The 210705-nt window shown below is 47.5% G+C and overlaps 1 protein-coding gene across 1 annotated transcript; it reads right to left on the bottom strand.

Annotated features, from left to right (window-relative positions):
- Positions 1 to 56196: 56196 nt before the first annotated feature.
- Actbeta (inhibin subunit beta) lies at positions 56197 to 194278 on the bottom strand. Its single transcript, XM_077657866.1, has 3 exons — positions 193900 to 194278; positions 62555 to 62925; positions 56197 to 62001 (listed from the first exon to the last, which is right to left on the bottom strand). Exons 1-3 carry the CDS (start codon positions 194261 to 194263, stop codon positions 61573 to 61575), a joined length of 1164 nt encoding a protein of 387 aa, XP_077513992.1. The 5' UTR covers positions 194264 to 194278; the 3' UTR covers positions 56197 to 61572.
- Positions 194279 to 210705: the final 16427 nt, after the last annotated feature.

Genomic DNA, 210705 nt, shown 5'->3' with positions numbered 1-210705 from the left:
GAATTCCAGCATGCCAGTGGCAAAAGAACTGCGATGTGTGGGCGACAGGCGTCTGTATGTGCTTTCTTTCACATTGCACTGACCTTTTCTTTTTTAAATGTTGGCCCTAGCCACGTCACACTGTGTGGAGTCTCAGATATTTAATTTTTGGGTAGTTTAACTGAAGACTTCCAACATTGCGGGAAAGCTGACTTACAGAAAGATGTTCACAGGCTGCATTTTCAGCTCCTGCTACGCAAAGAAAGGGAAGAGCGCGAAGAGCAATGCGCCCTTCATTGCATTCTTCAAAAAGGAGAGATGCCCTTTAATTTGCGTGAACCACGGACGGTCGCTACCTTCCGAGATCGCGCCAGAAAGCAGTAGTCAAAATCATCATTTATTGATCCCTTAAGGACCCTTTACAGGGTATTACATAAGGGGGGGCGACGTACGTAGGACAATACAAGAACAAAGTCAAAGAGGTTGAAAAAAAAAAAAATCCAGTAAAACATATTGTAATAAGAACACACCACACTAATAATACAGCACGCACAGCACAGTAATAAGCACGCGTCACGAACAACCTGCGGTACCGTCTAGGCACAGACCAGAGACCGCGTTCCGTCCAGAGCACGCACGAGCAACCGAGCGTTAGGCGCTCGAGCTTCGCAGTGTTCGGCACTTCTCGTCGTCTTCTTCATTGAGCGCCAGCCTCTGAAGATTCTAAAGCCCTTGGCCAGTCTTACAATTCCCCCCGGGCGAAAGGGCGCCATCCTGGCGGCCTAGGGCGATGTGACGATGGCGGGGTCGTAGTAAGGTTTGAGGCGGGTCGTGTGGACAATTTCGCGGCCTCGGCGGCGATGATCAGGGGTGGCGTAAGGGGTTCGATGAGGTAATTGACGGGGGATGTCTGCTGAAGAATATGGTAGGGTCCCTGGTACTTGCTAACAAGTTTGGAGGAAAGGCCGGGACCTCAGGAGGGTACCCAGAGCCAGACCAAAGAGTCGGGAAGGTAAGCAGGAGGAAGTGCAGGGGGATCACGGGTGCTTTTCTGCTGCTGCTGGGCGTGAGAAGTGAAGGACCGGGCAAGCTGTCGGCATTCTTCGGCATAAGTTGCGGCTTGAGAAAGAGTTGTAAATTCGGAAGCATCAGGGCGGTAAGGTAGAATGGTGTCCATTGTGCAAGAAGGCTCACGACCGTACAGGAGAAAGTACGGACAGAATCCGGTGGTGGCTTGAGCAGCGGAGTTATAAGCGTATGTGACAAAAGGGAGAACGCGGTCCCAGTTACAATGGCTGGAAGCAACATACATGGCCAGCATGTCGCCGAGGGTGCGATTAAAACGCTCAACCATGCAATTTGTCTGGGAATAGTAGGCGGAGCTGGTGCGGTGAACAACGTTGCATTCCTGAAGGAGAGTTTCTACAACTTCTGAGAGGAAGGCCGGACCTCTATCACTGAGCAGCTCTTTGGGTGCACCATGGCGAAGAATGATGCGATAGAGAATGAAGGATGCAATGTCGTGGGCTGTAGCGGATGGTAAAGGCGATGTTTCAGCGTAACGTGTAAGGTGGTCGATGGCAACGATGATCCAGCGGTTCCCGGTTGATGTGCTGGGAAGAGGGCCGTAGAGGTTGATGCCAACACGCTTGAAGGGCTGTACTGGGCAAGGCAGAGGCTGCATAGGAGCGGCGGGTCGGCGAGGTGGATGTTTTCGTCGCTGGCATGCGGTGCAGGACTGAACGAACTGGCGGACGTAACGGGCCATCCCACGCCAGTAGTACCGCTGTCGTAGACGGGTGAAAGTCTTCAAGAATCCGGCATGGGCCGGTACATTGGACAATACAAGAACAAAGTCAGAGAGGTTGAAAAAAAAAAATCTAGTAAAACATATATATAAACATACAATGAGGGCAATTAGGACAACGAATACAATCAGTAACATCAAATAAGAACACAATTAAAACAGTTACAAAAAAATCAATCGAGTAGAGAAGGGGATTTACAAACGAGTGGCTCAAGCACATCAAACTATGGGCGAGAAATGAAATAGACAAATTTAATGTTCAAAGAAAGACTGTAACCGGTCTTTGAATTTGACAGGGTCGCTTTCCATGACAGTAGAATCTGGCATTTCATTCCATTCCTGTATTGCGGTAGAAATGACTTATTAAAAGCAGATGTTGATCCATGCAGGTGCTGTATACTTAAGCTATTGAATAAGCGTCGAGATGAACTTGCTGGTGGATGAAGAAAAGATTGGCGCAGATGTGTGAAATGATAGAATATCTTGTGAAAGAGGCATAGTCGTGATATCTTGCGGCGAAAGACCAATGAGGGGAGATCCAGTGATAATTTTACACTGCAGATACTGATTTTTTAGTCGTATTTTTAAGATATAAAACGAGTGGCGCGGTTCTGCACAGATTCTAAAGAGTTTATAAGTCTGATGTGGACACCAGATTGCGCATGCGTATTCGAGTTTGGATCGTACGAAGGTTTCATATGCCAGTTTACGGACGGCCGGGGGCGACAACGATAATGTTCTTCGAATAAAGCCCAGTGTTTTGGAGCACTCCGCGACCAGTTTAATTATATGCTCGGACCAATTTAGATTGCTTGAGATTAGGATACCGAGGTAACGATACGTATAGTACTTGTGAAATATTAACTAAGTTTAAAGAGTACACGTGGGTGATGTTAGAGCGTTTGTGCGAAACTTGCATAAACTTGCATTTTGAGATATTAAGCTGCATCAGCCACTTATTGCACCAGTCATCTATTAAAATTAAGTCATCCTGAAGCGTGGTCTGGTCGGTTTGAGATGAAATTCGGCGGTAGAGGACACAGTCATCTGCGAAGGGATGTATTGATGATGAAATTCCACAAGGAAGGTCATTAATATAGATGAAAAAAAGAAGCGGGCCAAGGACAGCCCTGTGGAACGCCAGAAGGAACCTTGGTCTAGGCTGAAGGATGCCCTCCTATGACGAACTGAAAGCGGTCGTTGAGGAAGCATTTGATCCATGATAAGATTAATGGGTCTAAGCTGAGAGAAGAAAGTTTACAGATGAGTCAAAAGTGAGGAACACGATCAAAAGCCTTAGAAAAGTCTAAGAATATAACATCAGTTTGAAAAAATGAATCAAGGTTTAAATGAAGATCAGTCGTGAATTCAAAAAGCTGCGACTCACAAGAAAGACCAGAGCGGAAACCGTGCTGATTAGCGAAGAATAATGCGTTGTTATCAAGGTGTACGGCAACTTGAGAATAAATGATGTGTTCCATTAGTTTGTAGGCGATGCATGTTAAAGATATCGGGTGATAATTTGATGGATCAGACCGGTTGCCACTTTTAAACACAGGAACTACTTTGCTAAATTTCCAATCTGTTGGAAGAGCGCTTTGAGTGAGGAACTGGGCAAATATCTGCAATATACAGCTGTTTGGGACTTTGGTGGCTTTAAGTATTTTGGCAGAAATGCTATCAGGACCGGGGCTACTTGATAATTTTAGCTTGTCGATAAGCTTTTCTATACCTTCCGTAGTGACTATAATGGGCAGCATCCGTGAAAAACTGGTGCCAGGAAATTTGGGAATATTATCTTTCGATCGGCTCATGGGTAAAAACTGAAAAAAAGTACGAGTTCATTACATCGAACAATATTGCCTTCCTATCACCAGCACCTGTCTGTAACTGATATCACCAATAAATAATTGAACTGGAGGCTATTCATGATACAGGAGTTTCAAAGAGACTGCAATGGAGGACGACTCGCTCAACCCTCGCGCGTTCTTATGTGTAAACATCCGGGTGTAAAAACGCAGCCTGTTTACGAGTTTTTGTCCAGAAGACTAACCCTTTAACCGCTAAATTTCCCCAAAATGTACGAAGATGGCCAAATAATTTAGGCGACTTTCGTCCAATATGATTGTCGTCAGACTTAAAACACGTGCTAAAGGCACAAAACACACTTCATGGACAGCTACCAGCCTCGAGTGCTGAAAATTGAGACCAACGCAATTGCCGACTCCGTAACTCATCGTAGGTGGTGGGCGCAACGCAACATCGGGCCGGACGAAGGTGACTCATTATTGGTAATACTTGTACATCCCATGACGAGTACAGCTCGGTTAACTGGTTTATCTTTAAGTCAGTTTTCCCGCAATTCTTCGAGTGGTAAATAAGCTCTCCACCGGCTGCATACATTGTGTAGCATATATGTTGCGCAGGAATCGTCTTCACAACAAGGATACTTACCTCGGATGTTGTATTGAACATGTGTAGATATCTGTATGCTCTGTTTTCAAGTTGTACGTGGATTTAATAAAATGTTTAACTATGTGAAAGCAATCGTATTCACTTGTTTGATACAAGCGACGAACGGCGTGCGACACGTTACTCCTGTCCCCTCAGGTGCGCCATATGCGTCATTATGCCACTCGCGGAGGCTCAGTGCGGTTAGCGCGCTTTGCTACTGAGTTGGTGCATGGGCCCGAGCGGCCGCGTTTCGATAAGGGCGAAACGCAAAAGGCGCCCGCGTGTTGCGCGATGTTGGTGCGCTTGAGAGATACCCAGGCGGCCGAAATTATTCCGGAGCCCTCCACTAAGGCTGAAACGCCACCTCTCTCCTGCTCCTGCGCCGTCGTTCACCCCCTCCTCTTTCGACAATGGCTCCCCTAATGATGGCCAGAACAGAGCATAAAAAGACAGGACAAAGAAGGAACCCACAGCGCAGCGACACAGCACCCCCAGACACCCTCCGGAGCACGGTTCTCCGGAGTAAGCGCTAGCGCTCCAGCTTTTGAGCTGTCATCTTATTGTCGCAATTTGTTCGCGTTATATTAAGGCTGGAAGACACCAGCTCAAAAGCTGGAGCGCCAGCGCACAAAAAAATTAGCTGTAGTTTAAACTTTGGTTAACCCTGGTGACGAGCAAAAGCTAATTCCTTTGCATGGCTACGTTCACAAACGCCACACACACTGCCGAACGGATTGTCTGTAAAGCGTCGATGAAATGCCCCGATGCCCGATGGGGCAGTTCCCACTTGCCACGGTGGACAGATTCGGATGACGTCAGTAGGTCACTTGAACTGCCATGACACCACGTGACTGCACTGACGCTGCCTTCTTGAAAACCTAGTGTAGTGATGATGATGGTTAACTTTTATTGACTATGTACAAGGAGGTGTTTGGGCCCAAGCCCTATGGCCCAGGTCCTCACAAATCTAGGTGAAGCTCCTATTCCGGAGCCCCAATGGCATCTAGAGCCACTCGCGCCCTGGCGACCAAGGTCCGTTGGGACTGTAGGTTACGGCAGCTGAGCAGCGCCGCCTCCCAGGCCTCCCTAGAAGGGTGGAAGATGAAGGATTGGGAAGGGTGGGGATTTGGAAAGGCAGGCCCAGACCACGTGGAAAACGTCCGAGAACGTCGCTCCGCACAGCTTGCAGCCACCATCAAATTCTGAATTGAAGTGTTTCAATCCTGCCGGGCACAGCATTGTATTTGTAAAAATTTTGAGAGGCAGCCGTCCGTCTGCTCTCCGGAGACCCTTACAGGGTTCCGGAAAGCGACGATGACTGTCCTTATAATATGTAGTGATGTCTTTGTAATTAGAGATTGAGTAAGCTCGGAGTAAGCTTGCAAAGCAAGTGTGAGTGCCCGGGCAGAGAGCGCGCAAGCTGCCTGATCGGCTAACTCATTGTCCTGGAGTCCCTGGTAGCCGGGAGCCCAGATGAGGTGACAATTTGGAGGGTCGCTGGACCTACAGCAATTTTGTAGGATGCGCCAGGCGAGAGTAGGTATCCAACCCAGCTCATAGTTCCGACAGGCCCCCTTCAAGTCGGTAATGATGTGTTTCACTTGTGGGAGGGAAGTCCGAGCGCAATCGCCATTTCCTTCGCGTGTGTTGTGCAGCGTATTGAAGCTTTCGCTTCAAAAGGCACCCGTGTGCTGTGCGATGTCGTTGCACGTTGATTTACCCAGGCGGTAGAAATTATTCCGGAGCCCTTCACAACGACTGAAATCCCTTAACAAAGCAGCGCCACCTCCTCTCTCTCCTCCTGCTGCTCCGTCGCTCACCCTCTCCTCTTTCGACAATGGCTCCCCCTAATGATGTTCTGAACAGCGCGTAACAAGACGGGAAAAAGAAGGAACACGCGACGACACGAACCAACAGCGCAGCGGCACAGCACCCCCCATGCAGTGCTGAATTAGCAGACGCCCTCCGGAGTAAGCGCTCGAGCTTTTGAGCTGGCATCTTATTGTCCCAATATGTTCGCGTTATATTATGGCTGGAAGATGCCAGCTCAAAAGTTGGAGTGCTAGCACAAAAAGGCGCCCGTGTGCTGTGCGATGTCAGTGTATGTTAAAGATCCCCAGGTGGTCGAAATAATTCATATTTGAACAGCGCAATAAAACAACGTGACACAACGAAGAAAGGACACCACAAGCGCTGACTCACAACTAGATTTTTAATTCACGTCCAAGAATCTTAAATACTAAGAACGCCAAACGCAAACAAGAGGGAAAGACCAAAAGAAAAACGACACAAAGCTGCTAATCATGCCCACAAAGGTGACAATCAGCACGAGCGCGAGACTACACATCTTGGCCGGATAAAAACATCATCTCTTTATCAGTTAGTGTGACAGAAGGATCACTAATGCAGCTATCAGGTTCCAAGCGGATGTGAAAAGCCTCCAAAATTTCCAGCGTTAGGCTGTCATTATGTTTTCCTAGGATGACGGTGTTAGACAACAGAGGGGTGCAAGTACCTTCTCTCCAGTGGCGGGCAAGGTTACAAGAAGACCCATTATCTCGGGACCTGTGGTGCTCACTAAAACGAGCGTTGATGCAACGTCCTGTCTGGCCAATATAACTCAACCCGCAAGTGCACGGAATCCTGTAGACAACCCCCACATTACAGGGCACAAAAGGGCTCTTATGGTTGGTCTGACAACCCCCAGTCTTTTTCTTCGCGGTTGTTGCCTTAGCCTTCTCTTCCACCTGCCTGCAAACACCTCTAAGTTTTTTAGGCGCTGAAAAGACCACATCAACATCGTATCTCGCCGCAACATTCTTCAAACCATGTCCCACACCATGCGTGTAAGGCACCACCACAAACTTCTTTTTTTCCCTTTTTGGCTTATCCCCGCTCTTGATCCATCTAAGAAGCTTATCGCATTCCCTGGAAATCACATGAGAAGGGTAACCGCTAGATTTTAATCGGCCAACTTGACGCAAAATACTTTTATTGATTCTTTCAAGACATGACTTGTTCATGGCAGATTTCAGGCTAGAAAAAACAATGCCATTTTTTACCAGTTTTGTGTGGCTTGATTGGTAATTTAGAAAAGACTTGGTAGAGCGAGGGAAATATTCCCAACACACATGACGCTCTTCCAACAACAGTCTTAAGTGCAGAAATTGAAGTACATCTTGTTTAGGAAGTTCAGTCGTGAAAGTTTGTCCCATCGCGCATTCTCTGAAAACCTTCAGTACATCTACCACGCTACGCGTCAAGTAACCCTTCTTAACAAAAACAATATAATCATCGACATACCGAAAAATCCTCAGAACCAACCCGTCCCATCTCCTGTCTATGGATCTGTCTACCCTGGCAAGGAAGATATTGGCTAACACAGGTGCTACTTTAGATCCTATGCACACTCCATCATTCTGCGCAAACGATTTCCCTTTCCATTCAATGACAGTTGAACGGAGGTAAAAAGACAGAATCTCTAAGAAGCTCTCAAGGGACACACCACATCTAGCAATAAATTACCACCGCATGAAAAAGCTCGTTGACTTTGCTGCATCTAGTGGTCTCAGGATAATGGTCGCCGACAAGGAAGGGTGCTTCGTCGTTCTCCCTGCTGACACCTTTGAAGAAAAAGCGCATCAAGCCTTAACGAAGAACTTCGAGTCCGTAACTTTCAGAGCTAACAAAGTCAAGGCAAGTGCCCTTCGTCTTTTGGAAGAGAACAACTTGCAACGCCTCGCGGCTTCTTTTAAGAGCGCAAAAGGATCGCACCTTCAGGTTTTCTTTTCTGCAAAGACGCATAAGGACAATGCTCCCTTCAGATCTATCGTGTCTGAGCACGGCACTTGGCAGTTCTTCGTGTCTAGCTATCTTCAAAAGCATTTGTCGTGTTTGATAATTGAGGATCCTTTTCACATCTCTAATTCCGGTGCTATGGTTGACTTCCTAAAATCCAATAACCCGGGATGTGTGATGCTTTCAGCATTGATGTGCAAGACCTATATTATTCTCTACCTCATGATGACCTCATGAAAAGTGTAAAAATGTGCATAGCTGATTACAACAATGAAACTGATTTTATTGCTAGATGTGGTGTGTCCCTTGAGAGCTTCTTAGAGATTCTGTCTTTTTACCTCCGTTCAACTGTCATTGAATGGAAAGGGAAATCGTTTGCGCAGAATGATGGAGTGTGCATAGGATCTAAAGTAGCACCTGTGTTAGCCAATATCTTCCTTGCCAGGGTAGACAGATCCATAGACAGAAAATGTGACTGGTTGGTTCTGAGGATTTTTCGGTATGTCGATGATTATATTGTTTTTGTTAAGAAGGGTTACTTGACGCGTAGCGTGGTAGATGTACTGAAGGTTTTCAGAGAATGCGCGATGGGACAAACTTTCACGACTGAACTTCCTAAACAAGATGTACTTCAATTTCTGCACTTAAGACTGTTGTTGGAAGAGCGTCATGTGTGTTGGGAATATTTCCCTCGCTCTACAAAGTCTTTTCTAATTTACCAATCAAGCCACACAAAACTGGTAAAAAATGGCATTGTTTTTTCTAGCCTGAAATCTGCCATGAACAAGTCATGTCTTGAAAGAATCAATGAAAGTGTTTTGCGTCAAGTTGGCCGATTAAAATCTAGCGGTTACCCTTCTCATGTGATTTCCAGGGAATGCGATAAGCTTCTTAGATGGATCAAGAGCGGGGATAAGCCAAAAGGGGAAAAAAAGAAGTTTGTGGTGGTGCCTTACACGCATGGTGTGGGACATGGTTTGAAGAATGTTGCGGCGAGATACGATGTTGATGCGGTCTTTTCAGCGCCTAAAAAACTTAGAGGTGTTTGCAGGCAGGTGGAAGAGAAGGCTAAGGCAACAACCGCGAAGAAAGACTGGGGGTTGTCAGACCAACCATAAGAGCCCTTTTGTGCCCTGTAATGTGGGGGTTGTCTACAGGATTCCGTGCACTTGCGGGTTGAGTTATATTGGCCAGACAGGACGTTGCATCAACGCTCGTCTTAGTGAGCACCACAGGTCCCGAGATAATGGGTCTTCTTGTAACCTTGCCCGCCACTGGAGGGAAGGTATTTGCACCCCTCTGTTGTCTAACACCGTCATCCTAGGAAAACATAATGACAGCCTAACGCGGGAAATTTTGGAGGCTTTTCACATCCGCTTAGGACCTGATAGCTGCATTAGTGATCCTTCTGTCACACTAACTGATAAAGAGATGATGTTTTTATCCGGCCAAGATGTGTAGTCTCGCGCTCGTGCTGATTGTCACCTTTGTGGGCATGATTAGCAGCTTTGTGTCGTTTTTCTTTTGGTCTTTCCCTCTTGTTTGTGTTTGGCGTTCTTAGTATTTAAGATGCTTGGACGTGAATTAAAAATCTAGTTGCGAGTCAGCGCTTGTGGTGTCCTTTCTTCGTTGTGTCCCGTTGTTTTATTGCGCTGTTCAAATATGAATCAATACTAACTCGCCCAGTTCGCAGCTTTAATGGTCGAAATAATTCAGGAGCCCTCGACTACGGCACCTCTTTCTTCTTTCACTCCCTCTTTTATCCCTTCCCTTAATGCATGGATCGGGTGTCCACTGAGTTGTGATACAGTTATAAAGTGAGGTATTTCATTTGGCTGCCGAAACATATGAAAAGAGATGTCGTGGCGCTTCGGTGGTTCTGTTATTAGCTGTCAGTCTGTCATATGCCATACCGTGCGAAACCTCGGCGCAGGTTCATGTATATACCGACTTCGCCTCCGTGCTCAGTCGCTCATCGGTCAGCGGCCAAAGTGCCGTCAATTTGAACATGACAGCGTTAATGGTCCCATTCAGCAAAAATAATGGCTGCGGCTGAACTCGGCTGAGCCAGGTTATACGGAGCAGAAGGCAACCGAACCAGTGGCCGATGTCGACGCGGAGACGTTGGCAGCATCCGCTCTTCCGCTTGAGATATTCTTTTTGCCTGTGCCGCAGCTTCTTCAGACATACCTCGCGCCCTTCATCGGTTTCATCAGCTCGACGAGCCCGCTCAGTCTGGCGCTGCTGCAGCCGGAGATTGACTCCGACGAGCCGGAGTCAATCTGGCGCTGGTGCAGAGCTAAGGACACACAAAATGCTCTGGTAGAGTGCGATAAACGCGTGCCTATCTTCCTGCTAAAGGCGCAGTGGGGGCAAAAATTATGGCCTTTCGTTTTATTCGTGATAATCATTCGTTCTCAAGAGTTCCCGCTTTTCCGCTCTTTTCGATCTAACGAGTTTCCCGCTTTAACGTAATGATTCTCATCATCGCCCGACTATTTTTGGCGCGTCATGTCAGGCACCAAGAGTAATCACCTGCACCCTGAGCGAGCACCTGCACGTAAGAACGATCTGCCGTCTCTATATCTACGCGTTGTACCATATGACTCGTGAGTGGTGGGACAGGTCGAAAAGTTGTACGCTACCCATTAGCATTCGTTTTCTATTTGAAGGTCTTTGCTTTGTGCTTTCACTCCTGAAGGACACCTGCAAGCAAGCAAGAGGTGAGCGTAACTCTAATGCGTACAAATGTATTTTCCACCGCATTTGTACATGTTGGGGGTATCCGCCGCGGTGGCTGAGTGCTGGCGCTCGGCTGCTGACCCGAAAGACGCGGGTTCGATACCGGCCGCGGCGGTCGAATTTCGACGAAGGCGAAATTCTAGAGGCCCGTGTACTGTGCGATATCAGTGCACGTTAAAAGTACGCCAGGTGGTCGAAATGTCCGGAGCCCTTGTCTACGGCGTCCCTCATAGCATGAGTCGCTTTGGGACGTTAAACTCTCATAAACTAAACTGAACTTGTTGGCGTACATGTTTAAGGCTCGAGAGTACAAGATACTACACCACTCGGACTCGAGAGCTTAACGTAGTAACCATTTTATTTATTTGTTTTGCCGCAAGAAGCATCTGCGAGAATTTACTGCTTGATCAAAGAACTAATTTACCATGCGTACACCCACATTAGCACAAACGTGCTTCCACTTTTCATTTATTCAGTTGACGGTGTAAGCAGTCTTGCGAAGCGCACGATCTTTGGGCATTGCAGTCTGCGTACAAGCGTGTCGGTATCACATGCTTTGCTCATCCTGCTACAAGTATTGGAGAGAGAGAAAAAAAAAACGTTTAAAGCGTAGAATGGTTGGGTGGGCCCTCATTCCAGGAGCCCATTGGCTTTTGCCGCCGCCTTTCCCGGTTCACCAGCCAAAGCTGGTCTTCTGAACGTGAGCTGGACAGCGCCGCCTCCCAGTCCTCAGTTGTTGGGTTACTGATTCTTGCTATAGCCGAGTTTTTCTGGCATGACCTAGCTTACCATACGGTATAAGTAAGCCACTTCATCGCAGAAGGCGCAATGCGGATCATGCGAGTTCGGAAACATATAGCTGAATTTTACGGGATTTGTATAAGTATTCGATTGAAATTTTCCTCGAATGACCTCTTGCTACCTGTTTAGCTTTTTGTGCGGTTCGGCGTATACTTCCTCGTTATTATAAAATGTTGTAGTAAATCCCTGTAGCTCAATAGTGGTTCAGAATTATTATATTCCTGCGAAGGTGGGGAACCCGGATATCCAATGGCCTTCAGTAATTTAATCTACAGTATTGTGAATGCCCATGTTTTGCTATCTTTCTGTACTTGCGTTGACCGGGATACCAAGTGCTCTTTTATATAATTTGCGTCTTATGACGTACAGCTTGTTCTCAATTTCCTTCCATTTCAGATATGGTGCTGTGCAAGCGATCCTGCTCACAATGAAAGCCTGTATTAGCTTTATAGTTTCTTTTTCTTTAAGTCCATGCTTGTGGTTTGATACCCTACTAATCTTTCTTGCCACTTGCTCAGTTGTTGCCCGCATTCGCCTAATCACTTCCGCGTTGCTGCCCTTGGCGTGTATTAACAGATCTAAGATTTTCGAAACTGGCACCTCTTAAGTATTCGAGTAAGAAAAAATGAACAGGTTTTTCTTTCTTTTCTTAAAATTAAATCAGTAAATTACAGTGGCAACTTTTGCATGCATGGGCTGTACCCCCAGAACCTGCACTTGACAATAGATGACGCACCGCATCCTGCTTACATCATAGATCGGCAATCTGTCCATAAAAATTTAAGGTCCCAGTCTTGCTATCTGGGGATAGCAAGACTGAGCAAGACTCCTTTATCCCTTCCCTTATGGCGTGGTTCAGGTGTCCATCAAAATGTGAGACAGATACTGTGTCATTTCATTTACTCAAAAACCAATTTCATTTCACTTCAAAATTTACAGCAGTAGACAGCGTGTTCACTTCTTTTGCACCTTCATTTAGGCGCTCTGCCGACCTTAGAGAACCTACAGGTTTGAGCTTCGATAACATAGTTGGAAACAATATAATACAACATGTCAGTTCTTATTCCTTTTCGCCTGTTTTTGAGACTTGTTTCAGAAATTTTGAGGAAAATAATGGTATTTTTTTATTTTTGAAAAAGACTAATATTGTTGCGGTACAGGCGCGGAGCGAAGAGGACGTTGTTCTCTCGCTGGGCAGTCGACGACAATGACGCTGCAGCTAGTGCTCTAGTGAGGGCTTGGCAACGGCAGCGCGACCACTATCGTGTCATTGCCTACGCCAGCCGCCTGCTATCTCCCTCTGAACGTAACTATTCCATCACTGAGCGGAAGTGCCTTGCACTTGTTTGGGCATTAACAAAATTCCGCCCTTATTTGTTTGGGCGGCCCTTCTGCGTAGTTACGGTCCACCATGCCTTGTGTTGGCTCTCCTCTCTTAAAGACCACACAGGACGACTGGGTCGCGGTGCCTTGCGCTTGCAGGAATACACATTTACTGTTGTCTACAAGTCCGGCCAGTTGCACAAAGACGCTGACTGTTTGCCCCGCCATCCTGTCGATCCTCCTGATTCCCACAACCATGATACCGCGACGATTGTGTTTTGTCTATATCGGATTTTCTACACATCGGCGACGAGCAGCGCCATGATCCATCTCTGCGCCCTATAATCGACCGCCTCCGAAGCGGCACTTCTAATCCTGATCTGAGCCTGTTCGTGCTGCATCACGATATTCTGTACCGTCGCAATATGCGCCCTGGTGGCGCCGACCTCTTGCTCGTCGTCCCGACGCATCTCCGCCCCACTGTCCTTGCCCAGCTTTATGACGCACCTACTGCAGGGCACCTCGGCGTGTCCCGCACGTACGACAGCGTGCGCCGGCGGTTCTTCTGGCCTGGCCTTTACCGCTCTGTCCGTCGTTACGTTGCTGCCTGCGATCAATGTCAGCGCCGGAAAACGCCCCCGCTCCCGCCTAGTAGCCCGCTTCAGCCCATCGACATTCCGATTGAGCCATTTTTCCGTGTTGGTCTCGATCTGCTCGGGCCTTTTCCCACATCAACTCCCGGGAACAAGTGGATTGCCGTTGCGACCGATTACACAACCCGGTACGCTATCACGCGCGCTATCCCGACCAGCTGTGCCTCCGATGTCGCCGACTTTCTCCTCCGTGATGTCGTCTTGCTTCATGGCGCTCCACGTCATCTGCTTACAGACCGAGGCCCCTGCTTTGTTTCTAAAGTGGTCCACGAACTTCTCCGCTCCTGCTCCACCAGTCACAAGTTCACCACGGTCTACCATCCCCAAACAAACGGCCTTACTGAGCGCCTTAACCGCACCCTGAAGGACTTGCTGCCCATGTATGTCTCCGACCATCATCGTGACTGGAAGTTGAGTTGAGTTGAGGTGTTGAATGCTACAGGTGGGGTTAGCCTTGCTTTCTCTGCCGGCAATTGCTCCACCGCAGCGTCCCTTCGATATTAACAATGCCGCATCTACCCCGCTAAGCGTACAGTCTCTTATAATAGCACACATTCTCTCCCGCAGTCACCATCTATGCACACAATCCATCCACACAGTTCACATCACAGTGCACTCCAGAAGTCACCATCTATGCACATATTCAGTCACAGTAGAACATAGGCCATTGTAGTGCCACACTCCATACACACATTCACTCACAGTATAAAGTAGTCCACTCCGGAAGACACCATCTACGCACACATTCAATCACAGTAGGCCATAGTCCGTTACTGCTGTCACCATTTAAAAACAAGATCCGTGTTCTGCAGAAATGTTAAAAGAAGGCGTGCAGTCTCTCTTCTGCATTTCTGGTGTCCACTCGGGTAGACAATGTCCTGCACTGTGCTGTGACGGGTTCCTGTCTTCTTGAAGGAAGCGAACATCACATGCCTTTCCGCGTTGTACTCTGGGCAGTACATAATATAATGTTTGATATCCCCGCACACACCACATAAAGAGCAGAGCGGAGACGATGCTATGCCGGTCTTATGCATCCATGCAGGAGTGCGAGCAGAGGCCGTGCGAATTCGATGTAGAAGGGTCGCCTGAGATCTTCTCAGGAATTTCTCTTCTTATGTAAAGCGCAGCACTTCCTGCAGGAAATGACTTCATGCTGCAGTTTTTATGGGCGACATATCCAGTCAAACATCTCCCGCTTGGCAGGCCAGCTTCTGACAGCTAACCTACTTAAAATCCCAGCGCAGTTCCACTGCAATATAAATGGCACTTTTCGGTGCATATGAGATCCACGAGGTTTAGCCCCATCCATTTTAGTTCGCAAGGAAGTTTGCTGCGAAGGTGGAAATTAGGGACTCAAAAGAAAGCACCAGCTGAAGGAAGTTCTTCAGGTTACCAGGCGCCATCGCTGGAACATGTGAACGCAGGACCCCAAACACACCATGAAGAAGGTCAGACATACCTTGATCTTTGAGCTCCTTATTTAGCGCAACGCACTCACTTACAACATCGACAAAAGATGCTGACGGGGACACACTCTTGGCCGCAGTAGCTGGTTTTTTTGTCACTTGTGCATATGAGGGTCCCCCTTGCTGTGGAGTCTGGCTGTGATCCGGCCGCTCGGGAACATGGACACTTTTTGCTGGAGGTCGAACAGTCGGCTCGCGCGCACTGGGCCTTGGCGTCTTGCTGGACTCAGGTCTCTTAGGGACATTGTTGGGCAACGCAACAACATCAGACTCCAATACTGGGAACTCGTCCAATCCTGGGACAGGCGTCTCAGTCGGTGGGGTTTTTGGACCAGCAATAAACGACATCCGACGGTGCAGAGCGCTCACACGGAAGGGGCAGCCTCCGAAACTCGCTGGATGATCGCCACCGCAATTGGCGCAAGAAAAATCTGCCTGCAGGTTTTAAAGTCGTGGTCGCCTCCGCACCGCTTACAGCGTCGATCCTTTGTGCAAACTTTGACCACGTGCCCAAACCGTTGGCATCTAAAACACCGTGGAGGAGCTTCAGTGAAATCTGAAACTGCGTGTTTTGTGAATCCCAGATCAATCTTTTCGGGGCGCTCTGAGTTGCGAGCGAATGTCAACACGATAGAGTTGGTAGGTTTCGCAGCCCATTCTTTTCCTGGAGACTCCACATGACGCACAAGTCGTTTCACGTGCAGCACACCTTGTGGTTTCAGATAATCAAGTAGGTCGCGTTCTGAATACCACTTTGGTACACCCTTAATAACACAGGTGTTCTTCATGTAGGAATGTGGCAACCGCACGTTAACTGTGATGCCAAAAATCTGAGAGCTCTGCACGAGCTTGTCAACCTGCTCTTCCGTCGAGACATCCAGCTGAAGAGCCCCGTGCATGGTGAACCGACTTCGAATCGGAGCTGATCCCAGCAGTGATTGAATGGCCGCGAAAAGTAAGATGGGATTCTTCTCTCTCAAATCAACCCCTTTTCTGTGGGCTCAACCACTACCGGGATCACTAACGTTCATTGCTTGCGATAACTTACCAACTTGAAGCCCTCGTTGTCCACGTCAGCCATATCGGCCACTGACTCGTCACCGTCCACGATCGTTGACTCATCCCCACTAAGCGATCAGGTCTCGCTGGACGGGTGGTCGAGTCCATGTTCTGGTCGCTCTACAGCCTGGGAAGCCATGGCCGCCTCTTCCAAGCCAGTCACCTTTGAATGGCGTGGTTCCTTTAGGCTTGCCGGCGCCGGAGCAGCCGTACTCTTCCCGTAGGGACAGTATCGCCTTGAAGATGCTGCCGTCCTCGAATATTCAAATAAACCTAGGTAAATTAGGAAAAATTAGCTAAATAAACAGAGCTGAGGCGACAGGCGATCGATCAACGTCTTCGTCTTCGTGACAGGAACGTCAGTTTACTCTTCGTGACGTTCGCCTACAATTCCTCACGCCTTGGTACCACAAGATACTCTACCTGTTCTTTGGCCGCGACCCGTTGCTACCCTTTGAGAGCTTACTGCCTTCTGACCCTTCCACTAGCAGTTATGCTTGTGACGCCATTGCCCGTGCTGACGCCGCCCGCCAAATCGCTAGGGATTGTCTCCACGCTTCTCAGACGGCTCAAAAACGTCGTTACGACCTTCATCTTCGTGGCGTCCACTACCCTCCCGGCTCCCTGGTACTACCTCTGGCTCCCTGCACGCCGTGTGGGACTGTGTGAGAAGCTCCTGCCTCGTTACGTCGGTCCTTACCGCGTCTTGAGGCAATTGAGCGATGTGACCTATGAGCTCACGCCGCTGCACCCTCCTCTCCTTCCGTGACCCCCTCCACACAGCTTGTGCACGTCGCCCGTCTTAAACCCCACCACTCGCACCTACCCCCCTAGGCCGCCCCAGGACTGTGCCTTCTCCCGCGGGGCGGAGGGGGGGGGGGGGTAGTGTTAAGGTACACAGTCGCGAAGCGAAGAGGACGTTGTTGTGTCGCTGGGCAGTCAACGACGACAAGGACGCTGCAGCAGCTAGTGCTATAGTGCTGGTTTCTGGCGTGTCTTGTGTGTACGGCCTATTGTTCCTGCTGCTGAACTAACCCCGTAATAATATATCGAAAATTACAGATTCGAGGCAATGTTTCTTTTGTCGGTACGATCTTTTAGCATCTAGATACTTATATATTCGGCAAAATTGGAAGGAGGTGCGCCTCATAATCGCGGAGAAAACAAAAATTTCTTGAAGATTGGCTTTTCTAGAAAGCGATAACTTCTTTATAAGGGCGGAAATAGGTCTCACATACTCTTTATCACCCTTACTTTTAGCACGAAAAATGTATGAGTTATGGCTTGTGTATATCTATTCGTCTCGAGTATTCGCGCACACACCCGCACACACACTCGCACGCATACACACGTATATGCGTGTGCACACACAGCAGACGCACACGCACGCGCACATACACACGCGCGCACACACAAACGCACACATGCGCACACATGCACGCACACATGACAACCACGTTTTTTTGGGAAAATGAGGACTATACTGCTTGCGCAGAAATGTGAACCCAGGTAGCAAAGCATGCCTGTTGGTGTAACAAAAATGGACGACGAGTCAGAAAGTGGTAATTGACTCGCAGAATCACGTCCCTTGTCTGCTTTCTCCGTTACGTCGTCCAGCTTAGTGAACTCAGTTACATCGTCATGGCAGAGCGAAGCATACTATTTGTTATAGACCGTTTTTCCTACTTCAACATATTTAAGCATCCGTTCCATGATTACATGAGCTACTTTTTGCGGCGCTAAATTATCTCGTGCAACGCTTATTCTATGTCCGGCAGCTCATTTTGTAGCCTAGTATTCATTATGACATTTCAGTCGCCAGGAAGCGCCATGGTTTATCAACATCCTTAGCCCTGGCTCCCGGGTCTGCTTGCAACTTCAATCTTCTTCCGCGGCCTGGCAGCCTGATATCACGTAATTTCTTTCTCTTTAGTTTTGTAAGTATTCGACGTGCTCAAACAACTAATTGTCAACATCGCTCGAAGGCTTTCCTTTTTATGTAATTATGCTGTTTCTCTTGCGAAGTTGGGCTTGAAATCTTGCAAACCATCACAGACACGTTGACTTCTTTTACTATTAATTTGCCATGCAGTTGTGTAGTCAAGGCGCAGTTGCGCAACTGCGCAGCTGTTTCCATGCGCCCAAAGAGCACTTGTAGAAAGAACCGAGCTTCGCATCAACGTGACCTTGAAAAAAAAAAACGGAAGCAACGCCGCATCCCAAGCTGGCAGACAGAAAACATGTTGAGGTCGTTTTTTTTTAATATTTTTTTTACGTTTTTATATGGGGCTTCCCCCGGAACTCGGCTTTACGGACTTAATGTGACAAAATGTGTCCAGAGCACATGCATGGGTGCGCTCAACTGCGCCTGGGTACATAGCTGTGAGCGAGAGTTTTGCTTGCGGCGTGGCTCCTCGTTTAATTAAAACACGGTCCTTCGACAGTGCGACGTTCACTAGGCGGATGTCAATATGGGGCCCGGTCACTCTAACGCATCCGCGGAGAACCCGACCGCATGAAGCTCCTTCGCTACTTCTAGCCTTGCCTTTTGAGCAGCCTGTTATTGTCAGGGAGATGATTCTCACTAAATATCACTTTTTTCCCCTTTCCGCTGTTGCTTTTCGCTAAGGGTATCTCGGCCTGACTCAGTTCGGATGGCAAGGCACGGAATAATCTGGTTTCAGAACAACCATCGGCTAAAGAAAAAAAATAAAAACATAAAAATAAAAAGAAGCCATTGAAGAGGTAGAAAAAAAAAGTGAATTAAACTACATAGTTCCGGTGTGTTTGACATGTCTTGGAATCTAATCCTCGAGCGGTCGGGAACTTCCCCTACGCTCCTTCTTCGGTAACGGTTGCAACCACATTTTCAACCTCATTACCAAAGCGTATTAGTCGTTGCGCAGTACTGTGTGTATCTATTTGGACGGGAACAATATTCTCACCGTCATTTATTTCTGCTGCTCCATGTCGTTCGATTGCCAGAGTACATAATTCCTGACTTGTGTACCGATGACTGATCAAGCTCCTTCGCGGCTTAGGAAAATAGGCTTGGGTAGCTTGCGTTTCCCAGCGAGCGCTCGGCTTCTTTGCCGCCAACTGTAACTAGGTGGTAGCTACGTCATGCTGCGGTTAATTTTCAGGCGAGTAGCTAGTTTACACCAGTGTTATTCGCAACTGACAGCGCAGAGAGATCTAACGCTTCCAGCCCTTTCATGTAAAATGAATTATTTTCCAGCTCTTTATGCACTGAAGCTTACTCTATGAATCTATAGCTTTATGCTGTGTTGATTGCGGTGAAATCTTCTGGGAGGAACGGAACTTTGAGGTGTCGCTAATTTTAGGTTATGCTGACGTCTGATGCTCGTCTTTCTTGTTGATATAGTTGGAATAAGAAAGCTAGCTTTTCCTCAATATGACTGTTGCTGCGGCGAAGCATGCTCCAGTGTTATGCACTCTCTCAAAGATATTTAATGAACGAAACCGAAAATCACTGATACCAAAAAAAGCTTAGTGGAATGTTTCTTACTTTATTGCGCTCGTAATTAGAGTGGCAAATTAGTTGCGCAGTCACTTTAGATAAAAGATAATTAGGTAAAGACAACTGCTCGCTCCTGGTGAGAACCAAACCCATGACCTCCGCATCTCGCGAGCAGTAATCTGCCGAATGAGCGACATCGGCGTTCGTCTCCAGTTATACTTTAGAATTTATTGGGGTTGCGTGCAGACTAAGCTTGACAGTGTTAACTAGCGCCATCCCGAAGTACAGCGGCGCATTGCACAACGTTGCATTGCAGCAGTCGCCAACGTAAGTGAAAGCTGAACCTCCTTATTGCACTATGGTCCACAAACTTTTTCAACAGGGCATCTGTGCACAGGCTTAGGTGACGAGCGGCAGCTCGAACTAGAATCTGCAACTTAAATGTTATTTCTTTGTACTGCCCGCAATAGCTTTATGTGCGCCATTGACATGCATGCGGTGGTGTAGGCCGGAAGAGGTTTATTACGCGATAGCATAGAAGCCTCATCAGAGCAAAAAACCGGCTGCGGTCGTCCGGCGTCGTCCAGAAAAATCCTGATTGGTTGACGGGCAGTGACGTCATCAGTGACGACACCAGAGCGGAGAAGTTCCGTTGTCTGGAGAAAGCTGACGATAACAGCCCGACAGTGACGTCACCAGACCGGAAGTGGCATCACCAGGAATACTCATTAATTGGAGGGAAGTGACATCACCAAATCGGCATTGACGTCACCAAATCAGGTTCGTCTAAGTACCGTTCTACATAACGGTTACAAATAATTGATTACTTATAATCAATGAGGTTTTCTTGCAATTTTGTAATTAAGTGATTACTTTTTAAACGGTAACGCTTCGAGTAATTTAGTTACGTTTCTTTTAATCGATTACTGGTAATCAGTTACCTTTTTTTCCAAAATTAAGTTTTAACCAAAGGTACGGCTATGAGAATCTCAACCTGGCGGCAAACACTGGGGCTAGTAGGCATGTTTCCTTCGTGACAGGACGACAACGGAACGGCTCCGAAGAAGCATCACGCGCGAGTATGTCCGTACCACAATCGGCTCACCGCCGTCTTCTACGGCACTTATCGTCCCGAGAAATACCACGTGACCGCTCTGTACGTACCCTCGTCCTGTCAGATGGCGCCTTAACTGCACCCAAACTTCTAGGCTTCCATACAAAGCACGGAGCAGCAACTAAACGCGGTGCTTCACAGAGGACTTGGAAGCTAGCATCGAAGCATTGCGCAACTGCATGCTGATGAACAAGCTTTTCATACGTTATAATACCGCCCCTTCCTCCAGCGCATGCATTGAGATAGTATGCAGCGCAGCTGCTGATCCCTTCACGATAAAATGTGGAATAATTAGCGATGAAAACGTCAAAAACAATTCCTGTTAATTTACAGCCTGTAACAAAATGTCAAGCAAGCCGCAGTAGTTCATTTTAGTCGAGCAAATCTGTGCTATGGCCTTGTGGCAATAAAGGTTGGAAGGGGAATAACGCAACAATAATCGATTTGTTTTCTGTAATTGTTCAGTTAGTTGTCTGGGGCTGTAGTTGACCACTGCAGTCAGTTACGTTTAAGATGCAGTAATTGTAATCGAAATCGGTTATTTCTGTAACGTGTACAAGACAGCTGTGAAGCCTCCAACTGCCAACAGTGACAGGTGCTATACGGGAAGAGCTCGTGAAGAGCGATCTGGATCTCACAGCCCCCACCAGTCCCTTCCGGCAAAGACATCAACAGCTTCGAGCATCGCATTGCCAACACACAATGAATCTAGGTGTCTGTGTGTTTTTTTTCGACCTCTCCCTACCTACGTCACCAGCGTACGTGGGATCAGGTAGGCAAAATTGAAGTGGACACACAAGCTCCCCCCTAAGGGTATGACGGGATAACGTAATGGGTTAATTTCCATATATGCAGACGTTCATTCTCTACTCTACATTCATGGATCGCTGGGAGTCTTCATACCCATCCTGGCACAGTGGTGCAGCATTTAAGCGATGCGCCACTGCCCTGCGATGGCAGGTGCTCCCAGCGCTGGGTCTTCTGCGGCACAGGTTCCTCTTTCCGAGCGACCAATCATTAATTTTAATTGCCGCCTGGCATAGTGGGAAGTTTGCTCACTATCCGGTGGCCAGGTTGTGATGACGTTGCAAGGTCAGGTGACCTAGGTGGCCCGTCTGCTTCCTAGGTTGCTCTCTGGGCTCCACCTGCCAGAGTCATGCTCGTGTTTTTGCGCTCACAACGCCGACGTCGGATTTTCTGCGTAACGGGACTTCAACGCGACGGAGTTGTAACATTCGTCTAGCCGCCGCAGTGGCTCAGTGGTTGTGACGCTTTGCTGCTGACCCAAAAGGCGCGGGTTCGATCCCGGCCGTGGCGCTCGCATTTCGATGGAGACGAAATTATAGAGGCTCGTGTACTGCGCGATGTCAGTACACGTTAAAGAACCCCAGGTGGTCGAAATTTCCGGAGCCCTTCACTACGGCGTCCTTCATAGCCTGTGTCGCTTTGGGACGTTAAACCCCAATAAACCAGATTCCCAGAAACCAAAACTTTCGTCTGGTGACAGTGTTTTGCAGCGCATACGGGCACAACTCTATTGGTGGGACGTAAAGTAAGCGGAAAGAGACGTTTTGTCCACAAGGCTACGCCCTTGAGGTCACCCTTTTTTTAGTTGTTTTTTAGGGAAGTAAACGGCGCAGTAAGCAGCACGAGCTTTTCCAGTGCCACTTCTTGGCAAACTTCGACAATGAAATGCCGTCGTGCGACGAGTGTCACGTGAGCCGCCTCGTTTGGATGGACGGACGGATGGATAGATGGATGAATACCCCTATGGATCGGGGCTGTGGCGGGTGCTACCTCGCCATGTAAATTACAGTGCCTATTTAATTTATTTTGTTCTTTTTCGTTTTTACTTTGAACCTATTCTGATTTTTACCCTTTGTAATTGTTTTCTACGTTTTGAGCTAGATAATTTTGATTTCAGTGACGGTTCGTGCAAGTTTACCATTCTCTTTTTACGCCACTGGTACTCTATTCTTTCTTCTGTTCGTTTCGATACTGCTGATGCGTTAATTTTGCTTTCACTAACCAAAAAAAAAAATCTGAGCTTTCGCAAGGCTGACCATGTCTTCTTTGCCGTCTTAATGTATAGCTTTCCAGCCTACCATAACAAGTTTAAGTTTTCTATTCTGCTCAAACATGCTAAAAAATCATTATCTCCCTATCATTTACATTATTATTTATTGCCGGTTCTTATTTACCCTGAAAAAAGAGGGCACTGACATTTGAATTATTATACTCCATTTCCTTCCGAATTTTGTGCGACCGAATTAAACTCCCTTTTAGTAGAAAAACCGCCGTAGTTGTTGACGTTCGCATGTCAAGAAAAGGCTGATTCGTGGAGAGTGTCGTGACGTCACACGTTGAGCTGTGGAATGAACGTGTTTAAGTTGAATTCTGATTATAAGGTCGTAGTATGACTCAAATGTCATTATGAGATGTAGGAATGCAAAGCAAATTAACTCCGCTGAAAAGAAAATTGTCATAATTAGTTGGGAATCAGACACATGATCCTTGCGCTGTGATTCAGACACGCTACCCTTAGGCCATTGAGGCACGTTCGTTCGGCTTTGTTAAAGTGAGGCCTTGTGCGTCCTGTGATGTATCACGTGGACTACTGATGTATGCTACTTTGAGTGTGTAGTTAGAAAGAAGTGCTAATTAAGAATAGTAGAATATATATATATATATATATATATATATATATATATATATATATATATATATATATATATATATATATATATATAGTGATTATTTATTTAAAATAACAAAAAGGAAGGTAAAAGATGTTTGCTCACCCCGTCATCTGCCATCACTAATCGGCGGCACCTGAGCTGGGGTAGCGGAAATATAGGATAGCAGGCAGTTTGAAGAAGTGAAACAAAAGGGGTGAGGGGATAGCAGGAAAGAGATAGATAGAAAATAGCCATTAACACTTTCGCGTCATACCCTTAAGGCGGAGCTTATTGTCCTCCTAACTTTAGTTCTTTCAAGTTTTGTATTAACTCAATGATTCCTCTGTTCACATTTTTTTTCAAGTCCAGCTTTCTCAAGCAAAAATTTTGAGAATTCGAGAATTGTAAGACACCGTTATAGAAATATTGACGGTAATGGTCCATTATTCTGATATGAAGCAAAATATTTCTTTTAAAGTGTCTCCATCGGTCGCACCGAACATTTCAGACTCTCATAGAAAGCCAATGGGGAACGCTTTTGACGATAGCAAAAGCGTCCATAAAAAAAAAATACAAGAGTGCCGTCGGATGATCTGCGGTCATATCGATTCTTATAGTGAAATCTTACATTATATGGAAAAATTGCGTTCATAAACGTTTTTCTGCTCAAAAATGCTTTTGTCCAGAATTGCTGGGCATGTTGTCTTCATTTAGCAGTTTCGCGGTAGCTTCCTATTCCCTGTCGTCGCCTGTGTAGCCTGTCTTCGCATTATTTTCTGTAAGTCTCCCCTCAAACGCTGTTTTTCTTTGCACTTCCCACGCTTTAAAGGACGACACACACATATCCCCCTGTACAGGTAACTTAGGAGGGTAGATGTGTAGGCCAGTTGGTGAGACATGAAGGAGCTAGACACCGCAGCGGACACGGGACAGAGAAAGAAGACGACACCCCCGACGACACTCCCGTGTCCGCTGCGGTGTCTAGCTCCTTCATGGCTCCCCCCTGTAGAGATTAATTTGTTGTCTTTCTATGAACGTCTAGAGCCAATCGGCCAACCGTTATTTGGCTAACCTCTAGAATCTCTAGTACATCTCACTTACAGTAGAATAACACGTTTGTAAATGTCAGCCCCGGAACCATTACACCTTCCGCAGTCCTCGTATTGCATCATAAGAGGGCAGCGCAAAAACGACGCATAAAAACAGAAGTAACACTGATTACAAGACGGGCTCGTAGTGCGGCTAGTCGTGCTAGCTTGCGCCTTTATTATTTCAGTACACTGCGTTGCCACGAACGAATTGCCCTCCAAACATCTGCCCTGCCTAAAATGATTCTTCAATTCTCCCAGTATTTCATTTTTTTTCTATCCATGCTTGGAGCTATCTTTTGTTAGCCAGTATCGCAAGCCTATATACAGGGTGTTTCAACTAGAACTTTCCACAATTTTAAAAATGAAATTTTTGAGTTAGAAGAGCGCTTTTTTTCGGCATGGCATTGTCAGCGGTGTAGTACATCATAATACAGCTAAGATGTGCTAACTACCAGGCTGGTTAACTAATTTTGAATAGTTAACTTTTTAAAAATTATCTTTACGGCGCCTAATTACTGAGAGGCGTGTAGTCCAGCGTAAGAAATATCAATATCACTTTTTAAAATTTTGAAAAGGCGGTTACCTTCGGCGCTGTGGCCCAACAAATTTTGGCTATTTCGACAAGTTACGTGCACTGTAGAGGCCGCTTTCCTGCAAGCTTCTCGAAAGCACATGTGTTTTGGCGCATTGAGGCTTCCTAATTTGGTCGACACTCACACGGTTTGTTATAACATGTCTCTCTCTATATAATAAATAATGAAGTGGTACGGACCTTCTTTGTGATTACACCAGTCACATGTTTAGCTATGGTGCCACTGTACGCCGTCAATGATATGAGAGAGACAGAAAAAAAAAAGCAGACCTGTCTGACGCGACGACACACTTTGCTCACTGGCGTGAGCCTCTAGACTTGCGTAACGAACGAGTTCAGTCAAGGACGCCTACGCTTTGTTGGCCTGCACGCCGTAGATTGCGACCTCGACATTTGTTTTCGCTTCTATACGCCATAGACCTGCTCCCCTATTTCGGTTTGTATGTGTCCTACATGTTGCATTTGGCAATACCGTCTTTCCGTTTTTAAGAGGTGACTGTAAGCTTCTCCACTTTCTAGAAAACACATTCCTGGTTTAGGAAAAGCTTTCAAAAGTCGATGACAAGACTATGTGCTTGATGGCATTTTCGCAAAAAGTATGAGAAAAAAAAAGACCCACTGAAACTGAAAAGTAAAAACAATAAAACCAGTCATTGCGAATCGCAGAAAGATAAAAGGTATTATGCTACTGCCTGAAATAACTTCACAGCCGATGTGTTTTGTACGAGCTTTATCTCCATAAGAAGTACATTTTATGGTGCTGTCGCTAAGAAAAAAACAAATTTAGATAAGAAAACTCATGCAGTCGATTTTCGTTAATTATAATTAGCTGTTATGCGCGAAATCAGCTTCAATTATCAAGAGATTGACTCAAAGGATGCGTTATGAATGCGGAAAAAAGTTCTTCACTTCAAGTATTTTCAGGTAAATGTCTGCGCTGGGGCCCGCGAATCAGCCCTCCACACGTATGGCGTCGCGGCACAGACATAAAAGGCAGACGGTAAAAATCTGCTCGGTTCTGTCTTTGTGTGCTGAAAAACTGCCCGCGAGTTGAAGTTCAATCCAGATTGGTCGTCGGGATTCCCAGAAACCTTAGTCCAGGAATCTCGCACGTAGGGGACCGAGAAACTTCGTTCATTTGCTCAGTGCGATAACTAGACGAAGTTTCTCGTCCAGTATGACTAGTGGTGAGTTTTGAGCTTGTGTAGTTTGTGCGGTTTGACCACTCCAAACAGACTATGCCCATCGGCGCGGACTTCGCAACAGATAGTTTTTGTTCTGCGGTCGCCTCTAGCACAGAACTGGCACTGTTTATAGAACCTGCCTGTCGCAATTCTACCTATTTTGAATCAATCGTTCTTCGGCGTGTTCAGTTCGCAGTAGCAAACTTTTTCTTCCGAAGAAAAGCATTGACGCCTGTTGGAACTTTATAACGCAGTCGGGCTAGAGCAGAATATAAGCTGGCTGATGTCGGATTAAGGGAAATCAACTGCAGAGCTAAAGAACATTCGCTATTTTTGTCACATACCCGGTTCTGGGGCGTTTATGCAAGAACCCGATATTGGAAAACTGGAGCCAACCGCGGCGGCTGCGTTTTTATGGAGGAAAAACGCTAAGGCGCCCGTGTGCTGTGCGTTGTCAGAGCACGTTAAAGATCCCCAGGTGGTCGAAATTATTCCGGAGCCCTCCACTATGGCACCTCTTTCTTCCTTTCTTCTTTCACCCCCTGCTTTATCCCTTCCCTTACGGTGCGGTTCAGGTGTCCGCCGATTTAAGAGACAGATATTGCGCCATTTCCTTTCCCCCCAAAAAACAATTACTATTATTGAAAGTGGAGCCGCTGTCTTCATAAGCAACGGTGCGTTACCAAAAGCCGCGGAGTTTAATTTATACAATCCTAGGGCAAAATCCGGAGCTATCATCTATACTGGCGCTGCCAGCACTGCAGTTCATTCAGAATAGGCCTGACATGAAGCGTGTGGACCCAAATATAGATTTGGCTTCGAACGTATTTTTGGCTTCTTATTATAGCTTTTTCTAGGCCAACTTCTCATAACCATACCTTGTGCGTTTACAAAAAAAAAATAATTTCATTTACACCATGAACACTATCGTTTTATTCTTGGAAAAGCTTTTTTTCTGAAAACAAAAACAAAAAACGAAGGAACAGCTTTTACGGATAGTGGCGTTGTCGAAAGACTGCTTAATGGCCGCATACTCTTCTTAACGGTTCACTGCTCTTTAGGTGCGCTATAAACACGAAGAGGCCTATATGGGAGTAAGAAGGGAGTAAGCTGTCTCTAAGCGCAAACAGGACTGTTCTTGCGTCTTGAAGCACGTGGAGGGTTTGGCGTCCACGAACGCTGTAATGCGAGAAGGCGAACAAATACCTTAGAAACTAATAACAAACCGCAAAGACGTTAGAAGCCAACCTATTTAGGGTTCACGTGTTTCCCGTGGTGTCTGACCTATACTGCAGAACTATATTGTGTCCTGGTGTTTATTTGTGTACTCTGGGGCACTGGTGGACACGCATCCGTCCTGCAGTCGCAGCCGTTTCGGTACAACAGCACGTCTTAAGTAGTAAACAGAATGGTCTGGCAAGGACAGAGCGTTCTGGGAACTGACCACGAGAGAGGGATGCCGAAGAGATCTCGAAAAACAGAACAAAAAATATCGTGCTATAGGATGGAATTTCGTCTCCGCTTTTTCCCAAAGAGAAGACCTTGCCATCCCATCTGCTGGCTCAGTATTGAGTGTATTTGGGTGCAGTCTACGGCGTATGCAATAGTCCCATCGCGGTGACGACCCGGGCCTCAATGTATACGCGCGCATATCACGTCACTATTTGCGCAAATATGCAGTTTGCTTGCTTTCCTGCTATATACGTTTCGTTTTGCAAAGAACATGGCACACGAACAGGGTGTTATAGCATCAGTGTGTGCCTTTTCAAATCAGTTTATATTCGAGCTGAAGTAAATGATGAAAACGAAACACTGACATGCAATCCCAGTGTTTGTCCGATATGTAGCCTTCGAGACTCTCGCACGTACTTTACGATTCTCCGCAACTTCCTTCTTGACAAAACTTTAACTTAGTTTGCATAATAGTTAACGAGACACCACATGTCAGTCTGAAGTGAACCGATTCTCGATATTCCGATGGTAGGGCAACAATTTAAAGAATATATTTTTACATGTCAGCGGCCCTCGTATGCAAGGAAGCACAGGTTCTGACTAATTATCGAGCCGGGACCCCGAATAGCAGCGTGATGTACCTATAAGGCGCCTAAAAACAGTAAAAAAAAACAGTAAAAAAGAACAACATAGGGGAATGTTTTTAGGCGCCTTTTACACGCCGCTTTATGCGCATGTTTAAGTTTTATCCTTTTATTTGCAACGTGTTGATCCTTACGTTTTCTCTGCCCATGTTGTCGCGCATCATATCAACCGTGATCACTCTTTGGTCACCTGTTGTTACATCCCGATTTTTGGACTGCATGATGAGCCATGTTACGCCACGTATGTTCTTTTGCTGAAGTTGTTTGCCTCTGTTAATCATATCGTGCACCCTCACACCCCGCAGCTATAAAAGAGCGTCTGGCATCTTTTTTCCTGTTATTAAAGTTGGAAGTTGCTTCTTTCGTCTTATCCAAGTTTCCTGTGTTCGTCCTGTTAGCGCACGCTATTCAATTGGAATAACTTCGACGACCTGGGGATCTTTAACGTGCGCTTAACGCGGGTTAATGAAATCCTAGTCGAAATCAAGAGGAAGAAATGGGCTCGGGCAGGGCATGTAATGCGAAGGAAAGATGAACGCTGGTTTTTGAGTGTAACGGATTCCGAGAGAAGGCAAGCGTAGCAGGAGGTGGCAGAAAGTCAAGTGGACGGATGAGATATTGTTTGCGGGGATATGGTTGCCACTTTTGGCAAAAAACAGGGTTAATTGCACAGACATGGGAGAGGCCTCCACCCTGCAGTGGGCGTAGTCAGGCTGATAGTGATAATTACATCGCACAGCACACGGGAGCGTGTTGCGGTTCGCCTCCATCTAAACGCGGCCGCTGAGGCCGGAAATGAAAATACTCTTGCTTACTACATAGAGTAGTCAACAACATGGTTGAAGTGGCCTGCACCAATTGTGCTACTGTGTATTATGCTGTTCTGCAAGGCAACCTCAAACTCAAATGTAGAAGTGATTCGTTGGAAGATGGTCAAAGCCAGCAAGCAGCACGTGCCAAGCTGGCCATGTAGATATCACGAACAAGCAGAGCAGAGCATTCCAGAAATAATCCTCCAATAATTACCAGCCTCTGCGTACACGAATATCTGTACGAAAACACAACCAAAACAAGTAAGTTACGCTGCCATGCGTGAAAGCGGGCCTTCTTGCAGCGTTGCTGTGCCAGAGGGTATGGTTTAACAAGCATATTACAAAATTTCGCACCAGGGCATTAATTTCATTCCTCATTTGTGCTTTCGTACGGGGTGATGCAGGGTGGTGTGTCGGTAGGTGCGGTTTAATGCCCCGAAGCGTCATTCGGGCTATGACCCAATGGACACTAGAAGTCCCTTAGACGTCCTGCCGACGTCCTGAACGTCTGAAGGACGTGTATGGGAGTTTTAAGACGCCCCAATAAAAAGCTCCGGGTCAATTCCTTTAACGCGTGCTGAAATCGCACAGCGCACGGGTTCGTTGATATTCCGCCTCCGTAGAACTGCAGCCTCCACGGACGGGGATATTCGATCACGTGACTTCGAGCTCAACAGCCGAACGGCAGGGCCTCTGAGCCTCCACGGCGGGTGGAGAGCACGTGTGCCCAGAAGATAATGAGAGTCGTTTTCAAAAACTGGGTCGAAATAAAAAAATGAAAATTGTGTTATGTTCCTCTAAGTATGAATATTGATAAAGTAAAGGTGCGGACATATAAGTGAACGGAGCACGCGATTTCGTTCTACGCGCAGTCATGCCTACCCGCCGCGGTGGCTCAGTGGTTAGGGTGCTCGGCTACTGATCCGTAGTTCCCGGGTTCGAACCCGACCGCGGCGGCTGCGTTTTTATGGAGGAAAAACGCTAAGGCGCCCGTGTGCTGTGCGATGTCAGTGCACGTTAAAGATAATTGTCTACTGCGCTACCGAGGCGGATAAAATTAAAGATCCCCAGGTGGTCGAAATTATTCCGGAGCCCTCCACTACGGCACCTCTCTCTTCGTTTCTTCTTTCACTCCCTCCTTTATCCCTTCCCTTACGGCGCGGTTCAGGTGTCCAACGATATATGAGACAGATACTGCGCCATTTCCTTTCCCCCAAAAAACAATTATTTTTATAATAATAATATTATTATTATTATTATTATTATTATTATTATTATTATTATTATTATTATTATTATTATTATTATTATTATTATTATTATTATTATTATTATTATTATTATTATTATTATTATTATTATTATTATTATTATTATTATTCAATCATGCCTTCCCTATTGTAAAAAAAGGAAGGTAGCTTGTCCATTAGAAAGCGCACTGGCGGCCCCTATCTGCACGCACACACACCACAGCTGGCAATTTAATTTAGGCATTTAGAGCAGTTAGGCTCCATTTACTATTGTCCGCATCTGTGAGTGGTATTTTCAGCACTTTAGTCATTCTTCGTGGGTTGCCTAGAAAACGTGAGAGGCGTATTAATGGGCAACTTTCGCTAAATGTATTTTCAAAAGTTGCAAAATGTATTCATGAACTTTACTCACGGAAAAGATCCGATGAGTGTTATTCTTCGAAAGGAATTCTCTCGTGGAGTAAAGGAAGCTCTGTCTCGAGTTTCTGTCTGTCTCAGGCGGTGTGTCTATTCTGTTTCGAATCTACAAAAAGAGAGAGAGAGAGAGAAAGAGAGAGATGAATGGAAAGGCAGGGAGGTAAACTAGGTGACTCCCAGTATGCTACCCTACACGTGGGAAGGGGAACGGAGGGAGAGATAGACGAATCTACAAAAGTGGCGCAGTTTCCCGGCAGTGATGCTAGTAAAGCGGTTCATTAAATTGGCGCAATGCCAATTTGATCGTTTTTTCTTTATTGTACGACAGTCTAATCGAAGTGCGTCATCACAGGTCACCGCGCAACTTCCTTCGCAATATGTGCATTTAGTCCTTGGGACTTGGACATTTGGGAACAGAATGCGACCAGCAAAAACCGGGATACGACACATAAGAAAGACTCTGCTTACATACAGAGAAAGACCACAACAAGCGCGAGAAGGAAGACTGTGTTCGGAAGACGCTGACATATTTGTGCTTACAGCCTAAACGAGTTTCGCTCAAAGCTCTATTGAAGCAAGCAGTCAAGTGCTCGTGTGGCCTTCCTCGAGCGTCGGCCATGTTTGAAATACAACACACCGGTTTGACCACGGGTGGGACAGCGGAGGTAAAGGGCGAAATTTAATGCGTCGAGACCCCCTCCGACAACACACATAACACCGCGTGGGGTCGCGTAGAGTTCATTCGGCAGACTATTCCCAAGATTGAGTTATTCCCAGCCAAGTCCTCTTCGTCCTCGTCTGTTTGTCTTACCTCGTTTTGTGTGCTTCACGTCTGCGCGTAATGCATGCGCATCACTTTATACGAGCAACCACGTCGCTTAAGTATGGCCGATGGATGCGCCAGATTTTTTTTTTCTTCTTTTCTCCCTCGTACATTTCTCCCCACAGATTCAATTTTGGCGAAGACAAAACGCCACTGCGCCCGGGCAGCAGAAGAGTAAATCTGGAGGACGCTTTGCTGGTTAAGAAGCGCCGCCAGCGTTCATAACTACTCCGACTCTACCCTCCACCGATTGTGAGACCCCTCCAGACAGTCGTCCTCTCTCCCTCGCCACCTTCCTTCCCCTGTCTTCCGACGCCCTTTCTCTAAGCTGCCCATTTCATACGAGGACTTCGTCGGAACTCGGGCCGCAGACGTCCGGGACTCCCTTCGTTCGCGCGGCGCACTCCCGGCCAGACGGCCAGCTCTACAGACGAGACCAGACGCCCGGCTGACCACGTCAGTCATCGGCCCTTCCCCACTCCTCTTACCGCTCTCGCTCCCTTGCGAAATGGCCAGAGAGACGACGCCGCCGCTGACACTGTTTTCGTGCCGATCGACAGTTAGCCGCAGCGCGGAGGTTGCCGCTAAGCTGACGCAACTGTACCATACCCGCTAGCTTTCATGCGCCGCCGACCAAGTGAGCTGGAAGTCGTCTATCAGGGACGCCGTCCCGCGAAACGAAGGAGGGAAGGGCTTAAGGCGAGACCTCAAACATGCCTATATGCGTTTGTACACCGCCACTGGTGTTCGGCCGGTTCACGGTAGCATTGCCCCGCCGCCGCCGCCTATTTGCGACACACCGTCTGACCTTGCGAGACACGGCGGGCCGCCGTCGCCGCTTCGGACACGGCTGTTGTCTTGAATCGCGGGCGGATCAGCCGCAGTGCAAGCGCTTGTCGGGGGGTAGGCGTGGTGTCTCGTGTTTGTGTCTTTCTTTAACCGAGTCGTTCACGCGCGTATGAGCGCTGCAGCGTCGCACGGGCACTAAACTCTCCGTCTATGAAATTGCTGGGTTGACCAACTCGTAGCGAGAATTCGCTGTGGCAGTTTTATAGCTCGCTGCAGTCGCTGTGTGGGCCAGGAAAAGTTGAGGACGCGCGCAGTGTACTGTTTCCGACCGAAACAGGACTTTCTTTTGAATTTATTTTTGGTTTGTCTCTCTAAACTCCAGACGGCAAATGAATACTCGAAAACTGTAAAAAAAAATGGCGTCACTGAAGCTGTGGATGCCCGCTTCAAGCCGTCAAAAAAAAAAAATAACACGATCGCCTCGTGTTTGGCTCTGTGTGCTCGTGACGGCGATGGTACGAGAACCGCACGTTAGCCCGCCAATTAGTGTGGCGTTTCGTACACAGATGCAATCGGTGGGCACAACTTTTTTCTTTCTTGACTCTTTTTGAATTGGTTAGTGTTCACTCTTTTCTGTAAATTTGTTTTGTCGACGCTGTTTTTATTACAGCGGATGCCATGCAGTGAATCATTGCTGTTTTCATTACAGTCAACCAATGAATTATAAGCGGCATCACAAGGCAACATCAAAGGGGTGTTACACGGTGATAGAAATACAAAGCTTAAGATTTCTTTCTGGGTCAAGCAATGTGTCTCCTTTTTCATCTCTGGGAAGCAACAGACTTTCTCCTCCTCACCCCTTCTAATGTTAGGACTGCAGATTACCTGAAATGTACAGCAAACCCCTTGGACCGTGCATTTTTGACAAAAGGTGTGCGTAATATTAACCCAATAACGTGTTCATTTTTTTTAAGCACTGCGCCTAGCTATTTCGATCTGTTGCTGAATGCTACTATTCTGTGGCTGCGGTGAATAAGGCGGTATTGATTCTGTTCCCGTTGAATATCTGCGCACTAATCATTCGTGCAACGACAAAAAAAAATTCGGTTGCTCTTCGCGCAGCAGTAGCTGATACTAATTCCCAGCAACTCCCGCGTGTCTGCCACGCGTTAGCTGCGCTATATAATAAAAACGAATCGTTTATCGCTAACCACACAGCTCACGTGTTCAGCCGGTGTCAACGCCAGTGGTCAACGGCGATTCGTAATCGTTTTGTTTTGACGTACGAGAAACGTAACTGAGCCAAAACACTGGCCCCAACGAGAGTCATCTGAGCGGCCCGGGCGCACTTGTTTTTGCTGAAACAATCAGCGCAGGACGGCTTCATTCATATACGAGGTGCCTGCAACGTCCGCTCCCCGCGTCGCCGCAGCAGACCGATACACATTAACCTCGTTCCGTCCAAGCCCAAAGTGTAGGCGCCTCGAGAGTGGCGCTACTTACTCAGGCGCGAGTAAGAGTGTTTGCGTCGCAGCAAATGTCTCGTAGTGGCGAAACCGTGACTGCTTCGTCAGATCCGTATTGCCGTGAACGCACTCTTCCGCAAGATGTGCTGAAGTAATAAGGAGGGAACCTATATTTTCCTGTCTCCCTAGAGCAAGGAATCACATCAATGCCTGCACTAAAGATATATTTTCTTATGCTGTAGCTCTGCGCTTCTCTCCGGGCAAATAGAATCGAAGAATACTACGAATGGCGCTGCCACCGACGGGGACGTTAAGTTGAAATACTTGAACTATGCACGACTAAACGAATATTGTGAATTCTGGGTTTTAGCGTCTCAGAGCGACACACATGGGCTATGCGGGGCACGGATAGTGGATGACTACGGATTAGCTTTGACCGCATGGGCTTCTTTAACGTGCATTAACATCGTACATAAAATGGACGTTTTTATTTTTTTCATCCATCGAAATACCACCGTAGGGGGCAGAGATCGAACCCACGACCTTGTGAGCAGCAGTCTAGCGCTAAAGCCACTGAGCCACCGTGGCTGGCGCGAGTAGGTTAAGACAAAGCTTAAAACGGGATGGTGCTGAAATCGAGCACCTTTTTGTACCTCCGTCAGCTGTTCGCCGCCGCCTGACGGCCGTTAACCTAGCGGGCTCCTCAAAGCTGTCGCCAATTTGGTGTTGGGCATATTAGTCATATCGGGATTGTGAAACATACAAAACCAATGCTTAAACACAGAGGTTTTGGATTGTGCAACGCTAATGTAACAAAAAATTTGGGAAGTAGCGTTGTTAACATGAAAAAAAAAAAGGACAGCTGAGCAGTTCATCTCAGCGGATTTTCTTGCCTGCTTCTAAAATTTCACACCGAAATTTTAGCCTTAGTTAACGAAGTACGTTCTGCCTCAAAGGTAATAGTGATTTGAGGAAGAAAAAAAGAACATAGTAATCCGTCATTCCGTTACGAATTCTGTTTCAGACGTTGTACTAGCCCCGTAAGTGCTCAGATAAGTTTGAATTTTCAAGTACGTTTGAAAGATCCATACGCACTGTCATCAACGAACAAATGTCTCACGGGTCACGTAAACTCAAAAAGATTCACATCGGTTGACATTGGTCGACGTACTTAAAATAGTAGCACGGCGAGCTGTCACATACGAATTGTGACCCTCGCACGACTCTTAAGATTAATTACGTCATTATGCGGTTAATGTTTTCAGTCGGTGACGTGGTTGCATGACAAGTATATGGCTCATGAAGGAAAAATAAACAATGGAAAAAATTAGAAGCTGCTGAGGTCGCTTGCGCATTTACTGCCGTCTGGAATAAACGGTCGGTAGTAGCGCCTATGAGCGTCATCCGTTGTCTTTTTGTCCCGTTCTTGTTGCACTAACTTTTTTTTTAACTGCACTTTCTTAAGCTTCACTCAACGAAAGTAGTACATCCGGACATGTGTAGGGCAAATGCTATGCTGCTGTCTGCTGTGCTCTGCGGTAAGTAAAGGCTCCCCCCCCCCCCCCCCCCCCCCCCACTCCTTTGGTGCGACTCCTGATCTAACGCCATGACAACGTTTGCTGTTCTACCCTTCTTCCGCCATGGCTTGCGGCCTGTCGCACGGCTTCCCGTGAGTGTGCCGTTCCACAGTCATTTGTGGAACCTATATGCTCCACATCCAGAATAGGATTGTTCTGCTCACTGACTTAAATGCACACATCGTCGCGCACAAACAATACAACGTTGACGTGAGCGAGCAAAAATTCCTCTTGGAATGAAATCCCTTTAACACCACCGCTAGTGATAGTCACCCGATAGCTTTTATTTATTCAGTGTCTTATCAGCACATTTTAGAGCGCAGCTATTAGGCGCCAGTTCCCGCGGTCCGCGTTGTAGTCGTTGTCGGCGTAGCACGCCATATGACAGGTGGCGTGTTACGGCGTGTGACAGGTGGCGTGTTGGCAGGCAGTAGCAGAGCGAAGCGCCACCTGCCACGGTTGTCCGCCGTGGCAGGTGGCTACCTGAATCGACAACCGGAAGGTGGCTACCACGGGAGGATCCCGAAGGGTGGCTAGCAGCGCAACACGCCACCTGACAGCGGTGACAGGTGGCGTGTGAAGTGCTGCCCTCTAATTCCGCATTACCGACTATCGTAGTCGTCTGTCCGTTTCTTGAACGAAATTTTGAGCGTGACGCGATTCTGATTTCGACGCTAACCGTTCATTTCTTTAATATTTGCGTTACATTTTTTTACTATATATTTCTCTGCAGGGAGCGCCGTTATTACGTCCTTATCTGCTGTCACGACCAGGTCCTTCCTCCCACGCTTACGGACCTCTTCCGCAACGAGCGGAATTATTTATGGCCGCTTTCGCTGATGTCCCTAATCCGTGGCAATCTGGGGTACATGCCCCTCCTCGCACATTTTCTCGCGCTTTCGCTTTTACAAACAGCGACCGTCTGTCGGTACACACCCCGATAACGTAGGTTGCGTACAGCAGAGGCAAGAGACCACTGCCTACGTGCAATCGGAGGAAACGGGAGAGGAAATGGTGACCTCTTATACGCCACGTCACAAGGGACAGCAAAAACCGCTTGTCCAACGAAAATAGCCGTTTACCACGAAAGGAAGACAGCGTACAAGGATTTCTTGGAAAATAGCGTTATTTGTGGGGAGATGTTGGTAAAGTGCTGGCGCTGTTCCTTTTTCTTGGCCGGCTGCGCCGCCGTCAGTCGGAGGGACAGGTGCCGAATAAATGAAATGGCTCATAGAAACGTGCGCTCTTCACCGGCCATCGTCCCTTGCGCCACTCAGAGCGCAAATCTGGGACGCTTTGCGCAATGAACTGGAGGCCATCCGTGCTCAACGAGCCGATGGTTCGGCTCTTTCACTGCCGTGATCTACTCCTGTCTCGCCTGCCTGCAGACGGCCCGCCTTGAATAAAGGCACTGGGTAATTTGAGTGACTCAGAAGTTTCCTGCGTCTTGTTTCGTCTGCTAAAACCATTTTCCTTCCGCTTGTTGTTTTTTTTTTGCTCTCCTTCGTCTTCAATCGAACGTTTAAAAATGTCGGTCGGTCAAACGTCTGCTGACCTATAGGAACGTCCTCTGAAGGAGAACTCGTGTCTGGATTCTCAGCATAATTACACGAGGAAGCATTAATTATCCCGTATGGCGACCGATGCTTGGGTTCTATTAAAGCTGTTTGATTTCCGAAATGAATGGCTCTATATTAGAACCTTAGATCAGTCTGACTTTTCCCCTCAACGTCTGGAGCCTCGGAGTGCCAGACAGGCCACGCGTACTGCGCAGCACTGTCTGCAATCTCCTCGGGGTCACTCGCCGCGGGATTTTCTCGAGTTTCGCGAATGATTCAGAACATGATTTTAAAAAAAGACAAACCTCTGCACGTGTCGTCTTGCCTTAGCGGCATGCGAAGGTCAGTGCGACCAACTGGACTTAAGTTGAATGAGATGTCTTCATGTGTGGTGACCACACCGGTGGCGACGACACGCATGTGGCGAAATATGGAAGGCAACTAATAGTAAAATGATCAAAACATGTAACATGTGCTCGTAAAACTAGAAAATCCATTAACACAAGCTTTAATTTACCGTTTACGAGAAACACGTATGACCAAGGACTAGTTCAGCATCATGTTGCGAAAAATATGGAACGCCTTGCCAATAGATAGACTGCCAATAACTAAGCGGTATGCTTAAAAAGGTTCGATCTTTCAGAGACCAGTTGAGTGTGCTGCACTACCTCTACGTTGGTATTGTTCTGTAATTAAATTATATTATTCCTGCATTTATTCATGGTTTCTGTCATTCTAATTGATCTTGTCATCAGTGCACTATTGTTCAGTTTTGTTTTGATTGCTGCTGCACCAACGCAAGTAACCTTATGGGTCTGCATATGGCTGTGGCTATTGGCCCATTAATTGTTTGCTCATATTTTTGGCACAGTTTTATGATGAAATTAAATGTAAAATCTCAATTGTGCCATCGGCGACAAAAGCTAGCATTCCTTAAAGAAATGATCAGACACTGTACATATAGCAGAACGACAGGGCATTATCACTGCAACTTTTTCTGACGCAACAGCACTGCCTTTATCTCCACAGCCAGTAAGACGAAGAAAAAAATGCTGCACACTAAAATTTCGAGCCGAGGGCAGCACCTGTTATTCGTGCCTTTTCTGTGCCTGTTTTGTGCCTTTTCTGTGCCTGTTCAATGCCTTTTCTGTGCCTGTTCAATGCCTTTTCTGTGCCTGCTCCGTGCCTGCTCCGTGCCCGTTCTGTGCCTGTTCTGCGCCTGCTATGCGTGATAAGCAGCCGCGTTAGTCAGAGCACATCATTAAATCTGACTCTCTGCCTCTTTCGTTGCTGCGCACAAAACCAGAAAACGATGCAATATGTCAAACACGGCGTCAGGCCTTATGGCGACATATGGAGTAGAAGTGCTGAGACCTGAAAGGCCATAGGAAATAGAAAAGCAACGGGACAAACGACATGCAATAAATAGATGTAAGATGTGCTAAGCTTAATGAATAAGAACAAAGCGAGAGTGTGGAGGAGAAAGTGAGTTGTATGACAGAGGTATCGATCACCTGAGGCCATCAATTTTACGGTTCAAATGCACATAGACGAAGTGTGACAACGGTCAAAGCCACTTTGCAATGGCCGTACAGCAAGTACCTGGTTATCTGTCTATGTTTGCAGCATATAAATTGCGTAATTTCCACTGGTGTTTTATATCTGTCCGTGATCGCGATCCAGAGAGAGACTCAGTAGGGAGTGACTAAGTAGGTGTGGAGTAAAGATGGGGGGGGGGGGGGGCACAGGTTCATGTTAGAAGGCTATGACGTCGCAGGAATTCAACACACACACACACGCACACGCACACACACACACACACGCGCGCATACATACATACATACATGCATACATGCATACATACATACACATACATACATACATACATACATACATACATACATACATACATACATACATACATACATACATACATACATACATACATACATACATACATACATACATACATACATACATACATACATACATACATACATACATACATACATACATACATACATACATACATACATACATACATACATACATACATACATACATACATACATACATACATACATACATACATACATACATACATACATACATACATACAAACGCGCGCGCCCACACACACACAATGTATGTTGCGGATAACTGGATAATCTGTGGAAGTGTTCGCCTCTCTTGAGCAACGGATTACATTTCTTGGCAGCTCACACATTTTTCGTGTGTGACCTCATCCAAAACTGCATCAGAAAAGAAGGAGAAGGTGAGGATGAACGTCCCCCTGGAGTGTTTCTTCCTCTCAGCATCTCTGGGGACGCGCAGAAGCAGCAACCGATGCTATATTCGACGCTGCTTCCATTTTTGTCATGCTGCGCAGGTTCCAGCGTAACGTGGATAAGTCACTGAGAGCACGACAGAAGTCTTCCTTACTTTCGTGTTCAGTCATAGGACATTTCTCTTGGACGTTCGGAGCTCGATTCACTACAACCACACCTACGACGCCGAACTAAGTGGCCAAGTGCATTTTGATGTCGTGATGGCTTCCGCCTATTCCCCAGCCGGATCATTTCGTAACCGCGCCAAAAGTTCTCGCGCACGTTGAAAGCCGCACCCTCCGCGTTTAGCGGCCCAAAGCAGGGCTTGGTAGCATTCAAGAAAGGTTCAGCTAGGCTCCTCAACTTTGAAAGGGCAGCGACTTTTCTTAAATCCGAGCTTTGGCGTAAGTACTCCCGTATTCCAGCAGTGAGCGCAGTATTCGCGTTAAAAGTTGTGGCAAATAAAAAATCTTACATATTCTTGACGGCTGTGCTACAAGCAGTACAGGCAGGGTACGAAATTAGGAAATAATTTCAAAACTGAGGGAAAAATACAACTGAACTTTACTGCGTTGCCTTCTTACTGCCTCTAACTTCTGTACACTCTATTCGCTTTCTCGTCCTAGCAGGTATTGCAGGTTATACGATCTACTACACCTTGCTTCAAGCCGTCCTACTAATCATGACTACCCCCATTGGCAGCTGAATTGCTGTAACCTTCTGACTACTGAGCATGAAATCATAGGTTGGGTTCTGACCGTGGCAGCGACATTTCGGCCAATGCGATAAGCAGAAACGCTTTTGTACTGAAGTTCCGGCTGGCGTTGAAGAACCTCATATGGTCTGAGTTTCATACATACACTATTTTTTATTTGCATCACGTAAATAATTGGTTTTTTGGGGGAAAGGAAATGGCGCAGTATCTGTCTCATATATCGTTGGACACCTGAACCGCGCCGTAAGGGAAGGGTAAAGGAGGGAGTGAAAAGAGAAAGGAAGAGAGAGGTGCCGTAGTGGAGGGCTCCGGGATAATTTCGACCACCTGGGGATCTTTAACGTGCACTGACATCGCACAGCACACGGGCGCCTTAGCGTTTTTCCTCCATAAAAACGCAGCCGCCGCGGTCGGGTTCGAACCCGGGAACTCCGGATCACGTAAAAAGAAAAAACAGAATTCTGGAGACCGGCAAAAAAAGCGCTCGTCCTGCTCGTAGTCTTCTATATCGTCCAATTTTGTCGATGTTGGCGCTGTCCGATTCAGCATTCAGAATTCGACAGAAAACACTGTTCGCGGGGCCAACTTGATGACGTCCGCAAAACTCCCTACACTGGTCAGTGTAGGGAGTTTAGTGTAGTGTAGGTAGTGTAGGGAGTGCACTGACATCGCACAGTACACGAGCCTCTAGAATTTCGCCTCCATAGAAATTCGACCGCCGGAGCCGTGATCGAACCCGCGTCTTTCGGGTCAGCAGCCGAGCGCCATAACCCCTGAGCCCCCACGGCGGCTGGTTAACATAAGTGACTGCAAAGAATTCAGATGGATTCATAAATAGTACGCGATGTAAAACTGGAAGAGAAAACGATGAAAGAGAAAGAAAAACCTGATTGTCATTTGTGTAAAATTTAAATCGATAAAGCAAGCACACCAAGAAAGTAACCGTAAAGTCACAAAACATGTCTCTGGTTCTTTGAAGGCGATTTTTTTAAGGCGCACTGTGTCGACTTTCAGTCGGCTCAGTATTCTTGGTAATTGTTTCTGCAGTGTTTGCACTGAGTATACCGTTATACTACGTGTTTCAGGGAAGGTGATCATTAATTTAAAAAAATAAAGTTTTTGAAGTGAAGGGAAGCCTTTTGCGGCATATTAATACCAATTTTGGCGGACGTCAAAAAACAGGCAAAGTATTTTAACTAGTAAAGCGAATATCAAAATTCGAATAGTTAACTTTGATAATGTTACCGATAGGCGCTTGATTGCAATGATTCATTTGTGGTCAGTCGCTAGTAATAGTCATATCAATTTTTATAAATTTCGAAAATGTGATTACCCTCGGCTCTGTGGCTCCACAAAATATGTGTTATTTCGACTAGTTACGTGATCTGGTGGGTAGGAGGGGGGGGGGGGGGGGAGGGGGTCTTTGCCTGCATGCTTTTCGAAAGCGCATGTATTCTGGTACGATGTGGCCAAGATTTGTCGAGCCACAGCGGCGAGGGTAATCGCGTTTTCGAAATTCTATAAACTGATAAGGCTGTTACTAACGACCGGATACAAATCTGTAATTGTAATCAGGTGCCTATCGATAAAAGTTAACTATTAGAATTTAGTGAATCATTTTACTAGCTAATATGATTCGCCTGTTTTTTGGCATACGCTAACACTGGCACTACTATGCCGCAAAAAAGCTTCTCTTTACTCCTATTATGCGCGGCGCAGCAACCCACATTTATTTACATATCCTGTATTTGTACATAGTGCATATTACCCCCCCCCCCCCCCCCCCCGCTATCCTTTCTTACTATCGCTCCTCCACTTTCTTTCTCTCTCTCTGTGCTTTCCCTGTCCTTTTATTCCCGCTAGTCGCAGCTCAGGTGTTCCAGGTTTCGATGGCAGATGCCGCGGCTAGCAACATCTTTTCCTTCCATTATTTTATTTTTAAATGGCCACTAACAAGATAATTCAAAAACCCTATTTTTAAAAATTATATCACCTTCACTGAAACATTTGGTATATGTTTTTCTTTTTCATTGTTGATCATGACGCCTGTTATGTGCCCTGACATTATTTTCCAGATCTGCTAGGTGGCGTAAAAACGCAGCTTCACATTTAAATTCTTTTTTGAAGGCTTTACACAGTATGTAATCATAGGCTCTTAGCACGCCATTAAATTGTATTTAGGGTATCCTTCAGGTTAGTGGTAACGGCTGTGCATTTTCAACAGCTTGAAGAAAATTTTCCTCCAATAGCAACGACAGGCTGGCGCCGCTTTCCAGATTTCTTTTTTTCTGGGGGGGGGGGAGGGGGGGGGGGGGGGGGGAGCCTGTCAACAGTCGTCACGAAGACGAGTATTTTGTTACTCGTGGCGGTAGCGGCTCGGTTGAGATCGATAATTGTCGTAATGCTGGGAACCGCCAGGGTCACGAGTTCTCAGGGAGCCGGAGACATGTGAGAATGTTTTGGTGTATTTTCATTTGTTTCTCTTTTTTACTTTATAAGAGAGAGGGTTTGAGAAACACCATAAAAGTATAAGGCGTGGCACGTAAGCCTAGTGGGCCAATCATTTTGAGGGCCCATTCCCGGAATGCCATTTTGTAAAAGCAATTTTGATGTTCTTTTCGTGCTGTGCATTTTAGGGAGAGGGGGTTTGAACCTTGCGGAAACTAAAAGGCGTGCCATGCCGTTTGTAAACCAATCATGTGTTAGTTTGTTGTGAATTGGTGATGCAAGGTGTGGGCCAAGCTTCTAGGTCTTTAAAACCGGGCCCCGGAGCCTGGAAAAATTGTTCTCAGCTAGATTTAGATCCATTGCATCTTCGGCGATGCCAAGGAGGGAAGATTTTCCCTTAGCCAGTTCCATGCAATCATGCTCGACGTTTATTCTGTTGTAAATACGTGAATTCCTGTATAAAGCCTTCAGTTTATACCTCCCCTCAAGTGTTGCCGAATCTCGTATGTTATACCGTCTCGGACGGTGGGGCACCCTTTGGTAGAGTCCGAGTACAATGCGTATACGAAACCGTGTCGATAACCTTAACTACAGCCTTGTGGAGCGCTTCTGGGAACCTGTAGTGAGTGCAAATGTAACCATTCCATACACCTGGCTGCTGTATTGCAGGTAAGACTGAATTAAAGATGTCGTCTTACAGTGAAAGCCATATCGCTCTTTTCTGACGCTGAGTGAGTGATGTTTCACGTTATGAAAACCTTTTTTTTAAGATCACGAAACATTCCTTTGTGGGAGTATGCACGGTTCTATAGAATTTATGATGTGTTCTTTCGCGCGAGCAGCGCAAGCTCCTTTAAGACATCCGCGCTGGAAGTCAACTGGTTATGCGGTCTTTCAATTTTATGAAACGGCTTAAAAAGCTTCCTGAAAGGCCCTTGCAAAAATGGTTTGTGTCGATGTTGGTCGTCAACTCTCCATGCGGCTTTTGTCATTTTTCTTTATAGCTGCAGTAACGCGTGCATTGTGAATTTGCAAAGTTAACTCCGAGCCCTTGACCCGGGCTGGCAATGTTGCCTTAGCCTGTTGAAACCCACCAAACCACGTGACTAATTAAGACCAACACGACGGCTGCACAGTGGGGTCTCCAGCAGGGCACTGAAATCTCTACTCACCTCGGCGCTTCGGTGTCGGCTGAAAGAATGCATCGCATACGTGCCTTTCGTTGGGTCCCTCATTCTGCATTTCGGACAGTACAGTACATTCGGCTAATACCGAACGCAACGCTGTGTTTTCATTACTCATCTAAAAGCTTGTGCTCTTACTCATAGATGAGCGGCAGTGCTTAGCTACCAGTATCCACGTGGGCCAGGGTATACGTTCTCGAGTGAATAAGGAAATAGTGCGCGACGCGTTTCTCGCCTTGTCTTTTTCGACCCAGCGAGGGAGCTACAGAATAGGTGAACTTTGTTCGTTTTATTGAATCTATTTCCGCTAGCACAACATCTGAGATGCGATACCTAAAGTTATGTAGGCATATATGTACGCTTATTGTATTCTATGACCTAAGCCAGGAGAAAGACGTGTTCTTGCCGCATACATTTCAAACCCACCTGGCGTTAACGAGTTCACTCAGTAGCGGTCGAGTAGTTGTAGTTTGCACCAAAACTGTGAACTAGTTTTAGTACTGTTCAACGTGTTAGCATTAAGGGTCCCATTCAACGGCAACCTCGGCCTCGGAGTGTCGAGAAAAGTAGGTGGCCCGCCTGCCATATGGGTCACGTGACCTTATGACATCATCACAGCCTGCCCTCCGGATTGTGAGCAAACTGTCCACCGTGGCAGGTGTCAGTTAAGTTAAGCGTTGATCGCGAAAGGTTGCCCGGGATGAGCAACCTGGGTCTCACGAGCCCCATTGGTGGCAGCACCTGCCATTGCAGGGCAGTGGCGCATCGCTTAACTGCTGCACCACTGCGCCAGGAGTGGTATTAGAACTCCCAGGGATCTATTACGGTACCTCCTTCTTCCTTTCTTCTTTCACTCCCTCCCTTATCCCTTCCCTTACGGCGCGGTTCAGGTGTCCAACGATATATGACACAGATACTGCGCCATTTTCCTTTCCCAGTTATTATTACCAATTATTATTATTAGAGAATGACCAATTCCGCATACACGGGCATATAGGTAGAACCTAGGTGACAGATAACGAGTTCTTTTGTGGGGGGAGCTCTAATCATATCGCATTGTACCCTTAAGGTTAGGTTAAACGTTATCTGATGGTGAAAAAAACTGATACGCCAAGAGGACTCAGGCGCTGAAGGGACCCATTAAAGCTGTCGCGTCATATCCTTAAGGCGGAGCTTAAGTGTTCTCTCAAGCTTTTTTTTTTCTGCGCCACCGTAATCCTCCAGTCACGCAACAAGTGTAGCATAGAAAAAGTGTATTGATTTATTCTCATTAGGCACAGCCCAAGCAAGTGATTGATCGGATAATTATCCAATAAATGTTCTACCTCTATCTCCCTTTTTTTTCTTGTCATCTCGTAAAACACTCACGCGCAAAATGTTGCCTCCGGTGAACCTTTGGCGGTGTGATTGCGAAGGTATCAGGAGACAAAAAAAGAAGCCATTTCTGTTTTCGGTGTATTTTTCACGATTTTATTTCGCCGTTCGCACAAAACAGCATATGGCACTGAAACATATTTAAATAACCTCCATCACACTGGTCTCAAAACAGCCGTCGACATCCTCTCTTAAAATTCATGTAAAGCGCCACTTCTCTCTCTCTCTCTCTCTCGTTCTTACACTCTCCATTCCCCTCCACGTCTGGAACTACTTCCGTTTTGATTTGTTTTACTTTGTTTTTTTGCGTGTGTCCCTTTGTACTTCCACGGTCATTCTGATACTCAGGTCAAGTGAAACAACGTACATCACAGCGCGATGAGCGTGACAAGATTTATATATATTTATCTTCCGGGGAAACAGTGGCAGTACTTATGCGGCCTTTTGCTCAAGAAGCCATACGCGAGAACGTTCCTCATATCTGCGACGGAAATTGTGACGTCATCACAGCGCAAAGTCGAGAGTGTCGCCGCCAGAGGGGGCGTTGATACGCTTTCCTGCGGCGCTTTCGTATTTGCTTCTTGTGCGCAAAACTTTTCCTCTTTTGTAGCATTTTCTAGTCTGATAAAAGTGCATGATGACCACGCCTCCACGACATATGCTCGACCAATCTTAAGTTTGAGCGTTCTTGACTTAAATGAGAAAACCGTCTGATTGTTGCATTTTGTATACGATGACGAAGTAGAAGCTCCGTGACGCAACATATCCCATAGTCCCACCAGGGGCTGATCCAAGCTCTTGCTTTAAGACAAAATGGGGGAGGGAGATGTACAATCGTGTACAAAAGTCTGCGGGATGAGGGTTCGGGGGAAAAAAAATTGTTGCGCGGTCAGGCATAGCAGGTCAATGAAATGCATGGGAGCATGGGGACTCATGCGTTCTCCATTTGCTATAGAAGAATGCCATCTTACTGTTTAGCTACGCCGAAATAATTTTTTTTCTGCGAATTCGCCTCCCGCAAACTTTTATCTATGACTGTACACCTAAAGGCATGTTTGTAACCCAATATGCGAGCAGCATTTTTAGTTACCCTCTTTACTAGCTGCTGTGTTAACAGAGCCACGTAGACGCAAGCGTACGAGACAAGCAGCATGCGACAAAAGCGCAGCCCATTCAAAAACCAAATTCTCGCTCTTTATTCGTCGGCTCTTGGTGACACGTATGCGGGCTCTCAGTATTTTTTTTTTCTTGAGGAGGGGGGGGGGGGGGGGCATCTTTGCTCGACCTACCCTCCATCCGTCTGCCTTCAACGCAATGCTGGATCCACCACTGAATCCCACCAGCGGTGAGCTTTTAATGAAACACCGGAACGAGCAGAGAGGTGTACAAGAACCACTTTAAACGGCTCGCAGTCACGAGCACTTGAATACCCGCTGAAGATTTTACACTGCAACCAAGCTTTACTCAGTGCAGAATCGTCCCGTATCAAAAATGCGGTAATGTATATGCGCGAATAGCTACGGAGTTGCTCTGTGCATGGGCAGTGTCGGTCAGTTCTGGAACCGTGCACAAATCGCACTTATTTTTCACAGCAGGAATTTTTTTTCAAGCTGCCAAGGGACATTTGAACAGGAACAGCGCAGTGATTTAGAGGCAAGTTACGCTTTTTTTTTCTTCATTATCGTATTGCCGCTTCGCAAGCGGGCACCTGACACTACCAAGGTCTTAACGGCTGGCAACTGTCTTAGTGCATAAACGCGGAGTGACATCACAGTGTTTTTGATCGTAGTAATTAAACGAATTATGGGGTCAGGTTAGCTGGTGTTAAAGTGCGTTGTCGTTTTTTGTTATCAGGCTCGACGCCACCTATTGTTGTGTTAGAAGCCGACACTGATTAGGCCGTTCAAATCCCTAGCTCCAATGCTCCCCCATGGCGGGGCCCACCAGCACAGACGCATCGTTAGGCAAGTAATAAAACTATGTAACACCAACCACAATCCCGACGAAAGAAACACGGTTAATTTTCCTCTACTCAAAGAAGTGGCAGTCTGGTTCCCATCTAGAACTCAATGTGGTCCAATATACGAGATTCATAGTGCCCAAGATTACAAAAATGAAGAGAGATTCCGAGAACTTATCAGGTACGCGGCGTAACAAACAGAGCAAGTATAACAACTGTGCAATGTGTCGCCAGAAAAATTAAATGTAACGTCAAGGGACCCCTGGTAGTTAATGTAGCCTGTGTGCGTAACGCGGGCTTCTAGCGACGTGCATTCTTAAATAATAATTAAAAAAAACAGGGTTCTTTAACCAACAGTCACATTGAAGCGTTGCGAACGCTTCAAAATAGGCTTCGAGAAGACATGTCTTAGTTACACGAGATTGCAGCTGTTTGTATGTGTGGGCCTAGCTATTAATTTAACGAATGAGTTCCTACAGTGCTAATTCTTTAAAAAATAAAGAAAACAGACCAAATATTCACGTAGAAAAATGCCATTTCTAAGTTTGCAGTCACGTTGCGCTAGAGCAGTCGGTAGAACACGTGGTAAGATGGCGAAGTAAAGAAAGAGGTAGGTTGATCGTAATGCACGTTCTCTCTCTCCCTATTTTTTTACTGCTCTATACTCCCTGCCTGCCTCTACAACTTTCCCTGTCTCGGTCACGAGACCAGAGCTGGCCAGGACAACTATGGTTTTGCTGGGTCTTGGGGCTTCGTCTCGCTTATATTTCATAAATCATTAATTTGTTTCATAGCTTGATTAGTGCGCGCTGTGCCGCTTTACTAAAAAAAACCCTTGTGCTTAATTAACATTTTTATCGAACACTTTCCTAGTAAACATATCGGCAGTGTCCAAGTTGTTTTCTTTAGTTAATAATACTGTTAGGACTTTTTTTTTTGGCAGTTATTTGTGGCAACCGCGCATCCCGGGGAGAAAGCGCTAGTATGGACGCACAATCGGAACAGTGCAGGCATAGTTTAACCTTTGCCTCGCGACCTCTGGCGCTTCGTCAACTTCTCGGATTGCACGACACACCTATTATCGTGAAAAGCGTACTGATGAAGTTGCATAATTAACTAGAGGAGCATGTGAGCTTCATTAAAAAAGCTTCCGAAACAGGCAAGTTTCGTCAGTCGGCATGCTGTGCTTGGCTAAGCTGTAGAACGTGTAAAAAGCTATGGCAGGCAACGCTTGGTATGATCTTTTCACTAGATTCCAGAAAAACCAATACGGTGCAAAAGTAGTGTAAAAGGCAGTTAAAGCTGGACCGTTTAAAAGCGGCAATTCAATGAACAAAAATCGAAACAGCAATGCCTCTAAAGGCTAATAATGATATTTATTTAGCCTCGCTGCTGGCATGTGCAAGGAAGACTGCATTTTCCGAATAATATCTGTATATTCTGCCTTTTAAATTTAGGTTCAAAATGTCCTGTTCCTTGACGACGTTCCTGAAATTGCTTGGAGCAAACAATACGTCATTAATGTAACTACTCATTTATGTAACTATTAGATAAATATGTTCTACATCCGTCTAACCACACGATGACGGCAAGTCACCGTGCTGACAGAGGTACGAAACTATAAGACTTCGCTCTTCAAAGTTTGCATTTTCACGACCATGAACATGAGAAGGACCGTGTGGAGCGCTTTCCAGGTTGTTAATGAGCTCCGGTTTAGAGCCAGGGAGAGAAGACTACCGCCACCCTCGGATCTCTCTTCTCACACTGCATTCTTTTCCCGTCTCTGAGAACGTCGTTGCCGAATTCCTTCTTTTATGTTTTGTTTATCTCCAGACCTACATGACGACACGCATGCGGACACACACATACGCACATGCACACGTACACACAAGCACGCACAACGCAACACTGACGATCGTTATTGATGTCCTTGAATCACAGCTATGCCACGCGCTAAACTTGGCTTATTGTCTTTGAGTTTCGTTCCCATCATATTGTTTTTTTTTCCTCTGTCCGTTTTTCCTCTTCTTTCCTCTCCTTCTTCTCTCTTCATTCGTCGTGCTCGTTTGTTGGTTCCGCTTCCCGTGACCTTCACCAAGGGCACACACCGTAGCGAGACGCGAAGCCAGAAGGACAGCCTTTCGTAATCACAGCTACAGCCGACACTGCTCGGGGACGAACCGCTTTCGTAGAGGCGTGGCCCCTCATCACAGCTCAGCCGTTCGACGAGCCGTCGACGACCGCGCCACCGCTGAAACACCGTCGCCGCACGCACACTTACACACATACACACGCGCAGGCGCGCACCGTCTTCGTCTTAATTGTTTAAACAAGTCCGGAGCACACCACAAGCGGAGTCCCACCACGCGCGCAGCTTCCACCAGCCAGCGAGTCCAACGCCGAACGAGAGAGAAGGGGGCGCTGCTCCAAGTCCGGGCGCACGTCGGAAGCAGCTGCTGCGCGGGGCTCCCTCTCCTCCTCTTTCGTTTGAAACAATTCTTCTAGGCTGCGTCACGTGACTCGCCACTCGCGTACACGCCTGCCCTCGCACACACGCACTCCACTAAGCACGCAAGCATACAAGAGCGTGAATGGACGAACAAGAAGGAAGCGGCGCAAGACCACGATACCCGACGGAGAGACAGCGAATACATTTTTGCCGACTTTAAACAGAATACATTGAAAGCCCGCTCGAGTCAGTGGCGTTTCCTTATGGGGGGAAGAATGGGGCAGGTGCGACGGGCGAGACTGGATAAGTCCCGCCCTTTCCCAACACACAGAGACACACGCACACAGAGGCGCGCGAGCTACGCGATAGCGGATTCAAAAAACACCGGTATGATGAGAGCACTTGACGCGAGTTTAGTAAAGCGGCTATGAAAAGGCGAACGTACGGAACATTCAACTCTCGGAGCTATGCGCGCTGAATAGATTTGCGCGGTACGTGCCGGTCTGGCAATCATTGTCCTGCACACGATGGAGCCTTGGAAGTGAGCGAAAAATGCAGCTCTAGGCTTCGAACTGGGATGGGGAATGGTAAAGGAAATATCGTCGCGCCGCGCGCAAAGCCGTTTCTGGTAGTTGAGCATAGTACTGCCCGCTCCGTGGGCACGTTAGAGTCGTTCCTTTTCAGAGTGTCTTTCGTAGCCGCAAGTCTAAAAACTTCTCTGAGTCGCCACCATGAGTCGTTGGACATCAAGAACATCTCTCTTCGCTAGCAGACCTGAAAGCTATGAATGCCTACAAAAAATTCTTACAAAAGTGAAGGTTGTGCTTTACGAAGTCCGCAGTCTAATGACTGAAAATGCCGTATTATGAGAAAGCGAGTAACGTGAACGTCGACAACGCAAGGAACCCTTTCAACACTTGCACAAACCTTAAAGAAATGCAACAGTAAGTAATCGTGAATAATCGTGCCGTTCTCAATTCCTTCCATTGCCAGCAGAGCACCAATCTGGGTATGAAACACACAGAGGTAAAGAGTTTCGACTTAACGAATAGACAGCTGTGACAGAGCATATCAACTGCTTTGGCATTGCAGTAATATGCTAAAAGGGGTCAAGAGAAATCTATCCTAATGACGGCAGCACCAAAAAGATCAAACAGAGAAGGACGGTCATTTTGTGCCCAGCAAGAAATTGCAGCATTCCGTCCGCCAGCCATTACCTGTTTACCGCAGGTCGAATCGAACTAAAGAGAGTAAAGTTAAACTATACTCTTATAAAACATTTTCACAACAGTTAGGGTGGGGGAGGGGGTGGGTACACCGTAAACATTTGGCGCAGATTTACAGAGTGAGCAGTGACAAGAACAGGCGCATCAAGACCATGTTTTGGCCGACTTGTGAGTGGGACAATATCAGTAGTAAGCTCACAGCTGCGCAGTCGTTACTCCGCCTGGAAGCTATATATGGCGCACACGGCCATTCAACTGAGCGTTGCCAGTAGAACGGCCACCAAGGAACTTAACGCGAACGTCAGGAGAACCTAAACATACAGAGTACTCTTTCTGGTCTGACCCCTTTTTTCCAATTTTTTTTTTGTTTGATTCACCATTCATTATCGTTCTCCCTGCAGGCTTGTAAGATAAAGAACAATACCGCAGCGGCACACAAAAGGGCTCTGAGACATCCAAACACGGCATCGGTGATACGACGCCAAGTCTCTGGGGGCAGCGCCGCTCGTTGTCAGCCTTGAGCGTGCTCTGTTTGCCGAAGACATGGCCGGGCCGTGCACGCAGATTCCCCTCCCGCAAACTTTCGCTTCCATGACAAGCGCGTGCTCGTGCACGCATACAATAACAAAGCATCGAAGGTTACTTGCCTGGATAAATCGGGACACTGAGAAAATAAGAAATTTTGGGATAGGGGGGAAGAGGGAGGGAAGAGGGGACGGAGGCGGGAGTCGTACATCTTATGAATTTCACATATCTATGTGTTCGTGTCGGTCAATATTTTCCGTTGCAGCTTTTTTACGCGGCTGCTCGCGAACATTGCATTCACCATATCGTTTTTTTTTCTCGTACTTATCTACAAATGCACGTGTGCACAGTCCCGAACCAAGACTGAGACGCCCCAAGTGGACAAGACTAGCAATGATAAGTGCCCGCAACGTGAGTGTTTTAAGCCGAGTCCTTCACTGGATTAAAAATGCGAGCGATGGGCGAAACGAGATAGAAGGGGAAGCGACCCGAAGTAAGCGATCTTGGCCAAGGATGAGCGGCGCCCGCGGGGAGGGAAACCGCGCTCGGGAAAGCCTCGTATTGACCGCTCGGGAAACACAGTGTGGCCCGGGGTTTCTCCGCTGCTGCTGCTGCTGCGTCCTTCCTCCGCGATCGAATTGTGACCCGAATGCGACGCGATGTCGGTGCTTGAGCGTTCTCTCTCCCCCCCCCCCCCCCCCCCCTCCCTTATCCCTTTTCTCCTCTTTTGCCCGATGTCTCCGTACCCATTAGCTGCCCAGTTGAGTTGTGCGCGAGCAGAAAGACAATGGCTGGCGAAAGAACTAGGCGAAAATGAGACGCCCTCTATTTGGGCGTCTATACAAAGCGTCCCGTATATAGAGACTCGTGTTTAAGCGTTCCGGGGTGTTGTTGAGGGCAATTAGTAATTCTTTACGGCTCTTTGCAGTGCAGCTTCCTGCTGCACCACTGTCTGTAATTATCGTGGAGTGCGAACAATTGGAATATTTTAATAAGGTGATGGAACAAAAGAAGCTATTTTCTTAAGCCTGCACTCACATAATGTGCCAAGACATGTGATCGCCAGTGTTGTGAGCGCTGTTTTGTTTTTTATCAGTCTTATTGGCCCTTGTCGCAATGCCCTGACATAATGGGCATTTTGTTAAGGTTAGCGTGGCCCGTGGAAGCGAGCTTGTTTCTTTCAGTTTAATTACTACCTTACCAGTAATCAACATAATTTCGTGTCTGAGCATGGCTAGCAGAAGAGCTATAAGACGATTTGTCTTACCTCACCATTTTTTGCTACTCTATTCGTCTACGTTGACGTTCTTAGCGTCCACGTACACGTAACTCGGCCGTTCATATTTCCTATTTCCAGGAATGCACGCAAGTGGGCACCTCTGCACTGTTATCCGTGTCATACAGCAGTTACCAGCTGTGAATGAGAAAAAGTTGGTCATGTGCCCTTGTAGCGTGCATGATTCTTTCTGTTCCTACGAACGCGTAGAATTTGCACTTTGCCGTTAAGTGCGCTACGCAGAGCTCTTTTGTGCACTGCAGTGAAGCTACATTTGCGGGAAGAAAAAAAAACATTGTGATGCGCTAAATTTGCGTCGACCATAAGATTTTAGCGCCTACTTAAGCCTGCTTTTACGGCCGCAGATAACCTATCGCAGCTGCAAAAGCTAAAAACGAGTTCGAGCTTCGAGCATAAAACTGCATTTTGGGAGTATAATAGGTAGGCTTTAATACACTTTGCAAAACCCACTTTCCAAACAGCCTCACTTCCTTCCTTACGGCGGTAAGTGAAAAGATCGTGCATGAAGAGTACATTTTCACAGCATTTATTTCCCATAACTTCTGTTTAGATTCTATGACTTCACGCTTGTTCATTGCATCAAAGCAAAGAAAGAAAGAGAAAAAAGAAAGAAGGAAGGAAAGAAAGAAAAAGAGAGAGAAAGAAAGAAAGAAAGAAAGAAAGAAAGAAAGAAAGAAAGAAAGGAAGAAGGAAAGAGAGAAAGAAAGAAATTAGAGAAACCAGATAGTTTCACTGAGTATACAACAAAACTACAACAACCATAGCCGCTTTGACTTTCGCACCTATAGCTCGCCTCAGTGTCCACGACTCTGTGTGTACGAGTTATATTTAAAGCATGAACGACTGACACGCATGCACACCTGCACGCTCACGCGATTCCTCTCTTTCGTCGCTTGATATCGCTCGCTCACTGACCGCCTGTTTCTCACTCATTCACTGGCAGTGAAACCTCCAGTCGAAGACCTATCGATCGAAATCTGACGAGTACAAAAACCTAGAAGAAGCCTATGCAAAGCCTAATACAGGAACCACCAACTCTGCTTGTCTCCCATAATCTCTGCGCGTGTGACTTTCGGGGTCAACCGCACAACCATAAGAAGGAAGAAAGACAGCGAAGTATGCCTAACAAGTGCTCACTTCCAACAGCATTGGAAGCGAAATGAGGGCTGACAGCTGCGACAGAATCGATGTATATTGTACCACACAGTGCGCCTCAGAGAACCCCTCTTGTGATGACCGTTACTAGAGCACCTTAACAGAGCAAGCAGATAAAAACAAAAAAAATATTCGTGCCACGTTTCTACTGTATTTTTCATTTGCGAATAGTGTGCAATAACGAGAGCTGGCCTCGTTTACGCACTGGTCACTCCAGTCTGAATCTCACTTGCCCGCAGTGTTGTGTGGCTCCTGCCCAAATCCACCAGCCCGTACGCTCATGCTGCTTAATTTTGGTCTGTGTGCGATTTGGTGTGAAGCGTCCCCCCCCCCCCCCCCCTCCTCTTTCCACTCATAAGACGCGCACAGCTTGGGTGCTTGGGCCGAACCGACGGGCAGACCAACTATTTCTGATCCAACATTTAATCAGAGGCGTTTAATTCGTGCTGAAAATGATGTGATCTCCTCCCCAAACTCACCAAAAATTTGCATACTATCACGTGCTGAAGTGAAACCCTTTAAACGTTAAGAACAAGATGAGACGCAGAAGAAAATCAAGAGCAGAATCCGCCGTCTCCCGTTGTTCTGCCCGTTCCGCTTCCCTACCGGGCACATTTTCCAAGGACCACGTTACGCTGTTACCGCTTATCTGCCCTTTCGCCTCGCCCATCAGTCTTTGCACCTTTCCCTACGCCTCGCCACCCTTCTCAACTCGGAGAAGCCCTCTTCCGTCCTCACTCGCGCGGGGCCAGTTTTGACAACCCTTCCATTGGCGTACGCTGAGGGAGCAGCGGCGGCGGCGTCGCAATCCGCACCGGGGATCGCGTCGCGGGCCGTTTGTCACGGCGCCGGCGCCGCGACGACGATTCGACGCGCGAGGGAGAGGAGGTTCGCGAGGGCAAGTGAGGAGGGGGAAAAATAAAAGGAGGAGGAGGCCGTTTTTACGCGACGCGCTGCTGCCGCTCGGAGAACGCTATGCACGCTCTCTTTCGGCGCGATGGCTGGATCACGCCGCACGCTTCTACTTTTATTTTATTCGTTCGTATACCCTTTTTTTTCTCGCAGCTACGCAGTCCGTTCTCCCACGTGCCTCTTGCTCTCCGTTTCGCCAGGCCGTCGGCCTAGTAGTATAGTTGCGCCTCTGCAGACGGCAGCCGCTTTTAGGCGTCTCTCCTGACCGACCCGTGCTCACCAATGGAATCGCGCCCAGAAGACGAAGATAAAGAAGAGGAGATGCCTGGTGAGATGGCCTTAGGAAATGAAGACGTGCCGACGAGATATGAGTACATCGTTGTCTGCGGCGGCTCTATGGGACCGCGACCGTCGTTGCTGGTGGTGTTGATGTTAGTCGCGGGCTGTAATGCACAGAGAAGAATGACGGCTTGTCAGTAACCAAAAGAAAGCGGGCCTAAACTTGTGCCACTTCGGATGGAGGGTTGCGTTTGTGTGAAGTCTGGTTTTGTATAGCTCCGCGGTGAAATCTCCTTCTCACCAGTCTGTCACGGGATGAAAGAACTACGACTATATATATTTGAGGGTTGCGTGAGATAGCTATCCATAGCTTTGAAGACTTGTCAAAGCTTCAACAGTGGACAACTATTTACAGCATGCTTTTTCTCTTTTTATATCACCGATCGACTGCGTACTGAAGGGAAATAAAGAAGCGGGGGCTGATTTCATTTTTGTAGAAACTCCTTTCCTTGGGCACTTCTCGTTTTACAAATATCTCATTATTGCAGCAACACATTTATTACTGCGTTTGCTTAGCGTCCCTGTTTCCTTGCCGAAGGCGGCGGACAAGGAAAGGGCGAGTGGTAGTAAAAGCAAAGCGCGTCTACAGACAAAATAAATAAATAAAAAGGGATAGAATGCGGGTGAGAGGGGTAAAAAGAAGAGGGAAGGTGGCATGAAGGCGGTGGCAGGGAGAGATAGAGGGGTGCTGAAAGCTGAGGCGGAAGATGCTCAGACAGGCCCGAAAGTGTTCGCTCGCTTTCGGACTTGCTCCGGAAACAATCCTTCTTCCTTTGTGCATCGAGGCCAGGGCGGCCAGTGCCCGAGGAACTAAGAGACTCGTCCATGGACACGGCCTGGGCGCGAGAATTTCGCCGCTGCACAAAGAAGGCGTCCACCCCTTCGATCGCATGCAGCGCCGGCCGGCGGCGATCGACGCGAGGGTGTCTTCGTTGCTCAAACGCGTCACTCGGGCTGTTCGCGCAGCTACTGCCAGACAGCGTCACGTGACAGTGCGCAAGTAGTGAGTATTGTGGGCCCATGACAGAGTTGCGAATAGAAAATAAAGCATTGGATGAAGTCTGATGGCGGAAAAGAAAATCAGTTTGTACTTTTTGAACGCCCTATAATTGAGCTTCAAAATATATCGCAAGATAGGAAAATATTGATTATTTGCTCAAACAGCGAGGCTATAATAATGCCCTGCTTTCTGCCTCAATGCTGTTTTCAGATACTGAGAAAGTTTTCGCAAATACTTCAAGTTCTTTTGAGCATTCTCATTCTTTTTTTTTCTGTCGTTCATTGCGTATAGAAATCTCCGTTCACCGTAGCACGTCCTGCTTGCTGTCTATCAGGGGTTCCTTCGAGACTAGGTGTTTCTACTAAAACCCTGCCTCTGCAGCTTTACGTGACACCAGGAATAATTTTTTATTCTAAAAGTGTGAATTGCTCTACATTAGCAAACATTCCTCCGCTGCCTGAATCTGCGCATTCCTATGCAAATTCAAATGCGTACGGCAGCCTTCATCGCTGATGCGGCTGTCAGCAGTAGCTAGATTAATTGAAAGTTCGGGGAGAGCCTTTCCTGCCTCCCAGTGATCACGTGACTGTCGTTTTTTTTTATTCTTCGCAATCTGAGTCGGTCCGTATATTAATCAAAATTACTTTCAGTTGGATGAGTTTATTTGGACGCGCAAAAAAAATCCATCACTGCACTCGCGGTAATGTTATCCGCTAAACGTACAAAGCTGCCACTGCGGAAAACCAGCGGTCTCGCAAGCTTGGGCTCTACAGAGAAACGAGTTGAATGCGGAGGACGGGCGGCCAAGTTTAGTATGGTTACAAAGTATTACAAAGTGCACTCGACGCGGCGCCTCGTTAGCACTCATTGTTCGCGTTTTAAATTAAAAAAAAACAAAGTAAAGGAAGGAACGCGAAACGGAACCGGCCGCATGCGCACTTGAAGACGAGAGCACAGTCATCCGCATTTCGCCGGCCACGCAAACTCGGCGTGTGATCGCCCGGCGCGTGCTCAGGCCAAGCGTGTCTACCCGGGACGTCCCTTTCTTGCCGTCGGCCGGAGTACATTATTCATTTTCCGTTCGCTTCGCGGCGCGCATAGAAAGCGGACTGCTGCGGGTGAAAAATGGCTTCTTGCCTCGGCTCCACTAGACGACAGGGGCAGAGACAACAAGTAAGCAAGAAGAAGGCATGAACAGAGCCAAAGAAAGAGAGAGAGAGAGAGAAGAAAAGAAAAATCCAACCAAGACACGAGAAACGGAGCGTGCGAGTGGGCGTTAACAGTTTTCCCTGCAGCTTGGGAGCTCGGTCGCTGTTCAAATTCCGCAGTTTTTAAGTGTACGCGTGTGCGGGCACCGTCGGCCTGCGACGTCGGTGCAATGCAAACAGAAATAAAGCTGTGTGGGGAAGCGGGCGGGCGGCGCGGAGTCTTTGGGCCGTGCGACGATCAAGACAGCGCGCGTGCTAAGCCGACGGCCCGGCACGCAATTCACTTTGCGTCCCATGCCTTCTTCAACTGGCACAGCGACGGGGGAAGATGGGGAGACGAGGGCAAGGGGAGAAAGAGGACAAGCCGAAGGAAAGAAGGCGCTGAGGAGGGAACGTTTCCTCTTCAGATAGGGATAGAAAGAGAGGGGTGACGAAAAAGAGTGACATCCGCAGAGATGTTATATGTCGGAGAGGGAAGGAGATAAGGAGCGTTAGTGGAATAGGGAGAGAAATAGGGAGCGAGATGAAGGCTTGGCTAGTCCTCATCCCTATTTTCCACGATTGGGTGACGGTTCTGCCCCCGGTTTCCCTAGCGCAGCTTTCCCTTCGTTCTTCCTGCGGGGCCGGGGAGCCTCGACTGCCCGTCAAAACAAGCTCCTTCTCCTTCCTCCACTGCGGCACGCTAGGGAGCACTTTGTTTGCGGCTCCAGACGAACGGGTCACTCGCCCCGTCCACTGCTTCGAGCCAACTCTGCGTAATCTGTCGGAGAAGGTTTTCAAAGCGGCAGCCTCGCGGGATGCCGTCTGCATATTCGCTCACTTCAGAAGGGGAAACTCTCAGGCAGACACTTTGCAACACCCTTTTAAAGCCCCGCACTGTTCGGACAGGTTCAGACGGAGTAGCGAGAAATTTGTCTGTTTTCCGATGTCAGGTGATGACCCTTGAGAAACCTTCGAATTCTGTAAAGTACCAAAGTGGTGGCTGGAAGAATGAATAAATTTTTCGACTTCCTTCGATAGCTGGGCCATATTCGCCGCGACGAACCACTCGCGCTCGCTGTATTCGCCGAACTGTTGCTCTTGTTAAACCTTTTTCTTTCCCATTTTACCACGGCACGTACGATCTCTCTTAGCGCTTCGGGCTTTTACAAAATGCACTGTGCATCGAACTGTGAGCGTAGGCTGCACTAGTGGGAAGTATGTGATGAAATATTTCAAGGTAGTGAGGATCACTAGAACACATCGCTGTTGGTGACGCGTGAAAGGTATGAAAGGTTATAGGTGTGGGTTGGTGGCCTCCGGAACTAAGAAATAACAAAATATAAATATGTAAGCGCCTGCTTGAACCTGGTAGAAATTTGTATGCAGCCTGCTTGAGCCGGCTGTAAACAATTCAAACAATTCTGATGGACCGGAGCTACGGACGCCGGATGCCAGAACGAAAAGAAAGTGAATGCAAAAGATAGCGTGCTGGAGGTGCTGACCTAGACCCGTACACACGAATTTTTGCCTCTAAAATGAGATTCTTGAACCTCCGTTAAATAACGACATTTCTCATTACCGTCAGCGCTACTGGCAAGTAAATGAATTGAGCGAGGAATGGGGCGGAAATAACGCACATTTCTAACGACATTTAGGGAAACATTCAATGCAGGAGATGGAAGATATCTTCCCTACCGCTGAAAGAAGAAGGTGGTCTGCGACTTAAGACATAGCTGTCGGTGACAGTTACTTTGATTAGCAGCTCTTCTAGGACATCAAAAAAGTCACGTGCGACCATGTTATATATAGTTCCTCTATTAACTGAGAATCTTGAAAGTTGCTCATTTCTTACGTCAAAGAAGCACGGAGGGCTGAAGAAGGCTGTACTTTACCATTAAACCATTCTTTAAAACTCCATAGCATGCTGTCAATAAAGCACATTCATTGCTTATGATTCCACGCTTTCCAAATCGCTAATTTTAGAAATAAAGCCGCGTTTTGCTGTTCAACCGATGAGTGTTTAAAATCCGACAATTTCCCCTTTCTTTGCAGTTCGAAATATTTCAGCGCTCAGGTTAGAAAAATTGCTGCAAAACAGCAAATACAGTAATTCCGCAGTCTTTTTTTTATTTCGTTCTATATTTTGCTGCTGCCCCCCAACTTCCAAAGTTGCACATTATGTGACGGATATTTGAGTACTCCGTCACATCTCAAGACGATCAATTAACAACTTAATATTTCGATTGTACTCGCGTATTCCTTAATGTGGAGGCCACTCTTCCAGACGCCTTCTCCTGTTATTCCACTGACTTATCTACGATATGGCACTTGTTTTCAACACACCACGGTCCAGGCACACGACAGAAACATAGAAAAACAAGCTGCGCATTGAAGCGAGCACCAAAACAGCCTTTCCGGCTCCTACTTTGAACCTTTAGTGGACAAACTTTACCGGTATAAATTAACTGGTCAACGACAACCTTTCGTCATATATCCCGTGTCTATAGAGTAACCCTGCTTGTTAGGATCCGCGTAGCACTATCAGCAAGATGCAAACATGGAGGCGACAAACAGTTTGCAGCAGAGCACTCTACAAGGGCGTAGCTCGGCTAGCGAAAGAAGTGCCTCTCACTTGTGATTTGCTAGGCGGCACTGGAACTTCACCATGAAAACATCCATAGTGCCGGTTCGGCCTGGATGCTTTATCAATTCGGTGATGTGATCCAGTAAGTGTTTCCTTAAACACAGACGACCACTCACCTATAGACCCCTAGCAACTGCTCCATATCAGTTTTCTGTAGATAAAAGAGTAGAGATAAAAAAGACAACGTGATTTGAAAACGTGTCGGCCAGTTACGCTAACGTCAGGCCTACTACCCCCATTGTGAAGCCAGAATCTAAGGGATAACAGCATCGCAACGCGGGCTCATTACCAGGAATTCTAGGCAAGCGCTTCTAGTTTCCTTCGCTGCCACCATGTGGCGCATGGATTTGAATACTCAAAAACAGCATGCTGACGTCATCAGTGATGTAAGAAAGGAAGAGAGTGACTGAGTGGCCGTAGAACAGAACGTGACAAGCCGCTAGGCTTAGCGGTGCTCACTGGCTCTGTCCCGAATTCCTAGTATAATGTTACATGGCCGTTCACTGCGACGTCACACCTGAAACTCATTTCACTGGCTGAGCTATTCCCTTGCAAATCTGCTCTGGCTCTGAAATGTCTTTTATATTGCTGGTGCGTAATATAAACATCTATGTACATACAAGACACAGCAAAGAACACAGAGGAGTCTGACAGAGCCTTATTCACAGCCGAGCTTAGCATAAATCCGCAGTATTGAGACCAAATCGCCACCGCCGTCTGGTTCAGCGCCCACCGAGGGGCGGCGCTGATTCCAGGGGAAGTCGGCAATGAATACACGCGGAGACACAATGCGACACCTTGTCTGGTGCGCTGGTCGTGATAATACAACGAGATTCGTTCGCAACTTTCACAGCAGACGGCGAACACGGGGAACCATATCGGAACTGCGTGCACGGGCAACAATGCATTCGCAGGCTCCTCAGAGGAATTCTGCAAAAAATTACGCCCACTTCTTTGTTTGGTTTGCTTTTTCTGCAGACGCCACTGTGGCCTTTGGAACACAATAGTAAGAGCAGAGGAAAACTGCGGACTGAATATTTTGAGTTCTTAATATCCAGGCACTAAATCAAAACACAAAAGTAAAACATCTTGAAATGAATGATATAAACTCTTTGATGAAGCGCTCGGTTTGGATCCGCTCGCGCATAATAGTTAAGCGTCTTTCTTAAGTGCTGTTAAGCAAGCAATCGGGAGAATCTATGAATCGGGTCACATTAGCAGACGTGACGTTAAAATTGAGTCCCAGCGACCGCAAACGCCGTTTAGGACGGTCCCCCGTGTTCCTAGGTCTTCAGTGCGAACGTTCGCAGGGAAAAGGAAAAAGAGAGACGTAGATAAAAACAACAACAAATGTTCGAGGCTAAACACATTTTGGGCAACCCGTGGATGAACGGGGTCACGCGCTGTGGCCCGAACACGACGGACCTTGTCGGCACAACCTTGGGGGTCGGAGCCCCGAACACACGACGGCCGCGCGCCATAGTCTGCGGCCTCACTCACCACTCACAGCGCAGCGCGACGCAAAGGTCTCTTCGCCGAGTCGCGCACAAGAGACGTCCTCCGTCCGGACACCAGCCCCGCGTGGAGAGAGAGAGAGAGGGGGAAAGAGCACCGCACGGGGGGGGAGGAGAGGCTTGGTCCGGCGGGTGAGGGCGGACTGACTAGAACAAGAACGCACCGAAGCGGGCGCGCCCCTCCGCACCCTCGAAGCGTGGGGTGGGGGGCAGACGGCCGCAGCGTATCACAGACGACACCGGGACACTAGAGAGCCGTCCAGGGTTGAAGTGGAAGAAATGTCCTACGCAGACGAGCGCTACGTGCATCCGCACTCGTCGACGATCATCTTGGGCAGGTCCGACTTGATGATGTTGTGGTCTCGGTCGAAGTAGATGAGCGACATGGGCGACAGCTTGGTGGGCGCGCAGCACGGCGAGATGGAGGCGTACGGGTTGCGCAGCCGGTACTCCTCGAGCACGTGCGCGTGGAAGTAGCGGAACATGTCGGGCGTCCGGGGCCGGCCCGCGCACTCGCCCATGCAGTAGTTGGCGAAGTAGCCCTTGGGCGCGATGATCCAGTCGTCCCAGCCGAGGTCCTCGAAGCTCACGTACAGCGACTGCTTGCAGCACTGCGTCACCCCCTCGCCGCACCTGATGGTGAAGCGCCGGCCGCGCCGCCGCGACACCAGAGCCTCGGTGGCGACGGCCAGGAAGGGGCGGCGACGCCGCCGCTCGAACTGCGCCACCTGCGACAGGGGATGCAGGGATGCGCGGTATAGACGCACCTGTGTAAGCACAGCTGCACCTACATGCGTGGTCGGGGCACCTATGCATGTGCGTGCCAGGACACTTATACAAGTGTATACAGGGACGCCCGTAGATACACGTGCATCTATAGGGACGCCTACGCGTGGCAGGAGCGCCTATGGATGTGCATGTGGGGGCACTTGCAAATGTATGTAGGGACACGTACGCAAATGTATGACATATATGCACTTGTTTGTAGGGACACCTACGCAAGTGTAAGGGCGCCTTTAGTTCCAGGGCGTTGCTTTCCCTCGTGGCATTTCCTTGTGTTCGGAAAAGATGTATGCTTAACTCCTACACTAAAAAGCGTCTTGCTATGAGACTCAAGAAGTGACCGCTGCGTAACGGTGGCAGTTAGCCCCTGCGCACTAGTTTTCAGTAACGCAACCAGTAAATTGATTAACACATAATATGAAGCAAAATTTAAAAGGCATCGCTAGCTGACTTCCCCTCACAGCACATGCACACGCACCGTCCCAGGAGGGCACGCACCTGTATGCCTGCGGGCCCGCAGCCCACGCAGTCGACGAGCAGCGTGAGCTTCTTGCGCGAGCCGTCCCCATGGTGGTGACCGGGCGAGGGGGCGAACCAGTGTTGCACGGCGGCGCGCACGTCCACGCGCCTCCAGCCGTGCGCCGAGGCGTCCACTTCGACGGCTGCCAGCAGGTCCATGCCGGCATCGAGCGGCGCGCTGCTGCTGTTCGACTCGGCCACCCGGAACACATACAGGGTGGCCGTGCGGTTTCCGCCGCCGCGGGAGCGTACGTACAGCCATAGGGAAGCGGACACCACACGCAGCCGGTGCGTCGGCCGCTCGGGGTTCTGGTGGAAGTCCAGCAGCATGTGGCCGTTCACCGTCAGCCCTGCGCGGAGGAAGCGGTATCATCGTCGAGAGACGTCTGCTGGAACGGAAACTCAGCTCCAAGTGCAAACGTCACGCAGACAGAAAGGAATCAATCTTATGTCTGAACCTTTTGTAAATGAAGGGTCACGTCACAGAGTCAACCATATTCTGGAGGGAGGAAGTACTTCAGCCGGTCAGCTCCAGACACGCAGCCAGGCCAGTGGGTCACGTTCTATCTCTTCCTTCACTGTCCTTTCTTCTTACCTTCTTTTCACTATCAATTTTAAATAACATTACAGCCGGGTTTTCCGTAAGAACAAAAATATATATCCTTCTTTCTAACCTTCTGAAACAACGTGCAACCTGACGCTCTTCGATGACTTTTTGCATTTCTGCAATATGCACCCTTGACCGCTGCGGCGTTGCAAGTAGAGTAAGTCGTGAAAATGATTCCTTCTGTTTGCAATAAGCGCTTGTCCGTTCCGAATTAAATCATAGTTCGATACGATTAGTATGTATGTATGTATGTATGCATGCATGTATGTATGTATGTATGTATGTATGTATGTATGTATGTATGTGTGTATGTATGTGTGTATGTATGTATGTATGTATGTATGCATGCATGCATGCATGCATGTATGTATGTATGCATGTATGTATGCATGTATGTATGTATGTATGTATGTATGTATGTATGTATGTATGTATGTATGTATGTATGTATGTATGTATGTATGTATGTATGTATGTGTGTATGTATGTGTGTATGTATGTGTGTATGTATGTGTGTATGTATGTATGTATGTATGTATGTATGTATGTATGTATGTATGTATGTATGTATGTATGTATGTATGCATGTATGTATGTATGTATGTATGTATGTATGCATGCATGCATGCATGTATGAATGCATGCATGCATGCATGCATGCATGCATGTATGCATGTATGCATGCATGTATGCATGCATGTATGCATGCATGTATGTATGTATGCATGTATGTATGTATGTATGTATGTATGTATGTATGTATGTATGTATGTATGTATGTATGTATGTATGTATGCATGCATGCATGCATGCATGTATGTATGTATGTATGTATGTATGTATGTATGTATGTATGTATGTATGTATGTATGTATGTATGTACGTATGTACCTTGTGTGTATGTATCTACATGTGTATATAGTATCTATGCCTTTCTAAATACACACTGGCATATAGAAAGAAGCAGCATAAACGGAGAAGACACGGTATAGTTGCTGTCCTGTGAATCTTGTCTGTTGACCTTTCCTACGGTCTTACCGTTCAATCTATCATTCCTGCCAACCCCCGACTAGGGCGAATTTTTCTTTTTAGTACCAAGTTTCTGTGGAACCTTCATATCTTTCCTTTGTAATCGTATGACTGTGCTTTGGTGGTTGCTAATGAGTAATTACCCTCTTACTATATATAATATATGTGGGGCACCGATTGTGAAGCACTAAAGGCAAGTTTGCTACCCATGGGCTGAATTTCACGAGCAGTGCACAAAACTACTACTGATTCCGCCCCACCGAGATTCCCACTTTTGTACGTGATGTGCTCTATCCAGACACCCGCACTATAGTGAAATCTAAACATTCAGTACTTTTCCAAGTGTCCGAGCGCCCCCGCGTTCACAGTCCGCAGAGTTTTCAGTGAGGTCCAACTCAACTGCTCAGCTTTTGATCTGGTACTGTCTTCAGTACGCGCTCGCATCAGCAAATAGGCGCCGTCTGCGTTTTGCCCTCCAGTCTATGGGTCTAGCCTGATTCTTCCAGCGACCGACGCAGCGTCTGCACGAGGCGACCATACTCTTGTCTACCAGTGCTGCGCCGTGATTCCTTCAAGACTTCCCCCATTTACTGCCGCCAGACACGTCTCGTTTCAAGCTCCTTCCGTTGACTCCGAGCGCCTGGACCGAACAAATGACATCTTTGCGAGCAAGTCGCGTCCGCGCTTTCAGGCGGCAGTGCGTCTCCCTCGTACCTGCTGACGCGCGCCTGCGCTCTCGACCCCGGCCCGCGCTCGGTAGCGCACCATGCAAAGATATTGCACTGTCTCGGGAATCTCCTTTCAAAGCCGCACCGTTTTGCAGCCTCGCATATGAGGATGCAAAGACGGGCAGAACATCTCGTTATGTGGCCTCAAAACACGCTGGGAGAACCGGGATCGAAAGAGAAACGGAGAAAATGAAAGGGGCAAAAAAGAGGGGGGGGGGGGGGGTGTAAAGGGCAGCGTTATAAATCAAAATGACAAAGAAAAAAAACGCCCGGACAGCCAGAGCCTTCAATCTCCTAATGGACTAAACATTTTCGCGAATAACACAAGAAGAAATTCGAGACATAAAGGAAGCTGGACCAAAAAAAAAGGTAGAAATAGCGGCGACTGAGATGCCGGCGGCGCGCGGTGTCCATTTGTCTGACTCGCGAGCCTCTTCCTTCTCTCCGCTCGCTCTCGCCCGCGTTCTTTCGGCTCGGCCGCCGCCGCCTCAACCTCCGCGACTCCTGGAGCGGCCGGCGGCGGACCGTGTTTGATTGTTATGTTTGTTTTCCTGCGTCCTCCGCCATTCCGCTGCTTATGTTCTGGCGCAATTCTCGCTCACCGTTCTCTTATTCCCTCGCTCCTTTCTCATCGACAATCCTACGGCTCCGTCCTACGGCTGCATCCCTAAGTTTGTCCCCATTTTTGCCTTTTTTTCCCTAGCTATGCCCTAGCTATTCCCGAGCCGCCAGCGCATGCACCGCGAACCCTGCGCTTAACTACTCGGCTCTCCCTTTTCCTCCCATTGATCCTGCCCCCCCCCCCTTGCTTGTTCCTCCTCCACTCCCAGATTTCTTCTTTTTATTTTTGAACTTTCTAGTCAGTATTGTGAGTCTTTCCTGAAATACAGTGACCAGAAGGGCCCTTATAGATCGTCTCGATGACTTCTATAAGTACGTGGGACGAGTTGGAGCACAATTAGAAGCCGGAAAAAGTTCCTGTCCCCAACGAAACGCGACCACAATGAGTCACAGGGAAGAATGGTTCAGGTGCCCGCCGTTCAGCGAGGTGACTAAGACGCCTGCAATCACTGCACTTTTGTTTGGTTTTTAGGAAATGGTTGCAATTACTCCTGCTAGCGTAACAGCGAATTGACAGGGATGAGTGTAAAAAAAAACTGTTAGGCGATCATCAGTAGATCATTTGAAAGTGTTAGCAGTCAAACGTTCGTTATATACGAGGATGACACACTAAAGTTGGCTACAACCTCGGTCCAGACACGAAAGCTCGTTATATCCGAAGTGGCATACTTAGGTTCGTTATATCCGAGATGACATACCAATGTCCGTTGTGTCCGAGGGAGCACTCCTACTATCTACTCCTTCTTCTTGTGAACGCGTCCTTTTGAGCTGTTTTTTTTTTATCCGCGACCATTCACCAAGTGACCCAACAAGCTACGTTTCTTCAATATCGGCCACCTGCCACGGGGGGCAGGTGGCAACCTGTCCACCGGTGTGGGCAATCTGCTTCCCACTAGCTACTGACAGACGGCGCTCGCCATTTTCGCTTGCACAGGTCCTTCAAATGCTTACGCATTAATATCGGTCATTAGCAACGTCCGAAGGTTCATTCCCCATAATCAGCAACGATCAAAGCAATAATTCCGACTATAGTTATCCCAAAAAAGCAAATAGGCACGAAAAAGTGGGTGTCCCTTAAAGGCTTTCTAAATGTTTAGCATTTCAGTGGCCTCTGAAAGGGGACGAATTTATGGGCATCTGAAGAACTCTTGGAGGGAGTGGTTGGGGGGAGGGGGCGGTGTTACCTGAACAACCAAGGAAATTAGGGCTCTAATTATGAGTTACTTAATTAAATAAGAGTCTAATTAAGAGGGCGCAGCGTGCAAGAAAGCGAGCCCTTATATGCCGCGACACCGGCCAGCGGCGCGCACAGTTGGTCAGCAGTGGCAGAAGAGCGACGCGCTTTAAACGAAACCGGAAAGTAGTGTGGTCCGATTTTCCTCCAGTACGAAATGCTTTTTCTGCACATCCCGACTAAGGTTGCGCTGGACAACGAGTGTGACTGAACAGATAAAGAAAAAGAAGCCAGAGACGCTTTCTAGTCCGTTACAATACGGGAACCGATGCGCGACTAGATAGAAAGAGATGGACAGAAAAAAGGAAAGGTGAAAAAACTGACCAGGCGTAATTGCGCTTGGCTACCCTACACATGGGGAGGGGATTAGGGACAGTAAATAAGAAAAAGGAGAGCAGTTTCAGTTCGTCTTGATAATGGAATGTGACCGTGGTCATAGGACCATCGTTTCCAATGAGGACGGAAAACAAAAAACAAGCACGCCTCCAATTTGTTCACTCGCCATAAGTCTGTGGATTTCAAATATTTATAAGAAAAAAAAAGATTCTTGGGCAGATATGAGAATACCATTACGGTTACACAGGCGGTCTCCAATGTTCATTGAGTCTATGTACATGGAACACAGCTATAAGCGCCAAGCATTTGAAATAATACTTTATTATCTGGACTTCACGCACTTCCATCGCTGAATTGAGTGCGTCGAACTCAGCTCATGTACACAGAATTCCGGCCATGCTTCCTACTTGTCGGTGCAGTTTCCTGTCGCGAAGAAACGAATCGTTTGAGCGGCTTCAAGAGGTGTGGCGTCAGACCACGTGACTAGTATGTGGCAACGCATACGTCGTTTTTTCTTAAGCGGATGATGGATGTCTCTGTGTTATGTGACGGCCTTTGATGAAGTCATTTTATGGGTAATCCACTCCCATCATCCAAGTTAACAGAAGGGGCAACTCCCGAAATGACCAAAAGGGTGCCGGAGTCCAGGAAAAAAGGGAACATCATACGGCTTAATTGAGGAAGGGGGAGATGGTCATTGGGCGGCAGAAAAATGAAGAATCTCAAATCTCAGGCAGGTCGCGTGTGCCAGGTGACGCTACACTCCACGTATGGAAAGATAATTATGCAGAGCATAGAGATTTGCACAGGTCGCAAAATCAAAGACATTGAGGAGCGATGCAGACGTCTTTCATCTAGCCAACCGCTCGCGTCAGAAGAAGAAACTGGTCTTCATTAAACAATGCATTCGGATCTGCAATGAGGAGGTAATAGGGAGGGAATCCAATGGGGAGTCAGAAGTGAGGAAAACCCGATCGGGCTACACTTTCATCATGTGACCAATGCGTGAGTCCAAATTAATGAGATTCTACTGTACGAACAAAACGCTGTGAAGTAAGAAGCAGTCACATATAACTGCGTAATCACTCTTGCAGCCCCCCCCCCCCTTCCCGCTGGTCATTGAGGCGTCCTTCATAGCTTGAGTCACTTTGGGACGTTAAACCCTCATAAACCAAACCAAACCGAAACATTGCTGCCTTTCAAAACAAGAAGCACTTAGCGGTTTCGAAACGTCCTTCTTTAATCTTACGGGGGGAGGTCAGTGACTGCCCAACAAGATGTTCTCTTAGGACTGCTCTTTTCTTTTATCGCATAACGCCTGACCAGACGAATTTCCGCCAAACTCTCGAATAAAAACAACGAAAATGTAGCGCATCGCACCGTCGAGAGAGTAGATGTTAGCATCAAATGCGTTGTAGGGCACGAAAAGGTGACCGCCCTTCCGATACGCCCACGTTGCCTCCGTGCCAGTCGATCAACGGCGATACCGCCACGAACGAGGGGCAAACTAACTGGCGTCGCGGCTATTCAGATGGGTGGCCGCGCGTCATAGCGCATTGCAGTGCTTGCACTGCCGCTCCAAAAATGACGCGCCTGGCGGGGCCCCGGCAGACGCGGTAATGGTTCGCGGGCAGCCATGCGTCAACGGCTGTGTACGAGCTCGCGGCGGTCCATTCCCTAAACCCCCTTCCTCCTTCATTCCCCTCCTTTCTTTCCCCGCCCCGGCTCCGCGCACAGCTCTATTACTAAACTTTGTCGGCGCAATCTGCGGGAAGCAAACGCAAAGTACTTGGGGAAGTTTCCCCCTTTTTTTTCGTCCTTTAGGGCCGAAAATAAAGACGACGTACGCGTGCATCTCCCAGTGGTGCAAAGCAGCAGATACGCGCAAAATGCGCTGGAAACTTCTTCTATGACGGATGCTGTATCCTGGAGACGAGACGGATTTTTCTTCTATAACTTGTTTGTTTGCACGTCTGCAACTACTCTTGCCCAGCCAAAGAGCACAATGCTCGAGTCTGGGCCTGATCTCTCTCACTCCAAAGCAGAAAAAGGGAGAGTTGGGGAGGGCATTTATCTCTGCCCAAAATCTGTGGCCCTCCGATGTTGAGGAGGAAAAACATGGCGGAGTTTAGCAGCGGCCACACAGCAGCAGCTACAAGAAAGAAAGGTGGTAGTGAGGCGGCACTAGAGTGCGGCACCAAGATGCCCGCCTCGGCTGTTGCTTCTGCGTCGAAGCACGCCGTCCCGTATTTCTGCCGCCTTCTTGTCTGCCGCCGCTCAACACCCTTTTCGCCCCCCAGTGGTCGTCCCAGTAAGCTCTGTGGCCTTCCTGTTAAGCGACGGCGCTAATGATGCGCCACGCGACAGACAGAAATGTTTTGTTGTTCGTCTAGGTGAGTATAGAGTTTGCAGGAACCCGCGAATAAGGCGAGTTTTCCTTACGCCGGCGTCTTCTAGTAGTGTCGGTGATTCTTCTATTCATAAAGGTGATCGCTTAAGATCGCGTTTTGTCTGGGTCATTTTGCTTCTCTACTTTTCTATTTATTTATTTATTTATTTATTTATTTATTTATTTATTTATTTAGTACCTCAAAGGGCCACTAGGGGCATTACATGAGGGATGGGCTAACATATCATTTAATTAGGTCAGTGATGAATGATTTGAATGATTACAGGTTAGGAAGGATAAAAGCTTCAGCGGGCAGGTTGTTCCACTCTCTAGTGGTCTGGGCGAAGACTGATTTCAGATGCGCAGATGTAAAGATGTGGATGCTAGAGGTGTATAAACAGCCTTCGGTTGACTGATGCGAAGGGAAAGGCGGTGTGCAGCGGTGATAACGGAATGACTCAAGGGGGGACGACAAAACCTGTGGAAAAGGCAGAGTTTGGTAAATTTGTTTTTAGTGCTGCTACGCTCGTATGATATGAATAATCGAAATACACGAATCTTATCGCGCGGCTCTGGACGGACTCAAGGGTTTTGGCTAGGTTATTTGTTGTTGCTACAGCATAAAGAGCCCTTTTTCAAGCCTATGCGTGGTCTAGCCATCACATTGCATGGCAGACGACTGCATGCACTAATATGGCATACGAGCAGGACTACGGAATGGGAAGTTTCTGCGAGCACTTAACTATCCTGAACATTGGCAGCATGTCTTTGGGAGCGAGAAAGCAGAAGACGCGATTAAGAATTATTTTCCAACGCGAGTGGTTCCGCACCATTTCGGCAGTAGATTAGATAACAGGATAAATAGTTCCGTTTTTTCCTAATATAGTAAATAGCACAAAAAATGCAGAGGTTAAGAAGAAAAAGGGATTTATCAGGGTAGAGCACAAGAAACGACTAAATCATTTTCGCTTGCCGTATATTTTTTGCGCGCTGGTTACCACGTGGAAGCTGTTCAGAAATCACCAAATAGCCCAATTCTCTCCTTTAATTGCTGTTCCATCGAGACACTTTTTCCTTTTTTTTACAGCAAAAAGCGACCCGCGTTCGTGTAGATCACCAGAAGTTCATCGTTTCATCCTCGAAGATGAAGCTTACGCTTTTGTAATGATTGATATAATAACCGAACGAAGCTGGGGATAACAAGGAGAGCGTTCAGATTGGCAGCCTGGGTGAAGACAGGCGAACCAAATCGTTCAAGACGCCTTACAGGATTAAGCGACAGTGAGGTACATGACACCAGTGCTTGGCGCCGTGGTACACGTGCGGCTTGACTCCGTGCGTCGGGTTCACAGCCGCCGAAACAGATAGCCCAGACGGAAGCCCATACATCCCTATTTGCGCTCGGCCGCTGTAAAATTAGATTTAAGGCAGACGTCGTCTTCATTGCGCGTCTGGTCTTCCCCTTCCTCATTCATGCTCCTTATTTTTTTATTATTTCTTCGGCTTATCGGGTGTCCACAGGTTTCAGGAGGACTCAGAGCGAAGGACCTTGAAGGAGCAGTTGACAGTGTCACGGATTCTCTATCGCCCGCCGTGCTATAGTTGACCCCCTCTCCCTTACTCTAACCCGGACGCCCTGTCTGGACAGTCTGTCTCGAGGGCAAGTACTGAGCTGTAACAGCAGGGAGGAACGCATCCCGACGCAGCGGCCACCGCCACTTGGTGCGGGGAAAAGATGCCGCCCAGATCGAAGGGCGAGCCATAAAAGAGGCGCACAACTGCTGGCTACAGCCTGGCTTGACCGTGCGCGTCCCCTGTTTGTGACAGCGCGCGACGGAGGCCAGCGTTTCCACCATCGTCGGATACTCCTCTCCGCGAGCTGCAAGAAATATGTGCGCGCGGGCGCGCCGGGAGTCTGTTCGGAGGCGCACGCTGCCGCGCTGCTACCCAAGAGCGTGCCGAAGACTGAAAGAGAACGGGAGAAGGAGGGAAGAAAGAAGAATCAGCAGAGAAAACGAAGGAATGATGAAAACCGAGGCGCGTCGTCGTCGTCTGTCTGGTCTCGCCGGGCAGACGAGACGCTAGCGCGGCGCAGGGCGGCATTAAGTAAATGCACCCTCCGCGCCTCAGCCTTCTTCGGGCAAGGCTGGCAGGGCGCTCTGACCGTTTTATAGGGCCGTCATTGGGAAAGATTTTTATTGTACGATGTCGTCCCCACCCCCTCCCCTTTTCAGCTCCCAGCGCAATAGCGGAGGAGGTAAGGAAAGGAAGGGGCAGTTTCGATATCTCTCTCTCTCCCATCACAGTTGACCAAGTTGTCCCGAAGTCCTTCAGACACGGAGAAGTACATGTCCCGTCGTGCGTTGACAGCTTATGTCTCTCCCCGGGTCCGCTGCATGCGATGGCGTCACGGCCCGCTGCAACGCGCTACGTGAGTTAGTGGAAATGAACGCGCCGGCAGGCACAACTTTGCTTGTGGTTGTTTCTATTTTAATCCTTTCTTCTTTTTAATTTTTGCTTGTCGCGGCGTGTTTTCGGGTTATTTTTATTTTATGGCCGCGACGTTACGTAATGCCATTCCCCGTAGCGATAACGAGCGCGGCCCACATCTTTCCTATTCTATCGTTGCTGCCTCCGCTCGTTTCCCGTAACCAAGAAAGGCGCCCTGTTGCAAAGTAATACGACAAGCTGGAGGCGTGCTCGATATTAAACGATCGTCACTCGTCTCAGCTTCCAACGGAGCGGCCATTTCTTCGCACTTCGCAACGCCCAAGGCCCGCCGATATTGCGCGACTTAAAGGCAAGGCTCATTATTGTTTACACGGGAATGCGTCACTGTGCCTTTCTTAAGTAATGAGTTTTCGTGAGGGTACAAGGGTAAATGACTCGACCTTCTTGGCAGTCTGAGCGCAGTAAGGAATATTTCTGCGAGAGAAGCTCGGACAAATGGTTTTAGTAAATTAGGGCGGTGAGTCGGGATGGTCTCGTCCAACACAGTTCATCGCGACTGGTAAAGAATGATGTGGTTGGGAGAAAGAAAGATAGAAATAGTAGTGTGGATAGAAGACGCCATAAGCGGACACGCAAGGCATTCTAATCACATGGTTGACTAGATAGTAATCGCGACATTTAAGGATGATAACCAGGCAGATCACCCGAGCACATTTATGCTCGCAAACATCCATGTGAGGGCGGCAGTATGAACACAAACTCCGAATTCATTATCTGAGATTGACCAACCTTCGCGTTAAAGGCGGCAAATCCATTGATTTCATTGAAAACTTTATTGAACCAAAGAGTTTGCGTTGTCACAGCCGTGGATGCGGTGTTGGGTCCAGGCTTCAGGCGATGGCCGCGGCTTCATGCCTACAGGCGACCTCCAGTGCCCAATCCACCACCAGCCTCTGAACTTCCGGTTCCGAGCAGTTTACCGCAGTCTCCCATTGTTCTTTGTTGCTAATATGCCATCCGCGATCAAGCCGATAGCAAAGGATGACAAATAATTCGAGATAGAATGGAATTGGAAAAAAAATAATTACATTACATCGGTTTGGTCGTCAGAAAAGCAGCGTTGAGGCGCGTCCATGAACTGGCAGGCACTGCAGGTTGGACACACTTGAAATTGGTGTCGCAGTACAGCTATATATGGGATCTTATTTAATGAGTTGTTTTATGTGTACATAATGGCTGCAGTGATGCTTTAAGGTCGGTTTTTGTTAGAAAAACTAGACAAAATAGTCACAGAATGCTGACGACAATTTGTGTTTTCGCAGTACTAATGTTTCGCCTTCCCAATAGTGACGCTTAAAGCACACTTGCCCTAGGTAAACTGAAACCATACTGAACGCAGTTAAATACTTCGGTGCGCAGAACTATCGTCGCAAAGGCCTATTTCTCGACCGCTCGAGTGTACTGCACTGTTCACTCTCATCGAATGATACCAGATGATTTTTGTCTCATTTTTTCTTTTAGAGAATTTTCCCCTTCTTCGTAGCCCACTGCTGCAACAACTTCTTGTCTTCTCCTATAAATGTTGAGTAAGAAAAGCCCTTGTATGCGAGTCTGATCAATTGTGCTGTTCTGTCCACTTTGGCTGGCTTGAGGCAGCTATGCAAACGACATAGAGGGCTAGAGAGAGCAGGCTATTTCATGTTAGTTTAATATTAAAGCTTTTAAAATCATTCTCGCTAGAAGTCACATCAGAGACGGTGCTCACCACTGCGTAGTATGGAGTAGTGGTAGTAAAAACATTTATTTCTGAAGAGAAGGAGTTAGGGCACAGGAGTTGGGGAGAGATAGATTTGGAGGTTCAGTGGCCGGTCTTCCCTATTCCAGGATCCCGTTGGCCTCGGCCGCCGCCTTGGCCCTCGCCTACAGCTCGTGGAAAACGCGCTTTTCTTACAGAAAGAAAGCTTGAAAATAGACTAAGGGGGAAGGATTGCGAGGAATAATGAGAAGAATTCTGCATGCTTACTTCAGTGCACATTGGGAGCTAAAGCACCTGCCTTCTCCAGCCGCGTAAAGGCGATTCGTTTGTCGATCAGTTCTCCAAGTAATAGCCTCTTCCAATGTGAGACCGGGTGTTCCGGTGCTTTTTTTGGTAGACTTTAGGCTTTGAATTTCTGTGTGTGCGCATGTGTGTGAAATTAATGACCAGTTGAACAGGCAGTGAAAGGAGCGGGATAGTTGCTTTTATTTCTGAGAAAGTATGACGAAAACAGGAAATTGATTTGGGACTTATAATCGTTTTGATACTGTAATCTAAGAAGATGGGTCTCAACAATAGAGCCAGGGCAAAACATTATTCCAAAGCCTCCTCCTTAAAACGGACAGCTGTCTCGTTCTCCTCAAGCTATTATGCGACGTATCTTTTCACCTTGAACGAATCGCTCGCTGCAGACGACGCGATGTTGAAATACAAAGAATATAAAAGACTCGCGCTGTTCACAATGGTGCTGAATTGTGGCTTCCTGCGACAGAATTCTGTGCGCGGAATTCAGTCAGCCAGCGCTTTACCCCTTGCAAGAACATGTCCGAGTTTGCGAAACTCCTTTTTTTGAACAAATGATTCTGTAACGGCGCATAATGCGTGGTTGAAATATGAGGACTCCCTACCGATGATGAATGTTAGCTTATCCCTTACGCCACACATGTAGCTCCGTTTCAATTTTTGCGTCATACACAAAAAAAGCGAGAGCCCTTGGAGGTCGGCAGTCATCCAGTTTTCATCAAATGTTCTTTTGGCTGCTGCGTCTTCACCATGCACAGAGCATTAATTTTTTTTTTAATTTGATGCTTCCGCTTGACGATTATGATACGAAAGTAAAATTTACTCCAGTATTACTTTGGAATTCGGTATTTCATAGAGCACCGTTTGTAATGCATCTGCTCATATGCTTTCTGTTTTTATGGGGAGGAGACACGAAAGCTTTAAGAACAAAATTGCTGTCGCTTGTACGTCGCAAGGATCTCTTAATGTTCATGCGGACAAGAGAGCGTACGATAAAAACAAAGGAACACTTTGTAGGAATACGAGTTTTAGTCCTTATAGACAATCGTATTGCGCATTCTTAAGCAAGCGTTTCAGCGCCCGTACACCATAAGCCGCATCCCTTTGCGTCATAAAAGAGAGCGAGAAAGAAAAAAGCCAACAAGCAGGAAGCCCATTGCAACTGCTTTTTTTCCAACCGTCGTTTAGCTCTCTCTCTGTAAAGGAGGAGGAGGAGGAGGAGGAGGAGGAGGAGGAGGAGGAGGAGGAGGAGGAGGAGGAGGAGGAGGAGGAGGAGGAGGAGGAGGAAACGCAGGGAGGTTAAACGGAAGAATAACCGGTCTGCTACCCTGCACGGGGTGAAAGGGATGAGGGGATAAAAAGATGGAGGAAAGGGGGTAGCTCTGTAAAGAAATGGAACGAGTAGCAGATCAAATTTCTTTCTTTGGTATAATTTCACCTCTATTAGCCGACCGTCTTGTTCTTATCGAACACTGTTGAGTTAAACTTTTGCAGTCATTGCGTCATTCAGATGATACGTAATCAGCTTTTTGGTCCACGTTTCACCTTGAGGCACCGGTACAAAGTTCGTTCATTGTTCTCAGAGGGGTGGTGGGTCTCGCTAATAATTAATCACTCATAAAATAGAGCAACTGTCCTGAAATGGGAAAAAAACAACAGTAAAAAAAGCCTTGCCACCGTGACTCGTTGGACTGCATTTTTTTCGATCAGACAAATTTTTGATCCTGCAGCATATGAAAGTTGATCTTTGAATCCTTGATCCTTGAAAGTTGATCCTTGAACAGTAAATCCTTGAATGGTAGCAATACCTCTCGTCGTCATGACCTGCCCTTGACGAAAAATAGTCGCGACTCAAAATGCACAAATAGGTGCCAGGTGCTGCCACTGGCGCGCACACGCGCCTTTAACCAGAGGTGACTGTCTCGCCAATCGCGGCCTTCGACTGAACTGCTTTCGACTATTGAAAGCGCGGGGAGAAAAAGAAAGAGAGCGAGTCAGCGATTGCTAACTACCCTGCTCATTGGAGTTTTGTAACTCGTATGATGTAAGAACCGAGAGCATTGGTGTTCTTCCTCCATAATATTGGTCGCTTCCTTTTCATCCATTTATCCTTTTCGCTCAGGGAACCACAGCTGATGGGGACCAGTTGCTGTCGAGCTTCCTGCCTTTCCTGGCTTGGTTACTTGTATCTCTGCAAGGGCCGAGTGTTAGCGAAAAAGACTGCGCTGCTCTTGTGAACGATTATGTTGAGAAACCAGAAGGAAAATCGTTTGGGGAAGGAATTGCCACCGAAAAGGCTTCACGTTAAAAGAGGTTTTGGGTGTCACTGACTAATGGCATGTCGCTGCCGCCTCCGCGGTGAACGGAGCAGTAAATAGTTCACGCAATTCTTCGCCGCCGCCTCTGCGGCTGTGCTTATAGACAGTCAAACGTATCAGATTAAACTACGCGAAAGACATCGTCTCTTGCCATCCTTCAGGACTTGTTCTGTGTCAGGGCAGCTGATGCAGTGCGCTCATCAGCTCTTCGTGTTTTCGGAGAGGATAGGACAGCGCTTTCATGGCTTTGTCTTGAAGAAAAAAGCAGAAGGAGCGTTCATCTCAATGCGAAGCGAATTTCAGTGCGAGCCGTATAGGGAGCCATGTTGTGTAAGCGGGTCTTGGGGGGTCATGCATGTGTGAGGGGTTCAGCAGGTGACGTGCCAATTTATGCATAACGTATTTTCTTAATGTGACTGAAGAGTCACGTGACTCTCTGGTCTCAGACAGGTTCATGCCATGGGACCATCGGACACGCCACCCATTGGTCCCATGACGGAGAGGTCATGTGACCGATCATAACAGATCATGCGACGCTGTTGTGTGATAATGTCATTTTATGTGGACACCGACCACAAGATATGGAAGGGATGGGGTGGTCTAGATATAACAGCTGATGCTAAAAGAAAAAAAAACTGTGGATAAGATTAATTTAACTTAGGAGCAGACTGCGATAGCATTAGGTTTCACATCTGTCGGAGCTTCTGCTACAACTTCTGTGTATGTTTGCGTCAATAGTGGATTTCGATCTATTTTTGAATTTGCCACTTCTGGGCAGGGGCCTGTGATTGGTTTCTTTGAGGTCATGTGACCTTGCGGCGTCATACTTTTCTTGACCAATCAGTGAATTTTGTGACATCGGACTGCCCCGGGTTGCTAATGCTATCTAATGCTATCTAAGTTGCTATCTAGAAACTATGTTGGCCACAACCCGGTAGGCAGGTTGTGAAGAAGTCACAAGGTCACGTGACCTCTCTCAAACAATTATTAATTTAATTACCACCTGCCACGGTGGCCACGCTGTGACGACGTTGCAAGGTCACGTGACCTATCTAGACCAATCAGAGAATTTTGTGAGATTGAAGGGTGAATTTTACTCCTGACGTAAACACTGATGCCATCGCATAAAACTGGCTGCGGTTCAGCTCTGGTTAAACCTGGAGTGACGCGATAGCTACAGATGGCCGAGTGGAACTTGCTTGGTTGAATTGCAAAGTAAGTCTTTCGCCGCTCCATTTCGCTGCGCGTTGCTTCCTCATCTTCACCTTCGTCCCTGGACGTGGATTCACTATCGGCGGTCAGGCGCGCTGCGCCGCCGGAGCCTGCTCCGCACCACGTGACCAACCATGTGACCAGCTACGGCGCCGCCACGCTGAAGGCTCGAAATGCTAGCGTAGTGTAGCTATCGCTACAAAAACAGAGAAAATCAGAGTGCTAAGTTGTGAAGAGGTCGATGTTCGAGCCGACTCCGGAGCGCTCACGCTTGTACAGGTCTGCCAATATGCAAGCGCTGCTCCGAAGAGAAAAGAGCTAACTGCAGCACCATGTCTGCGAAACGAACGGTGTTTCGAGCCCTTCGGAGTCGGCTTAGGTGAAGCATTCCAGAAAAAGTCTCCTCCGGAAGAGACAACGACTCCTCCGGAAGAGACAACGACAGCAATACCTATGTGCTCAGTGATATGCGGCCGGCTTCGTCGACAGCTTGTACGATTGTTAAGTGCAACAAGTTTGTCATTTCTAATCTTTCTACTTCAGCACATCATTGAGGATATTAAAAAAGACGGGTTGGACGGGGAACAATTTGGCTGTTTCCTACCGCGTTGTGTCATCTAATTTAACGTGACCTAAGCGGGAACGAAATAATCGTGTCGAGGAGCAACGCGCATTTAAAGTGAGTTTAGCAAGCATCACAGTCTTCCGATTTCAAGGCCGAAAACAAAACGAGGTGGGCGCGAACAACAGGAAATGGGAGGGAAGCTGAATAGCAGACTGAGCAGAGAGGAAGAAAACTACTGTCCGCAAAGAGGGACGGGCTGAAAAAGGGTAAATGTATGTGCCGCCTTTGCCAAAAGTGGCCAGGCAACTAGGTTTGTTTCTTAGTCGCGTAGCGGAACAATTGTGACGCCCGTCAAGCTTTGAATGTGTACAACGTAAGGAGAACACTATATCCCTCACGTTTCGAGCACTTTTGGTCTTTAGGGGTGCCGTAAGTGCTCCACTGCACGGCAGAGAAGCAAGCCCCGTTGCCTGGTTACTCCTGGCAGGTACAGTACCTCCTTTGTCAAAGGTCCCCAAGGGTTTGTTCTGGGGCTCTTAGAGCATCCGTAGAAGTTCTATAAGTTTAGGAAGGGCGAGGACGAGTGTTCTGCTCGAAGCATTCAGGAGATTTTGAAGGCTGGCGACGGATACAGCGCGGTTCAGAATGAAAACCCCTTGGGGACTATAGTGTTGGCAAAGGCGGTACACTGAGAGAGACACAGCTACAAACTTAAGTTCACGTAAACAAGCAACTAGAACATTTGAATCCTACAAAGCACGAACTGATGGGCGAGTTGGTTATGCATGACATACATGAAACAGAGCAAGCCCAAGGCCTAAGTAGAGAGCAGAAGAAAGGAGGAAACGGACAACAAAGCGCTCCTTTCCTTCTTTCCTCTTCTTTCTTCTGAGGCCTTGGGTTAGCGCTGTTTCACGTATATCATTTGAATCATAAGTAGGATAAGAAAAACTGTACCACATTGTGCGCATTATTCTGTTCTTTTCTGCTGTTAATATATTTGATTTATTCTTTTTGTTCTTATTTTGTACCTGTAGTGATCAACCTCCGATGTATTCACTTGATTTAGTTTATGGATGCCTCACGTAGCAAGTGTACTGAACTGTGTTGTCCCTCCTTTATAAAACATTGTAAAACCATGGAATAAGATTAATACAGTAAAACGTTTCTGATTTCCGATATAACTGAAAAATTCCAATTATTTCGCCGGAAGCGAAGTCTCGCTGATATATTTTTTTATTTGATACTGTAAGTCCGATCAGGGACTGCAACAGGAAGGGCTGTGAATGATAAAACCAGGTGTATTGCACACATTGGTAAGTAAAACAACTTAAACAGTAGCATATGGCAGAAATAGTTACAAAATCGGTTAGAGAATTCAAGTTGAGGTACAAACAATAAGCTGCAAGCATGGTGACAAGTGTACCAAAAAAAAAGGAAATCGGCTGCAGTTAGTGCTGTAATTTCAGTCTAGGAACAAACAAAACGGTAAAATAACAGGGCAGAAAAGGAAAGTGTGGAAAATGAGAATGACTACTGCGAAACAAATAGATCATGTATAACCAGGGCAGTAAACGCATCTAATGATGAGGTGTTAGTAATATACGTGTTTAGATTGTTCCATTCGCGTGTAGCTCGTTGAAAAAAAAAAGAGTATTTGAATATGTCAGTACGGAATGAAAACTCGTTTATTTTGTGTGTGAGGTTGTGGCGGATCGGTCTAGTCTTTGGGGTCTTCACGTATTTTGTAGCGGGAACTTTTCGTTGTCTGTGTATTAGCTGCTACATAATTTTAAGTCATGTAAATTTCGCTCTGTTCTCTAGGCTTAGGAGTTCTGCACGTCTTAGTAATTCTGTTGGTGAATCTGTAAGGGAGTGTTTATTATATACACATCTTAGTGCCTTTCTCTGCACCCCTTCAGGTTTCTTAATGAGCTTGTCAATAAAGGGACACCAAACGTTGTTGGCGTACTCTAGAATTGGTCTGACAATAGTTTTATATGCTAGTACTTTTGTTTGGGAGGGTGCTAGTTTAAAACGTCTGTTAACGAAGAACACTTGTTTTAGTGCAGTAGATGTGATGATGTTAACGTGCGAATCCCATCTGAAATCAGAAGTTAGTGTCCCGCCAAGGTAGTTATGCTCAAGGACAGATGCAAGATGAATATTATTAAGCGTTTACTGAAAAGCTGACGTGTGTTTTTTTCCTAGTTATAGATAAAAGAACAGATTTATTTAAATTGATGCCCAACTGCCAGCCCTTACACCACTGGGACACTGCTGTTAGTGCGTTATTTAAAACTCTATGGTCATCAAGAGAGTTAATTTCCTTGTAGAGGACGCAGTCATCTGCGAAAAGTTTAATATTCTGTGAAACACAAGCTGGTAGATCATTTATAAATATTAGGAATAGTACTGGTGCTACAACACTTCCTTGGGGTACTCCCGATGTAACTTTAGTTGTCGCTGATTTCTCGTTGGTACTTTCAACGAATTGAATGTCATTACTAAGGCAGTATTTAATCCGGTTTAGAATAGGGCGCGGTAGCCCCGCACGTGGAAGTCCCGCTCTGGCGGTGTCGGTTGGCAAAGACAACGTATGAAGACAATGCTTTGGCATCCACACTAGAGTGGAAGACATTAAAGAGCAAGATCGCCATCAGCGAAACACAGTATACAACGGCGTTACGTCTGTAAGGTGTCCCACTGAGCGTACCGTCGCATCAAAACGTGTTGCTGCTATTGATACCAAAGCACCATCATGCTGTGAATCCGGCATAGTCCCTAGGTAGCGCCACATCATCGATAAGTGTTATACTTGCGTGCGTGCATTCGGTGGGTTTCTTCCCAAATTAGATTCTGAATATTACTTGCTGTTCAGCATAGCTTAGTGTCAGGCTTTGATATCATGAAGCTTGTTGATTTCGCATGATGTGCACGTACGCCGACGAATAAAGAGAGTTGGACATTCGCGAAAACAGTGGTTGAGTGCTTTGAACCCCACGCTCCCTAGCATTTATGCAACTTAAAATTTCGTGCCAATGATTCATTATTTTATATTATTTCTCTGCTTAAGCGCCTACGATGCTAACCGCGCATTTTCTTAAGGAAAAAAAAAAACTTGCTGACTTTCAGCGCCACAATCAGCATTTTATCTGAGTTTAAAGTGCCGCTAACTTGAATTTTTATTTTCTATTTTTCTTGCGCAATTTTCAGCCCTTGCAGGAAAAAGTGAATCAACATCGCGCCGTCCTTTCTCCTCGTGCGGGTTTACGAAAAAATATTGCGCAAGAAAAGCTGAGCTTTCTTCTGTAACAGCAAAAGTTAACTTCTTTAAAACAAACTGCGCCCCTAATCAAATTAGAAAGAGAGGCAGACAGAAAGAAAGAGAAAATGACAAAGACCGTCCTAAGAGAAAGTAAAAAAATATCCAACCGAGGAGTGATCTTCAATTGCCGCGAATGAGTGAAACAAGGCTCTAGAAACTCGCGGCGCAACTTTGTACCAGTTCGGGCGCGAGGATATGTGTGGAGACGACGGCGGATTCGCAATTTGTGCTCACCAGAACAGTTCGTTTTTGCTGTGAAACTTTCCTCGGCCTATCCTTTTCTCTTCCGCCTCGTCACCCTTGCCACCGTTTCAGTTCATCGTTTGGCGTTCGGCACCACGCAACGGGCAGATCTTTCTTCTGCCAAAGACGAACGTCCGTCTGGGACACCCGCCCTCACCGGAACCGAGCGTCTTCTTCCTTATGGCGCGCATAGCCTTCCATCGTTCGCCGCAGGCAACACATTGAAATCCTTTCAAGGCAATGTAGCACTTCTGGTCTTCGCTACAAGCTCGCATTGTTGCTTCGAATTTGTTTAAATGTGGCGCTAGCCGTTCTCGCGAGAGTAAGAAGGAACGCAGCACGAAGGATTATTAAGTGTTTTTTTTTCTACGGCGGGAATCATCGCTTATCCTTTTTATCGCTTTATTTTCTCTTTTTAGATTTTTACCTGACCCGCCGCAGTGGCTCACTTAGTTACGGCGCTCGGCTGCTGACCCGAAGGACGCGGGTTCGATTCCGGCCGCGGCGGCGGAATTTCTATGAAGGCGAAATTCTAGAGGCCCGTGTACTGTGCTATGTCAGTGCACGTTAAAGAACCCCAGGTGGCCGAAATTTCCTGAGCCCTTCACTACGGCGTCCCTCATAGCCTGAGTCGCTTTGGGACGTTAAACCCCCATAAGCCATAAAACAAACCTTTTACATTTTTACCGCGTTCACGGTTGCCTAAATTTGTTTCTTTCGTTACGTGCTCGTCGTTGCGTGAAGTGTTCCGTTTCGCCGCCGTCGTCGGATATAAATACCGTATTAACGCTAATTTAAGCATCCCACAAATATATCTCACATTCTAGTGGATGTTATTTTATGCAAAAATATATCTTGGCTACTAAACGTATGCTTGCTTCGATTCTAAGCGTTCTCGCTTATTTTGAGAGTCCCCTAAATTAAAAGAAAGATGATTTGGTGTTCGGGAGGGGGGGGGGGGGATGCGTGTTCTTAACTTCACATTAATAAAACATATACGTTTTGTACGTTCATCGAAAAGGCTAGCGTCGTGTTTAACACACCTGCAAAAACCAGAAACGATTCTGCTCCGCACATTCTTTATGCTGCAGACTAGCCACTTGGTGAGAAATCACGTCGACATCGATGTGAAAGATGAGGTCAGGTCTTGCTATTTGCTTGTCAGCAAATTGCAGCTGTAGTTGCAGTTTCCAGGCAACTAAGCAACTCCACGAAAAATAAAACGCACGCATGGAAATATTACGTCGCGCTAAAACACGTTGGGCGGCAGACATGTAACCTGGCAGAAACAACTCTCCTTTGAAACGAGAACGCAATTTCCATCTCTCACGGAGGCGACTGCTAACAAGAAGGCGTAGAGAGCGGAGTGCGTGGAAGATAAAAGACGCCGAGCGAAAGTAGCTCCTGTCGTAGAGTTCAGCCTGCGATGTTATGGGAAATGATTAGGCATAGCGCCCTGCATATTGTAACGAACACTTGTCACAGTAGCACTGGGACAGCACAGAAGACTTGCGCTCCGACAAAATGGCTGAGTCGCACACAGCCACACACACACACCTTGTCCTCGTCGTCTGCTCGTCCATTAGCACGCGACATTATACTTCCTCCATCAAAGCTGCGGCCCGACGCCGGCAACTGACAGAAGGTCAAGGAGGTAAAGTAATGTGGACCGTGGAGAGCGCAGGGTGTAGATTGCAGTTAAGCTGGCAACACAGTGGGCTGCAGCTTGTCGTGGTAAGGATTCATGCGCACCACGCGAACAGTCTCAGTGGGTTGGCGCCGCCGTGGCAAGGATCTCGGGTCCCGCGGTACAGCTTCGTAGATAAAGTCACTAAAACGCCGATCTACCTCGTATGGACCGAAATAGCGGCGGAGTAGCTTTACTCGCCACGGCGCATGGTTGTCCGTACCCACACAGAATCGCGGGGCTCATACCGAACGTCTTGGCGTTAGAGGTTTTAGCGACCGGCGTCGAGGTGTTGCTGGAGTTGAATTCGACACCTTGCCAGCTGGCGGGCTTCTTTAGCCCGCTGGACGAACGTGTCGAAGTCAGCATAGGCGTTGTTGACATCTTCGCCGTGACCAGTGGGTAGCATAGCGTACCGCATAGTAGTTACACGAGACCCGTGAAACTAAGACGGGCCGCCTCCTGCTCGGCCGCATTGGAGGCAACGATTGCATACAGGAGAACTTCGTGCCACGTGCGATGTTCAACATCATCATACATACAGAGCACGTCTGCGAGCGTCCGGTTGAGGCATTCAGTCAGTCCGTTTGTTTGCGGATGATAAGCCGTGGTTTTCCTGTGCCCGGTGTGGGTAAGCTCGAACAGCGACCGCCTTAAGTCGGCTGTAAATGCAATGCCGCGGTCGGTGATGACGACCAATAGTGTACCGTGACGCATGACTATGGATAATACAAAAAAAAAACAACTAGCCACTTCGGCAGCAGTGGCGCGGGGAAGCGGCTGTGTCTCGGGGTGCTGTGTTAAGTAGTCTGTCGCTAGAACAATTCATTTGTTCCCCGATGAATACGGTGGAAGTGGGCCCACCAGGTCTATAAACCCTCATTAGAAGGCTGCTGTAGGCGGTGGTATGGGCTAGAGAAGCCCTGCTGGTTTCAATACATTTGCAGTCGGATGCCCACGAAGAATACGTTGTTCACATTTCTGCCGACACTTCTTTTGCACCACGCAATTAAGAAGGGCAAATCAGCTGATGTTTCATTCACGTTTTTCGGTGGCGTACAGAAAAAGAAATAAAACATTGGATACTCCTTATTGCCACCAGCTTACTAGGTGGAATCTGGTGGGGATGAATACAAGTCTTTCGCTCAAAGCTTTGCTGCGATCAGGACAAACACCACAGAGGGGAGCGAAATAGTCTGGGCTAGTTTATGATCCAACATCTGCAAGAGTTAATAGCGCACAAAAATACTCAGGACAAAGCGGAAGCCATAGTGCGTCACTTCCTGCCTGTGTCGCGTCTCTTTGTGGGCTACTAGTGCCTCAAGACCAAAAAGATATTATGTGTGTTTGGTGATAGTTCTATTCTCGGGGCCCTACCGTCAGCGTAAGAGCTGTTCCCCGCTGGTCATAAAGTGCTGCTGACATTCGTTGGAATGCGATTTCTTTTCCTTTATAATCTTGCTCTGCATGGCAGGGAATGCTCGCCTGCCACTGACAGTATACCTGTACGTTGCCCAACTCATGATCCCAGCAAGTAAATGCCTATCATGTGAACAGTGAACCCACTAATTTGCACTAAATGCTGTCTCAATGCGTCGGTCGCACGCCCACGTAAATAGCTTCAGCCAACGCCGGTCATGGCCACCAGAGGCACTGGTGACTTGGAGTAAATGAAAAAAAAAGAAGGGGGAGGGCGCTATTTTTCCCCTATGACGTATACGAACAACAGAAATAGCGGTGGCTGCGGTGATGTCAGCGTATCATTTACCGGAAGCTTGATCCCCGGTAAGCTTCGCCTCAAGCAGACGGTGGTTATGCCGGTCGAAGGAATTTCGTATTTCTTTCTTTTGCATCGTGAATCCTAGCGTATTCCTTAGGCGTCACAAAGATGTCGGTGTTTACTCGTTTACTATCCAATCTTCCCCGTATGTCATAAAGCTGGATATTTCGCGTGGGTAGATCGCAAATATGTTGCTGGTGATGTTGAACGCTTAATGCCGTGCCTTCGCTATACAAATGATACAGCGGTCGCGAGCGCGTGGACGCACAGAGCACCCCGCTAGTGGGCGTATTACAGGAAAAGAAAGAGCAGTCAATTTTTGCTTTCCATTCCTCCCAAATCTGCTCTCCAAGAAAAAAAAAGAAATCACAAGTGAAGATTGAAAAGCGGGGGTATCTTTCCCGGAGTTGTCATCAGTTCGAGCAAAAAAAATGAATAAATAAACAAATAAAAAGCAATACTAGTGAACACGCTGGCACCGGTTCTGTATGTTCGCTTCCACTCGCGTTAAAGGTCATGTCATTTCTTTCTCTCGTATAAACATTCACGCAAAGCATATTCGACTCAAGCCTCATCGAAACGCTAGCTTCTCGTATACTTATTTTACAACGTACAAAGAAAAAAAGAGAGAACAATCCTGCACTTAGAATGAAAGGATGGGGTCACCCCGTTTTGTGGTTAGAACAACCATGAAATATGAATCGAGCAAGAACTGGTCGTCTAAAAGGCGCTCCAGGAAACAAAACAAAAAAAAACAAAGAAAGCGGCGTCATATAAAACGAGGGGCGCGTGTGTGTAGGTCAACAGAGGGAAGAGCTACAAAGCCCGGGGAGGGGGAATCGCCTTTGTGGTGAAATATCGATGCGAAGTTAACTTCCGTATGCCGCGAAGCCACGTCAGATCATTTCACGAAAATGTATGTACTGCGAAACTCCTTTCTGTTTGCACGTACGTGGGCGCATAGGAGGAAAATGGACGCGACGCCGAGATGATCCGCATCAAGAACTGCTTGCCCGTCCGCGACGGCGGTGCCATCGAGTGGAAGACGTTGCGGTGGGCGTAAGCACTGACGTGGGCCGTGTATGTGCTGGACTGTATAATCCACAACACTTTGCGTGTCATTTTTATGCACGCGTACATGTAAAAATCACTTTTTCTTTTTTTTTTAGTGTCTGCTTTAAATGAACAGGCCTTTGCGTTGCAAATAAGGTGACGTTTTTGTGAAAGAGTGTAATAGCACTGTTTTGCAGGCAGATACATCTCCGCTACTTGAACTAGCCCCCGTCCTGTTTGTCTCCCTGTGTCCGTGTCTGTTTAGCGCTATGTGGCAACTGAGCACTACCAGGAATACGGGAAAAACGGCTCTAGTTTCCTCGGCTGCCACCATGTGGCGCATGGTTTTGAACATTCAAAAATAGCACGCTGACGTGATCTGTGACGTAAGAAAGAAAGGGGAGGAGAATGACAGAGTGGCTGCGGAACAGAACGCGATAGGCCGCTAGGCTTAGAGGCATTAGTTGGGCACTGTTCCGAATTCCTTATAATCTAAACCGTCCTTGACATTTTCTTCGGGCTCTCTAGCGAGCGCGTTTGCAAAGAACAGAAAACTATTTCGATCACATATAGTGCACATCTTTAGCTACTGACCTTCTACCCCCGGACGACAGCATTTGAAGACTGCTCTATGTATATCAAAACGAAAAAGTTGCTGCCAAATGCTGCCCTTCTTTTCTTGGCTTGCGGCGATAATGCTTGCAGTGCATTATGGGTGAAACGGCAGCTAAAATTGCGGCCCATTGACGAGAAGTACCAGTTTGCACTTTCGTTCGCACACGGAAGCCAATACGCACAAGCAAAGCTAGGCCAAAGAGATCGGGGGTAGACTGGATGTGGGCGGTGGTAGTGAAAAGGAACCTCGCCCGGTTAATGTGTGCATGTTCCGTCCGGTGAACACCCGACTGTGCTTAAAGTCCCGCCGCCTGGCCCTCGCAGCAGAGCCATGCACTCAACCTTTTCCTTATCTATCTGGAGGCAAACGGGCTAACTCACAAACTTTAAAATCGTTTTGTATCCACCCTTGATGTGCATTCACCGGGTACTGAATTTTTTGTCTGCCATCTGCAGGGCACTGCACTTTTTGACTACTTTTAAAATCTTCAAGCATTCCTCTCCGGTGTGTTTTCATCCAGTTCGATGACCGCATTTTTTATTGTTTTTATTTCCTTTATTTAACTATTTTCTGCATCCTTGATCGCTGTCCTTCTCTTACAAAATCTCTCCCCAAACCAGAGTGCCGTGCATGTCAGCGATTTTTAAACGCTGGCTGAAATCTCTGCTCTGCATTAACGAGCATTTTACACACGAGCTATCTGTCTGCCCCACGCCAAAAAAGGGGGAAGAAGAGCAAAATGAAACAAAAGAGCCTGACTCTTTGGTGTTGCACTCGAGAATGAAAACGATTATAGAATCAGTTATCGAAGATAATTGACCTGACGTAAAACACACTCAGTGTGGTAACTTTTGAACCCTATAGTGGGTGCGCTTTAGTTCCTTCCTTGAGGCATCTTGTTACCTTGATTACAAGAAAAACGCCGTTCTTTATGAAAGAGGAACCCTTTTGCGGCTGGAAAAAACAAACGGAAGGCAGGCAGGCTGAGGCGAGCTCATGCAGATTGAAACACACACTTAGGTCTGCAAATAATCGCCATTTTCTTTTCTGTTTCACTGGTCGATTTACTTTTGCCGTGAAGTATCTAAGTAGAGGCCTGTTGCCTCTTCTACATCTTGGAACAACTTTATCACCTGCTGACTGGCACATATCTAACAAACATTTCTATTTCTCAAGCAACGGTAAACCATCTAATCAGCCACAGCGCCCCGATAGAGGGTAGACTTTAAAGAACAGACCAGGCATTAAGAACATAAAGTCGAATGGCAAACCTGAAAAGGAAAAATGGCTGGAGGGTGCACAATAAAGAGCCGGGACAGGGCCTAGCCTTCTAGTGAAGAAGACAGCAGCGTCAAAAAAGTCGTGGTTCCTGGAAGGGCCGGTCAAATGAGACACACAATCAGTGGCAGCGTCTCATACGCGGACGGCGACATCCAGGCCAGCTGCGCTAACCCTTTTTCTCCGTCCTGTACACGTCTTCGCGGAGGAAGGGGAAGCGTAGTGGGACAGGAGGCGAGGCGCTGCTCAACCGCCACTACTGGGACGGCCGGCCGACTTCCGCTGGCCTCGCCGGGCCGGACGGTCCCGGCCCTCTATGGACGCCCAGGCAGACGTCAACGAAAACAACAACAGCGACGACAACAACGGGCATCGGGTTGGCTCAGTAGTCGTCCCGATTTCTGTTGTCGGTCTGGCAGGCATGCAAGCCGAGTGCCTCGCGTTCTCCCTTTGTGTGTACTGTGCGTCTCTGCGGCGCCGCTCTTTGCTGGGTGGGAAAAGCAAGAGAGGTGGAGCGTGCGAAAGGAGCCTCCGCGCGCGTGTGCGTGGGTGCTGCGGCTGTACACTCACGCACGCATTGCGAGAGAATACGCGGACCTACTCTGCACGAAACTATGTCAAAAAGCAGTTACCTTGATCACGTGTCTGTTTCAGTAACCGAAAGCGTGATGAAGACAAAGTAGTCGTCCCGATAGTGAGAACATTCGCTTGAATAATTAGCTTGCCTGATTTGGTTGCGTGGTGTAAACGGGGAGACAATAATAAAAACGCTGCATCTTGCGAAGTAAAAATTTCGACGGATATGCAGATGAGTGCAGTTCAGAATGCTGCGTCCGAAATTAGAGGACCAATGGCTCTTGTGATGGCGGTTCTAAGCAAACCTAGACGCAGCAAACAGTCGGCCGTAGAAAACGCAGTGCAAGCACTGCGCGGAGGGAGCATGGAAGGCCGCATAGTCCTCATAGAATGCTCGGATCGCTCCGAAAAACCGTACGTGAAACAGCGGAGCTGCCAGAGGGTTTAATACGCTAGATTCATTTAAAATTCTATGCGGGTCGCTGCCTGTTTCTAGCTAGAACGATTAAGAGGACTGCTGTCAAGTGACCTTCCGTGCACTTCGCCTCTGATACCGTAAAGCAGGAAGAGCTCCGCCGGAAATGATTTGTGTTATCAGAAATGCGCGAAAAGTCAAACCCACGCAGCGCACCCTTTTGTGTTTTTTGAATGGAGAATTGTACCACGATACCATATCATACCTTACCACACCATACTACGCCATACCATACCATATCGTATCATGTCATACCATAAAGTGCCTACCATATCATAGCATACCATATCACATCCTCATACCATACCACATCGTATCATGCTGTAACATACCATAAAGTGCCTTACCATATCATACCGTATCACATCATGCCATACCATATCATATCGTTTCATGGCATACCGTACCATAAAGTGCCTTACGATATCACATCATACCATACCATATCATATAGTATCATGCCATACCGTACTATAAAGTGCCTACCATATAATACCATGCCATATAATATATAATATTATACCATACCTCATCGTATCATGCTATACCACACCATAAAGTGCCTTACGATATCACATCATACCATACCATATCGTATCGTGTCATACCATATCGTATCGTGCCATACCATACCATAAAGTGCCTACCATATCATACCATACTACACCACATCGTATCATTCCATACCATATAATGCCGTATCACATCATACCTTACCACGCCGTACCACACCATACCGCATTATGGCATACGCCTTTAACATTTTACCTACCTACCTGCTTCAGGTAATACTGGTCACACCGCTGAGGCGGAGAAAGCGCAGACGAAACGAAGTCGCTCCCCCGAAAATGTGACGTGACTAGAATACTCGCCCGACTCTGTCCATTCTGTGAACGTAATGTCTATAGCCCAGAGCAGCGCGTTTTTTAGCATCAGCACTGAATGCCCACGGCAATGTGCTACATTAGGACGGCTCGAGCACCCATCAGTGGAACCACCGTGCTGCACCCAACTCCGCAGCGAGTCTACGGGAGTGCTTCTCATAGACGACGGCACGTGCGGCAGGCCATTGAGAAGACGCTTCGGGAGCGAGCATCGCCGACGACGGGTCGGTCGGCGTTCTGCGCGATGGAGCTTGGCGACGGCGGCGGTTGGCCGGGCTCTGTGGAAGCGACGGTGGCGGGTGGGGGGGGGGGGGGGGGGGGGGGGGGGGGGAGGCGTGTCCCAGCGAGCCACTGGAGCGGAAGGCGAGTCGGCCTTGTTCGCATTATCTCTGTGTTTGTGCTTTGTCTGGCGCTTCGCCCGACGTGAGCTTGGTCGCGGAACGACATCGGCGTGACAGCGGCACTGTATAACACTCCGAGCGTGGGACGTCGCTACGTATGTGCAGACCAGATTCACTGGGCACGCGTACAACTTCTCGAGAGAAGGAACGGAGCCAATTCTTTACTTCTCTCTTTCAGAGAGAGAAAGGAAAAAAAAAACGGGACATAACGAAGAGGACCAAATACGGTCTCATATTTTGGCGAGTCGAAGTAAAAAATCGTTCGCATAAAAAGAAACATTTCAACTAACTTTTTTCCCTTACACACTTCGTGCGTTCGCGTTATACGCGATGAAAGACAAAAACATTGGCACCTTAGGCGTATAAAGAAAGAGGAATATTGTTAACCAGCGAACAGTAAAATGTGTACATTATCATGCCTCAATCCAGGCAGGACGTTTGCTGTGTTTTATCCGTTTGTATACAAGTCGTATTCGCACTCATATATTCATGACTGGAGTGATCTTCAATATTTTTCGCATTGTCTATAATTGTCACTGGAGCCGGGTTGGTATCTCACATTAGCTTAATTAACATTGAGCACCCGTAAGCAAGCATGCACGCTCAAGTCCGTGCACAAATTAGACAATTTACATGACAAGGTTCCGTTAATACCCGGTTTATACTGCTGAATTTAAACAATAAAGTCGATCTTACAAAATAAATTCATTTTCCAAATTCAGATCCTTGGCCATCCTTAACTTTAGAAGTTTTTTTTTATATACGCCTTTATTTCTGCATAAAATAGGCCTAGCCTTGCGGCAGAAATGAGGGGCTTCATGGGGTGGAGGTGGGGGAGGGGTAGAAGTTTTTAAAGCCTGTTAAACTCGGTGAAGCAGGCATAGACACTTTGCATATGAACCTTCTTTTTATTTTTTTTTTGTCCTCAGCGCACCAAATGTTAGTTACACTTCGCGCGAACCGCAAGGCGAAAGTCACTCGTCAAAGTCAAACGTCGCGTGGCGTCGGGGAAGAAACCCGTGATACGCTTCCGCCTCCCTTTTTCCAAACGGGACCACGGGGAGACTCATCCCGCCAGGATCCGCCGTATCCCGTTCGCGGTCCCGGCGTTGCGCGCCTTTCTTCCCTCAGCCGTTGACCGACGTCTGTCGTTGCAGCCCCGCCGCGATCTCGCGGACGAGCACGCGGCGGAGCAAAGGTCGCGGCCGTCATTAATGCCGCCCTGCCCCAGATTCAGCGCAGAAGCGCCGTGCTGCGCGGCCAAGCGCTTAGTGGCGCCAACCTCTCTTCCCCAAATGGGAGAGTCGCACGGCGTTCCTTTGCTTCCTATTCCTTTTTTCTCTGCCTGCCCACTTTCTCTCTTTCCTAGACACGCGCCGCGAAGTGACAGACGCGTCTCCCATGTCTCGGCAGCCTTGGATGGGTTGCAGAGACAAATTCGTGCACCCTTGGCAGCGGAGTTGGTTCTTGTTGTACTTTTATTATTGTTATTCCCTTTGTTTCCCCCAACGTGTAGAATGGCTGTTTGCGGTGCGCCACGCATCGTAGCAAGAATGGACCAATCAGGGAGGATGAGACGGATTACACCGGAGCGTTTTGCTTTGACTTTGGCGGCTTTTTCTTGCGAGGTTCGGGGAGGCCTCACTCTATATGTCTATAGGCGTGTTTATACGACCTATTGTAGGCCACTAGATACACGCATTCGGAGATACTGCGACGAACCTCAGTAAAGGTATTCATCTCCGCTATCGCCGGTGCAGCTCTTTTGTAGTAGTTTCACAGCGCTGTTTGAAAAATTCAGTTCAATATTAAAGTGAGTTGCGAAATTCACTTCCTTTTACAGACTTTAAGGTCATTCTTTTGCGATGTCAGTGCACGTTAAAGATCCCCAGGTGGTCGAAATTATGCCGCAGCCCTCCATTACGGCACCTCTTTCTTCCTTTCTTCTTTCACTCCCTCCTTTATTCCTTCTCTTACGGCGCGGTTCAAGTGTCCAACGATATATGAGACAGATACTGCGCCATTTCCTTTCCCCCAAAACCAATTATTATTATTGTAAGCACATCATCGAGAAAAAAAATTGTGTCGACGGTCATAAAACTCGCCCATTGGCTGCAGGAAAGTTTGGTTTATGGAGGTTTAACGCCCCAAAGCTACTCAGGCTATGAGAGAGGCCATAGGGAAGGGCTCCGGAAATTTCGACCACCGGGGGTTCTTTAACGTGCACTGACATCGCACAGTACACGGGCCTCTAGAACTTCGCCTCCATCGTAATTCGACCGCAGCGGCCGGGATCGAACCCGCATCTTTCGGGCCGGCAGTCGAGCGCCATAGCCACACCACACTCAGCCACAGCGGCGACCTGCTGGAGGAAAGTGAAATCACTTCCGGCAAAGGCATCAACAGTTTCTAATGCTATCGCATTGCCAACACATAACGTAATTAGGTGTCCACGTGAATTTTTCTCCTTTCTTTTAGCGCTATAGCCGATACATGCTCCGAGTAAAGAAGGCTCCCTATCGTACAACGATTCATTATCTCTCACCCATCCTTAACAATAGCGAGCTGCCGTCAGGACCATCAATCATGAGATTAGTTTTTACTGCTTTGTCGTTCGGTTACTCAGCAGTTATGCATCCGCTATTAGCAGTCATAAATGTCCAGGCGGGGCTGTAGACCCGCAACCAGAGTCAAAATGATAAGCATTTTTTGGGCTCCATTTAGGTGTAGGAACCTACCCTTTTAAAGAACACGAGGCAATTTTTTTTGTTGATTTAACCTACGAAGCCCTTTTTTATGTTTGCGGCGTTATCAACAGCCGCGCTTTTTAGGAGACATGCATGCTGTATACTTCACTATGGGGTATCGCGTATTTGTTGGCTGCAAGGAGTCACTGAATGGGTGGCGAGACACCGGCCTCTTCAGCAGATCACGTGGCAAGCACCGGATATCCGTACCACTTGATGTCACGCCACAAACCAAAGTCTGGATGATAAACACAACTGCACTCATACACAACCCGCGGAAAGCGTCAGGGCCTACCATGTGTCAGGCGTGCGAGCAGGACACATCGAGTACAATACAAACGGTACATATACACACGTTGAATCACTGCTCTGCTTGAAAGAAGTCACATGTGTGCAACTGTAGCGATCGCACTTTGCTTCTCTCTGTGAACTGGCGCCGCACGTTTGAAGCGCATTAACGCTGTTTTCTCGAACGCGGCTTGTAACTCGAGGATGTGGACCCGATCCGTCTCCACGCCGCTCACCGGTGCGCACACACAGAGTGCTTCGATTGCAACGGCTCTTGCAAACGCGCAAGATTTATGTCAAGCCCAGTGACGTCAGCTCCGCGAGCGCTTTGCCTTCGCGCCTTTTGTATCGCTGGCGTGGGCGCAACGCTGTCGTTAAAAGTGAGTTTATGAGCGCCGTTTGCTCGCGCATTGTGTCGAATGCCTACAGAGTTAGTCACTCGCAGCGAGGATCGAAGACCTCGTAACTTGAGAAGCAGGTGCTACGGGAACCGAGAAAGCACAACACCAGCGCTGCAAATACTCGGCCGGAAGTTCTTCGCTTCAGGTCCGCATATTTTTACAAGAATAGCGCGCGGTGTTTCGAGCCGATTTGGTGTCCGTGAAGCGGCACGCTGCACATTTCGTGGGTTTTAGCAATGAAGGCAGAGGCCTAGTTTGTCGACTGCAGTGAGTTCCCACATTCGGCTGCGCGTGTCCAGTGCGCTCGGTGTTCCTCTGCTAAGGAACGTATCCGTTGATATCCTTACCAACAGACAGCTAAAATGAATTAAAACCCGTATGTTTGCCCTTCCTCCTCCGGGGCAGTCTCCGCTCCCCCATCACCTTCGTCTCCGTCCAACCTTGCTCACGTTATTGCAGATGACACAAACTCACCGGCTGATAACCTATAATCTATTTCTGTGGCATAGTCAGAAAACGTCGCCGGGGCAGTAGACCGTCATTTAGAGAGGTGAAATTAGGAGATCTGTCGGGATTCGTTAATGGTGGTTGGCGCAGGAAAGGGCTCAACTGCGATCAGCGGGACATATATGTCGTCGTCATGCATTGTGATGACGATTATAATGATTCTAGTCAACCTACGTTTCAATGGGCAGGTCAGAGATCTTTGTGATTGTCATTTGTGATGGTAGTGTCGCTTAGTTTTCGGTTACCGTATGCTGTATACGACGGTCACCTGTAGAGTAAAATCGACAACGGTATCCGTCGGCGTAGTGCATTGGTGTAGTACAAATATACAGTAGGCGGCTCGAACACTCAAACGCACATCACAAACTGGATAAAATCTCAATTGGGGGCATATTAATTTCGATGAATAAGATGTCAACTACAGCTAAACAAAGTGTTTCAATTAAAACTCCGTGCCCAATTTGTGATGGAAACTTGGGACAAGGACTCATCAGGGATTAATTTATTCTCACAATTATATGAAAAGCATCGACTCGGAATGCCAAGGTTTTCTAGTGAGAACTTATCGCAAGTATCACGCATTGTAAATATTTCGTTTTATCTTTTTAGTGTCCTGAAATATGTTGCCTGCAATCACACCACTTCACAAGCACTGAATGTAAGCTGCTGGTCCTGGCAAACTCATCTGAGGAGGAATACAAGAGCTAAAGCCTTGTGTTCGAAATTAAAGATAGCCGCTTCCTACTTAGGTGTTCTAAAAGTGGTGACCTATGTCTCGTTTCGCTTTCTCCAGCCGACCTCAGCGTTTCTCGCTCAAAAAAAAGGTGATCTAAAAACGCGCGAATTCGCAGCACATGGAGTAAAGCCGTCTGTCGCAAAATGAAAAAAATAATAAATAAATGAACAAAACAAAAGGACGAAGAAAACAAAGCCGGACTTAGAGCGGTGCGCGCTGAAAGCAGGAGAGGGCGCCGAGACAGCGGCCTCCCTTCCCGCTGCTCCATTACGAGGCCAGCCGTTTTAAAGTTCGTTTGTGCTCAAGTAAGGATGAAAAAGGAGAGATAAAAAGAAAGAGGCGAGGGAGAGACGAGCCAACGTCGACATTACGCGTGAGAACGAGGTGTCTCGACGCCGACCTTGGTCGCACAAAAGGAAGACCCCCGTCGCCCGAACGTATATCTTGCGTCATCGCGAGCCACCGGAGCGCGCCTTGGATGCAGAGCGTTTTTATTCGAGCGCGCACGCAGAGAAAGCGGCTGAGCGCTTTGTGCATATGTGTGTCTCGCATAAGAAGCGCGCTGAAACGTGTGTTATGCGCGTCGGAGCATGTTTGCGCAAAAGTGTAGTAGGTTGTTCAAACACTTGCGTTGCTCGGTGAAGAAGTGTAACTGGTATCGATGTTATCGCACTACAAGGATGCTCTGCTGCCTGTATACGAGCGACATTTTGAAACTCTGACGTGGAAGCGCTTCACTAACGAGGGACGCGTCGTATAGCGCGAGGATAACGCGTTTTCGTCGTCGATATGGTTCATTATTTTATACACCATAACTCTTTTAACGTTCGTTGTGTCACGATATTGGTTTCTGTCGGTGTTCTTCGGTTCTTCTTTGCTATCGCTTTTTGGAGTGATGGCTGTACACAATTTGAGATAGCTTTGCATTTTTTTAGGAACCCCCCCCCCCCTCTCCGCAAGTGTCCTCCTCTTAACGATTCCCTGAACGTTTCCCAAAGAACAAACCTAACGAGATAGACTGAGGCAGTAAACAAGGAAACAAAGGATAAAATGTAGTCAAAGGGAAAGCGACGGATACATTTCGCGACCGCTCGACAAGAAACATTTGTGTGTTGACAGGCATATTTCCTCTGTGCAATAATGGCAGGAGATTACGTCGGGCCATATAATAAACAGGGCTTTCCTTTCTGATGCGAAGAAAATTTCATCAGGGGTGGACCCCTAATATCAGCAAGTATCGACTTGCCCTAAGCACCTGCACATCAGAGAGAAGCCGCCAGTGGTATTCATGCACACTTGCGACCTTTCTCGCTGAAAACAGAAAGTAAGGCGTTGCTTTCACAGCCACAAAACGGATTCTTTTGATCCCACAGCGCTCCGTCAGAACGGAAGGCTGTGAGCCAACTTTCCGCGTTATTTCTCTGTATCGCCGCTACGATATATCCACGCGTAGGGAAAGTCGGCTTCACCGCAGTTCCATTGTCGCCGCGCTCTTCTGTTTCACCTCGGCACTCGACGCGGAACCGGCGCCGCACAAATGGAGCGGAAGCAGCCGTAAGAAATGCTAACCTCTCGCCCACGCGTCCCCGACGTACAGAGTGCGGTAATGCTTGCGAGCGCGAGGGCCTGTATAACGCGCTTCATTTCCCCCCTCTCTCATCTCGGCCACACGCCGATACTTCACCACGATGCAGCCGTTGCACACTCCGACCTCGTAGCGGTCAGTAAATCGTCCGTGATAACGTTTGGACGTTGTATGGCACCCGCTACTCCGTTCGGCGTTTCCTCAGACGCTGCAGACGGAGCGGATCTATGCGCCTGGAAGCTGCATGACAGGGCAACGATCGCGGGCAGCACATCTTCCCCAGCAGACAGACTCGCTCAAGAAAGGAGGTCAAGAAGAGACAAAAACAGAGCGTGTGTGCGTTGGAAAGCAGGCGGTGCGCATTGTTTCCAGCTCGTGCAACGCTATCCACTGCCCCTCCTCCGTTACAAGATCTTCAGCTTCAAGACGAACGTTCGCTTCACGTGAACCGCTATACGTTTAAACGACTGTGCTCTCTCAATTGGGCATGAAAGCTTTCCAGTGAGCGTTGCTGACCACGGCTGCGTGATTTGTATGTTTACGACAGATGTGTACGGCCTTCTCTTGACAAGCTGCGTGAGGTCGTTCTCATACGCTTGAGACCTTCTTTGAGCTTAGAATCATCGCATCTTGCATGAAAATGTTTGTAACCCTTTACTTGAAAAACCTGAAGTTTTTCAAGTAAGAGTCGATTTGTGCATCCACCAACCCATTGCTCATGGATCCGTGGATCCAAAAATAGCGTCGCAACCTAACCGACGTGTCAAATACGTAACCTGGCTCGGCTGCATAGCAGTCAGTTATTGGAGAAAAAGGGTTATTGTTTGACTTCGAGTAGATCTCTGGTGGCGAAGAAGTTGTATGGTACAGGAGCCACCTTTAACTCGTCATCCGGACCGAACGCAAAAAAGGGCTAAGAAATAAACTTGACTCGACTAGAAGACCGGTTAGTTTTTATTCTCCGCAAGTTCTCTCGTCTGACCGGTATACTAAAAGGCTTTTTTTTGCGAAAGCCTTCCCTAATCGGCAAATAAATAGTGCACTCTTCAACGTGGTTTGGAGAGACGCGCCAAAGTCCCTCGGTCTATCTGACTGCACTAAGAAAATCACGGAGGACATACGCACTTTTTCATGAAGTGCGCTATACGTCCAGACAGCAGTGAACGCCGCGCCATCAGGCGGGAACTTAAACACCCAGCACAGACAGGAAGCACTTTGGCTTAGCCTAACATGTATAAAACGCTTGCTCTCAGACTCACTCCAACGAACGTGTCTCTCAGACCAATGACAGCGCTAGACTATTGATTGCGAGCAAGAAACTAACGGACAGAATAGCAAAATCTCGGCAGTGACGCGTGATTAGAGCTTGCCAGTCTTTAACTGACCGACCCCGCCAGCACTGCCGCACTTCCTAGACAAGCACTCAATATTAATTCTATGGCAAAAGCAACTGCGACGCGCCGAAAAGGAACTGCATAGCACTGCCAGACACGCGCGGCTAACTTTAGTTTCTTCTAGGTCGCCCACATTGCAAGAAATTCGTTTTTATTTACCCAGACGCAATTCTCTTCAGCATCGAAGGCGTTAAGCGACAAAAAAAAAAAAGAAAGGAGAAGAAAGAACAAATGACGCCGCCGTATAACGATGGAAGAGAGGTGAAGAGCGTTCATCGAGAAAGGCGCGGAATTTATCGGCGGCTGGCTGAATTCGCCAAAGGGTGGCGGAAGAGGGGGAAGGGGTGAGGAAAGATCGAGACAAGACAACTTCGCCCAAGCAGCGGTGGCGGCGGCCGCACGCAATACATGGCGCGAAGCAATAATTACAGTACGCAAAGCGCCGAACCCGCTATCCACGGAGGCCAAGGTATAATAGCGACGCCCAGATGGGTGTGGATGGAGGAGGAGGAGGGGGGGGGGGGGGAACGACGGATGCCTCTAAATGTCTGCCTGCCTTTATAAGCCGCTCTTCAGCCGCAATACCCGCCAATACTTTTGCTACTGCTGCGGATGCTCTTGGTCGGGATGAGTTCATCTCTCTCTTACTCTTTTGTATCCCACTTCGAGATGTATATTTACGACGGCTAGCCCTGCCCTTCCTCTTCCCAGGTCCCCTCCCCACCCAGTCTTGTGTAAATGTCCCAAACGCGCGGGCCTGTCTGGTCTCTGGTTGTGTCTTTCGAAACCCGGAGCGAAACATAAATCTAGGAAGCCGACGCGGCGGCGGTCGACATAGCTCTACCGTACAGTGACTTCAGCTCAGATGGGGGGGGGGGGGGGGGGGGGACACTTGTCCGAAGCGCAGACCATGAAAAGACGGCGGTTCGGGCCACAGACAGTGTCAAATTTCCGTGACAAAATGCCCCGCCCCCTTCTATGCCCATGACCGCGTTTGGCTGGCTTTTTTGAAAGCAAAATAGGCGAGTAGAGGGGGGGGGGGGGGTGCAAAGAGAGAGAGCTCGGGTAAGAGTGTAAAAGAAGGTGGTCAGAAATCAGTCTGCGTATGCGCGCGCGCGCCTGTAAGCTGTAAGCTGCAGCCGTAGTGCAGTAGTAGTTCGTGAGAGCGTGCTTAGACACATTAATCACGGTTGCCCAAGAATAGAGACGCGTCTTCGGCGCTGAGCGTGTCAATTCCTGGCTGCGCTATGCGCACCAGGAGCTCGGGTTAATGCAAACCATTTCTCCTCGGACGTTTTCGGAACCATGCATAATCAGCGTCGGAAGCGTCTCGTACCGACTCGGTGATTCCTTCGAGCCCAGGGAACTTTTTTCTTTACTGTCGTTTCTGTTGTGCAGCTTGAAGGAAGCCTACACACTGAAAGGCAGCTTCTGGCGACCAAAGAAATAGAAAATGCGCGTCTCCGACCGCGATTTAACATGTTCAGAAGGTCAGCTAGCCAGGCGCTCGCGAGCATAGCGAAGCGTCTGCGCTTTTGCATGCTTTGGTTAAGTCTGGCTTTTTCATAAGCTAACGCCGTATAGTAGTGCCTTTCGGGAATCTGTTGTGTCTCACTTTCTTCTTAAAAAAAATCTGAAGAATGCGCCCAGACATATGCCATTTATTTCATACTTCCATCAAGGGTCTGTCCGGGGAAAGACGCCGACTCAGACATTTTTTCTCTGGTTTTCTTTGCTACATCGCCTCGCTGATTTAACAAGAACATGTTCTTATGAGCGCAGGGCAATTTATTGCTTACTGTTGCAGGATTACTGCGCGGCTGGTGTGCTTTAAGTTGCTCAATATACTCACGAAAAAAAAAAAGACAGAAGTATATGACCTCCAGCTGTTGTTGTTTAATGTTCGCTGGTGAAGATAAAACCGCAATCACCTCCTCTGTTCATTCTTCCTACTTCTGCTTGGTTTCTTATCTTCTGTTCATCTCTCTTTCTGCGCAGATGTTTTGGCAAATCTCTTGAAGTGCGCCGGACCTTTCATCCTAACTTAATGTCGCTGATTTGCTATTTGCTATAAAGTTATAGCACCGCGGACTTGTTATAGCGTGAAAGTGGCTACATCTACAGAACGATAGCCAAAAGACATTATCATAGCATGCTTCAAAACAAGAAAAACAGAATAAAAAATCGGGTGCATGGACAATGGGTGAACGCTCGAGCCTGATGCATATTACAAAAATAATATCTTCTACAATACTATTTGTGCGAGCCTTTGAGCGCAAGTGCTCACACTTGAACCCACCCTTTGTTTCCCTAGCACAATAATTTCAGCATTTTGAAAGAAAAAACGGCAATACCTGCACATTCCAGCTGGCTCGCATATTAAGGCGACAGCCTTTTTCTCATACTGTCGTCCGTCCGTTAACAGAGGGAGTCACACGCGTTAACTCGGGAACTAAAAAAAGATATGAGAAAACTAAGGATTGCTTCAGATGGAGGAGGAAAAAATGAACCTAGAAGCCACGTTTGATGACCGCAGAGTAATTAGTTTATTAATTATAGTAAAAAATGTCAAACTTTCGTCGAAATAGCGCGGACGTCAATATAACCATGGGAACGGTGTGACGTCACACCCACCAGAAGTCGTCAAGGCATAGTAAAAATTGTCACAGAATGGTGGGAAAAACGTCGGATTTGTGTCAAATTAGATAGAAAATAGCGTAATTAAGCGTAATTAATACTTAAAATCTCCGAAAGATGTATAATGTGGGTATCAATATAGCCACGGAAACGGTGCGACATCACACGCACCAGAAATCGTCATGGCATAGTGAAAATTGTCACAGAATGGTCGGAAAAACGTAGGATTTGTGTCAAATTAGGTGGGAAAATGTGTAATTAAGCGTAATTAATACTTATAATCCTCAAAATATGTATAATTTGGGTATCGATATAGCCACGAGAACGGTGTGACGTCACATCCACCGGAAGTCGTCACAGCATAGTGAAAATTTTCACAGAATGGTCGGCTTTCGCCTCTCAACGCTTTAGTTGCCACAGTGTCTCGTAATTTTTTACATGCTAATATAAGCGAGCATATATGAGCTTTCAAGCTCGTCATCAGAATATGAACTCATTCTAGCGCAGTTGCTACATATTCAAACATGGAACCTTGCTTTCTTCGATGCCGAAGGTTCTACTGCAGTCTCTCCTTTGGTCACGCTCTGCATTCTGTCGTACGGTTCCCCTACACTTGTGAACTATAAACTTAGAACGTCGCTCGCTGTTCAGCCTATAACGGGCTCCACGTCCACTCTTCAGCTGGCACTTAAAAAAATGGTTGGCGGTTTAGCATTGCTAAGCACGAAATATTGTGCGAAAGCGCAGTTTTTTGCATGTAGACCCCACCGCCAGGCACCTCAAAGCGCGGGTCTTCAGCTTTTTCATCGTCAGTGCCAATATACCCAATGTACGTCGGAGGCATATGTGCTCCAGTGCCGTATTTATGCAGCAATGTTGTGAACGCCAATACGTATTTGTCTCTGCCCCAATGTTGTCCACGCCAAAGCATGCAGTGCACATCTCTCTGTCACTGCCGCCACTAACCCCATAGCGCGAATATTACTTTGAAAATAGTATCATTTCATGAAGAAGACGATGTGCAATGCGCAGCGCGCGAGAGTGTGTTGCAGTTTGACACGAATTATGTTGGGCTGTGGCGATAGCATGCACTAGGCTATGGCCTAGTGGTCTCGTGCAAGTTGCCAGCGAAGCTTATCTGTGAGTGGCGGACATTTACTTGATTTATTTTTATTTATGTAATTTACTTGGCACAAACCCACAAACACCGTAAGTATACAGATGTCTCAAGATCTTGCTCGGGATTTACCCATCGGACCCGCCACGGTGGCTCAGTAGTTAGGGCGCTCGAGTACTGATCCGGAGTTCCCGGGTTCGAACCCGACCGCGGCGGCTGCGTTTTTATGGAGGAAAAACGCTAAGGCGCCCGTGTGCTGTGCGATGTCAGTGCACGTTAAAGATCCCCCAGGTGGTCGAAATTATTCCGGAGCCCTCCACTACGGACCTATTTGTTCCTCTCTTCTTTCACTCCCTCCTTTATCTCTTCCCTTACGGCGCGGTTCAGGTGTCCAACGATATATGAGACAGATACTGCGCCATTTCATTTCCACCAAAAACCAATTATTATTATTTACCCATCGGAATAGTGTATCACACAAACTGCGAGAACACCAGGAGAAGAACACAAGACAACGCTGTCCTCTGTTCTCCTTGTCCTGGTGTTCTCGTACTTTCGTTCGTGAACCGATGTCTGATACACGCCAACTAGCCCACATGGTTTCCTGGTCGGAATAGTTCGGTTTGGTTTATGGGGGTTTAGCGTCCCAAAGCGACTGCAGTTATGAGGGACAGCGTAGTGAAGGGCTCCGGAAATTTCGACCACCTGTGGTTCTTTAACGTGCGCTGACACCGCACAGCACGTGGGCTTTAGAATTTCGCCTCCGTCGAAATTCGACCGCCGCGGCCGGGATCGAACCCGCGTCTTTCGGGTCAGGAGCCGAGTGCCATAACCACTGAGACACCGCGGCGGCATTGTCGGAATAGTGCTTTCGAACTAAAAGACCTGCCATCAGTCGCACCCTTCCGCGAAGCAGTATCAGCGATCGGTCGCCTCTGGCAAGGCTTTAATTCTCGCTAAATAGAGTGGCTAATCTCAGTCAGCACGCTTTGCATGCAACACTCGGCGGCGCCCGGCCCACGCGACCTCCGCAAACGGAGCTCTCTAAACGTGCGACTAGCCACTCGCTAACTATACGCCGGTAACTGTCACGACATGGTGCTCCGCAGCGGGTGGAAACAGTCTACTGCTGCGAAGCTCACAAATCAACTGCCGCGCTGGGCACGTTTGACTACGTTATGATAAACACTTCGTTAGTTTACAGGCTGCCCGAAGGCTGCCCCCAGATTTCGCACAGAAATAATTTATTGAGATGATTTAAGGATAAGGGTACTGAGAGGTTCTTTTCCTAGGTGCGCCACTATTCAGTGGACCGGTAGCGTGTTTGTTGCTTGTTTCTCACCTTCATCAGTATGCGACGCCTGTCGCTGCCCTTGAAGGTTAACCTGCTTGCTGGTAGTCGGCGGGTAACCAGTAATAGAGAAGAAGATACTCTGCTGGAGCCACTGCTTAGTAAGGGTGCAATGGCGTTAATTTGCTCAGCACCAGAAAAAAAACTGCTTAAAGAAAAACGAAGCAACTAAATTTCTCTTGACTATCGCCAGCATTAAGATATCGTTGAATTAGTTGTGCTTGTTTAGATAAAATAGATAGGTGAGAGCTCGAAGAGAATGTAGTCGTAATGATAACAGCCTGCTGTTCAGATGCATCGTCCCCTCCTGCATGTGTATTTAACGAAGCCAACGCGATAAAAACAGAGTGTAAAACGCATGCAGATATACCTCTTAACGTGGGACATAGGATGACCTGATTTCATCATCATCATCATCATCATCATTAGCCTGAATATGCCTACTGCAAGGCAAAAGCCTTTCCCCTGTATTCTCAATTAACCCTGTCCTTTGCCAGCTGCACCCACCGTATGCCCGCAAACTTCTTAATCTCCTCCGTCCACCTAACTTTATGCCGCTGCCTATTAATTGAGAATATATCACGCGAAAACTATTCACTTTCGCACTAGGCGATAAAATAAAACGATGCATACATCGTTCATGCAACGTCTTTATTTCTAGCAATTATGCGGCGCCGAAAAAGTTGACAGTACATGGACGGTGGTGAGCGTTTGCGGCCAGCACTCAGTGGGGTGTTGGGCGCAGCCGCTCACCGCCGACTTGCGTATCGCGCTTTCGTTACGCTACTCGCATCTTGCTACGCACGTCACTCGTTTTGCCCTCCATTCCTAAAAAAAAAAAAAGCACGGCGCTGCTTGCCTGAGGTCGTTTTATGAGAAAGGGGCGTCACTGCGTTACGTTACACAAGTGCGTCAACTTGTGAGCGGCCGCTATGCAACCACAGTGCTCCACACCCTTGTCTGGAGCGCATGAATGGCGCACTGTAGGCTATGCTGACATCAATGGCCCGTGGCCTAAGGCTCCAAAGAACATGCTATTAGGCATGCACGTTCATATGAATCATAGCGTACTTTTTTTAACGTGGCTTTTGGGGAAAGGAAAATGGCGCATTATCTGTCTCATATATAGTTGGACACCTGAACCGTGCTGTAAGGGAAGGGATAAATGAGGGAGGGAAAGAAGAAAGGAAGAAAGAGGTGCCGTAGTGGAGGGCTCCGGAATAATTTCGACCACCTGGGGATCTTTAACGTGCACTGACATCGCACAGCACACGGACGCCTTAGCGTTTTTCCTCCATAAAAACGCAGCCGCCGCGGTCGGGTTCGAACCCGGGAACTCCGGATCAGTAGTCGAGCGCCCTAACCACTGAGACACCGCGGCGGGTGCGTACTTGTCATGCAAAAAAAAAAAAAACATTGCAGGGAGCTGCAGCTGTCATCAACGCACATTGCAGCGCACAGTCGGAGCGCTCCAGACGAGTGTGTGGATGGTGTGTGGAGTGTGTAGACGAGGCTACCACCGCTCCGTCAGAGCTTTGATGACGCGGATTGACCGCAGCCGCTGTGCAATGAAGGCCGCAGCCGCTATGTGCGAACAGACGTAGCGCCGCTACACGTGTCGCGTGTGCGTATACCGCCGGTCAGCCTGACGAGCGGCGGCGTCTCGGTTGCGCAACGCAGATCGAGCGGCGGCACTTTATCAGCGGTGCCCCCACCCCGCGACCGGTCGCGTCCGCACGTCGGGGCGTCTCCTCATTTTCGAGGGGGCTCTCCTAATTTACGCCGACAGCGGGCACGATGCATCCGTGCGCATGCTTCACTTCCTCTCCCGTGATTAGCCTTTTCTGTCCTTTTGGAGCAGCGTAGTCCTGTTTTATCTCATCTTCTTTCTTTTCTTTTGCTTTTTAGCGGACGATTTCAACCTTCTATGGAAGCGGGAACCCGCCGGCGGCTGCAGGGAAGTCGCAGACGAGTTTCGTCTGAACAGTGCGAATACGAACGTGTCTCGCAACAGGATGGATTTGTCTGCAGAGGCGGGGCGGAACCAATGCTGAGCAGCGCACGTTTGTTTAGCTACGTAGACTATGGCTAGTTGATTTTCAGAACCATAGATGCACCCTGTCTTTTGTTTTTGTATATATTTTACTTTGTACGTTATTTCTCTCTGCTCTAAAGCAGAGAGAAATGGGGTTGCTGATATGGGTACCACCACAGTTCCACGACAGTACACCATTTGAAGCAGAACAGACTAGCTCCCAACTGTGTCCTTCCGTAAGATAACGGTCGCTGCACTGGAATGCCTATAGAGATGGCCTGCACGTGCGTTTTCAGTGGGGTAAACCCCGCTCTCTCTGAAGAAGCGTAAGAGTAACGAAGAACCGCTTGACAAAGGATGTAAAGTTTAACAAGAAAAAAAAATGCGGCGACAGAAGTACAGCTCTAAATGCTGGAGATGCTCGAGAAATACTAGATCAATGTCCTTCTGTGTCCTTGCAGTGTCCTTGTGTGTCATGATGAGCCGTACCGAGTGTTCTATCCAAGGCGCTACAAAATGCAGCAGGGCTTATTTCTTGCATGTCGTCTCACTTCAACTCAAGTTAACTGTAACGGCCTGCACGCTTAACTATCTACAATGGTCACATCATCCGGGTTATGAAAGTATTTTTTAGAAGAGCGTCATGCTATCCAGTGACGCCTGTACAGCAGCCCGCATATGACCTCGTTGTGACAAAAGTAAATAGTTAAAACTCCACACAGCACCAAAGCTACCACGAGGAACGCCTTTTATTTTAAAGTAGCTTGGTTTGGCCTAGTGGTAACAGATTCTTTAAATCATAGCGCAAAAATGACACGCACGACACAGATGTGGACGGGACAGGCGCCACCATCGAACACCACTATCGACTGATAGCGGTGTACGGCTCCTATATATTCGACGTGGTGGCTTTCCCCAAAATAAAGTTGCATGTTAGCGCTATGCTTTCAAAAAGATGTTTATTTCCCTGCAGGAACTTATATAGGGGAAGGGCCTGCGACGTCATGTTGCGCCACTGATAATGATGACGATTAAACAGTGTTGTAGGCCTTGCCGAAAAAAAGTAACTGAATACGTTACTCGTTACGCTAAAAAAAAGGAACGCGTCACCGCCCTACGTTACCTACAAAAAAGGTAACGTGTTACCGTTACCGAAAAAAAGTACCACATGTTACTTTGCCGTTACTCCATGGCCATTAATTTTAGTTAGTCTTCGCCTTAAGAACATACGATAACAATTTTATAAAGCTCTCAATTCACCTAAAACTTCTAGCCCAAACAAGATTTTCCCGCGAAATCCTGATTTAACGAGAATACTTTGCATAAATGTGCAGGAGCTTAGCAATGTTATAGTGGCTTAAAGTTGCTTGTAGAGTTACAAGTGATGGCTCTGTGGCATTTGGTGAAGCCATTTTCTGAATGTTACATTAAACACAAATTGACAATTCACTATCAATTCTAACCTCACAAAGAAAGCATCGCTGAACTCTCAACAAATTTAAGGCAATTCTGAAAATGTGATGTTCCAAAATGCTCCGCATGCTTCCACTCTTTAGAGAATTGTTTGTGAGAGTGGTTTGGGAAAGGGAGGTAAGTTCGTGTTCGTGCACGTGTTTCGTGCTTTATGGGCATTCTGTATTTTTTTTTTTTTAGTTGGGTGCGTCGTCAAGGGCAGGCGTTTCCTGGCATGCATGCGAGCCGCAACAAGGGTCGTCGAGAGCACCTGTACATTTTGTTTATTTACAACATCACTTTAGGTGCTCTGCGCTTTTTTTTTTCTAAAAAAATGGGTGGAGTGGGTGACAATTAGAACAAAAAGTAACTAGTAAAGTGACACCTCACGTTACCGAAAAATGTTGACGAAAATATGTTACCCGGTACAGTTCCGAAATGGTAACGAGCACGTTACTGAGTTACCGATAAAGGTAACGTGTTACCGGTATCGCCGTTACTTGTAACGCGTTACCACCAAAACTGCTATTAAACGTACAGCTGGTGGTTCCCGTCTACAATTGTCCCCTACCCCATAGCAACTTAAAAAAAGGGAAAAAAAAGTTCGAATTGTATACAGTTACAGCTGCTCTGACAACGGCGACAATCACTGGCGGGAGAGGTGCTAGTTATTGCGTGTCAGTTATGATGTCTGCCCTGATTGTTAAGAAAAAAAGGAATCCACATTAACGAGCTGCCTTGGGAAGTATACCCAAGGCCAACCTTAGAACCACGTCTCTTCTTTACCCCGTGGCTCAGGAAATGAAGCTTTGCAAGTGATTCCACGAGAGCAGCTGGCGCAGCTCGTAGTTACGGTCTTCCTTTGAATGTCTAGCGTCGAAGAAAGAAGGAAAAAAAAAAGGGGGGGGGGGGGGTGAGCTGGGGCGCGTTTGGGCGTACACCCGTGGCTAGAGGCAAAACAGCACCTCCTGCTCTCAAAGGACCACTTCCCCCGCGACTTCTGAATGCGCAGCGGCCCCGACAAACTAGCTGGTCAGATGTATTGCCTCGGCGCATTTGTCGCTTTCAGGGAGCGGGATGATGGGTCGGGCCGTCGACCCGATGATGGTACCTTCGGCTCGCCCCGCACAGGGTCAATGGTCTGTCTGGGCCGTCGGCGCGGCCCTGTTCGGAGCCGTGCTCATGCGAGAAGCGACAGTGCCCTGCCCCCCGCCGTGAGCCATTGTCCAGTGCTATCGGGCGACCGCTTGACGTGGATGAAATGCTGTTTGGTCAAGAAAGATACAATCCGCAATAGCTTAATGGTTATGAGTTATACTCCTGAGCACGAGCTATTTGGGTAGCGGCGGCCGCATTTCGACGAAGCTGATATGAAAACGAAGCACATGTGCTGTGCCATGGATGTGCACCCTCCACTACGCCGGCTCTTTCTTTCGGGCCCTGCTTTCAGTGCCTCCTCCTTCTCTTCCTCTGGGCCTCCTGGGCGCGGTTAACATGTCAGCGCTGATCGAGGCACTTACTGCGCCTTTCCTTTCCTCAGAAACCTTTTATTCAATTCAATTCAATTCAATGTTTATTTTCCAGAAAGTGCCTGGGGGGTCTCCTTGGCTAAAAGCTGCTCATGCAGGTTGACTAAGGCCAAGAAGACCGTTACAAAGCAGTATCAGTAAAAACACATTATAATTAAAACAGACATTTACCTGTAATTTGCAACAGTAATTACAAGTTTTGTACAAAATTCGGAGCACTGAAATTGTACCAGGTAAATAACACAAGTCAGACATCAAACAAAGTACACAAAAAACACATTTCAAGAAACGTGGCAAAAACATTGTACAATTGGTTTGCATGAAAAAAAAAAGCACAAGAACAGAACAGAAAAAAAAAAACAAAAAAACATAGGGTGTAACAAAACACAGTATACCAAAACAAAGTATTATCAGGGGAGAGCAATTACAAAAAACAGGACCTCAAACCTCTTCTATTCTAACCTAAAGTGTGAGTATTTTTGTTTAGTATAAGTGGGAGGTTATGTCAAGAATTATGGTCAAGAAAGGCAGTTTTAAGTGGCAAGCATTTTGTTAACGTACGCCCGCCGTCATCAGTTCATAGAACGCAAATTTTGCCAAATAAATTTCCTAGTATCTAGGGTATCCGTTGCTTGAAATTTAATGCTATACGTCTGTACGCATTCAGTAGTTATCGCATACTCAGAATTAGCCTGCATTTATCTATTTCAGGCTGCATGCAAAGACAGCTATTAAAGTGAGCTCTCTCGCTAACACTGGGTTCTAAAAAAGCCTTCGACTGCGAGTGTTCTTTCAGAGTTAAAAATATTATAAGGCGATTCCTTTGTAATTCTGACTACCTGAGGTTGCGCATAAATGACATCCAACTGTGGTCAGCGACCACGGCCTGAAACCGAACTGACAAACTCGCACTATAAAGTATTACAACACAACCACAGAACCACAGCGGCTGGTGTTTAAAAAGTCTGGAAAACTTTCGCGTCTTCAAAGCAGTTTTCAGGTGTGTTGATAAAAAGTGCACACTCCGAGCCTCCCTGGAAAGCGTACGAAATGTTTCGCTGCGTCTACTGCGGCACGATTTTCTTGCTTGCTTTTACATGCTATAAATATCACTGGTTTTGCTCCTGCTTCGTATAATGCTCATTAGAGCCGAGAGCTAATTGCGCGCGTCCTCTGTAAATTATGACCGGTTATATAGTTAACGACACGTTAGGCGGCGTCTGTTCGCTGGAGCAAGGCTTACCACCAATTACTATCACATGACTATATCTTACTTTAACAGTAGTAACCAGAGACGAGGAAAGAGTAAGAAGAAAAGAACCTAGGCGGAACACAGTGCGTGCGTTTTTGGCAGACGCCGCTGGTCAGTCACCTTGTCTGCGTTCTTCTTTCCCAGCTGCGTGAAGGGAGCAGACATGGCGGCAGCCGGAGGCAGGCAGCTAGAAACTGGTCTTCGCGCCAGCCGTTCCGGAATTAACTAATAAATCACACCTCCCGGCTTCTTTTGTAGGGCGCCGGGAATCGGATGGAGCTAAGTGGACGCATCGACGGCCGTCATAGGTGTACGCAGCTGCGGCGGCACCAAAGCGAACGCCTTAAAATTATTCGCGTCATAATTGGTGAACACGGATATGCAGGACTAATGAAAAAAATTGCAGGATTGTACTTAAGTCTGCTTACGAGCGCAAATGCGAAAGGCTTTCCTTTACCTCTTTCTCTCTCTCCTTGTTTCACTTGTCTTTATTTTCTTATGTTAATTTCTAAACTCTCATTTTTACTGTTCTGGATTTTGTATACTTTTATTTTCTTTTCATGTTTATGTTTTGTTCTTTTATTTTTGATCCCATCCCTTCCTTACTTTTGTATTTTTGTTTTTATTTTCATTTTTTACTTTCCCATCGTTATCATAATCCCTCATTATCGCCGCCACACAAACTATCACTATCGTTGTCATCATCAATCATCATCGCTATCACTATTTCTAGCACAATCACTATAAGTATCCATATTATCACTGTCACTACCATCACATTCACTATCTATCTCTACCATTATCACTATCGGCAGCTACCATCCATTACATATATGTCGCTTATTCGAATTTTATATTTTATTTTAATTACCAAACAACTTATGATTGACAGTTCGTGCGGACCACTTTTGCCTACAGCTTTCGTCCACAACTTCCGTCCACGCCCCTCATGAGCCAAGAAACGCTTACGCCTTAAAACAGGAAAGTTGGGATTAGGCTGGCAGCAACCGAAGCCGGAGTCAAGGCTACTTTGTTAGAATGCTAAACAGAATTGGGTGAGGGAGCTATGAGTTTTCGGGCTCCGGCTCTAAAAGGTAACAGGCGGAGCGGTTTAGTACTCCACGTAGAGGCTGTAGAAGCTGTGCAAGGGCACTTTAAGGAGGGAGTCTGGAAATTCTAATTGTTCGTGGCTTCGTTTGTTCTTCCGGCAACGGGATCATGAACGAATGTCGGCATACCAGCACACACACGCGCGCCAGAAAATATAAACGAATCGGCGAAAGTAGGGCCCAAAATTTGAAGAATATAAAGTCCACGCGGACAGAACTGCAAGGGAGGGAACGCGAAAGAAAGACAGGCGAGAACATACCGAGTACAAGCGGCCATGTAATAACATCCCTAGGAAATGAGATAAATGCGTCAATTTACGTTCAAAACACTCACTCACCTCACTTACCTCACTCATATCACTTACCTCACTCACTCACTTCACTCACTCACATCACTCACCTCACTCAGTCACTCGTTAACTCACCTCACTTACCTCACTCATATCACTTACCTCACTCACTCACTTTACTCACTCACATCAATCACCTCACTCAGTCACTCGTTAACTCACCTCACTGAACTCGCTCATATCACTTACCTCATTCAATTCACTCACTTACCTCAATTACCTCGTTCAGTCACTCGATCGTTAACTCACCTCACTCGCCTCGCTCATCTCACTTACCTTACTCACTTCACTCAACTCGCTAATCTTACTTACTTCACTCAACTCACTTCAATCATTCAAATCACTCACTCACCTCATTTACCTCCCTCAATAACTCACCTCACTGACTCAGTTCACTAAGCTCAATCGTTCATTTCCCTCGCTCACTAACTTACTCACCTCGTTCATCTCATTTACCTCATTCACCCACCCACACACTCACTAACTACACTCAACTCACTTACCTCCCTCAATAACTCACCTCACTGACTCAGTTCACTAAGCTGTATAGCTCACCTCCCTCGCTTACTATCTTACTCACCTCGTTCATCTCACTTACCTCCCTCACCAACTCATCTCGCTCATCTCACTTACCTCACTCACTCACTCTCTCACTCACTTCCCTCAACTCACTTACCTCACTCAATAACTCACCTCTCTCCCTAACTGGTCCCACTCACCTCGCTCATCTAACCTACCTCACTCACTCAGCTCACCTCACTGACCCACTTCACTCAAGAAAAAAGTCAAAGAAGGCACACAGAAGATCGAAAGTCGGACGCAGACTAGCCATGTCGAACTATTTCGTGTACAGACCTCTTGCGGCAGATACTGATCAAGATGTTTGAATCGCGTAAACTGCGTAATGTTGGACAAGTGCGGCAAGACAACTGCGGGTGGTTCGTTCATCTGAGTGCCACTGGCGATTTCTGGCTAAGCTGCAGCGCGCTCCGAAGCCATCACCGTGCACAAAAAAGCAGACAGGAACCGATACAAGCAGTATCACCAAGCACTTAAGGCGAGCTCGCAACAGAATCACAGCCGAGAAACCGTATTATTATGAAGATTGCCCCACAGCATGTCCTGGATTTGGCTATTGATCTAAGCAGCATTGTAAGATTTGCACAAAACATAAACATATAAGTAATATTACAAAATAGTTCAATTCATTTGAGCGCCACTGTGTCAGCGCACAAAGCCACCTATCAATCCCTCTGTTCACTACTTTTTGTCTCATGCATGCTCCGCAATTAATACCCCAAAGAAACTAACCGTAAGCCACGAACACTAAGCCTGTTACCCTTCTTTTTTGTTCATGCCACTTCACTAACGCCTGTATCCTTACTTAAGCCCTTACTTACTTACTGTATCCTTACTTAGTTACTTAAGCACTTAAGCCTGTGTCGACAAAACTCAGCTGTTGAGATGCGTACGGCTGGACACGGATGGATATGTTCCAATTCCAGGAGGTGCGGAGCATATACTGCGTGCATATACTACCCACAGATGCGCAGTTTAGGCGCGCCCCTCATTCAGTCCAGCTCGATGTCGAAACACGGCTTAGCCGGCCCCCTTTATCGCATGACGAAGCCAAGAGGGCGGCTGGAAAGGGGCCCTCAGCTCCGCTCCCGTGGGCTTTCCTGCCGAGTACTAGAAATTCTAGTCCCGTTCTGTAGCAGCCACCGTCTGCGCGCTAGGCGGAGAGGAGGTCAAGGTCGCGCCGCTTCCTCCTCGTCTTCGCCCTCTCCCGTCCCCCTTTCCCCTTCGTCTCCTCGTTGCAGCGGCTCACCGGCACGTTGCTTCTGCGCTGTCGACGGGCGAGAGAGCCGTTGTTTCCAAATGCAGCTTGAACGCCCATCTCGGCAACTTTGTATCTAACCGTATCTGCCGCGGCACTCTCTGTTTCGCCATACCATCCTTTCCGCCCCGGCGACGAGGCAGCATTCGAAACACGTCTCCGTCCCTGCACTGGCATTTCCCGACACCACAGGTAGCAACGCAACGCCACTGGTCGCTGATTGGCGAACGCCGACAGCGTTGTCAGGAAAAAAGGAATGGCACTCGGGGTGGACCACGAGATCTTACCCGACCAGAGCGGGACTTGCGGAAAGTGCTACCAAAAAAAAAACGAGTTCTTATCAACGTAGGGCCATGTACGGAAGAGGAGACGAAACGTTGAAGCGAATGCAACAATGCACTATAGGCAAAACGGAGCTGACTGTCGAATAGAGTACGAATCTGTGCACGTAACGGAAAAAGTACACCAGTAAAAAGGAAACGTCAAGCACCGGCGGGATTTGCCGACGCGTGCCTTCGTTGTCTCTGACGTTTTCTCGTCGCCACTCGTAGGCAGCTTCCCCTTTAGCACATTGTATGTCAAAGCACTTCATGATGTAACATGCGCAGTTCTGGCCACACCAGCGCTGTACCACTATTGTTTTGTTTCAAACAAACATACAAACAAAAAACAACACAAACGAACAATTTGCGAGCGGTTTTTTTCAGTCCATTTTAGACGCGGGAAACTGCTCCTCACGTTGTTGCGACATCTACCGAAAATAGGAAGCGGCTCTGTTCCTCTTACACAGTGCAGGGACGTGTGTGGTGGGGGGGGGGGGGGGGGGGGGGGAAGCGTGCTATTGGAGTGACCGTGACGTCACTACCGCGAATGTGGCGTGACCGGAATCCCTATTGCCACTCTACCGGTGAGACTTCCCCTTCGTTACCCACCACGCTCCCTTTCCGCACCCTTTTTTTGTTTATATCATTTTTACCTTTCCCGAACGGTGCGCGCTTTCGTCGGTTGCCACTGGCAGTGCGCAGGAAGCGGCTGCGGGCGCGCGCGTGTTAACGAAGTCCATTCCGGCCCTCGACAAGTGGCAACGAAACTGAGTTCACGGCCAGTGCTCCCGCAGAAGCGGCGGACGTGAGCGGAGTTTGTCAGGAGGACCCTGTCCTCTGCGAGCAACCGCAGCGATGCTTGCTGCACTGCGCTGCAGAAAAGAACCGCCAGAGTTCGTTACCCTTCGCGTGGGTGCCCTGTGGCACGCACATAGATATCTAGCGCTCCTGTGGTGTCCGCCTGCATTGGACGCGAAAAACTTGCGATCATTGGCCTTCAAGAAGTGGCCCCAACAAAACGTCGCTAAAGCGGCACCTTTGCCGTTGTCATGCCAGCCACAATGGCAAAGAAAGCCCTTTATCTGGGGGATGTGTGGTCATGTATGTTTTCTTCCTTACCGCGGAACCACAATAGATGAAAAAGAACCAAAAAGCGGGAAATGGCTTGGAAACACCTTGTTGGTGCATTTGACAAGGACAGCCTTGATGAAAAAGAATAAGTGTAGTTTATAAGAAGAGGTGAACGACTGCTTCTTGAGGGCATCACCACTAAGCAACCAACGGGTTTCTTTTTTTTTCTTTTATAGCAAGGCTATATTTAAAATCAGCCTTGTCTTCCGAAATGGGCACAGTTCAACGGACGACGCGCTCTTTATCTTGAGCGAATGCAACATGACATTAGATGACTTAGGGTCAGAAGGACAGTGGAATATGGTACATACCAATAGATTTAGCGAACAACAGACTGACGAATCAATGGATTGCGAAATTGTGTGAAGCTGAAGTAGTACAGAAATCGCGCTTGCAGAAACCAACCTTTTAGAGAGCACGGATTACTTTAAATGATCAAAATCATGTTAGAGGCATGCAGACTCTGTAATTTGCGCAGAAAGCGGTTGTCTCATTGAGCCGTCGCAAGAGGGTCAGGCGTGCCAGATGGAAAAACAAACAAACAACAACCAGTTTTTCATGTTCCTACTGTTGAGAAGAACATACGCTTGCTTAGTCCTAAGAACAATTCATGGAAAATGTTTGCGCTGTACGAACATACGCCGGCGACCGTAGAAAACTCTACTGCAGGGCTTATTGCCCATCATCAACCGGCGCTGGAATTTCAGTCAGTCACTGAGGTCGCGGCTAGGGCGTTTTGCTTTTTAGCTCAAAGGTCGCGGCGCATTCAGCGCAAAGATGTCGCGATTGGCGGTATTTAGATAAGATTGTGCGGACATTTGCTTGTAGCAGGCACTTCCCCGTAAGTGCATTTTAAAGCACAATTTTTAGCGCGTCAAAAACTCTTCAGAATAAGAGATAAATGTAGCAGTTACATGACACCCAACACAACAGTCCCTGATGTGTGAAGAGCTTTTTGAATCGGGCCAGTGCCTTGATACCACTCTCAACTTCGGTAGTGAGATACGACAGCATGCAAAAACTTATTATGGGGGGTTAAATTTGAATCCAAAATAAAAAAAGAAAATTGCGCCACGCAATCGATCACCTGTGTTGGAGAAAATGAGGTGTTGCACAACTTCAGACACACAAGTTTTCAGCTCGAGAGAAAAAGAAAGGAACAAAGGAAATAGCCCGTCGTGATCACCACCGCCATACAGATTTAATGCCACAACAGCCAACAACACACCTCGAGGTCTACATACGCGGCACAGACCAGCGGCCACAAACAGCACTTTCCGACGCGCTGCGCAACGACCATCCGGAAGATGAACAGTCTCCTACCGTCCCCGCCTCATCACGCCCCTTAGCTCTAGCCGACGCGCCTCACGGCGTGCCTTATGTTAGCCGAGGGTATACATCGGGCCACTTTCCAGCAGCGCGCTTGCCGACGGCCAAACACGTCGAGCACCGGACAGCGCCGCCGACATAACGGTGAGCGGTCACCGAGTGATCGCCAGCCGTCGTCTCCGTCACGGCAACGGAGCTCGGACGCGCCACGTCAGCGCCCATAGCGAGCGCGCAAAAACGACGCCCAGCAGCCAGGCCTGACCGCAAGGCCTGCTTAAGGCGTAAAAGAAAACAGGGGAAAAAAGGGAAGGGCAAGACATCTGAATCCTTAAAACCCGCACTCCGGACAGATCGGTCGGGGCCAGACGTGGCCCGCAATGCCGCTTTCGCCTCGATCGTCGTCCGCCCCTCTCTCTCTCTCTCTCCCTGTATTCCCTCATTCTAACCCCTTGCATCCCCTTTTCCTTAGGGTTGCTTCTTTCCCCATTTTTGCGCCTATGTTCCTCTCGTCTTGTTCGCGTTCAGTCTGCTTTCTTGTCCTCTTTGAGCAGTTGAAGTGAGCGGCGGTAGTAGTAGCAGCAGCAGCAGCAGTGGCAGCACTGCGAGCGACTGTTCCCCGTTTCGATGCAACGGGAGATACCGAGGGAACGCGGGAAGGCAGCTCGGAAGCAGTGCGTCCAACGGCGCTCTCTCTGTGTTCGCCTCCCCTTCCCCCGCTCCGGCGGTTCCCGTTCACTCTCCCGGCTGCTACTACTTGGAAGGGGGCCAAACCCGACGCTGCCGGGACGACGGCGGGGACGGCGGCTAGTAGTTTTATTTACGAGACAGCGTCTGTGTCGCGCGAAAGCGCGCTTCTTCTTCCTTTTTCTTTGCGTTCTCCCAGTCTCGGTCCCTCTTCCCTAACCCCCTTCTCCCGTTTTTTTGTGGCTTTTGTTTTTCACTCTCTTTTCTTCCCCCCCCCCCCCCCCCGCTGGTCCTCCTCTCCCGACCTTTCCCGCCCCGCCGTCTCCCCGGGCCTTTTCCTCGAGGAACCGTGTTTTCCCATCGGACCCACTGGCGTCGTCCATCAACTCGCACCACTACAGTACACCAGCTCCCTCGCGCCCGCATTACAGGTGCAGTGCGCAGAAAAATGCGCAATTCAATAGAGACGTTCTCGTGCACTGCTTCAAGATATTTCTTTTTCAGTGGCCGACTTGAAGCGTCGCCAATGTGCTGACTCTGGACGTGGCATAAGACGCGCTCCTGCTTAGCGCGTGCGCTTTATGCGGGAGCGCATTTCCACCCCTCAAAGGAAGGGTACTGTCAATGCTGGTACCCCCTCAAGGGGTTTGCTTGCGAGGCCTTCAGCGTGCCTGATTATGCATACTCAGAGACCGTACCCTCTCAAACGATAAATGACTTCGAGTCCTCAATTCTTCCAAGCTTTAGAATACATGTTCTAGGGAGCCCTTTTTCACCACCTGTACACTTTGTTGGTGAAATAAATGCTCATTGATTGATTGATTGATTGATTGATTGATTGATTGATTGATTGATTGAAACAGCTTAGAAGTGAACCCCTAGGGCTGTATACTTTTGACCGGGGTGTACATCTTACCTGAAAACTCGAGATACGCGACGCACATATATTCGCGCATAGATTTACACTAGACAAGCAAGCGAGGCACTTTAATTGGCAACGATTTATTGGTAGAGCACGGCGGAGGCGCTGCGACTCCACTGCAAAAAAAAAAGCCAGCAGAGCGCCAATAAGAAACTACGTAGGACACCCTATGCCCTAGAAGATATGCTTTTAGCAGGGTAAAAAACATTTGAAACGTGCGTAATGCCGGCCTCAACGCCTGACTTATGTGTGAGCTCGCTTGATGCCTCTCGTATATATTGTATAAGCTGTATATATTGCACATTAACTGATTTCGCGGTGTCGTCGTTGTCGTCGATGCCTCCTGTATTCCCCCTTTCCCTCCATCATAACTGCTACTACAAACATCCCACACCCTGCCCACAGTTGCTAAACGCTGCGACTGGCATCTCCAGTTGCCACTGAAATTCGCATTTCCACAGAGGTAAAACTGGCAGTTTAATTTGTTTCCCGTCCTGTTTTCGTGGTTACCCTTAGAGCGCTGCACCTTCCCCGAAGACAGTGATTTCAACGGTACTGCTCTGAGCCCATGACAATTGTACTTAATTTTCGTTTGCACCTGAGTCGACTACAATTCTGTCAGCATTGCGTTAATCCACGCCAGTCAATCTTTTATTACGAATGAAACGATCCCCCAGTCATTCGATCCCTCTATTTACTTTTGTCTTGCCAATCTGAAGCAGTATTCGTACTTCGTACAGGACGACGTCATCGTCCTCTCATGCGTCCAGTATCGAGCCCAGGGTGATTTCTATGCATCGCTTGAACAGCGACTCAACCATTAGCAGGCATTCGGGGCAGCACCCAGCCAGTGTCGCTAAGCCTAACGGCCTATAACGCTTCAATGGGAGCTCACCCGGCCATCCTGTTTCTTACCTCACGAATGATGTCAACGCGTTATTAATGCGTCAGCATGAAAAGCCTTGTAGGAAAAAAAATGTATCATACGCTCATAAAATTCGACCATTGGCTCCAGGGAATTGGCGTAACCAGAGCCGAAATGACGTAACTTCCGGTAAAAGTATCAACAGCTTCTAATGCTGTCGCATTGACAACATACACTGTAATTAGGTGCGATTTTTTTTAAATTTTCGAAGCCATTTGCCTCATTGTCGCAGTTAAAGGAATTAGAAGTGCGTGCCCAGGATTCCTGGTAATGGTTATCAATATCTGCATCACAAAGTCGACGTAATAAGTCGACTTTGTGACTGCACTGTAATCACATCTTCTTGTTGCATTTTTCTCTTTTCTGATGCTCATGTCATTAACAACGAATATCATGTAAACAATTACTTTACGAGCGACTGAAATAATGTTACTGCTGCGAAACGAGCACGTAGAGGACTGTTGATGTTGTGCTTGAAGAATACAACCGTTTTACTGCCACTTTGCTGGCGTACGAGGACAACGTGTTTACGACCTTGGCACGAGTTAAGCACACGCGTCTTCATGCGGCGTGGTTGAACTCTGTGTTTGGCTTCCTCACATGTTGGTACTAATGGCTACGTGGATCGTTATTTTAAACACTATACCATAAAGAAACTGTCAGAGCTCTTCCACGAAAGTTCATGATAGGACGCTGAATCTCACGGTTGTTTTTTTTTTCTCTTTTCGCTCATATAATTTTAAAGTCTCATAAAAGGGCTGTGCATGTATTCCCGTATCCTGACTTCTTCAGGATTGCTTTTAAACTATCTCATATGAATAAATTTAGCATTACAAATGTTGTTTTCGTTATTCCAGTTCTGAAACACAACTTGAGAAGCGCATCATTCCCTTAAGATTGCGCTGAACCTTTTGAGCCACATCGACCTAGTTGTTCCTTAACGTTTTCGAGAATTCGGCGGAAAGCCACTAATATAGCGGCTGATTTGGTGCTCTCACCAGTTATTCAGAAAGAAAAGGGAAAAAAAGAGGAAAACCTGTATAGAAAGCAATCGCTTTCAAGCTAGTGACTGGTATTAAGTTTTATTTTCTTTCGTGCATGTATAGTTGGATTGGAAACGAAAAGAAAAACAATTTTGTCAGAGGTTTAATTTTAATTCTCTTCAAAGTAAGAATTATACTGCTCCCACAACATTAAGCTAGCTGGCGAACAAGTCTTGGTTGACCTTATTTTCATTCCAACGAAACTGATGCGAAACTTGTGATTTTATTTGCCATACGTATAAGCTAAATCAAGCAAGATGGCGGCCAATAATATTATCAAGAGAAAAGTTACATTCATCACTAAGAGTTAAAGGTCTTCTCAGATGAAACGACATGCGTGGGGCAAAAATGGAAGAGACCTCAGCTGCCGTCTTTCATAAACGGAATTACCATTCACCCCCTTCTCCCCTCTTCAAGGAAAAATAAAAAAGAAAGCACTGCAAACGCCTACATGCAAATTTATTAGGCGCCCGCCACTACATTCGCGGCAAAATCAAGACCATTGCAGGAAATTATACACTGCTCAAATTAGCACCCGGCACCTAGCCGTATACTTGTAATTATTGGAAGCATATTCAAGCTGAGCAATTTTACATGGGATTGTCACGGTAAAATACCTGATCTCTTTACTCAGAAACACAGAAACGTGCGTGTTGTCAATCCAACGTTGGGTCTTCCTCTGGGTCCTTAGGAGGTGGCTTTACTGCAATAAGACTTCTATAGAGGCAAAGCCATGTGGATAGTGAAGGAGATGGACACAGAACAAATTGCTGAGGTGAAAAAAAAAAAAGAAAACACTGGCTGAACTCGATTTCGAGGCAGGGCAATAAATCCTCAAAAAAATAAAATCTGGCACGTCCAGTAATGTTAGCGTTCTGCGTTACGTTAACTTACAAATATTCGATTTTCGTTCTTAGCTCAGGAGAGCGCTCGAGAAAGGTATTAAGACAACGCTCCCGCGGTTGGAGTGCGGTCGCACAAGGTGTTGACGGAACGGCTCGAATAATTAATCTGCGTTAGCTTGTAAGTCACAGTGGACTTCCACTTCGAAAATCGTAATGGCAAAACTAGCGAACAGCAACGATCCGCGCGTTCGCAGCTGTAAAGGTTGCATTGGGACGAGGGCACTCGCAACAGACGGTACATAATATACAGGGAGTATAAAAGATAAAGCGCCCACAACTAGACCCTTCCCCAGTATCCTGTCTCCCTCGCTTTTCCCAAGTGTTAATGAGATGCATATTTTCGCACTTTGGCAAATCGTTTTGCTCTTGTATAGTTAACCTTGTGAAATTTCCTTGAAGTGAAATGCAGAATTGAAAGCAATTTAAATTTGATTTCTGCTAACTTAGTGCGTGCTTGCACCTTTGCAACATATAGCAAGCGTACGCGTAATTATGAAAGCCTTGGCCTCTCGTGTCAAGAAAATAATAAAAAAGTAAAATATCCCTTGCATATCGCTCTTTGGCGAGGTAAATAGATGGAAACATATCGACTATTGTGCTCGGATTTGCCTAGACATCGATTTAAAACTCTTCTTGGGCAACTTTGTCTTCCTTTTTTTTTTGCGTACAGTCCGCGAGCGAACTGCGGATTCGCTCAAAAAACCAAGCACATAATACGCAAACAAAGAGGATCTTTCCAGCCCTAACAATGACGTCGGCCGCACATGCACGGCTCTAGATGCGCCACAAATTAACCGGGAAACTTAAGGCGGAAACCATCAATTTACCTTCGGAACTAGCCACGGCAGAAGCTCAATGTAGCCTCAGTGTCGAAACATTGTGCAACTCCTTTCCTTTGCGACATACCTCGGCCGAGCACTTCCGCGGTGCTATCGGGATACGTTGGTCGAGCCGACAGAGCTTGCAACACCTAACGCTTTGGCTCAGTGAAGCGCTTTGCGTTGCGCCATCGTGTGTATCAGCGTGGCACTGAAGCCAGCAAGGAGAGAAAGAACGAAAAAGAGAAGGTGCAGAGAGTAGATCCACTAAAAAAAGTAAAAATAAAAAAGTACACGCAAAAAAAAATGCTCCCGAGATCCTGGCCATTTATTTTGTTGTCGGTATTTTTTTGTGTGACTTAAAAAAAGCCCGTTGATTTTTCAGACTTTTTAGATTTTTTCAGAGTTTTCACACTTTTCGGGCTAAAAAATGTTCTGAAGAAATGCATGCAGCGTATTTTAAACTTGCCTTCGCTGCAGAAACGGCTGCCGGCTTGCACACGCAATAATGCAGTTTACATATAACACGGGCGGCCCGGATTAATTGCAGATCGGGAAGGTTCCGAAAGCATGAAAGACAAACGACGGTGGGCGTAGAGACCTCGCACTTTTTGCACTTCTAGGTTGAAATTTTACGACCAGAATAAAGAGTACCAGCACTTGTGAAACGAACTAGTCTTGCGAGAAGACAATGCGCGCGCGACGGCCGGTCATTCATGGACGACGTAGAGAGGTCCTCCAATGACAGCGGACTTCATTACGTGTTCGCCTTCAACGTCTAGTAGACTATCTATTTTCAGACACTTTCTATATGAAACCACATTTTCTAGCACAGTCTTTTTTAGCCGCGCAGCGACACATTTGAAGCAGTCAGAATTCCTGGCTATTCCGGTTCGCTTCGTGTCCGGCTGCGCACCGTAATAAAAAAAAAAATGGGCCGACTTCATTTTTAAACGTAACAAAATGCCGGCTGTTCTGAAAGAGAACACTAGAAAACGCCGGGCGGATATTTTGACGACAAACAACCCACACTGAATGTTACCAGACACAATGGCGGCATAGGTGACGACAGTAAGGAAATAGTGAACATGCACAGCACCGACAACGCCCAGTTTTCGGCGGAACTTTGCCGCTGAAACCATGATTACCACAAAGGAACGTATATTTGAATAGTTACTACGGCTTAACACTGAGAAGACACGCGGGCGCGATAATATTCCCAACACCTGACTCGAAAAATATGCGACGCGATGCTCAAAACTTCTATAAATCCTTTTTAAATAATATCCTCTACACCAGCGCAGTGCCTATTGATTACAAGGTACATCGAAGGTAGTGCCAATGAGCGAAACCATCAGCTGACTGAACGTAATTAACAAACTGCCGACTGGGCTAGTTAACGTGTTCTTTTACTAAAGTTCTTGAGCACTTCTTCCGCAACCAATAATCGGCCTTCCTGGAGAAAAATAAATTATTTCGCAATAAGCAGCGTGTATTTTGACGAGGCTTTTCTACCGTCACGCAACTCGTGTATTGTATTCAAGTGCTGTCCAAAATAATAGACGGGCCTGGTCAAGCTGATTTGATATTTTTTATCTTTGCGAACGCTTTCGATCGGATGCCATATTCTGAGCTGAAGTCTGTTCTAAACAGCAGTAAACTAAGCCAATGTCTCGATTCGTATACAACCGATCGCGCCCTGTTTGTAGCGGTTAACTACCACGAGTCACATGGCGAGCCTCTCCTGTCTCTGGAGTTCCACGGGGTTCCATTTAGGGGCATCCTATTTTTGGTGTCTAACGACGACGTCGAATTCAATCATTCCGCAGTAGAATGCCATTCATTTGCAGATGCTTACTGTTCGCAAACATCAATTGGCCCGCTGATTAAACGATTTAATACCTCCAGATTTACCGGTGTGGTCTACTAACTGGCAAAAATGTCATACACCTCTCAACATCCACTCACATGACTTCAACGAACTACGAAATAGGTTAAAAATAAAATCCAACCCGACGTGGAGAACCACATTAAAAGCACAATTTTGACAGCTGCCAAAAGCTGTGGTTTATGCCTAAAAAATTGCGTCACTGCTCGCCAGTATACACGCTATCAGCTTACAAAACATTAATGACACCCATTTCAAAGAACGCTGAGGTATGGAACCCGTGCTCGCAGCCTAACATAGAGGCTCTAGAAAGTGCCCAGAAAAATTAACTACGCTTCATTTATAATCACTACCGGAGGCTGTCTACTGTAAGCGAACTGTACTCGGTCGCATTTAGCAGCCAGTGCCCACTGGATTAAACGTAAAGGTCGTGGCAAAGTGTTTCGCGAGGTCTTATGTCTCTAAAATGTGTTATAACGAAGTTACTTTCCCCGCACAGCTTGTGGCTGGTACAAACTTCCTCTCGAGGTCATCAACCGGATGCATCTCGAACCCTTTTCAACTGCTATTGCATCATAGGAACGTTAAAAGAAGCGTAACTAGTGTAAAGCAACATGCTCTTAGTGCGTAGCCCGGTACATATGGCTTGGTTTCTTTTTCTACTTGAACGCTGCAGCGTGTTCTCCTTCTGTTCGAAGTCGTGCACCCGTCTTGAAATTCTTTGCTGCTATTTCGTCATTTTCCTCCTATTCAATGCTTTTTTTTGTTGATATTTTTGTCCTGAGAGTGGTTTTGTTCCTTCTCCCTTTTCTTAACGGTGAACGCATCTTACTGTTTCAGTTATGTTACCTCGGTCTCTACTTGTTTCCGGTCAATAAATGCATTAAATAAATACGTACACAACTACACCATGTACTAATGCATCAACCTCTCACTGGCAGTGCGACGAAGTCCTGCAGCGATCAAAGCAAGTCGTCCGTCACATGTGAGTGCTGGTCGCGCTGTCACGCAGTTGGCGGTCCTAAATATTCATGTGCTCTTTGTCTGCAAGAGTCACGCGCATCGTAACTATACGATGGCTCTATTTAGAAAAAGAAACGCGCATAACACGTTTGGTAATAGAAAAAAGAGAAAAAATAGAAGTAAAACGCATGCAGTCACGTAACACCGATCGCAGTTTCTACCATGAGCTCCGGGACTTGGTGACTTCGGCTTTATACGGTGTCATTGCGCTGCTCTCAACTGCGAACAGTCTAGTCCGCTGACATTAACTCATTTTTTTCTTTCAATTTATTTTTCTTCATTGAAAGGAGGGAATTGTTTGTCGATTCATGTATTTTCGCTCACGAGTCAAAATGCCACGCACTCCATCTCATCAAGCCACCCGGAAAACTAGCCCGCTTCTGAGGGACGCGCTGGGACTGCGTTACGACACTAAAGTGTCGCCGACTAGTGCTGCAGCGTGCGGAAACTCCGGTTAATAGGCGGTGGTAGTTAGACTTTATAGTCGCCCCGTCCGACATGCTACGACAGATACGGCGTGTGAATGATTCATACTTCCTGTAGCCGGGGAAGGGGACTCCACGAGCAAGGAGTACTAGAGAAAGTCGCGTTATTCGCGCGTTATGCGTGGGCCGGCACAACGTGTTCCCCTCATACTTTTTCGGCAGTGCCATGCGGCATCTCCGTTTGTGGGCGGACGTAAACGCCACTGCAATGTCGACTTCTCCATTCACAACCCGTGTGCAGTAAGAAAAAAAAAGAAGAAACGTGGCGGTAGAGACATGATTTCAACCGATGGGTACGACTCAGCGATGCGAGGAAAAAATAGGAGCTTACGAAAAGGAACCGTAAAAAAAAAAAAATCTCGCTCCGAGAGACAATGACGAGTGCGCTATGCGTGATGCAAGGATCATATAAAAGCGAAAAAAGTGGCGCGTCTTCATTTCGGCATCAGAATAACGGCGATGCACCCAACGAGTTCTTTGCCCTGTCCGCTGTGAGCATAGCTTGTCTCCATGTTATGCTATTTATAGACTGCGCCGTTGGACGAGCGGCTCTTTCTTTTTCTTTTTTGCTAGTTCCCGGCGTTGTTTACTCGACAAAGTGTTAACGAAATGATTTCTCGGCGTCAACTTTTAACACTAGTCCGAACTATCCACTCTGCTTTACGAGTGACTGTAACCCAAAACCGACCGACAGTAACACTGAGAAAAGGCCGCGATATCTAATTGCATGGTTACACTTGGCAACGCACGGTCGTATGGTCAAATTACAGAGAATACGTCGCGCGTCACAACTGCGCATGCGCCACTCGCTGCGAGTGAAAAGAGTCGTGTGTGGTATTTTGGGTTTAATTGTCTCAAAGCGACCGGTGGGGCCATAAGGGGGGCTGTACGGAAGAGCTGCAGATTAAGTTTCATCACTCGAGGTTATTTAACGTGCGCTGACGTAGCACAGCACACGGGCGTTATTGTATGTTGCCTCAATAGAAATGCGGCCGCCACTGCCAGGATTCGATCTCGCGACCTCGGTATCAGAAACTGAACGCCAAAGCCACTGAAACTCCGCGGCGGGTGCGAGTGAGAACAGTGTGGAAAATATTGCATACACATAATCGCTACGTTAGATGAATGGAAATATAAGGCGTTACACACACATCATGCTGTCGTCGCTCTTTTTAGTGTTCTTTTATTAAATTTTTGGGCTCTGTCCAGTTTTAACGCGATTGCGGCAAGGAGTTCGTGTCGTTAAGTTTGAGTGAAACATCCGAGAAAAATCCCCAGAGTAGCAACCTAGGAGGCAGGTGGGCCACCTGGGTCACGTGACCTTGTGACGTAATGACAACCTGGCCACCGGACTGTGAGCAAACTGCGCACCCTGGCAGGTGGCGGTTAAATTAATGATTGGTCGCGAGAGGTTGCTCTGGGAGAGCAACTTGGATCACACAAGTCCCGCCGTTGACAGGGAAGTGGAGCATCACTTAACCGCCGGACCACACTGCGTCAGGAGTGGTATCACGACTCCTAGGGAAGTATGAATGTTAAGTAGATAATTAAAAATTCTGCATATATGGGCATTAACACATCTACCCTTCTATCGCGTCATACTCTTAAGGTGGGGCTTAAGTGTCCCCTGCAATTTTTTGTTCTGTCTAGCAAGGCATAAAAAAATTACTAGCGCAGGCAGAAAGGTTACTTTTGCTTGTATCACTAATCTACAGTATTGAACGTCGTCACATCATTCACTCTAAGTACTGAACATTGAATATCACTCACAAAAAAAAAGAAATCCCACGGGCAGTGGTCTTTTATAGACCTAATGCACAGGGGACGCTTTTACTTAGGACTACACTTATTGCTAGTGCGTGCCATTCCTGCCAATTTGTTACAACCGCTTATTCCATCCATTTATTACCTTACAGTCGATATTCTCAACCCACCTTAGAATGAAAAGGAAGACATTGATTATAACGAATATCTTTCTGTTCACAGGTAGTCATATGTATAGTCGGATAGCCAAACGCACACATACACCTTTCTGTACTGAGCATCGGTTATTCCACGCAGAATTGTATATACCAGCAGCAGCTCATAAATTTCCGTATTGCTCTCCTTTATTGCCAAATTTCTCTTGTTTAGGTTCATCTCAAACTTGCAGGCTGATGTCATTAATTCTTTCCCCGTTAGGGACATCAGAGATGACAACTGGGAAGGGGCGCCAGTCTCCTGCTCCGCAATCAAAGGCAGTTCTGAGTAAAGACAGGAACTGAGAGAATGATTTCCAAAACCTCTCGTTATAGAATAATGCCCCTCTTTTCGTAACAGCACTGACACAGCACTTGACACTGTTCCGGACACTGCTCCCTGGGACAATGAACACCGGAAACTGCTGGTTTCTCTGCGCTTAGTTAAGAATACGCCCCTACTTTCGCAATTTCCACGCAAGTTAGAATAGTCGTCTGCTAATTTCGATCACAGGTCAAGCTGGCTGATGACGTGCTTTCGTCAGTTTTTTTGACACCATATCGCGACGCACGTGTATGGACCGGTCGGAGCAGGCATAAAAAAATACCTGGCTGTGTCCCATGCTCCTTCTTGCTCGCTCTGTTGGGGACTCGTACAGAAAACGAAACCTTTAGCAATGGCGACAACACGCCCACGGCATCGACAGGCTGGATTACCGTTTCTTGCAAAGGCTGGGTGCTGTGTATACGTGTGCTCGCGCACGTACAGGATGCGTCAAAAGTTCCCAGGTCACAAGGTCTTCTTATCAACTTAAGACCCTTGATACAAGTTCCAAGGCTCACAGAGCCGAGAATGATACTTCTCCTATCTCTTACAGAGATATTGAGGTTCGGGGCGCCGTAAACGACCCTGCACGTGTCTCAAAAGCATGCAATGTGGCCTGTCAACTTTTGAGTCACCATGTGCGTACCTTTCTGGTCTCACTAATTTGCTGGCCCTGGTCGGCTTCACGGTTCAAACGTCACACTGGTGGCATTCGAATCAGGAGACTGAAGGTTAATTTCTCACCCCGAACCAGGTGCGCATGAACGACTTTTTCATATAACCGATGACCGGTGACGACAGAAGACAAACGTAGCAGGAGGTGGTAGAGAATAAGATTAGCGGACGAGATTAGGAAGTATGCCGCAATAGGACAGCCGCAGCTCCTCAGGACAAGGTTAACTGGAGGTCAACGGGAGAAGCCCTCGACCTGTAGTAGACGTGTTTTGGACGACGACGACGATTATGATGATGATGACCTTGGCCTGTAATTACCATGATCACCATCGTCCTAACTACGTCCACCACAGGACAAAGCCTTCTTCTATTGACCTCGAGTTAACCTTGTTGGTAATTACGGAAAGCCACCCCGGTGGCTCAGTGGTTATGGTGCTCGGCTGCTGACCCGAAAGACGCGGGTTCGATTCCGGCCACGCAATGTGTACTGAGCGATGTCAGTACACACTAAAGAACTCCAGGTGGTCGAAATTATCCGGAGCCGACCACTACGGAGTCCCTCATAGCCTGAGTCGCTTTGGGACGTTAAACACAATAAACCACCAACCAATTACCGGTAACAGACAGCTTTGGGGTGATACTATAGGACTCCTTGCGTGAACTGAGACTGTGACAGACCTTGGTTAATAACTTGCTAACGGCGTTTATAAGCATATTTAACGTTTGGTACTTCACACCCCTAGATTAATGCCTCTTTCCTCGGCACTAATTCTTACTCTGCGGTAAAAACGCGAGAACTCGTTCGCGCAATACGATAGGCCCACGTGAATGAATCTGTAATAAAAAGAAAGAGCCCGCAACCAGCAGCGGAATCAATGTGCTTATTGCGAGTAACGCGCTTGCTTTGTCACAAAACAACACGGTTGTGCAGTGCTAGAAAGTTTGCAGCACGGGGGACCTGTCTCCCGGACGACGGCGGGAGTGCAATGCACTCTCGCTTACAACATATCAGATTCTTATACCATCTAGTTAACATTGCCACCCAGACAGGAATAAAAGAAACGCGTAATCAATGAACGGTGCTACAGCGCAAACACGCCTATCGCGCAGCACGCGTTTACGCGTGGTGTAGATCGATTCAGCCAGCAGAACTCTGGCATAACAACAACAAGACACCGAGGGCGTCGAACGACGCAAGGTAGCAGCATAATCAATTCGCCTTATTGTCAGGCTAGTTAAGAAGGAAGAAATATAACTACCACGTGAATACGTTTTGTGCGAGCATGTAACTTCGGTAGACAAAAGCGCGTCAGAGGCGCGAGCTCCTGCGATTCACGGGTGACAGCGTTCAACCATGCCTAACGTGATTTAATCTACAGCGCTCGCAGTCTAACGTCCAAGCGAAAAACCCCGTGGCGATAAACAACGGGTCTCAGAAGCGAACACGTATAAAGTCGTGACAATAGCTGCGCGTGGCGTTCGCTGACACCTGACATTGCAGGCGGGTGCACCGAACCCACACTGTTATGTATATGGGGTGCATTCATGCCACGAACTTTCTGTGTTCTCTGATAACTTTCCTTCCCTTTAGACCCCCCCCCCCCCCCCCCACTCCCCTATTCACCCTCTTCCAACATACTTTTTTATCCGATTGCCACGTGTCACGTGAATAAGGCCGACTAACAGCAGAACTTCGGAAAACTTTGGATCCTAAAGCGATGTCCATGTTTGCGATCGCAGAGCACAGGGCACCAGATATGTTTTGTTCGGGCACGCCGCGGACGAATACATAGTTCCCCGTCGCTAACACATTCAATGTTTCTCTAAACTTTCAGCGGAAGCTATGTTTGTCGACAGGAAGTCCGCTTCTCGGGTTAAAGGCGCCTCTAACCAACCAAAACTACCTGTTTACTATCACAACGAAGCACGCACCGCGCAGCCTGCTGCGATATCCCAGAGAAAAGTGAAAGACGTCAGCGTCAAACTGCATATCATTTTCAGGAGCTGTGTTTCGTTCGCGGCACCTTAGTCGCGCCTGTGGGCCTGTAGTTAGCGACGCAGTTGGGCACGACCGGAAGCGTGCTTTCTAACAAGGCGAAAAACACAGATCGGTAACAGTTAGCAACTTTTTCTAACCAGGAATAACGTAAACAGAATTATGCTTCGGATGTTTTCCTTCAGGAGCGCCAAGCATTTACATAAAGTCGAATAGCGTTACGTTGTAAGTTTGTATTTTGCTTCAGCTACGGGAAGAGGCGACAGGCGGCGGGAAAAGGGTGGAGGTATAGAGTGTCGTATCAAGTGATCTAAGCCTAACCAAAATTAGCTAAAGCGCAGTTATCAGTAAAACTGATTAGAAGAGACTAAGATTTTAACTTTTGCTGGCGTACTGCAACTGTTATGAAACTAATGAGCACTGCCGTAAAGCGTTTGACATTTTCCTTTAATTTTTTTTCTTTAAAATGCGCAGACGTCGACTTCAGAAGGAAAACTCTGTAGCAAACGTTCAGAATTCCGTGGGCATCTAAGCAAGCAGTCGTCTGAATTTTTGCTGAATGGACCACATAGGAAAGCTTCATCCAATTTTAGTTCTTAGTAAAGTTAGACTCTTTAGCTTTGGGGGGCTCTCTTTAACTTCTCCCCGCCATTAGAATCGAACTCCCGAAGTTGTTAATGACGTGAGTGCATTAGAGAGAGACTACCTGATCGCCAACCAGAAGTGAACTGAGGTGCCGTCGTCTAGGCTCGTAAGTCCGCAAACACGCAGGCAGAAAAAAAAGAACATGAGATAATTGCGCTTTGCTTGTGAAAAACGACTTGAACAGGAGGTGATGCATGCACTTAATGTTCTGATATTTTCTACATATTAGACTGGGTGTTTCAGGGAAGCGCACGACTAATTTTTAAAAGTAGGGTTTTTGAGGTGAAAAGATTCTTATTGCGGCTTAGTAATACCAGTTTTGGCAGACGTCAGGACACAAACAAACTGTGCCAACTTGCAAAGTAATTAACTTAATTCTAATAGCTATCTTTTTAAATGTTACCAATAGGCATCTGATTGCGATTAGAAGTTCGTAACCGTCTGTTAGTAAAAGTCACATCAGATTTTATAATTTCGAAAACGTGATGACCCTCGCCGCTGTGGCTCTACAAATTTGGCCAATTTCTCGCGCCATTCGAAAAACCGCGCGCGTGCGGAGAGCGCAAAGCGACGTCCATCAAATCGTGTCACTCATTGGCGCACTTTCCATGTGAAAATCTCTGCCCCGCCCGGGCTGCGCTTCTGTCCGTTCCTCGCCAGTTTGCCTTCGTGATTTTGGTCGCTGCTATAGACCTTTTAATAATAATAACAATTGGTTTTTGGGGAAAGGAAATGGCGCAGTATCTGTCTCATACATCGTTGGACACCTGAACCGCGCTGTAAGGGAAGGGATAAAGGAGGGAGTGAAAGAACAAAGGAAGAGAGAGGTGCCGTAGTTGAGGACTCCGGAATAAGTTCGACCACCTGGGGATCTTTAACGTGCACTGACATCGCACCGCACCGCCTTAGCGTTTTGCCTCCATAAAAACTCAGCCGCCGCGGTCGGGTTCGAATCCGGGAACTCCGGATCAGTACTATAGACCTTTTCAAATTTGCTTTTTTGAGCGCAGCGATATTTCCACTGGGCGGTGCCAGCAGCACTGCGATTGGCAGATTTCATACAGGTATCTACTGCGTATGCACAGCATGGTCCAACACTCACGCGTTCTCAATCAATAATAATTAATAAATGGTTTTCTGGGGAAGCGTTTTGCCTCCATAAAAACGCAGCCGCCGCGGTCGGGTTCGAATCCGGGAACTCCGGATCAGTACTATAGACCTTTTCAAATTTGCTTTTTTGAGCGCAGCGATATTTCCACTGGGCGGTGCCAGCAGCACTGCGATTGGCAGATTTCATACAGGTATCTACTGCGTATGCACAGCATGATCCAACACGCACGCGTTCTCAGTCAATAATAATTAATAAATGGTTTTCTGGGGAAGCGTTTTGCCTCCATAAAAACGCAGCCGCCGTGGTCGGGTTCGAATCCGGGAACTCCGAATCAGTACTATAGACCTTTTCAAATTTGCTTTTTTGAGTGCAGCGATATTTCCACTGGGCGGTGCCAGCAGCACTGCGATTGGCAGATTTCATGCAGGTATCTACTGCGTATGCACAGCATGGTCCAACACTCACGCGTTCTCAATCAATAATAATTAATAAATGGTTTTCTGGGGAAGCGTTTTGCCTCCATAAAAACGCAGCCGCCGCGGTCGGGTCGAACCCGACCGTTAAAGATCCTCAGGTGGTCGAAATTATTCCGAAGTCCTCCACTACGGCACCTCTCTCTCCCTTCCTTCTTTCGCTCCCTCCTTTATCCCTTCCCTTAGGGCGCGGTTCAGGTGTCCAATGATATATGAGACAGATAATGCGTCATTTCCTTTCCCCAAAACAGCAATTATTAATTATTATTCTCAATCAAGCTGTGAACAATGAAATGGTCTATACGACAGTCTTGAGTGGAATAGCAAGTCCGGTGAACAATCCGTTTATGTCGATCCACGGGTAGCGAAAAGTGAACTGGAAGCACAAGCAAGACTTTTCCTGAGCAAGAGCGGTCGCTGCACAAAACGGGAACGTTCGACCATTGTTTCGAAATTATTGTGAAAAGCCTAAGCATTCAACTCCCTTCCCTATTATGGCACTATTGGAAGGCACTTAGAAGAACCTCGAGCGTTCTGTAGGGCTCGGCATTATTTATACGCCGGGAAAATCCTTCACAAGCTCACCGGTTTGTATGAGGTTTGACCTTGAGGATGACCTTGGCCAAAGCATAAACAAACAGAGCGGTAGCGCCCTCTAAATGTCGTTTTTCGACTATGGTCAGTGACCAATGAACTTCATAAGCAACTATTCCTGACCGGACGGTGTGCCGTCAAACCATCGGCTACATAACAAATAAAAATAAATACTGCCGCGATTTGGATTCGAACCCGCGGCGCCGCGAACAGATCGGGATTGCTGGCCGCTGCACGACAGCACTGCGACACACTCACGAACTGCGCATTGAACATCGTCTTCTTCATCAACTAATACCGCTATCAAACTAATAATCGCGCCTTGAGATATGTGGGGGCAGTGACAGACAGATGTTAACTTCAAGCCGCCGCGGTGGCTGAGTGGTTATGGCGCTCGGCTGCTGGTCCGGAAGACGCGGGTTCGATCCCGGCCGCGGCGGTCGAATTTCGATGAAAGCGAAATTCTAGATGCCCGTGTACTGTGCGATGTCAGTGCACGTTAAAGAACCCCGGGTGGTCGAAATTTCCAGAGTCCTTCACTACGGCGTCCCTCATAGCCTGAGTCGCTTTGGGACGTTAAACCCCCATAAACCAAACCAGATGTTCACTGCGTGCATTGGCGTTGACAACGCTGTGGGAGAAACACAGCATTATAACAATACGCCTTGGCATTGCAATGAGAACATTGCTGCACAAACGCGGCACTGGAGCGTAGGCCACCGGCGTACATTGGCTAAATTGGCATTGCCGATGTAAAAGTTGAAGACGCGCATAACTGGCTCCCTGAATCAGTGGACACCTCAACCACACTTTTAGGTACAGAGAGCAAAACGCTTGTGTAGACCACGTTCTGGGTGTATTTCGGGCAGAACAGGCGATACCTAGCGATAACATTAGGTTAAACATGGTCTTTATGTAAGCATGGGCAGTTAAGCTCATAGGATTTCATTGTCAGTTTTTGCCTTCCTGGTCCAAGTGGGTTTGACAGCTACGGAGCGCACAGTTTGGTCATTCTAGACATGCGCTTTGCCCTCTGTACGAGGCGGTGGTTTTCACCTGCAAAAAAAAAAAAAACTTTGCTTTCGCGCAATGTTTCGTGCTTAGCAATGCTAAACCACCAGCCAATTTTATTATTTCATTCCTTTACACAGTAACTCGTTTCATTCTATTCCTTGTTGAGTTAATAATCCGAGGTTAAACAGTTAAATACTCGTAAATTAGTTTTATTTATAAATCAACTGATTTAAATAATCCACGCTTTAGTGTGTTCTTTTTTTTTCAGCTAGCATGCGCCGCATGTTACGAAGGGGAAAGCGTATTATTGCATATTGTGCCATCAAGCATGAAAGACGCCATTGAGAAGCTCAAGGCGCTCCATCTTTGTATAGAGACACGTCTACGGAGACTAAGGCTTCACCTTATTAACCAAGCAGCCCGAGAAGAAAAGAGGAAACAAAAATAATGCAAGTCTGAGACGCGTCTGGCACACGATGCCCAAGCCGGAAGCTGGAAGACTATCTCGGCCCGCCGTCGTCTGGTGGCCCCGACCCGAATCGGGGCACTGCTGCGGATGACTGGCAGCCTGGGGCCGAGCAAAGCGAATTAGTGTACACGCACTGGGCAGATAGTTGCGCGCACTGCAACCAACGCTAAAGGCACGATGGAGCACGCCGGCCTCTGTACGCCTATGCAAGTGACCGTGCGCATTCTGGGAAAAGACACGTGCAGCGACCTCGTCTGCGTGCAAAGCCATCGGCAGCTCGAGCTTTCACAGCGGGACGTGGGCATGAAGGACTGCGCATGCGCGGAAGGACGCGTGAGGGAAGCGATGTGCATGACGTAAAAGCTCCGGGAAAGAAACTTGCCAACGGAAGTGAAATTAAACCTGCTACGGTAAGACAATGGCTGGGATGGATAGCACAACTGCGCTAAAGAGCAGGCGTGACGAGAAGAAAGAGCGCGTCGGATATCGAATAAGATAAACAAGGAAGAGTAAACAAAGGCACAAACAAACTGGCGGACCAAAACAACTCCTTGTAGTCCGCAAGCAGGAAGCAAGAAAATGAGGAAAGCAAGGCCGATCATGGTAAAGGGGGAGTGAGCGACGGCCAGTCGATGCGAAGCGACGATCTCTTCATTTCTGGCTTTTTATTTCCTTTCCATCTTTTTTTTTGTTTCCTTCTTTCACCTATCATGTTTTTGGCGGCGCCGCCAGTCCGCGGGGCAAGATCGTGAAAAAGAACTTGATGGATCGGCACTCATCGGTTATTCCTTGACCCTTTGGGAATTTTCATGGCAGCCGAGAAGCTGCTGAACAGTGTCGGCAGTGCGCATGGCGATGAAGACACCTTATTCTTCTTTTATCTGCAGCTACAGTATGTTTATGAAAAAAAAAAAACTCAACCTCTACCCTGCCCTTCCCTTCCCCATTTCCTCTTCCTTAGCACTTTCTCGTTTTTATCCTTGCTTCTCGCCGGTGGAGGTTGCAGGAGGTCGTCCAGGGAGGCCAGACACTGAAAATAATCCACTGCTCGCGAGCTATTAAATAGGGAGCATTACGTCGAATGGGGTCTCTGTCGCATTTGCACTTGGCCCCGCCGTTGGGTGTCTCGCATAGACCACGGCCAGTAAGCCTCGTCTCGCGACGTGTATGTGATACTGTTGTTAGTGAGCTTTGAGAATCACTGGCGAGAGCGGGGTCGGTATTCGTCACGTTGGAGGCACTGCCGGAGTAACGAGACAGACCACGGAGCAGACTGAATACGCACCGCATTGCAAAGCACCCGTAAACAAACATAGAAAGATAGAGCAGGGCTGGCGTGGGGCAGTAATCACAGATCTGGCGTTGCCAGCCAAAGCTGTCTGCAGTACGGACGCCCACTCTGACGGCACCTGCAGTCAAGAGGTACAACAGTGCAATCGTAAGCCGCTAAACAGCGCCTTATTCTCGGCAGGAAGAGCAAAAAGTGAGGCCTACATACACAAGGCGCTGCAGTTGTAACACAAAATCGGCTTGCTCCTGAGTGCTGCTAAGGTCGGATGGAGGATGAGGGAGTTAACCAGTGTTAGAATGAGTTAGAGGTCTGCATTAACGCTCTATAATTACAGTGCCGCCAGGAAAGGAAGGTACGTATTACGCTGAAAAGGAAAGGGAAGGACAGACTGCTGAACATACACAGCTAGGATACGAGAAGCTAAAGGCAGGAGGCATATATGTAACCAACAAGCTTTTCTCTTTACCCCCCCCCCCCCCCCATCACCATCTCGCCCCTTCGGCGCACCGTAAAAATCATCCCAGCTTACTCTCTCCGACATGACGAACATTTCCCACCGACAATCGTAGTGATTATTCAGCCACGTTAAAGTGGCGTTGTTTAGTTTCCTTGTAGTTTAGCTTGGTCGTAACATACGCCTATCTTGTCTTGTGGGTCGTGACACGAAATTGCAGTCGTATAGCCGTCCAAAAGTGTCATCTGAAAATCGGCCTCTCTCTTTACTTTTCTTTAGCTTGAGAAAGAAGAGAATGTGTCCCAAAAACAATGCAGCGTACTATGTACTCACAAAGCTTGAAACTGCAGCGTCAAACATGCAAATATATGCGCAGAAATATTGTAACGTGATGGTGACGTTGAAGAACACAGTAGCAATACTGTGAAAGACAAAACTAACTTTTATTGGGCAAACCTGTGCCCACAAAAAAGGCTACACTTACAGCACAACGGTAGCGGCAAACAGGGTCGGCGATTGTCGAAAATTTGATCCGCGGGTCAAGCGCGTCGGCTGTTATATAGCAGTCGTCGAAGGTTCCAGACTAATCGTTGGGACCCGCGTGCCTTCCACAAATTTCTACACCATTCACGTCAGGCGATGAAATCAGATAACATAAGGTTCGGTTACAACAGACAGCGAATAGAAGCATCGATGACTTGCCAGAAACTTCGGATAGATGCAGGCGCGTGCCGCGCTGTGCGATAACGCTTGTTAGGCGGCGAAACGTGGTCGCCCGATAAAGATAAGTACACGTGTTGAGCCGCAGCCTCGCACATAACTTATGCAGAGCTTCAAACAAAACTGACACGCTCAGCGGTTAATGTACGTATGGTCATTTTGTCCTAACAATCGTCAGATACAAAGTGTTTAATAAGTTAGTTCTAACCACATTAAAGGCTGTAATAAGAATAATAAGGAAAATAATACTTTCGTTTTTTCCCATGGAGCTGACGATTTGAAAAAAAAAATTCCGTAATTTCCGGCAATATTTCATAAAGAATGAGAAAACGGACTGCAGTTCAGCTTCTAACAGACGCTAAATTTTTTTCAAGTTTAGAAGTTTTGGCACATAAGCATTCCATAGTTACACGTCGTTGCTCAAAATGGAACATGGTGCAGACGAAGACAGCACACACAGCAAAGTGTCAGTGCCCTATGTACTGTCTTCGTCTGTCCAATGCTCCTTCTACGCTCTGGCCGACAGTTAGTTCTAACCACATTAAAGGCTGTAATAAGAATAATAAGGAAAATAATACTTTCGTTTTTTTCCATGGAGCTGACGATTTGAAAAAAAGAAAATTCCGTAATTTCCGGCAATATTTCATAAAGAATGAGAAAACGGACTGCAGTTCAGCTTCTAACAGACACTAAATTTTTTTCAAGTTTAGAAGTTTTGGCACATAAGCATTCCATAGTTACACGTCGTTGCTCAAAATGGAACATCGAGCAGACGGAGACAGCACACACAGCAAAGTGTCAGTGCCGTATGTACTGTCTTCGTCTGTCCAATGCTCCTTCTACGCTCTGGCCGACAGTTACGTAGTATTAGTTATAATTCTTATATTCCTTTTCGCTACAAAAAATACTACGCAGATCGATGTCATGGTTGCTTTATCAAGAGAATTCCTGCATTTCCCGCTTATTATAACAAACAGCGGTGTCAGGCCCGAGTTGATAGGTACTGTAAAAAAAATTCAAATGAAGCTTCCCTTTCGTCTGCAAGAAGTATTTTTACCCAGTCGTAGAACGATACTTACACTATCCTTCAACTTACACTATCGTTCGTGATGAAATGTCACGCGGAAACGTCTTTCTTGTGCCCACGTAAAATATTTCCCCCGCGTCTCACACATAGTCTACAAAAAAAAGACTTCATGCGCCATTGTCATCTTCGCTGAATGTTTAAAAACACCGGTGAGGAAGTGAGTACAGAAACCTCAGACACGAATACGCGTGTTACGGCTCATCATTCATGCAGTTCATCACGATATAAAAAATATAAATATATGCGCACATTTTATGAACCTCAAAGCAGAAAAATTGCTATTAAAGCAGCCCAGAACGCTTACCACTCTTTGGCCAATGTTTCGGAAATGTTCGATAAAAGGTTATTCGCACCCTCCAATCATTCACAACTTGTCAAAGTGTGTCACAACCAGCTAACGCAGTGCTGAAAGAGTGACGTTGCAATGCGATCATCTTGTTTCATATGCCGTTGTAAGCATCGCTGCTCGAGATTGCGAAAAACGCGATCCTTGGCTGCCCACCAGTCAGGTCTCAGCTTTTCCGGCAACTTAAACCTCTCGATTTCTCTATCGATCAGTCAAATCTGCTAGCACGCCCAACTCTTTATTACATTGTTTCAAATCCTTCATTTCCCGCCCTTCATCTTGAGTCACTCTGTCGCGAATATGATATGATCGATTTTTCTTTTCCTTTTTTCTCCGTCCGCCAGTGTCGCTGGAAAGAGGTGTCGTCATTCTACCGCACTTATGGCACGTTGTAGACTGCATCACAAGTTAGGTCTTGAGCGCTGCGCTCGCGTAACGCGGAAGAGGCCACACCGCTGCATCTGGCAACACTGGCGAAGCCGACTGCTCCGTTCGGTGACCGCCCACAAAGGATGGCCAGCTGACAGATCGCTACAAAAGAGATGCTGCGTGGGCTTCGCGCCAAATGCGAGAAGGCGATCCATCTGGGCGTCGAAGTCGTCAGTAGAGGCTAACGTCCATCCATCTCCGAGGCGTTGGTGTTAGTTTGCGGATAGTGTCCCGTCTCCTTTCGTCATGAGCGAAAGGTTTGATAGGTTCAGAGGTCTCCTCGACTGGAGTATGGAAATGCTGATTTTGGTTAGCGAACGATTTAACGCGTCCTGTGTAGTTTGGAGGTTTAAGATAGCGTTTCCGTCGAAAACGGGGCGGCCGGTGATGATCAGTAGATGGATGGATGGAAGATACGAGCGTCCTCTTTGAAACGGGGTGGTGGCAGTTGCCACCACGCTCGGCTTTTTTTCTTTATTTTTTGTTTAACTTTGTTGTAAATTGTTAAGATTCGCCATCTTCTTCAAATACGTTTTCCTACACCTCTAACCTTATTTCACCTCTCTGCTTGTCAGTCACCAATCTTCCAATCGCTTTTTGCTGACTTCCACCGCAAGCTATTAGCCTATAATACGCTTATAAGACCAAAACTTGAATATGCCGCCATCGTTTGGGACCTCCATGCAAAAAAAGACATAGCAGAATTAGAAAAAATACAGAGACGCGCAGTACGTTTCATATTTAATAGATACAAGAGAACTGATTCCCCATCTTCGTTAATGGCAGCAAATTATATTGAACCACTCCACGTCCGACGCAAGATAGCCCGCCTATCCTTCCTTCACCAGCTAATCCATGGAAAACTAGGCATTTCTCCAGTCCCCTATGTGCAGTTTTCAGAAACGCGTAGAACTCGTCGTCATCATGATCACACCTTAGCACCATACTTCGCGCATACTAACACTTTTAAATTTTCTTTTTTTCCACAAACAATTGACGAATGGAACGCCCTGCCTCTACAGGTGATATCGGCTGTTGTTTTTGACAAGGCACTCTGTGAGCTATTTTAAATATATGACTACATTGCACAATTTTATTGTTCTGTGTTTTACGATGTAACTGTTTTTGTGTTGAGTGCATGTATTTTTCTGCCCTCCCTGCCTGGACTCAAATGAGCGTCTGCAGTATTGTTGAAATAAATAAAAATAACAAAAAATTTATGTAGATGACCATTGTTATCTCTGAACCCTAGTAATCTGTCTGACCAGCGCCCTCTATCCGCAAAGTGTCACGCGGAGCTCTTCTGGGTGCCCACGTTTCCTTTAACTCACCAACAGCAAAAACTTGCTGACAATCGCTGCGGGCGAACCTTACGCATTCGCAAAATGTTTATCGACTCAAATTTCATAGTCCCAGTGTGCATGTATAAATGTTATGTGTTTTGTACGTCTTTAACAAACACACAAGTATTAAGCTGCGTCCGAAGATTCTTTTCGAGACTAGTTCATTTGGCGTAAAACCATAATTTAATATTTCTCTTTCATAGCCAGGATCTCCACTCCATTGTTTTACCTGAAATTCGGGCGCCAGCTTCCCTTGTGGCGTACTAATCAACATTGAGGCACAGCCCAGCAAAACAAGCACCTAGAGGCCATTCGATAAACTGTACCCACGTAAAAGCAGAGCCTCCGCATCACTGTCTTCCCCTGACCGGCCAGAACGTCCGTGCATGTAAATGGTTATGCATTCGGCCATTTATTGGCACTTGCTTCAATTCCCTGCCCTTTTCATTTTTTGGATGGGGGGCATCATACAAAACTTCAAGCCTGTGTTCCTTACTGTGCGTGTTAGTCTGCTCGTTACGTCACCAGCAGTTCGGGGCAGCTTCGAGTCAGCGACGCTAAGCCTATAGTGGCTTATGGCGCTCCATGAGGAGAAGTCGTGTTCTCTGCAACAACTAGTCGTACAGAAAATGGACTGGATTTTTCCAAGTATAATTTCTCCCATGTTAAAGGCGGCGGAGTCCCGATGCCACATCAAGAACTTGTTACCAAAATCTTTCAAACGTTTAACAATGAAAGTGGAAAAAGTGACAAATTTTGGAAAGACCTTTGTCCTACAATGAATGCAAGCTGTTGACGGTGATGACGACGATATTATGAGCCATGCGAGTCATGAAATCGCTCGCATGGCTTTCGCTCAAGTTTTTCACATACATTCTGTTTTCTTGTTCACCCATTCTTATTTCTCTGGAGTACTCTGCATCTTTGGCGTCGTTTGCATAAGGATAATTTACGTAATGGACAGAGGGATATCATCGTCAACCGTCTTTTATTATGAAAACAATTAAAAAGCAACAGCACGGTGATGCATGACTGGCGGCGCGCATCGAATGTTACTCTCGCTTTGCCTTGTATTCTTTTCTATCTTTCATCACGCCGATAACAACGGAATAAAAGGAGAACTCTTAGACAAAGAAAGGAGTAAACAGTAGTGGCGAAAAGAAACAACAAGGTTGTTTGGGAGACCTTTAACTAATGCGCATATTTCTTCTTTGTCTCAAATAGACTTCTTTTTGGCCGGCTCATATGTAGATTAACGGATATTCACATTTCAAAGCAACGCTGCAGGCAAGGGGTCATAGGGGACTTAACCGGAATAATTGGGACCACCCGCGTTTCTTGAATGTGCACGGGTGTGCAATAATTTTGGCGCACGTTTTGGCGCACGATTCTGCCCCCCACCCCCACCCCCCTACCCCCGGAAAAAGAGCGGACGCCGAGGTTGGGATCGAAAACTCGAGCTTGTAATGAGCAGCCTTACGCTCTAAGCACATAGCCACGGCGGCAGCTCCTGACTCAGGTGTAGAGCATGCATGAGTTTGTTTCAGACTGACATCTAACCACAAAAAAAGAAATAAAAGTTTCGATGCGATGCAGCGGGTGGTGAGCCAGACCGCCTCATGAATTACGCGTGAAGACATCGAAGCCTGGTCACAGCACATATTTTTGCTTGCAAAGTGCTTAGCTTTGATGCTCTACAAAACAACTCTTTAGCAGCCATCATGCCTCGACAAGATTCACCCTCCCCATCCTGACGCCCTTCCCACTTCATACCCTCCTTCCCCTTGCCGGGTCTTCCTCCTCAAAGTGAAGACCCTATCTAAACCCCGCCAATGATGAACGCTATGACCAAACGAAGACAAGTCTTCTTGTCGAAACGATAGCAAGCACCCGGAGGCTTTTCCCTCCCCTGTTCACTTTTTCAGTGTCAAGAAACCATCTGCCTACCCTCCCTCTACCATGGACTACAAGACAACTTGTTGGGCGACTCCGCAATGCGCTGTCTGCAATGATCAGTCAAACCCTGAGCGCAGCAACGGATCCTACATTAAAAAAAAAACGGTAAGGCTGACATGTGCTAATTAATGGATTCGTCATTTGTTCTTCTAATCTTTTTGCTTTGCATGACGGGGAATCAATAAGTGAAATGACATGACACGGCCATCTCAGGAACTACAAGGTAAAGAAATAGGCGAGGTCCATCGAAGGAGGGGTGAAGCTTGATAGCACGTGGTACGGGCGATCTGTTAGCGAACCGCACCATCACTGGTAACCAACAGTGCCCGCTGACACCCAAGCTGGGCCTTGCGCTGTCGCCCTTGTCGTCTAGTCTAATTTTTCTTCGTGCCTCTGAGCAAAGAGAGGAAAGGAGATGCGCTTCCCACACAATGCGTTTTGTGTGTCCTTATTGTTCCGTCAACAATGAGAGTCATTCTTGGCTACGTAAGCAGCTTCAAGGCCATGACTGAAGTAGAATGTGCCCGGTCTGCTTGTCCTAACATCATTTATTCCCACAAAAGTCAACGACAGCAAAGCTGTCCAAGTAATGAGCTGTGCTGTGCCATGTGAGAAGAGACGCCGTCTTCTGGTCATTCAGCCCCCCGCAGTGGCGCAATTCTGAGTCACTGAGGCATCTGAGGGGATAGTGCTGCACGGTGACCTATAGCGCCACTGAAGAAATGCTTGGGACATGCAAAGAAGTTACGTAGGGCAGCAAGTGACCGCAAGTGTACATTTCTTTTCCTTGCTTGAGCCAAGCTTGTTTCATGTTATATACGTCTCCAAGCCATTGCTTCGTGGCATGTTCTTTTTCTCCTCAAGCAATCTTCACAAGTTAAAAATAAAAATAAAGAAAAAACATACCGTCATTTCTGTTTTTTTTTTCATATAACTTGCCTACTGTTTCTTCTCTTTTGGCCCCATACACTAACACGAGCTGCTGGCGATACATCGATAGAAACAATCTTTTCTAGATAACGCGCATTTTAAATGACCGTGCATTCATGCCGCGCATTCAGCTTAGAACCAGTCGAGCGGATGATTTTCGAGAAGAACGCAGAAAAAACTAATTATCCAGCGGAAAGAGATCTTCGACGTTGATTGCGTGACGGCGGTTAAACTCGTTTCTGCGTCGATTTCGCAATACTCACCATTGCCAGACATGGTCATGACATGCTCTTTTTGCATGTATGCTAGCGGATGCCTTCTTTCAATATTCTTTTACAAACCGGAACGTTTGCTTGAAAAGGCTAGTTTTATTCCAGACAGTTAACAGTTAATATAAGTAGTATGCCATAGAGCACACACAAGGTGCCATTGACAGACCTGCTGTTTAGCATCTGGATCGCCTGAAAGATCATCATGGTCGACTTCATGTAATTAATGCCCAATGGTCACAACAAGTTCATCTTAATGTTAGGTTCTTTAAGGTTCCTCTTCAATCCGCACTACATTTTTTTTTGCTAACGACACACAGATGCAGGCAATACGAGAGGGAGCGCCCAGCTCACCCTCAAGAAACAAATTTGATTTTTTTTTCCGCATCCAACATGAAAATTTTCTAATTAGAAAACTTTCTAGAGGAAAACTACTCAGGAGAAAAACACAAAGTATACTTCTCAGTCATAGTTCTGGAGTAATCGCTGACCACGAGCTAATCGTGTGCACCGTTTAACGTTCCTTACGCCTACACAGCACGCTGTTCCAGCCGCCTTCCAAAGAATATGTTATGTGCTCGCTTCTTGAAACATAACTGGGCGCCACCTCTGACACCTGGCTGCTGCAACAAGCTCCAGGGACAAAAATTTCTGTTTTGGCGCGAACATCTATCAATGCCACTGTCTTGGTGAAATTTATTCATTTTCTTGTTTTCTCGAACTAAGGTTCATGTACTATATTCACAGTAGTCTTCTACTTATTATGGCATTCAAGAGCCCATTAACCTACCTCAATTACTACTATTTGATTTTGTGTTCAATAATCTGAGGTCATTTTTGTTTTTCAGTAGACTTCTGATATTAAGACTGTCGACATATTACTGCCATCAGGTCAACAACGAAAAGGGTTCAGACTTAAGTTATCAGCGAAAGCAAACTGCATTTCCTTCTTGGTCCCACACTAAGAATGCATGCGATAGCGTGATTTGGATACCTTTTGATCGCCATCTGTTGTTCAGAGACACTGAGTTATTATCGCAACCTCAGTCAGGAACTTGAAGTTCTTAAGAACATAATTGAACTGCGCAGATATCTTAGCTCTCTCGGCTCTCAAAATGTGCGTCAGCTGCCTTGATTTTTTTCTCTTTCGCTATTGAATTAATTATGACAATGCGCTTGAGAATTCATGCATTATAATTATTCTTTTCATTACATTATATTCGTTCTTATCATCCCCAGTCCTCAATGACCGATTCCCGTGGCTTTGCGAAGCTTTGCGATGAAGCTGAAGCCAGGCACGGCGAGAAGGAAACTAGACTGAAACGAAATCAGAATCCTCTAATCACATCACCTCCACTTCGCACCATGACAGCGTTACATTAAAACCTTTTTCTGTCTACTTCTTGAGGCACGCTGCTACTCAAAGCAACTCATCGTTCAATTAACCTTTCACAGTCAATTAAAAAAATACCTGCTCTATAGCTACTATTTCTCGCCCTGGATGTATATAAATATCCGCACGGGCATGGTGGATCGCATTACATCGTGTATTTATAGAGTGGATCAATAACTAGACCATAGGCTAAAGATGTAGACGCATTTTCGCCTCTTTTTTGCGTTCATTCCCAACCCCTCGTCTTGTTTAACCCTCTCGCCTCAATATTCGGAATTAACTGCTTCCGGGATACTGCCACTGGACACATTTTTGGGGGGCACACTTCGCACGCGGTGTCTAAGAACGCGCGTCTCCGCATCCCAGCCACCGCCACAGCCAGCGATGGTGAAGAGCGCGCGTGCGGGGCGGGCGTTGACACGGCCTCCGCACTCGGACAGCAGGCGCGGGACGGTTCCGTCATGGGACGGCCCGACGGCGGCACGAGCGCTCCTCGCTCGCGCCGGGATCGATAGCGTGCCGAGAGGCGCGCTTGCGTAACGGCGGCGGTCCGCGACGGCCGCGCCGCGCTCATCCCAGTTCGATCATAGCACGCGTCCCCCGCCGGCGCGCACGACAGATCGCCGAAAGGCCTAGGGACGGACGGAGAGAGAGAGAGAGAGAAAGGAGGTGCGAACAGGGATGGGAGAGAGAGACAGGGACAAAAGGGGAAACGCCGTGGTTAACGAGAAGAATGTTTCGGTTGGCTAACCTGCACTTGCAATGGAGAAAAGTTAAGAGGGGACGTGAAAGGGAAGAAGGGGAAAAAAAAGAGCGGTGCCGTGATGGTGAAGGACGATAATGAAGATGCCTCGGTTTAGTGCCGAAGAATAAAGGGCGCGCAGGAAATTATTTGCATAAACAGAGCAGAGTTTACAAAAGCGTGGCGTTGCGGTCAAAGTGAAAAAAAAAAGAACGATGCAAGGAATTTACATGGGCGGAAGAGCGGTTAGCAAAAATGTGGTGACGTAGCAGTCGGCTTAGCCACTGAAGCTTTGCTTCTGAGCCGTCCTCTCGGACGCAGTCGCGCGCATACATTTGTCGCAGCAGTGCGGAACTTGGACGACACAAAAATCGTCTGAAGTACAAAATCACAATCCTCATTGAGGGGCATAACCACTGATATTCTCATCGTGTCGAAGACACTGAAGAATACACCAGCGCAAAAGACAGGCGCTAGCGACCTGAAAGATTAATAACCAGGTAATGATCGCCCGTGAGATCCCTAGTTTAAACAGATGACTTCTACTTTTTTCCGGCAGCGCAGACCATTTTACTTCCGGTAATTGAAGAAATTTTTGAGCTCTTGATGCGGCGATAGTGGTGTGTGAGCCTTGGTTATGACTTATCGCGGGATCGCATCCCGCCCACGGTAGCCACATTTTGATGCGAGCGATACGCAACGACGCCCGTGTCTTGAGCGATGTCAGCGCACGGGAACGATATAACCACAAGTGGTCGTAAATGATCCGGGGCCTTCCACTACGGCGTCTCACATAGCCCGCAAGCAGCTTCAGGACGTTAAATCCGACACACCACACCATACCGTACCGTACCGTACCATACCGTACCGTACCATACCATACCATACCATACCATACAGAGCTGTACCATACCATACCGCACCAGTCATGAGTCGCAAATCTAGCCGGTTATGGCAAGTACTAGAGAGCATTGCACAAATGTTAGCTAAAAATGAAATGAACTGACGGCACACATTTCGCGACGGCCCGCTGTAGACACAAAGCCTCCTTCCTGAACACGTGCAAATAATGCGAAAGTCGATTGTGGATGTCTGGTGCAAAATGGGTGGAGGTGGTACGCAAGAAAACTTCCCCCCTAAAACAGAAACATAACCAGACAATTCAAAAGAACATAGAGAAAGGCCAAACCTGCTTGCTCCGCTCGATATGTGCGTTCTGCAAAGAGGAAGCCGGGACGTGTGTTACGCGCATTGTTTACAAATATGGAATATCGCATTTCGCGTGTCGCGTGTCGCGGCGATAAATAAAACGCATTTCCCGACCTTCCTCCCCTGGCTGAGTCGGCCGCAAGCGCTTTCCGCTCGCCTATTGTTTTTGCACTTCGAAGACTCTACGCTTTTACTCCCTATAAACGTTCAAAATCACAGGAACATGCGAATCGTATATGCAGGGGCAAATAAACGGTCTCCCGTATTTCACTTGTTTACCATACTCCCTGCATGAGGCTTACCCTAACGAAAATATGCGTGGATTCAAACTGTCAGTTACCAACATTTACACTGAGGCCCCTAAATATCCGTAGGAACTTCCATAACGCGTGTATGTGGGACAGAGGCGAGTGAACATCTGACTAGGCCCACTCCGTATCATGTCTTACGCTCAACAAAATCATTCATAAAATAGCATAATATAGTCCGGAGTTGCCATGTTTCAATTTTTATTTTGTGCAGTACACTAATTGCGTTTATTGTTCACCCACTCGCATATGTAATCCTTCGGTCCTGAGGATGAATAAAGAAGTAAAAGCTAAATATGGGCCTGTTTTCACAGAAGCCAGTTCTCGCATTTTTTTCAGGTTTTAGCCTTTCGAAATCTAAATGATCAGCTCGCCATCGTTATGCTGGGGGCGGGTCAGTCGGTGTAATGCATGTTTTTCACTGACCCCGATCAACATGGACCCTCATAAATACCGTGTTTAGCATGTGAAGTTGTGTCAGTTCAAAACCGTATGCATCCAACATTCCTCACTTAGTAGCTTAATTTTATGAGTTTCTTTCACAATATGTGCTGCATAACACTTGGATTTCTGCGGCCTGCACTGATTGCCGTGTGAAAGTGGGGGTCATTCGTTGTCAGGCAGTTTGCTCTGCACTACTGATCACAAAAAAAAGAATCACTCTAGTCAAATAAACTAGCGAAAATTAATCATGACCATTTTATTCACACCAAACAAAAACTAGATGATTTACAATTAACTATTGTACAGACGCATTATTTGCAATTTTGTAGTATTCGCAGGACTCAAAACCGAACTTATACGTACTGATAATAATTATACTGTTGACGTTGTACGCAACATGGATACCCTCGTTTTCGTGTTTCGGACTTGAACATGTATGAAAATTTTTCAGCCTCTGCAGTCGCAAGTCTCAGTGCTAAAGCATTAGAAGTGAAACTTGGATTAATACTCCGACATTCTCCAGGCAGTCTTGAGCTCTAAGGCCTGCCGTTTGCTATATCCCAGATGAAACATAGTTTTCTACGAGCAGTTATGAGCGACAAAAAAAAATCCCAGACGAGGACATGTGCCATTTACATCAGGTAACATAGAAGGCTACCGGGCGCCATTAAGCCTTGTACCAAATTAGGGGGGGGGGGATTAAATTCACGCAAACAATCCGTCTAGAAAATTGTCTGGAAAATCGGGACCGGTCGCTCAAATTCGTAGTGTTCATACATCTCGGCTAGTTTGTGAGATTTCACATACTGAAGCTGCACTTAGGATATGAGGGACGCCGCAGTGGAGATGTTCGTAAATCTTCGCTCGCCACAAAAGTTATATCACTGGCTGGCGCCTTTACGGCAGCTTCGGTGCCGAAATGCGGTACAGCGACTGAAAATACAAACGTCGGAATCGACGCAGAGGATCGCCGATCCAACCCGAACAAGCAATGCCTGACGTAACACACTGAGCCAACTACGAATTCTCATAACAGCGGCCCATCAGCGAAGCGTGCGTAATTCTTTCCAAACTTATCACGCATTCACGTTAGCTAAATTAGAGCGAAAAGGAAGGAGCTCTTTTTAAGCCTCGTTTACTCTTGTTGTAGTCGGTGGCACATGGGGGAGACAAAGCGGTCCTTGAGGCTAATGAAACAAGGACCTTGGTAAGCGGAGGCACTATAATTCTTCACCCAGACAAAGTGCACCGATTTCTTTTTCTGCGCTCTAGCTTTTTGGCTGCTTCTATTGTCCGTTCGTAACGAAAGATTGTTCGCACAACTAAAGAACAATGGAAGATAGCACAACACTAACTCACGCGCCCTTCCGCTGCAGATGCAAGCGCGATCCCACCCGGAACTTAATCCGAACGATGGGTGGCGACAATATTAACACAAAGTACTCCCAAGCCTCAACCCGATCGCCTTGGAAAGAAGGCGAAAGGCAGAGAATTAAAAACACAGCTGCATGAAGAAAAACTACCAAAAAATAGACTCCGTATTTCTCGGCCTCTCTCTCTTCGTCAACCAGCCTGTTTCTTCTCGTCTTTTTACTGATGGAATTGTGTTACTGCGCTTTTCCCAGGCGTCCCCTTTTTTCCTTAATGCCTTGATTGTCCTTTTCTTTTTCTAATCACACGACGCGCTTCCGATCGCAGCGGGAACAAGAACAAATGCTAACCGTGCTGGCAGCCGAGCATGCAAAACTGAGGGGCGAAGTGAGAGGGAGATGGAAGACCGGGTGTTTGTTCTCTTCCTGCCAGCACCGGCGGTCCCTCTCTCCCGACGTCCCTTTCCCCGTTGTCTTCCGAAGAAGACTTCCCGCATAGGGAAAGGCTGGCTGGTTGAGGTACTACTCCGCTATGCGCGCCTATACGGACTCGCGCGCCTCGCCCTAACAACGCACAAACAGGAAAGAAGCGGCCGACGTCTAGACGGGACGATGGAGGGAGACAGATAAGAGAGAGGGTTAGGAGGTGGATGAGGATGCGGAGAGACTAGAAAAGGGTGAAGGGAGAGAAAGGAAAGGAAAAAATGGGAAGCGTGCGCATCTCACCCTCCTCCTTTTCCCTATTCCCGTTTTCCGTTCATTTTTTTTTTACCTCTTCTCCTCCCTTGAGCTGCTGCTGCCGACGCCGTCGCCGCCGATGCCGCCGACGCTAAGGATGCCGTGGCGTCGGCGGCGGCGGCGGCGTCGTCGGCGGCGCAGTGCGCCCCTACGCGAGCCCCAGACCGGGCCGTACCGCGGGGCCCCGGGTCACGAGAAAGAGAGGGAGAGGAGAAACCGGTCTTTCCCTCTTCTCCTCCTGCGCGTTCCGTCCCGCGCGCCCGCGCGCGCCCCTCGTCCCGGTTGCAAAGTTATGCCCGGGCCTTATTCATGGTCGCGGCCGGGACCCTATACCACGACGGCCCGGGCCCAGAAAATCGCGTCGCCGCAGCACATCATCGCAATGTCGCGTCATTTTCCCGAGCGAGGCGCGCGGTTCGATGAGCGTTGCGTCTATGCATGCCCCTCTCTACTGCGCCGTTCTTTAACCCTATCTTTTATCTTCGGGAGCAATATCGCGGCTGCCGTTTTATCGCTTTTTTTTTTCGCGGATACAGGCCACCATGTCTGTCATCTCTGTGTCTTTGCACTTTACGGTATTTATGCATCTGCAGTCGTTTTTTACGCGGTGCTGACAGCCGGCTCCCCCTTACGCACCCTCAGCAGGCAATTGGTTTCGTTCTTTATAGAGTCCGTGCTGCAGTGAGTTTTAGAAATACTCTGCGGTTGAGAAGCTCCTTGAGTCGCACTGTGAAAACATAAAAAATCTACAATGCTTGTATTCCTGTGCAGAGTAATCACTGTCCACACATATGACTTAGGGTGGAGGTCAGAAGGCAGTGGATGTGCACTGATTTTGCTGCTCGCAACGAAACAAAAAGTGCATATGTCGCGAATAATTTACGCACAAAAAAATATTGCTGAGCAAAACGCGTGAACCAGGTCTAGTGCACAGATGGCAGCAAAATCAATGCTCGTGGTACTCGTGCAGAGTAACAGTGGAAGTCACAATGTATGGCATGTCGACAAAAACCCTATAGCAAACGGGAATTTTTATGCCCGTTTCCGCGGCTGCAGGAATAAAATTACCTACATTTTCTTTTAAGCGAAATGAATTATTTGTGGAGCCTTTATGGAGCAAACTTTAGTCTGAGTGTTCGTTTCGCACACTAAAGGTCCCAAGAGTAATCCATCCTCGAGTTTCTCCACAAGCATTGTTAATAAAAACAACGCGAGTCCGAGAGTTAATTCGCTCAGCATCGGTATCGAGGGTACGAGTAGTAAAAAAAGATTCCATACCCAGCAGGGGTTCCACTCGTGGACTGAGATTTGCGTTCACCAACGATGGTATCGAAATTATATTCCAAATTCGAAATAGTCCCGAAATTGGTCTCAAGCCCATCCCCACCAAGGGCTTCTTCGTAACTTGAGTTCAAATTCACGTCGTAAAAACCCACCAAGTAAAGTGATTAACGTGAAAAACCCCTAGAACACGAGTCTGCTTGAAAATCTCGCTTCAGTCACGCGCATTGTCTCAGTAAGTGGGTAGCAAGGCTCGTAACTTCATCGCGAGATGATCATGTTCAATTTGAGGACACAGACTGCAACATCGTCGGTTAACGAACGCCTCCTGCTTACGTCAGGATTACATCTTCGCTTGTGACGACGAAAGACGTTACGATGAAACATCCCAAATGCATCAAAGGGCTGCTTCTAGATCGACAAGCAAGGACCTGCATATCTTTCGATGCGCTGTTTACCTCTGCTTTGCAGATCTATCATCTAGCTGCCATATCTGCGCGCAGGTTTCCACGGCTACGGACTTGCACGAAAGTAGAATGCTTTGAATACCCTTTCAGTAGCGCTTCATGAAAGGTCACCCCCATACACATAGTTAAAGCTTGACGGCTGGTGGCCGATCGGTGTTGACGGGCCAAACGCATCGTTGTCGGCAAGTTTCTTGAAATAGGCTTGCTACAGAAATGCTCGGAAAAGAAAAAAAAAGAACAGTCAATGGCATCATCTTGCTAATACGTTTCGGAAGATGACGTCTCTGATTTCGATTTCACTGCAGGCAGTAAACGTACGAAGGCGAGGAAAGAGCGCAGTCAGATGGTAGAGGTACCGCAGCCAACAACAAAAAGAATCTACAGGGCGTAAGCAAAAACAGTGTCCTCCATTAGGAAACAACACGCTATCACTCTAAACAGAATGGAGTAAAAAGGGGATTAAGCTATCCTCTAGCGTATTCCCTTTTGTGAAAGGGAGCTTTACTCCGTTTTTATTCCGTTTTTACTCCGTTTCTACTCCCATATATTCGTATTTGTGTTCAGAGGCATGGAGGGGCAGGGTTATTTATTGCCCGTTGCGACATATAGCGAACTACAACAAAGCAATCTGCAATGCAGTGAGGAAGATTCTGGGTCTTCAGTTAGGAAAAGAAATTCAAGGTAAACAGGTATAAATAAACACTTTGTGGACATAAAGCGGCGTGACTAACATGAATGTGGGGGAGTGTTGTAATCAACGGCTCCAGTGTAATGTTCAGAATAGCCGCACTTCTTCAATAACGCACTAAAGGTTACAGCGTGCACAAACGGCCTTGAAGCCGGTGGCCGAGAGCAAAATCACAGAGCACGAGCGACGTGAGTATAAAAAAAAAGCAAAGGAAGTTCGCTTATAAAGCATTTGGAGGCCTTTTGTGTTAAACCGAAAGCGCTTTGCGGAGTCCCCACCGTTTCTTCCGGCCACACTTTGAAGTACTGAAAAGAATAACCATAGAGGCGGCCGGCTTTAAGAAGGCCAAAAATATCTCACAAAACGGATATGTGGAAACACGGTGCAGAGCTCGACTTGGACTTCGCATGAGCGGCGCTTGATCGTGTAAAATTAACATAAAAAGTAGAGAAGTAAAAAAAGTTGCCCGGTAACAGCGTACAGAGTGCATCCTCTTTTGTTTAGTGCCCCGCTTAACTTTTTCACGGAGGGTACAGAATTATGCCGTCACACAGAGAACATTAATCTTCTTTGTACACAAGAAGTCCTCGGGGGGGGGGGGGGGGGCGAAAAAAATAAAAAAAAAAGAGCGAAGAACCAGAAAATTTTAGAGGCGCGCTGCGCACCATGCGACTTTCCTCACTTTGAGCTAGTAGATGAACAAAAGGCGGGCCGAGGCGGAAGCTCTCCGCGGAGAAGGGACGGTTGCTAAAACCATCCTACTAGAAAACGATTACTTCCGTGGGCTTCATTGACGGAGTGCGCAAGCGACGACTAACAACCAGTAGGCGGTTGCGAAAGTCGTGTTCGGTTTCCCTCACCCGTCCGTGTCGGTTTTCGTTTCTACGTGGAAAGAGAGAGGGTAAGCGGGAGGAGGTAAGAGAGCGAGGCGCCAAGCTCTTTACCGTTGCTCGCTAGCGCGCGTACGGCGCGCGGGTGTCGTGCATGAAAGATTAATGATCGCTAATACGCGCTTCCGGCCACCTAATCCGGTCGGATAAACAAACACACTCGCGCTCCGCCCGTGCCGCGCGGCGCTCTCTCTTTTTTAGACCAGCAGGGGGAACATCTTGTCGCGTGACAAATTGGCTGATGGATGATGCCGTGAAAACGTTCGAGGCCTCAATTACACGTGGGATCTCTCTCAGAGTCTGGAAAGCGGGCGCTACAGCGTGCTCAGTATACCGATGCGCTGCGTAATTGCGCCCTGCTTCTTTTATTATTGATTTTTTTTTCAGGAGACGTGCGGTGAACCTCGATTCACGAAAGAAACTTTGTATCGGGAGTATGCAGATACGTATTGCTTGGAGAGGCAGACGCTGGTCTCGTCAAGCGAGCTTGCCGCGATGAGCACGCCACTTAGGCGGAATGCGGAACGGGTGAAGTCAGCTGTAATTGTCACTGTCTTGATTAACGAAACGTCGAGCGATAGGAACGTATTGCCTGGTTTGTGCGCCAAGCGGTGGTTAATCGATATCGAACAATTTTCTCAAATTCGGGCACGCAAGCATACAGTGACAAGGCAATAATGATAACGCGTCGCCCACCGGACGATTCCAGTTATGTTAGGACACTAACTTCTAAAGAATTTAAGCAACTTCTTAAGGGCTAATTATTGCTCTTCAACGCAGATCTCTCTACGTCTGAAGGTTTGTTCAATAAAACCATGGCTATCGCGATCCAGAGATCGGCCTCCAAACTGCTTAAGTCGGCAAAGGATTGCTACCTGTCTTTTTCAGTGCACATAAGTACTGAAGACATCGATGTACCAGTTATGTCGCACTAGTCAAATACGTGGGCGTTGAATTCTATATGTTTCACCGTGGGAAATGATTGCACAGCATCAGTATAGTCAGACATAGAGCACGCACCTTTTATAGCGTGCTCCTCTTAACAGGTTGCTTTCGCCCATCATACCATTTGTCAAGATATATCCAGCATTAGCGCGTAGTACTGCAATTTGTGTGGAGAACGAAGTGATGCTGACTTGTATTAGCGTACTCTTCTCTTGTAAAAAAAAAAAAAAACATTAGGCCGCGGTAACCGTAACACAAAAGGGACCCCCAGGACGTGTCAGTTGTAGGCGGTGCAACAGCTCATTACAAGGAAGCTGAATCACCTTTAGCGCCGCCTTTGTGCCGGACATGACGGAGATGTCAGAAGATCGTCTGGTCTCCGGAATGGGTGTGCTACGGCTACAGTGACAGATATGAAGGTGAAAACGTATGTCCTCGCCCCCGCCCCGTAATACCCCCTAATCCCTCTGATACCCCCCCCCCCCCCCCACCCCCGGCCATATCCTTTTCGTTAAAGTAAACAAAGTGACAGTACCATACCATTATTCTCATACTGCGTTTTGCCTACAGAAAGGATATCACCGCGAATGTCTGCACCCGTTAGTCGAGGCTGTCCCGGAGCACATTCAGTGTGCAAGGACACAGGCTGTGCAGATCGCCCTGTGACCAGGTGGCCCTCCAGTGTACTTCTAGCACTGCCCCGCACGAGAAGGCGCCTGTCCAGCCACTGTCAGTTCGTCTCAACTAAGCAACGTGCCAGCCTCGGGAGAGGTATACGCTCTTGGCTTTTTCTTCGGGACACTGGGGCATCATCTGTACGCGCACCTTTGCGGGCTCCTGGATGGAGGGAGCGAAACGCTAAGACGGCTGCGCTAAGAGACTCTCCCGGCGCTTCGCGAGGCGGCGTTTTGACGGCGAAGACAGCCGCTCACGGAGAGAAAGAAATCACTCGTGCGCGAGCTCACGTCAACGCAGGTTGAACCCGCGCTGACCGCCCGTGAACTCACACCATTAGTGGCACGTGCTTAGCCTCGCACGAAAAGAGGCAGCCACAAAACAAGAGGCCGCGCCTCTTCCTCACGACCAGCGTGGAGAGAGGGGCGCCAAGCCAACGCGGCAAGGAAGCTAAGCGCGCGCGGATATACCCGGGGCCGACCTGAAACCGCGAGAGCGCAGTGGCGGCGGCCACTCGAGCGTCGGACACGCAGTGATTTATAGGCGGACCCCCACCGGGCGGCGCGATTATCGATCAGCAAGGTGGTCATTTGTGCCCTCGCCACAAAGCTCAATTAGCGCTACGTGTCCGCCGATAATGGTATCACGGATGGACTGCCGGCAGCCCTGATGGTCGCGTCACGATGACCGCGATTCATCGGACGTCCTCCGTGGACACGCGCGCGCCGACACCGGGGTATTGTCTGGCCGAAACCGCGGGCTCCACGTCTCGGCCCCCGCTTCGCATCGCTCGTGAGAAATCCAGTGTTCGCAGCGCTAATCTATGCGTCTCTTTATTTTTCTTGACCGCCCGCTTCCGCTGCTGCTCCGCTCCACCGTTCCTACACGCGCGTGAGGTTTCGCATCCCTCAGCGCTTATGTGGATGCGTGCTCCGAGTGACGGCGTGCCATGAAGGCCCGGTATTGACTCACACCCTGTCCAGCAGTGCATCCCGCCTCGTTAGCCTGCAGCTCCGGCTCGCGGGGTGGATTTCAGAACACCAGTGAAACAATTTCAGTTCAGCTATTCTCGCCACATTAGAGGTCTTTGTTCTCGTTAGTTATTGTGTCTAAGTGCCGCGTAGTCTCACGTAACCACAGCCGTGGTCTCTGCTGTACAGAGCGGCAATATAGAAGCCTTGTTTCATAGGAGTATGCATGCAACATTGTAAAGTGACAAAGATAATGCACCGTAGGGAATTTATATTTCTGTTTGCTCTGTTGTTCAGGCTGCTTGTGGCTTTGATCAGTGTTAGTGTTTAAAAATGCCGGAAACCAGCGCAGAGAAAACTAAGAATCGGATGGAAGCAAATTGCTTACGCGTGCGCAAAGCTCTTGCTTCAATGAAATTTCTACCACCACCACCACCACCACCAAGTAAATGCAATGAAGAAAGAGGGAAAGCAAAAAACGCTTGAGTGAATAACCAGACCGAAAAAAAAGCAAAATAAGAAAGCAGGTGTCGCCTGGAATGCGCTGCCAAGTGCAACTGTCATTGTCGAAGAGAAAGCACATCAAACGCACTCTGAACCAACACTGCACATAGTTGCGAAAAGATTTTACCCGTCTTCCGTCGCCTTGTTCCGTCCTCAATATCCCGCAAACCCGGGTCCTTCGGTAAAATCAAACCAGTGCCGTCCTTACCCTAACTCGTCTTTTCGTTTACCACCTACAATCTGGCCCCTCATAAGGAAACTGCACCTCTCTCTACGCTAATATTGACCATTGCCTTTTCGGCTGTCCCACCGCCTTACAGTCCTGACACAAATATGATATCTGGGCCGCCGCGGTGGCTCAGTGGTTATGGCACTCGGCTACTGTCCCGAAAGACGCGGGTTTAATCACAGCCGCGGCGGTCGAATTTCGATGGAGGTGAAATTCTAGAGGCCCGTGCGCTGTGCGATGTCAGTGCACGCTAAAGAACTCCAGGTGGTCGAAATTTCCGGAGCCCTTCACTACGGCGTCCCTCGTAGCCTGAATCGCTTTGGGACGTTAAACCCGCATAAACTAAACTAAACAACTATGATATCCCCCCCCCCCCTCCCCATTTGTCTTCTGGCATACCTGGCATACCTGGCTGAAGTTTTCACCGGAGGACCAACTATCTTTGGTACTACGACAGGCCGCCGACTTACTAGTCGTTGGGTCCTAAACAAATTCGTTCGCTGCTACAACTACTCTTTCTGAATACTACCATTGACGCAATCCCGTAACGACCCCACACCAGAAGAAACCATTTAAATTTAGATGGGCATAAGTGCGCCGAACTGTCAATACAGACATGTTAACAGCTTGCTGTTTGATTGATTGATTGATTGATTGATTGATTGATTGATTGATTGATTGATTGATTGATTGATTGATTGATTGATTGATTGATTGATTGATTGATTTTGCCTTCATAGTCTCAAAATGTCCGCCTGTTAGAAAAAGAGCACATGCGATTTATGCATGCTATAAGTGACAACGTATTTACTGTGATCTATTAGACAAATCCTTGCTTGAAACTGCAGCGCTTGCACATATTCCTGCGGCAAGAGAGAAATAGAGACCAAGCGCTTGAAGATACAAGACAAGTAATAAAAATGTCTTGTACGTAAAAGAGCTAACTGAACTCAAAATAAGCGACGCAGGCAGACATCAAAGCCGTCGTGCCGCACACAGCCTGCACACAGATGGCGTTAATACTCGCAAAAAGAACGCCGGTAAGTGTTGAATATGGTAAACAAGATAGAATGGGTAGGAAAAACAGAAATAAAAATAAACGTTCTGCGAACACTTCTGCATTATGAACAATAGTGTTCTTTAATTAGATCTCAGTCCCCGTCACGCATCGCAGAACCGGGGACGCTTTAAGTTCCAGTAGCGCGCTGAGGAAATCCTGGTCACTTTATTGTGTGTACCTAAGCCTACGCGCTACCCTTCGCTGAACAGCTGCTGTATATAGATAGCTGTTTTATACTGAGGCTAGGTTCGAACCTCCAAGTTTGCGAGCTATCATATTCATTTCTGTGGCATGGCGGGAAGTTTGAGGACGCAAACTTGCTTCATGTTTTTTCTTTGTGGGGAGGGGGGGGGGGTGAAAAAGAAAAATACATATATATGCAAAGCTCGTGGTCGTAGGCTCTGCTGGGCAATACAGCGAGCTATATAAAATCCGCTTTGCTCAACACATCAGACGCTGTGAAGACAAAAACCCTATGAGCAGAGCTATCTTCAGTGCTGCACGAGACAGTTTAGAGCCTGAAAATAAAACCACAAGATCGCATAGCGTATGAGATCAAACATTTGAGAAGTCCACGCCGAATATCCGAGCTAACTTGTAAACATTACAGCTGATCGAGATCACGGCCGCTCATCTCGTAGTGCTAGTAAAGACGACGGCTGGCGATTATTCATGCAAACAGAGCCGGGGCCTTTACTTGCCTTGTGCACTTATGCCCGCCATCTACGCTAGGATGAAAACATTACTTTAAAAAAGAGAAAAAAATGCGCATAATGCTGGAAGTCGAGTTTCTAAAATCTGGTTAGGCACGTTTCTTTGCTTCATTGAAATGCAAAGTGAGCACAAAGTTTATTTTAGTTGGCTTATATATTTACAAGTAGTAATAGGATATATGTCAGGATCATATATTACTGCTCAAAATCTAGATGTATACACAGACCCGCGCTTATAGATTACGAAGATTACGAGGAGGATACCGGAGGAAGTTTGCCGCGAGAATTCCGTCGTGTTTAAAAGCGGCCCTACTTATACGATGAAACGCTTTGCGAAATTCGACGTACAAAATAATGCAGATTATGCGCGATCTGTGCGATATACGGAAGTCCGTACGCTCTCCGCATGATTTCAATACCGTTTCCACAAAATATTATGTGCAAGGCGTCACTTCGCTTATGTTGTCCGCATATAGTCCGTATAAGTTCCGCTTATTCCGTACAAGTGACATAAAAAACCAGCGTGACTTATAGTAACTTTCTTACGAAATGTTTCACTGTGATGTCCTCGAGGTAACAGCAGTTATATTGAAATGTTCTCAGCATATTTACCTGCCGCACACAGCTCACCTTACAAATTGTGTGCCCGTCATTGAAAACGTAACAATGACATCTTAGCCTCAGTTCCATTTAACTGCGCGAATTTCTCGACCACATGCGATCGTTGTGGGGCTTTATTATAGGATACTGACAACAATTTGTGGCTCCAAACTTTAAGGTTTACGCTATTTGATGTCCCGAGGGCTTATGCTGGTTCATGTTATCGTGACTTACACAGTTTGAACCTATCCCTTTGTTTTAACCCTCTATGAGATAAAGACCCAATAAAGCTTCAATATACAGCATTTCCACTCGTTCTATAAATAATTGTAGGCATTGTACAAAAATAAAATTCAAAGGAGGTGCAGAAATGAATTTTCTAGTTTAGACGAGGGATTTACTGGTGTTCCGTACGTTGAACACTTTATGCTGCGAAGAATTGTATACTGACATCTCTATTTCCCGCCATGTGCTGTGGTCGCTCGCTATTTAAGGCACATTTATCACAGTGTGGAAAAAAGTTTGCAATGAGATGCTAACTCGCTGCGTGAAATTACACTTAAGATGCAGTTGCAATCCAACGTGATTGCTCATCAACGTTTTGATTCAAGTTTTCTTTTTTTTTCACTCACAATCTAGCTGCTTTGTTTTCTTGCAAGAACGTTTGTCTCACAGAACTTCCGGTAGCTAAAAAAATGTTTTTTTGCAATTTTTGATTCTTGTCGGGCCGTTGAGAGTAACAGCATCTCTTAAAAAGCTTTTAATAGTCAGCCTATAGAATGTCCATAGAAAAGAAAATTTTGTGGGAGGATGCCCTTTCACTCGAGTTATTAGCAGAGTCTGAGCGTCTGTGTATGCGCAACTTTTGAACGTCATCAAAACGCATGCGTTCACGAAAGAAACGCTAGCGCTCAGAACGCCGCGCTTGGAAACCATAAATTGATAGGAATTGATCGCCGCGACTTTGGCGCAAGGAACGCGTGATTAGAAATAGGCGTGCACGACGCTGCTGCATTTGTCATCCTCCCCGGGGCGACCTGGTTAAGTACAGCCAGCCGAGGACGAGAATGGCGAAGACGAATCGTGCAACGATTTGGTTACTGCACTGACCTACTTTGTTATCTCTCTTCGTTCGAGCGGACGCTTTTGTTGTTATTATTGCACTTCAAACTGGACATAAAGATAACTTTCACCATTACGAGCGGGTCAACGTCAACTCAACGCTCATTTCGTTTGTGGGGCATTACTTTAAAAATGTGTTATTGCCTTTGACTTGACCGTTCTCATTGTTCTTCAATAGATTCTGTTTCACGGGTGGTCAACAAGGTCGCAGCGGCGGGCAGGGGAGAGGAAACCAGATTGAAAGTATCAGTTCTGTTAAATTAAAAGGAAAAAAAATGTCATAAAAGCAAACGTTTCACAGCAGTTTTAATTTAACGTACGTTGGTTGTCATAACGAACAGTAGGAAAGAAGAACGAGCGTATGCGAATCAGATGCTAAGAAAAGATGAAAAAGGGGAGATGTTGGGGGGAGGGGGGGAAGGAGGACAATTACGGACGGGGAGGTACGAGACATACATGGGTACACGTGGCCTTGGCCCAGAAAATGCGCTCAAGCGCTTTATTCCGGGTTCGAACCCGACCGCGGCGGCTGCGTTTTTATGGAGGAAAAACGCTAAGGCGCCCGTGTGCTGTGCGATGTCAGTGCACGTTAAAGATCCCCAGGTGGTCGAAATTATTCCGGAGCCCTCCACTACGGCACCCCTTTCTTCCTTTCTTCTTTCACTCCCTCCCTTGCTCAAGCGCTTTATTCCGACCTTACCAGAAACAAGCTTTCTGCGTTCGCTCACTTTTATTCCCTGTGTTTAATTAAACGTGAAATGCTGGCAAACTTTGTCTCTGGCGTCTTCGTTCCGCAATTAGCTGGATTATGGAACGCAATGATATGAAGATTCATAAATCAATGACAACGTATGCATGAGAATATATGATGCGAGACGTAATCAGTAATCTACACAGGACGCTCTAAACAGCGCGAAACGATATGCGAAGCAGCAGTACGAGAATAAACAACGGGAATAAACAATGTGGCTGAGTGCAACAGGGCAGCACACGCAAAATCCTGCAGTATTGGGATAGGCAGTTGGGCTAGTTGGTAAAGGTTCATTTTCGATGAAACTGCACAAACGGGCGAAAGACGGAAAAGTAAAGGTCTATACACGTGTTCCTTGTTCCTTTTCTGTATTTCGTCAGTTTCCGCTGTTCCACCAAAAATGGCGCAAAACCACGTAAAACACTCAAGAAAACGATTCTGGGAATTCAGGTGTCGGAGATCCAGCACCTGGCTCAGCCAGCAGGGCACTCGTTTTTTTTTCGTTTTTCTTTATCTCTCTTATTCTATAACGCGGTGGTCAATGACGTACCGTTTATGGGTGAGACCGCTCGCATGGAAATCATTTCGCGCTTTCAGAAGCATCCCTGACAACGTCAAAGTAGTTATGATTGGTTATCTGGAGATTGAAGGATCGGCTACTATCTCACTTCTTGGTGGGCACTTCAATCACGCCGTTAGGGAAAGCAAGATGGGAGTGAAAGAAGAAAGGAAGAAAGAGGTGCCGTAGTCGAGGGCTCCGGAATAATTTCGACCACCTGGGAATCTTGAACGTGCACTGACATCGCACAGGACACGGGCGCCTTTCGCGTTTCGCCCCCATCGAAACGCGGCCGCCGCGGTCGGGCTCGAACCCAGGTACTCAGCCTTGGAAGCCCTAACCACTGAACCAGCATGGCGGGTGAAACGTCAGAAAGGTTTGCGCGGCGGAGTGCCGACAAATAAGGACCTAGAAATGCCTTTCTTGAGTTATTCACCACGTGCGGCTAATAAAATGTGGTGGGAGGTGCGCCGGACGATCCCAGATGGCTGCCCCCCCCCCCCCCCCCCCTCGTCCCCACCCATAGCTGCTTCTGCCGCCACCGCCGCTACTCAGACGCCGCCTATCGGAGAGAAATGGACGATGTGAGCGCTGTCAGGGAACCCTCAACTTCCGGCTTCATTCTCGAAACGTCCGTATAAGCATCCACCTGCCGCCACGGGGTAATTTATTGCTGTCGGCACGTGAGTTCATTTCCATCTGGTGAGGGGGCGCTCCTGCTCCACCGTTGGCACACTCGGACGCCGCCATTTTCCGCGCACCAAGGATGCCGGCTCGAATTAGTGGTTTTTGAGGAAGGAAAATGGCACAGCAACTGTCTCACTTCTATAGGTGGAGACCTCAACCACGCCGTAAGGGAAGGGATGAAGGGTGGGGTGAAAGAAGGAAGGGAGAAAAAGACGCTGTAGTGGAGGGCTCCGGAATAATTCCGACCACCTGGGGATCTTTAACGTGCACTGACATCGCACGCGGCCGCGTTCAAACTTGGGTACTCCGACTTAGGAGCCCAGCGCTCTAACCGCTGAGCCACCGCGGCGGGTGTCCGTCTCGAGGGAGATGGATTTAGGTGATTGTGCGCTGCTGATGAGTATTATGCAGGAAGGTGCTAGGAAGGACGGAAAGTGTGTGATAGGAAAGAGCAGGTGGAAGGAAGGAAGGTGCAGAGGAGAGGCTCATAAAAGGCTTCTCATCTGGAAATTTCTCGCCTTTGATCCCCTACTGCAGCGATTCAAGCCAGTTAAAGCATTTCGCTGGAAAGCAATAAATATTACGCATGATTTCCGGCCACGGTGGAAGTATTTTATTCATGGCGAAATAAGATAGTGCCCCGGCGTGCAGGTTTCGGAGCACGTGAAAGAGCTCCAGATGTTTGAAATATAATTGGAAGTCTCTGCCACGGCATTCTCAATATAACCTAGGTGTGGCACCGAGACGTGAGACTGTACTGGTTTTGCTGAGAATGTCCCAGTTTTCGCCCCCAAAATCAAGCACCACACGTCCTGTGAACCCGGTATTAGAGTACCGTTCCTTACCAGCAAATATACCGCGGAGCAATCAACTTTTCTCATATACCAAAGTGTCCTGAATTCAATAATGCTTGCGTGCGAGAGAAAATAAGACACCGACAAAACGAGACAGGCTTACTGCTTATCAGGTCTCTACTAGTAAACTGCTCAGTTTATTCGAGAAAGATGGTCGCTGTTAGAGCTTTTCACTGGCTCTGCTCTGATGGCTTTCATTAATCGTTGATTGATTGATTGATTGATTGATTGATTGATTGATTGATTGATTGATTGATTGATTGATTGATTGATTGATTGATTGATTGATTGATTGATTGATTGATTGGACGGTTAAGAGTTTGATGGATAGATTGGTGGATATCTAACTTTACTTTAGTCCCATATGCGAAACACATTTCTAACTTAATTGCACAAAAGAGGTAATTGAATCCGGTTCCTAAATTTAAAAAAAATTCTTCCTCACAGAGGAAGGGGGAAAGACTGGTTAGCCCCTCGCCCGTCTATGCTACTAATTAACGCGTTGCAACACACGAGAAAGGAGCAGAGCCGAAGCGCACTGTTTGCCTGCGCCAAAGAGATGTCACGGCATCAGCACGTCAGAGACATAACAAGACAATGCACGAAACAGCGAAATGTCCTTCACACGCATAAGCGACGGTGAAATAGCTGATCGAACTCAGCAGTTATTTATTTTTATTGTTTTCTTTGTGGACTCGCGAAGTCCGACGTTTTGTAGAGAGAAATGGAAGAGGAGCGCAGAGCACATAAAAGAGTTGCGAGGCTCACTCAGAGAGTAAGCGAACAGCACTTTTCGAAAGCAATAGAAGCAAACGCGAAGCTGATCCGTTCTCAATACTTAACCATGATCGAACGGGGCCTGCAGTAAAGTGTATCCTCGCAGTAGTTAACACTATACAGGAAAGACCTCCGGAAGCACTTAGCGATCGTTTGTCGTCTTAGGCGCCGACTGCACGCAATGCATCTCCGTGTTTGCGCACCAAGCGATACTTTGTAAAGCAGCGGCAGTTCACACCCCTTTCCTCCGAGCCAGACTATCTCCCCTATCGTTGACCCTCTCTGGGCGATGGAAAGCTTCCTATTCGTAACTCTTCGGTTTGTCAACTCTTCGGTTTATTAACCAACATGGCACGGTTTTCCTTCACAATTTTAATTACAGAGGTGAGCGCTTTCCTCTTCTCACGTTTCTGATGCTTGGTCTGCTTCGAGGTAAAAGCATGAGCCCTGGATGTGTTGCGGCGAATCATGCGAGGAGCAGCCCGCAACAACAGCAGCACTGGCACATGGCGAAACCATATCCACGCAACGAGGTTTGGTGACACATCGATGGCACTAACTATGAAACACAAACAGCGACAGAGGTTCTCCGCTCTGATTTCATGCGATAGTAATTCTAAGTTAGCGTTTAACCATTTCACTCTTTGAAGACTCGCTAACTTTATTAACGCAATCGTTATGGCCATTGTTTTCTGCTCGCAAGCAAGTCGTTAAGAAATGGTTTAGAGCAGTATAAGCGACATGTGATGCTCAAACGCATGGGGTAACAGAAATCAGTTTACGGTTAGAAATGGTTTGCAGTGAAGGGCGTAACTAAGGAGGGATTTCTGTTTTAAAACGCTGAAATGCATCTTCTGGGCTCTAACTCTTACGAAACGGTTTATCATCCTACGCCGCGGTCGCGTGGAGAGTGATATTTTAGTGCACCTACAAGAGTGTCGGTTTAAAGTTGTGTTAACCCTCGTCCGACGCACCAATCGAGATGTGGGCAGAAAATTTTGTTTATCACTACAGATTTTTCAGTAACAACGTAGTCGCGTCGACACTTTGGTTATGCGGAGCTTTTTTTATCGTGCTTGTTTCGAAACTTCCCATATGACCAGCGCATTGAAATCCTGCACTTTGATTCGTCAAGAACTTGGAGGTTAGCTGACTGTCACGACACTTGCGGAATTGACGAGAACTGCTCTATACTGCTGAAAACGACGCCAATAAAGCCTTAAGTGGGTCATTGCGCAGCCACCCGGCGGAGCCACTGTTTGCTAGGCTCCAGATAGTGGCCGCGGAACACAGCCGGATTTTGAGAACGTAACATAAAGTAACAGCATAACAGACAGAGCATCTCACTGCGTAACATAGAGTGAAACAAAATTTTATCTGACGCACTTTTGGCCGAGAGATCTTTTGCGCGCATGACGCGTCAATTTGTAGGCTAATCCTTAACTGGTACTAACATGCAAGAATGGTACTTCTGCTTGGAATGGGAGTGTGCGTTAGCATTAGTTGCTAGTGCAAACTTTAGAGGTGAATAAAAGACATTTGTACCGGTATAAGAGCGCAATTCTTGTTCAGTTCTATTGCATTTCTTTTTTTTCGCCCTGAGTGGATGCCGCAGGCGACGACACGCTGCCACCATTGCTGGACGTGAGCCAGGGAAAAAGAGCGAGAATGAACAAGAAAAAAGAAATCGAATTTAAAAGAAACGAATTAGACACGGTTTAACTTACTTCAGTGTAACGAGAAAATATCCCAAGGCGTAGCCGATTTCAAAAAGGTGCCGCTGCTTCCTAGTTTAAGGAGATAAGGGGATAAGGACGAATTCTTTACTGCAACTGTGAAGATTTCAGAAACGTATGTATTTCTCTTCTGTGTAACCATATAGCTGCGCTCGTGTGTATGTTAATGGATAACGTCTCTAATGAATCCTTTAGCTTAGGTTTTGTCACAGGTTTGTCATAAAACACGTTAAATTCTTTCATGGCAGTGGGTTTGCCAACTACGCATCAACTATTTTTTAATGTTTCCTCCGTAGTCGTTTTCTATCGGCAGAGGAAAGCAATAATCTCTATAAAGCACGTAGAACAAGAAAAAAAAACCCGAAGCTTTTCTACCTGCCGCTTGCCCAACATACCGTGGGAACTGGCGAATGCATTTAAAGATGAAGAATGTGTCGCTTTTTCACCGCCAAACCAGCCCAGAAGAGTGTTTTGGAACTAAAAAAAAGGAAATAAAAAAATGCGCACAGAAGACTGGAAGCGCTGCTAGATAAGAAGCTGACACTCACGCTGTCTCCGTTCACGCCATTTGGCTCTGAAGTTAGCCCGAGACCGCCAAGATGAGGAGAGCCGGTTAATAAGATGGGTCGTAAAACTTCACCTCCTTTCAAGAAGCACTCGTCTGTCGGGCTTTCTCATAGCTGGCGTTCAAGGCCCGCTCCTGAACGCTGGCGCTACGTGGAAATGCTGCGGTTCACAGGTTGAAGAGGATGTTTTTCGTCATTCTTACCGCCTACGACCTTGACTGCGAAAGAACTAGTATGGGATGTTGCCGCTCCTCCCAACTGTGTTAGACATAAGTACGTCGAAGTAGGCCGTGCTTCTGACGATCTTAAACTATGACTTTTTTCAAACATACCTGTACTGCCTATGAATATGGATGGTACGGTACAACACGACTCGGCACGGCACGGCACGGCACGGTACGGACGGCACGGCACGACACGGCACGGCACGGTACGGTACGGTACGGTACGGTACGGTACGGTATGGCATGACATATAACGTGTGCTGGCATCGCAGAGCCTCGGTGTTTTTGAATTGCGCCTCCATCGTGATCTGGCTGCCACGACCGGGACTCGATCACGCGACCTTAGGCTCAACGTGATAATTTCATAGTCCTTGAACTCATCAGCGGGTACTGTACCACTTACGCTGTGTTCAAATGCTCAAAGAACACCTCAGTTACACAAGAACTCACTTTTATGAAGATGGCGACGACATTCGTTGCCAGTCTTTTCCGTGCCTACAAACAAATTAAGTCATTCGCATTCGTTAAACGCTTATGCAACAGCTACCCGCCGAGCTGCGCCATAATTGTATTCCGATGTTGGCGATGGAGGAAAGTGCGGATTCGGAGATGCAACCGCCCGGAGCACGACGCCGATAGTTTTCCGGCATATTTCTTACCCCTGAGGCGTCCAGTGTTCGGTCGCACAGACTTGACGGGATCGGCCGGCGGCGCAGTCCTACCCTCAGCGTGGTCACGAGCTACTCGATCGGGTACATTTTCCGCACTCTCCTTATAGCCGCCGACGCACCCTTCGTTCGTTCCCTGTGGCCCCGTACGCCGGATGTGTACGCGTGTGTTTTGAAAGTTAACGCCAGCGTTTCTGTTGAAACCGGAACGCCTCCTGAAGCCGCTGAGTAGATCGATACGAAGCATAGGGTGTGAGTGGCAAGAGGAAAAACTGTTGTCAAACTTTAGGGCAGAACTTAATAGCAGAAATTAAGTACAAAACTTTAAAATTAGACAATAATTGTATCACAATATAGTAAGAAAATCATAAAATAATAATAGATTTCAAAAGCAGTAACGAGCAAGTAGAACAAAAAAATTGTTGTTTACAGAATAACACCACCCGCCACGGTGGTTCAGTGGTTTGAGCGCTCGGCTAATCCGGAGTTCCCGGGTTTGAACCCGACCGCGGCGGCTGCGTTTTTATGGAGGCAAAACGCTAAGGCGCCCGTGTGCTGTGCGATGTCAGTGCACGTTAAAGATCCCCAGGTGGTCGAAATTATTCCGGAGCCCTCCACTGCGGCACCTCTTCTTCCTTTCTTCTTTCACTCCCTCCTTTATCCCTTCTCTTACGGCGCGTTTCAGGTGTCCAACGATATATGAGACAGATACTGCGCCATTTCCTTTCCCCAAGAACCAATTATTATTATTATTATTATTAATATTATTATTATTATTATTATTATTATTATTATTATTATTATTATTATTATTATTATTATTATTATTATTATTATTATTATTATTATTATTATTATTATTATTATTATTATTATTATTATTATTATTATTATTATTATTATTATTATTATTATTATTATTATTACAGAATAACAGCATTCCCAAGCTACACGTATTCGCGTACGGTTACGTTGCTTTTGCGGTATCCGAGGTTCGCGGATTTCTCTCTCAAAATGCACCTCGCGTAAAGTGTAGAATAGGCTCCTGAAACGTGCGGCCGCGAATATATGCTGGATCCGCTCACTCTGTGAAGCCAGATCGTGCGTTAGTGATCGCTTCTAGGCTACTGACAATGAACGTATTTAAAACATAACCTTTGTTACTTTGCTTTCTGCTTCTGTACATTTTATAACCCCGACTCCCGTCAAAATGCTCCGCGTGGCCCGCACGGCATGAATACGCAACCCGATGCCTGACGTGAGTTTCAGGTCCCTTATACATATCACGTTGTTAAAGTGATATTATATGATCACTGCGCCATGTGAGGCCACGAAAATGTTGGAGTGGCACGTCGTACTGCAGGTGAACAAAAACAAAACAACCCTTAGCAGCTAAACGTTGGTTACATTCGAGGTTGACACACGAAAGTTCATTATATCCGAGAAGGCGTAATAAGGTTCATTGTATCCGAAGTTAACACAGAAAAGGTCGTTATATCCTCGGTAGTGTACTAAGATCGTACAGGTAGTACACTAAGTTCGCTCGCACCCCGGTGGGCAGGTTGCCACCTGCCCACCTGCCACTAACTACTGACGGACGGCGGTTGCAATTTACCTTTCTAATGCTAACGCATTAATAAGTATCCCAGTCTCTCCCCGATGACCCATCATTTTAGTACAGAGAGTGAACGGGTGTCGCTAGGCATGCCGCCAGGGAAAAGAATGACCTTCTCAGATGTGGAGAAAATACAATGCACTACAATAGGACCATCATTACTATCAGCATCAGCAACATCAGCAGCAGAAACAGCCCATCGAGGTCCATTGTGGGACAAGGGCCTTCCCCAACAGGCATCTCCATTTCCTCGTCTTTATTTCTGCTAGGACATCGTCAACTCGAATTTGCTGCCTAACACCTATAATTTTGCTCTCCTATCTCTTAACATTATCCTTGTCTTCTTCCGTTGCATAGTTCAATGCGGTGATTGCAATTTAATTGGAAACTTCTTCCTTAGTTACTCTCCATTGGTGAGTACTGGATATATACAGTACAACAGGACACAACGTAGCGATGCAAACTGAACAGATCAGCTTCATGTACACCCTGTATGAGTTAAGCCACGACCAGATGTCTCATATATATGGGTGATGCTGATGACACGCCGAAGTAGGAATGATAATGACGACTGCAGCATGCGAATATTTAGGTAATCGAAAGTACATGATGCAGAAACATTGTCTTTCAAGCGAGATTCGATCGAGAGCCGTGTTATGATCGCTGACAAAGAAAAAAGATAAACATAATACGTGAATTAACGTGGCCGAAGGATGACACAGGTTTTTAGTACAGTTGATGAATACAAAACTTGACATATGTTGTTCACTGCCTCTGAAAAAACTGCATTGTGCATACAAGGAAAAAAAAATGCCGATAAACTTTGTCTACAGTCTCTCAAGAAGCATTTACTCCCTAAGTTGCACATGAAGTTACGCGTCGTAGCCCATGAATTTCATGATGAAGAATAACCTTGAGGTTCAAATGCATAAATATGTGAGTTTTTATGTTGACGTCATACGCATTTGACAGTCGCCTCAATACTTATGAAACATTACATCACCCGTCGTTCAGAATCACGTGTATTCTTCGCCAGCGTACCTAACCAAGCCGGCGTGGTGCTCTTATAATCCCTTGTACGCCTCTGGTCACCGTTGGCTATTCCGAGCACGACGCTTAGTAATCCTAGTTTGGAAGCGACGCCCGTAATGAAACCATCGCTGGCACGTGTTCTCGTGCCGTGAGAACGAGCGGCCGGTGTGGGGTGACGCCGTCCTTCGATTTATTGTGAATACTGTTATTGGAACAGCGGACCGAGCGTTTATAAGCGAAAGAAGGGCGAGAGCACCGCGACCGTTAAGAAACATCTGAAAGCAGCCTGAGCTTCAAACCCGTCATGCACTTAATAATCAACGATGGAAATCTCTCTTCCGGCGTGAATGAGAGCGCAGTGCAATGTTTTCTAACCTTACTCGGCTCCGCTTTCTAATCCACTCACTTCTGATCTCCGAAAAATGCAAGCGAAACGCTACCGTGCCCGACAATTCTGCACAAAAGCATTTTTGGGCGGGAAACTGTTTATGAACACCATTTTTTCATGTAACGTAAGATTTCACAAAAACAATCAACATATCCAAATAACCCGACGGCGGTCTAGTAGTTTTTTCTTTCTATTAACGTTTTTGTTATCGTCAAAAGTGTTCCCAATTGGTTTTCTGTGGCAGCCTCCACTGTTCGATGCGATCGAAGGAAACACTTTAAAAGAAAGATTTTGCTACATATCAAATGAATGGATCACTACCATCAATATTTCCATAACAGTATCTTACAATTTTTCAATTTTCGAAATGTTTGGTTTGGTTTGGTTTATGAGGGCTTAACGTCCCAGAGCGACTCAGGCTATGAGAGACGCCGTAGTGAACGGCTCCGGAAATATCGTCCACCTGGGGTTCTTTAACATGCACTGACATCGCACAGTGAACGGGCCTCTGGAATTTCGCTTCCATCGAAATTCGACCGCCGCGGCCGGAATCGAAGCCGCGCCTTTCGGGTCGGCAGCCTGGCGCCATAACCACTGAGCCAACGCGGCGGCTTCAAAATTTTTGTTTGAGAATGTTGCACATGTGTCGTGTGCGTGCCTTATGGAACAAAAGAAAGTTCGGTTTGTGTTTTGGCTAATGAGGTTTAACTTTCCAAAGCACATCGGGCTGTGAAGGACGCCGTGGTGGAGAGCTCCGGGTAATTTCGACCGCCTCGGTTTCGTTAATGTGCACTGACATCGCACAGTGCACACGTCTCTAGCGCTTCGCCTCCATGGAAATGCGAAATTGGAAAATTCGATATGCGGCCACGGCGGCCGGAATCGAATCCGTTTCGTTCGGGTTCAGCACCCAAGCACCATTACTACAGAGCCACCGCGGCTGCTCGGAACGAAAGAAAGTGTGACATAAGCCGCTAAAGCAGAAATTTGTACGCACAAGTGCAAAACATCAAGAAAGAAAGATGGTTTGCGAACAGCGTAACAGATCACGTGCACTTGCTTGCGACCCCCTTTGCTCGCAACCTGCATGCGTTCCATGCACGGACTAGATTACTCACCCACGCTTCTTGCATTGCAGATGCGCGATACTTCTGAACCTTTCTCGTCCGACAACTGCCTCCTCTCCCTTAACCTTGCCTTCTTTTATTATTATCCGCTCGCTTTTTGCGGCCAGATCTTGTTCGAAGCACGCGAGCTGTTTTCGTAATGCTAACTATTAACGCTAATGCCTAGATGCTCTTCCATTCCATTTCCGCAACGATGAGGGGACTCAAATAAAGCTGTGGGAATAAATTGGACGCTGGCGCTTTGTCTCTGCTTCGGCCTTTTAAAAGAGCGTCGCAAAGTCAGAGGGGGACACCGATAAGGGCCCGGCTCAATCGCGTCGTCCGGCTTTTCCTGGTAATGCGCGATTGGGTTCGCTATTGGGTTTCACGCTTCGGCAGCGAATCGCAAACTAAATATTTCCTTGAGCATGCAGCCTTTTCGCCTGAGCGCCCTTTGAGCCGCATGCTTTGTGCTGAGAATGGTGAATGGTTTAACCTTGAGATTCGACAAGTGGCACGCATCACACTTTACATTTTTTTCAGTCATGGTTTCAGGCAGTTCCCAAGTATTCGGTACGCGGAGACGTCGATGCCACACACAAAGTGAACGCCGGTGGATAATTAGAGATTTTTGATGAGCAACTAGTTAAGAAAGAGCCGTTTTTTTTTTCGTCATTACAATGACCTGGCAGCGCCGTAAAAAGGTTTCAAGCGCTAGCTAAGTTATATTTGAATTACTTTTCACATTTATTAAAATTATCAACAAGTTCTGCCATGTTGGATTAAATGGCAGAAGTGAAATGACCAGTGACAAATACAAGGCAAGTTTGAGAAAGACTGGGGGCGCATTGCAGAAAAATGTGAAGCAAGCTGACCCTTGCCACCAGCTGTGAATGGTGTTCATGTCCATTTGTATCATCTGCCTTGCGATGTTGCGGTAAGAGTGCGCCAGTGGTTGCTAGGACACGCCGGTATCCGCTTTGAGTCAGCTTCATGAGTTTCGGGGAAAACCCCAAGGTGGAGTAAATTTGCGATAAGAGAGTAATTAATCAATAGCATCCACTCAAGTGCAACCACACGGCCACAAATGAAAGCTAAACTTATTGGAGTAACACCCATCAATTTCTAAACGCCGTGAAATCATTGGATTCCTGCTTCCTGCTTCGAATTGTTGATCGATTCGGCCCCGCCCTGCCATCTGCTAGCCGTCCCGGTTGGCTCACTTGTTAGATCGACTACCCAGGAAAAGCGGCGGTGTCGGGTTCGATTCCCAGCCGAGGAAGAACTTTTTCCTTCGACTGTGAAGTTTCTCTGAACGCTTTATAACTTTACTTTGTAGCCGTGTGGCTGCATTTGGGTCGATGCTAATGAGTAATTACTCCCTTATTACTGCTTGTTTAGCTTTGAAGTGTCGCTACGTTGGAGCATTTGCCAGCAGAAACCGCAAGGCTAACCGGACCAGTAGCTTGCAACAACCTCAACCTCAGCCTCATGTCAGTGTGCAGCCTAGAGCTCGTCCGCAATTTTATTCACAACTGTCGACAGCCCAAGTTAAACTGTCATGTCTGCACTCTCAACTGCTTCAACTAAAGTTGTAAGCAGTGTGCAACGCCTCTTTGGAAGCGATTACGCAACTGCTCGAAACACTAAATGTGGTGCCCATCTATATTTTGGAGAAGCTTTGGCACCCCTGGCGGATCTCCAGCGCACTACACAGAAAGAAGCGCTGTTTCCTTTTCCGCATAGAGCCAGCTGCAACCAAATTAGCATTAGGGCGAAATTTTTCAAAACATTTTAGCGCATTATTTTTTACCTGCTAAATAAGCCACAAAAAAAATTGTGGCTCAGCACTGTGCTTTACTACCCCAATGATAAAAAAGGCCTCAAAAGTTTATTTCTAACGGGCTGCCAGCAAAACAAGCCGGCCACAGAAAAAGTTTAACACTAAAGGTGCTTTTGAAGCCTCGCTACTTTCGTTCGTTTATTACGTTTTGTAATTGAACCTCATTTATTAAGCTTATTTGACTTCGCACTTGTTAATTTCATGTTAAAGAAACTAGCCTTTGTCAAAGACACCACATTCGTTTTTTTTTTATTTGCACTAACCTAAAAAAAGTTGGCACCTAATAATGTTGCCGCCTAGTCCTTGTTAAAGAGGTGAACAAAAACACACAAGTTCTCACCTCATGAGACGCATCGCGACATAGCTACAACACACACACAACATACGATTCGCTACGTAAAGACCTCATTACCGAAGAACGCTTGGCATGGGACCCTAAACAACAGATAAGAAAGTTTTCTTTCTTTCTTTCTTTCTTTCTTTCTTTCTTTCTTTCTTTCTTTCTTTCTTTCTTTCTTCCCTTTTTCCACCCTTGGCACGTTCTGATGACTGCACTTCTCCCCTCTCGTGTCCATGGAAGAATGCGTATGCGAGCAATCTAATATCAATGACGCAACGCACGGCATGCATCAAAATGGAGCAAAAACTACGAATAGAGGCGGAGGGATAAAATGAACTGTTAACACGACTTAGAAGAGAAGCTTTGGAAATCTTTATAATGGCGTTAAAAATACCTCTAAGGGTTGCGACAGCCTAGGCCTTCAGAAAACACATGTTGCAATTCTTGACGATTCTTTTGTCTACGTTTTCTTCCCCAGGCTCCGTTATTGGTGCCTAAGATTCAAAAGTTTCACCAGTGCCCGCCACAAGGGCATGTGCATTTCTTCACACGAATATGATCGTATGGAACAAAGGACATAGCAAACGGAAGCAATGTATTCAAGATGCAGCAAGAATTCCTCAATCGCTCCACTTCAAGAGAGATGGCGACGAAACGTGTTGTAATAACTCAGGTGCGAGTCTTTGACCCGGATGAGTGGGTTGATGACCCGAGGATTCGTGTAGCTTCCCATCAAAGATGGTGTAAGACTCCCAGTTCCAAGTCACATTAGCAATGAGTTGTGCAAAAGTTGGCGTGCATGATGCCGGCATAATATATTTGAGCAGGCGCTAAATTGCCGGATATGGGATGTGTCCTGCGCGAGTAGAACGAAAAAATTACAAGCCTCCGCTCTTTTTAAACGCACATAACATTTCGCTTTATTGTGCAACAGCCTTAACTTAATAAAACACGCTGCGGGGCTAGCCCTCACTGAGCCGGTTTTGTCAATCAGCAGTGCCATCAGGAGGCGAACGACATTAACTTTTTGAAGCGTAATTCTTGCTTATCATGAAAAGCGACCACAACAATTTTGCACCCATATCTACAACAGAGTTTCTTCGGAGTAAGCGGAAGCGAAAACTCCTGCTTTCGACGGTTGGCTAAACTAATGATCTTGGAATAGGAGGTAGTTCCCAATGCCTCTCTCGCCTTTTCTTCACCACGAGCGAGAAATCTGGAAGTTTTTGAATAGCGCAGTGTGACTAACTATTTGTTTGGTGAGCACGGACATTTCTCTAGAGGCTTCTTTGCATGCATCTTTTTTTTTACACAAGGATACCAGCAGGAAATTTTTTTCGGGTTCTGAAAGGAGTTTTGCTGTTGGCTCGTCGGTGCAGTTACAAGCGAAATTTCCTATTAGGGCTGTCTGACTCATCAACCAACTAGCCCAAACAAAGTAGTTTGCGAGCATATCTCTTCGACACTAAGTTGTATCTTCTCTTTCCAAAGAAAGCATGTGGGCTCTAAAACGAAAAATAAACAGCTTCCATCCTGTCGTATGTCTGCCATGCAGTTCGTCCTAAGTTTTCACGTTGTTTCTTCAAGAACTGGTACGGACCCGCTCGTAATATCTGTGATATTCGAGCTCTTCGGAAGCGCCTATACATTTGTGAAACGCTGTTGATAAAAGTTGCTGGAAGTCCAGTGTGTTTCCTACGTCTCTCGTCTTCCTATCTTTTCTTTTTTTTAGAATCGTTTTGTTATTTTGCGTCGATTTGCCCGATGAACTGCTTTGAAACAGGTACATTTTGATGTTCTGAACATTCCCCGTGTACTTGCCAAGTGCATGAAAGCACGCATGAGTCCGGCCTTACAAATCCAGCGTACGGTTTCTGTATCGGCATTAAAATAATTATGAAAACCAAGCTGATTGTGGCAATGCGACAACAAAGGAAAGCTAGTCGGTCTTTGAAACTCGAAGCACATTGGCAAAAGGGCACAGGGGAAAGGTGGCAAGGGTGAGCAAATGATTAAAAGGAGTATGCCAGTCCGGATTGCAGGCCGTGTGGTGGCACAAATACGTGAGGTAAGCAATAGTTTAGAAAAAAGTGTGGTTTTGACGAATCACTAAAAGAAAGCTACCCAATAAAGACCCTGGAAGGCCGAGGCCGAATAAACCAATAACTCGAAATGAGATACCGGACGTTTACACCTCCGTAAAAACATCGGTTTGCCCGGAGCACGCGTGAAGCGAAGAAAGAACCAATGCGTAGCTTCTTTAAAATGCTACGCATTCCAACATCACGGTGTTGTACAAGAAAGGCAACTTGCGCCACAACTGCACAGGGCAGCCGCCGCGGTGGCTGAGTGGTTATGGCGCTCGGCTGCTGGCCCGAAAGACGCGGGTTCGATCCCGGCCGCGGTGGTCGAATTTCGATGGAGGCGAAATTCCAGAGGCCCGTGTACTGTGCGATGTCAGTGCACGTTAAAGAACCCCAGGTGGTCGAAATTTCCGGAGCCCTTCACTACGGCGTCCCTCAGAGCTTGAGTCGCTTTGGGAAGTTAAACCGCTATAAACCAAACCAAACAACTGCACAGGGCGAGTACGGGTACCGTGCTACCACGTGGTGTATAGAGCCCTCAGGAATACCAGTAAAGGAAGGATGCGTCAGTACAGGAGCGCCAGTGGAGTCCATCGATTTGTTAGAATGCGACGGCTTTTCGGTGCGTTAGGCTGCTGCGGTTCTGTGCATTTCCAAGCGCGTGGGCTACGTCAGCGCCTCAATCGATAATAGCCACTGAATTCACGATCTAATCTGCTGGGTACGTTGGTGCGTAACCGGTACACCCCATGAAAAAAGGGAGTTCTGCAGCGGTCAAAGACGCTATCGTGAAAGAAGCGCTGAAAGTTACATGAACGCGGTTGCTGGAACAATTTGCCACGAGAGATTGAACTGATTCCATAGAGTTTCTCATAGGTAGTTTCTGTAGCTGTCTGCATCGAACAGAATGAAAAAAGATATAAAGGAAATAAAACAAAGAAGAAAAGTGTACAAGAAGAAGCTTGTGTCGAAATGTCGTCGGCACCGCCTTCGGTGAAGAGATGATTCCAACGACGTGCACTATTTCGCAACGGCCGCAAGAAAAGCAAGTCATTAAAGTGAATTCTGCATCGCAGTTCCCTCAGTCTAACTGCAAAGGTGCTCTTCAGTGGAGGAAAGAAGTTGCAAAAGCGTTCAAACTTCCGCACAGACCGTTCCTGGTCCTCGACAGCTGCGCTCAAGGATATCGATCCGCAGTAGGCTAACAACGAAGAACCGAGCAAATAAGCGGAGGCTATGCGTGCAACTGATAGCGGCGTCAATTTAGCGCCAACCACAGCGGAACTTTACTGCAGCCTTACGCATTATGGAGCTGAGCTTTCGCTTCCTAGCAGCGTCAAGGATAACGTTTGGTTCTCTATCATTCCGGGATCGAACGACTGATTTTTTTATTATTTGGCATTTTCAGGAACAGCTATAGTACCTTTTGATGTCCGATGTGGCCTTGATATAATACAGTTGAGAAAGCAGGAAACAAAGAACCAGAAGTGCGGCTCGGGCCGAAAGGAGTGTGAGTGTACGTAACTGTCGAGCACTGCTTCTTGGCACGTGAACGGTAGAATCCTTAAATGCTCAGCACCTGTGACGCAACTTTAGCACTTTGCGATGTCGGCCGCAGCCTCGCTATAACAATCTAGGGTGCCATGGACGAAGTGCAAAACGAATCAGAGAAAGAATCGATCGGAGGGGTAGATCGATAGCCTCAGAATAATATGGGCCTGCCAAGACGACGCGGAAATAGAAAGGGTAGAAGAGCCGACGGACTAAGCGGTGGAAGTAAAAGCTGTCCGCTTTAGACCCGATTATAGCTGACCGAACGGGCAAGACGGGATGAAAAATCCAACGGACTCCCAGAATAAGGCGCCGACTACCAGTTTTAGGTACGATTAAAAAATAGTTCATCACTATCGTCATCACCACAACCACCCCAATCAACAACCGCAGCAGCATCAGAGTAATATTACCGGCAGAAGAGGATGACGCAGGCAGTGGCGCGTGACGCAGTGCTCGCGATAGCCCACGCTATATCATATTTCGTGGGAATGCCCGAGAATACCCGTGGTCCCAGCCATACCAAACCCGAGTGCGGAGCAGTGGGAGGGATTGCTCTCCAGCGACCGCCGGTGCGACCAAATTGGTCTAATCCGGCGGGCCAAGCTGGCGGCGGCATCCAGCGGAGCCCTGGAATAGGGGCAGATGACTCTGTGCAAGAGAAGATGACCCAAGTCATCTGACACCGCAGACGAACAAAACTAGAGCAAAATAAAGTTTATTCTCTCTCTCTCTCTCTCTTGCGATAGCCCTGCCTGCTCGAAAGATAATTTCATTTCCATCACTCACGCACCAGAAGGTATAACATAAAATTATTCCGCTCGCATGAGTGTTCACAGCTAACACGCTGCCACCATTAAAGAATTAAGCCTTTAACGAAGGAGTAATGAAGAGTCTAATCGATCAGAACAATTGCTCGTCGTTACGGAGAGGTGTGTGCTCATATTCTTTCTGTTGTGCATCTTAATGCCCATCCTTAACGCACCTACAAGAGTGCGCGTGGCCTAGCGCCTGCTAACCGCCTACCACAGACACACGCATCAGCCTGTATGGTACGGTGATGATAGTGAAGAGCGAGACCTCTCACCCATAAGGGTGCGAATCAGCTGTCCTTAGACGAACACCCTTTTGGGTGCAAAAAAGGGTGCAAAGATCAATAACCTTCACGAAGGGTGCAAAGCATGAATGTTTAGAGGGCGCGCATCAATGTAAGGCTTTTGCTTCATGGGTGAATCAATGTGGTGCACCCTTCCAACATGCATTCATAGAGGTATTACGGAAAAATAGTACCCTTTAATGAGGGTGCAACCATTACATTCTCTAAAGTATCATTAAGTGCACCATTCTTTAAGGGTGCTGATCTTGGCACCCTCTTTTTGCACCCAACAATTGGAAATGGGTGTTCGTCTGGGGACACCTGATTTACACCCTTAAGTGTGCGAATTTGTTTAGTGTGTAGTACGTCGTCCCCGGCATCGCCCATACAGTGACAAACCACGCGACAAACAGTTATGTCACGTGCCGCTCAGTTTCCCGAACGTCAGCAACACAGCGCGCTACGCGCGTGTAACTGCTTTCTAGAACCAGTCAACTGGACCGGCCGCGTTGAAACAGTATCGGCGACCCAAGTGCGTCACGAGGCGCGGCTTATCGCGGCCCCCGAGGGCAGGCGAAGGGGAAGCGCTCACTTCTCACGGTTCCAAGAAGCGCGCCGGCCGTGCCATGGCCGGCCGGCCGGCAATTGTAGCGGGTGCGTGTACCGTACGGCGACAAGTTGTAACGCGACAACGCATTCCGCATGGGGAATACGTCGGCCCAACCAGCCTCCATTACGTATTCGCAGTACGTTTGCGGGCGGCGCCGCGCGATGTCTGAATCACGCGCGCCGGCAGTTGCTCGTGAACGGAGACGCCTGGTGCTTCCACGCACCACCACACGCCGCCGCCGCCGCACGTGGAACAACTGTCTTGTGTTGTTGGCGCGGACCTTTCTACGTCGTTTATTGGCCATATCTAGTTCATTCATATTGTGGTTACAGCGCTGTGTGGAGTCAGGAGACGCCAGCAGTTTCGCTTTCAGGAACTGTGCGGAGGCTCACGGATCTCCTTTGCCGCTGGTCTATTCTGTTGCAGTTGGCACGCTTTAGGTATATGCAATAACGCGCGGAATAATGCTAGACAAGCAAAAGACGGGGAGATCTTGGGGATCAAAGGAGAAACGGGTTAGTAGCCTACCTGTCAGCACGTGAGAGAACAAGCATCAGGCATCTCGGTCTGCGCATAGAAATATTCGAAAGCCTTCAGGTCATCATATTTGTGTGCGGGTCGTGCAGAGGAACTCTTCTGACCAGTCGCCAACGCTCTGGATGTTTCGAGATAAAAGGGAACTCTGCTTCCCTCCAGAACTTGCGAGTGCCGCAATGTTTCGACCGTTATGCTCTTAGGAACTCATTCTTCGCATACTCCCAATGGACGCGACTAGACTGTTCGCGAAGGGCCGCGGTCCGGCGCAGGGGATCCTATGCTACAATCGAGGCGGTTTGCGACGAAGCGCGTACGCGCGTTATCTGGAATGTTCCGCGTCACGTGCAACGTGGCCGACAGCAGCGGCCATGCTCATCTCGACGGTCGCCGAGAGTGAGCGTCGCTCCCGTATAAAAACAGTTCCATCATCATCATCATCAGCCTGGCTTCGCCCACTGCTGGGCAAAGGTCTCGCCTATGTCTCTCCAGTTGACCCTGTCTTTTGCCACCTGTATCCCCAAAATGGTCTATAGACTGTCTATAGTCTTCTTATCAACTGTATTGCCTTACTACAGATATTTCCCTTTGTCTAGTCATAGTCTACAGACTGTCCATAGAAAAAAGTCTACTAAAAGTGTACGGCCATAAATCCATAGACTGTTATACTGTTTATACGATTTATGTTGTCTATAGACAACTCTATAGGATCAGTCTATGCATAGTCTATAGATTTTATAAACAGAAGTCTATGGACAGTCTAAAGAGTGTCTAAAGAATTTTTAAGGGCTACCATCATCGATGTTTTTATTTATTTATTTATTTTTTATTCACTCGTCGAGGGCACAGGCCCGCCCTTATAATGTTCTTTCGAAGCCTTCGTCAGCCTGTCATTGTGTTTGTCGCACACAGTGCGACAACACAGTGTGTAGTAATGATTCGCATGAACAATGCTTAGCCAAAAATTTGACGGAAAGATGGCGTCAACGAGAAGATCTTCGCATCAAGAGACGCATCAAGATGTGTCATAGATGCGCAGATGTATCAAGAAAAAAAAAATTCGAGCTATGCGCGAGAAAGGCGTTCAAGGACAAGCAATAAAAGAATCTCGACAGACCTTTCACTCGCCGCAAAGAAAACGGGCTCGACGGCTGGACGCGAACTTCGGATGCGTCTTAAAGCACAAGGAGCTGCATTTACTACGTCTGGCTCATCCTGTCCTGGGCAACTTCGTGACGCAACAGCCAAATTCCTTTTGCGCGGGGAAGATCGCGAGCAAAAAAAGAGTGAAAAAAGTCTCTCAAGTTTCAAGAAGCGATTCTCCCATAGCGTGTGCGGTCGCTCTCGCATCAGCCGGCTGAAGTGCGCGCCTAATACGCCCGTGTGAATACTGGCCGCCGTGCCTTCTCAATGTAAGCATTCACGCAGCCCGCCAAACCGACAGCGCGCATTATATAGCGCCCGGCCGCACGCGGCTTGCATTCGCAACGATCCGGCAGCAGCCGTCGAGTATCACGCCACGAGGCGTAACGCGAAGTTGAAATCAAGTACAAACAACGAAAGCCCCGCACGCGGCCGGCTCTCGCGAAGCGGGCAGCCGCGTAGGGCCAGTGACTCGAACGCCTAATGAAGTGCGCGGAATTAAACGGCGCACCAAAGGCAAACCTTTTGCAAACAGAGGTAACGTATCGCCGTCATAAATTAGAATTTGGGTGGATAAAAAGGCCGCGGTCTTTCTTTCTCTCTGGGTTTCACAAGAAGATTACGACCACCATGCCAAGGCAGGGCGCCGCAGAGAGAAGGCGCGAGAAAAAAAGAAAAGAGAGAGGGAAAGAAGAAGCAGAGTGAACACACGAGCTGCCGTTCAGTTTCATCAGCATGCATCCACCGACGCGTGCAGGCAATTGAATTTTGAGCGCGCACTAAGGGCCAGCTGGGGGCCGCCAATTTACAGTCGTCCGCGTAGTCGATTTATATACACATACACGCGGCTGCATTACGAGCTCGCGCGCTCTGCTCCAGCTCCTCCTCACCTTCCTCTCCGCATGACGCGGTGATGGAAAGAGAGATGTGGCTAGCACCTGGACAAGGTCCAAACCTATTACCGTTCCCTGCACTCGCGCTGGTCGTCCCACAGCGGCGCTGCCGGCGTGTCGCAACGCATCGCGCTGTGCCCGGGGGGCGTGTGCGTGCGTGCGTGTGTGTGTGCCGTGGCGAGCTGTCCGCGGTGAATGCCGATCGCGTTCGCGCCATCTTCCACTCGTTGGCTCCGTGCCTGCTAATGTGGTCGTCACTGATAGCGTACGACGCAGCCGCCTCCCCAGCGGACGCGGGTGGTGGCAGTGAGCGCTCGATATCTCGGCCGTCCGTCCGTGAGTTCTGACACGATCCGAAGCAGGCGGATCGTGAGACCGAACATGAGAACTAAGCATGCAGGCTTGTGTCGCGAACAAGAACGGCGCAGGTCTAAGGGAAGAAAGCGGTCCGCTGACTGAATAAGCGAAGAGACAGTGTCGCGCGGTCGCCAGGTCATCTTGAACATGAATGAAACCACGCACGGTCAGTAGCGACATTCTCGAGTGTTCGCCTGGAATGTGTAAAGGCCACGTATCGCCTGTGGGTTCCATGCGCACGCTACTGAACGCCGCGTGACAGGCTCTCTTACACGTGTCTTCATCTTGAACGAGAACGAAAGGAAGGAACTAAGGATGGGAAATGAAATAATGCGTCGTTATAGAAGTAGAGCAAGGAATAAAGCTCTTGCACAATGAGGCTAATTATACGGCGATAATTCGACCCAGGGAGAAGAGGCTTGTTTTGTTTCTGCAATCTTTCGACCCACATCGCTCGTCCATGCTGATTTGCATACATGTCGTACAGGTACATGCTGAAGGACTCGCAAGGGATGTGTCTTCTTGTAAATGAGGACATTGGCATCGAATGCCGTGGGAAAAAGTGGCGTTAACCTTCTTGGAATGAAACGCGAAAGCGACGGTTTCTGTAATCCACATGTATTTCGCATTGCGCAACAGGTTCACTAGATATGTATATGCAGTGCCGGTACTACTCTTGATGCGATCTGTGCCGCAGGGAGTCAGACTTAGAAATCATCTCACACCTCTCCACTCTTATAAAGTTCATCACCGCATTAGCTTTGTTAGCAGTGATCCGTCATTTTATAAGAGACGGCTCATTGGCTGCTCCATCTGACTACTTCGATTAATAATGCAATTATTAGCCTGACCCTTGATTGCACTTGATTTCGATGTTACACATCGCTGAGTTACGACGGAGCAGCCGACTCCCGAGTCTTATCCCAAACGCATGCTGATTGCCAAAGTGGTAACATGCAGCTTAAGAAACAAATGAATGCACCACATAAACGCTACAGAATCAGCACAGCGGCACTTCTGCGTTCAGATAACTGCTCGCCTAACTTTGCTTACTCGCAACGAGAAATTCCTTCACAGATTCCCACACCGGAGTGTGCTCTCCTTCAACCACATGGTTTAGGGCCGAGGCACTCAACGACGGACTTCCAGTGAGGATCCCAATATCAAGACCTGACGCAACGTGTGGGCTTCGCCCTTTGGCGCTGGAGCTCACACTTTTAGCGTGGAACACGGGAGAGTTTTGCAACCTCCGCCTCAAGGCACTGGATCCTAGACTGCGCGTTCGTCTTCCACGTAACTTAGCACGTCGCGATGCAACATTGTTATGCCGTTTATGGATCGGTGTTACATTTACCAATTACTATGCTTTCCGGATGGGGATGGCCGACAGCCCTGCCTGTGAGAGCTGTGGTTGTGAGGAGACCATCGCTCATCTTCTCTGTGAGTGCCCTGCATTTGCGAGTGCAAGACATACACTGTGTTGTGCCCTGAACTGCCTCGATCCTCGCCCATTAACAGAGCAAAAGATCCTCGGTCCATGGCCACAGCAGTCGACTGCCCTCAAGGCATACAAGGCACTCTTTGCCTACTTGAGAGCGACTGGATTGAGTGACATTTTGTGACAGCGTTGTGCGTGTGTGTGTGTGTGTGTGTGTGTGTGTGTGTGTGTGTGTGTGTGTGTGTGTGTGTGTGTGTGTGTGTGTGTGTGTGTGTGTGTGTGTGTGTGTGTGTGTGTGTGTGTGTGTGTGTGTGTGTGTGTGTGTGTGTGTGTGTGTGTGTGTGTGTGTGTGTGTGTGTGTGTGTGTGTGTGTGTGTGTGTGTGTGTGTGTGTGTGTGTGTGTGTGTGTGTGTGTGTGTGTGTGTGTGTGTGTGTGTGTGTGTGTGTGTGTGTGTGTGTGTGTTATGCCTTTTTCCCCTTCTCTCTTCCTCCTTTTAGCCCCCTAATCCCTCTTCCCCAGTGTAGGGTAGCCAACCGGAACCCCTTTCTTGGTTAACATCCCTGCCTTTCCCTCCTCCTCTTTATCTATCACTCAAGTGCACGTGAGCACGGATATTGTATTCGCATTGGTGAGAAGGTGACCACGGGATGTAGAAGCGATGGCTTCACCGTTTTCTGTTACGGCAGACTTAGTACCAATGGACATTAAAACTCCCTTGGACGTTCTGCGGACGTCCTAAATGTCCAGGAAGTCCAAGGGAGTTTTAATGATCATTGGGGTGCACTACTGTAACAACGACGCCGGAAATTTGTTACTGACTAATGGTTTTGCAGTCCGCGCTGCAAGGACAAATTATGACGATCTGATGTTAATACCGCAAGGGCAGCGTGGTACTACACAGAAGCTCATTCCACGTAAGGTAATGCGGTAGCAAGGGGTTTCTACAATTGAACTCTTGCCGTGCGACGCTACGACCCACGCGCACTTTGCACCTGCGTCGAGCCGCAAAGCGAAGATATCGGACCCGCTCGCGCTACAGTGGGACCAAAGCAACCAAGGTCCCTCAAGCCCGCTCAGTACATCCAGCGTACGGCGCCAGGAACACAAGCGTGCCAAGCACGCTCTCCGCTATAACACCGTGGCTGCTCATCCCCGGTGTTGTTCCTCGCCGGGCCACGCATCAAAATCTAGCACGCACAGAGCAAACACACGCACACACAGAGCCGACTCGTCTTCGGACCGAGGGAAAAACTTAAGTTCTCCGGCGCGTTCGAGGGAGAGAGCGAGGGAGTACGGCGTCCGTACCCCGCCGGGAATCGATAGAAGCCGGGCCGCGTTCTTCCCCGACTCCCTAGCCCTTCTCCCGATATCCTCCCTTCCCTCATCTTCCCGCGCCGTCCCCTCCAGGGGAAAGGAGGAGGCAGGCCGAAAGCGTGCGACTCAGGGAGGAGAGAAGGGTGCGCGCTCGATAGGAAAGGGCGAGGAGCCAGGTTTCAGAACCGGCCCGGGGCCCGCCGCCGGCGAGCCGGGGAAAAGTTTCCCTCAACCATGCAGGCGGCGACGGCGACAGCGCGCAGTGCACTGGTAGGGCACTGGGACACTGAGTTCCGCCACTGCACTGGCTCTGCAGGCCGCACGCGGTCGGGACGGTCCGCGGCGATTGTACGGGCTCGACCCATCCTGCATACGCCGCATCGTTCTTCCTCTTTGTTTTTTTCTTTTCCGCGTGCTTCCTTCTTTCTTTTCCGTTTCGAGCTCCATCGTTTCGTGTCGTTTGTTCCGTGCGCTCCTCCGCGTCTTCCAAGGGGAACGCGTATACGGAGCGACTTATTCGATTAAGGCCTCCACGCGTTTTTATGCCTGAATTCTCCGCTCGAGACAGCGGGTGACTCGTATTGGGTGTGCGGTGTCGCATCCATACATACAGACGTTCGCTTCCACTCCTGGTCGCTGCGTGCGATCACTTGAACAAGCGCTGAGTGTGAGTTTGCCGCGGTGATAGGTGGTGGTTGGTTGGTTCTGGTTTAATAGCTGCTACGGGTCCCATTTGGACCCAAGATAATAAATTTATTTTTGGAAATATGGCGTAGTGCTTGAAGCACTCCGGCACGGGTCGGCCCGGTATTTCACTGCCTCCGGGATCGGCCCGGGACATATTAGCGCGCGCGCGTCTTTCCTAATCTTTCCTCTCCTATCTTTCGACTCTCCTACTTTCAGCACGTGGCAGCGGTTGTGGCTCTGCTTGAGCCAGTGGGCAGACCCGTGCACTTTTATTTTCATTCTTCCTGGCAGCAGCAGCAGTAGCCGTGAGGAAGCGTTAAAGGGACTCGAGATGGCGAACAGAGGAACTTCCCTACAGAATGGGTTTTAAAGGGGTGATAATAGAGACGGAACTCGAAGTTTAAACAGAGGGTCATAGCTAGCCTCCACCTTGTACACTGCCAGCAAAACTGTGTCCACTCTCGCGCTGGGTATAGCCCGCTATCTGGACCTGGACATTCGCATCCGCGGCAATGCATGCAGCCGCGCTTGAAACAGGCCGATGGCCGTGAGAGGGGACCGATATGACGAGGACGCGGGGCACTTCATTTGTGGCTCAAGGCCGGTCGATCACGCAAATCCGTCCGCACGCAAAGCGGCCTTCCTCCTGCGTCCGCCGGCGCTCTGTCGCCGGCGCTTTTGAGCCGCAAATGTGACCTCCGGGGGTCAGCGAGGAAATGCCGCGGCTGCTTTTGTAATCTGGCCTTTTTATTCCACCGTGCTTCCAACCGTCGCGTGCAATGAAGAAGTTCACTCGCAGAATACGTGACGTTTGAAAATTCTCTCCGTTAAACCATGCAGGCGATGATGCATTCAAAAATGCAATCACCTTTGTCGAAGCTAAAAACACGCATAATCGTCAGGGCAGGCTCGACTGAGCATCTGTACCAACCTGTCGATCTCAATCTCTGATCAGTTTCTGTAATCCCACCTACCGGTTTATGGCAGCAATCTTCAGTCGGCCTTTTTGTCCGCGACAGAATTCTATTTGCAGGTCGTTGCCTACAGCGCAGGAACAACCAGGACATCGCAGCGCCAAAAAAAAATCAATGTAGACGGTGTAGTGGCTCGTAAAAGAACTCACAATATGCCTCAAGGATCCCTGAAGCAAATTAGCGCACATAAGCTCTTATATACGCTTAATCCTTTCAGATTGTGAGAACAGTTGGCAGCAAATGTTTACTGGATGCGTGGTGCGCCGAAAAAAATATTTCGGCGCAGACACGACAGCCAATCGCCTGGATGAATGCCTGAATTTGTCAGGGGATGCACACTATTCCATGTGCTGGTAAGGACCACGACTTGGAGATACATTAATTTGTTCCTTGCACACGTGTCCCGTAAACGTTTGCTCGTGACTGTACATAACGTGTTCCCAGTGAATTTTTTTTTTCACAGCTTTTTCTCAGAGCGCGCCGGCAGTGGTTTATTTGTTTCAAACAAATTCAACCCTCTTCATATCGAAGCTGCACGAATTTTTTTACGCTAGGTGGAGAAAACAGTAAATAATATTTTACAAAGCAATGAGCATGGCAGGGCATCCTTCGGCGGTCCTATATTTATTATAACGCAGTATCTAGGGTTTCTCGCATCATGCGCACTTCGAAAAGAATAAGTGAACGCGCAATTACTCAATGCGCCTATTTGACTAATCATGGTGATTTCGATGTTAACATTTCGCAAATTATATTATTGTTTTCTACAATACAAAATCAGCAGTGGGTGTTTCACGATTTCAAAACATACCAAGTTTCCTAAGGAGTGCAAGGACAGTTCAGGTGGATTTTTTTAAATATAGAAATAAATCCAAGCTGCGTTTCAAGGGCTAATTAGTAATAAAACCTGACGAATATTGGGACAAAAGAGTGCAAACGTTTTCTTTCTTCTTCTTCGTAACATCTCTGACTATTAGTAAAGAAAGAGGGCTTAATCTAGACGACTGTAGTTTCAATCGCATACAGCTGCGACGAGTGAAAAGCCAGAAACAGCAGCCTGTTCCTGGTGTACACTCTAAACGGAAAGCAGTGAATAGGGAGTAAGTTGTTTTCTGGAGGGAGTGCACAAAAAGAGAGCTTACTCCATTTTTACTCCCATATAGGCGTATTCGTGTTAAGAGCGTACGTGCAAGACGGCATGCCTTTTGCACAGGAATCCTAAACTATACATACGAGAGGTACAGGAAAGGCCAACGAACAAAAGGTGGGCACCGTGCATAGAGAGGTACAGGAAAGGCCAACGAACAAAAGGTGGCCGCCATGCATAGAGAGGTACAGGAAAGGCCAACGAACAAAAGGTGGCCGCCGTGCATAGAGAGGTACAGGAAAGGCCAACGAACAAAAGGTGGCCGCCGTGCATAGAGAGGTACAGGAAAGGCCAACGAACAAAAGGTGGCCGCCGTGCACAGAGAGGTACAGGAAAGGCCAACGAACAAAAGGTGGCCGCCGTGCATAGAGAGGTACAGGAAAGACCAACGAACAAAAGGTGGCCGCCGCGCATAGAGAGGTACAGGAAAGGCCAACGAACAAAAGGTGGCCGCCGTGCACAGAGAGGTACAGGAAAGGCCAACGAACAAAAGGTGGCCACCGTGCATAGAGAGGTACAGGAAAGGCCAACGAACAAAAGGTGGCCGCCGTGCATAGAGAGGTACAGGAAAGGCCAACGAACAAAAGGTGGCCACCGTGCATAGAGAGGTACAGGAAAGGCCAACGAACAAAAGGTGGCCGCCGTGCACAGAGAGGTACAGGAAAGGCCAACGAACAAAAGGTGGCCGCCGCGCATAGAGAGGTACAGGAAAGGCCAACGAACAAAAGGTGGGCACCGTGCATAGAGAGGTACAGGAAAGGCCAACGAACAAAAGGTGGCCGCCGTGCACAGAGAGGTACAGGAAAGGCCAACGAACAAAAGGTGGCCGCCGTGCATAGAGAGGTACAGGAAAGGCCAACGAACAAAAGGTGGCCGCCGTGCACAGAGAGGTACAGGAAAGGCCAACGAACAAAAGGTGGCCACCGTGCATAGAGAGGTACAGGAAAGGCCAACAAACAAAAGGTGGGCACCGTGCATAGAGAGGTACAGGAAAGGCCAACGAACAAAAGGTGGCCACCGTGCATAGAGAGGTACAGGAAAGGCCAACGAACAAAAGGTGGGCACCGTGCATAGAGAGGTACAGGAAAGGCCAACGAACAAAAGGTGGCCACCGTGCATAGAGAGGTACAGGAAAGGCCAACGAACAAAAGGTGGCCGCCGTGCACAGAGAGGTACAGGAAAGGCCAACGAACAAAAGGTGGCCACCGTGCATAGAGAGGTACAGGAAAGGCCAACAAACAAAAGGTGGGCACCGTGCATAGAGAGGTACAGGAAAGGCCAACGAACAAAAGGTGGCCACCGTGCATAGAGAGGTACAGGAAAGGCCAACAAACAAAAGGTGGCCACCGTGCATAGAGAGGTACAGGAAAGGCCAACGAACAAAAGGTGGCCGCCGTGCATAGAGAGGTACAGGAAAGGCCAACGAACAAAAGGTGGCCGCCGTGCACAGAGAGGTACAGGAAAGGCCAACGAACAAAAGGTGGCCACCGTGCATAGAGAGGTACAGGAAAGGCCAACAAACAAAAGGTGGGCACCGTGCATAGAGAGGTACAGGAAAGGCCAACGAACAAAAGGTGGCCACCGTGCATAGAGAGGTACAGGAAAGGCCAACAAACAAAAGGTGGCCACCGTGCATAGAGAGGTACAGGAAAGGCCAACGAACAAAAGGTGGCCGCCGTGCATAGCCGTCGACCTAAAGAGGCACTCGTACTTCAAACAGGGCGTTCGCTGTAACCATTTGTGGCAAGGCGCTGTCATGGTAGACACTTTCATACTTCGCTCGTGTCCCCCATTTACCGGGCGAGGTACAATCAATCATGAATCCAGGGTGCGCCGGGCACTCCTGTGCGAGCGCTCGCAGTCTTGCGCGGCCGCACGCCGTGTCCAGAGCCATTTCTGCAGAACCAACTGCTTTCGATATAATGGAAGCAAGGCTGCTTGCGTGTGCTGAGGATTGACTTGAGCTCCGCAATGGCACGCTGACTCACTGATTTAGGTCTATATGTCTAATTAAGGATGAAACAAACCAGCCGCATATTCTGTTTGAAGCAGAAAAATGTGGCCAGTGCCCTAACCTGCCACACTAAAGTGTAAAGGCTGCATGTGGTAGTCCTTGCGTGTTTGGTTATTCGTTCGTTTGTTTCCGTTCTTGCTGAAGAGCAATACGTAGCCATTTCTCTCTTTCTGATCTTCTCTCGTAGCTCACTATCGCAGGCATAAAATAAACAAGGCAACGAGCCCGTTATTCCCTAAAAGGGCCGCATTCTACGTGTCAGACTGGAAGTTGGGTGAATTTTGAGCCAACATCCCCTGACCCGGTAAACGGGAACCCGTGTCACCGCAGCGACATGATTCCGCCTTCTCTCCCGACCCAGAGATGCACCGCGGCTGCAGTGGCAAAAGAAAAAATAATGCGCTCCTTTTTTATTCATTTGTTTTGTTTTTTCCTCAACATTCACTTTATAGAAACTTACGTACAGCGTTGCCGAACCCGCAGATGTGGGTGGTCCAATCGGTTAGGCACAACACGTTCGGCTAGTGCCATCCCTTCGCCGTGGCCTCTCTACGACCCTATACGCCCCATACCTTCCCCTTTCATATTTATCTTTTTTGTTTTCTTCAGTAAGCCACCAGGCGGACGAATTAGTCAAAACCTCCACGATCGAAATATACTCCTCGTGCCTCGGACGCGACGGGGTCTGCTCTGGTTAAGCCTCCCTCCGAGGCGTGCGGGCGCAGCGGCGGACCTATTGACACACTCGCGGCGTCTGCTATGCTGCACGTAACTAAAGAGACGAGGTACGCGAAGGGAGAATCACTCGTCTTCACGGCGCAGGTAATAAAGCGTGCTCTACACGGCGCCGCGCTTCCGCCGGGTCACTGTCCCGCGCCTCGTAAGCGCGCCTGCTGCTGCTCACGCTCAGGCGACTTCCCGCGCGAGTGGCTGACGTCGGCGACTTGTGTTACACGCCGCGGAGTCGAGACGCAATGAACGGTGCAAGAAGTGCGGCCGCAGAACGCAAAAAAAATAATAAAGAGGAAGCGATAACGAACGTCGAAAACGCCGCAACACACTGGCAAAAGAAGCAAAACTCTGGCGGTGCAGGGCATGATTGCAGCAACGCGTATGAGCTAACACTGGCGAAGGGGACTTCTTTCTTTACTGTTTAATGTGGCCGTATAAGTAATAAGACCGTATGCCGCAGCTTATTACTTAATAGTCGGGGTTGTTTGGGTGTGCCCTGCACTAGAGTATGTATTTCTCCGGCGCATCGATGATGAGAGACATGCAAGTGTGATGGTTTTCTCGCCTCTCGTACCAGCCGCCAGTAATCTCCGCAAAAAAGAAGGCAGAGCGACTGTTCATGAGTGCCTGCGCAGAGACTGCTGAAACTACTCGGTAAGTATAAACGTCCTCAAGAGCAGGTTCAATTCGGAAAGTAGCTTTGTCAGGGCATCGTGTTGCAATATATCTGGTCTAGCATAGTGTGAACGAGCTTCAGTGGCAATTCGGGCAATTTTGGACCTCCGTATCAGCCAGCAGCATCCGTCTAAACATTGCGGTTCTGCATCTGAAACTTCAAACAATTAAAGCGTCGGGTTCTTAAACTTGTGCGCAATTGTTTTTTATTGGCGGCTGAATGGGAACTGCAAGTTTTTTTTTTCCCGGTGCCGTTGAAACTGCAGTTCAGTTTACGTGCGGTAAAGCTCAACTAACTGGCCAAAAACAATATTTTGCTACCTAATTTTCAGAACCTGCGCGCCTACATTTAACCGGGAAAAGTGTCGTTCAACTACTTTAGCTCTATCTGACAAAGCGAATTCTTTCAGGACGGACGTACGTTTCAATTTTTAAATTTCAGCAGTTTCACATGTTTGTTTAAACACGCTCGGCGCTCAGACCATTTTCAATGCAATGCTGCATGCAGCCTTTGCTAAGCAACTTCCAGACGTTCCAAACAAAACACAAAGCGGGAAACAGCAATCACCTTTCTTTACGCGTGATCTTGACCATTATTTCACAGTGGTCTCAGAAGTGAGATGACTTGCATTACAAAAGAACAGGAAGAGGTTTGCTTGTTAAATTCAGGGCACCCGCTCAAGTTCTATGTTCTTAATAACATGTCCTCATGTTCTTGAAATTAACAATGGAACGCTGTCTTAACGTGATGCGCTAATACTTTGCAGCCGACGCATATCTCTGGCTCCTTATCGAGACTCTTTGTGATGTCTTCCAGTAGTGCAGCTGCTAAGGTAAGCGCGTGTTGTACACTGCACTATAGATGCGAGCGCACAACAGCAAGACCGAACATCTGTGCTTAAACACCATGTTCTCCTATACGGAAGCTTGGCAATCAACCCAATATCGGAAATGTAGCAGCAAAAGCTGCTCCTACAAAGGACCAGTTTAAGAACATCAGTTTCCCATATTGGGCTGATAATCTGCGCTGCTTGGGCAGTGAGCTTGGCCTAGGTGAAAAGAAAAAAAAAGGCCTTAAACCATCCATCTCATTCGCAGTGAAATTCATTTTTCTAGCAATCTTTCAGTTGTTAGCACATAATACTAAGGTGCTGCAGGTTAGAGGCATTACACGTCCAACAACGTTAAAGCGCTTTGTCCGCGTTCGTTATTCGTTCGTCCTGTGCCTTGTATCTTCGAGTCATGCACCAACGTGCCCAACAGTCGATTCTTCCGAACATTAATTCAGCGCGGCATGCAACGCTGGGCAAATGCTAGCCCAATGTTGGCCATATGTCGGCATGATCACACGCCACCAAGCTGTGCCTTGGTGGACTTACCTTGCTCATTTTTTTTTTTACGTCCATTACCAAATCTCTCCTTTCAGGCGGAGGCGGAGAGGATAGCGAAATGTCGGATTTCAATTTTTTTTTCTAGTCGCCACGAACTGCGTGCTAATATCAGAAATGGTGCCAAGAGCTGCAACATGTCTCCCGAAAAGCTAACCAGTGTGGCTATTCGGATCTTGCCCCGCCCGTATTCAGCACTCTCATTCGCAATCTATATGCACGATACCCAGCTTTCCAAACCCAGTTTCGACGCTTAAGAACGACACACACTCTGCATACGGTTCCTCTAGCGCGGTAGAGAGCCCCTTCAAACTGCACGCTGCCTCTCCTCCCCTTTCCCTCGTTATTATCTCCACCCTCTCCCAGCATACGTATGCACGCCTCATCGCTGAACGCGAGGCAACAGGAGCCGCTACGGGCAGGGAGTTAACGTAACTATACTAGCCGCGGCACGGTCTCGCGTGCCCTTGCGGCTCTTCTCTATTTTCGAGCGGCCCGGCAGCGTTGGCTAAACAGACACCTGACCGCGGGCTGCTCCACGCGATCGCGTAGCGTGAACACGCGCCAAGCCTTCACGCGCGGAACAGTACGCCTTTTGATACCCCAGAAGCGGCCCGCTGGCCGTAGGCGCGCTTTTGAATCGCCCCCTCCTTCTCTCCAGCCTTCTCTTTCCCTCTCCCTCTCTCTCGATTTCCTTTTTTTCTCCTGCGCGTAACGCGACGCGCAAGATAGGCTCGCGGTACTTCGAACGGCGCGCGCGCGCGCTTTTGTAAGCTGCGGTTACAGCCACTTGCAGACTGGTAGCGTAAGGCCCCGGGCAGCCATTGAACAGTCGGGCACGCACTGTGGAATGCACTGGTCACGTATTATTTCGACCCTTCGAGTATTAATTTTGCAATTTAAATTCGAAACCAGTCACGTATAAAAGGACCGAGTGGATCGAGACGTGTCTATTCTTTTATTTTTCCCCCGCCATCCTCAGCGTTTGTTATCTTTGTCTTTACAGGCTGCTTTATTTCTAGCAGTGGCGCTGCTGTTGAGTCAGCGTTCTTTTCCCTAACCTTGCGATCCGCTTTCTCGGCAAAGTAGAAATCGCTCACGCGAGGAGAAGAGAGCGAGCCGCGCGACGGGTTTGCACTCTCCTTGTGCGGACATGTGCAATCCGCTCAATGAAAGGATCACTCGAGACGGGGAAACGTCGTCGGAGCGGACTCCACCTCTGCGCCAGAGAGTACACCCGGCTCATACGGTATTTGCCGGGGCCCTTCACTGCGGCAGCTAAACCGGAAACATTGCTTTCACTGATATATTTTTTTCCCTCCCTTATTCGGAACAGAGTAGCGGAGACGTGCACGCCTACTACTCCCGTGTCTCGCGTTGCATCCAGCAGGTACTACTTATTATTGGTGGCGCACTCCTGCGCTCACTCCTTCTGGTTTTATGGATTGCTCAATGCGCGTCACGTCAGTTTCTTCCACCTGATTCGGTTTCCCGTCTGCCTTCAGCTCTAATAGGAACACTACAGGGCAGCTACAGGAGCGAATCAGAGCAGTGAATGCCGCGATCAAAAAAAAAAATATTAGTTTGACGAAAAAAAAAGTGTAAAGCTCAGCTTTCTGACTAAGTGTTTCTACCAGGCCATTCATTCGTCAACGTGAGCAGGGTAACAAACAAGTACACGCGGAAACTAAGAAGATGCTTGTTGCCAGACCACAATGACCATTGCAAGTATGACCTGACACTCTAGCCCACACACCCCTTCCTTCGTCCTTGTATCATAATAAGTGCCGCGCATTGTCAATGCTAAAACCACGCACTTCCACGGTATTCATTTCAGATCACTATTTTCTCAGCAGGGAACGCTTATTTAAATGCGAAGCACCATATTTGGAATGTATTCACACTTCCACCCGTTTTCCTCATATTCGTGCGCGGCTCGAGAGTTTCCACGCCTGAATGCATTTAGCGCGAAATCGTCGGCATTACAAAATGTGTTTCCCACGGCAACTTAACATGCCAACTCCCGGATAACATGCAGGCAGAGGTCAGGGTTGTGACCTTGCTTTTCGCAAGGGCTGCTGTCTTGCAACTATAGACAACACGCTCTCGGCGCGACCGGGTTAAAAATGCAGGAAGCGACCACTAGCAGAGGTTAAACTTACGTTTCAGTCTACAGACACGCGATGCTCCAAGTTTCACGTAATGTTACATGGATCGTTTTGTGGCAGAACATGGAAAAGGAGAACATAGAACGAAGTAATACAAACAAAGTGTTCAGGTCTGATAAATGATTAGAAGTGATCTACCATATTAACACTATTGTGAAAGTGTTCTAGTGAAACACGTGCCTCAGTAAAACCGGTGATTAAGAGCGACGGCACGGCTATTACAAAAAGAAAGACTATTAGCCTGATAGTTTCATTCGTTTTACCAACGTATGATCCGCGATTGAGTCTACCAGTTTACTGAATTGTTCTAGTGCGCATACCAGAACTTCGCGAACGACCAGGTGATTCATCTGTTCACAGCCCCAGCGTAGTGCATTCGAATTTCAAGCAATGTGGTGAAATGTAACTGCATTTGCGACAGCTCAGAATTATCGGAACAAACTGCCGGATCGCTGAGCGTGCAGAGACTTTGCATTGCATGATTAAAATCAAAATCGTCACGACTGGACACAACCGCAGTGACCGCCCAGAGACTGAGGAAAAACGTCCCAAACGCGGATCGCGATACGGGACGTCTTCGGAGAAAGTGGAAAGCTGACGCTCGACGCAGCGTAGTTCTTAGCAGGTCGTATTCGTTTGCGGGCAAAGAAACGTCATCAGCTGGTGTACAGAAATACTCAGTCGACCAACCCGAAACAACTGGTTTGAAAGCATGGCGCTGTAAACGCGACTCCGAGTCGCCGACGTTCCTTTGGAGACCGCATCCGATGGGCATCCGTGAACCGGTGTCCAGGCAGAGTAACGATCTCGAAAATGCAGACCAACATAAATCGGGGTGATATTAGAATACATTAAATGAGCTAGATTATGCAGGCAATCGTGTGCACATTATGCGACGAAGCGAAGGGTTACTGTGTTTATTGAAGGCGCTTCCAGCACTTCTATCGCGCAACACCGCAGTGGAAGCACGTGTTGTACCGGCGAGTCGTGAGGCTTGCGGGCGTCGCGAAAAAAAAAAAAAGAAACGGACGATAAGAGACTGTTCCGAAATAACAAACTCCACCCATTTTCGAACCACCTGCCACACCGGGCATGTAGCCCAATCGCGAAGTCTTGCCTGGACCGCACGCCTCCCACCGGTGACGGGGGAAAAAAAAGAGTCCGGCAAGGAGGAAGCAAAGCAAAGTTTGCGGAAGCCCCCCTCTCTCTCTCCCTCCTCCTTACTGTCGCTGGCGAGCTGTTCCGGGAGAGGAGGGCGTGCTCACCGGGCTCGGCGAAGGCGATGATCTCTGCGGTGCGTCCGTAGTAGTCGTCCTCCTGCCTCGGGTCGGGCGCCCCTTGGTCCTCGAGCGCGCGCGGCTCGGGCAGCAGGTGCACACGGCGCAGGGCCTCGAGGGCCAGTTCGCGGGCCAGCGGCAGCGCGGGCTCCCGGCGCTGGGGCGGCCGCTCGCGGAGGCTCAGCTTGGAGAGGATCTGGTGGCGCACCGCGTCCAGCTTCAGCTGGCGCTGGTCCGAAGAAGACCCTGAGGACGACGAGGCACCGCCGCCGCCGGCGGTGCAGCGGCCCCCGCAGCCGGCCACCACCAGCAGTAGCGCGACGAGGACCGCCTGGAGAGCGCCACCGGCCATGCTCGAGCTCCGATGACGACTGGGTCCCGCAGCCGCCGAGGGCAGCACTTGTTGACAGCACGCGCCGCGCCGGCTGCGCCCCCCCCTCTCCGATGATCCCGGCGGCGGCGGCGGCGTGCGGGACGCGCGGCGCGCCGCCACTGCAGCCGCCCGCGCGGCGCTGGTCGGCTGCTCCCGCAGGGCCGGTCGTTCGCCGGCTAGGAGCGGTCTCGCGCTTCGCCCGGCTCTGACCTCGTGTAGAGTTGAGCACACTCACTAGGCAGTCTCTGCCCGAGAAACGACTAACTCTGTCTGGCGGAGGCTTCCGATGCTTACGAGAGGGGAAAAAAAAAACTCTGCGGCGGCTGCATAGCTATCGTGTCGCTGCCACTCTCACTGGCCTCTTTTGCAGCGCCGAAAGGGAGAGCGCCCGCGGTATCAAGCACATTTGTATGCGTAACCAGGAATACCAGCTGTCACTCATCGATGCCGTTTGTGTTTTGATAAATTCCTCGAGCGTCCGCAGACAGCAGCGTGACCGGTTGACGAGGAAACTATACTGCAGTCTCGGGCTTCGAGCTAAAGAGTATCGCTCGCAGACGCCGCTCGCTAGGAGTTCTCTGGCGGAACTGGAGGCGCAAATGCCGATACTTTGTTGAAGACAGTCGCGTGCAGTTGGAGATTGACGAGAGAAAAAAAAAAGGAGACTGGCTTCACGCAGTGCTTTCGTGCAGTACTTTGTAGTTACCTCACCAGGCTGGCTCGTATATTACGGGTCGACGTACTTCGCATATTTCGCAGTGAAAGAAAATAGCCCCTCAGAGGGCGATTGAATGTGTTCAATTGGCTTATTGACATCTAAACGTTTCATTGACTTGTGAGGTGTCTAGCAGGAAGGTGCGCAAAGGAAAAAAAAGTGTAACCCTCAAGTACGCTTGCTTTGGGAGAGAAAAAAATAAAAATTAGTTCCGAGGAAATTAAAGGCGCAGTAAATGTCTCACTTCATGTTGGACACCTCAACCACGCTTGGAGAAAAGGGAAAAAGAAAGAGTCGCCGTAGTGGATGGCTCCGGCATAAATTCGACCACCTGGGGATTTTTAACGTGTACTGACACAAGACAGCACACGGGCACCTTATGCATAACGTCATTGATGCTGTTCGGTGCACTCTAATAGCTTAGGGAAGAGTGTTACATCGGTGGCGTAATGTGTACGGCTGTCACAGTGTAGATTTTCTTTGTCACTGCAATCTCACATGCACGGTCTATAAAAATGAACAGGCACAAGTCTGAGTGGCGCCGAAGTGTCAAGCCATAAATCAGAAAAATAGCGCTACTTCTACAGAGGAACAATTAATGACGCATTTTCTCTGCCAATCTCCAGGACCCATGAATATGCGGGGATGTGTTGGAGTGCGCAGGCAGCTTCTAGGCACGCATTCAAAGACAGCGCCCTAATATTACCACAGCGGGATGAAACCTGCCCTAAAGAACTAACCACCTAAGGACCTCGACAGTGTTATGAGATATTCGCCTTTATTCTGAGCCTATTTGTGAAAAAAAACTGGTAAAACAAGTGAAGGAATCTGTATCTTGGGCATTTTTTAGAAGCCTTCACTCCAGCAGTTTGAGTTCCCATCATTGACCATTTCAAGAAGCAGCCTGACTAAAAAACACCCAGAATTTGCACCCTGCCCCGGTTGTAGAAGTGACGGCGACAGTTCTGTGGCACCCTCTCCCCATAAGTGCACCTGATTTCATCATGCCCGGCTGGACACATTCACGAGCAGGTGCACATTCTCCTGAGAATGTGTGCATTCTCCTGAGCACATGTACATTCTAGAGAGCACCGTATCCTCGGCGCACATGTCCCTTCTCAGGCCCATATGGACAACGTTTCCTTCGGGCAGCAGATGTTCGCAGGTGTTCGCTGTTATGAGACATCATGTACCGTTAAATACAAAAGTTCGCGGAATGCGGATTCACGGGGAAAAAAAAAACACCTCTCCGCGGCAAGTCAAAGCGGATCTATGAAATTTATAGCGGCATCAGAAGATATGCGTGTTCCATTCGCAAAAACGAATACCGACCGACTGCCTAGTGAGGACATCTTGAAATATTTTTTTTTTCGCGACTGCACATCGCACAAACTTTTGTCCAGGTCCTTGCAGTAAGCGTCATTGTGGTGGTGATCGCTTTTGTGCCGGCCTACGGAAATGAATAATTTTTTTCCTGGTGTGACGATCTCTAATTCTTCGACAGAAGTGGCCTTAAAAAAACAGGGAAAAGGAAACCAGCTATTATCATGTGTTTTGTTCGGTCTTGCAAATATGAACTGCGGTAAAGCACTTTTTCCAAGTAGGTTTGTCCTTAAGTGATCACCTTCTTAGTGACTCCCATGGTACGATGCCAAAGTTTGCGGCATTAACTTTGAAGAAAGTTTCTCATATACTCGTGGTTGTAACGGAGCAAGTTTCCCTGGACGTCGACATTGTTGCAAGCTTCAGTATTTCCATTTCTAGTCTTTGAATTTCTTTTTTTAACCCTTGTATGAGGCAGGATGGCTCCGTCAGAGGAATGGACTCAGCACTTCGACAGGATACGTGATCCTAGGTTTTCGCGTTTATTCTCAACAACACCTTAGAGAACTAAGTCCAGTAATCTGGACAATATAAGCACCTAGATACAATGAGTTTAAGTTAGAAAAGAACGCCAGCCAAGAATGAGAAACACACGACGTTTCTGAACGTACGTGGTTCCTTCATGAGGTGTGACAGAGGCCGAGTTGGAGCATGGCTTTTTAAGCCCTACGTAAACTGTGGATGTAAGAAGGGGGAGGATTCTGATGGAGCGGTTAACACTCTCTCGCATCTGTTGAATGTGCCATGAACAAAAAGCCATTCAAGCCAATGAGAACAATTTCAAGAAGACTAAGTTCAAGAACCGATCACAGAAGGTCACAGCACTTAGGATCTCACAGAACCTGCGTTTGGATTCAGTCGCAAGCAGAGTCAGGAAATCTGAGAACTGCACCCTTGAAGCATTCTTCTCGTGCAAGACGCACAAATTTTCCATTCAGAGCCATAGATTCAGAAAAGGGTATCTGGCAGTCTGAAATAGAAAATTATCTCCAAATACATCTTAAGACCCTGAAGACCTAAGATCATTCCCTCGTACGGAGCTCGCGTCAGGTTGCTGACGAACACAAGAAAGGTCTCGGGCTGACCACTACAGCTTCATTCGGGTTCTCCATTGACATCGAAGACCTTTATTACTTCATTCCATACAAATAATTCTTTAGTGCTTTAAAAAATGTAATTGAAGAGACGGGAGAACTACCTTTTAAAAACAAGTGGGTGTGAGCAGCGACAGCCTTTTAGCCCTGTTAGAATTTTACCCTCAGTCAACTACCGTTAATTTCAACGACCATTTCTACTCACAAAGGGCTAAAATTTGCATCGGCTTTTGTGTTGCGCCCGTTCTTACTGTCACTTTTCTTTCTATTGTTGACAAAGCTTTGCTAAGCTCACTTCCTCATCTGCGCATTTTTAGATATGTAGATGACTTTTTGGTGGTAATGGACAAACCGAAACCTTTATCCATTAACGAAGCAGTTGCTGACATTCTTGTATCTTGTATCTTTCTTGTATTTTTCTTTTGTAGCATTCAAAAGGCCTGAATTATACTTTCGAACTCCCATGTAATAACAGCATACAGTTTCTCGACCTAAAAATTTCTTTTTGGAAGGCCATATCTGCTGGATGTTCAATCCCAGATCGAAAAAGGCAGTTCTCTCATATAGCAGGGCGCACTCGAAGTTAATCAAGATAGGGATTGCTATGAATTGTCTCAATTCGGCTGTGGAAAAGCTTGTCCGCATCAAATGCTAGACAGCGTTAAACTGCAAATAGAGCGACTGCGCATGTCAGGCTTCCCGGGAGATACTGTATAGCAGTTGCAGGAAACTTGCTGCAAAAGAAGAAGAGCTGTAAAAAACAAGCACAGCAAGATCAGAGGAATCTCACTGAAGTGATACCGTATGTTCACAAGGTATCCCGCAACCTAAAGAAGATAGCAAGAAGATACAATGTAGATATGCTATTCTCCGCTCTGAGCAAGCTTTCAAAATTTTCTCCAATGTTGGTAAAAAAAAGAAAAAGGCGGTATGCGCTGTCAGCACCAACTCTGTTTCACGCAGTGTACAACTAATGTAGTCTACAGCATCCATCTCACCTGTAATAGAATAGACATCGGGCAAACAGGACGTTGCTTTAAGAAAAGAGCTAGGGAGCACTACAATCTGGCACTACAATCTGACTCTTTCTACCTTGTTTTGTGTCTGTTTTCGCGCCTGTAACCAAAAATATGTACAGTTACCAACTTGCCCAGCAAGACGTTCTTTTAATCTGGTCAAGGAAGGGAACAGTGGGCACCTTGCCGTGCACTGTCGGGAAAGCAAATGCACATTTATTTCGAAAAACCAAATTTCTTGGGCATTGGGAAAGATCAAGTAGAAAGAGAAATCGCGGAGGCATATCATATCAGATTAGCAGTCAGTCAATGTAACGGCGCGCCATCTTTAGTTCTGCATGATAATGAAATAGCATTTTTAGAAAACTGACTGATTTCCACAAGATTACCTGTAGGACTGTACTTAAGCTTCGGTTTTTCAATAAACTATCAGCTGGAAGCGCCCCGCTCGTCCTGTCTTGATCGTTCTCCATAGTTGTCGGGGATCGAAACGCAGTGACCGAACACTGCGAAGCATGTGACCGCAGGATCGACTTCGACAAGAACCATCTGTGCTGGAGACCGAGCCGCACCAGCGCAGGAGGCTCTTACTTGAGTCATGGCGCATTCAAGAGACGCGAGGGAGTGTTAACCGCTCCCTCGGAACTCTCCCCTCATCTTACATCCACAGCCAACGTTCAGTTACCCCGCGGATGAGTATATGTGGGCTTAAAAAACGAAGCTGCAACTGGCCAGCAGCCACGCCTGATGAGCGAACCAAGCAGGTTCCGCAACATTGTGCTTTCTCATTTTTGGTTCCCGTTGTTTTCAAACTTCAACTACTTTTTCAACCAGACCGACTTCTGTCGAATGCTTTCTTTTCATATACAATGAGCTAAGGAAGACTGGCTCGGCCTGGCGCTCGGCTTTCAGGAGCTTTCACATCCCTAAGGAGCCTAAAGCTTTCTCGAGTCATGAACACACCGTAGCACATGGGAGATGATGGCCGATTCTCCCACGACCGCGGGCGCCATTCTAGAATGACCGTGGACAGTGGCCGTGATCGCTTCCCCTTCTGTCGCATGCTACTAACCGGTTATGTAGGTATAGGAACGAAGTCTCTACATTGTGCTAGGTAGCCGCCGCGGTGGCTGAGTGGTTATGGCGCTCGGCTACCGGCCCGAAAGACGCGGGTTCGATCCCGGCCGCGGCGGTCGAATTTCGATGGAGGCGAAATTCTAGAGGCCCGTGTGCTGTGCGATGTCAGTGCACGTAAAAGAACCCCAGGTGGTCGAAATTTTCGGAGCCCTCCACTACGGCGTCTCTGACAGCCTGAGTCGCTTTGGGACGTTAAACCCCATAAACCAACCATCTACCTTGTGCTAGACTATCAGAGAACTGCCACGTTCGTGAGCATTTCTCGTCGTAGAGAAACTGCCTCATTCACAGAAGCAGGCTCCAAAAATAGGGGAAAAGATGGTTTCCTTCTTGACAGTACAGCGATAGCCCTTGCTGGTAAACAAACCTAGCGAATACGTGCGTGTGCTCGTTACATCTATGATTTCCTTTTAGTTGTCAGGAAATGAGAGGCGCAGTAACTATCGCGCTTCTCCGTGGACGCCTGAACCACGCCGTAATGAAAGGGAGAAAGAGGTGCCGTTGCAGAGGGCCCCGAAATAATTTAGATCACCTGGGGATTTTTAACGCGCACTGACATCGCAGAGCACACGGGCGCTCTTTTCGTTTCGCCTCTATCGCAACGTTGCCGCGACCGCGCTGCGTTTTGCTATGCGGTGTCAGTGTACGTTAAAGATGAAAATGGAAGTTGGTTTTTGGGGAGATGAAATGGCGCAGCATCTGTCTCAGATATCGGCGGACACTTGAACCGCGCCGTAAGGGAAGGGTTAAAGGGGGGACTGGAAGAAGAAAAGGATTCCAGGTGTTCGCAATTATCCGGAATTTAAGACGTGGGGAGGCGCAAAAAGTGAAATAACATGTTATGAGGAAAGGCACAGAAAGTGTCTCACTCTTGATGTACACGTCAATTGCGTCGGGATGTAAGTGCCTGACTCCTGGCGTACACCTCAATCGCGTCGGGATGGAAGAAAAAAATAAGAACCCCGCCGTGGTGGCTCAGTGGTTAAGGCGCTCGCCTACTGAGCCGGTGTACCCGGCTCTGTAGACGACCGCCTTAACCACCGAGCCGGAGTACCCGGGTTCGAACCCGACTGCGGCGGCCGCGTTTCGATGGAGGCGAAACGCAAACGGTGTCCGTGTGCTGTGCGATGTCAGTGCACGTGAAGATCCCTAGGTGGTCGAAATTATTCCGGAGCCCTCCACTACGGCACCTCTTTCTTCCTTTCCTCTTTCACTACTTCCTTTATCCTTTCTCTTACGGCGTGGTTCGGATGTCCACCGATATATGTGAGACAGTTGCTGTGCCATTTCCATTCCACAGAACCAATTTTCACAAAAATTATTGCTTTCTGCATATCCGTAAGGCGTAGTAACTGTCACACATCTCGGTGGAAACTTGGACCACGCCGTGAGGGAAGTGATGAAGGAGGGGCTAGAAGATGGGAAGAGATAAACAAGCGCCACAGTGGGGGGCTGCGGTATAATTTCGACCTTCTTGCGCTGTGTACCGTGCACTGTCTTTGCACAGCACACGGGAACCTTTTGAACTTGCCTGCATCGAAACCGTGCTATATTTATCTGCTTGTTTACCGGAGTTATTCGCAGTCCTGGATATGCAACAGTTGAAGAAAAGAGTCAGTGGAGAATTCCTTCGTAATCTGCGATTCGCTGATGGCAATGCCCTGCTGAGTAGCCCAGGGAGCATGGTCAATGAGTTAGGCAGGCAGAGCAGAACGGTAGGTCTGAAAATTAATACGCAGAAAACCAAAGCAATGTTCAACAGTTTAGCAAGAGAACAGCAGTTTACATTAGGTAGCGAGGCATAGGAAGTGGTAAAGGAATATGTCTACTTAGGACAGGTAGTGACCGCTGATCCGGATCATGAGAGGAAAATAACTAGAAGAATAAGAATGGGGTGGACCCCGTTTGGCAGGTACTCCTTTATCATGTATGACAGCTTTCCAGTATCCCTCAAGAGAAAAGTATACAACAGCTGTATCTTACCGGTACACACCTATGGGGCAGAAACGTGGGATCTAACTAAAAGGGTTCAACTTAAATTGAAGAGAACGCAGCGAGCTATGGAATGTGGTAGGTTCAACGTTGTGAGACAGGAGAGAGTACAGTGTGTCAGGAAACAAACGCGAGTCAATGACATCCTAATCGAAATAGAGAGGAAGAAATAGGCTTGGGCAGGGCAGGTAATGCGAAGGCAAGATAACCGATGGCCTCTGAGGGTAACGGACTGGACTAAAATAGAAGGTGAGCGCATCAATGGTCAGCAGAAAGTCAGCTTGAGGATGAGATTAGGAAGTTTGCAGGAATAAGATGGCCGCAGTTGGCGCAGGGCAGGGTTTGTTGGGAAAAGATGGGAGAGTCATTTGCCCTGCAGTGGGCGTAATCAGGCTTGTGATTATTATTATTATTATTATTATTATTATTATTATTATTATTATTATTATTATTATTATTATTATTATTATTATTATTATTATTATTATTATTATTATTATTATTATTATTATTATTATTATTATTATTATTATTATTATTATTATTATTATTATTATTATTATTATTATTATTATTATTATTATTATTACATCGCAAAGCAGACGGTCGTTCTTGCATTTCGCCTCCATTATAACGCGGCCGCCGCGGCCGCTATTCATTCGGTATCTATGTGGTCAGCACGCGAACGCCTCAAGAGAAGGAAGGCCGAATTTCATTTCGTGTCGTTTCCCTCAGCAGCTCATTGCCGTAGAAGACACTGTCATGGCGCTAAGGAGCTTGGAGTACAAGCGCATAACGCGGACACAAAACCAACCATGATCAGACGCGGAATGTTGGATTAGATATTTGTAAACATCCTTAGTAGTGTCGAATATCTAGATTTAGCGGACTGATGAAGGGTGGTAATTTGGGCCTGTTGGTTCATCACAGGAGAGGAAAATATGCAGCGCAAAAAAAAACGCATGGACGACAGAAGAAAGCGCTCGTGTTTGTCTTCTTCTGTAGTCCATGCGTTTTTTTGCGCTGCGTATTTTCCTCTTCTGAGATTTAGCGGCACGGTTAAGTTATGTGCCGATTAAGCGCAGTGATGCTTTTTTTACATAGTTTTGGAGTACGTGCTCGAGCAGTGTGACCTTGTGTAGCATGTGTTCAACAGTGCGTGCACTGTCTAGGCTTTGGCCACTATTTCTTCGCAGGATACAGCAAGGAACCAGGATTTTTTAAGAACACTTCTAAAGAGAAGGCGTGGTTGGTTGTACCTGGATCGTGCGTTCTACATTATTTCATAATTTAGCTCTTCCTTGGTTTCCGAAAAAAGTCTCCTGGCGACCCGAGACGAGCTCGTGTATGGGGGTTTTTAATAACAAGGTAGCACTTCCGTGCCGATTGAAGTTGAGGCTACGGCCCCACAATCTCGGCGTCTCTGAGGGGACGCGAGCCCAATCAACGCAGTGCCACCTCACTGAGGCTATCGACTAGTGTCATAGCGGGTACATTTTCTGAGAAGATGGTAGCTCCTGATTAGTGATAGTGCATGCCCAGTTATGCGGACAGCATCAAGTTTATTGAACAATTAGTATGGTTGATAGAATCAAAAGCTTTGGAGATATCAACAAATAACTCACCAACCAGTTTATGCGTATCAATGTCAAATTAAATTTTGTCAGTGAGAGCGAATACAGCAAGTTCTATAGAATATACCGTTCGGAAAACAAATTGATAAGGTGAGAGTACGTCAAATTTTTTTCTTAAATAACTGGTTAAACGAACACCAATGGCTTTTTCGATTATTTTATCACTATAGCGTTAAGGAGCTCGTGCCGCAGAAAATCTGGCGTCATCGTCGCTCACCGTAAGTGAAAAATCCCCGAAAAATTCCCAGATAAGCTCCCTAAGAGGCAGGTGGGCCACCTAGGCCAAGTGATCTTGCGGCAGCAACACAACCTTCCCACCGGATGGTGAGCAAACTGCTCACCGTAGCACATGGCAGTTCAATTAATGATCGGTCACTCGGGAAGAGCATCCTGGCCCTCACAATACCGACCGGTGGCACCACCTGCCATCGCCAGGGCAGTGGCGCATCGCTTCACCGCTGCACTGCTGCGCCAGGAGTGGTAAGAGGACCCCCAGGGATTTATGGATGAAAAATAGAGATTAACCAATTTTTGTACATCTGGGCATTAAACCACTACGCTATCGCGTCATACTCTCAAGGCGTAGCTCAAGTGTCCACACCAGTTTTTTTTACTAAACAAGACAGAATGGAAATTTGGCGGCAATTAAAAATGTTCTGTTTATCCCTCTTCTTGAAGACGGGAATTAGCTTAACCTTTTCTTAATGCACCGTAAAAAATGCCGGATTTGAAGACCATTTGAACAATATCGGCGAAAGAATCACAAATCAGATGAACAATTAGCTTAATATTCAAGGAGTGAATATAGTCAAGACCTCGACTGGAGTCTTTTAGGTTACGAATTATTTTGTTTGTCTCATCAGGTCTGACAGGGAAAAGGAAAATGCTATGAAGCGATCGATGTAACGCTTGACTTATGGCTACATTTCAATGCTGTGGAATTGAAGCAAACGAAAGATTAAATGCTTCAGCAGTGTCTGTGGGGTTGGTATATATTTCCTTGCCTGAATGAATTGTAGATATGGGAGCTCTTCAGCAGTTTATGTACTCTAGACCATTTATAACTTTTCGTTGTTTGTAAACGTTATTTCCAGTACGATTTATTTCCCCTTCGTAATACTTTCTCTGAGCTATATTAAAGAGCCTGCCTAGTAGATTAGAGCAGTTCTGATAACGCGTTAACAGCTTCGATTTAAACGGCTGGTTCTTTCACTTCTTGTACAGGTTTTTTCTTAAACTACTTAGAAGGCTGGAAGACTTCATCCATGAATTAATTCATTGTGCATACATTGGATATATGTGCATACTGTACACCATTTGTTCCAACAGGCTAAGGCGCCTGTAATGGCAGTGGCCACGGGTATGTGTACTGACGCACTGGCCTCTGTCACTCGCTGGCTTTGCGCCCCCCCCCCCCCCCCCCCTGCTGCCACCACATTCAAACGGCAAACTACGCTGCTGGGGGCTTCTGAACCGAGATAAGTGGTCCCGTACTGCGAGTATAGTCTCCCAAAACTGAGCACGAAAGTAAAAGAGGGACAGACTTTATTATAGTTCGAATTAAGACCTTATATGTCCTCTTCCGCCAACCGAACGAGAGCCAAGTGGTCGACGTGAGGCGTCCAGGCCAGCCACACCCGCCACTGAGGAGGAGGGGTTGGGGTAGTGTAGGGAACGGATGGCTTTAGGAAAAGTGATAAAGCTGCTCCGCGTTCCACGTTCGTGTAGAGGCAGGGGCAATTCGGGTAGTAGTAGGGGTTGGAGTGAAAACAGTATAGGGACAGCCGGGCTGGGGTAATGACTGCGTTAAGCTGTACGGCTCTCACGTGTGAGCCTGTGAGGTGGTAAGCTGGGGCGTTGTAGAGGCAATGTCGGCGGTGAGTGTTGGATTTGATCTTGATTTTATGGGATTTAATATCCCAAAACGACTCAGGCTAGGAGGGACGCCTTGTGTTATTGGGTAATTTTGCAGATTTGACATTTCTTTGCTGTTTCAGTGGTACAATTGTTTCGTACATTTAACGCATGGATTTAGTAAAAAATATCGATACATGCTGCTGGTTTCTTACTGAAGACATGAACAATATCTACGAAGTTTTCAATACGTTGGGAAGGGGTCTAGTTTTGTTCAAGTCGGAGTTAGTTTTGAGCTAACGATTTCGTTTTCGTCTCATTTTAATTTACACACTTAAAAATATTTTGTTTGCACATCGTAACAGGTATCAGTCCAGTACAGATTCTGTCTTTTTTACTGAGTAATAATTGTGAGTGCCATTAGCCGAAAATGTTGGCGTGTTTCTCTGTGTGGCCACCGAGTCCAGCCTCCAGCTTCTTAAAGGCGATTGGAATCCTAAATATTTCTTCCTTCCTAACGACCACAGCTTCCGGAAATTATTTTCATGTCACACGATATTAATAACGTTCCCTACTGACTGTATCTTTTTAGATTTCTTTACAACTTTTTGATGGCGTTGCCGACTCCAGTTTGTTCTCGATGTTATCAGCACTTCGCCAGGAATCTAACATTGTCATGGATTCGTAACGTTATGTCCTTCTCCCAGCAGTTCGCAGCCGTTAAAAATTTCTTCTTTTTTACGAGGGCAATGTTCCTGGCCCTTCATCATTGCCAATATAAATAAGGGACTGGTCCAATAATGCATATTATTCCATACGACCTTTAGCGGACGACTGCATCAGCTACCGATCAGTTAATACCATAGATGATCACTTCACTCTTCAAAGTGATCTTCACTCATTTCCAGTTCAGTTCAGTTTATTTCCTTAAAGAGCCCTTAAAGGGGTCGATGACAGTCACGAAGCCGGTGTCCAATTCGATTTTTTTCCACTCCGGCGCATGCTTCGACCATACACACCAGTGCGAAGTCAGCAGAGCGGGCAACATGCAAGTGACTGCGGCGATGAGCACCTGCATGGCGAAAACCATAGGGTTAGCTAGCAGTGTTGTGGCACAGCCACCGATCCGACCTGAAATAAATGGCAAAAGACGCTTAGCTGTACTGAATACAAGGTTTTCTCATTTATAATAAGGGAGTAATCACTCATTGACATCCCCCCCCCCCCCAGCACAAGCGCTCATTTACTCTCAAGACAAAGTAGTGCCTCGGGCGTCATTGTGCAAAGGTTTAAGTACTCGTCTCACTCATGATCATTCATGGTCCAGATATATTCACGCCATTTCTGCCAATTGTCCGGGTCACTAGGGATACCTGCATCTGAGCTGGAAGCCTGCGCTTGAGTAGCGGTTTCATAAACGTGAATGAAGGCGCATGTAGGCGCAGATTAAATGAAAACATGCATTTCTGTGGCACCATCCTGAAGCTGCAAGGGCCGCTCAAGATAAGCCACTTCATGAGATTGCAGCGTGGCTGACCGTTTCGCTACACACGTTGCTTGAGAGCTCGCAGTTGGAAACGCACCCACGATCCCAGGGCGCAGCTGATTATTACATGCGCCAACAACATTGACGCGCACAATTCAGGTAAACATTCGAAGTCACAGCCTCGGCAAAGTAATGCAACGTGTAAGCATTTAACTGCTTACTCAAAGTAAACCTTCTAGACTGACAGTGTTACCTTAAAGACAACGTGTGTTCAACATGGCACGTATCTGCCGGCACGTGACGCAGATAACGGCGCTGAATTTGGGTCCAGTCCCATGTAGCTTCTTTCTAACCCCGGCCAACACACTTCCAACCTTGCTATCACCAGTGAAGATTAGCTGTACTGAAAACATGGCAGCAACTTTTTTGAGCATTTGGGACACTCCGTGAAGATACGGAATGGCCGTCAATTTCCTTTGAAGGTCACGGAATGCTTCTGGTCTTTCCGGGTTGTCCACATTATTCATCTTAGCCAGTGTAATTTCTGCTAAGCGCGCGATGTTCTTTTCCGAGAATCCAGCCTCTCTAAGCCTTGCTACCTGTCCAAGGAAGCTCTCTTTTACGTAGTGTGGGCATGACTTCTTGGTGGACGACGAACGACAAGGCACTGCAAAACCATCCTTAATAAGTGTTGAATGATCGGCAAGCGGCTTCCTTTTCTTGCAACGTGCACCTAGAAAGCATGGTCCTCTCTTAAGGACAGACCATTATCCAAAACCTGAACTCGTCCTAGGCCAACTCACAGGCTATCAACCCCTGTGCCTACTCCCTAACTCTAGTCTTCACACTGCCCCTTACCGTGAAAAACCAGACAGGCATCAACATAATAGAGGGCTGGGCAGCATGAAGGGCGCGGTAGACATTTCCAAGCTATTTATGGAGAAGGAACAGAGTTTGAAATTCGCCTTAGTAAAGTTCCGGTGGTGTTCTGGTGGCTTCCGTGAACTAGATGCGCTACTTGAAGGGCTGGCCGATGAAATAACTTGCAGGTGAAGCGATCTCGCAGAGAAGCGAACAACTTTATACAGGCAATTTACCATAATCTCCGCCACAATGTTGCATTCACGAACAGTCTACGATGCGGTTTCAAGCAAGCAGACTGTCCGTATTGTGACAACTGCGGCTCAATTGAGACTGTTCCTCATATTCACCCCGAATGTCCAGCGTATACGCCAACGAACGTGCGCACTATGAACAATGCATGCAGTCCATCACCGAAGTGCCTCTCACAATAGTCCTTTAGGCTGCTACAGACAGCAGCGACGTGCAATGATATTCTTATTTGCCTATTTACATGTTACTGATGTTTTAGACAAACTCTAAAACATGAGTAACTTGATCACCATTGATCACCCCGCTGTACATGCAAAGAACTTGACTTCGGCCTCATACAAAGAAGCAATCATGCAGTCAGCTAGTGCGTTACAATTTTCTTCAATGACCGCACTCTTTTTTAGCACCCTCCATTCATCTTTACTCATCATATTGCCTCGCCTACGCAGAGTAGCATGTCGGCGAATATTCACGCCGGCTGAAATCTCTGTTTTTCATTAAAGAGCTCTCCCTTTCTCTATATTTACAACTAGGTACATGAGCCAGCAAGGCTATAACTATCCGTGGCCGGCCTAGCCGACCGCCAAATACAGTGACAAGGTAATACACGTCCCAACCGTCGAACTGACGCGCCTTGCACCAGCTCACGGCCAGACCGAAAGCCTGACAGATAGGACTAGCTAGACACAAAAACCCCCGGGCGCCGATCCTTTTTCGGGTAAATTGAGTCATGTCCGCGCCCCTTTCCAAGCGAAAAAAAAAGCCCTAACTGCAGATTCCCTCCTGATATCAGTTTTAACGACAAGGAAAGCTCAGAGCTGATGTCAGGGTTTCACACTCACTCCAAAATACCTGTATTCGTTGATGCTCAATCCCCCGCTAAGGTGACCGGATGTACGCTGTAGACGCTGGGGGCTATCCGACGCTTTCGGTTTCTTCACAGGCTTTGCTTCACCTCACTACACGTAACGCTACGATACCCAGAACATTCTCGGTGGTTAACGGTAGTTTACGGCCGGCGGCGGTGCCCCCCGTCGGCGGGACACAGGGACGGCGGGGGAGAGGGACCAAAGGTCAAGGCCGGCAGAGAGCTTCCCCGTCTGGAGGACCAAGGGAAAAAGCAAAAAAGCAAGGATGGGAGGGGGGGGGGGGGGGAGGACAAAGAACATTGGTTTTCGAGCTAATGCTCCCCTTCTAACGGCACGCACTAAAACTAAACAAAACGTGACGCGCAGTCTGGAACACTGCCCTCTTGCGCAATGTTGGGAACACACGCACACACAAAAAAAAATACGGCGACGCGTCTAACCTTACGACCTGTGAGTTGCTCAAGACCCACCACGAGGCTTTTAGGTGAGAAGAGATGCTTCTTAACAGACTATATCAATCGGTTAGTTACTGACCTAAGCAGGAAGCGATTGCATTTGCATGCGGCGTGACAGTGCAGAGAGGGGACTATCTTCGACCATGGAGGGGGCGAGGGCCTATCCCCTTTCATCTGCCACTCCCTGCACTGTCAAACTAGTAGGCTCATGAGAACCGGCTGATGCCATTGGCTGAAAGGAGGTCTTTTGACGGAGAAAAGCCGCTTCATTCTTGAGTTGTATCCGACTATAACGGTATGTGAATAACGAAAATAAATAAAACAAATTAAAAACTTTTAAAACTAAGTTGCTAATGTTCAAAGCACTAAATAAGTATCGGTACTGTAGAACCTGTTGGGCGACACATTTAAGTATACTATTTCACGTCTTGAGTGACAAAACATTATCCAATAACTCTATATCCTATTTCTTCATTCTTTCTGCTAGTCGAGGAAGACAATTTTAATTTCCAATTTCCACATCACTTTTAGCAGTGCGATGACAAAGCTGCGAGCATAAGAATTACAGCGGTTACCGGCCGACAGCTGACCAGGAGTTCTAATTTGTCACAAAGTAAATACTGGGGGAATATGAGATTTCTTTCTGTTAGCGCAGTAAACTATTCAGGAGTTTCACAGATCATGTTGAAAACTAGCACACAATGGGGAGACTGTTTCACATTGAGCCTATTTGGTATTGTCTTCGACGGCATTATTGTTGCCATTGGAAGAAATGGCTCGTAACAAAGCGGGAAACTTAGCTGCTCTCTCAGACCCGTCTTTGTTCTGACGAACAGAAATCACAGCGGAAAGCAAATTAAGAATTTCAGCGCTTGCAGTGGAGTTAGCCCTGATAGAAAAGAAGCGAGATCTTTACGAATGGTCGGTTTCTCCAAGAAGTGGGAGCAAAGGTCCAGGATGGAACGGAAACATTTATTCTGGGCCGAACAATAGTTCTCTTAGCATACTGTCGGAATTTACTGATTTTGTTGTATCGTGGAGACGCTATCAGCCTTACGCGACGAAAAGATTCAGGTCGAAATTCATTACGCTAAAAGTGACCCAGGGAGAAAAAGAGCATGCATAGGCTTGTTAGGAACGGAACTGTCCGGGTTCTTGCCGCGAAGGGCCGCTGCTGCAAACTGTACTGGCTCCCAGTAGAAAAAGGTCACTGCAAAAATGTCACTAGTGAGAAAATTGACGACTGTTACTAACGGTTCTTTTCAAAGCCGATTTAGGAAGGTGAATATGGGAAGCATTGTGCATAAATCTTATAAAGAAAGAATTCTGAAGAACCGAATTGCATAATGCGCTTCACAACGAAGAAACCAGTATTCGGCGCGCAGGAAACGGGAAAAATCTTTGCTTTCATCTGCTGGGAGTCGGCTTACAAAGGAGTGCAGCGCCAGAAAAGCAAGTTCGCCTGTGTTATACATTGATGCGAGGAAGCCTGTAACCACAGAGAAAGGACAGAGCAGGTTGCATAATACGCTTCGGACAGATACGACAACCTGACATTGAGAGCATGTTCTCTTGCGTCACCGCGACGAGTGGCTTACGATTCCTCACTCCTATGAGAGATAAGTGCAGAAAATGAAGCACGTCTCGGCGCGGGTGGTTGTGCGATGTTCGGG

This window comes from Amblyomma americanum, chromosome 3, assembly GCF_052857255.1.
Source record: "Amblyomma americanum isolate KBUSLIRL-KWMA chromosome 3, ASM5285725v1, whole genome shotgun sequence".
NCBI classification, from domain to species: Eukaryota; Metazoa; Arthropoda; class Arachnida; order Ixodida; family Ixodidae; genus Amblyomma; species Amblyomma americanum.
Note: the sequence above shows the minus strand (reverse complement) of the source record. Positions and strands in the feature narration are given on the sequence as shown.

Bases quoted from the DNA above. Each gene is read 5' to 3' on its own strand.
- Actbeta (XM_077657866.1), bottom strand. From the start codon at position 194,263: ATGGCCGGTGGCGCTCTCCAGGCGGTCCTCGTCGCGCTACTGCTGGTG. The intron at 62,926-193,899 runs GTGAGCACGCCC...TCCTCCGCGCAG, and splicing joins CATCGCCTTCGCCGAGCCCG to GGCTGACGGTGAACGGCCAC. The intron at 62,002-62,554 runs GTGCGTGCCCTC...CCCCTGTCGCAG, and splicing joins GCGGGCCCGCAGGCATACAG to GTGGCGCAGTTCGAGCGGCG.